The sequence below is a fragment of the Nomascus leucogenys genome, chromosome 7b, assembly GCF_006542625.1.
Source record: "Nomascus leucogenys isolate Asia chromosome 7b, Asia_NLE_v1, whole genome shotgun sequence".
NCBI classification, from domain to species: Eukaryota; Metazoa; Chordata; class Mammalia; order Primates; family Hylobatidae; genus Nomascus; species Nomascus leucogenys.
The window spans coordinates 53,371,893-53,627,890 of record NC_044387.1 but is presented as its reverse complement, the minus strand read 5'-3'; the positions used below and the strand labels follow the sequence as shown (position 1 = coordinate 53,627,890).

The 255,998-nt window shown below is 44.5% G+C and overlaps 1 protein-coding gene across 8 annotated transcripts; it reads right to left on the bottom strand.

Moving 5' to 3' along the window:
- Positions 1-34,576: 34,576 nt before the first annotated feature.
- SEZ6L (seizure related 6 homolog like) lies at positions 34,577-248,463 on the bottom strand. 8 transcript variants are annotated; one of them, XM_030816001.1, is made up of 17 exons: positions 248,165-248,463; positions 125,732-126,472; positions 124,478-124,611; positions 121,818-122,010; positions 119,719-119,904; positions 112,682-112,847; positions 107,990-108,156; positions 106,863-107,057; positions 104,935-105,073; positions 77,618-77,814; positions 70,069-70,263; positions 66,898-67,089; positions 52,856-53,050; positions 44,678-44,710; positions 42,471-42,585; positions 40,387-40,489; positions 34,577-37,896 (listed from the first exon to the last, which is right to left on the bottom strand). In XM_030816001.1, exons 1-17 carry the CDS (start codon positions 248,256-248,258, stop codon positions 37,867-37,869), a joined length of 3,075 nt encoding a protein of 1,024 aa, XP_030671861.1. In that variant the 5' UTR covers positions 248,259-248,463; the 3' UTR covers positions 34,577-37,866. The 8 variants fall into 8 exon arrangements, with proteins under 8 accessions (XP_030671861.1, XP_030671862.1, XP_030671868.1 ...); XM_030816002.1 differs by having other exon boundaries at positions 42,471-42,582; XM_030816008.1 differs by lacking the exon at positions 248,165-248,463 and adding an exon at positions 237,550-237,570.
- Positions 248,464-255,998: the final 7,535 nt, after the last annotated feature.

Below are 255,998 nucleotides of genomic sequence, written 5' to 3'. Positions count from 1 at the left end.
TAGAAATGCGGAAGCTGGGTGGTCAGGGATCATGGAATGTAAGGGTGTGCCAGGGACTCAGGGGACTTGAGAGGGCCTGTGAAAAACGGTGGGACTGCTGAGAATCCTAGGGAATGATATTTAAGCCTCCCTAATGGGGCCATGCAGGGGATATTGGACAGGTTTGCCTGGCACACAAGAGGCCCTCAATTAATATTGGTGAATGAATACATTTGGAGGATTGGGTGAATGGGCAAACCATTGGTGGTCTCAGGGAACTTAGAAGAATTGGGATCCTGCTTAAATGCCCCTTATCAGAGAAGCCCTCTTTGACATGCACAACAGCATTCCATCAGTCCTTTCTCACAGTGCTTATTATCATATTGCATATTTATTTATTTTTTCTTGAGACAGAGTCTTGCTCTGTCGTCCAGGCTGCAGTGCAATGGCGTGATCTCAGCTCACTGCAACTGCTGCCTCCTAGGTTCAAGTGATTCTCCTGCCTCAGCCTCCCAAGTAGCTGGGACTACAGGCACACGCCACCATGCCTGGCTAATTTTTGTATTTTTAGTAGAGATGGGGTTTTGCCATATTGGCCAGGCTGGTCTCTAACTCCTGACTTCAAGTGATCCACCCACCTTGGCCTCCCAAACTGTTGGGATTACAGGTGTGAGCCATATTGCATATTTATTATACACTTATTTGTTTACTGTTTGTCATATCCACTAGCATATAAGCCCTATGAGGGCAAGGATGCGGTCTCTTTGGGTCTGTCCTGTATCTTCAGTGACTAGAGTAAAGCTTGGCACCGAGACTCAGTAAATGTGTTTATTTGTTTATTTATTTATTTTGAGACAGGGTCTCACTCTGTAACCCAGGCTGGAGTGCAGTGGTGCACTCATGGCTTACTGTAGCCTCTACCTCCCTGGGCTCAAGTGATCCTCTTACTTCAGCCTTCTGAGCAGCTGGAAGGCTACTTGGCAGCCCAGCTAATAAAAAAATTAGCAGGGCTAATATTTGTAGAGATGGGGTTTCACCACGTTGCCCAGGCTGGTCTTAAACTCCTGGGCTCAAGCAATCCACCTGCCCTGGCCTCCCAGAGTGCTAGGCTTACAGGCAGGAGCCACCACGCCCAACCTTCAGTAAGTGTATTTAAATAAGTGATTGTAGACACGAGAGCTATTACAGAGGTGGGTGGGAATGAGAGTGCCTGGGAGAAAGACTTGCAGTGCTTCTCAAACCTCAGTTGCCTGAGACTCACCTGTGGTTGGGTTGAAACTCCTGACCTACTCAGTCAGAATCTGAATCAGGAACATGGAGGCCTGTATTATCAGCTGCTCTAGTAGTTCGAATGCAGATGTTTTGAGGACCACATTGAGAAATACTTGCCTCATAGAAATGGATGGATTTCCCCCAACAATATATCTCCCTTCTGGAGTAGACTTTTCCTCTCTACTTATCTCCGAATCACTTTGCAACATCCAGGCACTTAATCTAATAGCTCTTCACAGCTTTATAGATCACCTTGGTGAAGGCCACCCAGAATAACTTGATGAAAAGGAAGAGACAGATTTCTCCAAACAGCTCCATTCAAAAATGATGCTCCAGGTCTCCCAAAACACTCCTTCCTAAATGCCCCACTTGCTTTCACATTATAAAGATATGTATTTATTTATTTTTACTTTTAGCCCGTTAGTGTCCATTATCTAATAGTCTCTAGTCTCTTATTTCTAAACGATCCTTTATGTTTGGATTGCTCATTTTAGAAAGTAACCTCAAGGAATGAAGATTGCAACTTCTATTTTCTATCTTCTCTTAGTGCCAGCTGTTCAAGAGGATGCTCGCTTAATGCTCTTAACTCCTGGACCAATTAACAGTCACAGCAGGGCCCCGAGTAGGGGCTTGAAACATGAAAACGAGGACAAGTGAAATACTAATAATAACAGCTTGTTGGAAATAACAGCTTCCAAGTTCCTCCCTTTCCATAACACCAACGACTTGATGTAAGGAAAGAGGAATTTACCTTTTCTCTTTTTTTGAGACAGAGTCTCCACCCAGGCTGGAGTGCAGTGGCATGATCATGGCTCCCTGCAGCCTTGAACTGGGCTCAAGTGATCCTCCTGCCTCAGCCTCCCAAGCATCTGGGATTATAGGCACATGCCACAATGCCTGGCTAATTTTTGTATGTTTTGTAGAGATGGGGTCCCACTATGTCATCCAGGCTGGTTTCAAACTCCTGGCCTGAAGTTATCCTCCCACTTCAGCCTCCCAAAGTACTGGAATTGCAGGCATGAGTCACTGTGCCAGGCAAAAAAGGAATTTTTATATTGCTATGTAACTTTCACTTTTTCTTCCTTACTCTTTTGCTTTCTTTCCTAACCCATCAAAATTATCTGGCTCCAAAGGGAATTATTCATGTGGACTCAAGAGTTTACAGTATGGATTTCTAGGTTAACACAGAGAGATGGGACTTTGCAGGATGAACAAATGGGGATGCTAACAATTTTGCTGTTGCTGACTCACCTTACGTTTAAAGCATAAATTGTGGCTCATGCCTGTAGTCCTAGCACTTTGAGAAGCTGAGATGGAAGGACTGCTTGAGCCCAGGAGTTCAAGATCAGCCTGAGCAAGGTAGGGAGACCGCATCTGTACAAAAAATAGAAAAATTAGCCAGGCATGGTGGTGTGCACCTGTAGTCCCAGCTGCTCAGGAGACTGAGGTGCAAGGATCGATTGAACCTGGGAGTTTCAGGCTGCAGTGAGCCATAATCATGCCGCTGTATTCCAGCCTGGATGACAGAGCAAAACTCTGTTAAAAAAATTAATAAAGAGGCATATGTTGGCAGGACAGATGGCTCTTGCCCTCTGAATTTGTGGAAATGTTATTTTACTCCTGTGCCCCTCACTGATGATAAAAGCAGTGGTGGGAGAATGAAGGCTGGGACTCACTTGATTGGCACCTATTGCTGGTGGTGGTGGTGATAGTGATAATGTGTATCTGTGCGTGTATGTTGCAGTAAATAGTCTCATCTTTTATTAAAATGCTTCTGACGATTCTTCAGTCCTTACTTCCAGCCCTAAATCTGAAATCTTTCTGTCTTTTCCTTTTCAGTTACTGACCCTGCCATTCTCCCAGAGCCCTTGTTTTGAATATTAGAAGCCAACTTTGATCCTTTTCACTTATAAATGCTTGCTACATCCCGTACAGTCTAACTCCCTTGTCTTTCTCACAAGCATCTCTTTCCCATTCTCTTTGCTACCATGGTAATTCCAATCTGCACAATTGCCCAATCTGTACCCTCTTCCCCATTCATCCTACATGTCATTCATGGTTTAAGCCTCCTAAATGAACAACTTGGTTTCAATGGCTCTCAGTTAACCAATGGAAAAGATATACAAACTCATCAGCCTGGTTGTCAAGACCTTCCACAAGAAAGCCCCTATCTGGCTAAGCATATCCCCTATACTCTGACATTTTCCTCCTTTAGGTATTTGCTCAGGCTGTGTCTATGTCCAGGAATGCCTTCCTTAGATGTTGTGCATCTGTAAAAATCTTTTTTCACTATTTGAAGCCTCATGAAGTGCCTATAAATCAGCCCTTTGGTTTAGCCAATCTTTACTGAGTTTTAGGCACAGTGCTAGATACTAGGGAAGACAAATAAATAAAGCATGGTCCCTGCTCTCGGAGGAGTTCACAGCCTGATAGGGAAGAGGGACAGAAGAGCAGATAATTCAATAAAGCTGATAGTTCCAAGCATTCAGATTTCTGTGGAGTACTGAGAAGGGGCACCTGACTTAGACCTTTTCGTGGGATGGAAATGGTAAGAGGATAGGGAAGTTGATACTTGGGCCAAGTCTTAAGGGGTGAGCAAAAGTTAGGTGAAGATTGCAGGGCAAGGCATGAGCCAAAGATGAAGATGGAACAAACATAAAGGGATGGGATACTGAGCAAGCCACAGCTCCAAGAAGAGGCACAGCCAGTTGCTCCGTCACGTGGGACATCTCTGAGCAGGCTGTAGAGAAACACTGTGCCTCAGAACAGTTCATCAAAGAGAGGAAGAGAGATGAATTTTTCCATTGTTTCCTCTTGACTCTTGACTCTCATTAATTAAAGTTTATTTCACGGAGCATTAAGTCTCCACACTTAAACTAGCATTTCTGGGAAGCTGCTGGGAATGCCAGATCCCAGGCTCTGTTGCATGGTGCTTCATCTAAATCTAGACATCACGAGCAGAGTCAAGTCTCCATGAGGCTGGTGTGGTCAGGAACTTGGGTGTCCAGCTGCTATGGCTCCTGCCATGGTAATGCAGTGAAGATTGTGGCTGACCCCAGCCTTATCTCAGAGAAGGCAAGAAGGTCAGCACTGGGGCAGTGGAGGCTTTGGCTGTGATAATGGTGTCTGGGCTTTCCAAGACGGGGAGCATCAGTTGTGACTGATACAGTCCACCCCTGGAACTCCTCAGCTATACTTATGCCTTTTTATGATATCCAGCTTTCATACTATAATATCTGGCCTCAATTTTTGGAAAACAGGGCTACTACATGGAGGGTGGATCTGAGGAGGGCAAGATCAGGAGCAGAGAGATTAGCTAGGATGCTACTGCAATAGTCTTAGCAAGCATATCAACTGGGACAACGATCATGGCAATGAAAAGGAGCAAGAGAAATTGAGAAACAGTTAGGAGATAAACAAAAATTGGTGATTGATAGATGTGGGGGTTAAGGGAGAAGAAGGAATCCAGGTTGAGTCTCAGCTTTCCACCTTGGGTAACTGGAAGAAGGATAGTGATTCTAGCATCTGAAATGGAGAAGTCAGAAGTTTTCCATTAACTATTAGAATCATGGATAAAAACCAAAAGGTTAAGGTCATAGTTTTCTAATGGCTCAAATGAAGTTTACCAGAAAAATAAAGGCCAGAATGGGACCTTTGTCAGAATAGCTAAGTTTTTATATCATAACAGAGAAACAAAAATTTTAGTTTCTCTATTTTTTTTGAATCTATTTTTTAAAAATAAATTGAGTGTTCTCTTTAGAAGCTCTCTTTTAAAATTTCATCTTATGGTATGTTAATCTGACAGCTGTTAGAAGACGCTATTATCTTTCATTTCGCATTACTGCCTTACAGAATGGATTTAAAAAATAGATATACTGTATAATCACACAAGTCGGGGAGCTCTTTTTTAGCCCTGAGAGTGGGAGGTAGATTGGCATGCAAGAGATGCTGGGTTCATTTTGTAAGCGTATTCACAGTCATGTTGTTGCATTGACCTGTCAAGATTTAAACTCTGAGAAGAACAAACTGGTTTCCTGCCCATAATAAAATCATGTCTGAAGTCAGGAGCCTGCAGATCAGCAGGTCTGCTTCACCCGATAGCTGCCCAGAGCTTGTTTTTAAAAGGACAGAAAAATCCAGACAGGATGTTGGGATCTAGAAACGGTGTCAAGCCATTCTTATGTTGGTTTGTTTTCCTTTGTCCTCTTTGCAAAGTTGTGCTATTGTTTCTCTTTCACATCAGGTCTTAGAAAATATATGGCAGGGTAGTTCTGGACATCTTGACTTGAAATTTCCAGCAGCTCTTCCAGCAAGTGCTTTTTTGTCTCCATGGAAACCAACAATGTTTTGAAGAGGCGGTGACGGGTAGAGCACATGTGAGCTACCATGGGGAGTGCATGTCAGTCTATCGGTTAAAGTCAATGGCAAAATACCCACAGTTCTGGGGCTTTCTCCGGCACACCCAACTTGACCTTCCGAAGGAAGAGAAGCAGAATAATGAAGATGAAGTCATTTTTTCCCCCCAGCATTTCAAGCCTATACACTGGTTCCTCTTTACATCACCAAGTCATTGTTCCAATTCATCTTCAGCACTCCCACTTTTAAGCCACCAGTGGGGCAGATGCGGTGACTGACGCCTGTGTGAATCTTGTGATCACAGTGCTAAGGAGATGGCTCTGGCAAGGGGAGGCTACTTTTCCATTGGCTGGTATTTCCTCGCTTGTGGGATTCATTCCCAGGAACCCTAGCTTTTCTTACTAGTAAATTTCAGGTCGGGGCAGTTGCTTTAAGAATTCTTGGTTTTCACATATGCATGTGTGGGGGAGAGAGGAGCATGCATTTTTCACAAAGCCTGGGATCCTTCTGGATTTGGGGAGACATTCCTGATTGATCCGTAGAGGCGGGACCCACCTGCAAAAATCCAATTACTTGTAGGCCAGGCATGGAGCACTATCAACAGGAGAGCAGTACTGACCTTCCACTCCAGCTTCCTAATCAGCTGGTAATGATACGTTTTTATGGAAACAAATATATGTAGGGTGGGTGTGGGGGCTCATGCCTGTAATCCCAGTGCTTTGGGAGGCCAAGGCAAGTGGATTGCTTGAATACAGGAGTTTGAGACCAGCCTGGGCAGCACAGCAAAACCCTGTCTTTACAAAAAAAAAAAAAAAAAAAAAGTCCAGGCACGATGGCTCATGCCTGTAATCCTAGCATTTTGGGAGGCCGAGATGGGAGGATTGCCTGAGCTCAAGAGTTTGAGATCAGCCTGGGCAACACGGTGAAACCCCATCTCTACTAAAAAAATACAAAAAATTAGCCAGGCATGGTGGTGTGCACCTATAGTCCCAGCTACTCGAGAGGCTGAGGTAGGAGAATCGCTTGAACCCAGGAGGTGGAGGCTGCAATGAGCCAAGACTGTAACACTGCACTCCAGCCTGGCGACAGAGCGAGACTCTGTCTCAAAAAATAAAATAAATAAATAAATTAATTAATTAAATAAATAAGCTGGGCATGGTGGTGTGTGCTTGTAGTCCCAGCTACTCGGGAGGCTGAGGCAGGAGGATCCTTTGAGTCCAGGAGGTCGAAGCTGTAGTGAGCTGTGATTGTGCCACTGCACTCCAGCCTGGGCAACAGAGTGAGACTGTGTCTCAAGAAAGAAAAAGGAAGGAAGTGAGTGAGGGAGGGAGGGAGGGAAGCAGGGAGGAAGGAAGGAAGGGAGGGAGGGAGGGAAGGAAGGAAGGAAGGAAGGAAGGAAGGAAGGGAGGGAGGAAGGGAGGAAGGGAGGAAGGGAGGAAGGGAGGAAGGAAGGGAGGAAGGAAGGGAGGGAGGAAGGGAGGGAGGAAGGGGGAAGGGAGGGAAGGAAGGGAGGGAGGGAGGAAGGAAGGGAGGAAGGAAGGGAGGAGGAAGGGAGGGAGGAAGGGGGAGGGAGGGAAGGAAGGGAGGGAGGGAAGGAGGGAAGGAAGAGGGAGAAAGGGAGAAAGGGAGGGAGACAGGAGGGAGGAAGTAAGGAAAGAAGGAAGAAAGGAAAGAAGCAAAGAAATGTAATTTTCAATAAGATACAGCAAAAACACTTCACTGCTCTCACAAATGCAAAAGGAGAAACTGTTATATATATTTCGCTCTGGCTTTTACAAGCCATTTGATTGCAGAAGAGGCACTCTTGTTTGTCTCATCATACACTCTCATCTTAGAACTTGCAGGAGATGCCACATATGCCCTTGTTCTTGACCACTTATGTGCACCTGTGTCCCTTGCCTTGAAGGCTTTCTCTGGAGACCTCCATTTGTTGACACAGGGGGCAGGCCTGAAAGTGTCAGGGATTAACATCCCCTGAGAGCAGCCCTCATACAATGACTGCTGAGAGCTGGAAGACAAATATCTCTACTCCTTCACCATTTGGAATAAGAAGACCAAAGTGTGTATTCTCCACTGGCCCCCTGGGGTCCCCAGAGGGATGGAGCTCCAGTCGCCCACAGGACTAACTCACTCAATGTACTTTTTTACTAACCGTTGCCTCTTCCCTGTCTTATTTCTCTACTTTCCTATAAATATTTCCTGGGAGGGCTTCTTATGTATTTATTTTTGTTTCATTTTCCCATCAACTTTTTTTTATTGAGGTGAAATTCGCGTAACATAAAACGAACCTTTGCAAAGTAAACAGTTCGGTGGCATCTAGCATAGGCGCAATGTTGTGCAACCCCACTGCTAATTCCAAAACATTTTCATCACCTCAAAAGAATACCCTGTACACATTAAGCAGTTTCTCCTTCTTCTTTCCTACCCCTAGTCCCTGGCAACCACCAATCTGCTTCCTGTCTCTATGGATTTGCCTCTTCTGGATATTTCATATTGATGGAAGTATACAGTATGTGATCTTTTGTGTCTGGCTTCTTTCACTTACAGTAATGTTTTCAAAGTTCATCTATGTTACAGTATGTATCAGTATTTCATCTTTTTTTTTTTTTTTTTTTTTTTTTTTTTTTTTTTTTTTGACGGAGTCTCGCTCTGTCGCCCAGGCTGGAGTGCAGTGGCACGATCTCAGCTCACTGCCAGCTCCACCTCCCGGGTTCATGCCATTCTCCTGCCTCAGCCTCCCGAGTAGCTGGGACTACAGGCGCCCACCACCATGCCCGGCTAATTTTTCGTATTTTTAGTAGAGATGGGGTTTCACCGTGTTAGCCAGGATGGTCTTGATCCCCTGACCTCGTGATCTGCCTGCCTCGGCCTCCCAAAGTGCTGGGATTACAGGTGTGAGCCACTGCACCCGGCCCATTTCATCCTTTTTCAATGGCTGAATAATATTCCATTGTATAGGCCACAATTTACTTATTCTTTTGTCCATTAATGGACATTTGGGTTGTTTCCACCTTTTGGCTGAAGAGTGCTGCTTTGAACATCCACGTACAAGTATTTGTTTGAGAACCTGTTTTTTAAATTCCTTTGAGCATATACTTAAAAGTGGAATTGTAGCATCACACATGGCAATTCCAGTAACTTCTAGAAGAATTGCTCAACTGTTTCCACAGCAGCTATACAAGGATTGCAGTTTCTCCCCATCTTTGCCAATGCTTGCCATCTTCTGTTTCTGTTTTTGTTTTTATTATGGCATACTAGTGGGTGTGAAGTGGCAATCTCTGTTTCTGTTTGCATTTCTCTAATTATTAGTGATGGTAAGCATCTTTTTTCTTTATTTTTATAGGCAAGGTCTTGCTCTGTTGCCTAGGCTGGAGTGCACATGACCATAGCTCATTGCAGCATCAAACTCCTGGGCTCAAGTGATCCTTCCACCTCAGCCTCCTAAGTAGCTGGGATTACAGGCATGCACAACCACATCTTGCTAATTTAATTAATTTTTTTTTTTGGTAGGGACAAGGTCTCACTATGTTGCCCAGGCTTGTCTCAAACTCCTGGGCTCAAGTAATCGTCCTGCCTTGGCCTCTCAAAGTGTTGGGATTATAGTTGTGAGCCATCACACCCAGCCTAGGCATCTGTCCTACTAATTCGTTTTTATTTTGAAAAATTCCAAACACACTGAGAAGTTAAAAAAAAAAAAGGACACAGAACACCTCCTGTGTATACCCTCCACTTCCAACTGGGCATTTCCTGCAAACTAGAAGTTTTGTGTAGAGGCTTGAATAGGTTCAGGTAAAACATTTCAACTTGGCATCTTTAATAATATTAGCAGGCGAGAGTACTGAGTGTTCTCTATGGGCCAATTGTCTCACACCAGTATTCTCATGGAATCTCATAATGATTCTGGGTAGAAGATGCAGTGGTTGCTTCTACCTCCCTAGAATCCACAGCTCTCTCTCCTGGTAATGACATTTTGATTTTCCTCCCAGAAACCACTCATCCTTTGTCGATCCACCTGCTCAGATGAGGCTGACCTCAACTTCCAACCCCACAGGTGCATGTGACTGAGGCATTACAACTAGAGACGCCATAATTGGCCAGGGAGAGGCACGTGACCCAAGTTGGGCCAATAACAGCCAGCCTCTGAGCTACCATAGATCATTGAATAGAAGGTACGTCTTTGTAGGGCTCACTATTCTTTTATATATGCTGAAGACGGTGCTGCCAAGTAGTTATAAAATAGCATCAATTGTAAGATATATCCTAATTTCAGAAATGTTCATATGTGAAAGGTTAGAAACTGTCTTAGATTGCTGGACTGGAGGTCATCTCACCTTCCCTGGAGGAGAGTCTATCTGAAGAGTTGAGTAGTGTTTACCCCACCCCTTATTTTTTTTTTTTTAAGAGATGAGGTCTCTATGTTGCCTAGGCTAGAGTGCAGTGGCTATTCACGGGCTTAATCATGGAACACTCAGCCTCACATTCCTAGCCTCAAGTGATTCTCCCACTTCAGCCTCCCAAGTAGCTGGGACTACAGGCTACAGGCACCTGCCACCATGCCCAGCTTCCTGGTTAACCCTCCACACCTTCCTGCCCCTTCTCCAGTGGCCCACAGTCATGCACTAGGAAGCTACTGGCTGGAGCTCTGGATGCTCAAGAAACGGACCCCCAGACCCCACCCCCAAAGGCTTGCTGAAAATGCCCTGTACTCACTTACCCATCTGCCTTGACAACCAGGGTGTTCTGGTTCTTTGAATTTGCAGGACTGCATGGACTCTATCCACTCCAGTGAGGGGCCAGCACTAAAGGCAGTTACACAGCTTCCAGAGGCAGCTGGATGATGGGTGAAAATTCCACTGGGAGTGACCATGGTGGTTAGGGCACTCAGAGGTGAGGTGGGGAGTACCAGGAACCAGCATTCCCCCAACTCAAAGTCTCCAGGTATCGGGCCGAGGAATTGGACTGTTCAAAGAGTAGACCACTTAGCTGCATAACATTGGATGAGTTAGCCAGCCTCTCTGAGCCGCAGCCAGTTTGTCATTTACAGGATTGCAGGGAAGATTAAATGAGATCATCTTTACGGAGCTTATCACAATGCCAAACACATTGCAAGTACTGAACACTTGTTAGCTGTCAGTCTGCCCAAGGTTAGCCAGCCCTTAAGTGTTCTGGCCAGGCTTGAACCCAGGGATGTCTGGCTCAACTGCTGAGCTCTTAACACCTCTTCAGGATCTTTTCACAGCCTTACCCTACTCTCCCTTCTCCTGACTCTTGTCACTCTCTGAAGCTCACAGCTAAATTGTAACAAAAGAGGAATTTGTGGCTAATGGCTCAGCAGGATTAGGAAGCAACTGCTGGGCACATCTGCTGTGCATGTTGACAGATTGCAGAAAACAAAATTGTTACCAGCTCAACTCACTTTTATGTTCATGGTGGGCACTGGGGTAGTGGGGAGCACTTCACTTGGAGGATTGGTGGTGGGGTAACTACCACTGAGGGCTTCCAGGGGTTCCCATACCCTCGTGCTATGTGCCTTTCAAAAACACAAAGTTTATTCCGCTTCAGGCAGCAGAGACAGAAATAAAATAAAAAATAATCACAACATTTAGGAATGAGGTTTGTTTTTTCCAGGCACTGCTATTCCCTGAGGCCATTCTATGGTCTTTTTATTTGAATCTCAAAGGACAAAAGATTTTTTTTTTTTTAAGTAGAGGTGGACGCAGGAGAAATCTAGCTATGAGAACGTGCGTGGCAGGTTTCAAGGCAGCCCACGACGTGAGCGGCCTGACAACTTGGTCCCTGCAAGAGGAGGCTGGTGTGGGTGGGATACAGACAGAGACCAGGAGAGAAACAGAAAGTGAGAAAAAGAAACAGAGAGAAAGAAACAGAGCCACACAGAAACACACACACACACACACACACACACACACACAGAGAGAGAGAGAGAGAGAGCGAAACAGACCATAAGAAAAGAGAATAAGAGAAGAGAAACACAGAGAGAGGCAGGGATGGAACTAGAAGACACAGAGACAGAAAGACAAAGAGACAGAGAATCAGGAGAGAGTGGCTAAGAGAGGCAGGACCTCAGGTCTTCTGGGATTTAGCCAAAGGCACTGCCCACAGCTTGGCCTTCTCTTGACTTCATTCATTCATTCAACAAATATTTAAGACTGCTAGACTTGAGTGGCAACAAAGGCCTCCGTTTCTCAAGCATTTTCCATGTGCCAGGCACCGTGCTAAACATTTTACCTGTATTATCTCACTTTGTTCTCACTAGTAACTATATAGAGTAGTTACCATTATTATAGATCCATTTTACAGATTGGGAAACTGACACCTCTGGCCAAAGTCCCAGGGGTATTAAGTGATAGAGCCAGGTCTGCCTGCCTAGATCTCTCACTGTGCCATTAGGCCATTCCAATCACTATTGCCCTTCCTCCTTCCTCCTTCCTCCTTCCTCCTTCCTCCTTCCGCTTTCCTCCTCCTCCTTCTTCTGCTTTCTTTCTTCCTCCTCTTCTTCCTCCTCTCCTCCTCCTCCTCCTTTTTCTTCTTTTTGTTTTTTTGACACAGAGTCTCACTTTGTCACTCATGCTGGAGTGCAATGGTATGATTTTGGCTCACTGCAACCTCTGCCTCCTGGGCTAAAGCGATTCTCCTGCCTCAGCCTCCCATGTAGCTGGGATTACAGGCGCCCGCCACCACACTCAGCTAACTTTTTGTATTTTTAGTGGAGACGGGGTTTTGCTGTGTTGGCCAGGCTGGTCTCAAACTCCTGACATCAGGTGATCCACCCGCCTCTGCCTCCCAAAGTGCTGGGATTACAGGCGTGAGCCACCGCTCCCGGCTCACTATTGCTCTTCTAAATGGGACAGGAGACAGAAAGTGAGGCTCAGCGGGTAGGGAAGGAGCATCTGCTTCAGGAATTCTTCTTGTGGGCAGGGAGATCGCAGGGAGCTGAATTAAAACAGTAAGAAGGCTGTTCCACATAAACACAGGGTTTTTAACACAGTGGAGGGATGGGCAGAATTGGCAAGAACAATAAATCACGCCCCTAAAAGCACAACCTGCCTGTGTCCTAGGAATACGAGGATTAGAAGAGTTCAAAAATTCACAAACTGATGGCAATTACAATATCAGGTATAAGGAGCTACAGGGTCTCGGGAATTTGTTTCTTTTTTTAACAAGGCGCTAACTCCCCATATCAGGTGGCTTTGCAGTGAGCACCGCTTGCTTGGTGTGTGGAATCCTTTAGAACAGGGATTTTTAGTCTGAGGATGTGGGTGGACTCTGGTTTGTTGGGAGTCTCCTGAGTTTCGATAGAGCTTTCCTGGTTTGGTTCTCTGGAAGCTGACCCTGAGTCATGGATTCCTCTAGAAGTGGTTCATTTGGAAGCGATACCAGAATGCACCAGAAAAGGAACAGAGAAGTGAGGCTCAGAAAGGAAGAAAGCCAATAAAAGGCATGTTACTGAGCGCTGTGAACAACCGAGGCCCTGATCTCCCTGGGAACTCTGGGGACAGCGCAGAACATGCCTCAAAGGTGTCCCTCCCAAGGAAAGGGGGAGTTGGGTATTTACCCCTCAACCCCATCCCTCTTTAGCTGAGGTCCGCTTCCAGGCATATCTCTCTGGCAGTTCCAGATGCCTTATGAGCCACCAACATAGAGTATTTGATTCTTACCTGTGGGTCTTGAATCCTTACGGATCTCAGACTTATTGTAAAAGTAGGAAAACTGTACGTTATATCAATATAATAACTTTGCAGATGAAGTATAGGTGTTTTGCAAGTATGACTGAATTCTTAATAGCTCTCTGTATGTGTGAAGTTGGGGTGGGGTGGGGAGACAGGATGTATTTTCTTTCTTTCTTTCTTTCTTTCTTTCTTTCTTTCTTTCTTTCTTCTTCCTTTCTTTCTTTCTTTCTTTTCTTTTCTTTTTTTTTGAGATAAGATCTTGCTGTGTGGCCCAGGCTGGAGTGCAGTGGCACGATCATGGCTCACTGTAGCCTTGACCTCCTGGGCTCAGGAGATCCTCCTGCCTCAGCCTCCCAAGTAGCTGAGACCACAGGTGCGTACCACCACAGTTGGCTAATTTTTAAATTATGTATACAGATGGGGTCTCCCTATGTTGACCAGGCTGGTCTCAAACTCCCGGACTCAAGGCATCCTCCTGCCTTAGCTTTCCAAAGTGCTGGGATTACAGGCATGGGCCACAACGCCTGGCCGATAGGATGTATTTTCTTAATTACTTGAAATACAAATAGTGTTCTATTACCAAGACCTCTTTTAATTTCAAGGGACAGAAATCCAACTCAAACTGGCTTCATCCCAAAGAGAATGTTTGGTTCATATGATTGCAAAGGTGAGAGGTGGGTGGGTCTCACTTTCAGTCCAGCTGAATCTGGAAACTCCAACAACATCACCAGGGATCTGTCTTTTTCTCTTTCTGGGCTCTGTTTTACTTTCTCTTGTTTTCATTTGCAGTCATGATTGCCCTGCACGGCAATAAAATGGCTGCTAGTGGATCCAAGCACACCTCCTAGAGGCCTGGGAGCTCCTGCCAAAAGAGTGAGTCAGTTTCCCACTGGCCAGTTTGGACCACGTGACTTTCTCTGAGCTACCGTGGAACCCGTTCTTTGATTGCCCAGGCTGTGGTCAGGTCCTCATGTTGTCAGGAGGGAGGATCACTTCCACTTAACCATGTAGCCCCAGAGCCCCTCTCTCTTTCCTCAAAGGAAAAATTGAGGAACTGTTACCATGAGAAGAGGGCCTGGATTTCCATTATAACCAACATATGGAGTCCCTGAAGTGAAAAAGGGACCCTTCTTTTGGAAAATGTTGAGCTCTAGGCCAAAATGTACCAGGGTCTTTCTAGAGAGACATGCAATTGCTTGGCCATGGTGTATGGCTGCTCTTTCATCATTTGATGAAATCCTTTTGATTATATAACCTCTCAGAAAATTCTCCAGTAGAAAATAGTTGAAAGAAAGGAAGGAAGGACTATGGGGAGGGAAACTGGGGAAGCAGAGCAGAGCAAGGCTTCAAATATTCACTGGAGAGGAGGGCCAGGTGGAAGCCATCTTCCTCCAGATGGGATCCTGGAGTATTGAGGTCAGGTCCAGATTGATAAGAAAAGATGACTTCTAGAGCCACTAGCAAAGCCTCTCGAGATAAAAAAGCACACCCTCCTGCTGATTGTCCTTCATAGTCTTTTTAGCTTTCAGTGGAACAAACTGTGCTGTGATAAACAACCTTGTATAAAAATCCAGACCCAGGATCTGTGGGATCCGTGGAATAAATTAGGATGCAGCACACTATGGCCTATAACTCAGCTTTAGAGCTCTGTTTAATGACCTGAAGAGATGTCCATTCGAGATATGTTCTTTCTCCCTGAATCTATGTTGAGAGAGATAGACATAAAGATATAAATATATCAAGGGCGGGGGCTTGGGGGAAGCAAAGCACATAATGATTTCTTTTGAGGAAAACAAAGTCTCTCATACGTATCTTTATGAGCAAAGAGAATGATGTGGAAGGAACCACACCAAAGGGTACCGGAAACATTGATGTTTCAAAGATGTGGGACGAGAGGGGTTGAGAAAGGTTATTAGCTTGCTTACTAGCCCTATGTGTTGCTTGAATCCTATAATCGCATGTGACCTTTTTCTTTTTCTTTCTTTCTTTCTTTCTTTCCTTTTTTTTTTTTAAATTGAGACAGAGTCTCGCTCTGTCGCCCAGGCTGAAGTGCAGTGGTGCAATCTTGGCTCACTGCAACCTCCTCCTTCCGGGTTCAAGCGATTCTCCTGCCTCAGCCTCCTGAGTAGAGTAGCTGGGACTAAAGGCATGGACCACCATGCCTGGCTAATTTTTGTATTTTTAGTAGAGATGGGGTTTAACCATGTTGGCCAGGCTAGTCTCGAACTCCTGACCCCCCTCAAGCAATCTGCCCACCTCAGCCTCTTAAAGTGTTGGGATTACAGGTGCGAGCCACCACACCCGGTCACATGTGACATTTTAAAGCATGTATATATTTCACATGCCATAAAACAAAATGTGAAAAGAAAAAAAATTATTGTATTTGTGAACAGTCCCCCAATATTAAACTCTACGGATATCTACTTGCCCCTACCCCTGCCTTCTTAGAAGGAAGGACACCAAGGAGGGTCCTGCAGGTTGATGGCTGGGGAACTGAAAAGGGAGACCTTGCTTGTATGTATCTATGTATGAATTTATTCAGCCTGAGATTTTATTAGTAAAGGAAGTCCTCTCAAGCAGTCTCACCTGGCACAAAAGTTGTGAGATTCACAACGTTGCAAAATTTGCGAATCAAATGGTTCATTTTGTATGATACCGTACTTGCGAGTGGGATTATGTTGATTATGCACTATGAATAGCATATTTTTTCTTTCTTTTTAAAAAATTGGTTGTGGCAAGAACACTTAACATGAGATCTCAACTTTTAACAGATTAAATTTGTTTTTGTTTTTGTTTTATTGAGACAGAGTCTCGCTTTGTCGCCCAGGCTGGAATGCAGTGGTATGATAATAGCTTACTGTAACTTCAAACTCCTGGGCTCAAGGGATCCGGCTGCCTTAGCCTCTCCAGTAGCTAGGACTACAAGCATGCACCATCACACTAAGCTAAGTTTTTAATTTTTTTGTGAAGATGAGGTCTTGCCATGTTGCCCAGGCAGGTCTCAAACTCCTGATCTCAAGCAATCCTCCGACCTTGGCCTCCCAAAGTGCTAGGATTACTGGCGTGAGCCACTGCACCTGGCCCCAAACAGATTTTTAAGTGTATAACATAGCGTTGTAGAACTTGTTCATCTTATGCATTATTTTTGAATAAGAAGGGTGTGGTGGTAGGGTTGCTAGAGAAAATGCAAGATCCCAGTTAAATTTGAATTTCAGATAAACAACACTTTTTTTTTTTTGGTATAAATATGTCCCAAATATTGCACTTTCCCATTGGCCCAGCTTGGCTCATGCAACCGTCTCTCCACTAATCATGGAACCTCTGATTGGCCAGACCATGGTCAGGTGTCCCACAGTCAGAACTTTATTATTAATACTACAGATTTATTTAATTTTCAAATTTAATTGGGTGTCTTGTATTTTTATTTTGTACATTTGGTAACCCTACGTGGAAGAAAGTCAGATGGGTAGGGGGTGGGAGAATTCCTGAGTTTGGGGAAGGAGAGAGATTTGAGTAGGTTCCCAGGAATGTGAGACTCTTGGGGACAGAAAAGGGTACAGAGGATTTCATAGAAGTTTTTCTGTGTGATGTGCCTGATAATATACTTCCCACTCAGTCCCTTCTAGAGAACATCAGTACAAGTTAGAGTCTTTGAAAGTCTTTTGTGTGGTTCTCTGGTTGGGGGCAGCATTGTATGAGCCCTGGGTCCAAAGTCACCCCATTTTTTATCCGTAACACGCAGCCTGGGCAAGGATGAGTAACAATTATGCTGGTTTTTTTTACTGCCAAGAATGAAGGGCAGCCTGATAATTCTCCAAATCATATTTTGTTTTACCGGAAAGAATCCATTTCATCAGATGTCTTTGTCCAAAGAAAATAACCATTGCGAGGAAACAGAAGTGTGATTCAGTTTCTGTAGGATTCTCAAGGCCTTCCTTGAGAATCCCATGCTGAGGATGCCATCTGGTGGTTTAAAGGGACCCAGCTTGCCAGTGACACTGGCCCTGCTTTGGGCTTCTCTACTGGCTGATAGTCATTTCTTCACCAAATATTTGAGTGCCTACTCTGTGCCAGGCACCATGATAGCGCCACCAACAATAGTATTAATGACATAGTTTTAGAATGATGCAGGCATACCTTGTTTCATTGGGCTTTGCTTTATTGCACTTTGCAGAGACTAATTTTTTTACAGATTGAAGGTTTGTAGCAACCCTGCGTGGAACAAGTCTACTGATGCCGATTTCCCAACAGCATGTGCTTACTTTATGTCTCTGTGTCATGTTTTGTTAATTCTCACAATGTTTCAACTTTTTAATTATTGTTATGTCTATTACAGTGATCTGTGATGGGTAATCTTTGATGTTACTACTGTAATTGTTTTGGGGTGTCATGAACTGCACCCATAGAAGATGGCAAACTTATTCCACAAATGCTGTGTGTGTTCTGACTGCTGCACAGACTGGCTGTTTCACCATCTCTCTTCTAATCTTTGGGCCTCTCTGTTCCTTAAGACACAGCAATATTGAAGTTAGTCCAATTAATAACCCTGCAATGGCCTCTAAGTGTTCAAGTGAGAGGAAGAGTTGCCCATCTCTCACTTTGAATCAAGAGGTAGAAATGATTAAGCTTAGTGAAGTAGGTATGTTGGAAGCCAAGACTGGCCGATTGCTAGGCCTCTTTTGCAACTTAGCCAAGTTGTGAATGGAAAGGAAAAGTTATTAAAGAAAATTAAAAGTGCCATTCCAGTGAAAACACAAATGAAAAGAAAGCAGAATAGCCTTATTGTTGATATGGAGAAAGTTTAAAGGTCTGGATAGAAGATCAAACCAGCCACCACATTTCCTTAAGCCAAAGCCTAATTAAGAGCAAGGCCCTACCTCTCTTCAATTCTGTGAAGACTGAGAGAGATGAGGAAGCTGCAGAAGAAAAGGTTGAATCTAGCAGAGGTTGGTTCATGAGGTTGAAGGAAAGAAGCTGTCTCTGTAACATCAAAGTGCAAGGTGAAGTGGCAAGTGCTGATGTAGAAACTGCGTCAAACTATCCAGAAGATGCAGTTAAGATCATTGAGGAAGGTAGCTACATTACATAATGGATTTTCAGCGTAGATGAAACAGCCTTCTATTGGAAGAAGATGCCATCTAGGACTTTCATAGCTAGACAGGAGAAGTCAATGCCTGGCTTTCAAGCTTCAAAGAACAGGCTGACTCTCTTGTTAGGGGCTAATGCAGCTGGTGACTCTAAGTTGAAGCCAGTGCTCATTTACTGTTTCAAAAATCCCAGGGCCCTTAAGAACTGTGCAAAACCTACTACTCTGCCTGTGCGTGTATGACAGCACATCTGTCTATGGCATAGTTTACTACATATTTTAAACCCACTGTTGAGACCCACTGCTCAGAAAAAGATTCTGTTCAAAATATTATTACTCATTGACAATACACCTGGTCACCCATGAGCTTTGAGGGAGATGTACAAGGAGATTACTGTTGTTTTCATGCCTACAAACATAAAATCCATTCTACAGCCCATGGATGAAGGAGTAATTTTAACTTTTAAGTCTTGTTTAAGAAATACATCTTCTAAGACTATAGCCGCCACAGATAATGATTCCTCTGATGGCTTTGGGCAAAGTAAATTGAAAACCTTCTGGAAAGAATTCACCATTCTAGACGCCATTAAGAACATTTGTGATCCATGGGAGGGGGTCAAAATATCACCCTTAACAAGAGTTTGGAAGAAGTTGATTCTAACCTTCCTGGATGACTTTGAGGGGTTTAATACTTCAGCGGAGAAAGTGATTCAAATGTGGTAGAAATAACAAGACAACTAGAATGAGAAGTGGAACCTGAAGACGTAACTGAATTGTTGCAATCTCATGATAAAACTTCATGATGAGAAGCTGCTTCTTATAGATGAACAAAGAAAGTGGTTTCTTGAGATGGAGTCTAATCCTGGTGAAGCTGCTGTGAACACTGTTAAAATGACAGCGGTGGATTTAGAACATTACATCAATTGAGTTCATAAAGCAGCAGCAGGATTTGAGAGGATCGACGGCAATTCTGAAAGAAGTTCTACTGTGGGTAAAATGCTATCAAATAACATTGCATGCCTCAGAAAAATCTTTCATGAAAGGAAGAGTCAAACTTCACAATTTTGTGACAAATTTTACTGTTGTCTTATTTTAAGAAATTTCCACAGTCACCCAGCCTTCAGAAACCATTGCCCTGACTAGTCAGCAGCTATCAATAATATCAAGGCAAGGCCCTCCACTAGCAAAAAGATTATGACCCGCTGAAGGCTCAGATGATCATTAGCATTTTTAGCAATAAAGTATTTTTAAATTAAGCTATGTAATTGTTTTTTAGAAATAATGCTATCGCACACTTAATGGACTACAGTATAGTGCCAACATAACTTTTGTATGCACTGGGAAACCAAAAAGGATGCGGGATTTGCTTTGTTATGATATTAGCTTTATTGTAGTAGTCTGGAACAGAATCTGCATGATCTCCAAGGTGTACATGTAATTTCTTAGTTCAATGCAAATAAAAATTTATATTGGGAGTATAAGGAAATAAAAACTAGGTCTTTAAGACTTTTAAGCCATGAAATTAATGTTGAAACTGTGTTTTACTATGCTATGTCATCTTTCAGTGCAAAAGGTTAGTTAATCTTGGACAGTGACATAATATGGAGAGAGAAAGAGAGAGAGGGAGGGAGGGAGAGGAGAAGGAGGGAGAGGGCGAAGCTTGGCATAGGAAGTTTGCGGGGGCACAAGATCTGAAAAAGTAGGTAGAACTTTCCAGAAAATGGCATTTATACCTTATCTGTGTTTTTAGATTCCACCTTGATGAACAATTTTCTCGGTTTATACTTTTGCAGGACATGTAGATCTATCACTTAAATTTCACAATGTACATAGCTAGTTTCACGAATTATGTTTTATGATTCTCTCAGGTGGAATGATGTTGGCACCCTCAGAAACCCAGAATTTTCTCTCTCTTTTTGCCTTAAAAAACATTTTTTAAGTTTCATAGACACAGGCGGTACTTGTACAGGTTTGTTACATGATTATACTATGTCATGGCGATGTCTGGGCTTCTAGTGTACCCATCACCCAAATAGTGAGCATTGTACCAATTGTGCCACCTATAACCCAAATAGTGAGCATCGTGCCATTGTACTTACTGTGAACAGGTAACTTTTCAACCCTTCCTCCCTTTGCCCCTCCCACCTTTCCTCCCTTTTGGAGTCCCCAGTGTTCATTATTTTTATCTTTATGTCCATGAGTACCCATTGTTTAGCTCCCACTGATAAGGGAGAATGTTTCGCATTTGATTTTCTGCTTTTGAGTCATTTCACTTAGAATAATGGCCTGAGTTCCATCCATGTTGCTGCAAGACATGAGTTTATTCTTTGTAATGGCTGCATAGTATTCAATGGGGGCATATGTATCAATTTTTTTTTAATCCCATCATCTACTGATAGACACTTGGGTTGATTCCACGACTTGCTGTTGTGGATAGTATCATGATAAATGCATGAGTGCAGGTGTCTTTTTGATGCAGTAATTTCTTTTTCTTTGGGTAGACACCCAGTAGTAGGAATTCTGAGACCCAGGGTTTTCTGCTTGTCCACCCCGTCATTCTTAATGTGTTGCTTTTGTCGTCAAGCTGATCACTTCCATTGTGAGATGGCCATGGAAGTTATGACACATCATGACAGGGTTCAGGGTAGGAAGACAGAGGCCTGGGGCTGGAGCTGTTGCAACTGTGTCTGTCCCCTTTTATCAGGAAAGCGAATACTTTTTGAGAACAGCCCCTCTGCCCCAAGCCAATTTCTGCTGAGGCTCATTGGCCAAAAGGAGTCAAGAGGATCAACCCTGGCAGCGGGGGAGGCTGAAAAAAATGAGTGACAGGATTATCCTAAGTAAAACCAACCACGATGCATTTTCTGTGGCTGGGTTCATAGTTGCTCGGAACAAAATTGGGATTCTGTTAACAAAGGGAAATGAAACAGATATGGCTAGGTATTTTTGAGTGTCTGCCCCAACATTCTATGACAGTTAGTATAACTTTTTCTCTTTCTTTTGCATGGGGAGGTAGGAACCCCCTCTTGGAGCGTCCCACAATGATGCAGGAGGAAATCTATCCTCTCCAGGGTCCCTCACCCCACTAAGCTGCTAATCACAGATGGAGTTGAGATTCAAACCCGAAGTTCCAGCTCTTAGCCACTGCCTAATCCATCCCTAACTCCTCCTGGGATATGAGCCAAATAAGGCCGGGCTCCTGCATCCAGGGCATCCCCAGGCTGAAAGAGACCTGCTTTGTTCTGAGCACCCTGGGAAGAAGTAGCTCTGCTCTCTGAAGGTTGGCCTTTAGTGATTTCTACCCTGGCATCCATGGGGGAGCCAGACCTCCTGGGTGCCGTTCCCTCATGTACCAGCTGTGTGAACCTGGGTAAGTGACTTCGCCTATTTGCACTTCAGACGCTGCATCTGTAAAAGAAGACGGCTAGTTTCTTTACCCACAAAAGTAAATGAGATATTAAAGTGCATCGAATAGCTAGGAAATCTAAAAAGTATCCTAGAATTTAAAAGGTGTATTTAAAGTGTAAAAAACAGCCAGGTGTGGTGGGTCACACTTGTAATCCCGACACTGTGGGAGGCTGAGGTGGGAGGATAGTGTAAGTACAGGAGTTTGAGGTTGCAGTGAGCTTGTGACTATACCATTGCTCTCCAACCTGGACGACAGAGCCAGACTGTTTCTCTAAAATAAAAACATATATAAAATAAAATACAAAAAGCAAAACAAGCCAGGCGTGGTGGCTCACGCCTGTAATCCCAGCACTTTGGGAGGCTAAGACAGGTGGATCACTTGAGGTCAGGAGTTCGAGATCATCCTGGCCAACATGGTGAAACCCCGTCTCTACTAAAAATGCAAAAATTAGCTGGGTGTGATGGCGGGTGCCTGGAATCCCAGCTGCTCCGGAGGCAGAGGCAAGAGAATTGCTTGAACCCAGGAGGCGGAGATCACACCGCTGCACTCCAACCTGGGCGACAGAGCAAGACTCTGTCTCAAAAAAGAAAAAACAAAAAAACAATAACAAACAAACAAAAAAACCCAAAAAATAATTAGCTAGCAGTCAACAAATGCCAGCAATTATTATTATCGTCGTTACTGTGTTATCCTGACAGGGATCTCTTTGGTCACTTTTTTGGGGTCCTTTCTCTCTCCTGGCCCAGGTCTCTCTATCTTGTTTTGTTTGTCTGAAGCACATCTACTAGTGAGGTAGGTTCTGATCTCAGGAGAAGCTCTGTCTCTTCGCTATTATTCTAAACTTGGAGGACAGCCAGGCCTGGGAAACAGGATCTGGGTTTCTGAGGCATCTGGGGCATGCAGTGACCTTTCCATCTTTTTTCTTTCCCTTGTCTGTCCTTCCTCGGAATCCCCATTCTTTTATTGACTGAGTGACAAGCCCATGAATGATCAGCTGAGCTCTTGCCCTGCCAGCTGTCCCAGGTTCACTGAATAGGCTTCTCCCCATGGGGCCCGTCAGAAGTCCAGCCTTCTGTCTGCTTTTTCCTTTCTTTCTTTTCAATTTTTTTTTTTTTTTTTTTTTTTTTTTTTTAGATGGAATCACTCTCTCGCCCAGGCTGGAGTGCAATGGCATGGTCTTGGCTCACTGCAACCTCCGCCTCACAGGTTCAAGCGATTCTCCTGCCTCAGCCTCCTGAGTAGCTGGGACTACAGGTGCCCACCACCACGCCTGGCTAATTTTTGTATTTTTAGTAGAGATGGGGTTTCACCATGTTAGCTATGCTGGTCTCGAATTCCTGACATCAGGTAGTCCTCCTGCCTTGGCCTCTCAAAGTGCTGGGATTATAGGCGTGAACCACCATGCCCAGCCCTATTTCAAGTTTTTTGAACCAGTGTCTCACTCTATTGCCCAGGCTGGAGTATAGCGGTGCAGCCATAGCTCACTGCAGCCTTGACCTCCTGGGCTCAAGCGATCCTCCTGCCTCAGCCTCCCGAGTAGCTGGAAGTACAGGTGCATACCACCATGCCTAGTCAGCAGCCCTCAATTTTCTAATGGGAAAAAATTGGACCCCTAATGGAAAGGGGCAGCCCGACATGCACCTAGAATGCTTCCCTGATAAGCCTCCCCCACTTCTCTATGTGTTGTGCATCCTCCATGAAGGTAAAGGGTGAGTGTGGAGCCCCCAAATCCTCCTCCTTGGAAACTACCCAAACTATGGGAGTCCCCATGTGGCCGTCAGAGGGAGTGTCACACATGAGGTCCACCCTTGTCTCTCCCCTATTTCCCTGGGTTGAGGTCTGCCCCTCCCACTATGTGACCCCCTTTCTCCAGCCTCCAGCCACACTGGTTGTCCCTTAGAGGTGCCAAGCTCCTGTTGCCCTCCCTCCACATCCTCCATCTGCCCTGAAAACTTTCTCTGACATTCCTTTACTGCTCTACTCTTGCCTTTGGTCTCAATACCGATCACTTCCTCGATCATTCACCCCCAATCACAAGTCCCCCTGGTGAAACCCCTGTATCTTTCATTCTTGGCACATTTCCTAGCTTGTGCTCTTATGTTTATTTGCATAGGTAATTGATTAGCATCTGTCTTCCCAGTAGATTATAAGATCTAAATGAGTAGGGACCATGTTTTATTCTCTGCTATAGCCTCAGATCCTCGCGCACGGCCAGCCACAGCATACTGCTACATGCTACATGCTACATGCTACAGTCAGTCATGCTACTGTCTGCTACAGTCATGTGTACTTAACCACAGGACACTACAGTGCTACTACAAGTCATGTGTCACTTAAAGACAGAGATACGATCTAAGAAATGTATCATTAGGCAATTTCAATCATTGTGTGAACATAATAGAGTGTATTTACATAAACCTAGCTGCTATAGGACACTCTACACCTAAGCTATATGGCATAGCCTATTGCTCCTAGGCTACAAACCTGTACAGCATGTTACTGTACTGAATACTGTAGGCAATTGTAACATAATGGTAAATCTTTCTGTATCTAAACATAGAAAAGGTACAGTAAAAATAAAGCATTATAATCTTATGGTACCACTGTCATATATGTGGTCCATCATTGATTAAACATTGTTACATGGTACATGACTGTATATATATATGTGCGTCTATATATACATAATATATATATACACACACACACACACACATATACATATAAAAACTTCTAGCTGGCCCAGTGTGGTGGCTCACACCTGTAATCCCAGAACTTTGGGAGGCCAAGGCAGGCAGATCAGCTGAGGTCGGGAGTTTGAGACCAGCCTGACCAACATGGAGAAATCTCATCTCTACTAAAAATACAAAATTAGCCAGGTGTGGTGGCACATGCATGTAATCCCAGCTACTTGGGAGGCTGAAGCAGGAGAATCGCTTGAACCTGGGAGGTGGAGGTTGCGGTGAGCCGTGATCATGCCGATGCACTCCAGCCTGGGCAACAAGAGCGAAACTCCATCTCAAATAAATGAATAAATAAATATCAAAAAACTTCTAGCTACCTTCTCAATGATCTTAGAACAATAGCCAATACAGTTCTTGGCAAACAGAAAAGGCCTTTGAAGTTTCAAATATGTCTAGAGATCATGCAAAGTGATTAGCTGGTTAATCAAATAAAAATATGACACTGATACTATAGAATACAATAACATGGGAGCATTTATTCATAAGATTCTAAGTTATGGGTGATCTGTACTTATAAAATCCTAGCCTATATATTATGACTCTGTTGCGCTTTGGTGTGAACAAACCCCCAGTCTCAGAAACAGCTGTAGTTAAACTACAGAGAGAGATGATGGGATGGCTGGAGAAGAGTGACAGGAACATCTCCAGCTGGCATTTTGGACCTTCTAGGGGAGGCTTCTTCTTCTTTTTTTTTTTTTTTTGAGATAGAGTTTTGCTCTGTTGCCCAGGCTGGAGGGCAGTGGCATGGTCTCGGCTCACTGCAACCTCCTCCTCCCGGTTTTAAGCAATTCTCCTGTCTCAGCCTCCCAAGTAGCTGGGACTACAGGTACCCGCCACCACGCCTGGCTAATTTTTGTATTTTTAGTAGAGATGGGGTTTCACCATATTGGTCAAGCTGGTCTCGAACTCCTGACCTCAGGTGATCCACCCACCTCGGCCTCCCAAAGTGCTGGGATTACAAGTGTGTGCCACCACGTGCAGCTAATTTTTAGTAGAGATGGGGTCTCACCATGTTGGCTAGGCTGGTCTCAAACTCCTGGCCTCAAGTGATCCACCCGCCTCGGCCTCCCAAAGTGCTGGGATTACAGGCGTGAGCCACCGCACCTGGCTGAATTCTTTGAAGGACACCTAGGATTGCATGGATTCTGATTGGCCCTATGGTGACTGTGCCTTCCTGGGTGCAGAGGGCATCTCTCGCAGCTCTCCTGTCCTGCTCCGAGCTTCAGGCATGGCCAGTGTGTTCAATGGGAGCACTGTGGGATACAGCTGAAGGATGGACACTAACTCCCTTTATGGCTGGGGCTTTTTGGAATTCCCAAGCAGCCATTAAACATTTGAAAAAAGTCAGCTCTTTGTCTTCTTACTCTTCCACAGTGCCCCCAGAGATTAAGAGCCATGGAAATTCTTCTCTCTCAAGAAGGGCTCATCTCTTTCTGGAATTTAAGTAATTTGGGTGCATTTGTATCCCCAGATCTCTGACAGCTTTGGGGTTTTTGAAAAAACTTTTTTTTTTTTTTTTTTTTAAGCTTAACTGGCTTGTTCTCAAGGTTGGGTGGAAGCAATGATTTCTTGAGCCTTTTATGTTGCAACTGGAGGCAAATGTTCAATAAGCAATTCTTGAATGAATAAATATGATTCTGACCCCCTTATGGGAACTTGGCATTACCAGGCTCAAGAGAGAGATTTTTATATTTTTGCTGATCTCTATTTCATAACCAATACAGTCACAAAACATCACAGCTAGTTTTTCTATTCTTTGTGTATGTGTGTGTGTGCTGAATATTTTGTTGCATTTCACACCAGAGGAAAGACTGTAGATGGAACTGTCTTTCTTATTTCTCACCCCTTGGTCCTCTGCCCAATTGCTGGGGAACAGATTGAACTCGAAGGATTTAAGGACAGCAATTTTGGTGCCACCGCTTGGCCAAATTGTTTTCTTTGGGCTGTGTTGCTCTAATTCCCATCAAGATTTTTCTTCTGTCCTTTCTTCTGGGCATCATTGGGAGAATTGGTTTGTCAAATGGATACAGACCTGGGAGAAAACATCAACTAAAAAGACACCAGTTTTGCCTGCTTCACATCACTTTCTGGAAAGGCTGTAATGTGATCTTTTTGATGGCTGACTCTAAATCCTATGTAATGTGTAGGAAACATTTGATGGTATTTGGGTATATTAGGGCCAAGGAAAGTCACCCAAAAGGCATTTTCTCTGTTGCTTAAGGATGGTAGGGGACACTACTGTAATCAAAGCCTTGTTTCATACTGTCAATTCAACTTTTTTGTAGATTTAGGAAACAATCTGTGAGGAAGCAAACAATGGTGAATGAATTCTCATGCAGGATCATGGCATGAAAACACGTGCTTGTCCATAGGGTCTTGCCACTGTAAATGTGCCCGATCTTATCTGATCTTGGAAGATAAGCAGGATCGGGCCTACTTAGTATCTTGGATGGGAGACTGCCTGGGGATACAAAAGCCTACAAGTGCTGCAGGCTTTTGAAAAAACAAAACAAAAACACACACACTTATCTTACACTGCTAATCTGTGTCTGTCATGTTAATAGACTTCCAATTTATAAAGGGTAGATCAAGAAGTAGTTACGAAACTCTTAGGTTACCTGCAAACCCTTGTTTAAAAAAACTCTCTATCCTACAGAAAGCCATACAAGAAAGAAGTGGGGCCAGGTGCAGTGGCTCATGCCTGTAATCCCAGCACTTTGGGAGGCCAAGGCACGTGGATCACTTGAGCTCAAGAGTTCAAGATCAGCCTGGGCAATATGGTGAAACCCCATCTCTACAAAACAAACAAACAACAACAACAACAAATCCCCCCAAAACAAAAATTAGCTGAGCTGGGCATGGTGGCAGGTGCCTGGAGTTCAGCTACTTGGGAGGCTGAGGCAAGAGAATCACTTGAACCCGGGAGGCGGAGGTTGCGGTGAGCTGAGATCGTGCCACTACACTCCCGCCTGGGTGACAGAGTGAGACCCTGTCTCAAAACAAAAAACAAAGAAGAAGTGCACAGGGTAGACCCTCTCTGCCCAGAGTAGAAGTGGTTTAATCAAAAAAAATTTAAGCACAATTAAAATCCTTGTAATTCTATCTTTTCTCCTTGCTGACCTCACCAATGGCCACTGTTTCACCATATCATGTTCCAAAACTTTGGCATTAAGTACACTATCAATTTATTTCCTTCCTTTTTATATTTATTTATTTATTTATTTATTCATTTATTCATTTATTTTTGAGAGGGAGTCTCACTCTTGTTGCCCAGGCTGGGGTGCAATGGCGTGATCTCGGCTCACTGCAACCTCCACCTCCTGGGTTCAAGTGATCCTCCTGCCTCAGCCTCCCCAGTAGCTGGGATTACAGGTGCCCACCACCATGCCTGGCTAATTTTTGTATTTTTTAGTAAAGACAGGGTTTCACCATGTTGTCCAGGCTGGTGTTGAATTCCTGACCTCAGGTGATCCACCCACCTGGGCCTCCCAAAGTGCTGGGATTACAGGCGTCAGCCACCACACCTGGCCTCTTTCCTTCTTAACATGCCTATTTTGCTTATTTTAAGGGTAAGCATTGATAGAGGACAAAGACAAAATGTAACCTCATCAAGACTGAAGACTATCACTTCCTTTTGTTGAGATCTTTCATCCATCCTTTCCTGGTCTCTAATAGCCTCATTTTCATCCTCTTACAATTCCCTCCTAGCTAACAGTTTTAGTCCCATTAGTATTAGAGGTGATATAATGAATCATGAAAGCAAAACTAACCAGAATTCTGTTACTCAGATTTTTTTCTTTTTTGAGGAAAGATCCAAGCTCTTAAAAACACTGATTGCTGATGTGGGAATTTTTTTTCATCTCAAATATTATTACTGAGATGGAAACATTGGTTTCAGAAATGTCAATTGAAAAATTTCTAAATGTTAGGGGCTGTTTTTTTTTTTTTTTTTAAGAAATGAGCAAAGGAAAAAAGAATTTAAAAAAAAAAACAAAGAAATGAGCTAGTGTGCCCTCTTTTGAAAACACTGTTTAAATCTGTGTGTTAATTGAAAGACATTATTTTTTGTTTTTTTATTTTTGGTGGTTTTTTTCTTTTTTATTTTATTATTATTATACTTTAAGTTTTAGGGTACATGTGCACAATGTGCAGGTTTGTTACATATATATACATGTGCCATGTTGGTGTGCTGCACCCATTAACTCGTCATTTAGCATTAGGTATATCTCCTCATGCTATCCCTCCCCCCTCCCCCCACCCCACAACAGTCCCCGGAGTGTGATGTTCCCCTTCCTGTGTCCATGTGTTCTCATTGTTCAATTCCCACCTATGAGTGAGAACATGCGGTGTTTGGTTTTTTGTCCTTGCGACAGTTTACTGAGAGTGATGATTTCCAGTTTCATCCATGTCCCTACAGAGGACATGAACTCATCATTTTTTATGGCTGCATAGTATTCCATGGTGTATATGTGCCACATTTTCTTAATCCAGTCTATCATTGTTGGACATTTGGGTTGGTTCCAAGGAAAGACATTATTATCATCAGAAGGGGAAGGTTAATTTTCAATGAAATTACTTTGAAATATTAGGCTTTTTTTTTTTCTTTTTTTTTTTTTTTTTTTTTTTGGTCAGTCAGCTTTCTCAGGTTGAATGACATCTTTAAAGTTTCGATTCCACATTTACTTATATTTTTAGGCTTTCCCACATTTGACCAACTTACCAAGGTGTTGGCATCACAATAAGCTGCATTTTTAGGTGCTAAAAATATTTGTTGATGAATTGATTGACAATTGACTTGGGCAATAAGTAGGTGTAAAAGACGCTGTAGGTGCTTTGCCCATATTCCTTTGGTAGTTGCTTTCCCATGAACTCTACTTGATGCTTTCTACCTGCAGGCATATGTAACTCTCTTTCTCTGAGCACAGGGAATCCCAGAGGTGCCTAGGAGTTAATGCCGCCCAGAAACAACTCAATCAGTTACAACTGGGAACTGGTGGATAAATACCTCAGCTCCCTCACTGCTCAGAGGCAACAACCCTGAGGCTTTTTCTTCACCATCTCGCAGAATTATCCAGTGTGATGGATTCCCAGTTGTCCCCGGGAGTAACTTGCTTGACGAATGCACTTTTTATTAGTTTAATTTCCTTTCTAGTCTCACTTTACCACTCCTCTACTGGTACTCTGTGGAATTGCCTAGCAAATACATTATTTGCTCTTGAATTTTTATCTGAAGGTTTGCTTCTGGGGGAGCCCAACCCAAGATATGGGGGTAAGTCAAATATGCCTATATCTTAAGAGTTGTGAAAATATTCTTCTGTTTTTCTCTGAGAAATAGCAACGTCATTGCAAGACTTTAGCATGGACACCATAGCTCATCGGAGTGGTCACCTTGCATTTATAGGGCTTTGGGAGTGTGTCAGTTAATTTTTGTCAATTTGACTTGGCCATGGGATGTCCAGCTATTTGGTCAGACATTATTCTGAGTATCCTCATGAGGGTGTTTTGGGATAAGATTAACATTTGAATTGGTAGACTAAGTAAAGCAGATTGCCCTTCCTAATGTAGAACTCTCATCCCATCAGTTGAAGGTCTGAATATAACCCAAAGACTGACCCTCCTATCAGTAACAGGGAACCCCTCCTGCCAGACTGCTTTGAGCCAGGACATTGTTCTTTCATGACCTTTGGATTTGAGTGAAAGTATCTGCTCTTCTTGTGTCTTATGCCTGCTGGCTTCCAGACCGGAACTTACATCATTGGTTCTTCCAGGTCTCAGGCCTTAGGACTTGGACTGGAACTACATATCAGCTTCCTGGGTTTCCAGCTTCCTGGCTGCAGATCTTGGGACTTCTCACTCTTCATAATAGCATGACCCAATTCCTTATACTCTCTCTCTCTCTCTACACACACACACACACACACACACACACACACACACACTCACTTTATTGGTTTTGTTTCCTGTGGAAGTGGCTTTGGAACTGGGTAATGAGTACAGGCTGGAAGGGTTTTGAGGTGCATGCTAACCTACATTGCCATGAACAGAATGTTGGTAGAGATATGAACATTTAAGGTCATTCTGCACTTTGGGAGGCTGAGGCAAGTGGATTACTTGAGCCCAGGGGTTCGAGACCAGCCTGGACAATGTGACGAAACCCCATTTCTACAAAAAATAAAACACTTAGCTGGGTGTGGTGGTGCACGCCTGTGGTCTAGCTATTTAGGAGGCTGAGGTAGGAGGATCAACTGAGCCCAGGAGGTCCAGGCTGCAGTGAGCTGTGATCACTTCATTGCACTCTAGCCTGGGTGACAGAGTGAGACCCTGTCTCAAAAAAAAAAAAAAAAAAAAAAAGGTCATTCTGGTCTGCTGAGATCTCAGACAGAAACTAGAAACATGTTATTTGAAACTGGAATTAAGGCAGTCCTAGTTGTAAGTGAAAAAGAACTTAGCTGAACTTCATCCTAGCGTTTCATGGAAGGTAGAATTTGTGAACAATGAAACTGGAGACGGTAGTCCCCCCTTATCCATGGTTTTGCTTTCTTCATTTCAGTTACCCAAGGTCAACTGCCATCTGAAAATCTTAAATGAAAAATTCCAGAAATAGGCTGGCCGCAGTGGCTCGCGCCTGTAATCCTAGCCTTTGAGAGGCCGAGACCAGTGAGTCACCTGAGGTCAAGGGTTTGAGACCAGCCTGGCCAACAAGTTGAAGTCTTGTCTCTACTAAACATACAAAAATGAGCTGAACATGGTGGCAGGCACCTGTAATCCCAGCCACTCAGGAGGCTAAGGCAGGAGAATCGCCTGAACTCTAGAGGCAGAGGTTGCAGTGAGCTGAGATCACACCACTGCACTCCAGCCTGGGCAACAGAGCAAAAACTCTGTTAAAAAAAAAAAAAAAGAAAAGAAAACTCCAGAAGTAAACAATTCATAAGTTTTACATTGCGCCCCATTCTTCTGAGTAGCGTGATAAAATCTTGCACCATCTCATTTTGTCCCACCTGGGAAATGAATCACCCCTTTGTCTAGCATATCCATACTGTCTATGCCACCTGCCTGCCCATCACTTAGTAGCCATCTTCGTTGTCAGATGGACTATTGTGGAATTTCAGGGTGTGTGTTCAAGTAACCTTTTCTTTACTTAATAATAGCCCCAGAGTTCAAGAGTAGTGATGCTGGTATATTGTTATAATTTTTTTATTTTAATATTATTCTTCATCTCTTTATGTACCTAATTTATAAGGTAGAATTTATCATGGATATGTATGTATATGAAAAAACATGCTATGTATAGAGTTCAGTACTATCTGTGGTTTCAGGCATCCACTAACATCAGGTAAGAGGGAACTACTATATTTAGCTGAGGAGATTCCAAAGCAAAGTGTTGAAGGAGTGGCTTGGTTCCTCCTGACTGCTTATAGTAAAATGTGAAAGCAGAGAGATTAATTAAAGAAGTGAGAAGTCACGCTTATAATCCCAGCACTTTTGGAGGCTGAGGCAGGTGGATCACCTGAGTTCAGGAATTTGAGACCAGCCTGGCCAACATGTTGAAACCCTGTCTCTACTAAAACGCAAATATAAGCTGGGCGTGGTGGCATGCACCTGTAATCCCAGCTACTTGGGAGGCTGAGGCAGGAGAATTGCTTGAAACTGGGAGGCAGAGGTTGCAGTGAGCCTAGATTGTGCCACTGCACTCCAGCCTGGGCAACAGATCAAGACTGTCTCAAAAAAAAAAAAAAAGTGAGAAGTAACAATCGAGTTCTCAGCTCCCAACTGACAGAATGAATTTCCTCTTGGCCGAGTAGACCCCAGAGAAACTGAAGCTGAGTTTCTGGCCATGATGGGATGGGGGTCAGACACACCTCATTATCTCCTTGCCCTCAATAATTGCCATCAGTCTTTCTTCTCTAAGGGCTAAACAGAAACCAGCCCTTTCAAAAGACTCCACACTGATAATGTAGATAACTAGCTTATTTCCCCAGGCACAGAACAAAGACGAGATTAATAATTTCTTCGCCCCTCCCTGAGATGTCTGCTTCCTCTATTCCTTTTTTCTTCAAACATTCATCGTATCTTATGTAAAATGTAAATTTTGGGGGCACTAACTAAAGTCTCTCACAACTATGTAATCATTTACCCCATTGCCCCCTCCTTCCTTTTAAGGAAAATGTAGAACTACTAAACCTCTTAAGAACCTCTCTGGAAAATATAGCCACAGATGTGTCTGTGACTCACATTTTTCCTGGGTGCACCCTTCAGCTGGCTCCATAAACCTTGATTGATTGAGACACCTGCCTCCATCCCTCATTTTGGTTGTCAGAAAAAACAATTAAGCAAAAAGGAAGCAGAATTTGAAGATTTGGCAAAATTTCAGCGTATCCATATTGCAAAAAAAAAAAAAAAAAAATAGAACGCTTGTTCTGAAGAGAACACTGAGGATGTGTCTGAACAATCACGTGGTGAAGAGATCACGAGGCCAGGAATGGCGGCTCATGCCTGTAATCCCAGCACTTTGGGAGGCTGAGGTGAGGGGATCACTTAAGCCCAGGAGTTCGAGACCAGCCTGGGCAACATAATGAGACCCTGTCCCTATAAAAAAAAATAAAAATTTAAGTAATAGAGATCATGAGTACAACTCATGGACTTCATCAGCTATCTTGGCAGAATCCAGGAATGGAATTATACCAGTGAAGACACTGCCAGTTTGAACTAAAGGGAGTAGAGAAAGCAGGACAGAGTGAAGGATAACTCTCAACCTTCTTGTAGTCTACAGAACCAAACCATAGGGCCATCAGCTGCGAATGTGTGCTAAGAATGAACCAAAAGGTGATTAAGGAATCATCAGGGGTGCCACTGCTACCATAGGTCCCAGAACCAAGGTGTTTTCTCCTCTGTTTTCAAGGGTAGGGCTGTGTCTCTGGTTTCAGCCAGGACAATCCCATCCAGTGCCTCAGGAGTGGGCTGCTCTTTGAAGAAAGCTGTGTGAACAGGGCAGCTTGAAAGAGCCGTGGAGGTGATGCTGCCACCTCAGTGGGCCTTTAGGGCAGAGCATCAAACCAAAGAAGCTTATTCTCAAGTCTTGAGATCTAATGGAATTTGCCTTGCTAGGTTTTGCACTTGCTTGAAACCCGACACCCCTTTCCTCTTTCCTTATTTCTCCCTTTTGGTACAGCAGTGTCTGTACTATGCCTGTCCCACCATTGCGTTTTGGAAGCACATAACTTGTGCGGGGTCACAGATTTACAGATAGAGAGCAGTTTGCCTCAGGATAAATCATACCTTGAGTCTCACTCATGCCTGATTTAAATGATATTTAGATGAGACTTTAGACGAGTCGATGGTGTTAAGAGTTAAGACTTTGGAGGCTGTTGGAGTGGATGTATTTGGCATGCAAGAAGGACATACATTTTGGGGGTGCCAGGTGTGCAATGCTATAGACAACTGTGCCCCTCCAAAATTCATGTGTTAAAGCTCTAACCCCCAATGAGACTGTAGTTGGAGATAAGGCCATTAGCAGGTAATTAAGGCTAAATAAGGTCATAAGGATTGGACCTCATTTGATAAGACTGTGGCCTTTTAAGAAGAGGAACAGCTGCCTCTCCCTCTTTCTCTTCCTCTCCTCCCCTCCTTCCTGCCCTTTCCCTTCCCTCCACTGTGTGAAGACACAGCACAAAGGTCATCTATAAGCCAGGAAGAGAGCTCTCACCAGGAACTGAATTGGCTGGTACCCTGATCTTGGAGTTCTCAGCCTCTAGAACTTTGAGAAACAGGTTTCTGTTGTTTAATTCGTCTAGTCTGTGGTATTTTCTTATGACAGGCTGAGCTAAGACAGGGAGGATGGTGGAACATCGGATGATGGCAGTGCCGTCAAACCCATGTTGTCCCAAACATCCCTTGAAGGTCCCAGAACCATTCCAGAGTGGGATGTCCTGTCTTAGCATTCAAAGTATCTGTAGGTGTTACCCCAACCCAGTCCCCAGAAACTGGAAACATTCCACTTGGTGCCATCCTGAAGTGTCTGTAACAAAAATCCCACACACTTGAGTCTTTTTCATCTGTTTTATTAGCATCAATATATACAAAGTGGAAAATGACTTAATTTCATTATTCTAGCTTAGAAAGTTTGTTTTGCTTTTTATTCTGTTTGGCGATAAAATGGAAATGAAAATTTCCCAGGAGAATGCCTACCTTTGGGGGTGCTGAACAACTCAAATAATATCTGACCTCAAATGACTCGTCATGCCTAGTCAAGGACATAGGAAGGTCATGCCCTTTGGATTCACTCGAAGGGCATTTTTGCTTGAGGCCCCTGCTTCAGCCTAAAGCTACCCACGTATTTGCCAAATCACTACTTCTTATACAACCCTCCTGATGATGCAGACGCTTTGCTTCCTTCTGGGCTGTTTGGCAGTCTTCAAAGCTATCAGCCTGAGGTTCTGTAGGCTCTCCAAGTGGTGAGCTTCAAAGGATCATAGTTAAAGCACATCTATGAAACTAAGTAAGAATGGCCATCAGGTAGCGATCAGAATACTTATGTTAGCTAAATAATTCTACAAAAAAAAAAAAAAAGCAAAAAGCTGAGCTCCAAGCTAAAGAGGGTCGAGTGTGTGCATTTTTAAAGCACAGGGTGTTAGCTGACAGATACAGCTTATATGAATTAGCATGTAATACACGCCATCACATGCATTCTCTGAAGCTCACAATCTCTGTAAACGTATTTCCCCACTGTTTTAAAAACAAAGAGTGGCTTGTAGGAAGGCTCAGTCCATTCTCGAGTTTCTCAAGAGTGTATCCTATTCAAAAATATTTAATCCCAATGGGTTTTAATATTGATCTTATAAAAACAGACGTATATGAACTGTAATGAGATGCCTTGCACATTTTTGGCACTATTATTTTTTTACCTTTATGTATTACAAATACACATTCAGATATTTTAAAAAGAAAAATAGACACCATCCTGTCTTTTCAATCACACTGTACATTGTTGAACTCGTATGATCTGTCTCTAGGCTAAAACAAACTTTTAAAACATGGTTACAGGTGTGGTACTACTAAGACAGAACTGAGACACTGGTCTTCTGAAAAAAACAACAACAACAAAAAAACAAAAAACCCAACGTCTTTTCTATCTTTCCAATAGTCAATAAGAACATCTGGGGTGTGGCCTGGCTAGTTTTGGGGATAGGGTTAGAATAAAGATTTATATTTTGTCAGTCTTTATAAAAGGCAAATGTTTAGTTTTCACATAACCATAATACGTTGTAAAATCAAATATTATTAATAGAGTTCTTCATTCCAGGTGACCCAGGGTTAGGGTTAGAATAAGCATCAAATAAAATGGATTGGGTTCTGCCTTCTAAGGAAAGGTTACATGATTTGTGTTATCTTTCTCCAAACATGACACTGTTCACTAATGGCCTAGAACACTTCTCTGGTTCTTGCATTAAATGGGGCTTTGGGTCCTGGAAAGCAGCCTTTAGCTATTTCTTGCCATGGACCACACATGCATGCCTTCAGGAGTATATGTGCAAGATTCTTTTCTGGCAGAAGGAAAATATTCTGGTCTTAGACCCCCAAGATTGAAGTCTGAGTTCCTGCTGGCAAGGAGGGTACATGTGTGCATAAAACCGACTTTCCCTATCTTGCTTAAGATATTTCCAATGTAACCGCGAAAACATAGACTCCCCGCTATTCTCCCTATGGCCAGAAAAGTCTTTGCTTGTTTGAAAACCAGCAGACTTGAAACAATTCCAGAGAGAATGGGAGGGCACCAAAGAGGGTTCCAAATGCCACTGAGCCCGTGTGCCTGTCCAAGCCATTGACTGTCACCAACATGTCACCGGTCCCAGGGAGGTGAATCTGCTTCACACATACTATTTCTTCCATGCACCCGCACCCTCCACCTTCTCTTTATACCTGTATTTAGAAAATAATCTTCCAAAGAGTCACACACTCACTGGTTTCACTGGGTTGGGGGAAAACAGACCCTGATAAAATAAGAGGAATGCCCATGTGATTAGATGTGGGGCTATGGAACCCTTTCTGAATGAAATTCCTCTCTCTGTCTTCATTGATGTTCAGATCAGATGATACAGGATTCCACTGGACGGTTTGCTGTGATTTAAAATCCCCTGCCCCTGTTCTCCGCACCTCCTCAGTCAGCATTCACACCACCCTCAAACATCCAGACAGCTTCAGAGAATAGAAAAACAGTTTCTTCTCATAGGACCCTCCCGCCCCCTGAAATGCTTGATGGCAAGTATATTCTGAAGATGACACCTTTTAGAGAATCAGTGCACTTGAGTCTCCTCTATTTTGAGGGCTGAGATATTCCAGAACCCCAGGAGAAACCAGAGCTCACCCCTAGATTTCCAAACATGGCACCTCCTTTTTCCCATCACAAATCATTGTCACTGTATGAGTGGGGCCGCTGGTGCCTCCCAAGCCTGTGTGTTTATTACCACAGCTTGAGAGTGGCTTGCTGAACATGGTGATCGATCCTGGCACTCGTAGCATAAATTACGTGCTCTTTCATCGTTGAAAGAGTGTCAAAGAAAAGAACATTTTATTAACCAAATTCCCTTACCCAATGATCCCCTTCACCCAATTCTTCATTGGAACTCTCAAATCTCTCATTTTTCTCTGAAAAATTCCCTTTGGTCATTTATCACCTTTTTAGAAAGAAAACGTTTTCTTGTTTTGTCGCTGTCCAGCGAGGCCAGAGTGGTAAAAGACAATGTTTACATAACACCTTTGCTACCTTCAGAAGAACCACGAGAGGGAGGGGCTGTGGAAAAACCTTTCAGAAGCTGGCAAAATGGGAAGAGAGGACACAGAATTTGTTTTGGAGCACAGCTCCCCAAATGGGTTTAAGTACCCATGCTAAATTCCAACCCAAACTAAGCCAACAAGAAATACCCTTTCCAACCTAATCTTGGGACTTAGATTTGTACTGAAAACACCATGGGCATGGTTCCCAAAGATGCATGCAATTCGATGCAGCCTTAGCATGGCATTGCTGATGGGAGAAACTCCATCTGTTGTTTTGTGTTTTTGCTGCCGCGGTTTGCCATTTTGCAAGTCTTCCACCTGCCTTCAGAATTGAGGCTGTAACATGAATTTGGCTGAGGCCGCGAAACATCCAAACCCACACCTATTTCACTTTTAAATATAATAAATACAGGGAAGAAAACAGTAAACCTTCAATAAAGAGTCTAAAGAAAAGACAGTCGACATTCTGGGGTTTCAATCAAATGCCACATGGTCTCTGGATGAATGTCTCGAGGAGACTGTGGTTGAGTTCACAAGTCCCCTTCTCAAGTGTAGCTCTCTTTAGATAGAAACCTCATACTCTCTGGTTTCCTGCAAGAGAGAGAAGCACGGATTTGTCAAACGCTTGTGTGGTAGAGGGATATACATACAGGGATGCAGTTCTTTGCACCTCCATATGTCCATGACCTTGGTCGTGACTTTGCAGTGCCCTCCCACTCTGACCCTGACTTGCTTTTGCCAATGGGTTATAAGGAAATGGCGTACAACAGCTGCTTGAAACATGCTTGTGTGTTTCTGCTCACATCCTGTCCATCTGTCATCACCATGAGCAGGGCGTGCCCTGCTAGGCTTTAGTCTCTTCAGGAAAATGAAGGACACAGAGAGCAGAGCTGAGTCACCCAGCCATCAACCAGCCAATGCCAGGATTACCATCCAGCTGAAATAAGCCTAAAACGCTGTCCCACAGACTGATGAGCAAATGAATGCTTGTTGCATTAAGCCATTGAGTTCAGAGATCTTTGTCACTCAGCATTACTATAGCTCTAGGTCACTGATACACTCTACTAATAAGTATTCATTCACTTCTAGTCTCTAAAACTCTCCTTTATTTCAGTCTGACCTTTTCCCATGATTTCAAAGCAAGCTACATAGAATGCAAAATAACATATGCCCTAATCTACTATTGCCATGTGAAATGACTACAACATAGGGGTAGTTTGATTTCTTCAATATTTATGGAGTGTGAGTAATGTATTCCAAGCCCCAGGGACAAGGAGCAAGGAGATAGAAGAAGGCTCAGCCCTGGAAGTTGTCACTGTCACATGCTTTAATGGAAGTCTCCAGCTCCCATTCAGCCAACACAGATATGCAATCACATCCATGCTTCATGGTACATGGGATTGTGGTGGGCAGGCCCCAAGGTGGTCCCCATGATCCCCAACTCCTGGAGCTCATACCTTTGTGGGCTTCCCTCCCTTTAAGGGTGGGTAGAGCCTGTGACTTGATTCTAACTAGGAGAATACACAGGTGCTAGGATGTCATTTCCATGTTTGCATGACACAAGATTGTGACTTCTGTCTTCCAAGATGACTCTCTCTCTCTTGCTGGCTTCGAAGAAGCCAGCTGCCATGTCATGAGCTGCTCTATGGAGAGGCCCACATGGAAGAAACTGAGGGTGGCCCCTAGAAGACAGCCCGCAAGAAATTGAGGCCCTCATTCTAACAACCTGCAAGGAACTGAATGCTGTCAACAACCATGTGAGTTTGGAAGTGGATCCTTCCCTTGTTGAGCCTCAGATGAGACTGCAGCCCAGTTACTGCCTTGTTTGTAGCCTGTGAGCCATAAAGCAGGGGGTCCAGCTAAGCTGTGCCTGGCTTCCTGACTTATAGAAACTATGAGATAATAAATGTATGTTGTTAATTTAGGCCCCTAAGTTTGCAGTAATATTGTTACACATCAATAGATAACTAACACGGGAGATCAGAGGAAGTGGAGGTGAAGGAAGGTTAGCAGGATAAGAAACAAGTCAGGTTTATTCCTCCCAAACGTTGGGAGATGGCTGCACGTCGTTACGCAGTGAATTTGAAGGATGGTGGTTTTGCAAAGTCATAATCAGCCTTTCGCTTCCTCGCATGTGCCCTGGACCTTTGCCCATGCTCTCCCTTCTGTCTGGCATCTTCTTCAGCCCATCGTCCAAGCTCTACCCACTTCCCATGTCTCAGCTTTACTCTCACTTTCTCAACGATGCCTTCCCCAGCTCCCTCTAAGTGTCCCCGTTATACATTCTCCTAGTGCCCTGTTCAATTTTTTCATAGTCCTTAAAAAGTATTATTTGTTGTAATCAAAATATTCATGGGCACATCGGATTGTTGGAGGTTCGAGGGAGGCAAGATAGCATCATGATTAAGAGTGTCAGGTTGAATTTGCATCCTGGCTTCAGGCTGTGCATCCTGGCTGTGTGCCACCTTGGCCAAATTATTCTTTCCTCTCTCTGGACCTCAATATCCTCATCAATCAATTAGAGATAACTGTGGAACCTATTGCAGAGAGCTGCAAGGATTCAAGGAGATTATGCATTTAAAGTGCCCAGCACATGGCATGTATTATTATTGATAATAATAATTCACAAGACAGTAGGCTCATTAATGGTGTAATCTGTGTCTATTGGGGTTCATGACTATGTTCCTAGCACCTAAAACAGGGCCTGACACTCAAATGTGCAGGGATGTTTCACACTGCCATTGAATAAAGGGTGGAGCCCAGTGGGATGTGTGGGAATGCTGCACGTTGCCACCAGGCCACCGGTGGTCTGCTCTCTGTGGGTCTTGGGTGCAGCCTTTTTTTTCTGTGGGTGTTCTGCTGACAGTAATCAGCCTCCTAGGCTCATCCTCAGCACCAATCACCTGCAAAGAGAGCTGGGTTCTCCCAGCATTTATCTCTTCAGGGCTCTTCTTGGGGATAAGACAGGACCACTGGCTGTGCCTCTTGTGAGCAATAGGAAATGAAATGTTTTGTCTTCTTGTTGGCGAATTCAGAGCAAAGAGGAAGGGAATTGGGAAGAGACGAGAGAGACCAACTCACCCCTGTCTCGTAAATGGGGTTGTCAAACTCGGTTTCCACGGTGATCTGGCTGTAGGGGTGGGAGTACATCAGAGGCAGGCGGAGGTTGGAATAGTAGCGACATCTGGGGGAGAGAAAGGAGGGAGAAGTTACTTCTCCCCAGCTAGGAGACACATTACAATATTGAACGGGAACAGTTGGTGCCACTTCCTGAGCAGCGGCACCTCTGTGAATGACAACGAGGATGTGTGCAAACAGCCTTTTGCAGGCGAGAATCCTAGTGAGGTGAAAGCAGGAATCATAATTGCTCTCAACTTGCAACCCAGGCAGCGAGAACCAAAGACTTGTGATCTCCCCTTACTAGGGAGGGGGGCGGAGCTTAATTTGTTTTCTCCTGGAAGGTCATTCAAGTCCCTCTTGAATGCAAAGGGAAACAAGAACAAGAATGAGCATTTATTGAGCACCTACTGCATGCCATATTGCCTTAGATCAGCCTTCCTTGACCACCTATTTATTTATTTAGAGACAGGGTCTTGCTCTGTCACCCAGGTTGTAGTGCAGTGGTGCCATCTCAGCTCACTGCAGCCTCTGCCTCCTGGGCTCAAGTGATTCTCCTACCTGCGTGCACCACCACACTTGGCTAACTTTTTAAGTGTTTTTTTGTTTGTTTGTTTGTTTGTTTGTTTTTTGTAAATAGGCGAGGTCTTACTATATTGCCCATTGCCCAAGCTGGTCTCAAACTCCTGGGCTCATGCAGTCCTCCAGCCTTGGCCTCCCAAAGTGCTGGGATTACAGGGATGAACCACCATGCCTGGCCCCTGACCACCTATTTAAAGGTGATTTCTCTGTTACTCACCACACCGACCTATTTCCTTCATTGTGTTTATCTTAGTGTGTTATAATTTATTTGTGTATTTACTCTACCCTGCCCCCAGTAGACTGTGGGCTCCATAAGGGCAGGGATGATTTATTTTAGTCACGTTCCTGCCTCAGGACCTTTGCACATGCTATTCATATATTTGCATAGATTTCTTTTGTTTTTGAAATGGAGTCTTGCTCTGTTGCCCAGGCTGGAGTGCAGTGTCATGATCTTGGCTCACTGCAACCTCCTCCTCCCAGGTTCAAGTGATTCTCCTGCCTCAGCCTCCCAAGTAGCTGGGATTACAGGCACCCACCACCATGCCCAGGCTAATTTTATTTTTTTATTTTTTTAGTAGAGACGGGGTTCCACCATGTTGGCCAGGCTAGTCTTGAACTCCTGACCTCAAGTGATTCGCCTGCCTTGGCCTTCCAAAGTCCTGGGATTACAGGTGTGAGCCACCATGCCTGGCCTGCGTAGGTTTCTCATGATCACTTTCAAGTCCTTGCTCAAATGTCATTTCTCAGTGGGGCCTCCTCTAGCTACGCTATTTAAAAGTCCACCACCACTTCTGTTCCAGAATTCTTGCCCCCTCCCAGACTTCTCTTCCTGCACTTATCAGTTTCTAACACTATATATTTTCTTATATACTTTGCTTGTTTTCTATCTTTCCTTGTTAGAACCTGAACCCCAGGAGGGCAAATATTTCCTTCTTTTTTTTTTTTTCACAAATGATGTTTCTAGAACCGAGAAAACTGCCTGGCACCTAGTAGGGGCTCAACAACTGTGAATGTGAATGAATGAGTGGCTATTTTGGGGCATGGTTTAATATCTTCCTTCTGCATCAAATGCAAGTTTCTAGACCCTTAACATCTGGGACAATGTCTAATATACAACAGATTGTCAATACATATTTGTTGAATAAATGAGTGAATGCGTGAGTGAGTGATGGAAGGAACGAATCAACGTGCCTGGCAATATGTCATGTCTGTGTCCCCCACTAAATCATAACCTCCCTGAGGGCAGGAGTAGTATTTGTCTTACTGGCTTGGAGGCTTCATAATTGCCCAATGTAAATATTTATCCCACAGACTTGGGCTGAATCTGGGCATCTCTGAGATCACACAAATGCCACTATGCCCGAGCTCCAGGTGGAGACCCTGAGGCTCAGAGAGGTGAACCGCCCAGTCCCTCTGAGTACTGGTGGCTGAGTGCTTGGCAGTCGTCTCCCCCATCAGCTCCCTACCTTGTGATGTAAATGTAGGCTCCTCCCAGCAGTAAGGAGATGATGAGGACCGGAATGAAGATAGCCAGGGCCATGTTCCCCCCTTCCAGCGACGTCTCTGCTGCTGCTTCTGCTACTGAACACAGGAGCCAGTGAGGTCCTCATTTCCCAGGTAGCTAACTCCCAGTGAGTGCCCAACTACCCAGTTCTCCACCCTTTGGAGACAGCTTTCCAAGGTCTAAGGCTCTGGGAGGGCCTTAGACCTTGCAGAGCCATCACCAAAGACTAGAGGAAATGGTGGTGGTCCCTTGCAAGGAGTCCCAGACTCATCCTTTGGTGGGTTGGCCATAGGAGCTACAGAGAATTACACTGTTTGAAACCCAATCGCACCATTCCCATTTTTGGGGGGCTACAGTTAAAATCTGATTAAAGTTCAATTCACAGGAAGACTTGGAGAAAATCCCAAATTCAGTAACTGGGAAAGCAGATTTGCTGGACATTCCATGGAGTGGAGAAGAGAAACAGGAATGCGTCTGGACCCCAGATGCAGGAGTGGAGGGCGAATCTGGATTTGTGTGTGTTGTTGAGTTGAACGGTGCTGGTAGTCAGCCACAAGGTTTCTAAGGGATTCTCAGACCTGGTGCTCACCTGTGGACTGGGGAGCTTGTTGCATGCAGACTGACGGCCCCTCCTAGACCTTTTGAGTTCCACTCTCCAGTCCACGAGTGGGCTCTGAGCACTGGGGACAGCTGTCTGTCTTGCACACCCCAATGACACCCCAAATGTGAAGGCCCGTTTTGATTCCCAGAGGCTACTCCTGCACATTTCCCGGCTGCTCTCTCAACCTCCCATTGTTTGTGGCAATTGCAAGAACTATGACAGCTGCTGCAGGAGCCTGGGGCAGAGGGCTGCTTTCCCAGCATAGCTTAAAGGGGGATCCTACATTCCTTCTAGAAACTTGGCCTCAAGGTTTCCTCTGCCATTCTCCACGGTCACATCTAATGGAGCTTGGCTGTACACCAATCTATAACCCATTAACCACCACTTTACGGGGTCTGAAAAATCAATCCTAATACCCACAATAAATGCATGAGCACAAAACGTTACAATGGCTCTCATAAGCTCCGAGCAACCCCAGCCCTTTGAGACGTTCTCATGGTTCATTGGTTGGCAAAAGGCAGAAAAAGGATACTCTGAATGGAGACTAACACGAAGTGCCCTCTATTTTCCAAGTGGAGTGTATAATTCATGCTCCTTCACTTATATTTGAGCCCTGGTTCCACCTGCTTGGATTCAAGTGTTGTCTGTTACAAGGAACAGCCACTAGTGAAGTGTAATTTACATAGCCCCAGATTCTAAGTGAACTCATTATTGTCAGAATGCTAAAGATGGCTCCAGGAATAATAAAAACTGCTTGATTGGGTAAAAACATTAAAAAAAGAAACAATATATTACAGTATATATTTTTAAATATATACTATAATATACTGTATTTGTATTTACATATATATATATATATATATACACACACAGTAATATAGTACAGTATATATTTTACATCACAGCCCCGGTGAGTGGTTTTGTACCGAATTCAATAGCGGTGACATAGAACACTGGACATTTTACACACGGGAGGGGTTGGAAAGGGAAGGAACCACATAATGAAAACAAAACTGAAATAAAATCCTGGATAGATTTTAACATCTGCTCCTCATTAATAAGTCTCATTTGGGAATTTCTAATAAAAGGAGAGCTGAAGTAAGGAGAGATGGGAGAAGGGGTGGGTATGTTGAGGGGAAAAAAGACTCAGGGAAAAATGGACCATCGAATGCTTCCAGGGCAGACTCTTCCCTCTGGAAAGCAGGAGGACTCTCGGCATGGAAGGTGACACGTTACTAGATTTAGTTCCCCTTCTAGAATGGCATCATGAAAAGTTTTACAATAGGGCTATGCCTTTCTCAGGCTTATGGGCTCCAAGCTTTCCTTATCTCATTGCTGTTACCATGTATAGAACAGCTGTTGAATCCCTTTCAAGTTATTGTTAGGGTCCTGACTTGCAAATCCCATATTTTTTTTTCCCTTACAATATTATTTTAAAATTATCTTTGGCAGTCTGAAGGTAGAATTTATTTTTTTAAGTGTCTAAAGATATTCAAAGACCTGCCCTTGTTTTGTGCTATTAGTTGGATTTATTGAGCTTTTTTTTTTTTTTTCATTCTGGAACTCACCTTCTAAAGCATGTTCAAAACTGTCTTGATTAACTGAAAGAGAAATCAGGAAGCATTGGTCAATGTAAAGTGAATTCACTTCGTTTGCATGAAATGAGGCCAAAAAATTAGATGCAAAAGCCCATGCCATGCTTTGGTGAAGTTAGTGGTATGTTTTTACTCATCTTGGGCCACTATAATCAGTGAACGTGCCTGGACTATTCACTTCCTAAGTTCCCAAGAGAAGATGAGACAGATAAGACCCAAGATCAACAACAGTGATAGTGAATAATTACTGAACACTCACCGCGTGTCCAAAATTGTGCCAAGAACTCTATATACATTTGCTCATTTAATCCTCGCAACAATCTTGCTAGGTCAATGCTATTATCATCCCCATTTTACAGATGAGCAAACAGAGGTTCGGAGAAGTGAAGCAACTTCTCTGACATCACACAGCTTCTCAGTGATGGAGGCAAGATTTCAATCTGGGCTGCTCAAGCTCTCTGGTTTCTGCTCTCAATTATGTGGTTAGGGTCTTTTCATCATTTTCATGTGGGGCAAAGCACAAATGAATTGCGAGGCCCAAGACCTTTATACAAAATCCAGCCAGAGGTGGAACTGTTGTCCTGTTTTGAAGACTATCTATGTAAACCTCTCTAATTTCATTTTTATTCATTTTATATTTGATGAGGCTTTGTATCCCATGTGAAACTATTTTTAATCATTTATGTTTTTTGTAAAACTTCTCTGGAGGTTCAACATGATGGGGACTGGCACCCCATCTTTGTCATCAGTCATCATGGTAGCTAAGCACAAAAATACACCAACAAGGATGGATGTTTATTACAGGAATGCAAAACCCCAGCATGAAGGACTTTGATGAAAAAATTGCAGCATTAGGGGATAGGAGGGAGTGGCCATCAAAGGCTTAGCTATACTGATGTCCCCAATCCCAAGACATCCTAATCCATGCCTTGGCTAAAGTCACTCTCTGGTTTATGCCATCATCACACCATGACAACAAAACCAGCTGAAAAGCTAGCTGGCTAACTAAGTGCACACTTCTCTGCAGCTTTGGCATCAAGAAAATGGAAAGATTGAAGCAGATGGTCCCGCCCCAAGATGTGAGTTGCACCGTGGTTGAGTGGGAGTGCGTGAATGTCCATGGAATCTTAGAACTGGGAGGAGGCATCGAATCATGTGTCCCTCGGAGTCCTGTGCTCATGAACCCCACAGGGCATGTTAAATGCAGATTCCTGGGCCATTCCTGGGACTTGTCAGAGCGGTATTCTCAGCGGCGGACCTCTGCAGGTCTCACCAGTGCCTCAGCAGTTGGGCTCACTGGCTCCTCTTTAGAAACTCTGATCTGGACTCCCCCAGTTATTTCACAAAAAGGGAAACCAAGGTCAGAGAGGGAGGGGGGCTCACTCAAGGTCACACAGGTGGTCCACAGCAGGACTGGACTGGAGCCCCGGGCCCCAAGTCCCAGTCAGGTGGCCTCACATTGGCACTCAGTTGCTTCCCCTCCTGCAGACCACAGTGTCATGCATCCCAGTTTTTTCCTGAAGAGGAAGTGATTTATCATTTCCTTACAGAGTTGGTGGTGGGACAGATCTCAGGAGTGGAAATGGAGAGGGAAGAAAGGTGCAGGAGTCTCCCGAGAGCCTTTCTTGCTAGCAATCCCATCACAGCTGTGGGAGAAGGCAGTGAGTTGATTCACTTTGTGGGGCTTCTAGAGATACTAGCCCATAGAAAAGAGAGGTTTCAGGGATCACCTGCAAAATGGAGCCTCTTTTTATCTTTTCCTGTTATTTTTTTCCTTTTTTTGTCATTTGTGTATATATATATATTTTTTAAGACAGAGTCTTGCTCTGTCACCTAGGCTGGAGTGCAGTGGTGCAATCTCGGCCCACTGCAACCTCGGCCTCCCGGTTTCAAGCGATTCTCCTACTTCAGCCTCCAAGTAGCTGGGATTACAGGTGCACACCACCATGCCCAGCTACATTTGTGTATATTCTGATGGTAGTTTTCTTTTCAGTTTGGCAGCATTAAAAGAAAATTGAAAACATACAGTGCTGGCGAGGAGGTGGAGAAATGGACATATTACACATTGTTGGTGAGTGTGGATTGCTCCAATTGTGGGAAACGATTTGGTGACATCCAGGACAACTCGATATCCACAGATCTTTGCCCACACCATCAGTCCTGCTTTGAGGAATCTGTCCCACAGGATGAAAAGTGCCAGCATCCAAGGATTCATGGGCAAGATTTTTTTGGCAAAACAAAACAAACAAAAAACTGGAAGAGAACTGATGTCTCCATCAACAGAGGAAGGGCTGAATGCACTGGGGAACAAGCAAAGTGTGGAATGATGGGTGGCAAATAAAAAAATAACATGGCGCTACTTTTGTAATAAGTAAAACACAGAGTACAGCATGATATGAACCTCCCTCCCTCCCTCTTTTTTTTTTTTTTTTTTTTTTTTGTGATACAGCGTCTTGCTCTGTTTCCCAGGCTGGAGTGCAATGATGCAATCACGGCTCACTGCAACCTCAACCTCCTGGGCTCAAGCAATGCTCCTGCCTCAGCTTCCCAAGTAGCTAGGACTACAGGAGTGTGTCAGCATGCCCGGCTAATTTTTTGATTTTTTGTAGAAATGAAGTCCCACTATTTTGCCTAGGCTGGTCTCGAACTCCTGGGCTCGAGTGATCTCCCCACCTCAGCCTCTCAAAGTGCTGGGATTACAGGTGTAAGCCACCACACCCAGCCTTCTTTTTTCTTTCTTTTTTTTTCTGTAAAACAAAAACAAACATCCCTCTCTCTTTCCAAATATGTCTATGTGTATAAAGCTAGGTAAAGGTGGGACGCTGGAAATTCAGGTGATTAGCACTGGCTTCTGGAGAAGAAAGAAAGGGATGGAGGAGAGAGGAAAACTCTGCTCCTTCCATTTGAAACTCTGATTTCTTCTACTTGTTCCATGAGATACCTTCACAATTAATCCAAGAAGAATTAGAAAAGCTACTGTGGCAGATACAAACATGTTGTCCAGGCCAAAGTCGCCCTTTTCATGGTTTTCTTATTTAGTGTTTTTTGTTTGTTTGTTTTATTTTTTTTTTGAGATGGAGTCGTTCTGTCACCCAGGCTGGAGTGCAGTGGCTCGATCTCGGCTCACTGCAAGCTCCACCCCCTGGGGTTCACGCCATTCTCCTGCCTCAGCCTCCCGAGTAGCTGGGACTACAGGTGCCCACCACCACGCTCGGCTAATTTTTTTGTATTTTTAATAGAGACGGGGTTTCACCATGTTAGCCAGGATGGTCTCGAACTCCTGACCTCGTGATCCGCCCGCCTTGGCCTCCCAAAGTGCTGGGATTACAGGTGTGAGCCACCGCGCCGGCCGGGGTTTCTTAAAAAACAAATCCTGCTAATTTTTCTCCCCTGCGGAAAACTCATCAACAATGTCAAATTAACTTCTGTTAATGTTCATGTGACAGTTAAGAGGGTTTACAGGCAATCTTTACCCAGGAACTTCCCAATACTTAAGCTCTACAAAGCAGGTTTCCTGTGCTATCAAAAATAAATTCAGGTCGGGTATGATGGCTAATGCCTGTAATCCCAGCACTTTGGGAGGCTGAGGTGGGCAGATCCCTTGAGCCCAGGAGTTCAAGACCAACCTGGGCAACATGACAAAACTCAGTCTCTATTAAAAATAAAATAAATTCAAACACAGGGCTGGACTTAGTCAAAATTATGGGGGAATGAGGGAAGGCAGCTGTCTTAAATGCTAACTGTGGATTTCCTACCGTTCATTGCTCTTCAAAAGGACCCCTTGTTCTCTTATTAGGAACTGCTTACGGCCAGGCGAGGTGACTCCGCCTGTAATCCCTGCACTTTGGGAGGCAAAGGCGGGCGAATCACGAGGTCAGGAGATCGAGACCATCCTGGCTAACACGGTGAAACCCCGTCTCTACTAAAACTACAAAAAATTAGCCGGGCGTGGTGGCAGGCGCCTGTAGTCCCAGCTACTCGGGAGGCTGAGGCAGGAGAATGGCGTGAACGCAGGAGGCGGAGCTTGCAGTGAGCGGAGAACGAGCCACTGCACTCCAGCCTGGGGGACAGAGCGAGACTCCGTCTCAAAAAAAAAAAAAAGAAAAAAAAAAAAAAAAGAACTGCTTATATAAGTCATTGTCATTCATGTGATGAGCCCCTGCTTGATACCTGGTAAGATTAAATTGCATCCCTTATGCTAGTGTTTCCCATACTTGGCTGATGATACAATTCACCTGTGTGGTTAGTTAAACTGGTCCCTGGGTCCTGCTTTAGACCTAGTGAATCAGAATCTCCGTGGAAAGGGCTCAGGACTCCATTTATGTTTGGAAATCACGGCCTTAAACGGTTCTCACATTCAAAGTGCATTTGAGAGCTTGTTAAAATGTTATTCCAGGCCCACCTCTCAATGATTTTGCTTTGGAAGATCTGGGGTAGATTCGGGAATGTGTGAACACACCTAGGTTTCCATGCTGCGGTGATTGGCTGGTTGAGGGTCTTTCTTAGTAGCCCTGAAGGCGGGAAATTTACAGTCATGACATGCGGGTTCAAGTCCTAGCTTTGTCCTGTACTAGCTGTGTGGCTTTGGGAAAATCACTTAACTTCTCTGAGCTTCTCCTTCCACATCTGTAAAACAGGTAAGATGGCTCACCTATCTTAGACAGTGGTCATAAGACTTAACCGAGGTGATTCAGGGGAATTTTTTTTTTAGGTAGATAAAATTCACATAACATAAAATTAACCATTTCAAAGTGTTACAATTCAGTGGCATTTAGCACATTCATAATGTTGCACAACCATGACCTCTGCCTAGTTCCAAAACATGTTCATCATCTCCAAAACAAGCCCCATACTCATTAAGCAGTCCCCAGACAACCACGTCTCTGCTTTCTGTCTCTATGGATTTACCTATTCTAGATGTTTCTTATAAACAGAATCCTAAAACGTGACCTTTTGTGTCTAGCTTCCTTCACTCAGTATAATGGCTTTGAGGTTCATCCATGTTGTGGCATGTGTCAGTATTTCGTTCCTTTTTATGGCTGAATAATATTCCCTTTTTTCTGCCACACTTTTGTTTATCCATTCATCAGTTGATGGGCATTTGGGTTGTTTCCATCTTGTGGCTATTGCGAATAGTGCTCCTATAAACATTCTTAGACAGTGTTTGTTTAAATACCTGTTTTCACTTCTTTCGGAAATATACCTCGGAGTGGACAAACTAGCTGGGAAAGTAGTTTTAAACCTCAGAGCTGGGGTTCATGAACAAGGCATTTGGGGATCCACTGAAGTTATGGGTTCCCAAGTAGAGACATAAAACTTCATGCTTCTGTTCCTTCTGGAGGGCAAATTCAGAGCCTTTTGCCTGATTCTCAAAGGGGCACTAATGCAATAAAGGTTAAGATCCACTGGCCTAAAACACTGAACATATTTCCATTACTATTACTGAATGTGCACTTCAAAATCCAGATAAACGAATCCAAATTTTACTTAGTGTGTTACAACTTAATTTTAGTGATGAGTGTTCAATGGATTCTAAGATGCAATTTTCTCACTTCACCATCTGGGAGGTGGGGGCGAGGCTTAAAGCAATAATGTGTAATAATAGCTGCCACAAGGTGGCGCTCACGATTTCCCGTGTGCACAAACGTGGGGCGTATGAGTATCAGAGTTTGCAGAATGCCAGGTAGCGCCCTGGGAGATCACCCCGTAGGCAGTGGGGTAACACACCTAACTCATGGGAACTAATTGGTTGTGAGAAAGCGGTGCAAGAGGTGGGAAATAATTAAGCAGGGTTCTCTAAGCGGGGGTCAAAAGCAGGCAGAGGTCAGATGCGGTAATCCCAGCACTTTGGGAGACCGAGGTGGGTGGATCGTTTGAAGCCAGGAGTAGAGACCAGCCTGGGCAATATAGCGAGACCCCCATCTCTACAAAAATAAAAAAATTTAGCTGGGTGTGGTGGCGTGAACTTGTGGTCCCAGCCACTCGGGAGGCTGAGGTGGGAGGATAGCTTGAGCCCAGGTGGTTGAGGCTGCAGTGAGTAATGATCATGCCACTGCATTCCAGCCTGTGCAACAGAGCAAGACCCTGTCTCCAAACAAATAAACAAACAAACAAACAAAACAAAACAAACAAACAAAAACCAGGCTGGCTCACAGGGCCGGGACTAGGGCAAGGCGAGAGGTGTCTAGGGCGAGAAGTGTATGGAGACTCTTTTTTTAAGGCTGTTCTATGGGACACTTGGTCACCTCCTTACATTTTTCACCTCAGGCACCTCTCTTGCCTCAACCTCGTCCCAGCCCTGCCTCAATATAACTGCAAGCCCCTCGTATCAAAGAATTTAGTTCGTTATGGATGTTCCTACAGAATTCTGCATCCCTGATGCTTTAATGGGACAGGAGCTATATATATACATATGTATGTATGTATATATATACATATACATGTATGTATATATATACATATACATATGTATGTATATGTATATATGTATACATATGTGTATATATGTATGTATACGTATATATGTATACATATGTGTATATATGTATACATATGTATGTATATGTATACATATACATGTATATATGTATACATATGTATGTATATGTATACATATACATGTATATATGTATACATATGTATGTATATGTATACATATACATGTATGTATGTAAATGTATATATATTTTAGTACAGAATGACATTCAACATGAGCGATATTGAGTGGAAAAATAGGATGCTGAAGACTTGGAGTAAAAATGATTCTACAGCTGGGTGTGGTGGCTCATACCTGCAATCCCAGCTACTCAGAGGCAGAGGAGGGAGGATCACTTGAGGTCAGGAGTTCTAGGCCAGCCTAGGCAACATAGCAAGACCCTGTCTCTACAAAATTTTGGTAATAATTTAGAAAATCAAAAGTGCCAGACTTTGAAGGTGGAGAAGTTTTAAATACACTGGAACCAGTTTATTTTGCTTGTATTTTGTTTGTTTGTTTGAGACAGAGTCTCACTCTGTTACCCAGGCTGGAGTACAGTAGCATGATCATAGCTCATTGCAACCTCTGTCTCCTGGGCTCAAGTGATCCTCCCACCTTAGCCTCCCAAGTAGCTGGGACTACAGGCACACGTCACCACATCAGGTTAATTTTTGTATTATTATTATTATTATTATTATTATTATTATTATTTTGTAGAGACGGTTTCACCATGTTACCCAGGCTGGTCTCAAAGTCCTGGGCTCAAGCAATCCTCCCACCTCAGCCTCCCAAAATGCTAGGATTACAGGTGTAAGCCACCGCACCTGGGCTGCTTATATTTTCATTTCAACATTTTCATAAGTGTGATATATGATAAAAAGCTTAAAGACCTTTTTTTATGTTTTTATTTTTTAGATAGAATCTCGCTGTGTCACCCAGGCAGGAGTGCAGTGGAGCCATCTCGGCTCACTGCAACCTCTGCCTCCCAGGTTCAAGTGATTCTCCTGCCTCAGCCTCCCGAGTATCTGGGACTTCAGGCATGCACCACTACGCCTGGCTAATTTTTTTGTATTTTTAGTAGAGATGGGGTTTCACCATGTTGGCCAGGCTGGTCTTGAACTCCTGACCTCAAGTGATCTGCCTGCCTCGGCCTCCCAAAGTGTTGGGATTACAGGCGTGAGCCACTGTGCCTGGTCAAAAGCTCCTTTAGTAAGTAAAAATAAAAATGCTAAGCCAGGAGAAGGCATTGTGTCATAGTATAATTGGCAGCATTTTTTTTCTTTTTTAATGGTGCATAAAGTAATGGTGACATCTTAGATTTAATGAAGTACAGTAGCTCAGCTCTTTATTATTTTAAAATTTAATTTAATTTTTTTGAGATAGAGTCTTGCTCTGTCCAGGCTGGAGTGCAGTGGCGTGATCAAGGCTCACTGTAACCTTGACCTCCTAGGCTCAGCTGATCCTCCCATCTCAGCCTCCCGAGTAGCTGGGAATACAGGTGTGTGCCGCCATGCCCGATTAATTTTTTTTTTTGGTAGAGATGGGGGTCTCACTATGTTGCCTAGGCTGGTCTCGAACTCCTAGTCCAACTTTTTAGAGCAAGTTCAGAACTCCTGTGAGCCAATCCTGACATCTCCAGGCCCCGTGGACCCTGTATGGTGAGTAGGTTTCTTTACCTTTACACACGGGCAGGGGCCCGTTCCAGTGGGATGGCTGTCCGAGGATGCAGCGGATGGTCACTTCACCCATGAGCTCAAAGCCTTCGTAGCACATGAAGGTGAGGGACTCTCCTGGCAGGTAGAGTCGCTTGTACAGGATTTGGTATCCATTTTCAGGCAGCCCTGGGTTGTCACATGCCAGGGACTCCTCCGCTGAAATGCAAGCCAGAAGGAGCTCTGATGAGATGATGCAAATCTCTGGGGAGTCCTGCTCAGAACCTGTGTGCTCTAGCTTTGGTCAGCCTCTCCAGCATCCTCTCTCTGCATCCCCACCTTGCATCAGACTGTTTTCTATTTCTCAAACTGTCCTTTCTGTCTTCCACCTCTGGGCACAGATTACATACGGGCAAGGCAGAATGAAGTTGGCTGAGGAATCAAGGTTAAAATATGAGTTCTGTTAATTATTAGCTGTGTGATCGCCAGCAAGTGGCATAACCTTTCTGATCCTTAGTGTCCTCATTAGCATAATGATGATCAAAGTAATATCTGTCTCATAGGAATTTGGAGGACTAAAATAGGTAAGTAAGGAAATGCTTAAGATGTTTTGTTTTTGGCATGTCTTAGGTACTTAGTAAATGATGGACGGTGGTGGTGTTTAATTATGAAATCTTCTTGCTTTTCACCTGACACCTAACCTGCGCATCCATCATGACTAGATCTTGTCTTTCGATACTCAATCTTCATTTCTCCTTCTCCAGGAAGGCTTCCTTGATGCCTCCTACCATCAACTGAGTCGTCAGTCTTCTTAGTTTTTCCAGCACTGCATGCACTGTACTGTATTGTACTGTACTGAATTAGTTATCTGTTTCCCTCACTGGAGATGAGCCTATTAGAGCAAGCTTGAAGCTCAGGACCTGGGATTTAGTAAGAATGCAACAAAAGGCCCCAACTATTACAAATAAGCCTATACTGCCATCTGGTGACTGCTCTCTTCAGCTGCAGACACAAAGTACCCAGAAGCCTAAGACACCCAGGCTGGAGTGCAGTGGTGCAGCCCAGCTCACTGCAGCCTCAACCTCCCAGGGTCAAGCAATTCCCCTGCTTAAGCCTTCTGAGTAGCTGGGACTATAGGTGTGTCCTGCCACACTCGGCTTTTTTTTTTTTTTAAGTAGAGACAGGGTCTTGCCATGGGTCCCTAGCTGATCTCAAACTCCTGGGCTCAAGCAATCCTCCTGCCACAGCCTCCCAAGGTGTTAGGATCACAGTATTTACTGGAGCGTTGAACCTGCAGGTTTAACCCATTCCAGGCCGCATGTGAGATCTAGTCCTTTTTCAGCACCTGGATGGAATGGACAGCCAGCAAATTGCTTCGCACACAGGACTATAAATCCTAAAACATTCTAAACTTTATTATTTAAAAAAATTCAAATTGTAGTAAAATCTACATAACATAAAACTGACCATCTTAACTATTTTAAGTGTACAGTCCAGTAGGTTAGTGTACTTTTACATTGTTGGGCAACTTATGTCCAGAACTCTTTTCATCTTGCAAATCTTAAACTCTATATGCGTTAAACAACTTATCCCTAGCCCCTGGGATCCACCATTCTACTTTCTGTCTCTGTGAAGTTCACAGTTCTAGTTATCGTGTGTAAGTGGAATCAAATAGTATTTGCCTTCTGTGACTGGCTTCTTTCTCTTAGCGTAATGTCCTCAAGGTTCATCTAGGTTGTAAGATGTGTCAAAAATTTTCTTCCTTTTCAAGGCTGACTAATATTCCATCGTAGGCAGGTGTCACACTTTGTTTTTCGTTCATCCATCGATGGACACTTGGGTCGCTTCCCCTTTTGGCTACTCTGAACAATACTGCTGTGAACATGGGTGTACATGTTAAGCTATGCCCAGATTTCTGACCCACAGAAACTGTCAGATAATAAACATGTGTTGTTTGAAGCGTCTTATTTTGCAAGATGAATCTCAAGCATGCCTTCAAGACCCAGATTGCTCCCCAAAGGCATGAATTCCTCTGTCCTTGGAACTCTGTCTTATCATCATCATAACTTCAGAATCTTTTCTGGCACCTCTTTCCCAGGCTTTAAACTCATATTGTGCTTGTACCCAGTACAATGCCTGGTTCAGAGGAAGCATTCCTTTATTTACTCAGATAATGTTTATTGACCAATTACTATGTGCCAACAACATAAATAGTACTGAGGACACAGAGGTGAATAAAACAGGTATAATCCCTGGTCCTATGGCACTTGTGGTTCAAGGCACACAGTACAGTGTAGGTCCCAGCTAGAACCCTTTTCTCTGTGAACATGACTTACATCTGGGCTCTACTCAGTTTGAGCAATGTCAACTGAAACGATAGTTACCGAGCCTTCACAAATTAGGAGATTTCAAATAATAATTTAGATTTCTGGATTCTTCTGAAACCTTAGAAGATTGCGCAATACTGGGTTCACATAGTTACATGGCAATGACTGGCTGGAGTTGAGTAGTGGCTTTCCCTGTTAGACCAGGAGTATTCTTTACTTTAGCCCCAGTGTCTGCCACTTCCTATTGTCTTTCACGTGGTACTTGCCTGGCCTTGTAGGCATGTAAATGTATCAATTTTCCAATGAAAAGATGAATGAATCAATCGATGAGTATGTTTTAGTCACAGTAATCACCATACGTGAAGAATCGGGACTTTGATCTCCTCCAGTGGGTGGACAGGTAGGAATCTGGCTTCACTCTTGAGGTTGAAGGGTTTTCCTTTATACGTCAATAGCAGTCTTCACTGGGAGTTATGAACTGTTTCCTTCCCACCCTTGACATCTAGCCCAGAAGTCAGCCTGTGGGAAGAGACTTTCCAGGTCACTGTGCAGCTGGAGTTGCATCTTGGATGACACCATAGATAGCTCTGGCGGGCACCCATGCATTTATTCAGAAAATCTCTCTTGAGTGCTTACTTCATGCCCAGCAATGCGTCCAGCAATGCGGTGAGGAGGTGAATCAGACATCATTCCTGTCCTCTAGAGCTCATGGTCTGCATGCTCTAAGGGGCCAAGCAAATGTGTAAATGGACAACTTAATTAAAAATGGCAGGTGCCATAGAAGAGAGAAACTCAGAAGACCCTGGGTGGCTGGAGAAGACCCCTAATGTAGCCAAGGGAAGGGGCTGTTGGAATAGTTGAGCGAGAGAGGCAGAGATGTTGAATGTAGCTCCCTTTCCACAAGACTCCCAGAGATGAGGCAGTAAGTGGTTCAGCTGACACTTGGCCAAGGCTAATCCTTCCACTAATTGAAGGTCATCCGTATACTTGAAGTTTACCCCCTGGCATTCCAGAGCAGGATGGATATGCAGCCAACGCTTCCGTGTCTGAGCCCAGAATCAAATCACAAAGCCTTGCTTAAGTCAATCATGGGGCTCCCTCCAAGGCAGCACTCTATTATGTGTTTATGGGTGAGACCTAAGAGGGCTGGCAAGGAATCATTAACCCTGCAGAGCGTGCCTTGGGGATGGACTGTAGGAAGGGAGAATTTTATTTTTATTTTTACAGCCTGTGCTTTGATGTATTTTTTTTTTTAATGCAGGGTGGGTCTGCATTACTTTACATAAACATAGATGGTATAATGAGCAGAACCCAGTGCCAATCATATTCTAATGATTCCTCTGAAAACATCCTGAGGAAGTCTTTGGTCCTCAATCCAGCTAAGCTCACTGCTGCATCTTTGGCAACCTGGTACAGGATAGGTGCCCAGGAAATGTCTCTTGAAAGACCTCACATCATTTCATTTAAAGGCAAATTGCAGAGTAGGAGCGCTTGGGCTCAAGTGTCCAAGGGCTCAGGATTCAGATCCTAGTTGTATGTCCGTGAGCACAACTGACCTCTCTGAGCCTCAATTTCCTCATCTTTAAAGAGGGGTATCTCATGGCATTGTTATGAGAATTAAACAAGCTCATGCATATGAGATGAGCAGCATATAGTGAGCACCCAATACACACTGATTATTTTTATGGCTTTTAAAACTCTTGTCATATTTTCATGCCAATTGTACTGTTGTTTACTTAATACATATATATATATATTTTTTTGAGACAGAGTCTCACTCTGTCACTCAAGATGGAGTGCAGTGGCGTGATCTCAGCTCACTGCAACCTCAGCCTCCTGGGTTCAAGCGATTTTCCTGCCTCAGCCTCCCGAGTAGCTGGGACCACAGGCATGTGCCACCAAGCCTAGCTATTTTTTTTTTTTTTGAATTTTTAGTAGAGACGGGGTTCCACCATTTTGGCCAGGCTGGTCTCGAACTTCTGACCTCAAGTGATCCATCCGCCTCAGCCTCCCAAAGTGCTGGGATTACAGGCGTGAGCCACCACACCTGGCCTATTTAATATATTTTTAAAAATTTCTATTGACTTGTTTTTCTATTTAGATTGCACTATATAATTTAACCTCACTCTAAATAATAATAGTCTTATAATCAGAGGTTTCACATGTCAGTTTTAATTTTTCTAATTTTCTTAAGCCAAACGACTCACAAAAAGTTCATCTGGACACTGTTTAAAGCCGCGCGGGTATCCCCGTAGTGTATCTGATACTCCTGCCCCTCGGGAAATGCAGCCCGGTGCACTACACTTTATAGTTTTTGAACTCCCAGAGTCCAGAATACACTCTCTGGTTTTGTTTTGTTTTTGTTCAGCCTATAGACTCTGTTCCTCCAACGTTCCATCCCTGTGCTGGGAGCCGGGTATGAAGTAGTGAATTAGAGAATCGTGGTTTCAGTCGAGTGGGGAACAGAGAACAGTTACCGGGTCATTGCAACCCAGTGTGGTCTCAGTTGTGCTGGGGAAAGCGCAGAGGAGAAGCCTCACTTTCCCGCCCCCTGGTCGGGGAGGCTTTTTCTTGTTGACGTTGGTGGCTCTCTTCAGAGAACACAAATCCCTACTGTATTACCTGCAGTGCAGCAAAATGACCAGCAGGTGGCAGTGGCAACACAAAAGAACTTCCCCATGAACCTTTCCCCGGAAATTTGCTTTCGTAAATTAACAGATGAATGAATACAACAAATATTCACTGGACACCTTCCGTGTGCCAGGCATTGTATGCGCCGGGCATACAATGATGAGCAAGGCGAACATGGTCCCTGCCTTCATGTAACTTAACACTGATTCAATCCTGTATGTATTCCACAAGTATTTCCTGGTACCAAACCTGTGCTAAAGACTGTCCTCGCCCTGCGGAGATAGAACGTGGATAACGTATAAATCGTTAGACCTGGGTGTAAAGGAGGATATTGACAGCCGACCTAGGAGCAGGACCCCCAGGCTAAGTGCTAGAAAGGCCTTGGGTTATCCTGTGCCCTGACTCCGCCCCCTATGGTATTTTAATTTAATTAGTCACCCAGAGTAGTCTTTTTAAAACTCTCCAGGCGATTTTAAAGTTTGGCAAGGGCTCAGAACCACTGCTTTGGTGTCCTGGCATGGTTAACATGTTAACTCATCATTTAATTAATTTCCAAAATATTTGCACAACCATTCTGTATTAGGTGATTTGCATATATTATTTCTAATCCTTCTGCAAAGTCCTTGAAGGTAATAACAATCATGACCAAAACAGCCAACATTTACAATATTTACTGAGCGCATTCTCTGAGCCAGATTCCATTTTGAGTGTTTTTTTATCTATGAACTCATTTAGTTATCACAACAACCCTAAGACACAGATATTATATCTTCATTCCTACTTTATTTTATTTTTATTTTTGAGACAGGGTCTCATTCTGTCACCCAGGCTGGAGTGCAGTGGTGCGAACACAGCTCACTTCAGCTTTGACCTCCCTTTCAGGTGATCCTCCCACCTTAGCCACCCAAGTAGCTGGGACCACTGGTGTGCACCACCATGCCTGGCTAATTTAAAATTTTTTATGAAGACAGGGTCCTGAGGACCCTGAGGTTACCAAGGCTGGTCTTGAACTCCTGGCCTCAAGTGATCCTCCTGTCTCATTCTTTCAAAGTGCTGAGATTACAGGCGTGAGCCATCATGCCTGGTCATCATCTCCATTTTATATCCAAGGAGAATGGAGCACAGAACTGTTGGGTAACATGTCAAAGGTCACAAGCTAGTTAGTGGTATAAATAAGATTCAAATCCATGTGGTCCAAGTCCGGTCTTAACCACTGCACCATGCAGCCATTTTACAGATGAGAAAACTGAGGCTCAGGTGGAGCTCACTGGTGAAAAGTCCCCTCAAGCAGGAAGTGGCTGAGCTGCAATTTGAGCTGAGGATTCTCTAGCTTTCAAGTCAGCCTGATTCAATTTTGACCCAGTCCTCAGTAACAGTTTGAAAACAATGTCATATGGAATTTTTACCCAGCAGGAACCAGCTCTTGGCAGGCATTTGTGTGTATCTTCAGCACCTAGAAGATGGCAGAAGAGTCAAAGGAATAGGAGCTTGAATTTGAAATTGGAGGCCTGTGTCTGCTGCACCACCTTGACTGAGTTGCTTATGTCTCTGTATTCCATTTTTTTCCTGCCCATAAACAGGCTGGACCTTAGCCGAGACATGGCTATGCAGTGACATGTAGTCACACTTTGAAATAAGATCATCTAAGGCGGGTTTTCTCAACTTAGACAGGATTTACATTTGGAACGGACAATTCTTTGTGGTGGGAGCTCTCCTGGGCACTGGAAGATATTGAACAGCATCCAGGCCTTGACCTGCTAGAAGCCGGTAGCACCCCTCTTCCCTGACAAGTTGTGACAACTCATAATTTCTCTAGAAATCGTATTGACACATGTCCCCTGGAAAGCAAAATCGCCTCTGGTTGAAAACCACTGGTCGAATGTTTTAAACAATTCGGGTTGCAACTGGTGTTAACTCCAGCCCTTCTCTCCCAGGAATGCAAATGAATTGGACCGATGGCCTTATAGATCTACTCACAAACCCACTGTCATTTCTATTTTCTTTTTCCATTTTCCCCTCTCCTTAACAATAGCAGAAAATGTACATTTCTGGAGCACATTTGAACAAAATGCTCGAAATCAAGTCCCCTAGTAATAGTTACAAATGGTTTGCAATATGCCCTACAAGTAGTGGAGCTTTGAAACAGAGTGGTGATTAGCAGCCAATGCTAACTGAAGACTTGCTATGTGCCAGGCACACCATTCATTAAAAGCCTTTATATTTATGATTGGCATGTTCGTTTTTTAATCTTTTTGATGAGAAAGCTGGCTTGTATAAAGTCATCGTGCTTGTAAGAGGCAGGGCTGGGGTACAAACCTGGATGTGCTGGTTTTGAGTGCTGTCCATTTAATGGTTCTGCTAGAACAAAAGGCCCTTCTTTACCCAAATCCCCTAGGGTTATCATGGATTTCTCTGAGAGACCGCCTTCCCAGAGACAGAGATTTCTAAATGAGGACGGGCACTCAGCTAACACCGGACGTGCTGGCCAAGATGTGGCCACAGGAGACGGTTCAACAGTGGAAGCTCCTACCGCGGCCACAGTCTGGCCACAGCACCTGTGGGCTCTGTCCAGGCTGGGAAATCCCTGTGTCTCGTATCCCAGGTGTTCTGGGCTCAGGGCTGTGATGAACCAGGGCCTCCCGGGGAATCGCTGTCTCTTAAGCAAGCTAAGTGACTCCTGGAGAGCCACCCATAAAACCCCTGCCGGATTTGTCATATTCTTGTTAGTTTTGGCGGTGTGGTTTATGTCTTTGGGATGGTTACCTCAGGAGTCATCCGCCACGTCCTTATCAAAGAGGGGAAGTTGGAACAAAGCGGAGGTGTGATAAAGACCACATTCGTTTTGCTAACAATATCAACGACAGTAATAGTAACATCATTTGTCAAGCCTCCTGGGCTTGGGGGATTCAAGGATCAACTGGAGACAATCCTAGCAAGTGAGTTATGTGTTTGATTCTATATATATATATTTTAAAATTCTTTCTCTTTTTTTTCTTACTCTAGGGAATGTGATTCTACAAACAAATAAACAGATCATTTCAATAAACTGCAGCAGCTGTGGTGACAGATGTCACTGTAGGTTCCATGGGAATTCTGAGGACGGAAACACAACCCAGCCTAGGAAATCAGGGAGGACTTCCTGGAGGAGGTGATGCTGACAATTCATTGTGATTTCCTTCAAAGACCTGTCTCTTCACCCTCCTTTCCAAATAGGCCCCAGGCTCCATGCGAATGTGGGTCATATCTGCTTACACCTTACTGTTTTTCCAGGGGCCAGTGCCAGGGTTCCCAAACTGTGCACCAAGGTGACCCAGGATGCCACCAGGAACTCACAGGGGTGCTGTGGGATTTTTTAAAAAAGTTCTGAGGGCTGGGCACAGTGGCTCATGGCTGTAATCCCAGCACTTTGGGAGGCCAAGGTGGGTGGATCACAAGGTCAGGAGACCATCCTGGCTAACACAGTGAAACCCCGTCTCTACTAAAAATACAAAAAATTAGCCGGGCGTGGTGGCGGGCGCCTGTGGTCCCAGCTACTCTGGAGGCTGAGGCAGGAGAATGGCGTGAACCCGGGAGGTGGAGTTTGCAGTGAGCTAAGATTGCGCCACTGCCCTTCAGCCTGGGCAACAGAGCCAGACTCCGTCTCAAAAAAAAAAAAAAGTTCTGAGGAAACACAATGATGTGTTGGACCCCTGTGAACTACCAGCTCAAGATAGTTCACCGTTTCAACGTTAGATCACATCACCTTTCTTTTGATGATGACTCATCATTGCAAAGCTGGATTTTTTTGTGGTGCTTGTGCTAACTGTGACAAAATCAATGTGGAACAGGAAATTAGGGTGGTGAAGTCTCATCTGATCCTAACATTTAAGAAGTCTTGCACAGTCCAACGGGTATACACATCCTTGTAGCAGCAATTGTCATTATTATTATTATTATTATTATTATTATTATTTGAGACAGAGTCTTGCTCTGTCTCTCAGGCTGGAGTGCAGTGGCGTGATCTCAGCTCACTGCAACCTCCGCCTCCCGGGTTCCAGCGATTCTCTTGACTCAGCCTCCTGGGTAGCTGGGATTACAGGCACGTGCCACCACACACAGCTAATTTTTGTATTTTTAGTAAAGACAGGGTTTCACTATGTTGGCCAGGCTGGTCTCGAACTCCTGACCTCAGGTAATCTGCCCACCTCAGCCTTCCAAAGTGCTAGGATTACAGGCGTGAGCCATCATGCCTGGCCAGTAATTGTTATTATTTAATAATGAAAAAAACCATTTTTCTTTTATTGTATGTGCATTACTTTTTCAAATGGCTACTATGTTGTGAAGAGATAACTACTCATTCAGTTGTTTGTACCTAACTGTTTAATAAATGGAATTGGTATTTAATAAATGGAAATGGTATTTTGGCCTAGGAAATCTGTGAAAAAATTCCTGAGACACCAAGGGTGTCATGAGTTGAGAAAGTTTGGGAACCTCTGTCCTAGCGTGTGCCTGCATATAGGAGGCCTGAACAACTGAGTAAGTTGAATGACTGAATGAGTTGCTCCCAGCAATCCTTCTCAGTAAATGGTATTATTTTCTTTCACATATGGGGGCTCTGAGGCCCAGAGAAGGCAAGTTACTTGCCCAAGGTCACTCAGCAGAGCTGGAGGGTGTGTCTGACTTTGACACCCAGACCCTTCCCTTTATCTCTGCCTGAACTGTCTGTTCTTAAAGTGCCCGGGGGTAAATGGACTAGGATTAAAAAGATGTGGCTTTCAGTCCCAAGGGACCAAACTATGGCTTTGGGCAAGTGACTGGGCAAGAGGCTGTAGAAAACCAGAGCTTATAGTTTTCTTTTCTTCTTTTCTTTTCTTTTTTTTCTTTGTTGTTGAGACAGGGTCTCCCTCTGCTGCCCAGGCTGGAGAGCAGTGGCGTGATCTCTGCTCACTGCAACCTCCGCCACCTGGGCTCAAGCGATTTTCCTGCCTCAGCCTCCTGAGTAGCTTGGATTGCAGGTGCTCACCATCAAGCCTGGCTAATTTTTGTATTTTTAGTAGAGACGGGGGTTTCACCATGTTGGCCAGGCTGGTCTGGAACTCCTGACCTCAAGTGATCCTCCTGCCTCAGCCTCCCACAAGTGTTGGGATTACAGGCATGAGCCACCTCACCACTGGGCCCAGCGGCTTATGCAGTTTTCTGTCTGCTTCATGAACTTCTTGGTGGATCTTTGTCCACTCTTAAGCACCAGAGGTTTGCCCAAAAGCTGAACTGCAGAGTGATGAGGTTGAGAAGATGCTTTTGGGTTTGGTCAGGCTTGAGTTAGAATTCTGGTCTTCCTTTCCGTTGTGTGGACTCAGGAAAGCTACTCACCCTCTCCAGTCCATCTTTGCCTGCTTTTAAGTGGACAGGCATTCACCTGTGGAATTTCCGTGAGGGCGAAGAGTGTTAGTGTTGGGGAAAAGGTCAGCCTACTGAAGGGGCCCATCAAATGGGTGCTGTTCCCTTTGTTCAGTCGACAAAATGTTTCAACGCTGTTTTATGTCTGACAACCTCAGCTTTAAAAATACCTTCAGAATCTAGACTGCATCCTCCCTCTTACTCAGGAGCCGCGCTGCCAGAATCTGACCATCTCTCGCCTCCTGCGTTATCTCCCATCAGCCTCGCCCGCTTGTCACGTCACTGCCATCACACGCAGGGCTCTTCTTCAGGCTTTTGGGAGTACCGCGTGTCTCCTGACACCCCGCGTGGCTTGTGAACTCATTAGCATGGGTGTAAGGGAAGCCGTCTCTACTCAGCACTGCAGATCCAACGCTGAGATTTCAGGGAAAAGCATTCCCGAAGGGAGGGAGGGAGGCTTGCGTCTTGGAAATCCAGCAGCAGCTGCCGCAGCTCAGAGGGTCTTTAGAGACTGGGTCTCATTGGTGAAGTGCTTTTTCTTTTTTAAAAAAATGATGTCTCCACCTTTCAGTATTTTAATAGAAGCTTTTGTTTTAAGCTTTTCATCTTTGGGTATCTGCAGCTGGAGTTACTAAAGTGGCTGCTTCTGATCGCTCTTGCAGTCACTAGAAGGAAATGGGAATGACACTCACGTCCTAGGGCTGCCCTTGACAAAGGACCACAAACCGGGAGGCTTAGGACAGCAGAAACTTATTGGCTGGGAGGCTGGAAGTCCAAAATCAAGGTGTCAGCAGGGCTACACTCCCTCTGAATGCTGCGGGCGGGGCGGCGGGGGGGTCCTTCCTTCGTGCTCCCTGGCTTGCAGCTGCATCACTCTAATCTCTCCCTCTGTCATCCTGTGGCCTTCTCTGTATCTGTGTCCCCATCTGTGTCCAGATTTCCCTCTTTTACAAAGACACCAGTCATTGGATCAACACCCATCTTAATCCATTGTGACCTCAGCTTAACTTGATCACATCTGCAAAGATTCTATTTCCAATCAAATCCACAGTTACAGATACTGTGGGTTAGGACTTCAAAGATGCTATGTCCAATCAAGGTCACAGTTACAGATACTGTGGGTTAGAACTTAGAAGTTCTAATCAAGGTCACGGTTACAGATACCATGGGTTAGGACGCCAAAGACGCTATGTCCAATCAAGCTTGCAGTTACAGATACTGTGGGTTAGGACTTTAACATATCTTTTGGGGATAGATTCAACCTATAACAGGAACCAACCAATGTGGATTTGGCCCAAGGTTCTGGGGCTTGGGGACCAAGTGTGGTTGTGGTTAAGGGGCTAGGTTTAGTATGTGTGTATAAACACACACACACACATAGATTCACAAATATATATATAGTGTCTAGAAATGTGTCTTACACATTCAATGAGCAATGATTCTTGTTATTTGTACTTCCCTCTGAATATCAGTTTCCTTAGTGTATATGCATATATATGCACATATGTACACACACTATATATACACACACATACACAAAAACACATGTTTACAGATATGTACAGTGTGCTTAGCAATGTGTATTTTACATTCAATAAGTAACTATTGTTATTATCTGTACAATGGGGGCAGTTGCATTTTATCTCTAAGTCATCCTGCAGTTGTATTTTATCTCTCAGATTCCCTTCAGCTCTGAAATTCTGGGATTCTGACTAAAAAGACAGATGGAGACACAGGGCTGTGTGGTCCAAGAATCCCTGTTACTTATGGAAACAGAATAATAAAGTCTCCCTTTTTGAGAAGAGAAAATAAGAACACAGAAATGGAAATTTTTCTCTCACAAGAAAAGGATCAGATGTTAAGGGAAATCTATGAAGCAAGAGCTATGGGCCTAAAACTCTTCATTCTTTTGGGGTCTGTAGAGTAAAGCCCTCTGCGGGCTGGGGAAGCTGAATTTATGAACTAGCAAATGGGAACTTGGCTTTGGCTGGCTCATGAATAGAGCAGAGAGGAAGGTCTCTTGTGAGTGTGAATTTGGCCATGCTCTGTCTTCAACGAGAGACAACAGACATCTCCATTTTTATTTTCCTGCCGGGAATAAAAGAGTTAATGCATGCGCCATTCTTAGAATGACACCTGGCATACAGTAAGTGCTCAGTAAGTATCAGCCTATTCAGTGAAAACAGACAAGGACTTTCTTGCTTTCTGGTTGCCTTTCTGCAGTTTGCTCATCTAAATTGTAGAGTTGCTTGTTAGTGTGGTCATCAAAATCTGTGAAGCCTGTTTTAGGTAGTTGTGAGAAGTCACAAAACATAGCCACTATAGGAGGTGGCCAAGTCTATAAATTGTACACAGTGTTACTCACATCAGATGTAGGGGAATTTATAATCAACTCACAGGAATTCTATTTTTTCTTTCCTTTTTTTCCCCACCAGAGTTAAATTCTTTGTTCTTCAACACTATCAAGACCTCACTGTGGCTTCTGGAGTTTGAACTGGCTGTATTTCTAATGGAGTCGTTCATAACACACTCATTTAAAATATTAGCGCAGCTGACAGTTTCTAACCCCAAAAATACTGTGTAAGGCTCTGCTCCTTCCATATAACTTCATGCTTTCCTTATGCAATGACTGTGAACACTGTTTGTACATCAGAATCCCTAGAGATCCTTGAAGTAGTATTCTCTTTTTTTTTTTTTTTTGAGGCAGGGTGTCACTGTCCCACCCAAGCTAGAGTGCAGTGACAGAATCACAGCTCACTGCAGCCTTGACCTCTTGGGCTCAAGCAATCCTCCCACTTCAGCCTCCTGAGCAGCTGGGACAATAGGTGTATACCACCATGGCTGGCTAATTTCTGTATTTTTTTGGTAGAGACAGGGTTTCGCCATGTTGCCCAGACTGGTCTCAGACTCTTGGGCTCAAATGATTTGCCTGCCTTGGCCTCCCAAAGTGCTGGGATTACAGGTGTGAGCCACCACACCTAGCACAGTATCCTCTTCTTAAAATGAAACCAGTGAGGCTAGGGTGGTGGCTCACGCCTGTAATCCCAGCACTTTGGGAGGCCGAGGCGGGTGGATCATTTGAGATCAAGAGTTCAAGACCAGCCTGGCCAACATGGTGAAACCCCATCTCTACTAAAAATATAAAAATTAGCCAGGCATGGTGGCACGAGCCTGTAATCCCAGCACTTTGGGAGGCCGAGGCGGGTGGATCATTTGAGATCAAGAGTTCAAGACCAGCCTGGCCAACATGGTGAAACCCCATCTCTACTAAAAATATAAAAATTAGCCAGGCATGGTGGCACGTGCCTGTAATCCCAGCTACTCAGGAAGCTGAGGCACAAGAATCGCTTGAACCCAGGAGGCGGAGACTGCAGTGAGCCGAGATGGTGCCACTGCACTCCAGCCTGGGTGACATAGTGGCACTCCCTCTAAAAAAAAAAAAAAAAGAAAAGAAAGAAAGAAACCAATGATACCATGCTCCCAGGGCTACTTGAGGAAGAAAGAGTGAAATTTGGTAGAAGATTTAGAGCAATGCAAGATAAATTTACCGTAAATGTTATAGTATGTGTGCTCCCAATCAGTGTTAGGTACTGTTTTGTTGTAGTAATAATAATAAAAGCCCCTGTCGAAAAGTAGAAGGCCTCCTCCTAGCAGCCCAGCCTTCCATCATGAACAAGAGAAAGTGAATCTGTTTCTACCTACTGGGGGCCCAATTCAATAAACAGGACTCACAAACGCAGTGGGGTAGGCGAGATGTCCAGATGGGAGTCCCTGTTTCACGGCTGTAGCAGGTCAGAAGAGAACTCCCTTCAAGCACAAAACCGGGGTTGCAGGTGTATTGGATGGTGGTCCCCACCAGCAGCACAGGATCCGAAATTAAGCGGGTCGAGTGATCCACCTCTCCGGGGTCGGTGCAGTACATAACTACACGGGATGAAACCAGACCAAGAGGACGTCAGACCTCTGGATGACCATGGGTTTGCTGAGAATTACAGAATGATCTAGAAAGTTGCCTAACTTGGCCGGGTGTGGTGGCTCACACCTGTAGTCCCAGCACTTTGGGAGGCCGAGGCAGATGGATCACGAGGTCAGGAGATTGAGACCATCCTGGCTAACACAGTGAAACCCTGTCTCTATTAAAACACAAAAAATTAGCCTGGCCTGGTGGCAGGCACCTGTAGTCCCAGCTACTCTGGAAGCTGAGGCAGGAGAATGGCGTGAACCCAGGAAGCGAAGCTTGCAGTCAGCCGAGATCGTGCCACTGCACTCCAGCCTGGGCAACAGAGCGAGACTCCATCTCAAAAAAAAAAAAAAGTTTCCTAACTCAGTTCTTTTCCTTTTTGGAAGATAATGTATCTTTTGCTTGATAAAGGCGGCTGGAGAACAGGCCAGGAGAAAATAGCCTTGAATTTAATTCCTCTTTTGAGAATTTGCCCAAAGAGGTGGGGCATGGTGGCTCATGCCTATAATCCTAGGACTTGAAAGGGAAGACAGAGGTGGATGAATCGCTTGAGCTCAGGAGTTTAAGACCAGCCTAGGCAACATAGCAAGATCTGGTCTCTACAAAAAATACAAAAATTAGTGGGGCATGGTGGCGTACACCTGTTGTTCCAGCTACTCAGGAGGCTGAGGTGAGAGGATCGCTTAAGCCTGGGAGGTCAAGGCTGCAGTGAGCCATGATGGCGCCACTGCACTGCAGCCTGGGCAACAGAGTGAGACCTTGTCTCAAAAAAAAAAAAAAATATATATATATATATACACATATATATGAATTTGCCCAAATAATTTGCATCAGGGTCCAAAGACCTGTGTATAAGGTTGCATATTGCATTATTATTTGTGATATTTTTTAAAAAGGAAACAGGGAAAGAGTTAAATATCATGGAATAGCCATCCCATGAAATTCTGAGCAACTGCTAAAGAGAACAAAGTGAGGGGGAGCCTTCACAGCTTTCTCTGTAGTGCTGGATTGTAATAAAATAAACTTTCATTACTTTTCACATGAAAAAATCAATATAGATAAAAGGAAAACAATAAACCAATTAAAAGAGAATAAACTGGACAACATGTATGATATGAAAAGATACCCACATTTCAGAGCTGAAAAAAAAGCAGATGCAGGAAGTTTGTAAGAATGGATCTGCTGGGTGTGGTGGCTCACGCCTGTAATCCCAGCTCTCTGGGAGGCTGAGGCCAGGAGTTTGAGACCAGCCTGGGCAACATAGCAAGACCCCTGTCTCTACAAAAAAATTTTAAAAATTAGGTGGGTGTGGTTGTTCACATCTGTAACCCCAGCATTTTGGGGGGCTGTGGGGAGGACTGCTTGAGCCCAAAACCTTGAGGTTGCAGTGAGCTGTGATTGACATATGACAGATGACACATATATAGATGTCTATGTGTGACATGTAATGTATGTATGATGTGCATCTACACACACACACAATTGAAGCAATATAGAATAAATTTTTAACAGCGACGTTGTTTCCAAAGAGTGACATCATCAAAGATTTTCACTTTCTATTCTATCATTTTACTACTGCCTGGGTACTATAAGTAAGCATCTTTACCAACGTAATTTTAAGATATGGCTATATATGTCTTTCAATGTCAAGACAGGAGATTAACCAATGAAAGATTGATGAAATCCAGCGACTTCTATGGGGAGACCATTGTGCCAAGGGGTTTTTCTGACCTCATTTCATCAGAAGAGAGAACAACAGAGGTGATTGGTGGGTCTCCACTGTCTTGGATGGAGGATAAGTGAGAGACCCAGCATGGAAATGCAAACAGTCCCACATAGAAGGGGCCCAATTCAAATTTATTTGCTCACTTTGGGCCTTTTCTTGGCAAAAAATGAGGCAGGTAAGAAGACTTCTATAGGGAACTGGTTCATGTTCATTCCAATCCCTTAAAATGATTAAATAATAATGATTTTTCCCTCCCTTCCTCTCCTCTCCTCTCCCTTCTCTCTTTTTCCTTCCCTCCCTCCCTTCCTTCCTTCCCTCCCTCCCCTCTTTTGTTCCTTCCCTCCCCTTCCCTCCCTTCCCTCCGCTCCCTCCCCTTCACTCCCCTTCCCTCACTCTCCCCTCCCTCCCCTCCCTCTGCTCCCTCCCCTTCCCTCACTCTCCCCTCCCTCCCTTCCCTCCCCTTCCCTTCCCTTCCCTCCCCCTCCCTTCCTCCCTTCACTCCCTTCCCTCCTTTCTTTCTTTCGTTCTTTCGTTCTTTCTTTCTCTTTCTTCCTTCCTTTCTCTTTCTTTCTTTCTTTTCTTCCTTCCTTCCTTCTTTCTGTCTCTCTCTCTGTCTCTCTCTCTCTCTGCCACCCCTCTCAACAGGGTTTTGCTCTGTCACCCAGGCTAAAGGGCAGAGGCATAATCATAGCTCTAATTCCTGGGTTCCAGCAATCCTCCTGTCTCAGCCTCCTGAGTAGCTAGGACTACAGGTGTGTCCCACCACACCCAGCTAATTTTTATACTTATCATTATTTTTTAGAGATAGGGTCTCACTGTATTGCCCAGGCTGCTATCAAACTCATGGGCTCAACTGATCCTCCCACCTCAGCCTCCCAAAGCACTAGGATTACAGGCACGAGCCACTACACCCAGCCAAATGTTCTTTATCACCAGGCTACATACGCTCCCACTCACTGGAGTTCACACCACTCCCTAATGTCTCACACCCAGCTTATCTCACTCTTTACATTATGGGCCAGGTTTCTGAAGGCACCTGAGTCTGTAATTCCACTGAGGGCTATAAAATGACGTTTGTGAGCAATGCTCATGAATTGGTGGAGGAGGGGAGTCCAGATTCTACATTAGACAGCTCCACTGCACACACTCAAAAAAAGATCCCTAGAAGGGATTTGCCACCCAGGGACCTAGAGGAAGGAAACAAGACCACTCTTACTTTTCTCACAAAATGGGGGGTCGCTGCTCCAGCTGAGGTCCCACTGGCAGGTGAGGGTGTCGCTCCCCACGATGTCGTAGCCGGGGTCACACTGGTAGGTGATTCTGGCTCCCCGCACCAACTCCGTGTGAGAAGTGGTTTTCCAGCCATTCTGGATCTCAGGTAAATCCGAGCAGGAGTCATTCCTTGACACCTCTTTAAAAGAGAAACGTCAGCCTTAGATGGGGGAAGCAGTCTTGTTGTCGGGGCCTCCTTTTATGAAGGCTGGAGGGATGAGCGAAGAGAAAAAAAAGCCTCTAGAAATGAGCAACACGCTTCCAAAATCGCTTAACTGGCAAGAGCTAGTCTATAGTGAGGCTTTTTTTTTTTTTGAGACGGAGTCTTGCTCTGTCGCCCAGGCGGGAGTGCAGTGGCACGATCTCGGCTCACTGCAGGCTCCGCCTCCTGGGTTCATGCCATTCATCTGCCTCAGCCTCCCGAGTAGCTGGGACTATGGGCACCCGCCACCACGCCCGGCTAATTTTTTGTATTTTTAGTAGAGACGGGGTTTCACCGCGTTAGCCAAGATGGTCTCGATCTCCTGACCTTGTGATCCGCCCGCCTCGGCCTCGCAAAGTGCTGGGATTACAGGCCTGAGCCACCGCGCCCGGCCTATAGTGAGGCTTTATGGTTACCTCTCTCTGTGGGCCCCTGAACTCACTGAACATTCTCTCGGTTTGATAAAACCAGTTCAGGATTTCGGGTCAGACAGAATCCTAGCTCTGCCACTTACTAACGGTGTGACGGGGGGACAATCACTTTTTCACTCTGCAGCTCAGGTTCCTTGACCTTTCATGAGGGAATAATTACAACAGAATCTGCTTCACTGTGGCCGCTGCTTACCAAATGTCACTGGATGACTCTCACCTCCGAGGGTTTACACTCTTAAAGATTTTTCTATTTTTGTTTTTTATTTTATTTTTGTTTTTCATTTATTATTATTATTATTATTATCGTCATCATTATTTTTACAGGCAGGGTCTCTGTTGCTCAGGCTGGAGTGCAAGAGTATGATCATAGCTCTCCACAGCCTCAAACTCCTGGGCTCAAGTGATCCTCCCACTTCAGCCTCTGAAGTAGCTGGGACCACAGTCATGTACCACCATGGCCTGGCTAATTTTTTTTTTTTTTTTCTGTATAGATGAGGTCTTGCTATGTTGCCTGGGCTAGTCTTGAAGTCTTGGGTTCAAGCAATCCTACCATCTGGGCCTCCCGAAGTGTTGAGATTGCAGGCATGAGCCACTGTGCCCAGCAGAATTCACACTCTTGTGTAGTCCCTACCAACACTGAATAGGAGATTGCAAAAGTGGCCCTGGGTGGCTTCTGAGGTTAGGTCATAACAACATTGAGATTCTCTCCTTGCTCTCTGTTGAATCACTCGCTTGGGAGGAAGCAGCTGCCATATTGTGAGGATGCCCAAGCAGCCCTCCAGAGAGACCCATGGGAAGAGAAACTGAGGCCTCCTGTCAACAGTTGGCATTGACTTGCCAGCCACATGTGTGAGCCATTTGGAAGTTCATCATGCAGTGCTTATCAAGCCTTCAGGTGACTGCAGCTCTGGCTGGCATCCTGACCGGAGCCTCATGAGAGACCTCAAGACAAAGCCATCCAACTCATGCTGCTACTGAATTTCTAACCCAGAGAAACTGCAAGATGATAAATGTTTACTGCTAATTTGGAGTATAATCTATGACAGCAATAGGTGACTAATATGCTCAGCTTCATCCTAAGAATATCTATAAATCCATGAGTTTGGTGAATAAGTAATGTACGCATTTTTAATATGCATTAAGAGAAATAATTAGCTATCAAAATAAAAATAAGCTGGGCACAGTGGCTCATGCCTATAATCTCAGCACTTTGGGAAGCCAAGGTAGGAGGATTGCTTGAGCCCAGGAGTTTGAGATCAGCTTGGACAATGTAGGGAGACCCCCCCATCTCTACAAAAACAATAACAAAACTAAAAAAAAGTGAGCCAGGTATGATGGCACGTGTCTGTAGTCCCAGCTACTCAGGAGGCTGAGGTGGGAGGATTGCTTGAGTCTGGGAGTTCGAGACTGCAGCAAGCCATGAAGGCTTCACTGCACTCCAGGCTGGGTGACAGAGTGAGACCCTGTCTCAAAAGAAAAGAAAAAAAAAATTGAACAAAAATAAATAAAAATAAACTGTTGGTATATTCTTCCAATCCAATTGCATATCATTAGTGAAAATGAACCATACTCTAGAAAATGCTACCCACAGCTTATTACTGTGCCTTTCTCTGTAATTGTTCTGTTTTTCTCCTACAAACTCTTGTTACTAAGGTAGCAATGCATGGCAAACTATTACTATTCTTGCTTCAAAGTGCCCACTGCACAGATTTGGAGGAGTGAGCTAATTATGTTGTATAATTAATTTGCAGTTCTTATGTGCTTCTGGGGAAAGGAGAGCACCTCCGCTGTCTGCAGGAAAGTCATTCTGAGAACCAAGCAATGGCTTTTCCCGGGATTTCATCATGATTTTATTTGGGGAAAGGAGATCTCATGGGTGTCTGCAAGAAGAAGGGTAAGAAAATAGCTTCAAGAATTGCTTGGTGGGGGGACAGGAGCCTCTATTTTTAGGCCTCTGAAAAATCAGCCAAGCCCTGGATTTGGGACACAGCTGCAGATGCTCAGACTATGGATGAAAGGGGAGAAATGGGAGCAGACACCAGAAATGTGGTCTGCCTTGAGCCAAATGCTTTGAGACGGAGAAAGGCTTGCTTGTCTGACTTTTCAATATGGGCCACCATGGCTGCACGCTCCCGTGGGACCTCCTGTCTCCTTGGTGCACCCACTGCATTTGTAATTTCTCAGTTGCTGCCACGAGGCAGAAGAAGCTTGGCTTAAATCTTGTCCCCACTGTTTACTAACTGGGTGGCCTTGGCTAAGTCACTTAACCTTCCTGTTCTTCAGATCCCAGGGCCTGTACCCCAGGGACCCTGATTCAGGAACATGCATTTTTACCAAGCACCCTAAGTGGAGGTTTCTAGAATGGTCCATCCCCACGGGCCCTTGTTAACTTTGCTAAGAATTAGAAAACCACCGTATAACCTTCCTGTTCTTCAGATTCCAGGGCCTGTACCCCAGAGACCCTGATTCAGGAACATGCATTTTTTTACTAAGCACCCTAAGTGGAGGTTCTGGAATGGTCTGTTCCCGTGGGCCCTTAACTTTACTAAGAATTAGAAAACTGCCCTAGGGGTTGGAAGACTTCTTTTCTACTCTTCTTTCTTTTTTAAATAAACGGTGTGACTCCGGTCATGCCAATTAACTGCTCTAAGCCTCATTGTTCTCATTTGCAGAGTGGAGTCAAGAATTATTACATTGTCTATTCCAAAGGGCAATGTGAAAGCTAAATAACATGCAGGATATGACAATGTTGTGTGAACACTAAGATGTGTTAGATGGATTCATTTGTTCCTTTGACTGAGATATTATGAGCATCTTATTAGATGCTAGAAATACAGAGATCTGAAGTCATGGTTTCAGTCTCATGGACAAGATTAACACCAAGGTTCAATTTTTGTGCAAAAGAAATTCACAAATGCACTGAATGCACACCACCATCTACCATTTCATGCTCATGGGAGACATCACTAATCAAGCACAGCCCTCTGTTTGTTTGAATCAAGCAGAAACCTCCCAATCCTCAAAACAGCACTCCAGGGAGCCACTGTTATTTGATTGGAGTTGACTTACAATATGGAGCTTAGTTATTATCCTAGACTTGGAGGAATAAACACACGACAAATAACCAATGTCTTCTCAAAAAACACTGCTTACTCATATCTGTTTCTTAATCCCTTCCATCCCATGCATTTGGCCGTAGACAGTAGGCAAAGAACAGGAAACAGTGAATGGGTCTTTGCATCTCTCTGTTCAAAGGTGAATTCTGGGAGTAGAATTCACATTCTAGAGCCACGTAGGCCCAGAGTCTTCCTGTGGAAGGCTCTAATTGCAATCATAGCAGGTAAATTTTGGCCACCTTCCAGAGCTGGGCTTAGGCATTTAGGTCAATGTAGGATCTTCAGAATTCTCTAGTGACCACAGGAACCCCTGACCCTACCATCTGATGGATCCATTGAATGGGAGTTAGATCTGCGTATGGTAAAATCTAGACCCAGAAGAGCAACTTACAGTTGGCAAGCACTTCTCATGCCCATGGCAGGCATCACTGATCAATCATGACATTCTTTGCCATAGACTTTAGGCATGACCTCCTTGGAGTTCTTTTCAACATGGTCTTCAACATAAGTAGTAAGCAACTGAGCGGCATCACAATTAGCTAGAACGGTCTATTTGCCATTCTTGTAAAATTAACTGTGTGTTTCTTTAACAGGAATAACAACCAGGAACTGTTCTCTCTTTTTTGTTACCCAAACTAGCCAAGCTGTGTATCCCTGAAAAACATTTTCTGCAATCCTTTTTCTGCCTCTCCCACAGCATCAGCTTGCGATCCTGATATTGTCTATTAACGAGACTGCCTTTCGCATTTCCGCTAATGCCTTAAGGGTAGGGAGAATATTCTATTCATCTGTATATCCTGGTGTGCAGAGCCTAGCATATAGGAGGTGTCCAGGGAATTTTTATAAACCAAATCCTCTGGAAAATGGAGATAATGCATTTGAAGATGAAATAAAATAATATATGTTAAAGTGCTTGCCAACTGTAAGTTGTCACACAAATCACAAGAAGTTTCAACTTCAATTAACAGAAACACTTCTTCGTCAAGATATTGCCAAACTGAACACTGGCCAGACTTTCTGGTTAAACTTGACCAGCCTTGGATAGAGTCAAAGTCAGATTTTTTTTTTGCCATCAAGCTGAATGCAGGTTTGGAATACTGACTTGGGCACTAGGGGAGATAAATGAGCAAAAACCATGACCTCATCTTTCAGTGGAGAGGGAGAGGATGTCTAAGGAGAGAGACAGGAGCCAGGAGACCAGAGACTTCCTCCAAAGGCAGCTGAGTCTGGAGGGTACATTGCCTGGACAGCCAACATGAGTTATCCCCTGAAGCCCAGGGCACTGCCCAGAAAAGAGCGGGGAACCCACAAGAAATTGTAGCAATGACACTCTGAAAATATTTAGCAGCACAATCAAAGGTAAAAAGGCCCCTGGGAAACATAAAAAAGAAGATCAATATTCGTGTTAGCCTCTCTGAGAGGTGGACATGTAGCAGGCAGGGATGAAAAATGTTCACCATCTGGAAATAAAAATGCAAGGAATGTACTTTGGCACGCATGAGGCTTCTTGAAACAGCCCATGGTCAAGGGGGTAGCTTGTTTTTTAGGTGCAAGTGCTGGTACAGAGAGGACAATTCATATTATTAGGTTGGCGCAGAAGTAATTGCAGTTTTTGCAAATTAAAACTCCAAAAACTCTAATTACTTCTGCACCAACCTAGTTAGAGATGGACAGTTTTTTTTTCTTTTCTTTTCTTTTTTTCTTTGAGACGGAGTCTCGCTCTGTCACCCAGGCTGGAGTCAGTGGCGCGATCTTGGCTCACTGCAATCTCTGCCTCCTGGGCTCAAGCAATTCTCCTGCTTCAGCCTCCCAACTAGCTGGGACTACAGGTGCCTGCCACCACACCCGGCTAATGTTTTTTTTTTTGTATTTTAAGTAGAGACGGGGTTTCACCGTGTTAGCCAAGACGGTCTCCATCTTCTGACCTTGTGATCTGCCCGCCTCAGCCTCCCAGAGTGCTGGGATTACAGGCATGAGCCACCACGCCTGGCCAAGATGGACAATTCTTTAAGTGAAGGGGGAGAAAGAACCAAAGACATGGAATCTTGCTCCAACCACAGGGTCTTTGGTGGTAGTGGTGGTGGCAGAGGGCTGGGTAGGATGAATTCTCCTTTTCTCTGCTCCATCCTGGAAACCAAGATGCCAATCTAATTCCTGGGAAGTGCAAGCATGTTTCCTAATCACTGGCCGAATCCTGCCCATTGAAATTCTTGGGGTGCAACCACTCATCCATTCTTCTGGATGTCAAAGGATGTTAGGTCTTAATTACCCTCTTTGTCTCCCAGGTTCTCTGCTGCTGCCCAAAATATTGGGGGTGGAGGAAGCTTTGGAGCTGGGAATGAGGAAGCGTGGATGGGAGCTCGGCTCTGCCCCTGATGAGCAACCCTTCATCCTTGCTTGTCCAGGGTTTCTTCTGCTGGAACACGACAGGGCTGGACCAGTTCCTCTGTTAGTGCAAGTCTCTTCTGGGGCTGGAACCACTGGGACTTCATGGTGTCCCAGTCCTCTGACATCTGGGAATGTTGGTAGTTCAGACTAGAGTGGTGGCCATAGAAAGACGGGGACATGTGCTTGGATTTGAGACATATTGAAAAGTGGAGCTGAGAGGATGGATTGGATATGGGGGCAAGGAAGGAGGAAGCAGTCTGAGAAACCAGGAGGGTTGCGGTCTCATTTCCTAGGATTGGCAGATAGCAGGGGATGCTGTTGGGTAGTGGTGGTGGTGGATAGGAAAAGAAATCATTCTGTTTGGCCATGTTAAATCTGAGATGTCTACTGGATGGAGGCAAAGGAGGAGTTGGCAGGGAGTTGGATAGATGGATTTGGAGTTTAAGGTCAAGGTTGTAAGTATAAACCGGTCAATGGATATTGGTACTGTTTAAATCCATGGGCCCTAATGAGGGCATGGAGGGAGTGAGTCTAGCTGGAAGAGAGGATACAGTCCAGGATGGAGCCTGGGACCCTCCAAGGTTTAAAGGTTGAAAAGAAGTGGGTCATAGAGCCAGTAATGAATGAGGGAGTGTTACAGGGTGGAGAATGAGAAGGGAAGAGTGTGATTGGATGAAAGCATGGGAGCGTGTGAGCTAAGCTTGAATTTGATAGCAGGTTGTTTTTTTGTTATGTTTGTTTTAGGATGAGCAGGAGAGACACGGTTTGGAGGCCACATTGAGGATCAGGAAAGACACCTTTTGCATCTATAGCTCCTAGAGTACAAGAATTGCGAGAGGAAGACTGTCCTTGTTCAACGAGGCTACAGGAAAAGAAGAGGCCTTAGAGGAGAGCTGAGCTTCAGTTCAGGCAAGAAGGTGAAGACGATGTTTGAGAAGTTGCACAAATTGGGAAGAAATTAGGAAGTATGTTGATATAAGATCTCAGCTGACCACAAATGAAACATGAGGACAACAGGTTCTCAGCTGACCACACATGAAACATAAGTTATGAGGCATTGTCTACTACATCCTGGTATCAACCTTGTGGAATAGGTATCACTATTCCCATCTTACAGATGACAAAAAGAAGGCTCAGAGAGGTTCAGTAACTTTCCCAAAGCCACACCGACATTGATGACCATGCTAGGGCTCAAACCCTGGTCCTCATGACTAGAGAGCCCAAGCTCTTAAAAATGACTGTGCCAAAGCAATGAAAAATCACTGTAGTACAAAACCGCCAAATAACCTAGAGGAAACCACCTTAACCTGCATCTAAACACAAAGAAAAAATAAATTGACCAGATGAGACACCTACCTATGTAGTTCATGATAAATCCCTGGCCCTTTCCAAAGATGAGGCCAGCAGGGTCCGAATGGAACTGGATGGTTAAGTCTGGCGTGGAGGAGTACAGCTTCTGGGGGCCACTGTTCCCAAGGTACTGCCCCAAGATGTGGGGCATGACCTCGTCGCCATCGTAGATGGTCAAGATGTCACTGTTGCTCAGATTCAGGCTTGGAGGGCAGAGAAGAGGGAGAGCCATGTGAAACAGAGTATGGGCATTCAATAAGCCCTTGATTAACTTTTTCAGGCAATACATAATTTCTTAAGTGTGTATGTGTCAGGCCCCAGACTATGTGTCTTACCCCTAGGCTGAGGGTACGATTGGCATAGATTGCAAATGTGACACAGAGATTTGTAAGTCAGGTTTTTTTTTTTTTTTGGACAGAGTCTTACTCTGTCACCCAGGCTGGAGTGCAGTGGCGCGATCTTGGCTCACTGCAACCCCCGCCTCCCGGGTTCAAGCAATTCTCCTGTCTCAGCCTCCCGAATAGCTGGGACTACAGGTGCACGCCGCTATGTCCGGCTAATTTTTTTTGTGTTTAGTAGAGATGGAGTTTCACCGTGTTGCCCAGGCTGGTCTCGAACTCCTGAGCTCAGGCAATCTGCCCACCTCGGCCTCCCAAAGTGCTAGGATTACAGGCGTGAGCCATTGTGCCCGGCCTTCAATTGGGTTTTTCAAGACACATTGATGCAATGGTCTTGCCTGCATGGGACTCATTGCAAACTCAAATGCTGCATTGTAAGAAGAATCACCTTTAAAACTCCCATTATCGGCAACCATTTCTTAGGTGACATCTCTATGTTAGGCACCAGGCTATAGGCTGGGGCTATGACCTGCATCTCTCATTCTTCTTCAGTGCAGAACATGCTGACAGCTTGCTAATTACAACTTGCATTTTTATATAAGGTGAAATGATCTTTCCATTTATCACGGGGCAAATTCCTCAAAGTCAACTGAGTTATCCATTATGTTTAAGGGGTAGGGCAGAGGTGGGATGGAGGCACCTTATTTATGAGATATGCTCAAACCTGTCACCATTCATACTGTTAAAGGATGACACATTTTCAAAGACTCCAGTGCAAGAAAGTACCTTGACACTAAATAATTAAACCACAACGGATAGTTAATAATCCAGAAATCACTTCACTATACCACAGAAACATGTGCCATATCAGACACGCTAGATAAAATTGATCTCCAATTGAAAGAATGCCAGATAATTCACCTTTGGCTTCATCAATCATGGACAGATATAAACTCACATTTCTTTCTTTCCTTTCTTCTTCTTTCCCTTTCTCTGTCTTCTCTCTCTCTCTCATGTCTTTCTCCTTTTCTTGTTTCCTTCTCCCTAATTTTTTTTTGAGCATCTGCTATGAGCCAGGCACTGTGCTGTGCTCGGAAGCATCACAGAGTAGTGATCTATTTAGATTTGTAAGCCAGGGATTGTGGCAGAAGTTATAATCAAAGTAAGGAGAGAGAAAGTAAGGACAAACTCAGATTGGGGCATCATGGAAGCCTTCCTGCAGCAGGTGACGCTTCTTGCTCTGAAACCTCAAGAAAGAGTAGAAGACCTCGAGGCAGATAAACACAGAGTAGGGAGTCCAGGTGCAGTGGCTTACACCTGTAATCCCAGCACTTTTGGAGGCTGAGGTGGGAGGATTGCTTGAGGCCAGGAGTTCAAGACCATTCTAGGCAACAAAGAGAGACACTGTCTCTACAAAAAATAAAAATAAAAAAAAAGTCCAGGCGTGGTGGCTCACGCCTATAATCCCAGCACTTTGGGAGGCTGAGGCAGGAGGATCACGAGGTCAAGAAATCGAAACCATCCTGGCCAACATGGTGAAACTCCGTCTCTACTAAAAAAAAAAAATTAGCTGGGCGTGGTGGCAGATGCCTGTAGTTCCAGCTACTCAGGAGGCTGAGGCAGGAGAATTGCTTGAACCTGGGAGGTGGAGGTTGCAGTGAGCTGAGATTGTGCCACTGCACTCCAGCCTGGGCAAAGAAGCAAGACCCTGTCTCAAAAAAAAAATTTTTTTTTGGTGTGGTGGTGCACCTCTGTAGTCCTACCTTCTCAGGAGGCTGAGGCAGGAGGATTGCTTGAGCCCAGAAGTTTGAGGCTACAGTGAGCTATGATTGTGCCACTGTACTCCAGCCTGGGCAATAGAGTGAGAACCCATCTCACAAAACAAAACAAAACAAAACAATGAATGGTGGGGAGAAGGCAGAGGGAAGAAAGGAGTAAGACCATGGTTCCTGAAAGAATTTTCCCAGTGGTCAGTGTGCCTGGGGTATGGGGATAGGCATAGAAGCCTGCAGAGTTCTGCAGGGATTAGATCATGAAGGGCTTAAAGAGCCAAGCTTCAACATTTGGACATCATCTTGCAGGAGACGGGGAGACACCGAAGGGTTTTATACAGGAACTGCGTGACTGAGCAATTCAATGCCAGAGGAGAGGTGTTCCAGGAAATGGCCCTGAGAAGAGTTCCTGAAACTGATGCAGACTGACAGCGGCCCTCCCTGCTGATAGCTTCATCCAATGGCCAACAGTGGTGTTTGCTGCTAGTCCGGGAGTAGGGAGGCGAGGTGGCAACTACCCATGTTGGTGTTTCAGGTGGTCAGAACAAAACAACAGAAACACAAAGAAAGGTATTGAAAGTTTGCTTCTGGGAGGGCAGGGATTGTATTTTATTCACCCCAATACCTTCCACCGTACCTCTCATAGTTCCTCATGTAAAGTTGCTCCAAGGGGTGGCTTAGGAAGATTTTGATTGCCCCCATAATTTTCATCAGTTTCCCCTACGCTACTCCCAAAACATCTTCAAATAAAAGCTACCTGCTTGCTTTGCACACATGTCTTCAAGACAAAACCCCCACACCCCTCCTACTCCCCTGACAGTTTTTAACTAGATCGAAGCCCCTAAACCCCTGCTATATTGAAATTCTGGAGTTGCCACTTGTTCTTGCACACAGTAGGTGCTCAATAAATGCTAAGGTATGAAAGAGCCTGCCAGAGAGTCTACTTGACAGCAAAAATAGTGGGACTGATGTCAGCTTTGGACCTATGGTAGGGGAGGGCCTCTTTAGCTCTAAGTACCACGAAAACATCAATTGTTCATCAAAGTGCTGGATTAGACTAGTGTGAAACATGGTAGATGGCAGATTTATTCCTTAAGCTGACGTCACAGCTGATCCGCTGGTAACAGTAGTTTACAGACAATGCGCATCTTGGCTTTATTCTATCTTTCACTTCAGTGGCCAAAATGTAGTAGCAGCATCTTCAAGGGTGAAAATAGCTTTCATTTTAAAACCATACGGCAAGTCTTTGTCCTCCACAAAATAGGATGGAGCAATGTGCAGGGAAGAGCACAGTGGTTTGGAAATCAGAAAGCTTTGGTTTGATTCTCAGCTTTGTCACTTTCATGGAAGGCATGTGGTTTTTCTGAAATTTCTTGTCCGTGAATCAGCCTTAATATTCCTCGTCTATGTCATGAGCTCTGGGGATGAGGTGAGGCAGGCAGAAGGCCTGGATTCAAGTTCCAGCTTCACCATTAGCACCTGAGCAAGCTCGGTGATGTCATTGGAATGTTATGTTGTTATATTCCACTTTCATTTTTGGCATCATCATCGTTACCATCACCATGATGACTATCGTCATCATCATCATCACCACCATCACCCTTCTCTGGATTTCTGTTTATTCCAAATGACATCAGATGATTTATGTCAGTGGTTTTCAACTAGGGGCAGGTTTCCTCACAGGTGACATTTGGCAATGTCTGGAAACATATTTTTCCTAACTAGGTGGGTACCATGGGTGAGTGGAGGCCAGGGATGCTGTTAAACATACTGCAGTGCACAAGACAGCCCCTCAACCCAAAAAAGTATCTAGTCCAAAATGTCAATAGGGCTAAAATTGAGAAACCATGACTTATATAAATGCACATTGTAAATGGTGTGCAACAGACCCTTAAATGCAATTTCTTTTGTTGTTCTGAGATTTTAGCAGTATCTCCCTCAGCTAAGAACAAGACAATAGGTGCAGTGCATTTCCACTTTCCAAAGAGAGATACTTGGCTGTTGATTGCATTTGGATTCTCCAGATGCAGAGATCAAGCAAAGATACAAATGTCTTTTGAAGTCTGGCTTGTCTGGGAGGCCCTCCCAGGCAGCACTAGTGGGGAAATGAGACAAGAAGAAGGGAAGGACTCAATGAAGAGTGCATTGATGAGCAGGTTTCACTGTGCATTTTGGGTCCGGTCCTGCAGGAACTTTAGAGATGGTGCAGAACGCATCCATAGGGAGAAGGAGCTGGGGTATTTATCCTCCAGTTCCCATCCTTTATTGACTGAGGGCTGCTCCTGGATGTGTTAAGTCCCTAGCACTTCTGGCTTGCCCATGTAACCACATGGCATCAGAGAAATGCTGGAGAAGTGGACAGGGCCTTGAAGTAGGAAGTCATTATGGGCACATGGTGGCAAGTATTGCACAGCTTAGAGAGAGTACCAATGGCATCATCTACTACCATTAATGCAGCTCTTCCAGTCTGAGCCCTTCTTCCCACCTCTAGCTTATATAAGAGAAGGAAAAGAAGGCACTGGGCCATTGAGGAGGCTGGCAGGAAGGACTGCCTTGAGGGGAGCGGTCACTGTGGGACATCATAGGAGGGAGGGTCGAATGTGTATCACCCTCACATTAAACCTAGTGAGGAGGGCTTCAAGGGAACTCTTGGTGACTTGGCAGGTGTCTTTCTTTCATGGCTTGGATAACAGTGGCTGGATTTGATGCTCACCAAGAGAAATGATAAAATCAGACTGGGACTGCCTGCCTGCCTCTGGGCAGAGCAAGGAGAATAAAAGCAGATATTGACAGTAAGCATGCCATCACTGATGACAGTAGGGATATGATCTGTGTTTCCTGAGTCTAGTTGTGAACCTTGCAGGCAGAAGCCAACTATAGGTCTCCTTAAAAGTGGCCTCCTACTGAAAGGGTGATAGAACCCCAGCAAAAGGGAAAGTTAAGAGCAGCTGTGCTCAGGAGACTTTCACACGTTGAATATCCTATTAAAGACAGAAAAAAATCAGCATTCTATACATTCTATAACATAACAGTGTAGCCAAGTTAGAGTCTCCTGTTCCCTTACCTCCCATGCCCTTTGTCTGCAAAATTCCCAGCCAGAGGAGCACGGTTGAGGGAGTGATGAAGTTTCAAAATGAATGATACTTAGGGTTGTAAGATTTTCAGACTGGACTGCACTTACTGTGACCAGAAGACCTATGAAAACGCAGCTTTCACCCAGAGGAAAAAAATAATATAGGATGTGCCTGAAGGGTCATTGGGAGAAATAATCAAGTTACTCTCTGCCTCATCCTTCTGAATCTTTTTTGACAGACTGGTTCCAATTATGTACACAGAGTCTGGCAATTTAGTTTTTTCCCCTCAATGCAAAGAGGAGCTTACATTTTCACTTGCTCATCCACGTATTTACCAAGTGCATTTAGTGTCCCTGGAATCAGACCTTCGTAAGCAACCGAGATGAAAATGTGTTGAGTTCACTGCAGGGAGAGCCACAGGGCAGAGTGTGGTTTTCCACTGAGGTCTGAATTGAGATGTCAGCTAGATACGATCCAAGGAGGCGCTAGGAAAGCAGGATGGCAGTTTGACTCTAAGATGAATGGGAGATGGAGAGATGCTGGCAGGCAGGCAGGCTTGGTCTGACTGTGATTGGAAGTGGCAGGATCCCCTCTGGGAGAATCCCATAGGACCACAGAGCTTCCCAAGACCAGACCCAGCCCACTCTGCCCCCTCTCAGGTGCCAGAGTGAAAGGTTTTCCACAGGCACAAAGTGTGAGCTCCTGGCAGAAGACCTCGGCTCCCATCTCCCCCTCTACATCCACCTTGTTCTTCTTGGTCACTGTCACAGGCTATCCTCAGACCATCATCACCTTTCTCTTGGGCCATTGGACAGCACCTCGGTGGTTTCCTGACTTCATCCCCACCTGGCCCTGATACTCCTCCCCTTAGCAGCCAGATAAATCTTTCCAGAAGGTAAATCAGACCTGTTCCCTCAACAGATGAATGAATAAGCAAAATACGGTCTGTTTGTGCAGTGGAATTATTATTCAGCCATAAAAAGGAATGCAGCATTGGCCCACGCCGCGGCAAGGGTGAACCTCGGAAACATGACGTGCAGTGAAAGAAGCCAGCCATGAAAAGCCACCTGTTGAATCACTCCATTTATAAGGAATATCCAGAATAGGGAAATCCGCGGAGAGAGAAGGCAGATGGGTGGTTATCAAGAGTTAGGGGGTGAGGAGAAGAATGTGGAACAATTGCTTAATCGGTATGGAATTTCTTTTTGGGATGATGGAAAGGTTTTGGCACTAGATACAAGTGTTGGTTGCACAATATTGTAAATGTACCATATATATAGACATATATATTGTATATGTTAAAATGACTAATTGTATGTTGTATGAATTTCACCTCAATTAAAAAAAAGAAACATCTTAGGATAGAGCGCAAACTTTTAACCCTAGTCTCAAGGCTCCACAGGTCTATTTTTTGCATTGCCGCTTGCCCCATCCCTGCCGCCTCATTTCTGACTCTCTCTCTTCCAAGCCATTATTTTACCTCCAACCAGACTGCATTGCTCCTCAGTCTCTCCAAAGCACGATGCTCTTGGTGACCTCTGGGACTTTTCACATTTCCTTCCCTGTGCTCTGAATTCTCCACCTGGGAAACTCCTACTCACCCCTTAGTTTCAGCCTTCCATGATTCACTATTGCACAGAGCCCCCAGCATCCCCTCCTGGTCTGGGCTGCAACCCTTCTGCTCACCCTCCTTATGGAGCTTAGTCAGCACTCGGGGCCCCATTGGTCTGGGGATGCTCATCTGCTGCAGATCAGGAGCTCCCTGAGGCCCTCCCCTGTCTCGCTCACTGCTGGCTGTATCCCTATTGCTCAACACCATGCTGAGTGTGTGTCTCGGTGAATCAGTGCCAGCTCAGGGCATAGGGCCAGATTTCAGGCTCAGATCTTTCACAGAGTAGACTGTGGCTTTGACCCCAATTCCTACCTAGGACCCTAACCCCGACTGGACTCTTCCCTGCTTCAACCTTGGGAAGGGGACTCCTCTTAGCCAGTGCCATGGCTGCTTTCAGCACGCTCCCCGGGGGTTAAGTTGAAAACTTTGATATCAGAGGGAGGCTGTCTCAAGGGATTTCTGCCCCACCTGCCTCTAGGGCTCCTTGTTGGCCATGCCTTGATCCTTCTTGGATATGCAGGTCACCAAAGTCAAGTCCAATGCCACCTGACACCCTGCATGCCTGAGAGGCCACTCCAAAGCCAACCCGCTGGCTTGTCCATCTTGTCTAGCCTCCTCTCCTTCCCCACCTTGACCCTGCTCTAGGCACATTCTGCAGCCCCTTCAAGGGCCTGAGCAGCCATCTGTGGACATGCCATTTAGTGTTACCACTTCTGGCTGCTTCTTTAACTCTTCCCTTTCTCGGGGCAGTAAAAACACTGGTCCCATTGGATAGCTGAGAAAGCATTTCCCAGGACCCACATTTAGCTTTTGAATAACAACAGTGCTGTCCGCCAAATATCAAGCATTCAAACAACCTCACAAAGTAAGACTTGCTCCATTATACAGATAAGGAAACTGAGGCTCAACCAGGAAGGTCAAGATTCAAACCTAGGTCTGTTGATGCCAAAGCTTGAGATCTGAACCACTATTTTATACAACAGCCCGTGAAAGCCACATACACGCCTTTTCAAGAAGTGTGCTCTGATTGAGTCTTGTATCAGAAAACACGAATAAAAAAACCACATATAAAATATTCAGAATAGCTGGGCATGGTGGTTCATGCTTGAAATCCCAGCACTTTGGGAGGCCAAGGCTGGAGGATCACTTGAGTTCAGGAGTTCAAGACCGGCCTGGGCAACATAGTGAAACCCCCATCTCTATAAAAAATAAAAACATTAGCTGGGCACAGTGGCACATGCCTGTGGTCCCAGCTACTAAGGAGGCTGAGGTGGGAAGATCACTTGAGCAATGGAGGTTGAGGCTGCAGTGAGCTTTGATTGCACCACTGTACTCCAGCATGGGTGACACAGTGAGATGCTGTCTAAAAAAAAAAAATCCGGACGGGCTGCGCTGGCTCGCACCTGTAATCCCAGCACTTTGGGAGGCCGAGGTGGGTGAATAACCTGAGGTCAGGAGTTCAAGACCAGCTTGGCCAATATGGTGAAACCCCATCTCTACAAAAAGTACAAAAATAAGCTGGGCGTGGTGGCATGTGCTTGTAGTCCCAGCTACTCGGGAGGCTGAGGTAGGAGAATTGCTTGAACCTGGGAGGCAGAGGTTGCAGTGAGCTGAGATCGCGCCACTGCACTCCAGCCTGGGCAACAGAGTGAGACTCTGTCTCAAAAAAAAAAAATCTGTGGGATGAAAACATCCCTTTCTGCCCCTCCAATCCTGGTGTGCCTGTTGTGTTCTTATGACATCACAGCTAATGTTAGTTTGATTAAACCTGGGATTTCCAACTTTTTTCCACAACCAAGATAATATTTCTTCTCTCTATGAGCTTCCTATTTTTCTTTTATTTAAAAAAAGCTTCCAATTTATTTATTTTTATTTTTTAATTAACACATAATTGTACACACTTATTGGGTACAAAGTCGTATTACGTTACATGTGTAAAATGTGTACTAATCAATTCAGGGTAGCTAGCATATCTATCACCTAAGACATCAATCATTTCTTTGTGTTGGGAACATTGAAAATCCTCTCTTCCAGCTGTTTGAAAATATACAACAAATTATTGTTAACTATCGTCACCCTACAGTGTTATAGAACACTGGAAGCTATTCCTCCTATATAGCTGTGATTTTTGTATTACAGACTTCGTTTTTTAAAAATTAAATTATTTTTTGAGACACAGTCTTGCTCTGTTGCCCAGGCTGGAGTGCAGTGGCACGATCTCAGCTCATCACAACCTCCATCCTCTGGGTTTAAGCGATTCTCCTGCCTCAGCCTCCCAAGTAACTGGTATTACAGGCACGTGCCACCACGCCTGGCTAATGTTTGTGTTTTTAGTGGAGACAGGGTTTCACCACGTTGGCTGGGCTGGTCTCAAACTCCTGGCCTCAGGTGATCTGCCTGCCTTGGCCTCCCAAAGTGCTGGGATACAGGCTTGAGCCACTGCGCCCAGACCAGACTTCTTGTTTTAAAAAGATTTTATCTCCTAACATTTTACATTTCTTGGTAACAAATGTTGTGTTTTGTTCGTGGTTATTGTTGATCAGGTATAACAAAGTTTGCAATAAAACCAGTGTTAATCTAGTTACTTAGTCTGGTGGCTTAATTTTGATAGATAAAAGCTTTCTGTTATGGTTTTTGAATTATTTAGAAAGATCTGGAGAAAGATACATAAGAAAGTAATTGCCTCTAGGGAGGAGAGCCAGAGAGGGGGCTGTTTGCTGGGGAAGGATGGGAAACTCAATTTTCACAGTAGACCTTTTTGTACTTTTGAATTTTGAATCACGTGAATGTAGTACCTCTTCAAAAAGGATAAAAACAACCTAAGGGACCCTCATTGCTTTCACTGGGGTCTAGAGAGTGGAAGAGGTGAGGATAGAATGCAAATTAGAATCTGACACAGACCAGCGAACCCATCTCTGGTTATGTAATCCTTCTCCTCACCTGCAGAGGGCAGTGTATGCCTAAGCATGGAATGGGCTGACTTCCCCAGCAGGTGCCCTTTTTACCCCAACCAGTCAGGAGCCTGGATGTGGGGGGCAGGTGGTAGGTGAGGTTGGTAACTACTGAGCTAGAGTCAATATTCCGGAGAGGGCATAGAAAGACATGATGAGAAGGCCACCTTTCTTTTCCTTATTCCTTTCTAAACAAACGTTTGACCCTTGGCTTAGAAATCTTGCCTTTAAAAGGCTTTTTCGAGCCTCATTCACAGGACGATTTTAGGTAGGCAAACATACTTTAAAATGTCTAACGTTTATGCATTTCTTTAAATGCAAATTAGAAAAATATATAAATATATGGTTTGCACATCAAACTTCTAATTTCATGGACATTATTTTGGTTGGAGTAAGCCAAGTGAAAAAGGCAAAGCCAATTTACACGCAGTTTTGGGAAAACAAAAACGCTAACACAAAAAGAAGTAGCTGGTAATAGAATTGGACTGTGGAAACCGCAAAAATTAACCCACAGACTAAAGTCCAGTTTCTCAGCCTGACCTCCCAGGAAGTCCACAGCTGGGTCTCGGCCCGTCTCTTACTGTCTCAAACATCCAGTACACCAAGCCCCTTGCAGCCCCTAGACCCTTAAAGCCTCCATCTTTCATGCCTTAGCTCGTGCTAGTCTCTCTACCTGGAAAGCCCTCTCCTCTCTTCTGTGCTAGACAACACCTTGTCAGGATCCCTCTGTCCACCCTACATTTCCAGCTATGTAATAATTAGCTAAGGTTTTCGAGTGCTTTTCAAAGTACTTTACATGCACCATTTCATTTTATCCTCGGATTAACATTGTAAGTAAGACTGTTTATACCCATTTCACAGATAAGCCAACTGAGGCGCCCAGAGGTGAGGAAACGCACTTAAGCTCAAGCAGCTGGTGGTATACAGCAGAGCCAGAATCCAAACAGATGTTGTTGGAAGACAAAGCCTGAGCAACAGACCAGCAACCTTCATCTGCCTGTGTCGGCTCCCTGAAGGCGCATGTCTTCACCCCAATCCCTGGAGCCCACCCAGGGCTTGGCACAGGTGAAATAAAGTTCACTTAAATGAAGGAATGACAGCGAATTTATGTCCATTTTCCAGATGAGGAAACTGAGGCTCAGGGGAATTAAATGACTTTTCTAAGAAAACACTATCTTGCACTTCAGGCAAGATCTTTATGGAACAGTAGAGATAGTGATGAAATAAATCATAGGATCTAAAGAAAGGGAAAACAAGAATCAAAACCTGTAAATTCCGTTGTATGCAATAAAACTTTGATAAAATATTTATAGTTTTTGTTTGAAGGCCTTAGAAGTGACATGTTTAAAGTTGTTTTGTATCTATTTTCTCTTCTGATCCCCTCACCCACACAGTCAGGTGGTCAGAAAAAAAAAAAACCATTATGAATCCCACAGAGGAGTAACTCTGTGTTCCTTTCAGATGCAGCACAACTTTGCCAGGCACCTCTCAGCAACACAGAATTGTCGAGGGGCCTTTGGCCCAGTGAAACCTAATTAAATTTGCTTTCAATTTAATTTGATAAAATGGCAGACAGAACAAGAAACCATGTCAGCTCCAGGGAGGACATAGAAAACCAGTATCTTTGGCTCCCTAATAGGACACCTTAAAACACACAAAAATGATGAGTTTTCTTTTTCTTTTTCTTTTTTTTAAAAGATGGTATTTCACTCTGTCATCCAGGCTGGAGTGCAATGGCATGATCTTGGCTCAATGCAACCTCTGCCTCCCAGGTTCAAGCTATTCTCCTGTCTTAGCTTCTAGAGTAGCTGGGACTACAGGCACCCGCCACCACGCCTGGCTAATTTTTGTATTTTTGGTAGAGACCGGGTTTCACCATGTTGACCAGGCTGGTCTTGAACTCTTGACCTCAGATGATCCATCCGCCTTGGCCTCCCAAAGTGCTGGGATTACAGGCTTGAGCCACCGTGCCCGGCCTGTTTTCTTAGTCTCTTCTTTGTTCTTTCTTTCTTCCTTTCCTTCCACGCTCTCTTCCTCCCTGTTTCTCTCCAAAAATATTCACCAAAACGCTGTCCACTCCAGGCTGTGAACACACTACCCCGTGGTTCTCAATCCTGGCTGCACATCAGAATCCCCGGGGAGGTTTAAAAACTCCTGATCCCAGGCTGCACTCTAGACAAATCAGGCCATCAGAAACTCTGGGGGTGGAGACCGGGCATTAGCGTCGCTTAAAACTCCCATTCCCAAGGGGTTCCCCTGGGAAGCTGGGACTGAGAGCTGCAGACCTGGAGTTTTCAGCCTGAATGAGACCCAGCCCTGACTTCAGAGAGGCTCCCAGTTTCCATCGCCTTTCTTCTTTTCTTCCTTTTCTCCATTTCCTCCTCCTTTCTCCCTTTTCTCAATTTCCCTCTTATTCCCAAAGAGAAAAAGAGTAGGAAAGAGATTCCTCTCTCGGCCTGCCATCCCCCTGGGCCTGCCCCACGGGCAGCTCAAGCGGTTTCTCATTACCACATCCCTGGACTGAGCCATTTCCGAAGGCAGTGGGCGAGGCTCTGGCTAGGTCACTGATAACGTTTTACATCCCGCACAATGACCAGGAAAACCCACCAGCTCCCCGGCTGCTTTGCCTACAAAGACGGCTGTCCTTAACTACCCTGGTGTTTCACCTCCAGCTCAGGAGGCAGCATTAAGAGAACAGGTTCAAATACTAGCTGGGGGAACTTGAAGCAGATTAGCCTCTCTGAGCCTCAGTGTTGCCACCTGTAAAATGGGGATAATATTGTTGAGAGCTGTAAATAACAATCAATGCCAGGAATTCCACTACAAGAGCATTTTTCCTCTATCACAAAAACTATTTATAAGGAACTAGGCACACTGCTGAGGGGCAAGGGTGGCGTGGCAACAAATCCTGGTGTGACGAGACCTCAGCAAAGGCCACTCATGCTGCCACCTTTCTGACCTGTGACTGGACAAGAGGCTTCCCAGCCTGGGTCTCAGTTTCCCCAGATGCAAATCTCAGAATCCACGAATTGTAAAAAAGTCCATTAACAATGGCCATGACCAAGCCACTGCATGCTTCTTTCTGTGGAGGAGGTTGGACCCACACACCTTCCCCATTTCCCCACTCAATAGCAAGGAAGGGGTTGATCTGGGGGATACAAGGCTTTAGAAATAGCTGCTGAGGCCTGAGTTTTCCAGACCTAGGGGTGATCCCAGATGGCATCTGTGGCCCTTCCATGAATTTCCTCTGTGGCACTGCCCACATTGCTTCCTTTTTCTGGATGTAAGCTTCCCCAGGTTTATAAAACACAGAGTAGAACCCAGGGCCCTCTACATTCCGGGACGTCTAAGTCAGGGTGCGAGAGCTCGCCTTGAGGGAAGCGTGATCAGCTGGTAAGGTTGGATGTGTATGTGACAATATGTGTGTTTGTGTGGTGTGTGGCACGTGTGTGTGGTGTGTGTGGGTGTGTGTGGTGTGTGTAGTGTCATGTGGTGTGTGTGTGGTGTGTCATGTGGTGTGTGTGGTGTGTGTTTAGTGTCATGTGGTGTGTGTGGCATGTGTCATGTCACGTGGTGTGTGTGTGGGGTGTGTGTATGGTGTGTGTGGTGTGTGTGTAGTGTCATGGTGTGTGTGACATGTGTGGTGTGTGTAGTGTCATGTGGTGTGTGTGGGGTGTGTGTGTATGGTGTGTGTAGTGTGTGTAGTGTCATATGGCGTGTGGCATGTGTGTGGTGTGTGTGATGTGTGGGCAGGTGTGTGTGTGGTGTGTGTGATGTGTGGGCAGGTGTGTGTGTGGTGTGTGTAGTGTCATGGGTGTGGTTTGTGCGTGTGTGTGTGTGGTGTGTATGTGGTGTGTATAGTGTCATGTGGTGTGTAGTGTGTGTGGGGGGTGTGTGTAGCATTGTGTGGTGTGTGTGGTGTGTGTAGTGTCATGTGGTGTGGCATGTGTGGCATGTGTGTGACGGGTGTGGTGTGTGTGTGGAGGTGTGTGTGGTGTGTTTAGTGTCATGTGGTGTGTTTAGTGTCATGTGGTGTGTGTGTGGGGTGGTGTGTGCGTGTGGTGTGTGTTAGGGTGTGTGGTGTGCATAGCATTGTGTGGTGTATTGTGTGGAGTGTGTGTGGCGTGTGTGTACGTGTGTGGTGTGTGTAGTGTCATGTGGTGTGTGTGGTGTGTGTGATGTGTGTTAGGGTGTGTGGTGTGTATAGCGTTGTGTGGTGTGTGTGTGGTGTGTGGCATATACTGCCACACACACATAGACACGCACGTGTGCAGAGGGCGGTGGGTCAGGGCTCTGCATTGCTGGAGGAATAGTTGACAGAGCTTTTCCCAGCAGAAGCTGGCAGTGGCTGGGGTCGCCACTTCCTGCCATTCTGCATCTGCATCGTGCACATATTCTCAAAGGCCGCCCCTGGAGAAAGCCCTGGTGTGGCCAATCCGAGTGGCCCGAACACCCCCAGGAAACTCCACGCAGGGGCCACCCCCACCTGGTGTGGGAACTCCTCCAAGAAAAATGAACCCTTTGAAACCTGGAGGGCTTGTCCCAGCTTCTCCCCGGAAGGCCCCAGAGGGGTTTGCAGGGGCTTCCCCAGGCCTCGGCCATCACAGGACCATGCCAAGCCAATGCTGCTGCCCCTCTGCCTCCTGCCTGGCTTCCTGCCACCTCCGCCCACCTCTGCCTTCCTCCCAGGGGGTGCTGTCTAAACGGCAGGCCTGACTACACTGCTTGCCTGCTCAGTTCTCAAGGGAAGCTGGCTGCCCTCTGGATGAAGTCGATTCTACTCTGTGAAGCAGGGTTGAGGGGTGATGAGGGCTGTGAGGCTTGCACTCCTGGGTCTAAGTGGTGAGCCGTTTCACCCCTCGGAGGAGGATCACTGTCCTCATCTATTACATGGAGAACAAATCGTGTGACTCTCCTAGGTTGCTTCGAGAATTAACTAAGAGGTAACGTGCTCAGAACAGAGCTTGGCACAAAGGTAAGGGCATGTGAGTATTTTGGCACCACAGTAATCCATATGAGTGATTATCGTCATCTCCAGACCTCCGATAATTGGATGCAACTCTAGCCACATGGTATGCCTGCAATAAACACTTGTCGAATAGTAAGTTCAGGAGGACGGCGCATGTCAGGGACTCATAAAACAAGCAGTCGTGTCTCCCTAAGATGTCAGGTCTAATTGCATTCGAATGCCTTGAGCTTATAGGGGTGCACCGATAAGGCAATGTCCAGCTCAGACAGAGAGCAGGTCCCCTCCCAAGTAGGCCCTTGCAATCACCAAGGTGAGAAGAGCGTGACGTGGCCAAGGAGCAGAACACGGGCATGTGTTGGTGGAGGACCTAACCCTGGTGCTTGTGTTTCCAAGTTACCACCACAATCCCCTGCAAATCGTGGGGGAGAAGAAGGTAATCAGTCAGGTGGGATACCTGGGTAGGACCTGTGTATGGATTCTCTTCATTCCTACTGTAACACTCAGACTGCAAGCTCAGAGGGATCAATGTGTGTGTGTGTGTGTGTGGGGGGGGGGTGATTATGCAAAGGAGCTCAGTTTGTACACAGGACCATGGGCCATGGAAGGGATTAATCGTCATCACAGTTGCCAATTAAATTGTTGAGTGTGTGTAATGTACCAAGCCCTTGCCAAGTGCTTCTGCACATGGTATAATTTCATCATCTCAGGAACTCAAAGAGATGGGTGACACTGTTACTTTCATTTGAAAGATGAAAGAAACCGAGGCCCAGAGAAGTGGGGTGACTTTATCCAAGGTCACACAGCCACTCATTGAAAGAATTGAGACTAGAACCCAAGACCTCTTACTGTAGGTGAAGGCTTTTTCCTGTCCCTTAAGGAATTCAAGATCTTTCCAGAGTGTCTCCCATACGCTGAAAGCATCATGTAGGGAAAGAAACATTTTCTGAGTCTTCTATATGCCAGGCACCAAGCCCGAGGTGCAAATCTTGTCTCTTATTCTTCCTAGCTGTGAGATTTTACACAAGTTCCTTCAGCTCTCTGAGCCTCGGTTTCCTCATCTGTAAAATGGGGATAATGATGCTCAGATCTCATAAGATCACTGTACACAGTAATATCATTTGGAGCTTTGGGCTGGAACAAGGAGACCTGAGTTCTAATCTCCACTCTTCTATGGTCATGGTGGCTTGAGGGCAAAAATGATCCCAAAGCTTGGCCCCTCTCTGTATCCACACCATACCTCTGGGCTGACCCTTGCTTTGTGGCTTGCCATAGGATATGGCAGACGTGCTGCTGTGCCACTTCCTAGTCTGGGCTCAAGAGGCCTTGAATGCATCTTCTCCCTTTCTTGAAACCCTGGACAATCACCGTGGGAACAAGCCCAAGCTAGCAACTGGAGGATGAGAGGCACATGGAGCAGAGATCCGTGTCTATGTCAATCCCAGTCTATGCCCACTGAGACCATGACAGCCAACCCGCCCCTAAACACGTGAAGAAGGCCAGTGGCTTCCCATAGACCCATCTGCGAGCCCAGCTGAGACCAGAAGCACCACGCTGACCTGTAGACTCATGAACAGCAATACATGCTTGATGCCAGTGAGTTTGGGGTGGTTTGTTATACAGCAATAGCTGACTGATAGCGTGGTCTTGGAGCAATCTGTTCCCTTCTCTGGGCCTCAATTTCCTCATTTGCAACCTGATGGAATTTGAGCTCTATGAACTTTTCTGCTCCTTCTCTAATTCCTTCAAACTTTTGGCTCCAGGGAAATCCTGTCTCCTCTTGCTAATGGGCCAGAAGATCTGAGTTCAGCCAGTTTTATTTTTGTCGTGGCCATTTCTCCCGTGATTTTTGCTGATATCTGGAAATCTATTCTCCCAGGGCTACTGCTGTCCTTAACTCTTGAATCTCCCTCCTCCTTTCCTGGCTCTCAGGTAGAATTCTTACAGTCCAAAGCAGCTATATCTCTGTTTGAAGAACTGAAGTGCCTCTGGACAAGGCACTTAATTTTTAGGGCTTGGAATTAACTTAGCACAGAACAGGCTGGCAGCAGCTGAAGAGGACTGTTCTGCAGCTATCAATCATATGGTTACCTGGGTTTGTTATTAGGCCCTTTTATTTCCTGGTTAGAGAACAGTGCTGGGGCTCATAAACAGGGAGCAATGTTGGGAACTCTGCGGAGGAGCAAAGGAAGGCACGCTGCAGCCTGATTGAGACTTTTTCCCTGCAGAGATGGATGGATGTTCGCAGTAGATGTCCGGGAAACAGGGAGCAGGAAACACTTTGAGCCTCAATTTCTTCTTCTGTAAGATGGAGCTCGGAATTTCTCTCATGTGGAGCACTTCCCTACCGTTTGTGTGTGTGTGTGTGTGTGTGTGTGTGTGTGTGTGTGGTTAAAAACTGCCTTTGGTCTTAGAGACCTGGGTTCAAATCCTGACTTGGCCACATCCTAATTATGTGACATTGAGCAAGCAGTTTCATTTCTCTCAGCCTCAGTTTCTTCATCTGTACAAAGGAGTCATACTGACGTGATGTAGATATTGCATAGGGTACTGATATTGCACTGGAGAGTGAAATGAGTTACTGTAGGTAAAAAAAAAAAAAGCACGTAAAGACTGGCACATTGTAAGTACTCAATGAATGTCAGTTGTTGGTCTTTATCATCATCATCATCATCATCATCAATGAGATCATGTGTGCCAGTATTTAGCATAAAGCCTGGGATATAGCAGGGGTAAAAGTAGTGTTAGCTATGGTGATCTGCCTATCTTGTGTCAGAAACCTTATGTTATTTGTTATTTTAATTTTTACATTATTTAATTAATTTACACACCCACCTTCTCTGTCTCTCTCTTTTTAGAAACAGGGTCTCACTATGTTGCCCAAGCTGGTCTCAACACCTGAGCTCAGGTGATCCTCCCACCTCAGCCTCTCAAGTAGCTGGGACCACAGCTGTATGCCACCATATCTGGCTAATTTTTAAATTATTTGTAGAAACGGGGTCTTGCTTTGTTGCCCAGGCTGGTCTTGAACTCCTGGGCTCAAGCAATCCTCCCATCTTGGCTTCCGGAAGTGCTGGGATTACACGCATGAGCCACTGTGCCCAGCCTTACCGTCTCTTTCATTCAACAGATATTTATCAAGCACTTTCTTTGTGCCAGACACTAGGGATAAAGTGAACAAAATATCCCATTGTGGGGGCAGGCACCACCACCTTCAATAATCTGCCTGAGGCCACAGAGCTGGTGAACATCAGGATGCACTTACACGCACCTCTTTTTGACTCTAGACACTTTTATGTCTCTTTGGCTGCAAGGCGTCTTCAAGGTTGTGGCCCCCCATGCTGAGCTCTTGTGGCCACAAGCAGGTTGTCTTTCTGGTCCTCTCTTGCTGTGTGATATTTGCCAAGTTACCTCCCCACTCGGGGCCCCTCTTAGATCTTCTATTCTACCATGCCTTCACCAATGTTAGTTCCCTTATTCTCCTTTCCGTAATTTGTTTTGAGAGTTGGGGAAGGGGTGGGGAGAGAGAACGCATGAGAGAGAGTGAGAGGAGAGGAATATGAAAAGTCCCTTAGGATTTAAGAGTTTCTGTTCAGTTGTGTTTTTAGAGTAAGAGGCAGATTTCTGATGGAGCTGGGAGGGATACATGGCGGGTTAGGGAGGCATTTGGGGTGTGAAGAAGGTTTAGCCTGAGGGCTCCTGACTCATCCCAAGTTGATGCAACCTCCTTCTTTCCTCCAACACCAACAATGTGGGGCAGATGGTTGTAATTGACGCTGTGATTCAGAGCATTCATTTCATGCCTAATGGTCACTGTCGTCGCTGCTTGAATCCTTTGCTCACGACACTTTTCTCCCATTAACTCCGGGCAACTGGCATTCTTCAAGATTCCTTCTGGATGTCACCTTCTCAGCGATATTTCCATAATTCACAGAGATAAATCTAGTTCCCCTCTACCTCCCCAACTCACCCTCCAAGCCACAGGATTTTGCTTACATTTTGCCAGGTTGTCTGTTTATGGCTGTACATCCCTTCCTGAACTTTGAGTCCCTACAGGCCTGGGAGCCTTCCTGCGTCGCTGCCGCATTGCCGAGACACACAGCTGGTGCCCCGAAAGCTGTTCAAGTCAGTGGAAGTGGAGGCTATGGTGTGTGCTCCATCTTTACTAGCTGTGTGACCTGAGGAAGCCACGTAACCTCTCTGTGCTGTCATTACCCAACTCATAAAGTGGTAATGATAATATCTGCCTTATCTGAGGATTCCTGATAATAGTTGTCTCCATTTATGAAGCACCAACTACGTGCCAGATAACATGCAATGTGCTTGGCATACATTATCTCTAATTTGGGTAATTACCCTTCTGTAATTATCTCTACCCACATTAGCTCTAATTTATGTAATTATTGTCTCTGCATAATAATGTTCACATTTATTGTTGCTCACGGACCTAAACGATGCAGCTCAGGGCCTGCCTAGCACATAGTAGGTTTTTAATAAACGGTAGCTAATTAGAACCTCCATGCCCGCGGCATCAACAGACTGCCCAGTAGACGAAGAGGGAGAGAGTTCCTCTCTCGCCTGGCACATGTGGCTTACGGCCTCATTCATGACTCAGCAGACAGCTAAGTCATGCGCCTACTATGGGCCACCTACCCAGCTCGGTCTGCAGTGCAAACTCCCTCCCCATCGTCGATGTGAAAAATAACAATTGCAAACACTTAGGAGGGCTGAGGGGCCCGGAGGATGGAATTATTTTTACTATCAAACCCAAATTGGTTTACTAAAACTGTCAGTGGAAAGCCAAGCAAGATAAATTAAACCCAGCAGCTCTTGGGCCTCACGTAACCCTGGCTGTTGAGATGCTATTTTCACTCCCTCTGTGGGAGGGAGGAGGTGCCAAGTCCAGATGCCACTCTGCCAAGCGTGTGCCAAGCTTGTCGGCGTGAGCCTCGGGCTGGTGACCAGAGGACTGAGCTCCCTTCTGCAAAGCTTTAATCTCTTTAAGTGCTTAAGCCCTTTTCCTGCTGCCCAATTTGGGGAAGCCCAGACTCCCTAATGCGGCCTTCAAGGCGCTGCTGAGTCGCACTCACCGCCAGGCTGTTCTGCTTCATGGATGCGCCCTTGAACTCCAGACACACGGGGCCCTGGAGACACGGCAAGTGGGGTTAAAGTCCGAGCTCCACCAGCTTCTAACTGTGCGATCACAGGCACTCTCCCACCACCCCGAGCCTCAGTTTACTCATCTGGAAAATGGAGATAATGACAGAACCCAAGGCATGTGCTTGTCGTGAATGTGTCTAGGATGTAAATGCTTGGGATGTCCTAAGTGCTCAGCAAATATTAAATATCATGGACAATGAAGAAGGGAGCTGTGCTTTCCTGCCTCTGGACCTTAGCACATGCTGTTCCTTTTGGCTGGAACACTGTTCCCCTCCATCTCTGCCCATCTTCTCTCTGTCTTTCAGGTCTTAGCATAGATCAGGGTTTCTCTGCTTCAACACCATTGATATTTTGGGTCAGCTCATTCTTTGTGGTGGGGACTGTCCTGTGCATTGTAGGATGCATAACAGCATCCCTGGCCTGTCCCCACTAGATGTTGGGGGTGCTCTCCACCCCACCCTCCCATTGTCCCAACGAGAAATGCATCCAAACATTGGCAAGTGTCCCCTGGGGCAAGATAGCCCCTGGTTGAGAAAAACTGACTTAGAGTTTACTGTTCTCAGGAAAGCTTCTCCCTCACGTTCTCAGCCAGGCTCACCTTCCCTCGCTCTGGGCCCCCAGAGTGCTGTATTTCCTCTTGCTGGTGCTGTATCAGCCTACGACATGGCTCCCCGAGGGCAGGGCTGCATCTGTCTTGCTCACTGCCAGGGCCCAGCCTCAATGCCTGCTACATAGTGAATGCTCAATAAATATATGTGGAATCGAATTAAACTTGCTCAGTGACAAAAATGACAGTCATCACATGTCTATGATGATTAAAACTGGGACTGAATCAATTTTGATGTCACTGCAAATCCTAAGGCCCCGGGATGACGCTGGCTGCTTGTCCTAATGCAAGTCGTGACAGCTGCCTTGGGGAGGGCGATGCCCCCCCTTATTGGCCCCATTCTGAGCCTGTCTGTGGTTCCATCATCACTTTCTGCTTGGCTTAGTGTTCAGTGCTCACAACCCCCGGGAGAATGATATAGGCTTCCCAAGCCCCACGGCACTTGGTCCCTGAACTCTGCCAGCATATCTCAGCATCACTGGATTGGGGGACCTTGAAGTCCCCCTCCAGCTAGATATTCTGATTCTAAGATCTGTGATGACACATCCTCTGAAACTATAACCCTATAAAATGTTCTCTTGGGGAGTCCTCCTACTTCTATTATTTAATACTTTACCTGATAATTTTTAGCCAAATGTTATTTCTTATCAATCAGGTTCCTTGTCATGTAATAATCCTGTACTTATTAAAAAATGGGGGCCATGTCCCCAGAAGGTCTTTCCACATTTTTCTGACCCTCTTTTTTCCCTCCATGTACATCATAGCCAGCTGAACATAAATTTGGGTTCAAATTCTCACTTTGAAGCCTCATGTCTGTATGATTGTGACAAGCTACATTTATTTCATTGACTTTTATTTATTAAACACCTACTATGGGCCATGCACTGGTCTATATGTTAGGGTTATGGCAGTAAATAAGACATAAAATAAACTGCTGCTCTTCTCATGGAGGTGACATTCTAGGTGGAGGTGTGGGAGTTGAAATACTTCAAGATACACCACAACGTGTAGTGTGTTAGGAGGTGGTAAGGGCTATGGAAGTGAAGCAAAGTCAGAGGATGGAGAGATGGGGAGCAAGCTCTGCAGATATTTGGGGCAGAGCATCCCAATGGCAGAGGAGACAGCAGTGCAAAGGCCCTGAAGTATGCATGTGGAATGGCAAGAAGGCTAATATGGTCGAATGTAGCATATAGAAATGAGAAGAGAGGCATGAAGTGATGCTGGAGATGTAACCAGAGCTAGATCCCATAGGGCCTTTTATAAGAACACTGGCTTTAAGTCGAAATAAAACAGGGAGCTATTGCAGAAATTTGAGCAGAGCATATGACTTCGGTTGTAACAGGATCACTCAGAGTGTTGGTTAAAAAGAGCCCAAAGGGGGCAAAAGTGGGAACAAGGATACCTCAAAGGCCGTTTCAATAATCCTGGGAAGACACGGTGGTGGCGTGGACCCTGCAGGTGGCAGTGGAGGTGTCAGAACTGCTTGGACTCTGGGAAGACTTTGACTTTTGAGTAGAAGCAACGGAATTTCCTGAGGATTTGGCTACAGGGTGTGGGAGAAAGAGAAAGGTCCAGTTCACAGTGAGTGTGCTGGACTGGGGGCAGGATCATGTGGGCTTATAAGAGCTGATGGTCCGGGCATTTGGAGAGCCTGTTGTCATTATGTTGGTAGCTTAAAATGGGTCATGGTGGGAGTATTTACACTGCGGAAATTGACAGATGCTACAAATCAGGGTGTGGCCCACTGTGCCACCAACTTGCCAAGAAAGCCAGCACTCCACTGGGCCGGAATAAGGCCAAGGTTTCCGTTTGGTTGTTGTTTGATTCTTTCCCCCAAGCAGCTGATGGAATACCTAACTTACACATATGAGAAAGATGGGGTAAAATAGGTATAATAGATAAATAGACAAATAAATAGCTCCCTATAAATAGACATAGGGAGGGAGAATCAGGAGTTTGAATACATTTCATTTGAGATGCCTCTTAGACGTCCAAGTGAAGTGATGAGGAAGCAAGAGGATATAACTAAATGTAATAGTTGCACCTACTTCATGGGATTAATCCGAAGAGCAAATAATACAATTTATTTTTAACTTATACAAAGTAAAAATTAACGTTAGTAAAGACCTTGAAAATATTTAGTGCTTAAAAAACATGAATTTCTTCATTGCTGCAATGAGAAAGGAGCTTAATCCCTCAGTCACCTTAATCATTTGCAAGGGTTGCAAACTGGTGGCCCTCAGTTTGGATTCAGCCAGTAGGCACTTTTTTTTTTTTTTGAAGGAGGGTATGTTATTTTTAAAAATTGAAATTATGGCCGGAGGCAGTGGCTCACGCCTGTAATCCCAGCACTTTGGGAGGCTGAGGCAGGCAGATCATTTGAGGTCGGGCGTTTGAGACCAGCCAGGCCAACATGGTGAAACCCCATCTCTATTAAAAATACAAAAATTAGCCGGGTGCGGTGGCACGCGCCTGTAATCCCAACTACTTGGGAGGCTGAGGCAGGAGAATCACTTGAAGCCGGGAGTCGGAGGTTGCAGTGAGCTGAGATGGCGCCACTGCACTCCAGCCCGGGTGACAGTGAGACTCTATTGCAAACAATAAAATAAAATAAAATGGAAATTGAATTTAAATGATTTTAGATAGGATATGTACTTCCTAATTCATCACAGACCCCTCCCCTCCATATAATCTCACAACAGCTCTAATTCCTGTATTTGTGTTGCCTGGCCCTTCATGATTTTGGATTTGCATCTACCCTTGATTCAAGGTAGCCCATCATTTTGCAGAGGAGGAATCTGAGGTCCAGAGATGCTAGGTGCTGAGTCCAGGGCTGCTGAGGGCACAGAGTATCAGGGCAGGGAGGAAGGAAACTGAGGGTCCTCTCTCCTGGTCAATGCTCCATCTACGATTGTGAAAATGTTCAGAAGAGAGAAAGCCTGCCCCCGCTGCAGGGGCTCCCTTCCTGTTGCTAATGCCAGTGGCTTGGCTTTGGGGAAGCTTTAATTGCTCAAGGTTCTCGGATCAGCTGCTCCATTGCATGCATGCTTAGTGGTAGAAATAAAACCCAATCTGGTGTCAGGCTGAAGGTTAATTGAATATTTGATGCCTAGAGATGATGAAAGTAAAGATTCCCATTTTCTTGTTTCCTCCTCCAGACCTCTGGCACCAAAGGGAGATGTGGACCCGTCTTATTTAAGCAAAACCACCCATCTGGGAGGCTCCCTGTGAGGCGAGAAGAGGCAAGCCAAGCAGAAGAGATTATAGATGACTTCATGGGGCCTGGGGCTGGGTGGGATCTTCTGCCAGAGAAGCCAAGAACTCAGGAGTAGGTGGTACCTTCTCTTGGCTGAAGGCAGGTAGTTTTCCTGGTAACTTCTGGGGGAAGGCATTCATAAGCTGGAACCATAAATTTATATTTATGGACAAGGACAAGGGGGCAACACAGAAGGCTTCCTAAAGGATGCAGCCTTAGAATAAAGTTTTCTATGTGAAGCTTCAGCTAAGAAGACCCCAGAGCTTCCCTTTGATCCATTCCCTCTGTAGTCTCTACCCACCTGCCATGCTTTGCTCCAGCCACGTTAAACTTTATGTCAACACTCTCTCATTTCCAGGCTTTGTAGATGCTTTGCAGATGCCCTCATCGTGTAGGTAGGACATTCTTCTTCCTTTCCTGTCCTCCCTCCCTCCCTCCCTCCTTTCTTTCTTTCTTTCTTTCTTTCTTTCTTTCTTTCTTTCTTTCTTTCTTTCTTTCTTTCTTTCTCTTTCTTTCTTTCTCTCTCTCTTTCTTTCTCTGTCTTTCTTTCTTTTCTTTCTCTCTCTTTCTTTCTTTCTTTCTTTTTCTTTCTTTCTTTCTTTCCCTTCCTTCCTTCCTTCCTTTTTTTCTTTCTTTCTTTCTCTCTGTCTTTCTTTTCTTTCTTTCTTTTTTCAGAGTCTCACTCTGTCACCCAGGCTTAAGTGCAGTGGCATGATCTTGGCTTACCGCAATCTCCACCTCCTGGGTTCAGGTGATTCTTTTGCCTCAGCCTCCCGAATGGCTGAGATTACAGGCACCCACCACTACGCCTGGCTAATTTTTGTATTTTTAGTAGAGGTGGGGTTTCACCACGTTGGCTGGGCTGGTCTTGAACTCCTGACCTCAAATGATCCACCCACCTCAGCCTCCCAAAGTGCTGGGATTACAAGCATGAGCCACCATGCCTGGCCAGGACATTCTTCTTTTCCCCCTATCACATGCCTACCTTCTCTTTCAGGCTATTATGGAAGTCACTTCCTCCTGGAAGCCCTCCTGATTTCACTCAGGTGCCCTCACCTACCTGTCACTGCTCCTTTCACACTGCATTTACTTTCTTACCTGCCTCACCTGCTAGGCATGCAGGGTGAGGACTGCCCTGTTTTTCTCACAACTGTATCTTCAGTGCTAAGCCTGCTGCTGGCACACAGTAGGTACACAATAATTTTTTCCCTAGAGTTAAGAGAGACAATCCATTCCATTCTTTTCAATATGAATTTTACCACTGAAGGAACAACCATTGGAACCTTTCCAGCACATAAAATTGTGCTTGGTTTATAGTAGACACTCCAACAGTTCGTTTGGAATGATTGAATAAGCATCTTATTCCAGACTGTAGAAGTCAGAGTGAAAGGAATGGGGGGAAGAGGATGAGGTCTATTTAATTCAATTTTAATTTTTATTTTTTTTAAGAGATAGAGTCTTACTCTGTTGCCCAGGCTGAAGTAGCGGTGCAATCATGGCTCACTGCAGCCTGGAACTCCAGGGCTCAAGTAATTCTCCCACCTGAGCCTCCCAAGTAGCTGGGACTACAGGTGCCACCATGCCTGGATAGTTTTTTTAATTGTTTGTAAAGATGGGGTCTCACTATTTTGCCCAGGCTGGTCTTGAACTCCTGGCCCCAAGTGATTCTCCTACCTCAGCCTCCCAAATTGTTGAGATTACAGGTGTGAGCCACCGTGCCCAGATGAGGATGAGCTTTATTGAGGAGTGAGGCAATGGGCTAGGAATACGTAAAATCTGCCTCCAGCAGCCACAAAGCATTGATGTTCCAAGACCCCCATTACAGGAGAGAAAAATTGAGGCCCAGAGAGAGGCGGGAACAGGTGAGCCCAGCCCAAAGTCATGTGGGAAGGAGGTGGAATTCTTTCTTAGATTGGCCTGGCCCCAAGTCCACAAGGGGCAGCTATTCAAGCTGTGTAAGTCTCTGACTCCGCTGGAGAAGGAGGTTCTGGGACAGCCTCTGGGGACACTATTTTTTTTTTTTTTTGAGACAAGGTCTTACTCTGTCACCCAGGCTGGAGTGCAGTGGCATGATCACGGCTCACTGCAGCCTCAATTTCCCAGGCTCAAGAGATCCTCCCATCTCAGCCTCCCAAGTAGCTGGTACCACAGGCGTGTGCCACCACACCCAGCTAATTTTTATTTTTTTGAAGAGACAGGATGCCCCTATGTTGTTGGGACTGGTCTCAAACTCCTGGTCTCAAGCAATCCTCCTGCCTCAACCTCCCAAAGTGTTGGGGTTACAGGCTTGAGCCACTGCACCCAGCCTAAGGACACTTTTGCTGCATCTAAGGAACAGCCTCAAAAGCCAGTCACTAATAATTTGAAAATAATTTCTCTTTCTCTTGCAAGGTTCCTCTGTAGAGCCAGACAACTGTGAGTGCTGCTTCCCCAGCCTGCTGGGTTTCAGCACTCTCTCCTCCCCCAACCACCCTCCCGTCTGCCACCTGGGTCTCTTGGGAACCCTGTATTCTGCTTTCTCCAGACACCACCATCTGTCTTTGTCCACTTCTCACCCCCATCTCACATGGGGCAGTGGAAAGAGCATGATGAGAAGCCACAGAAGCCTGAATTTCAGCCCTGCTACTCGCTGGCTTTCTGGGTGGCCTCCCTGCACCTCTGCTGCCTTCCCAGACAGTGGGGTTAATGACCTCCCAGGGAGGGTTCTTTGTGAGAATTACCTAAGACAGAAATGCTTAGAGCAGTCACTTTTGCATCTGGCCCAGGTAGCTGCTTCCCCGCAAGTGTCACCCTCCTGGGGAGCTAGTGGGGAACATTCTGGATGGAGAATCTAATGGTTACCGCCTGTGAGTACAGGAAACCCAACCGCACAGCCAAGTAAGTCCGTTCATTAAAAACATTTTTTTTTCATTCAGCAATCATTTCCTGAGCATCTACTGTGTATCAGTCTCTGTGTTAGACTGTGGAAACAGAGGGTAGTCAGACCCAGCCCCAGTGGAGAGGACCTTCTGGTTTAGTTGAGGGAGACAAACAGGAAAATAAACAACTGTAGTCCAGTAAACAGGTGTTATAGTGCCCCCGTCTTCCTGGCCACACTGGCCATTTGGTCCTTTGAAAATGAGATGCTTGCCACAGGGCCTTTGCACATTCTGTTCATTTGGGATGCATCACTCCAACTCATCTTTTAGTTCTGAGCTTTAGTATCAGATCCTTGGGGAAGACTTTTCTGAACTTCCTTTTTATATCAAATTCCGGTTATAGAATCTCATAGCACCATTAACCTCTCCTTACATCACTTATTGAAGTTAGAGTATGCAATTATTTGTGTATGTCCTCATTTCATATTTGTTTCCTTAGACTGAATTTCCCAAAGATAAGGACTCTCTCTCTCTCTCTCTCTCTCTGTGTGTGTGTGTCTGTGTGTGCTGCTGTTGTTGGTCTCACTATGGGAATGCCTGTTCTCTGCACAGTCCTGGCACATAGTAGATGCTCAGTTAATATTGGTTGAAAGAATAAAGCAGGAGCAATTGCTTTCTCAATCTCCCAAGTTTTGCCAAATTAGAGGGCCACCCATTATAAACACTCACAACTGGATATCTAAGAAGATCCGTTTCTCTTCTCCCACGTGGATCTTCCAGATACAATCTTCACCTTCCACGTAGGGCTCCGGCCAGTTTGGGGACAATACCACCCCAGCCACAGCAGAGAGCTCCCCACCACACATGGCTGTAAAAGACAGACAGGCAGGAAGACGGACTTTATTTGTAAAGAAGTCAATGTGGCATAGTGGCTAACCATGTGGGCTATGAAGTCAGACAGCCGTGAATCTCTGTGTACTGTGGACAGGTGCCTTCACCTCGGGCAGCCAGCATGTGTGTGTGTGTGTGTGTGTGTGTGTGTAATGATTAAATGAGAGCTGGCCAGCTGCCTACCTTGCAGCTGAGGGTTGGTAAAAGTTGGGCTAAGAGGCGCTATTGCTCTTTCAAGACCAAGGACAGGGCTCAGTGGTCAGAATGACTCCTCAACAGCCTCTGCTCTTTTGCAGGGTGAGTAGTGGCTAAGAGACCGCCCACTCAAGTTAAGTGGTCCCAGGGTTCCAATCTTGCCTCTGCCGCTAACAGGCTGTAGGAGGAGGTATGTAATTTCCCAGAACCTCAGCTCCCTTTCTCTATAAAATGGGGGCAATACCACTGCCAACCTCATTGGGTTATTTTGAGGCTTAAGCTCATGAATGTCAAACATGCTGCACAGCGCCTGGCACGTGGTAGCTGCTGGATAATTTAGATAATGTTGCAATGACAGGTCCCGGCCCTGAACTGGAAGCAGAGATGTGGCTGCGGCAGGTGCCCTTTAAATTCCACTCTGTGTTTACCACTTTGGAAAGTTCTCAACATGGCAGAGGCCAAAGCACCAATAAATTCTGCTCTGTTAAACCGGCACATTTAATATAGGGATCAATCCCTCACCATGGCAGGGCTGTGATTTCACACCAACTGCCATTGAGGTGGTGGCTGCCAGGAGTGAGGTCACCTTTCATTACTCCACATGCCAGCAGGAGACCCAGGCTCAGGGTGGCTCAGCGACCTTGAATATGGGGAAACGGGCCAGGTGCGATGGCTCATGCCTGTAATCCCAGCACTTTGGGAGGCCAAGGTGGGTGGATCACCTGAGGTCAGGAGTTCGAGACCAGCCTGGCTAATATGGTGAAATCCCGTCTCTACTAAAAATACAAAATTAGCCAGGTGTGGTGGCACATGCCTGTAGTCCCAGCTACTCATGAGGCTGAGACAGAATCGCTTGAACCCGGGAAGCGGAGGCTGCAGTGAGCCGAGTGAGTCTCCGTCTCAACAACAACAAAAAGAATATGGGAAACTGGCAGAACAGTCCATGGATCTTGTATGGATGAGGATTCTATGCAGCCAACACTGTCCAGTGGGGCTCAGAGCACAGTGCTCTGAGAACAGAGAGACCTGAGTTCCATTCCTGTCCCTGCCAGTTCCCCTCGGTATGTTCTTAGGCAGGTCACTTCACAGCATTAGTTTTCTCACCTGCAAATGGGGCTGATAGAATTTACTTTATAAGGCTATGGTGAGGTTGAAATCAGATAATGCACATACACCCTTAGCAAAGTGCTGGTAGCATAATTATTACACACCAATTAAAAACTATTATTATTCTTATTAATGAGGTTGTTGCGTGGGTTGTGCTCTGCACAAGCATGCATAGCAGAGGGAGTATTTAGGAGCTGAAATCCATGCAGTATTCAGCTCACCAAGCTGTGCACTCTGGGACCTATGCCTGGAAGAAGGCGCACCTTTTAAAATTTACCCGTTTTGTAATTTTCTCAAGACCAGCAGCAACCCTGAACCAAAGGACAGTGAACCCTGGAAAGGGTTCTAATCCTAAAATTGGTATGAAAACTGGGAACAGGCCTCTAAGCTGGGGCCTTGGTCTTCTCATCCAAAGGGTGGAGGTCCCTGGGGTGCTGTGGGAAGAGCGTCGTGGGTCTGCTCACCTCTGCACAGGGGCTCCGTGTCATTCCAATATGGGTCCCGCACATTGATGCATTCGATGATGGCTGGGCCCTGCTCCAGGGAGTGGCCGGGGTCGCATGTGAACTCCACTATAGTCCCAATGTTATAGGTCGGGTCGGATGTAGTGAAGTTCCCATTCTGGATGTAGGGCTCGTAGCAGTGGCCTTTCTCAAATGCTGAAGAAGGGAAACAAAGAGAGGCAGCAGTTCAGATGACGCAGGGACTACCCCACGGTGCTGTATTTCAGAAGATGCGTCCCCTGTGCTGTTTAGAAAAGCCCCAAAGAAAACAGGTACCAAATCACGTGTCCTGGTTCCAGCTGACGTGCTGAGAAACCTGGGGTCACCCAGTTGATTCCTTGGGGCCTCATTTAAAAAAATCTAAAGTAGGAGTAAGAATCTCTGTCTTCTCCGCCCTGTGGAGTTGTGTTTTAATGCCTTTCCACATCCTATATGGATCCTTCCCATGGCCCGTAACTTCAGAGCCCTGATTTTTTGCCACTGGAAACTGCAGGGTTGTCTATGATAAAAGCCAACTTTTCTTGGCAATGCCAGAACAGAAAGTCCCCCAACGTACATGAAATGCCCAGTGAACCCCTTCTTCAAGAGTCAGGGTCTCAGCAGGAGAGGCTCTTGCTAAATTCTTCTTGGAGGAAGAAGTGGCTGAATTCTAAGAGGTCTACTAGGTGGAGTGGAGCAGAGCTTAAGGGCTCCCCAGTACAGGATGGACAGAAATCTTAACTCCATCCTTGTTCACTGGTGGTCTTGGGCAGGTCACCCAAGTTTCTTAAACCTCAGTTTCCTCACCGAAAATCAGATAGAATAACAGTTCTAATGTTTCAGTGTGATGAGGATCAAACATGACACAGAAGCTGAAATCCAAGCAGACAATGCACAGAAGGCACTGAGCACGTAGTAAGTGCACAGTTAATGGAAGGCATTGTTATTATTAATGAAACCAAGAGCCTGTCTTTGGAAACCAAAGGATCCACACGGCCATGGGGTTTCCCACATCCTTCGCAGCCCAGATTTCTATCTCCCCATGCTTTCCCTGCTCCCAGGCTACCTCCAGCCCCACAAGAGAAGGGGAAGCTCCTAGGGACCCTCACCCTCAAATCGGATGTTGAAGGTGGAGGCCGCCCGGGCCTGGTCGGACGTGAACTCGATGCGGATGGTGTTGCCTTCGCTCAGCAGGCCCTCAAAAGGGACACTCTCGGTTTGAAGGGAGTCGTAGAGAAGAGCTGACTTGTTGGTCTGCCCGCTGTGAACCGTCATCCTGGCAGGGGGAGCAGAGAGGAGGGACACTGACAGATCTTCCTGGGTCACTGACATGGCAGAGGAAGGGGTGTGCTATGACTGCCTCTGGAGCCTCATTACCCGATCCTAAACCTAACTCTGCCTCTTTTTCTTTTTTGGACGGAGTTTCACTCTTGTTGCCCAGCCTGGAGCTCAATGGTGCGATCTTGACTCACTGCAACCTCCGCCTCCCAGGTTCAAGTGATTCTCCTGCCTCAGCCTCCCGAGTAGCTGGGATTACAGGTGTGCCCCACCATGCCCAGCAAATTTTTGTATTTTTAGTAGAGACGGGGTTTCACCATGTTCGCCAGGCTGGTCTCAAACTCCTGACTTCAGGTGATCCACCTGCCTTGGGCTCCCAAAGTGCTGGGATTACAGGCATGAGCCACCACGCCCAGTCCTGACTTTGCCTCTTATGTGCTCAGACAAGCATCACCTTATCAAACCTGTTTCCTCTTCTGTACAATGGGACTAAATGCCTGTCCTGGCTTCCTTATGGATTTATTCTGAGGTTGTAGGGAGACTAAGGTATATGATGTAATAAACCAAACGAACTAATGAATTGATGTTGACTATTATTATTAACTGAGAACTTGGAATTAATGGACTAATCTCATTGCCGAAATGGTGGCTTATGTAAAGTCAGGCAGACCTGGGTGTGAGTCCTGACTCTGTCACTTCTCAGCTGTGTGACTTTGCACAAGAACACTTCACTTCTCTGAGCCTCTGTTTTCTCACCTGTAAAATGGGTACAATTGCACCTATGTCAGAGTGTGGGGCATGGTGGCTCACGTCTATAATCCCAGCACTTTGGGAGGCCAAGGTGGGTGGATCACCTGAGGTCAGGAGTTAGATAGCAGCCTGGCCAACGTGGTGAAACCCCGTCTCTACTAAAAATACAAAAATCACCTGGATATGGTGGCACACGCCTATAGTCCCTGCTACTCTGGAGGCTGAGGAAGGAGAATTGCTTGAACCTGGAAGCCAGAGATTGCAGTGAGCTGAGATCGAGCCACTGCACTCCAGCTTGGGTGACAGAGCAAGACTCAGTCTAAAAAAAAAAAAACGTAACAGGACACAGTAGGTAAGTTTTGTTTATTAAACATTTGACCCCCGCCAGGCTCTGTCTCTGATCCCCATTTTCTAAGAGCACTGTGTGGGAACTCAGGAGTCATAATTCCCATTTCCCAATTCCCCATCTGGATTTACATTAAGTCTTAAAACATCTTTCAGCCTCAGTGTCCTCAACTGTGAAAGAAGAGACCCGACCATAATGTCGTTCTGACCCATCTTACAGGTGGGCTTTGAGAATATTGCAAAATAAAAAGTGCCCTGAAAAATAAAATGTGTTAAACAAAATGTTGGGTATCTATTTTTATTGTTATTAAAGCTATTTGAAGTTGACTCCTTGCTAGCCTTGGTTTTTTAAAGAAATTATGCAAAAGTGGTGAAGAAAACAGTATACAAATTAGATAAGCTTCTTTTATGAAGTCATAAACACACATTTTTAAGCCTTTGAGGTTTTTACTGACTCATAAAAATAGTGTATTTTATGCTGCCCAGATGAATTTCTAATGTCACTAAGATGTATAAATGATGGAGTCACAGTTTGTTTATTTTGTCATGTGTCCAGTATGGCTGAGGCAAGGATGGGGGCTGTGGTGGAGTCCGGGGGGCATTCCAGGAGTGGGAAGGGGCATCTACATAGTCTTCTGATTCCTGATGACTCTGTTATATCTTAGGGGCTGTGTGTTGGGACACCTCTTTCAAAGAACAGAAGCCTTTGGCAAAGAGGGTTGCTCTGGAGGAAAGCTTCAAGATCTCAAAATCTCTGTAGTCTATTAATCTTTTAAAACCAGCAATTTTCTAACCGTATTTTCTAGACTGTCTGCAATAGTAATATATTTTCTCTCAAATTCTTACTTAGTCTATAGTCAAATGGATTTGCAAAATGCTGAATTAAATAAAAATCAAACTTTTTTCCCCTGCAGGACTTATCAGTGCCTTTGTTAGCTAGTGCATATTACGACCTTTCAAGGCAAGGATAGGGTGGGCGCAGTGTCTCCCAAACATGTTTGACCAGAGAACTCACTTTTTGGGGGGCATATTATGAGACTGGAGTTTAGAAAAGGTTCATTTTGAGGAAAATCATCTTAAATCTTTATTCATGTCCCTCCTCTACTAAAAAGACTTCATGGCTCTCTATTGCCTATAAAAGTAGCCTGGCATTCAAAGTCCTTCAGGATATAACCCCAATCTAGCTTCCCAGATCTCTTTCCTCCTGTTCTCATGAGAGCTTCTGCTGCAGCCCCCCAACAAATTTGCTAATTCTTTCCCCTACATCTTTGTGCTCATCCCCCAATTCCCCATGCTCGGAATACTCCTCCCTCTGTATTTTTGGATCCATTGTCCAATCTCCTTCCATTTTGACTTCAGGTCAAAGTCCCATTTCTTACATAGAGTCTTATCTAGCTCTGAGTTCTTGCAACTAACATATTGTGGTATTTTAGCCATTTCTCCCTCAATAAAGTACATGGGACAGACATAATTGATTTCTCTTTTCTTCTTGGCCCAGAGAGTAGTGTCTTCATCATTTTTGTGTGTGTGTTGACCTTTAACCTTGAAGAACTCTACAGACTTCTCTTCCTACTGATACACTTGAAAGTTGGTTTTTTTCCTGGGAAGTGTCAGCTCATGCAGATCTTTGCAGGACCCCAGAGAAACTACTAGTGACCAGTGCCAGTGGGGGGCCCATTTGTCAGGATTTAAACAACTTGCAGAAAATAAGAAAATACTCATTTTGATGCGTTCTTTTGTCTCTGCTAATTCTTGTTGTCTAGTATAAACTTAAGCTTGGCTCATCTCAAGCACCCCTCAGAAGAGGCAGATCTGAGGTTTAAGATTTGGAAATGGTCCTTCACCAAGGGTTCCCATGCCTGGATTTTCAGAGTCTCCAGAAGAAAGGATAGGGAATCTGATTTTTAAAGAATTCCCCAGGTTATTATTCTGGTGCTGCTGAAAAGCCATGTTCGGGAGCCCCTGTTTGATACCTTACACTTTAAAGCAGCAATTTATCGATATAGAGTTGTTCTGGATAAAGCTGCACTGCCTAGAGGGAAGTGGACTCAAGAGGTATGGGAAAATTATTCAGTTGTCTTTTTTTTTTTTTTAAAGTCTTTCCAACCTAAAGACCTCATAGTCTAGGTTTGATCCATCAAAGAAGCCAAAACATCAGAATTCTTAGATCAAAGTTTCTTGGACTCCAAAATTCTAAGGTGGGGGCATTCTGGAAGTGCAGTAAACACTGCCAGTGCCTTACCCTCTCCTACCCCTCAGCAGTCAACTGCTCCCACATTTTCTGCTGGCTTCTGACCACAAGTCTCTGAGAATCAGTCAACTCAACCAGCTCAAAGGGTGGCAGCTGATGTTGCGGATAGTCAGTGCTCCTCATCGCATCTCTCATCCAGTGATGAATGGGAGCTGGTGCATAAATACCCCAGCTCCCTCACCCTTCCAACAAGACCACTCTGAGGTATGCTCAACACAGTTGCCCAGAGGTCTCCAGTGGACAGAATCCCGGTTTTCCCAGCAGCCACCTGCTTATTAATGCAGCTGGTATTCACAATCTCACTTTCCCATGCGCCTCCCAGTGCTTACTAGGATCAGCTCCCCAGTAAACTACTTCCTCTCACATCTTTATCACCATGTCTGATTCCAAGGAAACCCAACTCCAGATAGCAAGTCAAAGCAGCTAAAGTCCTAGTTTTCTAGACTATCTTAGAATAAGATTGCAGAATAATCCACAATATTCTAGAACAAGACCCCATAATATTCTAGAATAAGACGCCAGAATATCCCAGAATAAGATCCCAGAATATTTCAGAACATTCTAGATAAGACTCCATAATCTCTAGAATAAGATCCCCAAATATTCTAGAATAAGAACGCAGAATATTAAAGTTTTATACTACTGGATTCTATGCATATTCTGGATTCTATGCATATTATTAAGAGTCTACAGACACACTCTTGCTTAGATATTGCCTGGTAACTTCTCCCTCATTCTTTCATGTGCATACGTCTAGTTTTTCCATCTCAATTTCCTATCATGCCAGAAACTAATATTTTCTACTTCTTTCCTGTTCTCCATGGAGCCTAATATGTGGTTGGGTACTGAGCAGATGATCAATACATACTCTCTTTTTGTTCAACTGCAAAAAGGGGTGTGCAAGAGAAAGAATAGGGCAGTTCCCTTTTTGCCTCTTCCCGTAGCCTGCTGTGTGAGCTGGGGCAGGTCCCTTTCCTTCTGCATACCCTGGTTTCCTTATCTGTAAAAGGAAGAGATTGAAGCTGATGGTCTCTAATATCTTTGCCATCCACCCCAGCTCTTCTTTTCTTGAATTCCGCGGGTCAAAGCTTCAGCCATTTCAAGACTCCAAGTCCTCAAGCCATGTTCTAATATTCTGGGAAGAAACGGGGTTGTGTGTGGACCTTCAGAGCTTTACCTGTCCTTGTCATGCAGCAACAGCCTCTCAAAGTGCAGGTGCAGCTTCTGGCCCTCTGGAGCTTCAATCGTCCAGACGCAGAATTGGCTCCCATTGGTGTTTTCAGGGTAACTTGGGGAGAGGACGCGGCCGATGGTGGCATTGTGCACGGCCCCTCCACAAGGAGCTGATCCAGAAAGGGGTGGGTGAGCAATGGGAGAGAGGAGAGAGGAGAGAGACAGAGAGAGAGAGAAGGAAGTGAGTGTTTCATTTTCCCCTGATCCCCACCCCTGCCCCTTGCCTAGGATGAAACATCGGAGACCTGGAGCCGGGGGAAACCGGGCAGGGAGAGAAAGCTTGGAAGGGACTTGTCCTCCTGGGAGGGACTCCTCCTGTTTGACAGGAGATTTCACCCTACATTTGGAACCATCAACATGTGTATTTCATGGTAGGGAATGACTGCAATTTAACGACAGTTCTCTGGTGCTGTCTGTGCCCTGACTTTTAACTACAAAATGGCAATCAAGAAGGATATAAACAGGCAGTTCACAAAAGAAGAAATATATTTCTAGTACTTAGTAAGCACTAGAAAATTCAGCCTCACTAATAATAAATGAAATGCAAATCTAAACTGTATTCTACTTTCATCCACCTAATCGGCCAAGATAAAAAGCAGCAATAAAATCTGGAGATGGTAAGGGTGATGGGAAATGCTCACTTTCATCATGACTGGTTAGAATGCAAACTGTTATGACCTTTCAGGAAGGCAATTTAGTGAAAAGCCTAGAAAACATGCTCAAACACTTTGATCCGGCAAATGCGGTTCTGGATAATTATAATAAGAAAAGATTTAGAGGTTTGCACCAAGAGCTAGGAATGAGGATATTCATGGCTATCTTGTTTCTAGGAATGAAAAATTAAAAAAACCAAGATTAATGTCCACTCACAGATGTTTAGTGAAATACATCATGTGCCACATAACAGTGTTTCAATTTAGGACAGAGTGTATATACGACAGTGGTCCCATAAGATTTTAATATTATATTTTTATTGTATCTTTTCTATGTTTAGATAAACAAATACCATTGTGTTACAATGTGTTCAGCACAGTAACATGATGTACAGGTTTGTAGCGGAGAAGCAATAGGCTTTACCATATAGCCTAGGTGTGTAGTAGGCTGTACCATCTAGGCTCGTGTACATACACTCTATGATGTTCACGCAATGATGACATCATCTAAAGATGCATTTCCTGGAACACATCCCCATCGTTAAGTGATGCATAACTGTAAATACACTCCACCCATTCAGAAATTAAATACCATGTTCTCAAAGAATACTTCAGCATATAGGAAGATGCTCACTATTTTTTAAGTGAAAAAAAAAAAACAAGTTAGAAAATAGTGTGCCATACCTATTTTAATAAGCTATTTTCAAGGATCAGTTGATACCATGAATATAAAAGTGATTTGTTCCTATTTCTTACACTTCACTATTTCTTGAAAAATTTCTTACCAGAATCATCTATTACTTTTATCATAAAAATCTAATGCAAAATATTAAAAAGTGATTTGTGCACTGGAAAGAACACTTTCCAGTTCTTAAGCAAGAGGGTATTCTTATTCTTACTCTAATTCTTAGGAGATATTTGTTTCTTAGGAAATTGTTTTCTCATGTACTATATAGGAGGGCAGTTTTGAATTTTCTTTTCTTTCTTTCTTTCTTTCTTCTTTCTTTCTTTCTTTCTTTCTTTCTTTCTTTCCTTTCTTTCTTTTCTTCTTTCTTTCTTTCTTTCTTTCTTTCTTTCTTTCTTTTCTTCTTTCTTTCTTTCTTTCCTTCTTTCTTTCTTTCCTTCTTTCTTTCTTTCTTCTTTCTTTTTTTTTTGAGACAAAGTCTTGCTCTGTCACCCAGGCTACAGTGCAATGGCACGATCTCGGCTTACTGCAACCTCTGCCTCCAGGTTCAAGTGATTCTCCTGCCTCAGCCTCCTGAGTAGCTGGCATTACAGGTGCCTGCCACCATGCCTGGCTAATTTTTGTACTTTTAGTAGAGATGGTGTTTCACCATCTCGGCCAGGCTGGTCTCGAACTCCTGACCTCATGATCCACCTGCCTTGGCCTCCCAAAATGCTAGGATTACAGGCATCAGCCACTGCACCCAGCCAGTTTTTAATTTTCTGAGGAGAGCTGGTGGGTAGCAGACACCTCTCACAGAGCGTGGCAGTCAGTCCAGGAGGAAGGGATGTGAAGAATAGCCCAGGGCCATGATTGGGTAAAGCCCTACACCACAACCAGGTTTCAAGTCTTGGGAGCCATTTCTATCTTTTAGGAGGATCAAAGGAGTTTGAAAAATATTTCCTTCCCAAGTGCAGGACGCTTGGTTCCCCCTTCATTTTCAGAGAAATAGGAGAGGAAGCAAGAGTGGGACAGGTTATTTGGAACCATCTCACAGATGGCTAAGGAGTTTATAGGTTCCACAAAAGCTGGGACTAGTTTTTGTTTGTTTGCTTTCAGTCACACTACCAGCAAACAGAAGAGCTCCTGGTATGTAGAATGTGCTCAGTAAATATTTACTAAATAACCACCATTAATTTTGCAAAAGAGGAAAAAAGAAGTTCAAAGGTGTTACACCACTTCCTCAAGGACATACACATAATAAGTGGAGCAGTTGAGGCTCAAGCTCAGGCTGCCTCAATCCAGTATCTCTTACTGAAGTCACTACTCCACTGTCTGTCTTATCTATGATAACCTGCTAATCCAGAAAGGTACATGGCATATAGTAAGTGCTTTATAAAATGTTTGTTGAATGAAAGAATAAATATTTTTTCCTTTTTGTATCTTTAATATCAGCTCAAAGCTTGATACATAGCAGGTACCCATTAAGTGTTTGTTGAATGACAGTATGACTGAATGCGGCTTGCAGTAGCAGAGAAGGGTGGATAACTCTTCTCTCTGCTCCAGACTGTGTTGTCACCTACAGCAAAGACATTGCCAAGAAGCTCCATACTTCTTTTAGGACCACGGACAGAAAGCTAGGTTCATTTCTCTCTCCAGGCTGCCCTTCTGTCCTAGAGGAGAGATTGTTCTGTGAAATAAGCCAGCCCTAGGTTCAAACCTTGCCGGTTATCTGCTGTGGATCTAAGACAAGTCACGTGTTTACCCACTGTAAAATGGTGATAAGTCCACCCTCCTTATAGAACAGTAGTCAGAAATCAATGAAATGATGGGTATGGGGAGATTCGTGCCATCCCTGGCACAGAGTGGGCACTCAAAACATAGCCAGCTCTATTGCCCTGTGGCTCAGGAGCTGAGAGATGGAGGACACTGTCCCTGGTGGGGGGCTCTGGCCATCTGTCCTCCCAAGCTGCTCATCGTTTGCAGCTTCTCTGCTTCCCTTCTTTGCCTGATTAAGCGTACTGATGGCTCTGTTTGGCTTCAATTTGCCAGCCATGGATCCCCATCCATCTTTCTTAGCACAAATTGAAGTTTAATTCCTCCCTGATTTCACACATAGATAAAAATTAATGTGAGAGAGGCGTGGAGACCAACTGCCCTATGGTTTGGATTTTTATCTTTGTTTTAAAAAAAGAAAGAAAAACTCTGAAGGGCCTTGGGGGAACAATACTGTAGCAATTAAATTTCAGAATTTATCATTAGCTCTCATTTACTTTTTGAGTTCCACTTGACTATGAATAACTGGAGGGCAGGAATTATGTTTTATTATTTCCAATATTCTTTTCACACATGCCTCATAGCCTGGCACACAGTAGGTGGCAGGGCAACCTATACTCTCTCAACCACCATCAGGACTTTTGAGAATTCTAAAAGGGTTTTGCTCTCTTGATAGCTGAAGGTGGCCAAGGCTGTGCCCACTGGTGCAGGGATAGTGCGTTACAGATCAGTGCTTCTCCAAGTGTAATGTGCACATGAGTCACCCAAGGGGCATGTTAAAGTGAAAATTTTGATTCATTTGGTTTTGCATGGGGCTCAAGATTATGCATTTCTAATAATTTGGCTAGTCTGAGGACCACACTTTGAGGAAGGAAGCTGTAAGGGGAAGAGCTCAGGAAACAAGGGTTCTGGACTAAGTTCTGCCACTTCAAGTATGTTACTTCATCTCTCTAAGCCTCATTCTCTTTGCTTATGAAAGTGGTAACCTTATCTCCCTGAGTTCAAGTGAAATAGTAGATACTGTCCATCTTGATTTCCATGGATCCACTCTGACCATCCTCAATCATTTTTGCCAAAAAGAAGTCAGAACGATCACCCATATGCTTAAATTTTTCCAGATATCTCCTGCCTAGTCCCCTGTCTTCTCATGACCTTGAGCAATACAGTTTCTGACCACTGCCCCAGCCTTCTGTCCTGATATTTTCTCTGCAGTTTAGTCAGATTGATCTTATTTATTTATTTGCTTTCTCAAACTCATCGAGTTCCTTCTGACCTTTGAACCTTAGCATATGCTAGTGCTTCTGCCTGGAATGTTTCCCCCTTCTCCCCCTATTTTCCACCCTCAGTCTATTTCCTACTCAACTTCCAAATCTTGGAGTGTTATCAGGTAATCCTTCCCTGACCCTTCGCTCATCACTGTCCTCCTCCCAGGTGAGGTCCTCTATCACATCTTCCTGTATACCTTTTCTCCTTTGCAATGCCTCTCACAATAACTGGTGTCTTCTCCATCCTCACTCTGCATCATTCCACCCTGTGAATTTCTTTCCTGGTCCTTAACACAATCTGTTACCGGCATGTCTGCATCCTTGTTTACTCATTACACACTACAGCCTCACCTTGACTAGAAACTCTGTGAGAGCAGGAACTGGGTCAGAGTCCATGCAATAGCTCTAGCAACAGGTGCAATGCCTACCACACAGTGGGTGCTCAATGGATGTTTGTTGAATGAGTACCTAGATAGGAAAGACTCTGAATGACAAACAACGCCCAACAGGTGCTTAAAAGTCCTTCTGTCCTCGAAGTCTCAGATTCTGTCTGCTGGCTCAGAAGGCCCACTTCTTTTTACTAGAGGGCATCAGACTGTGTCAGCAGGCTACCTTCAACAATTTCTACATGGAGGCTTTGAGTAAGTGACTTCACCTCCATGAGCCTCATCTGTAAAATGGGGATAATGGCTCCCATCCTATGGGATTGCTGTGAGGATTAAATGCAGCCCCTGGCATGGTGCACAACACATATTGGCTTGGCTTGAAAAATGGCAGTAGTTACACTCAAAGCACAAGAAAGACAAGAAAAAAATATTTAATTTTGCCAAATGTAAAAGCTTTGTGCATCAAATAACACTGTCGATAAGTGAAAAGACAACCCATGAAATGGGAGAAAATATTTGCAAACCACTTATCTGATAAGGGTCTAGTGATCAGAATATATAATGATTGCTTACAACTCAACAACAAAAAGACAAACAACCCGATTAAAAAATGGAAATAGGAACACTTTTACACTGTTTGTGGGACTGTAAACTAGTTCAACCACTGTGGAAGTCAGTGTGGTGATCCCTCAGGGATCTAGAACTAGAAATACCATTTGACCCAGCAATCCCATTACTGGGTATATACCCAGAGGATTATAAATCATGCTGCTATAAAGACACATGCACACGTATGTTTATTGCGGCACTATTCACAATAGCAAAGACTTGGAACCAACCCAAATGTCCAACAATGATAAACTGGATTAAGAAAATGTGGCACATATACACCATGGAATACTATGCGGCCATAAAAAACGATGAGTTCATGTCCTTTGTAGGGACATGGATGAAGCTGGAAACCATCATTCTCAGGAAACTATCACAAGGACAGAAAACCAAACACCGCATATTCTCACTCATAGGTGGGAATTGAACAATGAGAACACATGGACACAGGAAGGGGAACATCACACACTGGGGCCTGTTTTGGGGTGGGGAGAGTGGGCAGGGATAGCATTAGGAGATATACCCAATGTTAAATGATGAATTAATGGGTGCAGCACACCAACATGGCACATGTATACATATGTAACAAACCTGCACGCTGTGCACACGTACCCTAAAACTTAAAGTATAATTTAAAAAATGGGCAAAGGACTTGACTAGACATCTCCCCAAAGAAGATCTACAAATGGCCAACACACACATGAAAAGATGCTTGACATCATTAATCATCAGGGAAATGGAAATTAAAACCATGAGATACCTTCATACCCATAAGGATGGCTATAATAAAAACAACCACATGGAAAAGAACATGTGTGGGCAAGGATGTGGAGGAACTGGTACCGTCACATTGCGAGGGGAAAGTAAAATGGTGCAGCTGCTGTGGAAAATCGTTTGATGGTTCCTCAAAAAGTTATACATACAATGACCCTATGACCCAGCAATTCCACTCTTGGGTATATATCTAAGAGAAATGAAAACCATATCCACACAAAAAAACTTGCGTACAAATGTTCATAGCAGCACTGTTCATAATAGCTGAAAAGTAGAAACAACTCAAATGTCTAATAGCGAATAAACAGATCAACAAAATGTGGCACATCCATACAATGGAATGTTATTCAGCCATAAAAAGAAATGAAGTACTGATACATGCTACAACATGCATGAACTTTGAAAACACAGTGCTAAGTGCTAAGTGAAAGAAGTCAGACATAAAAGTCACATATTATATGATTCCATTTATATAAAAGATCCACAATAGATAAATCCACAGAGACAGAATGCAGACGGATGGTTACCAGGGAGTGTGGGGGGGGAGGGAGGGATAAGGAGTGACTGCTTTCAGTACAGTGTTTCCATTTGGGGTGTTAAAGATGTTTTGGAGCTAGATAATGGTGACGGTTGCACAATAGTGTGAACATACTAAAATGTTTCCAATGGTAAATTTCATATTATGCGTATTTTGCTCCAATAAAAAAATAAATAGCAATAGTCATCCATATTTGGAGCAGTTTCTTCCCCTGGGCTGAAAGCCATTCCCTGAGGTCACTCTTGATGTCCTACAGGGTGGTCTTTCCCCTCTTAGTTGGACCATCAGGTTTGGTCCGGCTGAGGCTGGAGCGTACCTGAGCAGATGGGTTCCTGGCTGCTCCAGTGCGGCTTGGAGGCATTGATGCACGTCAGCATCTTAGCACCCTGGAGCTCATAGCCCAGGTGGCAGTGGAAGTGGGCCACCCCACCTGAGTGCAGGTCCATCACCGTGACATCCCCAGAGTCAGGACGGCGAGGAAAATTGCAGCTCAGCATGAAGGCTGGGAAGAAATGCAGAGGCAGACTCAGTCATCACTCGGAGTGGGAGATCAAGAACCTGACCCACATCCTGGGAGCCAATTTTTGCTGGGGAGAGAAGATGAGGCCCCTGGGGACTCCAGAGCTCTGGAGAATGGTATTTTTGTGACTCTCTTTGATCATATCATGCTGAAGCTGCCAGGTTAGCACTTTCTTGGGGCCTAAAAATCGCCACCCTGCCTAACCAGAGACAGCAGGTTTGGGATGAAAAATGAGTTTCCATACCTCCTTTGAGCCTATCTCTATCTATGTGGACACAGAATGGCCTTCTATCTGGGACTGGGAGGAGCAAGACCACCCAGGAAGTTTAGTCCCACCTGCGTGCACATCTTGGGTGCTTGTTAAAAATGCAGATGCTTGAACCAGGTCTTTGGGAAGTGCCCAAGGATATGAAAGCTCGAGAACTACTGGCCTGGGAGGCAAGAGCTTGAGCTTTAGAGGGAAAACTAATGTGAGTTTACAAAACGATGTCACCTTGAGACAAGGACTCAGTGCCTCCACCTTATAGGTGGTGGGGGGGATTAAATGAGATAATATAGAGAAAGAGCCTCCTTCACAGTCAGTAGATGGGGGTAGTAAAAGGGTGCATGGGGCCATACTCAATTCCTCAGTTTTCATAAGAGGATGTCAAATTCATCCTAGCTTCTTTACCCTAGACCATGGTCTGACCTCTCCTGCAGTGTAGAGTATCTGTATTCTCAGTACGTATTAGAAGGAATACATTCAAGTTCATGATTCAAATTCTTTTTTGTTGTTGCTTTTAAATTCACAATAACAGCAAAGGGCAGTATCCATATTGAAAAGTTGTGATGAAGTGGACACTCCCCTATACAGTCATCCACCTGTTTCAGAAACAGGTGAGAGAAAAGTTGAAAATGAGTTGTTGTTGTTTTCAAATGTCTGGACAATTTGATATAAAACATGATGGCTCTCAAATATCTGGTTGCGTGGTTCACAAATCCACTTGCCATTCAGATATTTCAGCAGTTAGTAAGTATCCCAGGGAAAGTTCCTGGGCGAGGCAAAGGAGACCTGAGGTCATGGGAGCTGCACAGGAGGAAATGGGGTGGAGGGAGAGGGGAAGAAAAGAGGAAGAGGAAGAAAAAGGGGAACTAGGAAAGGGGAGAGAGAGACGGGAGGGAAAATAGATGGTGGAAAGGAAGAGAAAGAGAGGAGGAAATTAAGAAATAAAACAAGCAAGAAAAGAGGGAGGAGAAGGAAGGAGAAAGGAAGTAAGAGAAGAGAGGAATGAACAGAGAGCAAAACAGAGAAGACAGGAACAGACAAAAAGGAAAAACAGTAGAGAAAGAAGAAAAGAGAGAAGTACCCTGTTAAGGCTCTTTATCAGGAGTCTGTGGACACACAGGGGATCTATATATTGAAATCAGGGCCTGTGAACTTGAATGAAGGAAAGCTGCTTGCTTATTTTCATTAACCTCTACCTTAGTTGTGCTATTTTCCTGGCAACAAACTGAAACATTGTAGTAGAACCTGTGACTTTGACACCAAGAGAAACCACAGATATTTTTCATATCATAATGGACATCTCAACATATTTCTTATGCTCCTTAGTACTTTGAAATGTCAGCAATTATAAGAACTACTAGAAGACATTGTTTAATGAATTAACAAAAAGCACATAGATTAAGGCGTCATAGATTACAGCAGTATTTTGATAACTGCAGTTCAGTAATACTGTTTTCTTTAAAATTGTATATATTTTATTTTATACTTTCAAAAACATTTTTCTGAGAAGGGGTTTGTAGGTTTTACCAAACTGTCAGAGAGGTCCCTGGCACAAAAATTTTAAAATCCTTTTCTCCAGAGGGAAACTGAGGCAAACACCTACGTTTCATCAGCCTTGGCCTGACCCTACCCTGGTAGTGAAGCTGGAAGTTCCCAAGGCCGTCATCCTGGAAGGTCCGGAAGTAGACGGAGATGGTGTTGGTGGGGCTTCGGATTACCTGCCCCTCCACCAGGAGCGTCTGGTTGGCCAAGACGGTCAGAGTAGGGCCGTCCACCCCGCGGATGGAGAGCAGTTCCCCATCGGACAGGTTCACACTCTTCACCTGGGAACAGAGAAGGAGACAGAGAGGAACTCTGAGTTGTGTTTGAGATAGAACCCTCTAAGGTTGCAAAGATGTCAATGAAAAGTGGCCCAGGCACTGCTAGCCCCTGGTCAACAGGACCCCTGGGCCCCATGCCCAGCCCACAGGAGCCCTGGGAATATCAAGGTCCCCTTAATTTCCCCAAAAGCCTAGGGCATAGAGTGAAACCAAACTGCAAAGCAGAGGCATTGCAAGGGACTTGCAGTGTGAGGCCCCCATTGCTGTGTCCTGTAAGAGGGGCCTTTGGCGGAGGCCCTGGATGCTAGAGGGTGGGATAGATGATCCTGGAGCTGGTGAGTGGAGGCAGCAGTTGGATCAGCTTGTGCTTGAGATCCCGTCTCCAGGGAGCTGGAAGAGGCATTCTACCAGAATGTATACTCTGCAAGCCTAAGGATTTCTCCATGCTGTTCAATGTTTCCAGTGCCTGGAATAGTACCTGGCACATATTAGGTGCTCAGAAAATATTAAAAAAAAGATTGCATATATTCTTCCATTTTCTGCATAAATTGGTAAGTGAGGGGTGGGGGCCTCATTTCTAGGGCACTCTCCGGCCCATTCTCTTGTTCTCCGCAGTGGTGGCTACAATTAACTGCAGGACAATCAACCCCTACCTCAAAGAATCAGGCACTTGCTTTGCCATTTACACCCTGTGGGATTTGAGAAGAAAGAAGGGAGATGCTTTAGTTGTACGCAGGGAGGCTGAACAAATGGTGTGTGTGTGTGTGTGTGTGTGTGTGTGTGTGTGTGTGTGTAAGGGAGAGTTTAGTCAGGTCTCAATGCCTAATATGAAGACTTACGCTTTTATGAGTAGGGCTTGGAACTTTAGTTTATCTGCCTCTCCTCTAAACAGGGCAGGCCTTACCCACAAGCTTTTCTTCCTTCGGGCCCTATATCTTATCCTCTTTTCTCTTTGATGAACTCCTACTCATTCACCAAAGCCCCATTAAAATTGCCCTCCTCTGTGAGACCTTCCCTGATTGCCAAGGAGTTTGCCTGTTCCTTTGCTGTGATTCTACAACATCCTCTAAAACACCAGTTAGAGTCCCTATTAAATGGCATCTTATGTATTTCTCTTTTAGGGCAGGCATTGCATCAGTTTTTTACATCGACGTATTCTCCTGTGTCAACAGCTTTGCCTGGTGCATACTAATTGCTCAATGAATGAACTCTACTGTGCCTGGTAAAAGGCTCCACACAGTATTGGACACATAGTGGGTCCAATACTCTTTATGATATGGAGGAAAGTGTCCTTAAACACTAGAATCATCGGGACTGCAGGTTTTCTCCAGTTTATTTTAATTCCATGAGCAATTATTAAGCACCTACAATGTGCCACACACTGTGCAAAGCCCTGGGGACTGCAAAGACTATAGGTTCTCCTGCTGAGGGGCTTACCTTTTGTCTCTCTTATACAAGTAAAACAAAACAAAAACAAAAAACCTTCCTAAGGTAAGGTCATACACCTGCCCCAGCTCAAAAACTTTTGACGGCTCTTTATTTCTCGTGAGAAACAGGAACATATTCAGGGTGATTAGCATACTGAAGATAATTGATAATATGCACTGCATGGTCACAATTTCTGCTGGGCTCTGACCAAATGATCTCTCTCTCTCTCTCCTCTCTCTCTCTCTCTGCTGGGCTGTGGCCAAATGATCTCTGCATTGTCATATTTACTGTTCCCCCAAACTTTACAAAGCAGTAACATTATTCCTATTTTATTGGTGGGGAAACGGAGGCTCAGAGAGGTGAAGTTCCTTGCTCAAAGTCACGCAGTTTTAACTGGAAGAGGTAGGACTTAAAATCCAGATGTCTGAGCATTATGCCACCCTGCTTTTCCTTTCTTACTGTATGGGCAAAAGTTTAAGAATAAAATGTTCTAATAACCAGAAAATGAAGGAAAGTAAGCAAGCAAGCAAGCAAGCAAGCAAGAAAGAAAGAAAGAAAGAAAGAGAAAGAGAAAGAAGCAAGAAAGCAGGAAGCAAGCAAGCAAGCAAGCAAGAAAGAAAAAGAAAGAGGAACAAGCAAGCAAGTAAGAATCAGATGAACCAGCTGGAGCTTCCGTGTGTGTGTGTGTGTGTGTGTGTGTGAGTGTGTGTGTGTGAGTGTGTGTGTGTGAGTGTGTGTGTGTGTGTTTATGCACGTGCATGCGTGTGTGTATGTGTGTGTGAGATAAGCAGAGTATCAAGGGATTTTCCTTCTGGGAAATGCCTCAGAATTTGTCAGCCTCTTCCCTCTATCGCCCCAAGCTATTTTAGCGAGGCATTGAGTTAAGAACTCCTACTCATTCACCAAAACCCAGCTTAAGTTGGCCTGGTTGAGCAAAGACAGAACCAAACTGGGTAGCATAACAGTAAGCCTGACTCAGACAATCCTCCTGAGACTTCCTGCTAGAAGAGGCAGCCTCTGCGAGGTACTCTCCTGGGGTTACCTGGAGCTCCACCCCATAGCCAGTGTAGACTGTCACGTTGTATGTGCACTCCAGAAAGTTGTTGAGGGGCAGCAGTGGGTAGTCGCTGGAGTCAATGTACCCCTCAGGATTGGAGAAGCTCACACTGCAGAGAGCTGGAAGGAAGGACTTTAATTAGGACACCAAAGACAACTTGGATGCAAGCTCAACCATGGGCTGTGGGGTGGAATGGGGGCTCTAGCGGAACCTGCATTTTGCTGTTCCCATCTGTCCTTCTGCTGTTAATTCTTCAGCTCCAGAATTGACATGATAATAAAAACAGCAATAATTGACACAGAATGATCACTTACTATATCCTGCTAGGCACCATTTTAGCCAGTCAACAGGCGTGACCCCACTCATTCTCATAGGGACTGATAATATTTCATCCCCATTTTAGAGGGAAGTAAACAAAAGCTCAGAGAGGGGCCGAGCTCAAACAGCAAGCAGGATTTGGACCCAGAGCTCACATGCTTTGAAGGGTGGCCACATTGCACTTGTCCAAAATCCATGTATGCTTGACAATTGGGGGTCCTTCTCCCATTTTAAAGATGGTAGAGAAGACTGGAACACAGAAGAGCATTTTATCAAGTCTAGAAAATACGTGTAATGCTAAAAGCAAATGTGCTTTGAAAGGCTAGTGGCTTTGAAGCAGGTTAAATGAAGAATTCCGTTCCAAGATGAAAAGGTTTTGAATCTTGCTCATTAGCTGTGTGACCTTTGGCAAGTTGCTTGGGGGTCTCAGGGTTTCAGTTGTCTGAGTGTCCTTGCTCATGCCTGTAATCCCAGTGCTTTGGGAGGCTGAGGTGGGAGGATTGCTTGAGCCCAGGAGTTCCCCAGCCTGGACAATAAGCAAGATCCCCTTTCTACAAAAACCAAAAAAAATTAGCTGGACATCATAGTGCATGCTTGTAGTCCCAGCTACTCAAGAGGCTGAGGCAAGAGGATCACTTGAGCACAGGAGTTTGAGGTTGAAGTGAGCTATGATCCTGCCATGGCACTCCAGCGTGGGTGAAAGATCAAGACCCTGTTGCTAAAACAACCCCCCAAAACAACAAACAAATGAAATGAGGCTATTAATTCTGAGCCACAGGGCAAAGCTCATAGTCAGTGCTCGATGGACGGTAACTGATGGTGGGGCCGGGGCTTCTTGAGATTCCTCTACCCACATGCCCTGAGCATAGTGAGTGCCTCATGGCTGTTTCAGGAGGGCTTCAGGAGTTGGGGGCCGCATACCTGGTGCCTGCTCGGTGGTGATGACCGTGGTGGTGATAATGGTGGAGGTAGTGGTCTCCTGGCTCTCCTCTGAGGCTGACCCTGTCAGCTCATTCTCACCTTTGTCCATCAGGGCCATGGGGCTGGTGTCCTCTTGTGGGGCCTCCTGGGCCATGTCAGGCCCGGGCTCCCCAGGTTCTGGCCTCTGGGGGAGCGTGTGGGCCACATAGGGCTGCGAAGTGAAGGGGGAGATTTGCAGGGGTGCGGGCGTTGTGGGGACCGCACTCTCCTTTCGGTCCAGCCAAAGGGGCACTTCCGATGCCTCCTCGGAGGCCACGACAGGGTCCGGGTCCCCCGGTGGGCCAGGCTTCTCCGTGGAGGAGGAGAGGAGATCTAGGCCCTGGGATGCTGGCTGGGACCCTGCCCTTTGGACTGTGGCTGCGGACGTGGCCTTGGGCCTCAGCTGCTTCCTGGCGAAGTTCACCTGCTTGAGCGAAGGCAGTTTCTTCTTGGGGGGCAAGGTGTGCTTGGGGCGGGCCTCCTCTGGAAGCAGCGGTGACAGGGCAGGGGTGTCGTGATGTGCCGAGGGTGCGGTCCCATCCAGCTCCACCTCACCCAGCACTTCCGCCGACTGGGAGGAACTGGTGGGCGCTGTTACCACTCTCTCTTCGGGGTGCTCTTTGCCAGGACTGCCTCTCTCCAGGGCTCCTGAGGGCAGGAGGTAAGGACCCAAAGGGCTAGCATCTCCCTGGGGAAGAGCATCTTGGAAAAGGAGAAAAGACACCAGTTAGTTTGGGGAGATTTAGGACCTTCACCTGCTGTCAGACTCTGAGGGTGGCCTTCCTAAGGGCGGTGCCCAAGGCTTGTCAGGCTGGCCTCTAAACCAACTTCTCCTTTCTCCCTCCCTCCCTTCCTTTCTTTTTTCTCCTCCTTCCCTCTCTCCCTCTTTCTCTTCTTTCTTCCTTCTTTTCCTCCCACCGTCCCTCTCTCTCCTTCCTTCCTTCTTTCCTTCCTCCTTCCTTCTTCCTTCCTTCCTTCCTCTTTCTTTTTTCTTTCTCTTTCTTTCTTTCTTTCTTTCTTTTCTTTCTCTTTCTTTTTTTCTTGCTTTCTTTCTTGCTTGCTTTCTCTCTCTTTCTTTCTGTCCTCCCTTCCTCCTTCCTTTCCCCTTCCATTTTTTCTTTCTTCCTTCCTCCTTCATTTCCTTCCTTCCTTCCTTCCTTCCTTCCTTCCTTCCTTCCTTCCTTCCTCCATTTCCTCCGTTCCTTCCTTCCTCCCTCCCTTCCTTCCTTCCTTCCTTCCTTCCTTCCTTCCTTCCTTCCTTCCTTCCTTCCTTCTTTTTCCTGAAGACTTGGGCTTCATCATGCCAGCACTGAGCTAAGTATTAGGAGTATAGAAACAAAAAGCACAGGGGTCTCACTGCCTGGTTGTATATGTACTGGGAAGGGGGATGGGAAAGTAGACACAATCATATTTGATATGATGAATGCTTGGAAAGAGAAAAGCTTGTGTGCTAAGAGGATAGAGAGGACGGGCCCCTAACCATGTCTGCAGGACAGGCCTGCCAAGTACAGCTGGGCAGATTGTTCCCTGTACAAAGACATGCAGCTAAGAGGATGAGTGGGGATGGACACCAGGCCACACTCTTTTCTAAGCTGTGTGCTCTGGCTGGGCTTGGGGGACGGGGGACCGGAGTTTTTTTAAATTTAAATTTAAATTTTAAGTTCTGGGGCATATGTGCAGGATGTGCAGGTTTGTTACATAGGTAAACATGTGCCATGGTGGTTTGCTGCACCTATGAACCCATCACCTAGGTATTAAGCCCAGCATGCATTACCTATTTTTCCTAATGCTCTCCTTCCCCCAACTCCACCCCACAACAGGCCCCGGTGTGTGTTAATCCCCTCCCTGTGTCCATGTGTTCTCATTGTTCAGCTCCCACTTAGAAGTGAGAACATGTGGTGTTTGGTTTTCTTTTTTTTTTTTTTTTTGAGACGGAGTCTCGCTCTGTCGCCCAGGCTGGAGTGCAGTGGCGCAATCTCGGCTCACTGCAAGCCCCGCCTCTCGAGTTCACGCCATTCTCCTGCCTCAGCCTCTCCGAGTATCTGGGACTACAGGTGCCCGCCACCACGCCCAGCTAATTTTTTGTATTTTTAGTAGAGACGGGGTTTCACCGTGGTCTCGATCTCCTGACCTCATGATCCACCCGCCTCGGCCTCCCAAAGTGCTGGGATTACAAGCGTGAGCCACCGCGCCTGGCCTGATGTTTGGTTTTCTGTTCCTGCCTTAGTTTGCTAGGGATAATGTCTTCCAGCTCCATCCACGTGCCTGCAAAAGACATGATTTTGTTTGTCTTTATGGCTGCATAGTATTCCATGGTGTACATGTACCACATTTTCTTTATCCAGTCTATCATTGATGGGCATTGGGTTGATTCCACGTCTTTGCTATTGTGAATAGTGCAGCAATGAACATGTGCATACATGTATCTTTGTAATAGAATGATTTATATTCCTTTGGGTATATATGTAATGGGACCCAGTAATGGGATTGCTGGATCAAATGCTATTTCTGGTTCTAGATCTTTGAAGAATCTCCGCACCGTCTTCCACAATGGTTGAATTAATTTACATTCCCACCAACAGTGTAAAAGCAGGGTTGGGGGACGTACATTTTAAACTGAAAGAATATAAGAGTGACCTTGTGGGAGACATAGAAATGTTTTAGGATTCAGAATCACGAGGCAGATTCAGAACAGAGGCCCGTGTGAAGACCCACAGAGGCTTGGAGGCTGGGCGGAGGTGGGCACAAAAGAATTGCAAGGGGTTTTGGAGCACAAGTGGAGGGTATGAGGGATAAAGCTGGTAAGGTAGGGAGGCAGGGGCCAGGCCCTGGAGGGCCTTGTATACCTGGCTAACTTCTTGTAATTCATTTTGTTTTTTCTTGAGACAGATCTCACTATGGCTGGATCTCTGGATCCCTCCTGAGATCAAGGGGTCCTCCCACCTCGGTCCCCATCCTTGCGATTTATTTTTGTCTTGAAGATAAAACCATTTAGTCATTTTAAAGAAGGGCTGGCCCAGGCAGCTGTTGGGCAGAATGGTGCTGGAAACCAGCTTTGTTTGCTTTTTAAAGACCCAGCTCTGCCAATTGCTGGTTAATGACTTCACTCTCCAAGCCTCAGTTCCCTCAGCTGTCAAATGGGGCTATTATTTCCTATTTCCTGGGGTTGCCATCATTCAGCGAGTTGATGTATGCAAAGCACTTAGGACAGCGCCTCACCCGTAGTGAGTGCTTAGCAAATGCCATCTGCCGTCATGGTTTTTACTCTTGTCATTGCAATCACAGCCCCTCAGCAGGAAACTGGAGCAATCAGAACATCCCCGTGATGATGTCTAGATAGAGAGGAATTACATCACGGGGACAAAGCCCTCGGACTGATAGCTGTCCTTGTAGATTTTCTGCAGAGAGACACCCGCTCAGCTACAGTCTCCAGGCCCTCCAGTGCTGTCGTTTAAATTTATTTCAGCAGTCGTTGGAGAGGCTCATTTACTTTCATGGAGTTGGCGGCAGTGGCTTAATCTATATAGACTGCAACAGTTTGCAACTGGCATCAACAAATGTTCCTGTTGTGTAACATTGATTACCAGCCAGTGTTCCTTCCAGGCCGCCAGTGATGCTGGGCCAGGAATGGGCATCTGGGAGCAGCATGAGTGGTTGGCATGAGGGCAGGTCAAGGTCATTCAGGCATCAGGCAGATTTCCTAGTCCAAGGTGGGGAGTAGTGAAGCTTCAGAGTTAGGGTTCAAATCCTGCCTGTTACAGTTATGAGCTGAGTGAGTCTGGGCAAGTCCTTGAACCTTACTGAGGTTCAGCAGTCTCTTTTGTGTAATGGGGGGATTCTATCTACCTTGTTGGATTAGACCAGATGTGGATCTGCCCCAAAACAATGGCTTTTATGCTCACTGTCGCTTTTCTAAAATGATTGATGTTGACCATCTTTGTAGACTGTGGAGTGAAAAGAGGGCGCAGGGATAAAAAGAGCAGGGGGGAGGGGTCAGGACACCCAGCTTCCAAGACCCAGCTGTGGTACAACACAAAGTACTTGGATACAACCAGGAGCTGAGGGACCCGGGTGGTGTCCCATCTTGGCCACTATTCACTAGCATGACTTTGCATGGGTCTCCTCTTCTCTGCATCTTCTCTATGTGTCAAATGGGCGGCCAGACTGCATATTGAAGGAAGGGCCTTTCTAGCTCAGACATTGTTGGGTTTTTGAAATGACCAGGGAATTGACAATTATTCTTAGAGCCATTTGTTAACCCTGCTAAATTGGGAAAGGTGACTGCTAAATCCCAACACCGGCTGATGTTGGGAGTTTTTTTTGGATTATCTGGCCAGCCAGCTCCTTTGCAAATATTGCCCCTTAATTATAAGCAGGGATGAGAGAGAGAGAGAGAGAGAGAGCAAGATTGGGAAAACAAGTTGTGTCATCTGCACACAAGGAGGTGACAAAAAGCATATCAATTCACCTTGGCCAAAATAACTGTGATATTTATAATGTTTTAATTTTGATTGCTTTGTTGAGTGATGAAGAAGGCTTTGCATCCATTGCCTCATTTTTAATTCGTTCTCAACCTTATCAGGCAGAAATTATTGTTCCTATTTTATGAATGATCGAAGTGAAGTTTTGGGATGTTAAATCACTTTTTGAGGTCACACAATGAAGCTGGGTTTCAAATCTTGGTTTTTATGACCCCAAAGACCATGCTACTAGCTCTCTTAAGAAATTTGGGGTATTGGTGTCACTTGGCATCCTCCTCCTCGGCTTGAATCAGCCTCTTCCCTTTCCCTGTCATTTTGTTTGTCTCTGCTGGGTGGGCTAGAGTGTTTTTCTAATCTCCAACCCCAACTCCACAGAATTCAGACCCATCACATCTGAATCTCCAGGGGTGGGTCTTGGGAAGCTGATGATTGAAAAACTCCTCTGGTGACTTTTATTATCAGAGTTGTCATGGAAGTTTGGGAACACGTGAACCCACCCGACTTCCTATGTGTTCCTCATCAGTTTTGTCTTCCAAGTGCCCAAGGATGCAGTTAGCAGAAAACAAAGTGTGGGTTTGTGCAGCAGATGGTGACTTTTTGACTCTTTCCAAGGCTTGTGATCTCCCCTAGCAATCCCAGTCCTCCAAGACCCAAATACAGTCAAAAGAACAGAAGGAAATGCAAGAAAACAGATTCCCTAACTGGCTTCCTCTTCACAGCTGCTGTTCTTACTCTCTGGGTCCCCCAGGGTACAAGGGTGCTAACCACAGCAGCTATAAACCACTTTAAGAAGGAAACCCAGCTGAGTTCAGAGTCAGCCCTTTCCCATTGAAAACCTGACCATCAAGGAGAGTTTTGTATCCACCAGATAAATTAATCTCTCAGTCCCTACTATCCCCTTTTCCTTAATCATACACAAGCTTGAATCTTGCTAGCTGGCTCCAAACTTAAGGCTAAGTCCAACACGGATGATATGCATCTGTGGTCTGCAACATAGGTAGCCCACAGGCCTCATTCTTAGCCAGGATGTTGGCCAGATTAGTGCCAGGCAAAACCAAGTCCCACTGGGAATTAGCAAAAATTGTACTTCACGGCCTCAGCAGGAAACTGGAGCAATCAGAATATCCCCATGATGATGTCTAGATAGAGAAGAGTTACATTATGGGGACAAAACTCCTTATCCAGAAACTTTATAACTTCCTTCAATAGCTTTGTTTTTCTTGGTGTCCGATGACCACTGAGTTAAATTAACTCACTTTTTTTCAGAACATTTAAAATTTTCAATCATGACAGTCACATTTATCTGATTCTTCCTTTATCATGTACATTCAGTGCTCTACTCAAATGCGGTCAATCAAAGTGTTAGGTGTTCACTTTCTCCTACGGTTGACACTCAACACAAGAGAGTGAACATTCTAAGATATGGCCCCTGCCCTCAAGGAGTTAGGAAAACAGACACACACTGATAATCAACTACAGAGTTCAAACAGAAGAGATGGAGCTTTCCTTAAATGCATGCTGATGTTGCTCGTCCCCCCCAGGGACAGAGCTGTGCCACATAGAAAGCAACTGAACATTTGTTCTGCCATCCAAGCTGGGGAGGCAGCGTATCTCTCTTTCTCTCCCATTTTTCTAACTTTGATGGGGAGATGGAAGATTAGACTGGGAACATCCCATTAAAGTGAAAAAAAAAAAAAAAGCATAACCTTGACCAGATGTGGTGGATCACACCTGTAATCCCAGCACTTTGGGAGGCTGAGGTGGGCAGATCACCTGAGGTCAGGAGTTGGAGACCAGCTTGGCCAACATTGTGAAATCCTGTCTCTACTAAAAATACAAAAAGTAGTCAGGCATGGTGGCAGGCACCTGTAATCCCAGCTACTTGGGAAGCTGAGGCGGGAGAATCGCTCGAACCCAGAAGGCGGAGGTGGCAGTGAGCCGAGATCGTGCCACTGCCCTCCAGCCTGGGCAACAGAGCAAAAATTCCATCTAAAAACAAAACAAAACAAAACAAAAGCAAAGCACACGCTCTGAAGCTGAAGGTTTGTATCTTAAAACCCCAGCTGCAGCAGAATGCCTGGGAGAGGCACGGAATTCCAAGCAGTAGCGTAACATATCATCATGCAGGTACAAGGTGATGTGAGTGAAGAAATGAGAGCTGGGAGATGCTACTGCTATAATGTTCAGTGAAAAGAATGAGATATAAAATTCCTTGGTATGTATGAAAATGGCTAGAAGCAACCAAGTAAAACAAATTGCAAGGCAGAGAATCATGTTTTGACTTGAAGAATGGCACTAAGATGGAGGCCCTGGTGGTCTCTGGGTATATTTTCTCCTTCCTACTTTTTGGCATTTTCCAAAATATGTATAATAAGTACTTAAAAGACTTTCTTCAATGAAATAAATATTTACAGAATGAGCTGACTTTAAGATGCTCTCTCTAGCCCCTGGTGATTGAGAGGTCTAGGAATGCACACACACGGTTGTAATCACAGAAGCACTTCACAGATGGAATCATTGAGCCTCTTTGGAATGCAGTTTCCTGGTAGAGATGATGATCATTATTCCCTCATGGCACTATTTACAGTGACTACCCTTAGGACGCAGGACTGGCAGGTGAATCAATGGATGTATTTTTGGTAAAAGGTACTGCAAAACGGTTAGTCACTATTCTAATCCTCATTAATACCCAATCCAGTGGTTATTTCTTATACTTCAGACGCCACAATATAAAGACTCGCCCAAGATGCCTTGATTGTTTGGCCCCAATGGGGACAAAACTGAAAATAAATATCACATCTTAAAGATCAAAAGGCTCCTGGAGATCATGGTTACAAACTGCCCAGCAAAGGAGTGTGAGGTTCAAAGAGGGGAAGCGGTTGTCCAGAGTCAACACAGCATATCAGTAGCAGTGAAAGAACAAGGCTGTTTGAGGCTTGAAAAACCACAGCAGAGCACATCAAACAAAATTAAAAACAAAGCTAGGAACATCTGGATAGATGAAGGCATAGAATCAACTGTACTTCCAGTTACTTTTATGCCTTTGACATCTAGGCTGGATCATTTTTGCTGGGTGACAGAGGCTGCTCTGTGCGTTGTAGGAAACAGAGCAGCATCCCTAGCTTCTACCCACTAGATGCCAGTGGCAAACCTCCCCCAACCTGCGTGCCCTACCCTCCCATCCCCTGCCCAGTTGTGACAACCAAAAATGATTCCAAACACAGCCAGATGTTTCCTGGGTGGCAAGATTGCCTCTGGCTGAAGACCACTGGGTTAATCACAGTGTGCACAACACAGAGGTGATCTGGCACTGCCCTCAGGACTGAGAAAGTCTTCCTTCCCAATTCCTGGAACTGATCAGCTTTGTGTTGCTTGTATCATCGAATTTGAGGGTTGGAGAAGGTCTTAGTTTAATGTCTACTTTATAAATAAAGAAGTTGGATTTAGCGAGAGCCGAGTTTCCATCTTGGGCACATTTGATCATCACTTCATTCATCCATTTATCATTCATTCATTCATTCATTCATTCCGCACTTATTACATGCTCATCACTGGGCCAGGCAACAGCTGCCGGCCCCCTGAGGTCCACTTGGAAGGATAGATTCAGAGTGTTGATCCCATTTGCACTTTGAGAAGATCTTCTGGAACAAAAGGCAGAGGTGGTGGTGGCCTTGGGGGCAGCGGGGGTCTTCCCTATCAGTCAGTTGCAACCCTCTGCCTGTATGCCCATGCTAACAATACTGATATTCAAGTGGTGATTTATACTCCACAGAGTTCATTCCCTCTTATGATCTCATTCTGATCTCCAAACAATACTGTAAAGTTGACATTTTGTTTTTCCCATTTTATAGGTGAAAAAAAAAAAAAGGCTCCTACAGGGGAAGTGACTTGTTCAAGATCATAGAGACAAAACTGGGGTAGAGTTAGACACTTTCTGACTTTGTTTCCTGTGCACTTTTCCTCTTTCCCACATCTTCAAATAATTATTTCCTGTGAAATAGTTTATTGAAAAAATTCAAGAATACCTGAGAGGTAAGAAATCAAAAGTACAAGCACTTCTCTCCCACGTTCTGTTCACCAATCCTGCTTTCTACAGGGTATCAGTGTTGATTGTAATCTTGTTAAACCATCGTTAGGGTTTTTTTTTTTTTTTTGGAGTCCTGTTCTGTCATAGAGGTTGGAGTGCAGCAGCGCAATCTCAGCTCACTGCAGCCTCAGCCTCCTGGGTTAAAGCGATCCTCCCATTTCAGTCTCCAGAATAGTTAGGGTTACAGGCATGAGCCAACATGACCGGCTAATTTTTTTTTATATTTTTAGTAGAGACAGGGTTGCACCATGCTGACCAGGCTGGTCTTGAACTCCTGAACTCAAGTGATCCATGTGCCTTGGCCTCCCAAAGTGCTGGGATTATAGGCGTGAGCCACCGCACCTGGCCAAGTCTTGTTTCATCTCTAAATAAAATGTATTCATATAAAAACAGTTACATATTTTTACTTTAAAAGGCAAAATAGCACCTAGGAGTGTGAGATTGGGAGTCAGAACTGTTTGTGTTCTGGACTTAGCTCACTGTTACTGCCGGTAAGACCCTGGACAGCCACTCCCCTCCTCTGGGGCTCACTGTTCTCATCTGTACGGTGGGGTTTCATCAGCCTTGTCTTTTGGAGTTGTTAGAGAGTAAAATGAAATCACGCCAGTAAAACGCAGAGCTCACACAGCAGCCTGCCAGCCATCATGAACACAGATGTCATTTTCTATCTGTCTGAACATTTACAAAGTTATCACATGGCATATATTGTTCTGTCACTTACTGAGTAACACATTTTGAAATATTTCAGTCAATCAAAAAGAGTTAAAGGCTAACGCAGCAAATACCCACATATGTGCACCTTCATCTTAAAGAATAGAATACTCCTGATATAGTTGAAACCCCTGCCTTTCCTCCCCCATAATATTCTCCATCTCCTTCTCCAACCCCTAGAGATGCTACTGCCCTGAATGTGGCATTTAGAATTCTCATTTATTATGTGCACTTGTTCTTATTCTACTGCTATTATTTATTGTATGCATTTAGTTTTTACAGATAGAAATATCTGTGAACAATATATGGCATTGTGTGGCACATTTAAAAATATTATATAAATGCTGTCATACCATAGGAATTATCCTGAAAGCTGCTTTTTTTTCTGTTTTTGTTGTTGTTGTTGATCAACACTATGGAATTCATCCATGTTGATAAGTGTAGCTGTGATGGATTCATTTTTCACTGCTATATAGTATTCCATTACATTAGTATTCTACCACCAACTTTGTACTTAGAAGCCATGGGCTTTTGGCAAGAACATACATAGTCACTTTACCCTTTTTAAATGATTACGCTAAAATATAAACATATACATCATTGAACTAGTCTCCTATTGATTAATATTCAAATTATTGCCATTCCCCTCCCTTCCTCCAATTAATACTGCAATTAATACACATCTTTGGTGACTACATTCACATAATTTCTTAAGGAGGGCGTACTAGAAGTTGTATTGCAGATGGATGCAGTGGCTCATGCCTGTAATCCCAGCACTTTGGGAGGCCAAGGCGGGTGGATCATGAGGTCAGGAGTTCAAGACCAGCCTGGCCAATATGGTGAAACCCTGTCTCTACTAAAAATACAAAAATTAGCCAGCCGTGGAGGCACACCTGTAGCCCCAGCTACTCGGGAGGCTGAGGCAGAAGAATCGCTTGAACCTGGGAGGTGGAGGTTGCAGTGAGCCCGAAATCGCGCCACTGCATTCCAGCCTGGGCGACAGGGCGAGACTCCATCTCAAAAAAAAAAAAAAAAAAAAAAAGGAAGTTCATTGCTCATTGCTCAGCCAAAAGATTTACACATTTTAAATTTTGATTGACATAGAAAAAAATCACCTTCAGAATAATCTGAACCAATTTACCCTGCCACCAACTCTATTTAAAAGTGCTGCTGCTCTTCAGCAGTGAAGTCAGCATTTCATTTCTGATGATTTTAACTAGACCATCTAAATTGGAATCTGGGGCAGCTGGATACTGGCACGGTAGGCTTCTAAAAAGCCCCCTTGATGATTTTTGAGGTACTCTCGAGCTTTCTCTAGATGCTGCTTTCTACCTGAAGCTGTGCCTATGGTTGGTCCCAACCTTTCACCTGCCTCACCACACTTTTTTCTCAAGAGCATCCAGGCAGCCTATTCTAGGGTGCTTTGCAGTCGTGCTCCACATCAACCAGAGTTTATGTAACAGGTCAGACTGGAGATCCATGATAAATGAGGGCTAGGAAGACAGTCTGGGTTCAATGGCCAGAGAACAAAAGAGGCTTCACTGAAACAGCAATAGATTTTTAGGTAAACAGGCTGCCTGGTCATGTCCCAAAGCTGAGGGACCTTTGTGGTCGTTGACACGTACTAGGGTGTTGCAAAGTGTTCACAATACAAAGCATTGTTTATAGTAGCAAAAATCTGGAAACAACATACATACCAATCCATAGGGGACTAGTTACATAATTGTAGAACACAGTAAAATATCTGCAGGGTTTAAAGGAATGAGATGAAGTCACTGGTGAATAACATAGAGTGTAACATGGCAAGAACTTTCAAAATTATTTGTACATCTTCCCTTTGACTCGTGAGTCTGCCTCTGGGAATTTATCCTACAGAGAGATGTTTGCCCATGTGCAAAATGATATGCAGACAGGTTAAGCAATGCAGCCCCATTTGTAGTAGCAAAAGACTAGAGGATAAATCAAGAATACATCAATAAGGTTAAGTCAATTACAGAACATCCAGGTGGAATGCCACGCAGCTGAGAGAAGAGAATGATGAAGCTATCTATGCGCCGAAGAGGAAGATGACCAAGGATTCTGTAATGTTAAAAAGTAAGATGCAGTGGAATCCAAAAGGTTGAACTCACAGAAGCAGAGGGTAGAATGGTGTTTACCAGAGGGGTGGGCAGGGGTAGGTAAGGATTAAGGAGATGTTGGTCAAAGGATACATAATTTAAATTAGGATTTCTTAGTTTGTTTTCCACTGCTTATCACAGAACACTGGAACTGGGTAATTTGTAAAGAAAAGAAGGCCGGGCGCGGTGGCTCACGTCTGTAATCCCAGTAGTTTGGGAGGCCGAGGTGGGCAGATCACGAAGTCAGCAGATCAAGACCATCCTGGCTAACACGGTGAAACTCGTCTCTACTAAAAAAACACAAAAAAATTAGCCAGGCGTGGTGGTGGGCGCCTGTAGTCCCAGCTACTCGGGAGGCTGAGGCAGGAGAATGGTGTGAACCCGGGAGGCAGAGCTTGTAGTGAGCAGAGATGGCGCCACTGCACTCCATCCTGGGTGACAGAGCGAGACTCTATCTCAAAAAAAAAAAAAAAAAAAAAAAAGAAAGAAAGAAAAGAAACTTATTTCTTACAATTCTGGAGGCTGAGAAGTCCATGGGTTGGCATCTGGTGAGGGCCTTCTTCCTGGTGGGGACTCTCTACAGAGTCTCATAGCGACGCAGAGCATCACCCGGCTGCAGGGTGGAGCATACTAATATGCTCATATCTCTCTCCTGCTTCTTATAAAGCCACTAATTGTACTCCCATGATAACCCATTAATCCATTAATTCAGGAGTGGTTAATCCATTTGTGAGGGCAGAGCCCTCCTGATCCAACAGCCTTTTTAAGTCACCACTGGTCAATACTGTCACCCTGGAATTTAAATTCCAACATGAGTCTTAGAAGGGAAAATAATTTAAGCCAAAGCATAGGAGGGATAAGTTCAAGGGATCTATTGTATGACATGATGACTGCAGTGAATAACAATGTATTATATCCTTAAAAATTGCTAAGAGATTAGATTATGAGTGTTCTTACCCCAAAATTAATAAATGTGTGAAGTAGGGCATATGTTAATTAGCTTGACTTAGCCATTCCACGATGCCTGCATATTTCAAAACATCATGTTGTATGTGATAAATATATACAATTTTATTAGTCAATTAAAAATAGATAAATTTTGAAAAATGAGTTCTCCGAACACCAGGTTTCCCTTGGGTTCAACCCTATGTCAATATAGATGCAGGGGAGGTGAGCAGCTCAGAACTGAACTGTAATGATAGCTCTTTGCTCATAAGGGTGGGGTGGGGAGAGGTGGAGGTATAGGGTGCTGTTTTAGGAATGTTTTCAGACTGTATAGACAAATTGGCTGCTTAGTCCTACTAGCAATAAAGAAGTATTCTTCTTTCTAAAAAGAAAACAAAAACCAAGGTGCAGAATGATGTGCAGAGTATGTTACCTTTCTTGCAAAAACAGGGAGATAAAATAAGTCTACATATATTTGCATTTGTTTACCTGTGCATAAAGGAGCTTTGAAAGAATACACAAGAAAGGAACTATGCTGGTTACAGGGGAGGTGGGGCATTGGAAGTAGAATGATGAGGAATAAAGGTGGAAAAGAGAATTTTCATTATAGACCTTTTTTTACATGCATATATATGTATATATATGTGTATAAATGTATGTATGTATTTATAGGGAGACTATTACTTATTCAAAAACTATGTAACAAGTTGAAAAATAATAAAAAGAATGGCACAGCTGTATGTCAACACAATTCAGTGTGAAGCAAGAACAATCAAGGTAGGCGGGTGTGCATCCCAGCCCTCACGTGTGTAACATTTGAACCAGGTAATGGGGCTTTACCTCAGCAGAGTAGAAATGAGGTTTGGGCTCAAAGAGAGAATCACTTTTTTTTTTATTGTATATCATTTTATACAGTTCGATTGTTTTGCTACGTGCATGCTATTTTTATAGCAATAATTAAAAAAGAAATAATTAACTCCCTTTGTCACCTCAATTTCAGAGGAAGGCAGAGAACAAACCCCAGCCTTCTAAGGTTTTCTAACTGCTCTCACATTTCCATGGGGAGCAGGGAAATCGGCTTCTCTCCTGCAGGGAGTCCCCAAGAAAAGACACTTGTATTCTACCTCTCCAGGGGGAGGAGGGATGTTTGGGGGCGTTTAGCAAATGCTGAGGAGCTGATGACGTTTCCAGAAGTTCTATAATTCTGAACGTAGCTGTGCATGGATGACAGGGAGCAGGGTGTAGACATTACTCACACAAGACCAAGTGCCCCAGCCCCATCCTGATTGAAACTGCTACAGCCTGGTCCTCAGCCTTCTCATAGACCAGTTGTTCTAACTTCCTTTCTTTTAGCCCAATTTTTTCCTCAGGATGAACATGGTCAGATCTCTATTCCATGTTCTTCCTCTGACTGGAGATGAATTTATTGGCAGTGAGACAGGAAAGGCAGGAAAGAAGAGGAGGAGGATGGGGTCATAGATTGACTCTCTGTGATTCAACACCTCCAATGTCACGGCACAGGAAAATCCCAAGATCCCCAGCCTTCCTCTTCCTCTCAGAGTCGGTGGCTGGGTGGGAAAGCGAGGCTGGAAGCAAAGCCCCATCACATTCTCCCACAGGTGGTTCACCCTCCGTGGGAGGAGAGACAAAGAAAATCTCAATACTGGGTCTGCCTAAACCAGGAAGCCATCCAGTGGTCATCCCTTAGGTTGTGCTCAACACTCTCAAAAAAGTTGCCTAAGGTGAGTACTTGCAGTGGTGTTGTGCAGTCACAGACAGAGCATGGGAAATGCCCAAGGGGAATGCCTAACTTTCCATGGGAAGTCGAGGCACTGGGGAGTCATTCAACGTGGTTGGGTGGGAAGTTGGATGAGCTCCACTTTTCATTTTTTCCTTCTTTCCTTCCTTCCTTTCTTTCCTTCCTTCCTTCCTTCCTTCCTTCCTTCCTTCCTTCCTTCCCTCCTTCCTCCATCCCTTCCTCCCTTCCTTCCTTCTTCCCTCCCTTCCTTCCTTCCTCCTTCACTCCCTCTCTCCTTTCTTCCTCTCTTTCTTTCCCTCTCTCCCTCCCTCTCTTCTCTTTCTTTTTCTTTCTTTCTTTCTTTCTTTTTTCTCTTTCTTTCTTTTCTTTCTTCTTTCTTCTCCTTCCCTCCCTTTCTCCTTCCTTCCTCCTCTTTCTTTCTTTCTTTCTTTCTCTTTCTTCTTTCTTTTTCTTTCTTTCTCTTTTCTTTTCTTCTTTCTTTCTTTTTGTTGTTCTTTTTCTGTTTCTTTCTCTCCTTCATTCATTCCTTCCTTCCTCCCTTCCTTCCTTCTTTCCTTCTTTCTTTCCCCTTCTTTTCTTTTTTAAAAAACTCATTTGTTTTAGTGAATGGAACACATTTCGTTGTTACAATACACCAAAGAACCTGAGTCCCACCACAAGAGAAGTCAGGAGAGCAAGCTGTCTCTTAAAAAGACATTTTTAGGAATGAAATCATGTCCTTTGCAGCAACATGAATGGAGCTGGAGGCATATCCTAAGTGAACTAACTCAGAAACACAAAACCAAATACCGCATGTTCTCACTTAGAAGTGGAAGCTAAACAATGCTGCACACATGGACATAAAGATGGAAATAGTAGACACTGGAGACTCCAAAGGCGGGGAGGGTGGAAGACGGGTGAGGATTGAAAACTTACCTATCCGGCACCACGTTTACTATTTTGGTAATGGGTACACTAGCAGCCCAAACCTCATCGTTATGCAATATATTCATGTGACACACTGGACCCCCTGAATCTAAAATTAAATTTTTAAAGAAAGATATTTCTTTTTAGATATCCTATTATTCCCAGAGCAATTGTTAGGAAAGCCCTGCTTCTTGCCTGACCCTCACTCCACAACTTCCTTGCTGGCCTCCACAGCAGCCAGAGAGATCGTTCTAAACCACCCCTTTCCTGGCCGGTGGTCCTGCCTGGTAAACTTCAAACTCCTTACCTTTCCCTGGAAGGTTCCTGGTGATCTGTCCTAGCAAATTTCCCCATCCTCATTTCTCACTGCCTGCCTCATGGCAACTAAATTATTTCAGTTCTCCTAAGTTCAATTAATCAATGCCTGTCTCTCTCCCTCTCTTCTAAGATATCCAGCATTTTCATAGGCTATTATCTTTACTTGGATTTACTCTCCTTCCCTTAATTCTTAACTCCATCAAAGAAATAAGCCAAAGCATTAATCACACTCTCATAATTACCTGGCTTCTTTCCTGTCTTCCCTACTAGGAGGAAGTTTCTCGAGGACAGAGATCATGTCTACCCTATTCATCACTGTCTCTCCAGAGCCCATTCTGTGGCCATGGTTCTGACACATAGTAGGCCCCCAGTCAGCATCTATTTAATGAATCACAAATGTGCCTGCAGTGCTGAGAACAAGACTTGGTGTGTATGACAAAGTCAATCTCTTTAAGTGACGGATTGTAGATTTGTAGATGGTGTATGCTACTGGTTATCACAAAGGTTAATCCTTAGTAAACTTAATCCTAGATAAACGTGCTTTGACTTACAAGCAAAGAACATGAAGGCAGCTCATCCACATAACTCACATGGTTTGCTTTAGCATTAGGAGGTCAAACAGAAGCCCAACTGATTAATTTCTTGCTGTTCTCTTCATTTTCTGGCATATGCCATAGTCATACAGATGGAGCGGGGATTTTTGCCACCCTAAACAACACACCAAACTGCACACATGAACTCACACCCTGGATACCTCCTGAGTCTGCTGCAGAAACCTAGGGGCCTTTGGGGGACTTGTAGCAGGTGTTAAGTGGGAAAGCTTGTGCAGGCAAGAAAAGATTCTTTCAGTCTGGGTGCAGTGGCTCACACCTGTAATCCTAGTGCTTTGGGAGAACAAGGTGGGAGGACTGCTTGAGCCCAGGAGATAGAGGCTGCAGTGAGACATGATCCCACCACTGTACTCCAGCCTGGCTGACAGAGAGGCTATATTTAAAAAAAAAAAAAAAGACTCAGTGTTTCAGCTACAAGAGTAATTATCGGATAATCGTCTTCTGTGAGCTGGCTTCTCCCCCACGAATGGGCCTCCTTTGTAATTCATGTTGGGTTCAGAAAGCCTTGAACATTCTTTTATGTCCAGTTACATCTCATTAGAGCATTGGCTGGGCCCTGCATCCATCTTCCTCATGAATGAGCCCAGAGAGCCTGGCACAGGCACACGATCTTGCCCTTGTATCTTTAGCAATCTGATTAACTGTGGCTGACATCGATGCCAGCTGATTAGCATTTAAACACTCCTCTTCCTTCCCTCCTCCATAATCACCTCCTCTCACACCCCACGCACCCCCACTCCTTTCGCATCTCATGGTATGGCTTTGTGAATTCTTGCAGGTAGCCAGAGAGGGGGAGAGGAATGCAGTGTGATTTATGTGTGTACACACAAAAAAATCAGTGAGTCGTTGAGGGAGGGAGACAGACACACCAGTCAGCACAGAGAGGAAGCTCAGGGTGGGAAATCAATCTGGATTCAATTACCTATATGCTATACTCCAATTACCTATGTAGAGAAATATAATACTTGGAAATGAATCCAGTTTGCCAAGTGAGTTTAAAAGCCATCATGAGTAAGTTAACAATGTCTCTCCACCTGTTTGCTCAGATTCCCAGACAAGAATAAAGAGTAGCTTGACCTTCCCAGATACTTACAAGGATGTGCTCAGAGGTAGAAAAGATCCAGGAAATCAGGAGACCTGGGTTCTAGCACTGGCTTTGCCCCCCAAGTTGCCATGTGACCTTGAGCAAATTCCATCTCTGAAAACCGCAAGTTTCCTGCTTTGTAAAGTTTGGACAATGATCTTTGACTGGTTAAGCTTAAAGAAACACTGGAGTAAGGCAAGGGTTGGGTTTTAGATGTTGAAAGCAGTTTTACAAATGCAAGGCTTAATTGGTCTCATTTAAGAGGCGGGAACTGTACTCTCTTTAGACACAACAGGGACAGCAGTGACTTTGTGATTGTTAACTTCGTTTTAATGGTGAGCAAACTGGGGCTCTGAGAGAGAGGTGCCATAGCTGGTAAGTGGCAAGGCCAGGATTTGAAGCCGGGCTGGCTGACCACACACTTATGCCCCAGTGAGGAGGGAAGGGGCTGTATTTGCTTCATGTCTCTCCTCCAGCCAGCCTCTGAATCCTGGCCTGGCTGTGTCCAGAGTGAGCACCGCCTATTACAAACAAATCAGCAGGGGATCTGCTCCAGCTAAAAGGTCCCCAGTGACTCCTCAGGGCAGGAGTCCTGGGGATGAAGGAGGACACTTAGTGGCCCCCAAAGTTAGCTGACAGCCAGGTGATCCAACTAGACTGCAGAAAAAGGTGGGAGAATAACTTCTGTAAAGGCAGAACCAAAAGGCACCTAAGAGGAGGGGGTGCTGGCCTAGCACCCTCATTTTACAGATGGGCAAACTGAGGCCTGTGGTATGACAGAAAAAGTTCTGGGCTCGGACAGTCAGAAAGCCTTATTAACTCACTCTGCAGCCTTTGGGAAGTCCATTGTCATTTCTGGGCCTCAACTTACCCTCTGTATAATGGAATCATTCCTTCAAATAAAACCTTAAGAGGAATGACAATATAGGTGCTCTTTGACTTATGATGGAATTACATCCTGACTAACCCATTGTAAATTGAAAACATCTTAAGTTGAAAATGCATTTAATACACCCAACCTACTGAACATCCTAGCTTAGCCTAGCCTACCTTAAACATACTCAAAACACTTACATAGGCCTACAGTTAGGCAAACTCATCTAACACAAATCCTATTTTATAATGAAATTGCTATAAAGAATTTTGAATCAAAATTCAAAGTTAGAAGTACTGCATACGTATCTCTTTTGCAACATTGTAAATTCAAAATAAAAAAAGTCAAACCATCGTAAGTTGGGGACCATCTATACACTGTTGTGCAGTAAGGGATTAACTCAGCGGGTCTGGGTTGCCCACACCCTGCACAGTCTGAAAAAAGGTTTGGCCCTTGAGCTTGGCTCCAGAGAGGTAACCTCTAAGTCCTTGGAATATCCTGCCTGATTAGAGTCTTTGTGTACCTGGGGGCCTTGGGCAATGCTAGTGTTAGCAAGACACTCCATGCTAACATTGTGATTGATGGTGGGGGCCTTGGCCTTGGTATTAGCTTGACCTCTGGAGAGGCTGGAGACTAACGGTAGCCACGTCAGTGGTCAATCATGCCTGTGTGACCAACCCCAGATAAAACCCTGGGCACTGAAGGTCGGGTGAGTTTCCCTAGTTTGCAATACTCTGTGGGTGTCACCACAACACCATTGCTGGGAGAAGTGCTGTCCATGGGGCCCCACACGGAGAGGAAAGCTGGAAGCTGTGCCTGGTTTCTAGGACTCTGCCTCATGCACCTCTTCCCTTTACTGATTTCAGTCTGTGTCCTCTCCCTGTAATAAACCTTACGGTTATGGCTGGGTATGATGGCTTTTCTGAGTTCTGAGTCCTTCTAGTGAATTATTGAAGCTGAAGTAGTCCAGGGGACCACTGAACCCTAATAATAAGTAAAAAATGGGAGCACATAGATTTAATCAGTAGTGGGGGCAGGAGTCTGAGAGCAGCTCCCTAAGTTATCCCCTTACTCGAATCATCTTTGATGATGATGACAGTGATGATGAAGGCCAATGGTGATAAGTGCTTGTTACAAGTCAGGTCCCATATTCATGGTCCTATATCCAAGGTGCTACATTCAAGGTACTATATCCAAGGTCCTGTATCCAAGGTTCTATATGCAAGGTCCTATATCCATGGTCCTATATTCAAGGTCCTATATTCAAGGTCCTATATCCATGGTCTTAAACTTATGGATCATTTCATTTGCTCCTCTCAACATCCCTGGGAGGTAGATAATGTTATTACCCACATTTTACAAATGAGGAAACTGAAGCTTAGATCAGTTTAGTCACTTGCTCAAAGCAATATAGATTATAGATGGCAGTGTCGGGATTTGAACATAATCTGAAAAGCACTGGACAGAAAGTTCTCTAATAGCCCTTCCAGATCTCATGTTCTATGGATGGGTGATCCTAAGGTATAATTTCTCTTTTGGGGCCGTGGCTGAGAATTGCAGGGCTTGGAGGGAGAAATAGTGTCTGCTTATCACCCCTGCTCTCTCAGGTGACTCTGTCCATGCCAGGTCTACACCTGCCAACTTCTCGGTCGACTTGAGGAAGAATTTGGGTCTCAAACAAAAGAAGAAAATATCCAGAGTCTATTATATTCTATTCCATCCTGTCCTACTCCACCCCAATCTATCCCATCCTGCACCATCTCACCCCACGGCAGCCCAGCTCCCAGTCATTCTGTAATCCTGTATTGAGCACCACTTTGAGCTAGGGGGACACAGGGATGCATAACACATCATCTCTACCCTCTTCCTCCAGAGTCAAGGTTCTCACTGGGCAGCGGAGCCCCAGTGCATGCGGGGGAGTGGACTGGCATCATCTAATGCCAAGCCCCAGGCTCCTCCATTCTTTGAGTTGTGGGCCTTGATGTCTGCCTCCTGGAGTCCAGCCAGCCTCTGCCCAGAGCCTAACGAGCTCTTGCAGCCAACAAGAACAATGCCTCGGATGTGTGTGGGCCTGAGGCCGAGGCAGCGCACAGAGCCTCCCTTCACTTGCAGGCTTGCCCAGTGGGCAGGTGCTGGGTGTGGGGCTTGGGGAAGCATAGGAGGAGGCAAATTTAATGGTCCTCAGAGTGGCCATTGTCAGCTCCCCACCTGACAGGGGCTACACAGAGCGCCTCAGTGCCCTGGCGCCCACCTGGCCCCCTTCACAGGCATGATGCCTGCATGCGGTGGCACTAGGCCATTTTCCTGGGGTGGGGGAAAGATGCCCTTTTATTCACTCAGCAGCAACTCTGCCAAGGTTGGCTAAGCACACGTGGGGCTTGTGACACAGAGAAAGAGGAAGAGAGAGGCAGAGAGATGGGGAAGGAAAGATGCCAGTTCCCCCCACCCATGAACAATAGCTACAACTTCATTCACATGATGATAGCAACTCTTTCATAATGACAACCATGGCTACCACTTTTTCAACCTTACAATGTGCTAAGTGTTTTACATGCATTGCCTCATTTAATCCTCAGAACTACTCTATCATGTGGGGACTGTTGCTTTCTACATTTTGCAGATGGGGAAACTGAGGCTCAGAGATGGAAGTACACACACCCACAAACACACTGAGAGAGGTTGATGGGTCTGGGATTCAAACCCAGGTCTGTCTGATAAGAGCCCCATTAACTACTAGCTCTATTTTATTTTAGGCGATGTTAAGAGCATTCTAAATACATTATTTAATTTTCACAAAATAAAATGAATTCACTCATGAATTCATTCATTCATCCATACCCTCATATAGTCATTCAACAAACACTCACTACAAACCCAGTGGCTGCCAGGTGCTTTGCTAAGGAACATGGAAGGAAATATAAAATACTCCAGAATCCCTGCTTTTTCCTCTCTAAGGCACCCCCACCTTTCTGAGGCTGTGGAACCAGGGGCAAGGGACATCCCAAAGTTTATCCTTCACCCCTGCCTATGCAGTCTGAGTTTTCCCCGGGCATAAGATGACCAGCTGCAGCCTGGCCTAGTGGTGATAACACTGGGTAAAAATTCAGTTTTTTTGTGGCCCAAACACAAATCAAGTATTTGGGGTCCAACATCCAAAGTGAGGGATGTCATGCAGGACCTATTTAGAGTCATATGGTCCTAAGCATATCTTTTCATGTTTTTCATAAACTTTTATTGAATGTAACTCGTACATAGAAAATTCCCCCCAATTGTAAGAACACAGCTTGATGAAATTCCTCAAATGGGACCTGGATAAATAGCTACCAGATAAATATGCAAAACGTCTCCATGACATTCTGAATTTTTTGGTTTGCTCTCTTCAAGGATAACCTCTATTTTGCCTTCTATGGCCAAGGACCAGTTCTGACTACTAAGAATTCATTGGCTAATTATGCAAAGTGTTCTCTTTTGTATCTGGCTTCTTTCAGTCAACATTATATTTGCAAGATTTATCTATGTTGCTGCATGTAGTGGTAGTTCTTTCCTTGTTTCTCACTGTGTAGTATTTCATTTTATGACAACATCACAATTTATTCATCTTACGTCTACATCACAGTTTATCCATTTTAGTGCTGATGGGCAATTTGAGTTGCTTCACAGTTATTATTATAAATAGTACAACTGTACACATTTCTCTGTTAGTCCACTCTTGCACTGCCATGAAGAAATGCCCAAGGCTGTGCAGTTTAGAAAGAAAAGAGGTTTAATTGGCTCATGGTTCCACAGGCTGTACAGAAAGCATGGTGCCAGCATTTGCTGGGCTTCTAGGGAAGCATCAGGGAGCTTTTAATCACGGCAGAAGATGAAGCGGGAGCAAGCACATCACAAGGCAAGAACAGAAACAAGAGAGAGAAGGGGGAGGTCCCAGACTCTTGTAAACAACCAGATCTCACAGGAACTGACTGAGTGAGAACTCATTCATCACCAAGGGAAAGACGCCAAGCCATTTATGATTATGAGGGGGGATCTGCTCCCATGATCCAACACCTGCCACCAGGCTCCACCTCCAACACTGGGGATCACATTTCAACATGAGATTTGGAGGGGACACATATCCAAACAATATCAATTCCATTCCATGTTTTTGGTGTATGTGTATATTCATTTCTGTTAGGAATATTCCCAACAGAATTCTAGTTGCAGGATATGGTACTTTTGTATTTAATAGATACTAACAAAGATTTAGTGCAAATGTTCTGATTTTGACGAAGAATCTAGACAGCTGCTTTCCTATGATGCTGTAACCAGCAGAGCAACAGAAACCTAATGTTGTTTATATAAATACTACTAATAATTACGATTTTATTGCTGTTCTATGGTTCCTATCCTTCAAGGACTTGGGAATGAAGGGTTATGCTAAGCACCGAATGAATGGTTTGAATAAAAACCCAGACACGTGTGCACCCAAAGAGGACAATCAGACATTATTATTCTAAGACAAATTATCATCTTCTGAGGGTCGACTGGCCACGCTTCATCCTTATTTTTGTATCTGGATCATTAGTGGACATCTCATTACACCCTTGAATGGGGATTGCTTCTCACAGCTTCCTCTTTAGCTAAGCACGAAATGAATGCAGGGGCTGGGCTCGCCTTTAATGAAGTTTCAAGGTGGCTGCCCACTTATGAGGGTTGGAAGCTCGAGGCTGGGGAGCAGGTTGTCCAGGCAGGGGGAGGAATGATGGGTGTCCTAGCAGACACCAGCGAGGGGTTTTCCTTGAGAGCCAGCCTTAGGCAACCAGGCTTTAAGCTTGTGGCAATGCCTCCTCCACTATTCCACCTGATCCCCTCTTGATGAGGAAGAGATAAAGAAGGGGTATAAAGATAAAATTGCCTAAATCTTTAATAATCCAAAATGTAAATCTCTAAAGGATCTGAATGCACGTCCTCTCCCTGCAGAGCACTGAAGATGTCTATAGCTCCTATTCCATACATTTGCCTCTTATTTTTTTGTCCATCATATCTATGCTGTTTCTTCCTCCAGGAGTGCTTCACTCTCTGACACACACACACACACACACACACACACACATACACACACACACACCCCTCACAATTGTCAGCACCAACATCTCTGTTTCCCAAATCTCTGATAAGACTATTTCAAGTTAAGCCTCCTGTTTGGTGTTTTGGTTTTGTTTCATAGATGCAAAGGAATTCTTATTTTAGAGTTGGGGAAATTGAGGCCCAGGGAGGAAAGGTGACTTGTCCAGTGTTAAAAAGAAGAAATAAAGATGACAACAAGAATAACAACAATAATATCTCCATAATAATCACTGAGCCCTCCCTGTGTGCATTAACTGGGCTAAACATTCTCCTACGCATCATCTTATTCAATCCTTCTCTGCCAGGTTCTATTTTTGGGGGGTCCATTTTATAGATATGAAAACTGAGGTTCAGAAAGATGAAATTGTCATCATGAAGCTTCTGAAGGCAGGCTTAGCAGTGTCCCTGGGTCTGTCTAAGGCCGGAGCAAGTGTCCTTAACCACTTTTCGTGTCCTTGCTCCTCTGAGTCTTTCTCCGGGGTCTGTTCCCTGATACTGTCTTTCTTGTCCCCTTCTGGGCTGGCTTCTCTTCCCTCTTTTTTTCTGGTCCTTTTCCTTTGTGCACTCGACTTTTAACACGAGAATGACAACTCATTGGCCATGGCTGGAACAACACTGGTGGCCGAGATAATACAATATTGATCTTCCCACAGTAGACTCTATTCCTTGTAGTGGAGTGGAAGAGAGATTAATGCCAGGCCCTGGCAGATAGCAAACAGCATCTGTAAGGCAGCTTCTGTGACAGGCAGGATACCATGCTTTATTAGCCTCATGACAAGACGATGTTATACCACAATTTTTGATCAGAGACTGGGAGATGTTAGCAGCAAAATATGTTTGGGAGGCAGTCACGCTGCATAAATAGCAAATGAAAAATAAAGGCAAGGACGGGAGCTGGTGCGTCAAGATTGGGATTAACTTCAAATTTCCAAAGGGACACAGAAAATGCAATAAATGCTCAGATCAGCAAACAACGAGATTAGGGTTCCAATCTTGACCTGGGGCGGTGTTAGCAATACCTTCTCCCACTCCTGCTCTAGGTTTATGCATCCATTTAAGTTCCTGAACCCCTGCCAGAGAGCAGTGGGTAATGCTAGTTGAAGCTCTGAGGGAGCCTTCTCCTACACGTGTAAAAGACCACTTGCAGCAGAATCTCCAGGGCTGATTTTTAAAAGGCAGATTTCTAGGCTTCATTCTGACCCACTGATGTAGGTGGGAGCAAGATGTTCACACACTTGCCAAGGACTCCAGGTGAGTCACAAGCCTATTAACATTTAAGAACCACTGCCTTCAGGAGTTCTGGACATGGAGAAAATTACATCCCATAATACCCCCTAACGATGCCATTATACCAGCACAGCATTGAACAGCATCACAGTTAATCATGTGACATTTTAAGCACTTTTTCATGTCAAGTGCACAGTCACATCCATTGTCCTGTTTGATCCTAGAGCAAAAACCTTGCAGGGGAGAAATTATCCTTCTCACCTTATAGATAAAAGAAATGAGGCTCAGAGAGACTAAAGGGCTGGGCAAAAGCCCTCACATTGGGTAAATAAACCAGGCAGTATTTATTCCCTAACCCTTCTTCAGACACATCTTGCTTTCTGAAATTTTCCATAGGCCATTGGTTCTCAACTGACAATAATTTTGTCCTCCAGAGGACATTTGGCAATGTCGGGAGAAAGTTTTAGTTGTCACAACTAGGGCAGTGGTGCTACTGGTATATAGTGGGTGGAGGCCAAGGGTGTTGCTAAACATCCTACAATGCACGGGACAGGAACCTTTCCCATAAATAATTAAACATCCCGAATGTCAGTTGTATGGAGGTGGAGAGACCCTGGCCTATGCGCCCTCTGCTCCATCCTACCAGATTTTATTCTGAATTCATTGGGATGCCTCCAGGCAATTTTTGGCTTAAGGGGTCATATAATCAGATTAAAGTGCTAGATCCCCCTGGCTACTGAAGAGGGGGTGTACTGGACTGGAGAAAGTCAAATTGGGAGACCAGTTTAGGAAGCTAATTTAACAGTTGCGTGACCTTGGTCATGATGCCCCTCCTTGCTGAGCCTCAGTTTCCCCTTAGGTAAAGCAGGGGTGGAGGGGCCAGGCTAAACAAGACGCCTCTTATCACTTTAAAAATGTCCTTTGATCTAATTGTATCTGCTTTTCTGTTCATACCGGGTGACCTCCTTCAGAAAGAGAGACAAGATCTGAGAGGCTGGCCCAGGCAGAGGACAAAGTCATTGTGCATGTTGGCCAATCCATCTTCCCACCTCATCAGCCAGATTTGTTCCACGTTACAAAGGAAACTCCTGAGGCAGAGAATGCATTGGAAGGAAATTGGATTGGAATTTAATTGATGGCCTGGGCGATTTGCCACAGTCATTAAATTGCCCTGAAAAAGCCAGCCCATTGTTCTATAGAGAGGCAACATGGCTTTGTTTGGATGGTGCCATGTGTATGAATTCAGTTTCTTCCCCACTGGACCCACTGTGAGTAGAAACCTCTCTTCGATGCCAATGGGCCAGATGCAGCCAGACTTCCTCTTCCTGTTGGTCTTCGGTGCATCCTGACTGGGAGGGTCTTGAATTCAGCAAACCCTCTAACTCCTGCCTCTTAATTTCAGTCACCTTCCCTGCAGTCCTGGTGACCCCTCTCATCTGACCTCAAATCCTTAAATTCCCTCCATGGGTCTCCATCATCTATGCCAGCAATCCCCAAATTCGCTATTCTGTGGGTTATTGAGAAATACGCCTCAAAAGTTAAGTTTGAAGTGCCTTTTCTGTCTCTTGCACAATTAAAATGCCTACTTCCATGGTAGAGGCTCTGACAAGTCCTGCAGCAGAAAGAAAATGTGTTTAGCTTGGTTGAAGCTATGTTTCCCAAATAATTTGCTTAATGAATTTCCCCCCCACTCCCCCTTTACCCAGAGCTCACTTATTTACATCTCGTAAAATAGTGTTTTGTGGAATTCCAGTTTGGGAAATTTTGACCTATAAACGGAACTACAAAGTCTTTAGCCTAGCATTCAAAGCTCTCTACAAAAAGGTCCTTGGTTATATTACCAGCCTCATGTCCTACTTTCCAGCACTCATTTTACAGCCATATCAAACCCCTGGATACTTTCCCGTGTTTTGAAAACCCATGTTTTGGAAGGGCAGGCAGGAAAACCTGGCGGTTACAGCCAAGCTTGGCATCACAGGATTAGTAAAGCCACTGAGGCACATTTTTGTCATTTCCTAGAAGTGTGAGCTTAGAGAGTTAACCATCGTGACCTCAATCTCCTCACCTGTGAAATGGGTATGAGAGCACCACTGCATATGGTAGTTGTGAGAATTAAATGAGCAGACGCAAGTAAAGAGCCTAGAACATAGTAAATAATAAATGTTAGCTCTTGGTTTAATTATATTATTATGACTCTGTACACACGATTTCCTCTGCTCAAAATACCTTCCCTCTAATTGGCCATCTGTTGAGGATGAGCCTTTACTCTTCTCAGCTCTAACATCATTTCTTTGCAAAGCCTTCTTTATATCCCTTTGATAGAAATAGGTGCTTCTTCCCCCATATTCCAGCAGCATGTTGCATTCATTCATTCGTTGCTTTCACCTTGCATTGATTGATTGATTTGTTGCTTTATGCATTTAATTCTGATTGAACCTCTACTCTGCTTGCCACTTTATAGATATTGGGAACACAATGGAAACAGAACTGACCTGGTCTCCGCCCTAAGTCTAGAAAGAAAGTCAGACTTGAATAAAGCATGGCAAAGATAATGAGCTGCAACCAGGATGAGAGCTATGGGGACACTTACTGGGGCCTTAGTTTTTATTCTTGCTCCTAATATGTTGCTATTTATTTATTTATTTATTTATTTATTTATTTATTTATTTTTGAGGCAGAGTCTCACTCTTTTGCCCAGGCCAGAGTGCAGTGGTGCTGTCTCGGCTCACTGCAAGCCCCGCCTCCCGGGTTCATGCCATTCTCCTGCCTCAGCCTCCCGAGTAGCTGGGACTACAGGCGCCCACCACCACGCTCAGCTAATTTTTTTTGTATTTTTTTTTTTTAGCAGAGACGGGGTTTCACCGTGTTAGCCAGGATGGTCTCGATCTCCGGACCTCGTGATCCATCTGCCTTGGCCTCCCAAAGTGCTGGGATTACAGGTGTGAGCCACTCGCGCCCGGCTGCTTTTTGTTTTTATTTTTTTTAACACACAACATAAATGCCTCATTTAATAGTCACAGATCATCTCTGTCGGCCAAGCACTCAACTCTGCCATCGAGGACTCAGCAATCGAGTGCAGCACAGCTTCCGAGCCTCTTGCTCTGACTCACCATAAATTCCACACGCACCCGTGTGCACCATCCTTATGAGCTGGTCCTGCCCAGCACCTTGGTGGCCTTGACTAGCTTGACAGGCTGCACACAGCTCATGCCCATGATGGCAGCGAGGCAGTGGCCAGGTGGAGAGCCTTGTATGTTGCATTATAATGACTTGTTTTCAGGAACATCCCCCCACCAGACTGGGAGCTCCTCCAGGGAGCCAGAGTGAGTTCTTGGGCCATGGAAGATGCACCCAAAATATTTACTGAATAGGAAGAAGGCCTGGGAGCAGCAGAGGTTGGGAATGACCCTCACCTCCCTGCCTGCTCCTAGGACATCAAAGGCGTGTCTGCCTCTTGCCACCAACCACACACCCGAGCCCTTAAGAAGAAGAAGAGAGAATGACCTGGTTTATTCTATTTGAAGAACTCAGAGTTCCCAGTGCCCTGGGTGCCTCTTAGAGCTCCATTTTTGTTTCTTAAAGGAAAATAATAAACCAGGTTAGCTCTAAAGAAGATGGATAGGAATGAAGGCAGGCTAACAGGCGATTTGCAGCTCTCTGAGGTGCTTTCCTTGTCAGTTCCAGTGAGAGGAAGAGAGAAAAGACACGATTCTTCAAATAGCTCTTCTCTTTTTGGGGAATATGTAATCGTCTCAATTAAAACACAGACCAGAATATTTAATGGCATGGAAATTGATTTTGATGCTATTTAAATAATTTCCCCCTAGATTAGATGGGTATTACTTGGCCTAATTTGATGGAAGCATTCTTTTTTTTTCTCAGCTCAGAACTTGCTCGCGGGAGGTTCTGTTCACACAAGACAGATCAGAATTCCTATCAGGCTCGGATGACTTTTCCGGGTTACCAGAAGAGGACAGAGCATAAGCTAAGGCAATTCAGGTTGACAAGAGAGGTGCACAGAGTGGTGTAAGGAAACTTGCCCCAGCTATGCCATCCTTACCTCCTTCCAGGATAAGTTTTCATGATGCCCAGCCATAGGGAGGAGCTTCCAGATAGTGGGGAATATAGGATCATGCTATACTGTTCAAAATGTCATTAAGAGTGGGGGCTAAGAGGGGCAGAGATCAGTGATAGGTGGTCCTACCTGTAAACTTCCTCCACCCCTAAAACACATCTAGTGCAATATGAATGCACAGTAGCCTGCAGAATATCCCCGTATTATTGTCTCTAAGTTGCTTTTCTTGGAAGAAGATACAAGGAAGGGAGGAAATAAGCTCATATTTGCTGCTTGCTAAGCACTTGCAGAAGCTCCATGAAAACTCCAAACTTCACATCCCAATCATTTCCCCTTCCCGTGATAACAGAAAATCCATGGGTTTAAAGCAGGAGTTGGCAAACTACAGCCCATTGGCCAAATTTGGCTTTCCTCCTGTTTTTGTAAATTAAGTTTCATTGGAACATGGTCCTGCTTTTTCTTTTTATGTATTGTCTAAGGATGCTTTCATGCAGAGTTGAATAGATGCCCCAGAGACTAAATAACCATCAAAGCATAAAATATTTACTATTTGACCCTTTAGAGAAAAAGTTTGCCAGCCCCAGCAAATGTCTGTTCCTTTAGAGAAGTATAAACATATGATATTGCCATGTATTTTAATAAGTAAACTTTAAAAAGGTCAAATTTTGATAATTTAATGGGTTCTAGCTAATGACCCATTTTGGCATTAAATCCTGGAAGTCATACAGCTTGTTTCATCCATCTTTCTCATTTTTATTTGCATAGTAAATAGAACTGAAGCTCAGAGAGGTTAAGTGATTTGCCCAAGGTCACACAGCTGCAAAGTGACAAGATCGGGGCAGAAGCTTTTCCTGATCCCTGTGCCTCTGACCAGAGAGAGCCCTGACAAAGCCTGTGCTCTGCTGTCAACCTCAGAACTCTCATAGTTACCAAATATTCACATCCTCCCAGGCAGTGCTTGCCCTAGCAAATGCAGCCTCAGAATCTGCCAAGAATCCAGAATTGGAATGACCCTGAGTTTACTCTTTGTGTTGCTAACACCAAGTTTTGTGACTGGAATCTTGATCTGAGAGTTCGCCAAAGATAATCTTAGCTGTCCATGTTGCAGGATTTAGACGCTCTCTCAAAAGCAATGCGGGGTTTCACACGTGAGGTAGAGGGGACATCACTAGAATTGCAAAGATCACTCTATTTTCTGGCTGGAGCTTTGAGAGGGATTAAGGGTGGAAGCAAAAAGATCAGTCCAGGTGAGAGATGATGAGGCATGGCTAGCTGTGGGGACTAAAAGGTGAACAAGATTTAAAACAGATCTGTTTAGAGTCAAGAAGTCTTGGGATTGAGTTGGATAGAGAGGGGAGAAGGCTGAGAGAAGGAGGAGATCAAGGAGGATGCCCAGGCTTCTGCCTGAGCAACCACGTGGAGTGGAGACTTTCCTGCACTGTAAATGCTGAGTAAGGACCAGCTTGCGGAAGATCAGATTTGCCCTACAGGTCACTGCATAAAAGGGAAACTCTTTATCTCAGATGATTGTTGGGAATTGGGACAACATTTGTGCAGAGCTGAACGTAGGGTCTGTATTCCTTAAATGCGTGATTTGAGAAGATAAAAGGATGTCAATAAAGGCATTATGGCAAGATGGAAAGAATGTGGATTTTGGAGTCATAGAACTTTTCATACAAATCCAGCATCTTCCACTTACACATGAGGTGACCTTGGATGCTTTATTTTACTTATCTGAGTCTTGATGTCTCATCCAGGGATATCGAGACATGGATGAGCAGACACAGTGCTAAGTGCACATGCATATCACATCACAGTGCTAAGCTGTCACATGCACCCTAACGGGTGGGGGCTACTTCTGCCAGGCTTGTTTTACAGATGAGGACAAGAAGGCTCAGAGAAGTAAACATACTTGCCTCCAGGTTACACAGTAGGCAGTGGTGTTGGATTTGAAATGCAGGACTGTAAACTCTGCAGGTAATAACTTCCCTCTCCTGGGTGGTTGTGGAAATGAGTCCAGGGGAAGAGCTAATGTGGCATGTGGCACCCGGTAGACCATGACAAGCATGAAAGTGCTGAGTGATACCAAGAGTCCTTTCCATAGGAATTTAGGGGAACGAGGGCTAGGTGCTCATGGGGGCTTCTTCGTGGAAATGACATTAATTCTGAGACTGAATGGTAGTCAAGATAGCAGGGCAAGACTGTGGGAAGAAGGGAAAACGGATGTAGCTGCTCAAAATATGAGCTTAGTAATTTTGTGAATTGAAAAGAAATCAAAGTTCTCAGTCCTGTGCTCAAACCATTTCGTCACCCTTGTGATTCGCTTTGAAAGTCTAGTGAACTCATGGTGGTCTCCCTTTAGGGACCAAGGTTTCTCTTGATAAAGAATTTGAACTTCATGTCCTGGGCTTTCAGAAGCTCCCCCATCAACCCATGCACATGCTGGTCCTCCTTCTCCCGTCTGGCTAGTCTTTCTTACCTGGATTTCAGGTTCTCTGCTTAAACATCACTTCTCTGGCTTTCCAGACTAGTTTTGTCACCCATTACAAGCTCCCTGAGCTCCCTATGATGGTAACACTTACATCTGTCCTTCACACTAGGAAAGAATCCTGAGAATGGGAATGGTATTCGCGTTTATAAAACTAGCACCAGCAGCTGCAATATGGGCACATAGAAAAGGCTATGTACTAAATACTTGAATACAAGAATAAATGAATGAGTTTGTGTGTTCCATCCTGGTTCCTAATCACATCTGGATTAATATCTTTCCCTTTTTCCCTCAAAGATTTCTACAGATTTACATGAGGAGATGTGCTGCAGTTGAGTCTCACACCTACCATACATGTTCTTCTTCTCACAAGAAGGGTCATGTATTTCTTTTTAAAAGAGATAAATAGATAGATAGATAGATAGATAGATAAAATATTTCAATATATAAAAGATGCATATATATCTTTTATATATCAATATAAATATATATTTGTTTATATATCAATATATTAAATATATATATATATATATTCCCATTATACCTCTGGCCACCAGACTATTTCCAGAATTCTTTTATCTCATAGAACTCACTTGCTACCCTGGAAACAAGAGAAACCCAAATGGTTTGACTAAGCTTTCAAGACCCTCTAGGGCTGGGTCAAACAAACCCCTTATTTCCCTCTGTTTCCCAATCATGTAGGCTAACTCTTCCTCATTTCTGGATGATCACTCAGCTGAAATCCACTGGTCTCTTCTGTTGCTCCTCCTTGACCAATCCCACCTCCTCCTTAAAGCTACCTCCAATCATCTCAGTCCAATCTGACTTCTCCAAAATACCCGTATCAATTTTGTCTGAACCACACTTTTAATTATTTTATCCCCATTTTGTTCATGCTTATCTACCCTCCCAACTCTATTCTTTCAAAGGAGAGACCTCGCCTTGGCCAATTTTGTCTTTTTACAGCACCTGTACTTTATGCTTAGTAGGCACACACTACTTGTCTCCTCTGTGTAACCAACATTTCTCCTGTAACTCCTTGTTCAGAGTCTGTCTTTCTCATTAGATTGTAAATTTCACAAGGTTAGGGACTATGATTCATCTCTATACCCTCTGTTTCCTGAATCCATGCAGTACAGTAAGTGGTCAATAAATGGTTTGTTGAAGCAAACAAAAACCTAAAGTGGGGAAAGGACACCCCACACAACAAATGGTACTGGGATAATTGGCAAGCCACATGTAGGAGAATGAAACTGGATCCTCATCCCTCACCTTATACAAAAATCAACTCAACATTGATCAAGGACTTAAATCTAAGACCTGAAACTATAAAACTTCTAGAAGATACATCGAATAACCCTTCTAGACATTGGCTTAGGCAAAGACTTCATGACCAAGAACCCAAAAGCAAATGCAACAAAAACAAAGAAAAATAGGTGGAACTTAATTAAACTAAAGAGCTTCTGCTCAGTAAAAGTAACAGTCAGCAGAGTAAACAGACAACCCACAGAGTGAGAGAAAATCTTCACACTCTATACATCCAACAAAGGACTAATATCCAGAATCTACAATGAACTTAAATAAATTAGCAAGAAAAAAACAAATAACCCCATCAAAAAGTGGGCTAAGGACATGAATAGATAATTCTCAAAAGAAGATATACAAATGGCCAACAAACATATGAAAAAATGCTCAACATCACTAATGATCAGGGAAATGAAAATCAAAACCACAATGCAATACCATCTTACTCCTGCAAGAATGGCCATAACAAAAAAAAATCAAATTATAATAGATGTTGACATGGATGCAGTGAAAAGAGGACACTTTTACACTGCTGGTGGGAATGTCAACTAGTACAACCACTGTGGACAACAGTGTAGAGATTCCTTAAAGAACTAAAACTAGAACTACCATTTGATCCAGCAATCCCACTACTAGGTGTCTACCCACAGGAAAAGAAGTCATTACATGAAAAAGATACTTGCACACACAGGATTATAGCAGCACAATTCGCTCTTGCAAAAATATGGAACCACCTCAAATGCCCATCAATCAATGAGCAGATAAAGAAATTGTGATATATATATATAATATCTATATTTATGCCTATATGTAATATATCAATTCTTTCCAAAAGAATTGCCTCAATTCTTTCCAAAATTGTCATATATATATATGATGGAATATTACTCAGCCATAAAAAGGAAGAAATTAATGGCATTTGAAGCAACCTGGATGGAACTGAAGATTATTCTAAGCATAGTAACTCAAGAATGAAAACAAAACATCCTATGTTCTTACTCATAAGTGAGAGCTAAGCTATGAGGATGAAAAGGCATAAGAACAATACCATAGACTTCAGGGACTCGGGAGAAATAGTGGGAGGGGGTGAGGGATAAAAGAGTACAAATTGTGTTCAGTATATACTGCTCAGATGATGGGTGCACCAAAATCTCACAAATCGCCACTGAAGAACTTACTCATATAACCAAATACCACCTGTTCTCCCAAAACCTATGGAAATAAAAAAAATTTTTAAAAAGTAAATGTTTGTTGGATATATTCATCAAATGCATGCCTCAAACTGATGTTTATCTTTGTATTGTGTATAATTTATTCCTCTATTAGATTAATAATAACCCTAAGCATGCCAAATCAGGATATGGGAGTGGGGGAGTTGTAATGATTTCCCCACTCAAGTTCCCAGAGGGAAAATCAATTTGTAATTGTTGGAAACATAATCAAATGTTCGTAAAATTAGATCCCTACATAGTCACACCTAAATCGTGGCTCAATTTTTTTCTTTAATAGCACATAAATCACAAGCTTTTCATCAATAAATTAGGAGAAATTATGAGCTCTGGGAGATGTGATAGATATGATTGACATTCCAGGATTAGAAGTTGCCCTGCAAGCAGCCCAGAACACAATGGCATTTCAGCACAGCGGACAGCACCCCGCATGCGTGCCTCCTTTAAATACTTGAGCTATTCACGTGGTGGGTGGCGACCTCAGCAGATCATGCCCTTAAGAGCTCCGACACCTGTGTTAAGAAGCCTCGGGGTATCTCTCTAAGTTGAGTCTCCTCTCTGCCCTCCTGACCCCTTTATTCTACCATGATCTTTCCTGCAGTTTCAATATTTGTACTCAGTTTTTGCCTCTTACTGTTCTTGTTGAATTTGTGCTTTTTCTTTTTCTTGGTAGGCTGAGTTGAAAAGGAAAGCTAGTTGGAGCAGAGTAGCCTTCCAGCTGCAATTACATGGGTTCCTCACCTTTCTCTCTTCCTCAGATTGCCCTTGAAGGCTAAACTCTATTTTGAAATCATTACTATAGGTATATGGGCTATTTTTGCCTCAATTCTTTCAAAAATTGTCAAGGATAGAGAGAGGTATCAACAATTATTATCCTACCTCTCTTGGTGCTGACCATTTCATCCTCACCTTCTCACCCCAACCTTACCCCAAAGCTCTTTTCTTTCTCTCATTTGGGATGAAAAATATTTTTCTTCTCATTTCAGCTATTGTGGTAGTCCTAGCTCAAGCCAGAAATCTGAAAATCTCCCATTTCTGCTCCCTCTATATCCAGTCAATCACAAAATTTTGTTTGTTTTTAAACTTTATCATTTCCTTTACCTCCATTGGGCCATGTCCACTGGCCCAAACTAGTATCTTCTCTTCCTTAGATGATTACAACTGTCTCTTCACTAGTTGCCCTGACTCCAATCTCTCCCTCCAAAAGATCCTCCTTCCGTGATGATTTTTCTAAAATTCAAATAGGACCATATTATTGCCCAGCTTAAAATCCTTCATATTTCCTCCCTCAGAATAAGGTCTGGCTTTTTCAAACATTGTGTATAAGGCCCTTCAAGTCTACCCAGGTCTGCACTTGCAGCCTCAACTCCTTCACTCCCCTTCTTACCCCAGATCCTTTATAGTTCAGTTATAGAGAATTCTGTATCATTTTCTAGATAGATGTGATATACAGCATAGTGATTAGAAATACAGGCCCAACAGTCAGACTGCAATAAATACTGCACTTGCTAGCTGTATGTAATATCATTGTACCCCAACTTCCTCATTCAAACACAGAAAAAAATGTAGTAGGTGAATGGGGTAATTCACAGAAGAGGTCTCAACATGGTGCCATTTTAATTATCATCAAATGTGCTGTGTTCTCTGTTCTCAGTTCATGCTGGTGCTTTTGCCCTCTCTTTTGCATCTGGTTAATTGCTAGCTTGTCTTCAACTCTCAATTCAGGCATTGCCTCCTCCAGGAAGCCCTTTTGGATTCTGCAGCTGGGGTGATGACTCCCTGTCCACGTCTTACACTGTCCTGTAACCATTCACATATCTGACACACGCTATGTGAGTATGAGCATCCTTTCTTCATCCTCAGTGCCCGGTGCAGTGCCTGATGTGGGGTTTAAACTCGGGGAGCACCTGTTGAATGAATGGATATGTAAGAAACTTACTCTCCTATGCATCTTTGTGTATTTCAAAGGTAGAGGCTGTACCTTCTCTTCTGGTCTCTCCTCCATAGCTCTCCACCCAGATCTGGGCAGAGTGGATGCTCACAAAAGACTGTTTAGTTAGAATGAATTGGAGATGACAGACTCATTCTGGAAGTCCTCTCGTGGCCATCTTGATAGAGGGAAAGGGTGGCTGGCTGGCAGGAGCACGCAGATAAAGCGGGCCAGAGTTGGTATAAGCCATTTATTCTTCTGAAAGAATTAAAGCTAATCTTTCATGAGCAGTCTGGTCAGATTCTCATTTCTAATACAGATGCTATCAGGGTCTTAGATGTGATAAACTCCCTGGGGTCTCTATAAGACTCTGAATGCTGTCTGGAGTTAAATGCCTGTTCTTCTCCAAGCTCCAGCAACTCCCTCCAGATCAGTGAGCGGCAGACACCTGGCTGCAGGGAAAAGCCAGGTTCTCCTTGCAGGCTGGAGTAATGGAGACAGGACAGCCTCTGTACTACCTGTTCTGTCTCTTCATGGCTGTCCCTCTTTAGTCCTCAGACCTCAGCATAAATGTCACCTCCTCAGAAGAGCCTTCTCCTGCCACCTTAAATTAAAAAGTCCTTATAATTTTACTGATGCCTTTGATTATTGGGAGCTCCCTGAGGGCAAGAATCGTCCATCTGGTCTGCCATTACATTCTTCTTATCAGCACAGTACCTTGCACTTAGCAAATTTTCAATAAATATTTATGGAGGAAATTAATAGACAGGAATTAGGAGTGTTGTGAGATTCTAGAAAATAATTTCATTTATCTGGCTTGTTTTCTCTCCTGTAAAATGAAAAGTTAAATGGGATTTTGTAGGGGATTTTTTTCCCCAGACCCATTGTCTATAAGCTTATAGGAATGAGATCAAGATAAAAGTATTTTGCATTGGGTGCTTCTCTTCAAAGACTAGAGCTTGCTTAGGTGCATTTACCTAGATTGGGGTTCCTTAACCTCAATACAATTGAAATTTAGGCTGGATAATTCTTTATGATAGGAGACTGTCATGTACATTTTAAGATGTTTAATAACATCTCTAATCTCTACCCTCTAGATGCCAGCAGTAACCCCAACCCACCTGTTGTGGGGATGTTGTGACCATCAAAAACATCTCCAGACATTTCCATATGTCCCTTGGAGAGCAAAATTGCTCCCCACCCCTGTTGAAAACCACTGGCCCAGACCATGGTGGCTCTGATGATCGTGCTCAGGAGTCTACACTTGGTCCTGCTTTGAATCTAACCTGAACTTTCTCTGCTGCAACAGGAGCATGTTTCCTCTTGAAGGAATCTCAGCAGATGACAAACTCCCTCCATGGCAGTAGATGTCAGGCTTGAGTGAGCATCAGAACCCCAGGGAGGGCTTGTTAAAGCACAGATGCCAGGCCCCACCCCCAGAGTTTCTGACCCAGTGGGTCTGGGGAAGGGTCTGAGATTTTGTATTTTTAACAAAGTCCCAGGTGATGTTGATGCTGTTGGTCCAGGGACAAGGCTATGAAACCAGTGCCTTATGGCAGTGGTTCCCAGCCCTGGAAGTCCACGAGAGTCACCTAGAGAGCTTTCAACAATCCTTATGCCTGGGCAACACCCCAGCCCACTGCATCAGCCTCTTTGGGGTGGCACTGAGGCATCTGTGTCTTTTAAAGCTCTCCAGATGATTCCAATGTTTCAGACAAGGCCGAGAACTTCCGTACTATGGCACAGAGCAAGCCATGGGTCTCTTCTGTGTTTTCTACATTCTGTGTGCATTCGAAAAGAGCCTTTTGACCATTTTGGCTATGGGGGAATACTGGAATGGAGGAATCCTGATTTTCATTCATGTGTTGGTTTCCTCCTCACTCAGGTGGCCTCTTATTCACTTCCTTTGCTCACTTGTTAGCTTATCTCCTTGTCCCCGTATTCCTTTGTTATTTATTCTTTCATGCACACGTCCCTGGCATCCCTGAATACCCCTCTAGCTTATCTGCCTTTCATTGTTTACCTAGTCTCTTATGCATTTCCTTACTTCTCCAACTATTTGCTCATGCTCCTTCCCATTTTTATCTTTGCTCATTTATTTCTCTTTGTGTGAGAAGAGAGGGCAGGAGAAGGATGAATAAGGCAACAGGCCTTTGTACATAGAACTCTCTTCCTCTTCCTTCACTTCCTTCCTAATCTTCCTTTGAACTTCAGCTTAACCATCACTCCCTTGATCTCCCAGGCCAGCCTAAACCCCACTCATGTGCTCTTCCAACACTAAAGTTCTCACAGATGTAAGTTTACAATGATTTTAAGTGGTATGATGGCTGCTTGTCTGCCCCACATGGCTGTCTGCTCCACGAAGGCAGGGGCCCTATTTATTTCACTTTTATTGGATTCCCAGTGACTAGCACAGAGCCTTCCCTGAGCAGGTGCTCAACACTGCGAGGTCAAATAGACAACTGCTGTGTGTTACCCTCTCCTGCCTCTGGGGATGCTTTTGCTATGCTGGAGAAAGTAGACATGGAGGTGACAGCCCCAAGACTCTTTCCCCAGCAACTGTAAGCTGGGATGAGTTCTGAGATTTCCTAGCAGAGATAGGAACAGGCCTAATTCCCTCTGTTTTGGCAAAAATTATCCTCAGGAGTCATGAAGGATTTCTCAGGGTGGCCTCAAGTGCTGGCATTTTGATTCAGGCTCACAAACCCCACAGAAAGTCCTTCTCTTCCATGTAGTGGGCAAGGGAGGCTTGTGTTAGCCATCTTCTTTGTTTGGAGACACCACTTTGAAATCTCAAATTGTCTAGTATAAGAAAAAAAATTAAAAAATAAAATAAAATAAATAAAAAAATAAAAAAAATAAATCTCAAATTGTCTAACGTTTACACAGCAGAGGGGATTCTTCTTCTCCATGAAGGCCACCCAGATGGGAAAGCTGTGGGGGGTTTATTCTAGGCCTCCTTTAAGCATTAACCAGGCTCCCGAGGGAAGCAAAAGGCAAGTTTGTAAATGCAGATGCCTGGGCCTTAGATGGATAAGTCTTAAGATGCTTTCACATCCTTAGGTCATAGGAAAAATGGGCACTAGAGGTTTGCACTGATGTTTTCATGGGTGTGTACTCATCTCCAAATCCATCAAATTGCATGTAACAAATACCTACACATTTTGGTATGCCCATTACACCTCAATAAAGTGGTTTTAAAAAGAGAATTCTAAAGTATTCTTTAGAACTGGTCTGCACAATGTATCCCAGGTTGGCTCCGCTGGAAGCTCCTTTATCCAAGGAAACTGGAAACAGTGGCTTGCTCATCAACAATGAGCTAGGACCAGGTGATAGAATTCTGAGGACAGGAAACAGCCCTCGAATTCATGCCTGGAGACACCCACTCCTTAATAAAGACAGCCGTGTAGGATATACCCCTATCCACTATCTTGGTAGCTGTCCACTATCTTAGCTTGCTGGGGTTGTATTCTAGACTCTCCTCATTAAGACCCCTGGCACTCACCCTCCTTCTGAAGTCCCACAGTAGGACAGATGCTCAATTGCTCTGGTCTTACTGCTAGTAGAGAGGAAGAATTAATGGTGATGGTACTGTCTGTAGAGCACTCACCAAATGCTCAGCACTCTGTTGGGTGTTTTACATGTGTTATTTATTTTTAAAGACAGGATCTCACCTTGTCACCCAGGCTGGAGTGCAGTGTCACAATCATAGCTCACTGCAGCCTCAAATTCCTGGGCTCAAGCAATCCTCCTGCCATGGCCTCCCAAAGTACTGGGATTGCAGGCATGAGCCACTGCAGCTGGCCTACATGTGTTCATTTTGTTTGACATTTTTCCTTCCCTCCCATCTTCCTTCCTTTCCTCCTTCCTTCTCTCCCTTTCTGCTTCCCCTTCTCCCTCTTCTGTCCCTTTCCCTCCTCACTTCTCCTCTTCCTTTTTTTTATCAGTGCTAGCTATAGTTAATGAGCATCTTTGTGTATACAACTTTTGCTACAGTTGAATCCGTCTTCAAGCAGAAATTCCTGGAATGAAATCCTTTGGTCAAAGGGCATGAACAATTTTACCGCTCTAGCTGAAGAGAATTGCCATGTTGCTTTCCTAAGGGGTCTTTCAAATTACAAAGCCCCTGAGCTTACCAATGTTCGAATAACCTTGCCAACACCAAGTGTTATTGGTTTAAACATTCTAAGCTAATTTAGTTGGTGTAATGTGGTCCCTCAAAGGTAGTTTCAGGTGCATTCACTTGACCTCTAGGAAGGATGAACACTTCCCATGAGTTTTCCACTTGTGTTTCATCCTTGGTGAGTTATTTAATTATGTATTCTGTCTATTTGTGTTTTGTGGTTCAGATTTTTAAGATTAAAACTTTGAATGAATTATATTATAAACTCATGCTTATAAAATCTTTTTTCATTATCACCCATCCCAGGAGCCTTTCAAGATGATTTTTTCCATGAAAATTTAATACTGCAGATATACTGTATACTTATTTATATACCATAGGAGATCTGTGTTTTATACATACACAGGAACCTAAGCACCAATTTTTGTCCCTTTGGGGGCAATATTGCCCTCATTGAGAGTGTATACAGTAAACTAAATTTAACTAAATAGTTCAACTAAATAATAATGCAGTAATGATAAAGAACCACATAATAATTGAACTAAATAAATAAACTAACTTCAGCAAGCATTTTCTGGGCATCTATTATATACAAGCAATGAGCTCGGCACTGTGGGTTTAAAAAATGAAGTCAAGAGCCCTGATATCTTTTCTTCTAGGACTTTTAATGCAGATAGGTGAAAAAGTTGAGAAAGGACATTGCAAATGGGGGGTAAAAGGGACAGCCTAGGGACTGTCTAGGGTCTAGGGTCAGTCTAGGGACAGTAAAAAAATAAGGGTCTAAGGACAGTCAAAAATAAGGGTCTAGGGGCAGTCAAAGAAAACAACTAAATATCATCATCAGCAGCAGCAGTGCCACCGACAATAAAGGTTCCAGAGGCAGGGGAACAGACACATTTTATGCAGGAGTGGAGAGCTGGAGCCAAGGCTATGCTGGTGATGCCCTTCTGCTGCATAAAAAAGGGTATCCTGGTGGTCAAAGAGAGGCCTAGGAGCAGGAAGACCTTGTTCAAAGCCAGATGTGTAATTTACTTACACTGTGATTCTGGGCCAGCCACATCATTTTGGATTTCAAATTTATAAAATGGAGGAGAATAATAATACCCACCCCTCTAGGGAGATGTGAGGATTAAATGAAATAATTCACTCTCAACTCTTAGCCCAATGCCTGGCCCAGAGGTAGGGCCCAAAGACTGTTTGCTACCATTATTAATATTACTGTTTGTTGAACTTAAAGCAGGACTACCATTCGACCTAGCAATCCTGTTACTGGGCATATATCCAAAAGAAAATAAGTCATTCTACTAAAACGACACATGAACTTGCATGTTCATTACAGCACTATTCACCATAGCAAAGACATGGAATCCACCTAGGTGCCCATCAGTGATGGATTGGATAAAATAAATGTGGCACATATACACTGTGAAATACTATGCAGCCATAAACAAAGAACAAAATCATGTCCCTAGCAGCAACATGGATGCAACTGGGTGCCATTATCTTAAGTGAGTTAACTCAGGAACAGAAAGCCAAATACTGCGTGTTCTTACTTATAAGTGGAAGCTAAACATTGGATACATATGTACATTTAGATGGTCACAGTAGACACTGGGGCTACTAGAGGAAGGAGTGAGGGAAGGGGACAAGACTGAAAAACTAAAGATTGGGTAATATGCTCAATACCTGGGTGATGAGATCAATCATACTCCAAACCTCAGCATCACGTAATATACCCATGTAACAAACCTGTACATGTACCCCATGAATCTAAAATAAAAGTTGAAATAACTATATATATATACACATATGTTTCTTTGTCAATTTTGAAAACTTCATCTGAGGTAGGGAATGATTCTGCAAAGGGGTTTTTCAAGGATATTGGGTAGAGTCTGAACTTCAGATAGATAACCAAAAATAAGTGCATAAATCACTGAAAAACTAAATTACTTCCTTTCTAGGGTTAGGTTACCTTTTTCGTAGCCCAACCCTTTCCTTTTTCATTCTCTAGTCCAGCTTCTTAAATTTGAATGTGCACATGAGACACCTGGGGACCTTGTTAAAATGTAGACTCTGACTGGGTAGGTCTGGGATGGGATCCAAAAGTCTGCATTTCTAACTAGCTCCTAGGTGCTGCTGCTGCCGCTGCTGCTGCTGCTGCTGCTGCTGCTGTTGCCATTCACAGACAACCCTTGGAGTTATTTTGCCCCAGTGAGTTTAAATAGGAGTGGGGTGGGGGTGATCTCAGAATTCCAAAGGCATCCAGGGAGATGCATGGGGAGGAGGAGGGAGTGGGCAGGACACCCCCACTTACTTCCAGGGGGATGAGTGGCCACACACAGGACCATTCCTTTGCTCTATCAGGCAAGACTTGAATGTGTGTTGGGAGATAGATGTCCATCCTGGCTCAGGGGCTGTAAGTCTCCCTGGCCCTGGGGTGAGACACCTCCATTTCACAAATACCACTGAGCAGTTTCCATAATGACATCCCCTTTTCAGGGGGCACTGATTCTGTGCAGTCACTTTGCTGCCTTAGCAAGGATCCCCCTAGCAGCCCTAAGCTAACCAAGATGGGATTTGAATAACATGCTGGCGAGGATGCCTAGAAAGAACACTTATACACGGTTGGTGGGAATGTAAATTAGTATAGCCATTATGGAAAACAGTATCAAGGTTTCTCAAAAAATTAAAAGTAGAACTATCTTACGATCCAGCTATCCCACTATCGGGTATATATCCAAAGGAAATGACATCAGTATGTTGAAGAGATATCTCCTCTCCCATGTTTATTGCAGCACTATTCACAATAGCCAAGAGAAGGAATGAGCCTAAGTCCATCAATGGATGAATGGATAAAGAAAATCCAAGAAATGGACACACACACACACACACACACACGAATACTATTCAGCCATTTAAAAAAGAAATCTGTCACTGGAGGTAACAAGGATAAGCTTGGAGGCCATTGTGTTAAGTGAAATAAGTCAGGCACAGAAAGATAAATACCACATGTTCTCACTCATCTGTTGAAACTGAAAAGGCTGATCTTACAGAAGTAGAGAATGAAATAGTGGTTACTAGAGTCTGGGAAGGATAGGGGGAGAGGAGAAGGAGAGGTTAGTTAGTGGATACAAACTTACAGCTACATCGGAGGAATAAGATCTCATGTTCTATAGCACTAGAAGGTGACTATAATTAACGATTGTATATATTCAAATAGCTAGAAGAGTGAAGTTTGAATGTTCACAAGACAAAGTAACAATACATTTTTGAGGTGATATATATGCTGATTATCCTGATTTGATCATTTGTGTACACGTATTGAAATATCACACTGTAGCCCATAAATATATAAGCTTATTATATGTCAATTAAAAAATACTTTAAAAAGAGAAAGTTTTAGTGCAACCAGAAGATGGCTCTTTTTGAACCTTATTACTTTAGCTTTACCATTCCAAAATATTAAAAGACAGTTCTTATCAGGAGAAAAAAGAAAAGAAATTCATGGGGCATGGGCAGGTTCCCCTGGGAAGGCAGTCTTGCATAGCTGCTTCAGCCACTGGTTGTTTGTACCAGCTTTGCAGTAGGATCCACCCCATGAAATTTCTTTCCTTAAAACAAGATTCCTTTCCAAGGAAAATGGAGTTGGTCTTTTGTGCAAGGTCAACCTAAACTTCCAGAGTTGAAAATGCCACTCAAAACTCAACCATCCTGTCTCCTTGCTGGAAGCAGAAGGCAAGTTGGCAAGAGAAGATCTTCGATGCATGAGGTCAGAGTCAGAATCGTGCATCCAAATCCTGGATCCCGTGATTCATTGCTGGGGAACCTTGTGCCAGTTATTTTACCTCTCTGAACCTCATTTTCTCAACCGTGAAAAAGAGGTCATTACAACAATCAAAATAGAAAAACTAGCTGGGCATGGTGGTCCCAGGTACTTGGGAGGCTGAAGTGGGAGGATCAACTGAGTGCAGGAGTTTGAGGTTACAGTGAGCTATGATTGTGCCTCTGCACTCCAGCTGGAGCAAAAGAGTGAGACCCTGTCTCTCTCTAAACAAAAAAGATACCAATAGTAGTTCCCTCTTACTAAATACTTATGTACAAGTCATTATGTTTCCTTAATCTCATTCCAATGCTATGAGGTAGGAATGTCACCATTCACATTTTACAGATGAAGATATTGTGGCTTAAGGAGGTAGTACGATGATGTCGACACTGGAGGCATTCTGAATATTTGATGTGACTTCTACGAACTACCTGGCACACAGTAGGTCCTGATGCTGGGCTGTCATCAGGGACTTGTCCAGGTATTGCAGCTTTTCCTTGTCCCTGCCCTGCAATCCTCCAAATGCACCCTGAACTCTTTGTCCAGGCTGGCTCTCCGTGATGGAGGCACGGACAGAACTCTCAATTAGAGTCAGGTGACTACCTGGACACTCTCTGGAGGCTGAGGGCAGGCAGGGACATCAATGAGACAGCCCAGGTCAGTGTGGGTTCTAAGGATGATGGTGTCAATGTGTGATCATCTGGAGACCATTTAAGTGCCTGGCACTGTTCTACAACCTTTGCATGGATCATCCTGCAGAATCTGTCTCGTGAGATGTGAGATTTCTGCTATATCATCACCATTTTATAAAATCCCAAAGCCTGGAGAGGGCGTATTAGTTTCCAAGAGCTGCCACAACAAATTACCACCATCTAGCTGGTTTAGAATAACAGAAATGTATTCTCTCACAGTCCTGGAGGCTAGAAGTCCAAGGTCACATTGTCAGCAGGGCCATGCTTTTTCTATAGGCTCCGGGGAAGAATCCTTCCTTGTCTCTTTCAGTATGGTTGCCCCTGGCAATCCTTGGTGTTCCTCAGCTTGCAGTTGCATCACTCTCCTACCTGCCCCCATCATCACATGGCATTCTTCTCTGAGTGTGTCTCTCTGCATCTTCCACATGACCTTCTTAGGAAGATACCAGTCATTGGACTTAGGGCCCACCCCAATCCAATATGACCCCATCTGACTAATTACATCTGCAAAGACCTCATTTCCAAACAAGGTTACATCCTGAGCTTTTTGGCAGACATGAATTTGGGGAGGGTGGGGACACTATTCAATGCAGTACAAAGGAGGAATGACTTGCCTGAAGAAGTAGCAGAGCTCAGTGTTGAACCCAGATTCTGTGAAGCCCAAGTCCATGCCTTTTTTAGTGATTTTCTTAATAACATCATTGGGACCTATCTGCCCTACAAATGCCCTTTGTTTACTTGAATCTTAAGTGTGCCTGGTGTGGGCAAAAAGAACACAGCCAGGCAGTCATTTCACATCATGAGATGGCGGTCTGGGGTCTTCCTATTCATATAACAGAGTCCATCTCTACCTCTCAATTCAGACAACAATAAAATAGCATATCCTTGATATCTGAAAGCCTTCTAGAGTCTGCAAAGCACACTCGCACTCAGCACTGTGAGAATGACCTCTCAAGAATTTCACATAGTTCAAATTGTCACCCCCATTTATCTGACGGAAACATTGAGACCCAGGCGGTGCCATAAGGAAATGCATTAGAAGATGGGTTGGAAGTTCCAAAGTACTGTGCTAATGAAGGGGGTTATTAATAACTCTAATTAAGAGCAGCAACAACAATGCTAATCGTCTCTACCCATTACAGATTCAATTCTATGCAATAAACATTTCCAGGAGCAGTGCTACGTACTCAACAAATATTATCTCATATAATTCAATTAACAGCAACCACCCAGGAGAAATGTCATGGGATTAATCGACTTGGTTGTAAGGAGGAGCACTAGTGGGTTTGAAACTTTGTACTTTCGTACTTGGAAATACCTTTTTTTTTCCTTTGGGCATTGGTGAGTAAAAAAAGAAGAGAGAAAGTCTGGAGTTAGAGGGGAAAAATGGCTTTTCCACTGAGATAAATATGAGAGAGTTGGCTTCTACCTTCTTCTCCAGATTAATGACTAGAGGGTCTTGGGACTAGAAAGCAGTATGCCCCATTCTCTTCCTTCTAATTCTTTCTTTCTTTTCTTCCTTTCAACAAATGTGAGTGTCTATTACATGCCAAATACTCAGGTTGGGTTAGGGTTAGGGTTAGTAATACAATGTGGACTAAATCTGTGTTAGGTAAAGGAAGGTGTCTTTCTACAACAGGAGAGGCTGTGTCTTACAAGGGTCTGAACTCAGGATTCTCAATTGAATTTAGGATCACCTAGAATGGAAATGGAACCCAGACCCAGTGTGAGAACTCAAGGAGAGGAGATTTGGTCAATTATTAAGACTAAGACAAGTGAATGTCTAAGGACTACCTCGCCTAATAAGTTTCAACACCTACAAGCAATCCTGTCTTGATATGTGTAGAATACAGCATTTCATTTTTATAAACTCTTCATGTAACAATTTCTCAAAAACACATTTTTGCATTGTATGCTTTGGCAAATAGTTTCACATTCTAACTACATGGAGTATATACAGGAATCATCATCTTTGCCCTTTGTAGCAGGTAGCAGCAACATAGATGTTATAATAGTAGTAATGATAAAACAGCATTACTAATAATAATGGTGACAATAGCAGCAGTAGCAGCAACAACAACAACAATAAAACAATAATAAAGAGACTGTAGAGCCAGCATCTCCATCTGACACATAAGGACAGGAAGATTAAAGAGAAGGGAAGTGACTTTCTCAAGGTCACACACCAATCAGTGGCCACTCTCAGAGGAGGACCTGGTGTTCTAAGAGCCAGCATTCTTTAATCGCCATGCCAAATAACAATAACTGCTAGCGTTTTGACCTGCTTACCCTGACCCAGGCATTGTGTATGAAGCTTGGCAAACAATATTGCAAGTCATCACAAAAACTGAAAGGAGGCACCACCATCAGGTCAGCCCATTTTCCAGATGGCCCAAGTCCCCGTGGTGTAAAATGCATACCAAATGGGGAAGGGTGGGCTTGGGAGAGTCCCTCCCTGGAGGAGGGAGAAGGAGCCTGCAGAACAGGTTCAAGGGAGTTCAAGGGCTGCCTGGGAGCCTGCACCCCTGTTCCAGCCAAACATCTTTGTCTCTTGTCTCTCTTGTTCAATTTTACCGCATCCCAGTTTTTCTAAAGTCAGGCTCTCAGCAGCCAGGGATGCTGGCTTCAAGGTCCACAGGAATGGTGCCTGGGGAATTTGCATAGCTACCCTGGCTACAGGCAAGCAAAAGGTTGCCATGGAAACCCTTCATCCCTTCTCAGACCTGCAGCCTGTTCTCCCTCCCCTGATGCTCCATCCCCCACCTCCCCACCACAAAGGGGCAGGGGAAACCAGAGTGCCCCAACAAAGGCAGGTGCACTTAAGGGTTATCTTTTGATGTGAGCTGGCTTCCTTGCCTCTGGTCCTCTTCAAACCCATCCTTGTGTGCTGCCGAAATAATTATTACTTGTCCAGTTCAGATCATGTCATTTCCCTGCTCAAATCCCTCCGTGGCTCCCCATTGCTGAAGGAGCAAACACAAACCCCTTGTCCTGCTATTTAAGTCTCCCTCTCTGCCTCTCTTCTCCAACTCAGCTGCACTGAAATCCCATCAGTCTATGGTTTCCCAGAGGGATCCCAGCAGCCTTGTTCATTGTTGCTTCCCTGGTGCCTCGTATAGCTCCGGGTGCATAGTAGGCACTTGAGAAGCGGAAAAAAAAACAGAAAAGAAAGGAGGAATATAAAGTGCCAACTTTTCCCACCCTCAACATAGCCTTTGCTTCAGTTTCCTGTGAGACAAATTGGAGTTTGACATCCCTCCTCAAGATGCCTTCTCCAAGACCAGGTAGGTGCACACCTCAACTCCTGCCAAATTCTACCTATGCTTAGAAAGCTCAATGCAGATGCCACTTCCTCCAGTAAGACTTCCTAGATACACTATTTAAAACAAATATCTCTCTGTTCTAGAGCTCCCTGTGGCTGAGCTGTGTGTGCACAGAGCACCTTTCTCTCTCCTTGGGAAGCCCTTTGAATGTAGAAACTCTGCATTCCTCATTCCTGTGCCCTCCCTCTCCTGAGTGGCTAGGACTTAACACCAAAGGGTGCTCAGGAAACAAATGGAAGCAGGTAAGTTTTTAAGTCATTCACATCAAAGGGCATGGTGATTTTCCATGATTTCAGGGCTTCTCAACTGAGCTCATTTTATTGCAAGGTTCACAGCTTCTTTAATGCACATGCAACTTGGGTGATGGGTCACCCTGCTCATTTTTCTACTCTTCTCTTTCTTTCCTTTTTTTTTTTTTTTTGAGATAGGGTCTCACTTTGTCACCCAGGCTTGAGTGCAGTGATGTGATCTCAACTCACTGCTGCCTCAACCTCTCAAGTTCAAGCGATCCTCCTGCTTCAGCTCCCTGAATAGCTGGGACTATAGGTGTGTGCCACCACACCCAGCTAATTTTTGTATTTTTAGTAGACACAAGATTTCACAATGTTGCCCAGGCTGGTCTCGAACTCCTGAGCTCAAGTTATCCATCCACCTCAGCCTCCCAAAATGCTGGGATTACCGGTGTGAGCCACCACGCCAGGACTCCCTGCTCATTTTTCTTCTCCGGGGGCTTAATGGGTTAAATCAAATTACCAGACCAAGTGCTTTGATGAACTTAGAGCTCTCTCCTCCTCTTCTTCTTTTAGTTGCCCTACTCTCATCCTTGTGCTCTTTATAATCTGTTCTCAACGCATCAGCTAGAGTGATCCTATAAAATGTAAACCACAATAAGTTCGCTCCATGGCTGAAAACCCTCCAGTGGCTTCCCATCTCTTTAAGACACCCTCAGTCTCTAAGATGATTGTTCTGCTCCATCTCCACCCTTCCCTCACTTACTCTGATCCAGCACCCTGGACTTTTTGCTGTTTCCTGCACATCCCCAGTGTGGTCCTGCCTCAGGGCCTTTGCACATGCTCTGTCAGAATGCTGTGCACCAGTTATTTGCATGGCTCATGTCCTCATTCACTCAGCTCTCTCTCCTCAATGCTGTCTTCTCATAGAGGCTTTTCCTGCTTATTCATTATCTGAAATCCTCCTTAACCCTGCTTCACTTTCTCCATGGCACCCTCTGATAAATTCAGTGGATATTTGTTTATCCTTGATATCCTTGTGGTGGGTCAAATTGTCTCCCTCAAAGACATATGTTCAAATCCTAACCCCCTGTACCTGTGAATGTGACCTTTTTGGAAACTGAGTCATTGCAGATATAATCAAGTTAAGATGAGATCATTCAGGATTACAGTGGGCCTTGATCGAATGACTGGTGTCCTTATAAGAGGAGGGAAATTTGGCCACAGAGACAAAGAGAAGGTCATGTGAGACAGAGGTAGAGCAGAGACTATCAAGGGTTGCAAGGCAAACACCAGAAACAAAGACACAGAACAGATTTGCCCTCAGAACCTCCAGAAGGAATCAACCTTGCTGATACCTTGGTTTCAGACTCCTGGCCTCTAGAAGAGTGAGAAAATACATATCTGTCGTTTTAACCCACTTGGTTTGTGACACTTTGTCATGGTGGCCTTAGGGCACTAACCAACTCCAGGAAGACTGGGAGCATGTTTCCTGCTGAACCCCTGCTGTCTTGACCACTGCCTGGCAAGAGAAGACACTCTACCAACATTTTTTTAGGTAAATAAAAGAATTCATTTTTCAAGTCTTCATCAAGAACAACTATGTGCACAGTGCTATGTTAAGTTCTGGTAAGTTTCATGTTAATCTGAGGCCCCAGCATCTCCTCTTCCAAGGAGCAACCAACTCCAGAATAATAATCATTGTTCTTTTTTACATTGTTTTTCTTTTTTCTTTCTCCATTTCCACAGGCATCAATAGTCGTGGTTCTTAAACCACTTTTCCAGTTTCTCAAGCACTTTCAGCCCTGTGATCACACATGACTCTCACCTACAAGCCAGCAAGCCACGAGCTTGAGCTGGACTTACTATCATTATCCCGATTTTCCAAATAAGGAAGCCGAGACTCGGAGAGGTAGAGAGGTTTGTCCAAGATCACCCAGCTGGGGAGGGGCTTGAGCCCAGGGCAGTCTGCCTCATATAGAATGAGCCTGGCCCCATGGCCTGGAGGATATCCGTGAAGGAGCATCTCAGGAAGCAGCCCCGAGGTTGTGTTAGGAAGCATTTATTGAGTGCCTACTGTATGAAGTCAGCCTCTGTGCTGGGCATGGCATGCAACCCCGTGCAATGAGGCAGAAATGGGGAATTGGGGCTCCATGATTTCAGCAACCTGCCTGGGCAGCAAGTCTGAATGCCAGCTTCACTGAGAGCTGTTTGATTTGGTCAAGTGACACCCTGTCTTTGAGCTCTGGAGACACCTGTAGCGGCATCTGCATCCACTTCCCCTAACACCTGCCCACCCACTGAATAAGTCAGTTTTCCACTAGCCTCTGAGGTATGGTGGCTCTCCTCAATGTGCACCAAGTCCCTTAACCATAGTTAATCACAGAATCTCACTTTAAATAAACCTTAAGGGAGCCTAGCTTGTCCTCCCGGTCTCCCTGGTGCCCAGACTCATGTGCCATTAAGCCTGTGACATTAATGGAGAGCTACTCCAGCCTGTGGCATGAGGCAAAGAGGCTCCTCTTAAGATAAGATGGGAATCTGAAAGACCAAAAGCTATATTTAGGGGAATTTTAGAAGTGTTTGTTTTTCAAATGTAATGAAATGGTTATTATCAACTTTTTTCCTTTCTCCTTCTGCCTTCTTCCCAAACAGGTGCAGTGAGATTAGTGGTAATTTAAAAAGCAGGATTGCCTCTGTGTCAATTTCCCGCTAATGAGCAAAACACGCCGTGTAATTGCTATGTATTGAACGAGGCAACAATACATTTTCAGTGGCTGTTTAATATGCTGGGGCTTGGTTTAACAGATGTTCTGAGACTCGCTTTCCAAGACGGAGGAGCCAAGCCCAGAAGAAGAAGGTGACATTTCCCTTTCTTTTGCCTCTGTCCAGTGCCGCATCCCTTGGAGGGCATGAGGCAAGGCCACGTGAGACACAGTCAGTGCTAGATTCCTGGAGGCAGAGCTGAGGGGAGGTCTTGAAACCAGCAAGGGTAGCAAGCAGAGGAAGATGACGATCCATTCCTCTTACGATCTTCACTATAAGGGGCACCAAGCCCTGGGTCATGACAAGGTCTTATATTTAGCATGGACTTGCAACCAGTCAGTGCTGTCCCCTTCTCGCTCTGTGACCCTCTCATGTGACTTTAACCTCTCTTGAGTCTGAGCTTCACCATCTTTCGAATGGGGATAACATGCAACATGTCTCATGAGGATGAAATGATGAATGAACAGGGCTGTTCCACTACCTGGACGCTCTTCTCTAGAGTGTCTACAAGTCTCTCTCCCTCACTTGGGTGCATGGACGCCTACTGTACATTGCCCTCCTCTGTCTGCCTCTGGCAGCTGCTTTGTGCTGGGGGTTGGTGGACATGGAAGTCAAATGTCACCATTTTCCTAGGCCTTTCCAGAATGCCCTGTTGCCTGCTCTCTCCTTGACATGCTCCATGTTTCTCCTATAGCACCTGACACCCTCCAATACTCTGTAACTCACATATTTTTGTTTGTTTGTTTCTCACCCTCTGTCTCTCCTTATTAGAGGGTAAGCTCCACGAGGGCAAGGATTTATGGCCTTTTTCTTCCATGGATGACTCTGAAATGCCTAGAACAGTACCTGGCACACAGTAGGTGCTGCACTAATGCTGCATGAATGATGCATGTGGAAGTCTGAGTCTACTTCCCACAACACAGTAGTAGCTCAATAATGATAGCATGTAACGTATTATTTTTTAATTATTATTAAATTGCCTCAAGGAATTATGTGTCCACTGTCTGTCAGGCCTGGATGGGACCAGATGCCATTAACTACATACTCAGTCCTCCCAACAACCAAGTATAAGGCAGGTACTATTATCATGCCCATTTGACAGAGGCTCAGGAATGACTGCCTACATTCACACAGTTGACAAGGAATAGGGGGCTGATTCAGCATCACACCTAGGCCTGAGTCCCAAGTCCTCTTTTCAGGACTTGGGTGCCTGAATGTGGGAGGCACCTGATGAATGGGACTCTCCTTCCCTCAAAGAGGAGGGGCTGTTTGGTTTGAGCCTTTGAAAAAAAGTCAAACATGAGAGGAGAGAGGGTATATGAGACAGAGGGAACAGCATGAGCAAAGGTGTCGGGGTCTACCAGATGTATTTCTTGTGCATCCTCTATGTGCCCAGCCCAAGGCAAGATGCAATGGTGTGTGTGTGTGTGAGTGTGTGTGTGTCTGTATGTGTATGTGTGTGTGTGTGTGTGTTGAGGGGATACACAGAAAGCTCCTTCCTTGCATTGGAGAGAGGGTGGAGGGAAGTAGCTCCCAAGAAACACCAGTGGATAGTAAAATAAAGAGTAAAACAAATTCCACAATGTAATTGATATTTGCTGCTCAAGAAGCCTCAGCCCCAGCCTTGTTGAGGGAAGTTGAATTCTCTGAGTTAAGCCAAGGGTGAGGTGAAGGTGTGGGTGGAGGGGGCTGTGTGTGGCGGCGGGGGGAATGCAGAGGGGATTGGGGTTGGGAGAGAATGAATACAAAATGAATGGCTTTGTGCTTGGGCCGGCACACAGCAGCAGCAGGTCACGCCAGCAGGTTCAGGATGCATTTGGCCAGCGTGGAGAGTGAAAAGAGAATGTTTTACAACCTCAGTGGCTCTGTGAGTCAGAAAACCACAGCCGTTCCATGCTGATAAGAAACCAGGGGAAGATAAGTTGCCCCTCGGATCTGAGGAAGAGGTAGCAGGTGGAGTTAGAAGGATTTGGGGTTGGAGTCAGGGGTCTGGGGTCTCATCTTGAATCAGTCCTCCCAGGGGCTCCAAGGCTGAGGGAAAGAACTTTGGTTTCAGAGTACTGGAGGCTTGGATTTAGGTGTGGATTCTCCTTCTCGCTAGTTTCAGTTCCTTCTACACAAAATGAAGATTCCCACAATCCCTTTTCACGGTCTCACTGGATAAAATGCTGCTTTGTGAACAGCATTAAACAAGAGGGTGCAGAACCTGCCTGATGATGCTTGAGAAGGCTTCCAAAGAACTTGCTGGCTAACTGGCAAGTGCTTCTTGACCACCTACTATGAGCAAATGCTGAGGTGTGTGCTGGGGATGGGGACCTAAAGCCACAGCCCTCTCCACGCCACCCTGCCCCCCAGCTGGCCAGATGCTCCCCCTCCTTTTTTTGAGACAGGGTTTCCCATTGTCGCCCAGGTTGGAGAGCAGTGGCCCGATCATGGTTCACTGCATCATCAGATTCCTGGATTCATGCAATCCTCCCACCTCAGCCTCCCAAGTAGCTGGGACTACAAGCACATGACACCATGCCCTGCTAATTTTTTAAATTTTTTGTAGAGATGGGGTCTTGCTATGTTGCCCAGGCTAGTCTTGAACTCCTGGCCTCAAGTGATCCTCTTGCCTTGGCCTCCCAAATTGTTGAGATTACAGGGTTGAGCCACTATGTAGAGGCCCAGTTACACTTCTAGAGTCACACTGGACTTTCTGTAGCTTCAACCCAGCAGTTACAACATGTTGTTCTAGTTATTTAAGAGGCAGAGCAGCCTAGTGTGACCAGCAGGGGTTTAAGTTGGAAGGAACTGGTTTGAATCATGGTTCCTTCCTAACTGCATGAACCTCAGTCAAGTGACTAACCCTTTCCATGCCTCAGCTTTTTCCATCTGCAAACTCAGGATAAAAATAGGACCTATCATCTCATTAAGCAATGGAGAATATTAAATGAAATAACTTATGCGAAGCCTGGCTTATTGTTGGTGCCCAAAAAACAGCAGGTATTACTATTTTTGCTATTATTGTTACTGCTGTTGTTATTTATGTACTTTCTTTATCTGGCCACTTATACTGCTGTCTCCTGGGAAGCAGTGCCTGCGTTTTACTCCTATTTGACATCCGCGAGGGATCGGAATTGCCTGGCTCAACGTAGGTGCTAATCAACAGTTTTGAAGTGGATGAAGGAGTGGTTGAATGAATGCCATCTTGTCATGAGGCCATCTTCATAAACACGGTTCCTCAACTTTTGTCTTCTTCCAGATGGAATGTATATTTTTAGTTCTTGCACCTCCTTCTGTGTTTCCCTCCTGAGTGCTTTGCCCCGTAGTGGCTCACAGTGGGTCCGTACAAAATACCAGCCTGAATGCCTACACAGCCCTTCGGCTAAACCCTTCTAGGACACAAACTTTTCATCAACTGCATGGGGCCCAGAGCTACTCCTTAGCCCCTTTGCCCCTCTGCCTGCTCTGACCAATGCCCTGCCCCTTTAATTAATAATAGAGACATGATTTGCTCAAATCCCGACCTCTGTTCATCCACTGCCCTGGGATATCAGTAAGACGTTTACTCTTCCACCCCCTCCGGGGAACTTGGGTTCCACAGCTCCTTTATCAACAATAATCCTGGGCTGCAGGCTTGATGGTGGAAAATGAATATTCTGGCTCCTTTTCAGTTTCCAGATTGATTGGGGACAAACAAGAACTCAGCCCTCTCAACCAATCATCCAAGGCAGTCAGCTGTAACTAGGTGTACACTTAAACAGCCAGCGTGTGAAATAGCACACTTGTGCTCTGCTGATTAAAAAAAAAAATACAAATCATTATTCCCCACCTTCACAGGCTTGGAGGCCTGGGAGCAGGTGGGGTGGGGTGGATGGCAGATGAGGCTGCCTCAGTAGCCTTAACCATTTCATGATTAATATCCACCCACTCACCATGCATTGTACACAGTAAAATGTGCTTTGTCTTCCACACTGTATTGGTGAACAAATAAATCACTCAGTTCCTTGGTTTTAGTAAAACAATAAGAGCAACACTAGTGTCGTGTTTACTTTGTTCCAAGCACTTTGCATATATGAACTCATTTCATCCTCCCAACAACCCTACAGGTAGGTATGATCAGGATACCCATCTTACAGATGAAGAAACTGAGGCATAGAGAGGTGAAATAACTTGCCAGGTTTATCCACTGTATAAGTGGCTCTGGCTCCCACTCTGACATCTGTGGATCCAACAATATGCAAACATTTTATCGGGAGTTTCCTATTTGTGAGACATTGCACCAGAACCTGAGAATAGACAAAAGACCTGGTCCCTGCCCATTGTGGGAAACAGGCGTGTAATTGAAGGAATGAAGCAGCGGCTAACATGAATTAGAGCTTACTCAGCGGTGAGTCAGTGCTAAGAACCTTTACGTAATAGTTCTCATGACAACCATATGAGATAGAAACTTGATTATCCTTGTTTGACACACAGGGAAACTGAGGCTCAGGGAGGGGAAGTGGGGAAGTCACACCTCGAGCTGAGCAGCTAAGCCTGGATTTGAACCCATCCCTGTGTGACTCAACATCCCACTGCTTAGAGACCCCTGGCAGCTAGCCCAGCCTGGATGGTCAGTGGCAGCTTCTGGGAGTGGGAAGACTGAGAGCGAGGCAGAGAATGAAAGGCGGAGCAGAGACAGGTCCTGGTAGAGGGTTCTGGATATGAATAAGGCCGGTGTGTTAGGAGGACTGTTGTGTATGGGGGCCTCTGCATGGCCAGAAGGCAGAGGAGAGGCTGATGGTAGCCACAACAAGCTGAGGCTCAGAGGCCATGGTCAGGATGCCATCCTGCAGGTATTACTGATTGATTTTAAGCCAGAAAAACCTGACCTTTTTAGCTAGCACATTCAGCCTTAGTTTTGCTAAGTAGAATCTCCATTAGAGTTTTCAAAACCCTTAGTTTCTCTCTCAGCACCCTCCTCCCCCTGCCCATCACTCCTTTCAAGGACTATTAGAGTCAGGGGGACCCCAGATTTGAAACTGGCGGTTTAGTTTATAACCAACTTTTTGAAGGATGCTTTGGAAATAAATGTCGCAACCTCAATCAATGAAGTCCACAGGCTGGGAAAGTTTGACTATCTCCTGTTTCCATACCCAGTATTTAAAAAACTTACCTTCCCAGAGATATCGACCTAATGCGTAAATATATGGAATAAAAAATAAGACAGGGTCTGTTTTGGAGAGCCGCTGGCAATGGCCAAGCCACACTGTGAGAGTCATACATCATTCAGGCATGAGGGAGTTTCAATAACACCCAAGTTCTCAAGCAATTAGAGGGTCGGTCCCCCTCTGTTCAGCTCCAGGAGAACTAATGGGTTGGCCATGCTGAATCTCCAGAGCTGAGCCGCACGTTGCACTGCCATCTGCCCTCAAACTCCAAAGGCAATTGCGGCTCAGTGGCAGGTTTAATGGCATGGGTAGATAAAATGCTTTCCTTCAGCCACCTGGAGGGACTGTCATGGCTGGGAAACTGGCGGACAGGAAGGAAGCTTTTGTGGGCACAGCAGCCCTAGATGCAGATTTTGGGTTGCCCGAGACAGGGGGGCGAGATCCAACCTGAAGGGCAGGGCCGAGGCCAGGCCAAGGCCAGGGGGTGCCTTTGATGTTATGAGGGCATCTTCCAAGGCCGCAAGCCCAGTGACTCATGCAGCTTCATGAAACTTCTCTGTCACTTTGCAGCCAGAGTTTTTCTTACTTGATCTGATAATATTCCTTCTTTCTCCACTTGGAATTCTCCAGTGGCTTCCCCATGGCCCTCCGGATGAAGCAGACTCTTCTCAATGACTGGAGAGTCCTCTATTCTACCCCTCTGGCCTCCCTGGAGATCCATGCTCCAGGTATGAGCTGCTATACTTCCCCAAAAGGGTAGGTTAATTCAAGCCCCTAAGCCTTTTGCTTGTCATTTTCTTGGCTTAGAATGCCTTCTCTTTCTTCCTTGGCCTAGAATGCCTTCCCTCTCTTTCACCTGGCTAATGTCTATTTATCACCTCATCCAGGGAGCCTTCCTGGAATTCGTTCATATCTCAAATGCCCTTACCCTACATGCTCCCACAGCCTTGGTGCTTCCCCATCATAGCCTTGTCTCTGCCCCTCCAGCCAGGCAACTCTGAGGGCAGCAGCAGTGGCTGTATCTTACATATCACTGTGTTCCTACTACCTAGCAATGTGTCTGACCCATGGTGAATATTGAGTAAATGTTTGTTGCATTCATTAAAGAAAATTAAGTAGATGAATAAATACATGGATACTCTATGACAGTGGTTCTCAACCAAGAGTGATTTTGTCCCCAGAAGGACATGTTTGCTTGGGGATATGGAGGAGGTGCTACTGGCATCCAGTGAGAAGAGGCCAGGGATGCTATTAAACATCATACAATGCACAGGATGGGCTTCCCTTCTCCACCCTCTTGTCCCAAACCAGGGAATATCCAACCCCAGATGCCAATAGTAACAAATCTGAGAGACTCAGCTCTATGACTAGGTCCTGTGTTCACTACTGTAGGGGATGGAAGAGAAGGCAAAGGCATATTTCCCATCCCCAGTGAACACGCAATATGGTGAGACACACAAAAGCAACATCTGAGAAAGCACTAGGAAACAGAATAAGACACTAACATTTATTGAATTCCTCCCAGTATCAGCCATCGGGGGGATCTCTACCCTGTTGAACTCCTACTCATCTGTCAAGACTTAGCTTAAATATCACCTCTTCCAGGTAGCCTTCCCTGATACCCGAGGTCATTTCTCTCTGCTACTGCAGTTTTCACCACACTTTCCTGTAATTATTTGTATATGTGGCTGTCTCCCTTCTAGACTGAGGACAGGGGCTGTGCTCTATTTGCCTTTATTTCTCTGGTGCCTAGAGCACAGTATATCGTTTACTAAATGTTTGGGAAAATGAACTTCAGAAATAGGCCTATCGTGGCTATAAATCCAGCAGTTGGGTTTCCCCACCTTTTGCTGAGATGCCCAGGCATAGAGATGAGCCCCCAGCCTTATTCATGACCTCATACAGAGGAGGGATGCTGTTCTGGGCTGTCAGTACTTTGTCATTGACTTTGCTGCCAAGCCAGAGAGCAAGACGTTCTCCCAAGGAGCACGTCAACCAACGAGCTATAAATTAGAAAGGAAAAAAAAGGTCTGCTAATTCCGACCCACTCTATTTTTTACTCGCAGCTGCTAGGGAGGGAATGCACTGGCTTTCAGATGGAACATTTCTTTGGCTTAAGTTCCCCTCTCTCTGCTGGCCCCATTATTTCCTTCCCCCAAGGTCCAGCCTAGCTGGAGCCAAGAGAGCGTGGGCTTTGGGATCACACAAATCTGGGTTCCAATTCGGGCCACTCTGTCTTTCCTGGGAACTTCCCAAGATGCAGCAAGGAGCTAACGTGATGTTTCAGAATGACTCCCCTGCCCCCTCTCTTGGATCCTGACACCCCAGTTTCCACAAGGTGGTCAGGAAGTCCTCTAAAGTGTCAAGTGGCTGATTCACGTCCCCCATGCCATGGCTTCCAATTGCACTAAGAATACAATCAAACTCCTACGTTGGCATCAGAACCCCATGTGAACTGACTACTCCTGGCTTCCCAGCCTCACTTCCTGCACTCCTGCCTTTCTTCCCAATGTCCAGCCAGGCTGGGTGAGCCTGGCCCTCCATCTACTGCTTGCCCTTGCCTCGAACTGTCTTATTCCAGGTCTTCACCTGGCTGGCTCCTCCTCACTGTCCAGGCCCCAGCTCAAATGTCACCTTCTATGGGGTACTACCTTTCTAGGGAACCACATTTACCCTCTTCCCCCATACCCCAACACTCATTATGACACTGCATAGCAGGGGTCACAATTTCAAATTACCTTGCTTATTTATGGGTTTACTTGTTTGTCATCTGTGTTCCATGTTCAGACCAGAGGCTTGCATGTAGTACGTGCTCAATAAATACATGTGGAATGAGGGAATGGAAGTTCTGATCTGGCACATTCTCCCTAAGCTTGGAGAATCAGGGACTGGAGCAAAGGTGTGGGACCTTGGTCCACATGCTCGACTTCGAGCCTCAGCTTCCTCAACTGTAAAATGAGTGTAATAGACTTCCCTTCCTCATGATGGTGCCAGGAGGCATGGGGTTCTATGAATACAGCATAGCCCTCCTCTTTCCTTCTTATTTCTTCCCTGGGCGGGAAGGTGGAGAGTGAGGACTTCGGGGAGGCTCCTCCAGGGTCCTCAACCCGCAATCCTGGACAAATGTCCACCTTCCACCTGCAAAGATGTGCCGGGGAGGATCACGCCACCCATGACAGGATGAAGGCAGCTCCAGGAAGAGGCGCCGCATGAGGAGAGAGAGTGAATGTCCCTGAGGAAGCAGCTCTGCTGGAGACAGGGAAAGGCTTCAAAGGCTTCAGACAATATCTAATTTGTATTCTCTAAGCAATGCAAAAGGACACTGCATCTCCAAAACGGGAACAATCGGAGATTAGGGACGATTGCTGTGAGAGAAAACCTTGTTTAAATCTATTACTGAACAAAAATGGTCTTCGGGTTTTGAATGGAAAATTTGTGTCTCTGCCTCAATCTTAGATTAACCCATGGCGGAGCGCCGCTGAGTACACAAGGGTGTGTGTGTCGGGGGAGGACGGTCTAACAGCTGACATTTGTACAGTGATTCTAAAACCCCTGGGCTAAGTGCTTACCTGCAGGGTCCTTCTGAAGCTCCAGACCACTTTCTGACATCGTCACTGTGGTCATCCCTGTTTTACAGAGGAGGAGACTGAGGCTCGAAGGGTTAAATACAGTCACGTGTCACTTAATGACAGGGATATGTTCTGAGAAATGTATAATTATGTGGTTTTGTGGTTGTGTGACCATGATAGAGTGCACTTGCACAAACCTAGATGGAACAGCCTACTACACACCTACGCTGGATGGTGTAGCCTATTGCTCCTGGCTGCAAACCCGTACAGCACGTAATTGCATTGAATACTGTAGGCAGTTGTAATGCAATGGTAAGTATTTGTGTATCGAAGCATGAAAAAGGTGCAGTGAAAATATGGTATTATAATGTGATGAGATCCCCATTGTATATGTGGTCTGTCTTGACTGAAATGTTGTCATGCGGCACATGGCTGTATTTTGTACAAAGTCACATAGTCAGGGCAGGTAAGGTTGACATTTGAATACATGTCTGTCTGTTTCCAGAGTTTGGGCTCTTAGCCTGTGTGTGTGTGTGTGTGTGTGTCATGTGTGTGTGTGTGTGTGAAAGACAGAGAGAGAGAGAGACAGAGACTTAATGACTTTCAGGGCAGGAGGGTCCTCAGAGTTCAGCTCACATTGCTACTTCCTTTTGTAGATGGGGAAACAAACTCCCTTTGGGTAAGGACTTTTCCTGGTGCTATAGTTGCTCTGAAACCAGAAGGAGAATGGGAATTCTGATTGAATGAGTGCTCACTAGGTGCCAGGAACTGTGTGAAGCCTTCACTTTTTTCTCCTCACCTACCCCATGAGCCCCATTTCATACCTGAGGAAACTGAGCCTTAGAGAATCTAAGTCACTGCTCACAGTGACAGACCAACTAGGTGGTGGAGCTTGCATTCAAACCCAGGTCTGTTGCAGTGCCCCATGGAGTGCTGTGGGGACCCCAGGGCAGGTAGCCTTCCCCTCCACGTGCATGTCCCTCAAGTCACAGGATGACAAACTGGCTTACCAGGGTCCACAGCCATGGCACTTGCAGTTGGCCTCCACTCAGGTGACAGCTAAGGGCCAAGCTTAGGTTGGAATTGATTTTTACCAGTGGTCACTTGCTTAGCCACAGAGGGCTGGGGGCATCTGCATCGTGGGGGCAGGCGAGGAAACTCAGAATGCTTTCTTCTTCTGCCAAGCTGTGGAGCCAGACGCCAAGGCAGGGTGGGTGATGAATGATCTGTCTCTTGGGCCTTAACACAGAGATATTAGCTTGAAGGCAGCACCAAAGGAAGAATAGAACCAATGTGGACAACAAGTCTACTTCTAGGGCCATTACTCGGTGTGGTAGAAACTGCATCCCCTACTGCAAACTCTCACTGGACAATGACTGCTGGTCTCCTTACAGTACAGATAGAGGCATCCCTTCCAAACAGAAAACTCCACATAGGCTTCCCAGCATATTGAGAATCAAGCTGAGGTAGGAGGCAGGACTAGACACTGGAGGCAGGGCTCAGACATTGAACCAAATTGAGGACTAGCTAAACCAGGGCCAGGGTGGAAGCATCTCCCCATAAGACACGCTCACCAGAGTTCCATGTCAGTTTACCATTGCCATGGCAGCACCCAGAAGTTACTGCCCCTTTCCATGGCAGTGACCAGACAACTCTGAAGTTACCACCCTCATCCTAGAAATTTCTGCATAAACCACCCCTTAATTTGCATGTAATTAAAAGTGGGTATAAATATGGGTGCATAACTGCCTCTGAGCTGCTGCTCTGGGCACACTATTATGGGGTAGCTAGGCTCCACAAGGAGCAATACCTCTTGCGCCTGCCGCTGTGCATTGCTACTTCAATAAAAGTTGCTGCTTAACACCACTGGCTGGCCTTTGAATTCTTTCCTAGGCAAAGCCAAGAACCCTCCTGGGCTAAGCCCCAGTTTTGGGGCTTGCTCACCTTTCATTAAAACTAACTTCCATGCTGGCCTGGAAAGCCTTGGGTGACTTGTCCCTAGGTCACTCTGCTGGCCTCGTCAATAATCAGCCTCTCCATGGCTCACTATACTTTGGCTGCACTAGCCTCCTTTTTGTTCCCTAGACATATCAACGTCTTCCCCTCCTTAGGATCTTTGCATTCACAGCTTGGAATGCATTCTCTCTGGCTCTTCCCCGAACATTCTCCCCGCTTCCTCCCGGGGCTCCCTCCCTCCCTTTTCTCAGGCTTCTGCTTAAATATCCCCTCCTCACTGAAGCCTCATCTGGCCACTCTGGCCAGTGGTGACTGCAGGCAGTCTCCAGTCCATTTCCCTGAAGGATTTCCTCAGTCCTTGTTCTAGCAGCATTTTCTGTTTATCTAGCTGTGTGCTGAATGTTTATTATCTGATTCATTCCATTAGAAATTAGAATATAAGGACCACAAAAGCAGGAACCTTGTCCGTCTTGCTCATGGCTGTTATCCCAGCACTCAGCTCTGTGCCTGGCGCAGAGTTAGTGCTCAATAAGTATTTGTTGAATGACTGAATGACCTGACCAGGGTCCCAAAGCGCGAGAGAGACAGTGCAATCAAGGCAGGCTGCACGGAGAAGAAACTTCTTTTTTTTTTTTTTTAACTTTATGGTTAAGGAGTAACCCTCAAGTGGTTATCTTTTTTTCTCCCTCAGTTTCCCAAATTGTAAAGCGAGGGGCTTGATGAGATGGTTCTCATGGCCCTGCTAGCTCTGCCTCTGGGTTTCATGAAACAGCAGATTCTGCTTGTCTCAGTCACCCTTAGCTCTACAGCCTGTAAGCTGAGCTGGAGGGATGCCTGTTCCTGTGGATGCTGATGCCAGGACCACGGCTTAGCCTCAGCTCCTACACAGCAGACGTCTTTACAGCTGCGGGTGCTGTGCATGGCTTCTCAGATGCTGTGCCCAGGAGATTATTGACGAACATGATGCCACATGTATTAAGAACAATTGCAGGATTGAGAGAGAGAAGGCTTATTTTAGCAAGAGAATTTGGGCCTTCCATTTCTTCTGGAATATCTGCAGGACCTGACTTGCCTTTCCTGGCAGAGCAGGGGGCATTTGTTAAGACCTGCACCTGGCTTTGAACAGCCCTAGCCTGACGTCCTGAAATGCATCTTAGCTCAGTGGTGGTTCCCAGTCCTGGCTGCACATTTTGAATCATCTGGGGAACTTTCAAAAAAATACCTGCTTCCAGGTCCCATTCCCAGGGACCCTGTCTCAGCAGATCTGGAATGAGTCCTACGCCTTGGTGTTTTGTAAATGTTCCCTAAGGGATGCTGAGGTGCAGTTGTATTAAGGACCTCAGGCTACACACAAATTGGGGCAGCAGAGTCAGAATCCTCCAGAGGATGTTCCTTAAGTCACAGATTGCTGGGCCTCACCCCAGAGCTGCTGAATCAAAATCCCTATTGGCAATGGGTGGGGTCTGAGAGTCTTCTAATATGCAGCCTGAGAGATTGTTATGCATATTAATTATTTTGATTTTTTTTTTTTAAAACAGCTGAATGGAGACATTATTGACATATAATAAATTGTACATTTAAAGAGTACAGTTTCAGGCCCGGGGCAGAGCCTGACATATAGGAGATACTCAATAAAAGTTAACATAATTGATTAAAATGTCTCTGGAGGCCGGGCATGGTGGCTCATACCTGTAATCCCAGCACTTGGGGAGACCGAGGCGTGTGGATCACCTGAGGTCAGGAGTTCCAGACAAACCTGGCCAACATGGTGAAACCCCGACTCTCGTAGAAATACAAAAATTAGCCAGGTGTGATGGCGCATGCCTATAATCCCAGCCACTCGGGAGGCTGAGGCAGGAGAATCGCTTGAACCTGGGAAGCAGAGGTTGCAGTGAGCCAAGATCATGCCACACACTCCAGCCTGGTGACAGGGCAAGATTCTGTCTCAAAAAAAAAAGAACAGTTTAATACAATTTGACATACATACATCCATGAAACCAACACTACAATCAACATAGTGGTCACAGGTAATCCCTCAAAAGCATCCTCTGATGCACCTTAAACTTTGATCCTCACTTGCTTAGATTAAAAACTCGAGGAGGCAAGCACAGTAACAAAGAGGCCAGACTTGGGTTCCTGTTCTGGTGCAGCCATTCAATAGCTGTGGGACCTCGTGGAAGTTGCTTTTCCTCTCTGAGCCTCAATTGCCTCATTGCAATGGTTCCCTAACCCATGGTGTTACTGTGATCATTAAAGGAGATGTTCGGAGAGCACTTTGCTCTAAGCAAGCCCCCAGTAAGTGGCAACTACCATTCGTATTAGATTAGATCCACCATCATCTCTGCTATCCTCAAGGCGGGCTGAGAGGAGGAAGCAGAACAGGGAAGGAGGGAAGGTTGGAAAGCATAATGAGGTACAGAGGGCTGAATGGTTTTGTCCTCTTCTCCATTGGGTACCCATAGCCCAGCATCATGATGGTGTATACGTGGTTTCCAGTAAAAATGTGTGGAGTGACAAGTGGCATAGTGTCACATACAGGACATTGGGGCAGGGGGCAGGGTGTGTATTGTAGCCTTATCTTCCCATCCTAACTCCGCCCCTCGCCTTCATTAACCTCGCCCGACCACATTTCCCCACTCTGATTCGGGCTACAAGCCTGCAGCCTGGTCCTTCATCGACCCAGACTCTCATTTTTTTAGAGCATGGTTATTTCCTGGGAATACTCCTTTCATTTTCTAGCTCGTTTGTTTTTCTTCAGAAGTTCATTTGTTCACGCACTTGCTCATTTAATCCATTGTTCAGGCAGGCAAGAATATTCATTTAATCATTTCTGCACCTCTGTTGGTGGGTGCCTGTGTTATCCTAGCACCTAGCTGCTTCATGGAAGGTGATTGATAAGTGTTTGTTAAGTAAGTGAATGCAGAGGAAGCAGGCTCCCTGTCCTGCACTGCTCCCAGGGACAATTTTATCAATGCACATTATTTTGCCCCTTCCTCCACTCTCACAGGGCCTGTGTCCCTTCTGTGGCCATTGGCACATTTTTACAGACGGGCATTGTGAGTTCTCCGTGCATGTGTGCAAATCTTCCATCACTAAGTGAGCAGCCCAGTCCTGGAGGGCAGAGGCCACTCCACAGACTTCCCTAGCACCCCAAGTGCCTATCATAGTGCCTTGTACACAGTCAGCACCCAAAGTGACATTTGGAGGTGACAGATCCAATCACTCATAATTGTGCTACGAACAAAGGGTGGGTGTGGTGGCTTCCACCTCTAATCCCAGTGCTTTGAGAGGCTGAGGTGAGAGGATCACTTCAAGCCAGGAGTTCAAGACCAGCCTGGGAAATATAGCAAGAACCAGTCTCTACAAAAAACAATTAAAAATTAGCTGGGCACGATGGCATATGCCTGTAGCCCCCCAGCTACTCAGAAGGCTGAGGTGGGGAGATTGCTTGAATCCAGGAGTTCAAGGCTATGGTGAGCTATGATCACACCACTGCCCTCCAGCCTGGGCAACAGAGTGAGACCTCAACTCTAAAAATAAAACAAAGCCCAACAAACACTATTAACTGAGCTTCTAGTCAAGGTCTGACAGTTTCTACACGTCAGCTCATTAGACCTTCAGAATAACCCCTTTGGGATGTTATCATCCAGTTTTTATGCTTGAGGAAATTGGGGCTCAGAGAAATTAAGCAGCCACACAGCCTTCAGCTGCAAAGCAAGATTCTGAGCCCGAATATGCAGGACTCCAAAGACAGTGCTCTCTCCAGCCACTCATTCAGCAGATGTTCGCTGAGCAGAGACTGTGTGTCAGACACTGCGCCGGGGATGCGTGGGGAACAAAAATAGACACAGCGCACATGTTCATGGAGCTTGTATCGGTTAGAATTGAACTGAGCTGCTACTAACAGGAAACCCTGACCTACTGGCAGTAAGAGGTCCGTGGCACGTGGACTAAAGCTGACCAGACTACCAACAGTGACAACAAGGACCCCAGCTCCTCTTTCTGCTCTCTCATCTTTATTGTGTGGTTTCATTCTTCATGGTAGAAGGGGTCTTTGTCTCTCTATTTCAGAGAGGAACAAAGGGAAGAGGCAAAAGGAAAAAGGGCATCCAAGTTGAGTCTGCTCTCTTCAAAATCTTTCCTGCAGGTCTCAGCTGGCAGCTTCTGCTTACCTCTCATTGGCCAGATGGTGTCACATGGCCATTCCTGGGTGCAAGGAAAGCTGGAAATTCAGCCATTGTAGAGAAAGGCTAGAGAGGATGGGAGGGGGTTGGGTGTTCCGTAAACTTATCCATAGTTTCCGCCATAGAGCTCACCAGGAGTCTGATTTCAACTGAATAATCACACACACACATACACATACACACAAAATATCCACAAAGTTATATTTACTAGCTGAGATAAGGGCACTGAAGGAAAAGAATTTGATTCTCTGATATGCTTAAGGTTCTGATTTCAAATCTAAGGGTGTTTGGGAGCAACAGAGAGGTGCTATCCAGAACTGATGCTTGAGATGGAATTTGAGAAGCCACTAAGTGAACTTGGTGAAAGTTGGAGGTAAGTGTGTTGCAAGCCCATGGAACAGCTTGAGCAGTGGTGAGAGGTGGGCAGGGAACCAGACCACGCTGGGAACAGTGGATCACATTCATCATTTTGGTCTTTATTCTGAAAGCAATGGGGAGTCACAGAAGTGTTTTATAACAGGAAGGTGGAGTTGGCAGATGTGTGTTTTGAAAAGATCTCTATGGCAAGCAATGTGAAGGATGGATGAAAAGCAAAACAAGCTGGAAGCCAAAGGCCCAGTGAGGGATGGTTGCAGTTGGCCAGGTGAGAGCTGATGGTGGCATAGACCAGGGTGGTGGCAGCAGGGATGGAGAAAATCGAGTTACTTTGAGAAATATTTATGAGGCAAAATTAACAGGACTTGGAGATGGATGGATAAGGGAAGTGAGAGAGAGCAAGGAGTAATGGATGACTTTCAAGTTTTTGTTTTGCTCAACCACACATATGGTGACATCGTTCACTAAGCCAGCAAATAGTGCAGAGAGAGGACCAGGTCTTGGGCATGAGGGGAATCTTGAGCTGAGAAGTGAAAGCCAAGGGAAGATTTGCTGCTGGGTGGAACTAGAAGCCATTCTTTATTTGCAAAGTCCTTCACCTTCCAGACAGCCACAGTCAGTCAGCCCAGCTTGTTCCTAAATGCAGCTGCTTAAGGTTTCTCGTGGAGTCCCACTTACTTACTTCCTGTCCAGATTGCAAATTGCCGTTTGGGATGGCAACAATTTTCCTCAAGCACATCCCTAATCCCTCTTTCTCAGTGGGGAACACAATGCATTATCCTAACACAGCCAAAAACATCATCTTATCGGTTGTCTTTCTTCTTTGAATCATCTAATTCCCCAGCCATGGATGCTGGGCTAGGGCCACTGTGTTTTCCCTTCTATGTGTTCAGCTTGTCCTTGAAAAAAATCCCCCCACCCTCCTTCTCAAAATCACCCAATCCGAGTCTAATAGCTTCTGACAGACTGAGTGATCCCGCTGCTCAAAACTAGTAATGGAGGAGCAAGAGCTGACTTGGCAGTGGTTGTGATTCTTAGTGTTTTGTGGACGGCATTGATTAGGGGGAGGCAAGCCAATCTCTCTGACTGAGTTGGCTTCCTGACCAGTGATGAGTTCGTCCTGTGTTTGGTGTGACAAGTTATCTGCCCAACAGAGTTCCTGCGAGCTGCACCAAGCTAATCAGAAAACTGAAATTACTTGAGCCTGGGAGAAATTGGAGTGTTCTCCTGTCTCTTGATGTCCTGAGTTGTAGAATGGCTGGGACAAATCTTTTCAGGTCACTTTAGGGTCAGACCACCACAGATTCTTCAAACATTGATTTTTTTCACTTGTTTAGAGTAGCTTATTTGTTTGTTTGTTTTAGGCCCCAAAGTAAAAGATGTTAATTGTAGGGCTTTCTTCGTAACAATAGCTAGTGGCACATCCAAAACAGATTTTCTAATTATAGCCCAGCTGAACTGCAGATGGCTGCAGAGTCACGTGGTTGCATTTCTAAGTCCCTGAGTTGGGGGTAGTTTGTTACACAGCATTATCGTGGCAATAGCTGACTGATGCAGGTTATCAACATCTACCTAACTACTTAAGCTCTAATCTAGGAGGCATCCTTGATTGCCTACCTTCTCCTTTACCCTCCACAGCCAGTCTATTAGCACTTCCTCCCAGCTTCACTTCTAAAACATATCCTGTATCTGTATGCTCTTCTCCATCACCACTGCCCCCACCCTAATCCTATGTCAATCCTCTGTAGACTCTTATCCAGACAACTGCAATAACTTCCTACCAGTTTCCCACTTTGTCTTGCTGAAGTCTAGTGGCCAGAGTGAGTTTTACACAATCCTATGAAGCCACTCCCTGCTCTAATCCCAACAAATATTTCCCATTACACATAGAGTAAGCCCAAACTCCTTGCCATGGGCTTAAGGGCACTAGATGATCTGTGTCTGTCTCCTTCTCTGATAGCTCATATTTCTCTCCCCTTTTACCCCTGCACCCAGTAATAGAGAACAGAAGCTCAGCCAGGCCCTGCCAGGCTGACTCCTAGTTCAGGTCTCCTTCTGCCCCACACCCCTCGCTGGAGTAATAGGTTTCCTCAAATCTCCCTAACTCCCGCTTGGTTATAGAACCTCTGAGAGAGCCAGCATGAGTTGAATTCTTCATTTCTTCTTCTAACTTGGTTTCTGCCTCCAAATCTCTTTCATGATTTACAGACTCCTAGAATTAATTGTCAGCAACAGCCAGTGTTATCAGGGATTTTTCAATTGGCTCCAGGATTGTGTATTAATTCAACTTTTTTTTTCTCCTTGAGACATTTTATTCAATGACGATAACCCACTGAGTCCACCATTGATCCCTTGATGCTTAATAACAAGGCCAATTTAATAGTAATTAGTTCCAATGTTGAATATATTTTCATTAAAAGCAAAAATGATGGGTCAAATTTAGTAAGTGATGAATTATCAGATCCAGACTGTACCAGCTTTGTTTTACAAATGCCTGGTATTCCCCAAACTCTCCAATCTACCACCTTCTCCCTATCCGGGGGCCTTAATTATAATGACAATTATGATGACAATGCCCATGATGATAATAATTATTACTGCTGATATTTATTGAGGGCATTTCATGTACCAGACACCATACGAAGTGTTTTATATGCATTATTTGATTTAAAATGCACAATAATCCTTTTAAGTGGGTTCTATTTTTATCTCCACATTTTGGAGGAGGGAACTGAGTTCTAGAGAAACGAAGAGATTTTTTTTTTTCAGGGTCACACAGCTAAAAATCAGCTGGGCCAAGATTCAAACTCAGGCTGATCACAAATCCACATTCTTAGCTCCCAAGCAATACCTCTTACTGCTGAAGGGGAGGCTGAGGAGCCACAATTTGTGCTTGAAATTAAACTTGTGAAATCCAATTTACTCTACAATATAATTAAAAATAGATTGTGTTCAATGCAAGGAAATTTAGTGGCTTCTGTTGCAAAATATATGGAGTATACGGAGGATTCATCTATGAGGCAAGAACAACACTTGAAATATCATTAATTCTGGAATGAGACCTACCTGGACTTGGTGTCTAATTTTACTTCTTGGTAGTTGCATTATCTTTGGCAGGAGACTTGGTTCACACATAACCTATTTTCTCTCTTATTCTCCTCACATCATCTAACAGCACTGTGATACACCCATTTTGTGGGTGGAAGACAGAACAGCTAAGGAAAGAACCCTGTGACTACCAGGTCTGGGGTGAGCTGCTACAACTCCTACAGTGGAGGTAGCCACAGAGCGGTCACAACAAAAGTAAAAAGTTCACATCTTACAGATCAGGAATTCTCAACCTAGGCACTAATAACATTTGGGGCCAGATAATTAAAATGTGGGAGACTGTCCCATGCATCATAGTATGTTAATCAGCCTCTCTGGACTCTACACAGTAGATGCCAGTAGCAAACACCCCAGGTGTGACCCCCAGAAATGTCTCCAGACATTGTGAGATGTCTCCTGGTGGGCAAAATTGCCCGTGGTTAAGAACCACTGCGATGGATAAAATTCTAACAACAGCAAGTCATGGGCCAGAGATTTCCTACTGCGTTCTAGCATATAATATACCCCGTTTACATAAATAAAAAAATTTTTTTTATGTAAACCCATTTTCAAATCATTTCACATGTATGTGGGGGTTCCCCCCAGTTCTTCCCTATGATATTGAGATTTGTCTTATACACCAGAGGATTTTGCTGTTCAGCAAACATGATGCTTTCTCTCCAATCCTCAGTTTTTTTTCTCCAGAATGATAGGCATGTTAATACCTAGCCTTTAGGATTGCTAAAGGTCCTGTGTCAAGTGGCTAGAACACAAGAAAGCCTCAATAACGCTGGTCACCTCTTCCCCTTGCAGAGCCAGCAATAACTCCTTCCAGAGGAAAAGGTGGGTGATGCAATGGAGTACAGGCAGCTGGCCAGTGAGGCCTTCAGTTTGTGTCTCAGCCCTGTCACTGCCTTGCTGTGTGACCTTGCATAAGCTACTTAACCTCTCTGTGCCTCACTTGCTCTATCTGTAAAGTGAGGAAGTTGGACTGGAAACCCTCAAAGGCCCTCCAAGTGCTGCACTCTATGTTCCTATGAGGCTGGGCATGGCAGCAATTCTCTAAGCATGCACCAGAATCATCTAAGGAGTGGGCTAAAATGCAGATTCCCAGGCCATAACTCTAGAGTTTCTGATTTAGTAAGTCTGGACTGGATCCCAGAAATCGTCATTTTTAACCAGCCACCCACTGCCACCCCAGGCGATTATGTGAAGGGAGCACCGGGCCCATGCTCTGGGAAACTGCCTTCTCTCCTATTGATACCTCAACAGGGAAATAGTATTAGAAGCTCCCACAAGCTTGTTGACAACATGCACCCAGATTGCTTTTTCATTTGTCTCTGGTTTCCTGCAATAAGGCCATTTCTAAAAGATTGGCTTGGATAAAACCATTGGCGAACTGATTCTGACCTACCATAAATCTTTAGAAATGAAACTTTCTTGACTTGGGTCCAAGCAGAAATCAACCAATAAGCATTCTGGTTATCCAGTCCTGTGCTAGGGAGTGTGTGTGTGTGTGTGTGTGTGTGCGTGCACGTGCGTGCACGCGCATGAGTTCAGGCGCACACACACCAGGTACGAGAGATGGTGCTTTTCTCTTAGAACCTTAAAATATTGTTGAGTAGATGAGACAGTCACAGGTTAGACAACAATAGTAATGACAGCCATTGACGCGAGCAAGTGCTTGCTATGTGCTGGGCTTCACATGAAGCTCCTTGCACACTTTCTCAGGGTGTAAGTCTTCCTAATACCTCTGTGAGGCAGTGTGTCTATTTCACACTTGGGGCAATGAAGGCTCTCGGAGTTGGAATGACTTTCTCAGTCACTTTCTAGCAAAGTGACAGAGCCAAAATTCTGCCAGCTAGTTTTCCTCTTATAGGCCTGTGATGGTAACCACTACCCAATGCTAACAAGTGCTATAGTCGGTTTCAATCAGGGGAGGTAAGAGTGTGCAACCAAGATGTTAATTGGAAATTAGATAGGAGGAACACTACAAGGCTTGAAAAAAGACCAGTCTCTGTGGGCTGCAACAGACTACAGGGGTAAGATTTAACTGCAGTTTGAAGGATGAAGGGAAGGTCAGGTGACTGAGGCCAGGGGGTAAGCTAAGCAGGCAAAAGAAGGGATCTGGGTTGTATTTAATACTTTATTGTTCAACATTCATTGACTCTTCCAAAGGAAATTTGCCTATTTCTCCCTCTCTCCATCCCTACTTTTTCCTCTTCCTCTCCCTCTCTTCTTTCTTTTCTTTCTTCTTTTATCCATTCACCTTTCCTTCCTTCCCTCCCACCTTCCTTCCTTTCTTCCTTCCCTCCAATCAACCACTCATCATCTATCCATCCATCCATCCATCCATCCATTCATACAGTATTTATTGTGTGATGTAAGCACGTTCCCCCTTCCTTCCTTTCTCCTTCTCTCAATTCACCCATTCTTTTATTCATCATGTGCTACCTGAGTGCTTACTGGGTGCTAGACCCCATGCTAAGCTCTGGGGATACCCAGTGGCCCCTGCCATGGATGAGCTCACAATTTAATGGGGGAGGGACAGGCAGAGGATTGCAGGACCATATGACAGTGACTGTGACAGGTTCTGTAGGCTTTACATATGGTAACATTATAAGGATGAGTTCCAGCCAGAGGAAGAAGCCTGTGTAGCACCTGTCTCATCATCATCTCACCTGGCAATGAGACCTGCTTCACCCAAGGCAACTGACAGGCAACTAACACACAGGCAACTAAGTGGAGAGTCAGGAGCCCTGCAGCCCAATGCTAGGTGTGTGACTAGGCCTCGGTCTCCTTATCTGCACAATGGGGACACAACAGCTGCTCTGCCTGCCACAAAGGGATGTGGGGAGAATTGAGGAGGAGAGGGTCAGTGGCAGATTCACTGTTATTACTGTTGCTGACTTACAATTCTATGCAAATGTCAGCTTCACTGGCAGGGTTTTACCAGTCTTGTTCATTGATGTAGCTCCAGCACCCTGCCTGGTACGTGGCCGGAGATCAGTAAATATTTGTTGAATGATCAATGTATGATGATGTCCATTTTGCAGATATGGCATCTGTGGTATCTGTGGCCCCGAAAGGTGGAGCCGCTTGCCTGGGGTCTCACAGTGAGTAGGTGGTGGACCTAGGGTTCTAACTGGAGCTACGAGACTCCCACTTCTGTGTCTCTCCACTTCCTGTGAGGCTTATTTCACCCATCAAAGCTCACTGGCATCCCCACCCCAGAAGCCTCTTCACCTACCTGGTATGCTGTTGGACAGGCACTGTTCTTTTTTCAAATTTTTATTTTATTTTAAGTTCCAGGATACACGTGCAGGATGTGCAGGTTTGTTACATAGGTAAACGTGTCCCATGGTGGTTTGTTGCACTTGTCAACCCATCACCTAGGTATTAAGTCCCGCCTGCATTAGCTATTTATCCTGATACTCTCCCTCCCCCCACTCCCTCAACAGGCCTTGGTGTGTGTTTTTCCCCTCCCTGTGACACTGTTCTTTTTATTTTCATCACTGTCACCAGGCATTGCATGATCCTCTTTATTGCTGAGGCTACATCTGCCTTATTCACATACCCAGAACTTTAAGGATCCTCCTTGGACTTCTCTTCTTAGTTGTTTTAATTATTACTTCTTTTTTCTCACGGCCTCAGATTTTTAAAAATGCCCTAGAAAGTGGTTAAATTACTGGCTTGTGTAGGTTTCCTGGGTTCAGGAGATGGATTCACATCAAATAGGTTCTTGAAGTCTGAGACAAGAGTCCGTATGGAAAAGAAAGGAGCAAGTACTATAATTTGCTCAGTGAAATTTTCTAATTTCTTAATTATTTCAAACTGTCTATATATAAAACAGATTTTGTAAACAAACAAACAAACAAACAAAAAAACCCAAAAAGGCAAGAGGGCTCAGACTTGGCCAATCTTGTTCATTTTTGTCATTGTGGGTTGTTTTCTTCCTACCTGCTTTCCTACTGATATTTGCCAGGAGCGAAAAAAAAAAAACTTGTATTTCTCGAACATCTTCTATGACGAACTGGGAATATTTACAAGATTTGTTTTATTTAAACATTACAACCACCCTGTGAGTAAGGTGATGCTATTTCTAGTTTGCTAGTGGAGGGAGCTCAGGCTTAAAGAAGTGATGTACCAATTAGAGGCATAACCAGCACTCGAATCCAGAACTTTCTGAGTACGGCTGGGGAATGATTTAAGGCAAAGAAATAGAAAGGAAAAGCCCATGACTCTTCAGGGGGACCGGGTGCTTACTTCACCTCTTTCTTTCTTTCTTTCTTTCTTTCTTTCTTTCTTTCTTTCTTTTTTTTTGAGACGGAGTCTCATTCCGTTGCCTAGGCTGGAGTGCAGTGGCACAATCTGGGCTCACTGCAACCTCCACCTCCTGGGTTCAAGTGATTCTCCTGCCTCAGCCTCCCAAGTAGCTGGGATTACAGGCAGGCACCACTACGCCTGGCTAATTTTTGTATTTTTAGTAGAGACAGTGTTTCACCATGTTGGCCAGGCTGGTCTCGAACTCCTGACCTCAAGCGATCCACCTGCCTTGGCCTCCCAAAGTGCTGGGATTACAGGCATGCACCACCACACCCAGCTAATTTTTGTATTTTTAGTAGAGACAGAGTTTCACCATGTTGGCCAGGCTGGTCTTGAACTCCTGACCTCAAGTGATCCACCTGCCTTGCCTCCCAAAGTGCTGGGATTACAGGCATGCACCACTATACCCAGCTAATTTTTGTATTTTTAGTAGAGACAGAGTTTCACCATGTTGGCCAGGCTGGTCTTGAACTCCTGACCTCAAGTGATCCTCCCGATTGCTAAGATTATAGGTATAAGCCACCAAGCCCAGCCTAATTCACCTCTTTAAGTCTTAATAATGTATATAAAACTAGCAGTTCAAATGAGAACACATGGACACAGGGAGGGGAACATTACACACCAGGACCTGTTGGGAGGTGGGGAGCAAGGGGAGGGAGAGCATTAGGACAAGTACCTAATGCATGTGGGGCTTAAAACCTAGATGATGGGTTGTTAGGTACAGCAAACCACCATGGCACATGTATTATACCTATGTAACAAATCTGCGCGTTGTGCACATGTATCCCAAAACTTAAAAGTAAAAAAACAAAACAAACAAAACTAGTGGTTCAGATGGCTTTGGTTAGGGTTGCAAAGGGATAATGAATGGGTATTTACAAAGTGCTCATCACTGGCCTGACACAAAGCATGTCCTCGATAAATGGGGGACATTGTTTTTCTTTCTCTCTACCTGATGGCTGTGTATATTCCTGCATCTGTTTTCCTACTCAACTGTGTGTTTTTCAAAGGCAGGAAGTATGTCTAATTTACCTCTGCTCTCCAGCACCCAGGAGATTGACAGGACAGAGAAGGGTCTCCAGGAACTGTTTGCAGAGGGAGCCTGTGTCTGTGTTCATTTCTTGTCGACATCAGCCTCAGAAGTGTCTTCTACGTTCAGAATTCAATTCACCTCTCATGAAAGAAAGCCAGGCACTTCGCCTTCCATCGCAGCAGGTGGCAAGGGAATTTTAGAAAATGCCGTATGGGGAAATCCCTCGAGGAGCAGGAGTCCCACAGAACATGTTGTATTTGCGAGGCCCACTTGGGGCCATATAAGCTGATCTTGGAAGAACCGTGGGGCCTTGTCATCCATTTCGCAGATTGGAAGAGTGAGGCCCAGAGTGGGGGACTTGCTCATGGCCACACAAATTGAAATTGGATGGGCAGAGACTTAACATTACCTAATTAAATAATCACATTAATGTGGAACCACAAATAGATAGATACCCCAGAGGAAGAGAAAGAGCTGTCTTCAGAAGTGACACTTACACTGAGGCCTGAAAGAGAAGTAGAAGGTAATCAGGCCAAAAGTCAGGAAGGGGTTTACAGAAATGTTTAGGAAGAGGGAACAGCAAGTGCAAAAGCCCTGTGTTGGCAGGAGCCACAAGAAGATCAGTGTGGCCGAAAGAAAAAAAGGGAGGATGTCACTGATACAGAAGAAGATAGCCAGGACCTGATTGTGCACGTCTTGTAAGTTCCAAAGAAGAGCCTGGGTTTGGTTTTAAGGGTTGGAGGGTTATAGTCAGTGTCGGGTTTTGAAATGTCACTGTGGTGGTGGGAAGGGAAGAATGGGGCATTCTGGGGTCCCAGCTCTGCTACCTACTAGCAGTGTAATCCTGGAGGAGTGCAAGTTGCCACACGGGTACTTAAAGCCATTGTGTGGAATAAATGAGATGATAATTAATGAGTTACTGTTATCATCATTAGTCAAAAGAGCAAAGCACTAAAGAGTCAGAAGTCCTGGGTTCAAATCCCAGTTATTCCCATTTAACCCTCAGGGGTGCAGGAGAGCCCGGTGGTTAAGAGCTCTGGCATTGACACCAGACATCAAGGGGTCCAGGCTAAACCCTACCACTTCCCTCCTGGTTATATGGCCTTGAGCAAGTGACTTTACCTCTCAAAGCCTTAGATTTTTCATATGCAAACTGGGGACAATAATGAGAATGACCTAGTGGGTGGTTGTACAGATTTAATACAAATTAATAGCATGATGTCTGATAAATTTTGGCCATTTTGATGATGATAATGATGATTGCCAAATTGTTTTTATTCACATAAGGACACTACTTTTACCTGCTGGACCATTTCTTTTACTTTTTCTTTTTTTTCTTTTTTCTTTTTTGAGATGGAGTCTCACTCTGTCACCAAGGCTGGAGTGCAATGGTGCAATCTCAGCTCACTGCAACCTCCGCCTCCCGGGTTCAAATGATTCTCCTGCTTCAGCCTCCTGATTAACTGGGATTACAGTTGCACACCACCACACCCAGCTAATTACTGTACTTTTAGTGGAGACAGAGTTTTACCATGTTGGCCAGGCTGGTCTCGAACTCCTGACCTCAAGTGATCTTCCCGCCTCAGCCTCCTAAAGTGCTGGGATTACAAGTGTGAGCCACCACACTTGGCCCCTGCTGGATCATTTCTTAGGACAATAAACTAAATATCCACCACTTGGGGACAGGTCAGCTGTCCCCTTAGGAATTGAGTGATTTCTTAGGAAAAGTTCTGAGACAGGAAAGACTGATTTAGCAGAAAGAGCTAGATCATTTCCAGCTCCTTCACCAACTGACTATGTGGGACTGCGCAAGGTCCCGGCTCTCCCTGGTTTTCTGTTTCTTCCTCTCTGGGCTTTGCTTCTGACAGGGGCTGTTCCTTTAAGCTTGCTGGATGGTCAGAATGCTCTAGTTTGGGGGCAGGGAGAGAGGAAGACGGGAATCACTCAAATCCAATTTCCGTGGCTTCACCAAGTGCTCCCGTCATGCGATAAGGAGCGTCCAGGACCTCTGCTCTGCTTCTGTCAGCGAGAAGCTGGGATGGTTCAGTGCCTTGCAAAGTGAGCTCATCACATCAGGCTGTTCACACTGCTCTGTAGATAAGGCTCAGCTCATCAGTCAAGATGCCCTAAACGTTTCCTCAGATCCCTGCTCACCCCAGGCGAATGGCCCTTCTTCCCAGAGGTGAACACATCTGAAAGGATCCCTGACAAGTCACTGGGATTGAGCACTTGATCCAAACCCACCTCAGGCTGGGGGCACAACCTTCAGTCTATGAAATGAAGGCCTGAGGAATTCTTTTCATTCATTCATTTACTTCTTTATGGGGTTTCCTTTTTGCTCCCTTTTTTCTCTTTACCTCTTACAGCTGGGCTCTCCAGTGTTCTTACGGATTGATATGGATTGAACCTTTTCTTTTTTTCTTTCATCCCTTCCTGAGTCTCCATTAGGGATCCGTTTTCTTTTGGAAACAAAAGGAATCGCCTCTCCCATTTTGGTTTGCCATTTCAAGATGGTGGGAGTCATCTATCCAGCAAGTTTTCCAAGCAAGGATAAAGAAGACCAGGACCTCACCAAGAACATGCAGAAGTATGTCGGAGTGGGAGGTGGGGTGAGGGTTGAGAAATTACCTATTGGGTAAAATGTTTAATATTTGGGTGATGGGTGCACTAGAGTCTAAACCCCGCCGTTGTGCATGTAACACATGTGTAACAAGCACATATACCAAGTGAATCTAAAATTTTTTTAAAAAGAAGTACATCTTAGGCCAAACATAAACTCTACAATGATCTCATTTAACATCATGATTAAAACAATAAATTTAAGTAAATTACAAAGTTACTGATACATGTAATTCGATCTTCGCTTCTAACCAAGTACCACCCATGTGATGAAAGTTCAGGGCTGAGAAACATTTTTCTTGAATGATGCTGTTCTCCTCCCTTAAAAAGTATGTACCACTTTCATTTCTTTAGTTCAATAAACACTTATTTAGTGCCTGCCCAGTGAATACGTATTAAATCACATTGAGCATTTTTTTTGTCATATGCTAGGCACTCTAAATGTATTCCTTTATGTAGTCATTTATATGCTTCTATTCATCAGTGTTATAAGTTTGATCAATGCCATGCCCACCACCCACCCAGAAACATCCCCGCAAACTCTGTCTATTCCCCAAGTCATAATTCTGTGTTTTCTACTTTTTTCCCCTTCTCCTTTCAGTCTCTTTCTGACTACAGACAACCCACTCTTTTCTTCCTCCCCTCCAAATCTGGGCCAACTGGCTCCAAAATCCTTTTGTTGAAGCTTCTGAAAAAAACAAGGTGTTGCTGTCTGTCTGTTCACACCTTTTCTCTGGGCAAGCTGCTTCCTTCCTGAAATTCCGCAGGAGATCCGACCAGCATTTCTTATATATAATACTCCACATGATATTCCTGCTTTGTATAGTTCTGGCTCCTTCAGGACTTTAAAGTTTTTTCCTCCCTCTTCTTCCCCATCAGGGAATCCATAACCTTTAATCCATGTTCCTGCAAATGTTCTATCTGAGAAAACGGGTCTAGGATGCAAGTAGCTAAGAATAGCTGAAGTTTATTGGTTCTTTTCCGTGTGCCGGGCCCTGCATGAAATACTTCACATGCATCTACTTCTTTAATCCTCAGGACAGCTCTGTGAGGCAGGAACTATCACTGCTTCCGTTTCTCAGATGAAGAAACCAGGCTCAGAGAGGTGAAGTGAGCTGCTCAAGGACACACAGCTACGTTTAAAACAAAATTTATCCCATGCCTTTTTTTCTTAACCATTAGACTGTATAGCTTTTCCTTTCCAAGATACTCAAGAAGGTCACTGATCTCCAAAGTCATTAGTTTCTTTTGCAGTTGGCAGACCTCTTTGAATTCTTGAAATACTACTATGAATGCCACTGGTTATTAAGCAATGTGTGGACAGAGGCCTTCATTGGGAAGTCCCTGTACTGCCTCTGTGCCTTGCACAATGTTGGGCTTGTCCTGGGGGCCCAATCCATGCTTGCTCAAGGTCTTTCTTTTTCGGTTTTTAAGAGACAGGATCTCATTTTATTGCTCAAACTGGAGAGCAGTGGCATGATCACGGTTCACTGCAGCCTAGACTTCCTAAGTTCAAGCAATCCTAACACATCAGCTTCTCAAGTAGGTGAGACTACAGGTGCACGGCACTACACCCAGCTAATTTTTGTATTTTCTGTAAAGACAGGGTCTTGCCTAGGCTTGTCTCAAATTCCTGGTCTCAAGCCATCCTCCCGCCTCAGCCTCTCAAAATCCACATTCTAATTTAAGAATTTTGCCTAGTCCAGCTGTGTGCTGGGTGTTAGGAAGAGAAGGGAAGGTTTAATCCTTCTTGTAGAGAAAGAAAATAAATAAAAGTAACCAGGGGTTGTTAACTTAGTATGCAGGGATAGGCTCGGGGGGAGTGATCTGTGAGTGAACTGCATTTTGGGGTGACAATGTCCATGGCTATGAGTTGATTACAATCCTCTAAACAGATACAGGTTGCATGTGTTATGACAGCTTCCATAGTAAAGGCAAAGTTCAAGCTAAAGTGAACATATCAGTGCTTCCGCTCCGCAGGTCAGAAAGCAAATGCCCAGCATAGTAAAGGTTCATGTCCAGGACCACCCAGCCGGTGTCTGGAGCCAGAAGCCGAATTCACTTCCTTGCTTCCTTGTATTAGGTCTCTGATGCTCTCATTTGGAATTGTAATAGTCCATTGTTAAGTCAAAGACTCTGTTTCCATGATGAAGCAGCTATTTTGCTTTAAAAGAAAACCTGGGGGTCAGGGAGAAGTTTATATGGCTAACTTAAACCTCGTCTCAGCCAGCCACACGATTCATACTGACCATCATTAGTGGGAGGAATGTAGGGAGCCTAAGCACCCCCATCCTCCAGGATTTAGGACCCAGCCCTCCTGGATGCTCACATATCTAGCACTGGGCTTTGGTTCTGATAACAGGGCTTCTGTCTTCATCTGGACCTTCAGCCCATGCCTTGTTAATTCTACTTTATTTTTGCCAACCCCCGTCCCAAGCATGGGAGTTCTGACCCCAAGGCTGAGGTTCATCCTCTCGCTCTAATCCCACTCTGAGGCATGGCCACCATTTGCAGTCTTACTCTCCAGGGACCACATCTGGCCTTTCCTCTCATCTCAACTTCTCACTCTTTCTCCCCACCGTGCCATCCTTCTTTCTCAAGGGGAAGGGTCTGCTTTCAAGGCCCTTATCTTGGCCAGGCGTGGTGGCTCACACCTGTAATCCCACCAGATTGGGAGTCCGAGGTGGGAGAATCCTTGGAGCCCAGGAGTTTGAGACCAGCCTGGGCAACATGGTGAAACCCCATGTCTACAAAAAATACAAGAATTGGGCGGGCATGGCAGTGCATGCCTGTGGTCCCAGCTACTCAGGAGGCTGAGGTGGGATAATCATCTGAGCCTGGGAAGCTGAGGCAGCAGTGAGCCATGATGGCACCACAGCACTCTATCCTGGGTGAAACAGTGAGACCTTGTCTCAGAAAAATTTTTTTTTTAAAAAGCCCTTTGTCTTGAAGTATTGCTTGGAGCAATGGGTTTTCCAACTCATTTTAGCTAGAATCTTTTATTCCAATGAGAACATATCATGAATTTCAACATAGAAAGAAGATAAAAATGGAGTTTCCTGGCTGAAACTCCATGGCCCTGTAAAACCTTTACATTCTGTTTATGATAAAGACCAGGCCCCCTGCCATGATCTGAAAGGCCATGTGTGGTCTGAAATTTCCCCATTTCCCTGTCTCATCTCCGCCCACTGACCTGCTTCTAATTCCTTAAACTCTGCGTGTTCTCTCTCATCCCAGGCCTATGAAATCTGCCGTCCTCTTTGGAATAGTTTGTCCTTGCTCCCCTTCACCTAGTTAGCTTCCACTTGTCCTTCACATTTTATTATTTCACTGGGAAATCTTTCCCAGCCATCAGGTCTAGCTGAAATCCCTGTTATGCAAATGAATGGCCCCCATATCCCTCTCCTCATTTATATTTGATTTATTTTGGGTGGGCATGAATTTTGTCTACCTTTACTTACCATTCTGCTTGTCACAAACAATCTCTTTAATTTTTTTAATTTTTATTTTTATTTAATTTAATTTTTTTTTTTTTTTTTTTTTTTTTTTTTTTTTTTTTTTTTTTAGAGACGAGGTCTCGCTATGTTGCCCAGGCTGGTCTCAAACTCCTGGCCTCAAGTGATCCTCTCACCTCAGCCTGCTGAGTAGCTGGGATTACAGGTGTGAGCCATCACACCTGGCTACAAAATAGGCTATTAATAAATATCTGATGATGCTTGAATGGGATGGGAGGCTCTAAAGCCATCTGGCCTGACCATCACTTTCTTGATTTCTATCGGCTCCTGATGGAAAAAACACTGGACTGAATTATTTGTAAGGTATCTTTTGAGCCTAATGCTCTATAGAGCTATTGTTGCAGCTCCAGTTGCATGTAAAATGGAGTAGCAGTGTGAGCAGGTGGGCAGAGCTGGATCTACCTTCCTTTAGACCTTATATTCTGAGCCTAGGACCTGGAGGTGGGTGGTTGGGTTGCTTCTTCCCCATAGCCTTGCTTCTGGATGACACTGATCTTCAGTGAAATGGTAAAGAGTTTGGCCAACACCATTAACAGCCCAGTGTCATTCCAACAAACTGCATCAACTAAATGGCAGGACTGAAAGTGTACTATAGCAAAACCTTTTGAAAGAGAAAAGGGAAATCTTGAACTAGTTCTTCCTTTCATTGGGTGGAAATTTCCATCACAACAGTACAGACCTGGTTGGCTCCCAGAGCTCTCTTCTTCAAGAAATAGAGAGACCTAGGCTAGTCTGTGGAGAAGACTAGGGCTTGAGGCTTCCAAAGCTTAGGGGCAGGATTGGCAGGGTCAGGTGACCACAAAGGCTGGCAAAAAATGCAGATGAGTGAAGTGAAGCTGGTAGGTCCATAGTATATAAGAGAACGCAGCAGGCCAAATTAAGGGGCAGGCTACTGCTACTCTACCCCAGCCAACTGTTGGAGTGCAGGAGGGTGAGTTCCAGGTTGTCAACTCTTCTGATTTTTCTAGGGATGCCTGACATTGGAATTGCCATGCAAAGTCTTCTATTTTAAATGTTGGAACAAATCCTTTAAAGTGTTACAAAATATTTCCAGGCCAAACCCGAAAATGCACGTGGGCTAGTTTTGGCTTGTGGACTCTCTTCTGATTAGGAGTTTGGAAAAATCTCCAACTTCTTTTGTCTCCCTAGGAGTCCTTTGGATTATAATAAAAAAACCATTCTGAAAATGGAGATGAGAAAAGAGGAAATGTGCATGGGGCTGCCAGGCTGGTGTATGAATGTCCGCGCACCCACTCTCCCAGGCAAAACACAAAAGAAACCGCCCCCAGGGAAGCTGACTAGGCCACTGCGGCGTGTCACTGACATCGGAATTACATTAAATTATCACCACACGAGTGCCTTCCACTGTTGTTATTTGTGTTCCAAAATATCCCAATGAATTCTAAAAGGAGCGGTATGTTCCCTTAAAGAGAGAAACCTAATGTTCTGTCCTTTATTAGAACCCACTCAGGAAAATAAGCTCACTGTGAATGTGAGCCTTCCCTCCTCTCTGGGGGCAGAGAAGGAAACAGGGAGAATTGATTAAGGCTTTTGATTAGTTCACTGAAAGGTTTTCTTTTGCTTTTATTGTTGCTTTGTCTTTCCCCCAACAGAACTCCACCTGATGGTCTCAGATCAGAACCAATGTGAAGATGTGGTATGTGCACTGGCCTGAAGGGCAGGGGGAGGGCCATGGTTCATCTCTACTAAGAGGCTTCCCAGGTGGTTGGACTAAGTGTCATTCTCTCAATTCCTCACCTTGGTTCACAAACAAATGATATTTTCTGCTAATATAGGTGCATGGCATTTACAGCTTCATAATACATATTTTTTTCATTGACCCATCCTTCTTCCTTCCTTCCTTCCTTCCTTCCTTCCTCCCTCCCTCCTTCCTTCCCCCCCTTCTTTCCTTCCTTCCTTCCTTTCTTCTTTCTTTTCTTCCTGCCATCTATCCATCTATTTATCTTTGCTCCTCCTTTCCTCCCTCCTTCCTTCCCCCTTCCTTCCTGCCACCCATACACCCATATATTCATCTTCCTTCCTTCCTTTCTTCCGTTTTTCCTTCCTTCTTTCCTTCCTTCTTTCCTTCCTCTCTCCCTCCCTTCCTTCCTCCCTTCCTTCCTCCCTCCCTCCATCTCTCCCTTTTTGCTTCCTTCTTGTCATCCATTCATGCATATATCCATATTTCCTCCTTCTTTCCTTCCTTCCTCTCTCCCTTCTTTCCTTCCTTCCTCTCTCCCTTCTTTCCTTCATTCCTTCCTTCCTTCCTCTTTCTTTTTTCCTTTCTTCCATCCATCTATTCATCTTTGTTCCTTCCTCCTTCTTCCCTCCCTCCCTTGCTTCCTTCATTCTCTCCTCTCTCCCTCTCTCCTTCCTTCCTCCCCTTCCTCCTTCCTCTTTCTTTTATCCTTCCTTCCTGTCATCCATCTCTCCATCCATATATCCATCTTTTTTCCTTCCTACTCTACTTCTTCCTTTCTTTCCTCCTCCCTCCTTTCCTTTTTTCCTACCATCTATCCATCTTTCTTCCTTCCTTCTCTCCTCCCTCCCTCCTTCCTTGACTTCCTCTTTCCTCTTTCTTTTTTCCTTCCTCCCTGCCATCCATCCATCCATCCATCCATATATCCTTCCTTCCTTCCCTCTCCTTTTCATCCATCCATTTGCTAGAGCCCAACTAAATCAATTGCCAACTGAAACAAAAATATCAACACTCTTCAAAGAAGTGTAACCAAATCTAAAGTTTCTACAATATAGTATTGGCAGCATACGGGTTACAACCCTGAATACCTTGACATATGAAGAATCAGGGAAATTTGACACAGGCTCAGGAAACAAGACATCAACTAAGACCCACTCCATGATGATCTAGATGTTGAAATTATGAGACCAAGATGTCAAGGAAGTAACTATAACTAAGCCTAATAAACTAAAAGAAGATATAGTTGAAATCAATGAAAAGACAGAAAGTATCAGTAATGAAATAAAAAGTATAAAAACTCTGGAATTGAAAACTATATCTAAAACTAAATATTCACTGATGGAGCTTAAAAACAGAATGAATATGACAGAGGAAAGTGTAAATAAACTCGAAACTAGGTCAACAGAAATTATTCAATCTGAAGAAAATAAAGAAAAAAGATTAAGAGAATAAAACCCAGGGATCTGGGGGAAATATCAAAAGATTACACACACACACACACACACACACACACGCACACACACAGAGAGTCAAGAAGTAGAAAAAAACAGAATGGGGCAGTAAACAAGTTTAAATATATAATAGTTGGAAAATTCTCAAATTTGGTGAAAAACATACATTTACAGAATCAAGGAGTTAGCCAACTCCAGCAGGATAAATATGAAGAAAACTATGACTACGTATGTCATAGTCAAACTACTGAAAACCTAAAATAAAGAGAAAATATTGAAAGCATCTAAAGAAAACAAACATATCATATACAGGATGTATTTGAAACTGTGTACATATTGCATGCATATGCGTGATAAGTTGAAACCTCATAGATTTCTCATCATAAATTATGGAAGCCAGAAGCCAAGAACTAATAGCTTTAAAGTTTTAAAAGAGAAAACGTTTTTCAAAACAGATTTCTATACCAAGGTAAAATAGCTTTGAAGAATGAAAAGTAGGCCGGGCGCAGTGGCTCACGCTTGTAATCCCAGCACTTCGGGAGGTCGAGGCGGGCGGATCACGAGGTCAGGAGATCCAGACCACGGTGAAACCCCGTCTCTGCTAAAAATACAAAAAAATTAGCCGGGCGTGGTGGCGGGCGCCTGTAGTCCCAGCTACTCGGGAGGCTGAGGCAGGAGAATGGCGTGAATCCGGGAGGCAGAGCTTGCAGTGAGCCGAGATTGCGTCACTGCACTCCAGCCTGGGCGACAGAGCAAGACTCCGTCTCAAAAAAAAAAAAAAAAAAAAAAAGAATGAAAAGTAAACTAAAGACATATTCAGATAAGGTAACTAAGAAAATCTATCACCCAGAAAAGCTAAAGGAAATTCTTTAGGCTGAAGGAAAATGACACCAAAGAGAAATTAAGTTCTTCAGGAAAAATCAGAAGCATTGGAAGTTGTCACTATGTGAGTAAATGTAAATAAACAACTAATGTTTTGTCTCAATTTCCTTAAAATATACATGAATATTTAAAGCAAAAATTATAACATTGCCTGTGGGCTTATAAGGTATGTAGATGTATTACACATAGCGACTATAGCATAAAGGATGGTGGATGAGGGGTCAATCAAAGGGTCAATAATTGCAAGGTTTCTAAATTTCATGTAAAGTGGTAACCTTAAGTAGAATATGAAAAGTTAAGGATATATAATGTGATTCCTAGAACAACCACCCAAAATACAAATATGTATAGCAAAAAAATCAACAGGTAAATTAAAATGTAATTCTAAAATATTAAAATAATTTGAAAGAAGACTGGAAAGGAGGAATAGAGGAAGAAAAACAGAAGGGCAAATGGAAAAAAAATACTAAGATGGAAGATTTAAATCCACCCATATCAATAAATACCTTAAGTGTTGTTATGATGATAGCTAACATTCGTTAAGGACTTATGATGTGCCAGGTACTTATGTGAATTATTTCATCTGATCCTGATAACAACTTTGTAAGATAAATATTTGATTTCATTGATGAAGAAATTGAGGGTCAGGGAAGCTAAATGTCTTGCTTCAGGTGATGAAGCAACAATTGACAAAGCCAATATATGAGGTCTCACTGCAAAGCTTATAACCATTTTACAGCATCCTGCCTCTAACTAAGGTGGTTATCACGCCTTGTGGTGTCAAAGCAAGATGAATGGAATACTGTGGTGCCTTCTCCTTCCCAATTATCTCCTAACAATTATAGTGGGTGCAAGTGACTTGAAAACAAAACAAAACAGAAAAAGAGCACCATAAGAGAAAAATACCTGTCCCAACGTCTACCTTTGGCAAGAGTGACCCTATATGCCAACCCCTAGTAAAGCTAATATTGAATTTATGCTTTTTGCTTTAAACAAAATTTTAGATGCATTAAGAAGAAAATAAGGGTTGTCAAGGTTCACAAAACACTGGGTTATTCCAGAGATCTCCATTAGAAATAAATTGTCCCTGGAGCTTTCAAAATAAATCACCGTGGCTTCATCAGGCCTAGAAGATTAGCTTTAAGTCCAATACTTCAATGCCATTTTGAATTTTCTGTCCAGAAAGAGATAGCTCAGTTACTCTGAGTTCATCTAACTTTCTCTGATAATTTAGTTTAAAACAAGTTTCTCTAGGTTATGTGACAGCAACTCAAATGGGTGCTGTATTTTATTTCCTAGGATATTGTGTTTATCTACACTAGAGATAATACCAATTATGGATGTCTAGACCATCTCGCTGTTTCGGCACAGACAAGGGCCAGTCTGTGCTTTTTGGGACTTTTAGGTCACTCATGTTGTCAGCAGCAGTTTAGTGTTAATCAGATGGCTGTGGTTTTGAATCCTGACTCTTCATCTTATTAGCTGTGTAACCTTGGACAAGGAATGTTACCTTTCTGGGTTTTAGTTTCCTTATTTTCAAAATGAGGAAGGTATCTACTGCATGGGAGTTTTGAAAGGTAGGTAAGACATGCAAAGGATGTAACAAAGTGGCTGGCATATAGCAAGCACTTAATTAAATGTTTTAAAAATTATATACTATGCAGAACTCTTGGATCATAGGGGGTGAGGTGCTGTCACTGCTCTGGAGTAGGAATTGGGGGTAAAGGAGGTGGTTCTGGACATTTTCTCAGAAACGGGATGATTGGGGTTGGGCCCTCAAGGGCAAACAGTAATTTTCAAAGGGAGTAGAATGAAGAGGTTATTCCAGATAGTACTAAAAGTATTTGCAAAGACATGTAGTGAAGCATCGCCTAGAGTGGTGGGAACAAGCCTGGAAATTTATGATATGGCAGAGTTGTGAAGGGTTATGTTTGTAGAGTGAAGGAGTTGCACATTTATTCTATAGGAGAGGCCATCGAGTTATTGGATGCTGAGAGTGACACATTGCAGGCTCTTTTAGGGGAAGATCACTGTAACAGGAGGGTGAAGGATGAGTTCCAGAGCATAAACTGGACACCTGGAGGGTCTGGAAGTTCTGACGTGATGGTTCCCATGAGTGGGAATGGTGGCCTGGACAGAGTTGGTGTCTCAAATCATTACACAGACTACTACCGAGTCACTGGGAAATGCTTGAAAAGAAAAAAAAAAGATTCATTCTCTTGAGGAGGAAGAGATTCTGCTAAATTGATTCTTGAAGGGACTCTCGGGAGAATTACAATTAATTCAAGAATAAAGCAATTTAGTTAGAGCAGTGTGATTGGATTGGAGGAGTTGCTAAAATGCCAGTTTCAGCCTTCTCTTTCCCCATCCCCCACCACCGAGATTTTGGTGCGGAGAGGTTAAGATGGAGAGTCAGAAACCACATTTGTAATAGTTGCCCTGGGTGATTCTGATGTAGGTGGTCCAGGACTCACACTTAGAGAAACAGCGGTTTAGGGATAAAAGAGTTACAGGCATGGTGTAGTTAGAAAGCCTTGAAAAACTGAATTGAAGCAAGGCTTTGTGAGATAAGCAATTAAGGTAAACCTCAGGAAGAAGGTCAGTTGTGAACTGAATCACAAAGGAGGAGAAGAGGAGTGGGGAGCACATTTTAGGTGAGGAATTCAGAACTAATAACAACTGATGTCTGCTCACCGGCAATGAGAAGACCATCCTGATGCATGTACGTCACTGAAGATAATCTTGGAGAGCAAAAAGTCACCAGACTTGAAAGGGCCTTGAATGCCAGGAAAGCGTTGGTAATTGGTAGTGTTTAAGTTGATGGACTGTACCAAAGACAGGCATCCCTATTCTTGAACAAATAAGAGGCAGTGAAATCTGCCAAATAAATGGACTTACTCTTCTCTTTAAATTTGACATTGAGATTTATTTGCCAGTTATACCAATGGAAAGGAATAATGAATGGGAAAACAAGGACGAAAGGGAACCAGATCTGGTGGTTCAGTTATCTCTTGGTTACCTGACATGGGTCTGTTCACATGACAAGCCAAGTGGGCTGCTGGCTGGCACATGTCACATTGGTTTGAAGTGAGGTCTTTTATCAGAAAGAGAGATAGAGCTGGACAGGGGCAGTGAACAGAACCACAGCACAGATTGCTGTGAAGTTTCTTGAAAAAGCTGTCAGAAGGTCCAGAAAATGGATCCAGCTCATTAGAGCATATCTGCTCCTGTGTTTGGCAAATGTGATGAGCTCCAACCTGCCTGGAGCCTTCCCATATAGCGTTCCCTCTGGCAGAACACTCTTCGATCTGCTCTCCACCTAGGAAACTGCTTCACCTCTTTCCACTCTCAGAAAAAAAGACATGTCCTTAAGGAAGCCTTACCAAAGTTCCAGACTAGATTAGACACGGATTTTAGATACTCTCATAGCAATAGATCTCTGTAGTTAAGAACAAAGGCTCTGGCATCAGAATGCCTGGATTTAGGTTATACCACTTATAGCTGTGTGATGTTGGGAAAACTCCTTAACCTCTTCTAGCCTCAGCTTCCTCATCTGTAAAATGGGGTGATATTCATAATATCTGCTTTAGAGTCCTCTATACTGTTATTTTCAAGCACCCATCACAACAGTAGTTAGTAATTATGTGTATGATCATCTGTGTCATGACTGACTTCCCATATGGATTAAGAGTCCCAAGAGGGACCATGTCTGTATTGTACCTTTCTATGACTCTAGTACCTGGCACATTGTAGATACTCAAGAACTATGTACTGAATGGCAGTATCTAATCAAATTTTCATAGTACACATGGGAAAGCAATGAGATGTAGGAATGGAAGAGTACTTTCCTGAGGTCACAGAGGAGTAGGTACTGGAATTGCAGAGTAAGTTCTAGAATTAGGGTGTCTGGAGATTTGAAACACTTGGGGAAGCATTTTGGAAGCTTTCTCCCCCATTCAAAGCCATGGCAGTAACAACCCTCTTGCCTCATAAAATGCAGGGCAAATGACCAGAAATAAAAGTTGAAACATCACCTTACCCTCTCCCTCTCTCTGCTCCTACTCTTCTTCAGCTCTTAAGGGTCTACATTGTTCAAAATAACCCTTTCTGTACATCACTTTGAGGTCCATGTGATGGTTCAGGTCTTGAGCTCTTGAGTGAAACATACCAGGGTGCCAAACCTGGTTGACTGTGGGACCCTGGTCGTGTCCAACACCTCTCTGAACGTCAGTTTTTTTTTCTAACTGTAGCATGGAGTAATAAAGTCCATATTCTGGAGTTGTTGTAAGATTTAAATGAGAAGATGATGCCTGGCATATAGCATGTGCTTAGTAAGTGTTCCTGTGATTGTTACATCTTTGTTTTATATAGAAGACTAGGCTCAGAGAGGAAAGAAATGTGACAAATGACAAATCCAAATGAATTGACTCATCCATTCAAGAAGCTTATACCTAAACCTTCTATATATTTGCTGCTTGCCAAAGATGTGAACAATAAATAACCCTCATCTCGGAGAGCTCAGAGGCTAGGGGGATAGAGCTGTTAGTTAACAATCACGACATGCCCAATGGCTGCTATACGTGAAGGAACATATCTCGGGTGCAGGGAGCACAAAGGCCTCATCTAACTCAATCTGGAGGGGTCTGGAGAGGGCTAAGGACATTCCAGTCAAAGGTGCATGGCACAGAGATGAAAGCGAGCAACTCGCAACTGACAGCTTCATTTCAACAAATGTCTAAGGAACCACACCTTTGTACTCCACAGTGTTCTAGGACCTAGAGAGATGTTCTAGACACTGACACCTTGATGATTCATGAATGAACACAAAGGCAGAAGCTCTAAGTTGCAGGCACAGATTTGCAGTGGAGCTGCTTCTCACCAAAGCAACTCTAGGAATTGCTCCACCAGTGGGAGCTGCAATGATAATCTGTCCTCAGTGGTTTAAGCAGAAAAACAAAAGTGGTCTGCAATATATGGAAACTTTGTTACAACTTTGAAAACTAAATAGTGTTCTTTAAATATTACAATTAGAAAAAATTATTGCAGCCCTGTGTTAAGGTATTAAATTATTTCTTTTGAACTTTAGTTAATGATGACTAATGATTCGTCCCATGCAAGCTCGATACTACAGTTAGTGGAGAATACTCTAAATCATTCAGGGGCTGATCATTCTTCTAAAGGTCTCCTCTATTTTTGTGTGGTTGTGATTGAATAGCAGATCTGCCCTTCCACCCACATCATCATTAAATTCTGCCTCTCCTCTGCCACTAACCTCATCTGAAAAAAAGTAAGACATAAAATTGATGAATTGTTTACTGAAAAAAGAATATCAGAGTTAACCCCTGTCACCTTCCCGTCCCTCTAGCTTAGGATTCTGTGCCTGACAGTGTCGTCAAGGGAGAGTTTTGGGGAGGAAGCTGGGTAGCCCTCTCATCCATCAAACTCAAGGGTTAGGGACATTCCATAGACAACCCGTGCCTCCTTCACTGTCTATTAGGGAATGTGCCATCATGAATTTAAGAAGACCCATGAGAACCTTTGTGCTGCTTCAGCTGTACCTTCCTGTGGCTCAGGAGGGTGGGGAAGTGACCTTTTCATTTTCCTATGGGATCATCTAGCAATAGATTCTGCTTTTACCCAATTCAGAGATTTAACCATTTGTTTAAAGGAATGTATGTGGAGATAGACGCAGGTATGAGACAGAATAAAAAATCTGACTCAGCCGGGCGCGGTGGCTCACACCTGTAATCCCAGCACTTTCGGAGGCCAAGGCAGGTGAATCACGAGATCAGGAGATCAAGACCATCTTGGCTAACACAGTGAAACCCCGTCTCTACTAAAAATACAAAAAAATTAGCCCGGTGTGGTGGCGGGCGCCTGTAGTCCCAGCTACTTGGGAGGCTGAGGCAGGAGAATGGCGTGAACCTGGGAGGCAGAGATTGCAGTGAGCCGAGATTGCACCACTGCACTCCAGCCTGGGTGACAGAGCCAGTCTCCATCTCAAAAAACAAACAAAAAACAAAAAACAAACAAACAACAACAAAAAATCTGACTCAGCTGTTGTCTTCCTTTTAGAAAAATAATAAAATAATAATAATATCAGTTACCATATATTGGTCTCCTACTCTGGGCCAGGGCTGTGAAAATGTTTTTGGAGGTGTTAGATTATTTGACCAATGTCAACTACCCTGGAAGGCAGATATTACTTTTCTCATTTTAAAGATAAGAAAACCGAGGCTCAGAGAAATTAAGGCAGTTGTCACAAACAGTGGTAGTATGGGCTTTAAATACAAGTAGTCATTGCTAAAGCCTATGCTTTTTAACATCTCACCCTTCTACCACCTCCAGAGACATTTTATTTTATTTTATTTTTATTTTTTATTTTTGAGATGGAGTGTTGCTCTGTCTCCCAGGCTGGAGTAGAGTGGCACAGTCTTGGCTCACTGCAACCTCTGCCTCCCAGGTTCAAGCAATTCTCCTGCCTCAGCCTCCTGAGTAGCTGGGATTACAGGCACAAGCCACCATACCCGGCAAATTTCCTTTTTTTTTTTTTTTTTTTTTTTTTTTGTATTTCTAGTAGAGATAGGGTTTTACCACGTTGGCCAGGCTGGTCTTGAACTCCTGACCTCAGATGATCCACCAGCCTCAGCCTCCCAAAGTGCTGAGATTACAGGCGTGAGCCACCATGCCCAGCCTCCAGAGACATTTTAATCAATTATGTTAACTTTTATTGAGTGTCTACTGTATGCCAGCCTCTTCCAGAGGCTCGGGCTCTGAGCTGCATAAAACATGCTCTCTCTGGAAGAGCTTACAGTTCATCTGAGAGAAAAGACAAGCTCACTGAGGAACAAAACCTAGATGAGATAGGAAAAAGAGTGCAAGGACCCATAAGGCTTCAAGAAGGCCTGTTGGGGGAACCAGCCCCATTGGGGGAACCAGAGGAGTCTTTGGATTGGGCTGGGATTCTGCATGGGGTTTTGACTGATTGGGATTTTGACTGGAGGAGGTAAGTCATACGGAAGGTCCAGCTTGAACAAAGGCTGAGAGGTGGGGAATGTGTTTGGGGGATAGTAAGTCATCCATGTGGTTCAAGCAGAGAGCGATTGTAGGAGTGAGGTTAGATATGCTACCCAGAACCCCAGGATGAAAGCTGGAATTGGACAGAGGCGCAGAGTCTGTTTAATCAGGGGATAGGCATGATGAGAGAAGTCCTTTAAAATGACAAATCCAGCAACTGGCTGGAGGCTGAGAAGGCTGATGGCACACAGGGAGCAGTGGCCAAGCTGGCCTTCAAAGTCATATTAACCAAAGACTGGGCTATGCCTACTGCACCACATTGCCTTCCTCATCTCCTTCCACCCCTTCTCAAACAGGGGCTCCAGTAGTTCAGAAATAGTGAGATCTCAGCCCAGGAAGGTGATACTGGGAAGGGGGTGGCTGGTGGGGATTCCACAAGTCCTGTCCACTAACTTGAGGTGGGACTGAAGAAAGAAGGACTTGCTGTCAGTCTGTGAACCCCTTGAAGGCAAAAGCTGTGTCTCTCGCACCAACCACCAAGCCTGGTGCATAGTCAGTGCTCAAAAAAATTACTGAAAGGATGGATCATATGCACACAAACACGCATACACACGCATGCGCATGCATACACACACATACACATACATGCAAACACATACACGCACACAAACATATATACACTCCATCATACACATACTTCCAAAGTTCAATACTGGAAAAAAGAAGGGAAGTTAAAAGGAAATATATACATTAGAAGGAGGAAGTGGTTTGAGGCAGGGAGAAGGAAGGAGGGGAACTCAGGAATGCTTGGGAAGCAGTGCTACATTCCAGTCCCATCCCCACCACTTCCTATTGGTATGATCTTTGCTCAGTAGCTTAACTACATAGTCTCAGTGCCTCACCTGTAAAATAACAGTACCAAGTTGATAGGGCTGTTGTGAGATTTAAAGGGGCCAACCCATGTGAAATGCTCAGCCAAGCCAAATATGGTGGTGAATATGAGATGTATGAGACTCACTGGCCATGGGAGGTGCCCTAGAGCTGTCAGCTCCCTTTCTTCCTCTTCATTTGTTTAGTTCAGCCTCAAGTCCTGTGGAACTGAATCTACAACTTCCAGTCTTGGCATGCTGAAAAAGGACTCTACCCACTTGCTGAGAGTATAACTTAGCATAAGGGAATTCACCAAACTGCTAAAAAGCTGCACTGACAGCCTGAAATGAATCCTCGCCTCTAGTCCTGGATGTACTTCTCTTTGCTTAAGTTTTGCGGCATAAATATGCTTTGGAAACATGGAGAGGTAATGGAACTTCACATATGAGAGAATCAATTAAATTAATCTCTCCCCAAAAGCATCAGGTAGACAAATTGAACCAATGCAATTAAATAGATTGCTTTTGCCTCTCCTTTAAGTTGTCATTTTGTATAAAGTACCTCTCAACGTCATCAAACTGTGGGTTTTCTCTCGGATGAATAGATACAAGTTAAATCAGGTCTCAGAAAAACCTTTCCCTCCCAGGCTTTCTATTCTGAAAAGAACAGACTAAAGATTAGCCCAGAAGGTAAACAGTAGCTGGAAGTTGGGAGCTGTGTTCGGTCCCTACTAAGCAACAGGCCCTGCATTCTTTGAGCGCTGGGTGTGGTTCTTCATTTTTGCACCATAGACTTTAACTCAGTAATTGGTGCAAAAGGTTGGTTGGTGATTGGTAATGGGCTAATTTTCTCCATTGCTAATTTGTAAGTGATTTGGACCATCCTTTTCCATTCTTTAGGCCTCAATTTTCTCATCTTCTCAATGGGCAGAAGATTATTTTAGGGACCCGTCCAGAGCTGATAATCACTGACTTGTCCTCAGTAAGCTAGATGTGTCATGAACTTTCCAGTGACTCTCTGCTTATCCCATTGTCTCTCCAAGTTACTGGGAACATTTCCACCAGCTTCCCATTGGCCAGAACACAGCCACATGGCCACATCCAACCATAAGGGAGGCAGAGACTTTCAGTATATTCCAGGTGGCCACATCTCCAGCTAATGTGAATATTTTGTTATTAAAGACAGGAGGAGGTGGGAATGTCTACTGGGAGCAGTCTCAGCTTCACAGGTCCTAAAGGAAATGTCACAAGGATTCTTCCCCATTAATGGGATCAGAGCCCTTATAAAAGGGCTCCAGGGAACTAGAGAGGCCCTGTTGGCCATTCTGTCTACTGCTATGTGAGGCCACAGTGTTCATCCTCTCTGGAAGATGCAACAACAGGCACCATCCTGGAAGCAGAGAACAGCCCTCACCAGACACCAAACCTGCCAGAGTCAGCATCTAGAACTGTGAGAAGCAGATTTCTATTATTTATAAATTACCCAGTCTGTGGTATATGCTAGTATTATATCAGCATAAACTAACCAAGATATTTCCTGGTTTTATTTTATGCTTGTTGTCCCCATTGTCTCTCTGTACATCTGTGCTCTTGCAATGACTGTCCACACCACAAGTTTTCAAAGGAATCCCTGAATCTAAGCTTACAGTCTTTGGATAATCTCAGTGACAATCAACATTTATATAGCTTTATGGACTTTCTGAAGTTCTTTTACATGTATTATCCATTAGATCTTGGCCAGAGCCTTGCAAAGCCTTTAAGAGTAGCCTCATTGTCATCATCATGATAATTGTCATCATTCTGATCACCTCTGTTTCACAGATGCAAAACCTGAGGCTCAGCATGGTTAAATAACTTGCTCAATGGAAGCCAAGATTTGAACTCAGTTGTGTCTGATTCGTACACATTTGTAGTCTCAAATAACAAGGAGATGGATAATGGCATGAGTTAAGAAAACCCTAGGTAGACCAGTAGCTTCTCCTTTTGCCCCAGTCAATCTGTAAGTTTGGTCAAATCTTCAGGGAGATCTGGTGTCACCAGAGCCCTCTGGAGAATCCATAGAGAGAGACAACATGCCAGGGTTGCCTAAGAATTCCATGCAAGTAAAGGAATCTACACAGATTGCCCATTTACCCCTTTCTCTAAATCCATCCTTTATTGGATGGCAGCATCCTCTTTGGTAGTAGCTTGAAGGCAACCCAAAGGCCAGTCGCATGTCTAAGTCACCCGAGTCTACTGGAGATTGGAAAGATCAAGGTGAAAAGTCTCTGTCACCTAGGAAGGAAGCCTGTGTTCCATTTAGAAAAAAAGTGTTTCTCTTACATATTATATAACCCTGGGGAGGTAGTTGCTTAGCAACTGAGCCCAGTTGACTGGGCTGGGAGTAGTTATTAACTCTTCCTACAGTCAATCAACATTGTTGAGTCTTCCTGGAAGGCCACCGGCCACCCCATTTCCATAACAGAAAGCTCATGCCTTTGATTTGTCACTATACCAGGACCCTTTCTGTCTGTCTCCTCAGCAGAGTTGCAGTTCTCTCCTCCTGTGAAGGATGACAACGTATGCACAATGTTACTTACTTGCCCAGTAAGACCAGGCTCAGGCTTTCCCCAACCTGCGAAAACCCACTTGGCCATTTTAGTTATGTGAAACTGAACACCTGTCATGCAATAGAAGGTAAATGTACACGTAGCAATGTGAAAAAATTACGTTTTCAATGAGCATTTGTGGAGCACCTACTATGTGCCAGTACCAGGCTTAGGTGCTGGGAATCAATAGGGAACAAGATAGTCAGTGCCTCACACTCATGGACCTTACATTCTAATCGGGGAGATAGAATGAAAAGAAATAAATAACAAGAAAAAAAATAAATAATTCTGATTGTGGTGAGTGCCTTGAAGGAAATAAAATAAGATGATGTGAAAGAAGTAGTGTCTGTATGGAAGTGGGTGTATCTATACCTAAAGCTATCTACATGCACGTCTCTAAAATGTATCAGCAAACAAGATGCATCCACATGCTGTATGCACTCTGTTGCTGACAATAGGGATTTTCCATTCAATGTTAGTGTTGCAAGAGCCTTACAGCTGATCTTGTTTACTCTCTAAAGCCTTTCCTATTGCGGCAAAGGTACCACCTGATCCAGTCAGTCACTCAAGCAGTAACCGAGGAGACGTCCTTGAGTCTATTTTCTCCCCTTTCCCCACATTTTATCTATCAGCAAGTCTATGGACTTTAACTTCAAAATAGACCTTGAACCTGTTGCTTCTTCCTATCCACATAGGGTCCACTCAAGTCCAAGCCACCATTCTGCCTCACTGAGATGAGTCCAGCTTTCTGCCTGGTCTTTCCCTACCATTCATTCTCCACCCAGAAGTCAAAGTGAGTTTTGAAAATTGAAGCTCAGACCCCATCACACAATCCTCTGCTTAACACCTCTCAGTGGCTTCCTTCCCACTGTCCTTAAGTTGCCTCCAAATTTTGCTGCAAGGCTGTGTGTGTTCTGGAGCCTGACTTCGTCTTCCACCCCATTTCTGAGCAGGCTTGCCCTCATTTGCCATACTCCAGCTACACTGGCCTTAGTTCTTATTCAGACGGAGTGAGATCATTGTATTAGGGTGTCCTTGCCCTGCTATACAGAAATACCTGAGACTGGGTAATTTATATAGAAAAGAGGCTTAATTGGCTCATGGTTTTGCAGGCTGTATAGGAAGCATAGCGGCTTCTCCTTCTGGGGAGGTCTCAGAAAACTTACAAAACTGGTGGAAGGTGCACATCTTACATGGCCAGAGCAGGAGCAAGAAGAGAAAGGGGAGGTGCCACATGCTTTTAAACAACCAGATATCATGAGAACTCACTCACTATCATGAGAACAGTACCAAGAAGATGGTGCTAAACTCTTCATGAAGGACCACCCCCATGATCAAATCTCCTCCCACCAACTCAATTTCCAACATTGGGGATTACAATTTGACATCAGATTTGGGCAGGGACACAGATCAAAACTATATCACTCATTACTTCCTCGGGGCTTTGCACATGCTGTTTCCTTTGCTCTTGGCCTGATAACTCCCTATTCATCCATCAGATCTTAGTTTAAAGGTCAATGCCTCATAGAAGCCTTCTTCCATGACCACCTGATCTCAGCACCCTGATTGATGCTTTCACAGCATTTATTCCTATTTGTAATCACACACAAACACACACACAAACTATATATATACACACACTATACACACACACACACACACACACATGCACATACGTATACATACACACACATATTAACTTACTTATTGTCTTTCTTCTGTGATAGATTGAGCATGGAGACCATATCCATTTTGTCACTGTATCATCAGCTTCCACCCCAGGGCTTGACACATAGTAATAATTTTTACATATTCCTTTTTGCTAAATAAGTGAATAAATACAACATAATAGAATAGCTAGAATATATTGAGTGCTTACTACATTCCAAGCACAGTGGCAAACACTTTACATATTATGATCTCATTTAATCTTCATGGTAACCCAATGACAGGCATGAGTACCCCCATTTCTGAAATGACTAAACTGAGATTAGGAGAGAGGCGCTGGTAAGACCAAGGTCCCATAGCTAGGCAGTGGCGAGGCTGAAATTAGAACTAAACTTCCTCTGACTTTCCAAGCTGGGCTTTTAAGTCACTATATAATTCCTAATACTCCAAAGAGTTTTACCACACTTTTATCAACCCCTCTTTGCTTTATCATATGAGGAATATTTAACTCATTGGCAGTGTATCGAAGATAGCTTGAGAGTTTGAGGTGGCATTTCAGGTAAGCCCAGTCTGGCTGGTCTTGCAAAGTCAGGCAAAGTCCAGTTATCTGAACAACCAGAGCAGAGCAGACAAAAGAGCGAACCAAAATAACTCCCCACACTGAGTCATTCCCAGTTGTGCCTGGGAGGCTTTGCAGCACAGAGCATCTTTCTATTTCTTTATGTCCTGTCCGGCACAAACTGTTATTAAAAGGAATATGTCAGTGGATGTAGCTGACCCCAACCAGTTCTGGAAGCTGAGGGAACTTGGTTTGGATTAAAATAGGATAATTCAAACTACACCATTTGCTGGGCACTTAGGATGTGCTGAACACTTAAGTAAGATCTTTACATGCTTTTGTATCTACACAAAGTCCCTCCGGGTGGGAGTTATTCCTGCTCCCATTTGACAGGTGAGGAGACAGAGAAATGCAGTTGCTTGCTTTAGTTGCACAGCTTGTAAGTAGAGGAGCTGGGATTCAAATCAAGGTAGGTACAAGTCCAGAGTGCAAGCTCTTGACAATTGTGTTCTATTTCTTACACTACCAGGAACATCTCTTCCCCATGATCCCTCAACACTTTTCTAAGAGCCTAGTGCATATTATGTCCAATGGCTGATTCATTGCTGATTCCAAAATATCATCAGCTCGGCCAGGATTAAAGTTACAGTGGATCACAAACAGTTGACCTGCAATCCAGTCTTGCCAACCAGTGACTGTAGTGCCAGTCCTTCGAATTCAGGGGTAAGGATAGCACTCCATGCACACATTTAATCTACATCTTTTTTTTTTTTTTTTTTTTTTTGAGACGGAGTCTCGCTGTCGCCCAGGCTGGAGTGCAGTGGCGCCATTTCGGCTCACTGCAAGCTCCGCCTCCCGGGTTCACGCCATTCTCCTGCCTCAGCCTCCTGAGTAGCTGGGACTACAGGCACCCGCCACTGCGCCCAGCTAATTTTTTGTATTTTTAGTAGAGACGGGGTTTCACCGTGGTCTCGATCTTCTGACCTCGTGATCCACCCACCTCGGCCTCCCAAAGTGCTGGGATTACAGGCGTGAGCCACCGCGCCCAGCCAATCTACATCTTCTTAACTTCAGGAGGCCCTAGTTATAACAGAGATCTGCAGGATAATCATGCTAGAGAATACCATTGTCTTCCATTTGCATCCCACTGCAAATAAAGTTTGCTTTTATAAAGGCCAAAAAGAACAACAGAATGTGCTATCTTGTGTAATGGCACCAAGGGCTTCAAAAAGACCTTGGTTTTCCCATCTGTGACATAGGAATTATGGGAGTATGGTGGCATGTAAGGTTGCTTTCAGCCCCAAAGTTCTTGCCTACAGGCCTTGAGCTTGCTCTTTCCTGAGCTTGCAATGCCTTTCTCTCTCCCATCTTTACATTGCTAAGTTTTACTCATCCTTTGGGATCTAGGAGGGATCATCTCCTCCAGGAAGCCTCCCTTGACTCCCAGTCTGGGTCAGGTGCATCCCTGGACTTCTGTGTCTTATCCCTATCACAGGACACATTGCTCTTTGTCAAAATTATTTATACACCCAACCTCCCACCAGCCTCTAAGTCTCTTGCAGGCAGTGATTCCATTCTGGTTAACTTCTTTCCCTCATTAACTAGCACAGTTTCTGACATCCAGGAGATACCCCACATGAGTGTACTGCATACATGTCACCATGAACTCCAGCACGGTAATTATTCCCGGAAGAATTTGGTCCAAATAGCAACAGACAATTGAGCAGAATTGAATGCCATGGGAAGTCTGTATATCACGGAGACTCAAGAAGCATATAGAAATATAAAGAGAAAATTGCTTCTCAAAATTGTAACAAAAGAAAGAAAAGATTTGCACAGGCTGTTAACAGAGGATTCCTTGGTGCAGTGGGATGAGGATGGGGTAATTAACTTTCTCAACACATCTCCCAAATGTTCAAAAATGTCTAATAAAGAAAAAAAAGCACACTGTAAAAAAGAATACCTTTCTCATTTATGCATTTTCCACTGTTTTAGGACAAGGTACACCACGTGGTAGCAGAACCACATCGGGCCAGGGTCAGCCATTGGTCTGTCTAGGCACAAACTTGCTTTGTGATCTTGAATGTGTTACCTCCACTCCCTGTGTTGAACATGCTTCATCATTAAAAAAGGGAGACAGGCTAGGATATTCACCAAGGGCTCCAATTCATGTACATGCTTAAGCATTAAGCCATATTTGTCTCATACGAATTTTTTCCAGTGACAAACTGGGAGTTTTTCTCCCTGGGGAATTCTCTTATTTTTTCCCATGTTCAAAGACACACAAACTGCTCACAATTCCCTGCTGTTGTAACGCAATTTGCCTTCATTATCCTAAACCTTTCAGCACTTCTTGAAACCTCTTTTTATATAGGAAAAAAAATGTTCCCAATGTGATCACAGGAGATAAATCTGCGATTTCACATTTCAAAAAGTAATCAAAATACTCCCTGCTAGAGTAGGTACTCATTACGATTTACGGTGAACCCTTGAAATCATCTTTATCTTCTCCCCGCATCTGTCCAGAATTATTGTTTCTATTCGGGACAGGAATACCTAAAGGGGTGGAGGGCAAACGTGAAGCAGTCTCCTTAGCATGAGGTTGATGCTTCATGTATGTTTCCCTTACACATCTATTTTATTGTCTTGGGTTGGCCAGATAGGCCTTTTGCATAATCTGTCTGTCTTCATCCAATTAGGATCTGGGAAATGCAGGAAGGATATTAAAAGACTTTGGAAATGGGCCTATTTCACCCATTAGGCCCTAAGGCCTACAAGCTTTTTAAGAGCCCATGAAAATGCCTGAGAGCTGAAAGTAATATATTGGCTCCGAAATAGTAAAAGAAAACTGCAAAAGCAAAATTAATAAAGGCTTAAATTAAATGCCTCCACAACATACGGTTATATCAACCTCAGTGTTTTTTAAATTTAGTGTTCATAAAAGTTTCATTACATTTGAAAAAAGTTGATGAGTTAGAGTCTCATTTCATTCCTGAGTATGCTTGATGATTTTCAAGAAATTACAGGTTACAATTACAATACATTGAGAGAGTTACTGGTAACAATATAATTTCAAAAACATAACTTTAATGCTTCTTTTTAAATGTTACTATAAGAATTCTTTAAATTTATATGCTATGACATGAGTGTGAAACTCCAAAATAATACTGCTTAGATCAAACCAAGGTCTTAAAATGGCTTTGCATAGGATGGGTTGATGAACGGACAGGTTGATGGAGAGATGGAAGGATGGATTAGTGGACAGATGAATGAATGGATTCATCAACAGGTGGATGAGTGGACAGATAAAAGGATGCATTGATGAATGGATGGACAGGATGTGATAAACAGATGAATGGATGGATGAAAGGATGAATGGACGGATGGATGGATGAAGAGGTGGGTAGATGGATGGACAGATAACTGGATGCACTGACGAATGGATGGACAGGGGATAATGAGCAGATGAATGGATGGATGGATGGATGGATGGATGGATGGATGCAGTGATTTGCTTAATATCATTCAGTGAGTTAGTGGATGTGCCCTGACTCCTGACTTTCAAGCTGTCATTAAAGACATTTAAATTTAGTCACAATCACTTGAACACAAGGACTGGAAGTGTCCTGTGAGGCCAGATGGTACAACTTGCTCATTTTGCAGATTAGGAAACTGAAGCTCAGAGAAGGGAAAGGACTTACTTGATGGCAGATTATTTTTTATTTTCAACTTTTATTTTAAGTTCAGGGATACATGTGCAGGATGTGCAGTTTCGTTACATAGGTAAATGTGTGCCATAGTGGTTTGCTGCACAGATCATCCCATCACCTAGATATTAAGCCCAGCATTCATTAACTATTATTCCTGATGCTCTCCCTCCTCCCAACCCCCAACCCTCCAACAGGCCCCAGTGTGTTTTGTTCCCCACCATGTGTCCATGTGTTCTCATAATTCAGCTCCCACTTATAAGTGAGAGCATGCAGTATTTGGTTTTTCTGTTTCTGCATTAGTGTGCTGAGGATAACGCCTTCCAGCTCCATTCATGTCCCTGGAAAGGACGTGATTGCATTGCTTTTTATGGCTGCATAGTATTTCATGGTGTATATGTACCACATTTTCTTTAGCCAGTCTGTCACTGATGGGCATTTAGGTTGATTCCATGTCTTTGCTATTGTGAATAGTGCTGCATTGAACATACACATGCATGTATTTTTATAATAGAATGATTTATATTCCTTTGAATGTATACCCAGTAATGGGATTGCTGGGTCAAAGGCTATTTCTGGGTGGCAGATTTTCTTTATTCTCATTAAACAAGAGGTTGTTGCTTAAATGTTTGACTCTTAGAGAGACCTGACATGGACCTATTGCTCAAACATCCTGTATTTATAGGATCATGTTTTACAACCAATGACAACTCACTGCTAAACTGACAGGCCTCTGTCTTGCCACACCCCAGGATATTTTTCTGCACACTTTCCATGCTTTCTCCTGCAGAAGGTAAGGTGGTAAATGGCAGTGTTGGGTCTGGATGCAAGCCACTTTGTTAACCCTGCTAGGGAGAAACATATCTGCTTAATTCACAATTGGGTCATTTTATTATTGGCACACACTCAGTTCCTTTATGAGTCTTTCAGATATTGATTGAGACACGGCAGGAAAAAAATAAAAAGAAAACTCTTAGTTCCTTAACATGCTGGACTTCTCTGTGACTTTTCTCTTGGCGAACATCTCCTGACATTCCTTTGGCAAGTCCCCACCTCTCACTTTCAGTCCATGTGCTGGGGGAGGTCAGGGCTGGCCAGTCAGGGTCCTACATGGTTCCAACCCCAGTGACTTGTTCAAAGATGAGCACATGAACCAAGGCCGACTATATACTTAATCCCCTCCACAACCCTGTGAAATGGGTACTATTATAAATCCCTGTTAAAGATGAGAAAACTGAGGCACAGAGAGATGAAATAATTTGCCTGAGATAAGTGGCAGAGATGGGATTTGAACTCAGGCAGCCTGATTTTAAGAGCGTGCTTAACCTATCATCATCCTGCCTTTTAGTATAGTATGTCCTCCAAAAAATACCAGTTGATGGGTTTTATAGGTGCTAAAATATATACATATCTATCTCTGCTCCCATCAAGTGCATAATTTATAACTTCAAAGTGAGTTAATCCCTGGAATAATTGGACTCAATAACCTCATGTAACTTTACACATATGACAACTTGTTTATCTGAAAATTTGCTTCTTGGTAACCTCAGCTATGTGGAAACCATCAAGAACTAACAATGGGTGAAGAATAAAAACTTCCAAGTGGTCAAAGCGGGCTTTAAGACTGGTGGAAGTTTTTCTTTTTTTTTTCTTTTTTTTTTGAGACACAGTCTCACTCTCGCCCAGGCTGGAGCGCAGTGGCGCCATCTTGGCTCACTGCAAGCTCTGCCTCCTGGGTTCAGGCCATTCTCCTGCCTCAGCCTCCAGAGTAGCTGGGACCACAGGTGCCTGCCACCACACCCAGCTAATTTTTTGTACTTTTAGTAGAGACGGGGTTTCACCATCTTAGCCAGGATGGTCTCGATCTCCTGACCTCGTGACCCGCCTGCCTTGGCCACCCAAAGTGCTGGGATTACAGGCATGAGCCACCGCACCCGGCGGAAGTTTTTCATAGAAGAGTCCCTCATTCTAATTTTTCGTATTACAGTCGTCTGTCAGTATCCATGTGAGACTCGTTCCAGGACCCCCAGGATACCAAGATCCACGGATGCTCAAGTTCCTTATAGAAAATGGAGTAGTATTTGCATATAACTTATGCACATCATCTCATACAATTTAAATCATCTCTAGATTATTTATAATACCTAATAGAATGTAAATGCTATGTAAATAGTTGTTATAGTATATTGGTTTTTAAATTTTAAGTTTGTATTATTTTCTATCATTGTATTGTTATTTTCATTGTTTTTAAAGAATATTTTCAATCCACAGTTGGTTGAATACTCAGATGAGAAGCTCTCAGATACAGAGGGGAGGATTGACTGTATTTTTATGTGAATGTTTTCTCAGATCAAAGTAATTTACAAAACGGTCATCTGGGAGGAATTAAATGTAGCATTGTGGAAAGAGTCTTTGACTCAAGAGTTAGACTGATTCAGATGCAAATCCCAGCCAGGAAACATAAAATCCTAGACAAGGCAAGGACTTCACCTCTCTGAGCTTCAGTTTCCTCATCTGTGAAATGGTGGCAATAATGGTATCTACCTCACAACATTGCTGCAAGGAGGAAATTAAGTCATTGGTGTAAAGTGCAAATAGTAAGTACTTGACAATATCCATTTTAATTGACTATTGACAAGTTTTTGTTCCTTCCCAGACTCAGTTTCCTCATTTATAAACTATGACTTATAACAAAAATCCTCCTGGGCCATTTCACAAAGTTGTTGAATAGCAAAGTAAGGTAATGGAAAAAAATTATTTTGTAAGTGGTCAAATGTCTCTTAAGTGTAAGGCAGAATTACATGTATTAGTGCTAGAGCAGTAGAAATTATACTATTATTAGTACTTCCTACTACTATTAATCATCATTATGACTACTGCTATTATTTTTATTGCTGGTACTATAAAAGAATACTGATGCTGGCCCTTAGATTCCTGCATTCTCTCACCATAATCTCCTGGGTTAAGAGTGACCACACTTGGCGTGAACACTTAGAGCCATGGCTTTTCTGTTGAACCCGAACTAACTGCACCTCCTTCATTGCAGAAATGAATTAGATAAAGGTTCCTTTGTGCAAGGGGACACAGACATAAACCAACAATGGAGTACAGAGTGGCGAATACCTAGCATAGTACCCGCTCAGCACATGGGAACAGCACTATATCATGACTTAGTACAAGGGAGTGGTAGGTTATAGATGGCTGCCAAGTCATGTTTAGAGAGCTGCAGCTTTCACTTTTGCTCTTAGGACACTCTCTCTTGGAATCCAGCTCCCATGCTGGGAGAAGCCCAACTCAGATGAAGGAAAACTTACATGCTCAGGGGACAAGCAGCTCAAGCTACCAGACATGCGGTTGAACCCCTTGGAGGCTCAGAGATGATTTGGCTCTTTTCAACATCAGGCTGAGCAGAAGAACCTCCAAGCTGAACTCAGTCAAATCACAGAATCATGTGAGATAATAGTAAATATTTGTTATTTTAAGCCACTAAATTTCAGGGATGGTTTGTTAGGCAACAATAGTTAACTAAAACAAAGTGGATATGGGTACTCCAATGCAATGCCCCTAACTCAGCTGAGACAGGCAGGGAAGGCTCCCTGGAAGAGGGTACACATGGAAATCATATGAGATTTACTGGTTATGCAGGTGAAGAAGGAAGGGTCCCAGCTCTCAGTTATGGGTCAACCCTCTTCTCTACATGATACATTTTGAGTCCAAGTTAGGGCAGTAATGAGAACCAGAATTTTAAAATCTCCTCTCACCTGGATAATTGTTTCTCCTCTTTAGGGGTCAGCCCCACTTCCCCAGCTTTAAATCAAAATGACAGGGCTTCCAAATTGGTTCAGGTTCTCATGCATTTGTAAAAATGTCTTTTGCTGGAAAAAGCTAGGTATGTCTAATTTCTGCCCCAAGCACATTTTTATAGTTCAGCTATATTATAAATGTCGTTTAATTTACCCAGCACTGTTGGCCCTACGTTAAACCAAGAGCCAGTGATATGATCAGAGTTTGGGAGGCAGGGAAGGGTGGATTTAATCATCATTTGCCCAAATTTATATTCTTTTCCTCTCCTCTCTGCTGCTTTTTCTGTATTCTAGACACTATGGGGGAGCAACAGAGAAAATCTTTCAAAGCACCCAGCCATGTTTAAGACAGCAAGTCTGCAGATGAGTTGGAGGTTTTAGACACAGCCAAAGAGTCAAAGGCTGGGAATCCTGTGGATGTTTTAGCAAGTGCAGAGCATCAGCCTCCCTTCCATTGCAATTGAAGAGAAATTGCACCAGGAGCAGTGGGCTTGGTGGTATGAAATTGTCCCCACCCAAATCTCATCTTGAATTGTAAGGCAAATTGTAATCCCCACGTGTTGGGAGAGGGATCTCCCGGGAGGTGATTAGATCATTGGGGTGGTTCCCCCATGCTGTTTTCATGATAGTGAGTGAGTTCTCACAAGGTCTGAGAAGGGGCTTTTCTCCCTTCACTTGGCACTTCTCTCTCCTGCCACCACGTGAAGAAGGACCTGTTTGCTTCCCCTTCTGCCATGATTGTAGGTTTTCTGAGGCCTTCCCAGCCATGCAGAAGTGTGAGTCAATTATGTCTTTCCTTTATAATTTAACCAGTCTCAGGTAGTTCTTCATAGCGGAGTGAAAGCAAACCAATACACAAATTGTCCCTGCCCTTAGCGGAGAGGCTAGAAGAGGTGACCCTATCTTAAGCTGGGAGGTGTGGGGTAGAATTAACTCCCTCAAATCCTATCTGCGAGGATCTCCTAAATGATTCCTCTTTTGCCTTTAATGCTAGCATTTTCACTTCATAGACAGCATTATCAAACCCAAAAATCCCCTCCCGTGCTCCTAAGCACAGCTGAGAATAAACTCCCAACACCTCTCAGCAAGTCCTCCCTGCCCTATAGGATCTGGGCCTGGCCACTGACAATGATTCTCTGCTTGATCAAACTTTAATCAGGCTCCTGAACCTTATTCTAGGCCAATTTGTGCACTTCTTTGTGGAATCCAATTTTAGCAAAGAACCCTGCTAAGTCACTTTAGCAAGAACCCTACACTTTGGATATCTGATCACCTTCCATATCTGATCAGGTCCCTCATCCTCCACCATCTCCAGGTGATGTCTGATCATGCTGGTGTGCCTTCAGCAAGAATCCTGTTAGGTGGATTTAGGAGAATCTCCCTTACCCCTAGTGTTTCCTTTCAGTAGTTTTCCATCCACTAATCTCCCCACCCCTACTCTGCACCTTGGCTATAAATTCCAACTTTCCCATTCGTATTTGGAGTTAGCCCAATCTCCCCCACTGCAAAATCCCATTGCAGTTGTCCCCATCAATGTGATGGTCCTGAATAAAGTTTGCCTTATTATGCTTTAACAAGTATAACAACTGAATCATTGTTTTTCTTTAATACTTTCTCTTAACTTCATTTTGCCCACTTCCTTCTCTGTTCAGGATATTCTGGCCACATTGGCTTCTTGTCAGTTCTTCAAATGCCCCAAACTCTAGGGACTTATCTCTGGCCAAGCCCAGAGTTGAATCCTGAGTGTCCACAGTTCCTGGCTCAGCCGCCCCCCTGCAAGTGCAGGAGCGGAAAGGAGGGCTGATGGTAGCAATAATTCATGTCAGGGAGGCTGACCCCAGTGCGCAGCAAACCTGTGCTTGGTTCATGGGCAGCCAGGGTGTAATCGATCACACACTTCACAGGGCACATTTATTTGGCTCATTAAAAGAGTTAACTAGATTTTAAGTGAAGAGAGGAGCCAGGAGAACAGGGCTACCTCTGGGGAGGGAATATGGTGGGCTAAGAGTAGATTCCCACCCCTATTCATACTACAGAGAGGTGGCAAATTCTTTTAAAGTCACATAGACACAGATATGCATGCAGGATCTTACTAGCTGTGTGATCTTGAGAGAACTGCTTAATCTCTCCAAGTCTCAGTGGCTCCTGCTGTAAAATGGAAGTATCAGGCCCCAACCCACTGGTCTCATATGTGGCTTAAATGAGATCACGTGAATAAAGGGTTTAGCATATGCCTCGCATATAAATGGTGGACATAATTATCATGAACAAAAGAATCATAAAAGGTCATGGCTTGGGGGTCAAATCATCCAGGTGAAGTTTACTGATGGCCTCAGAAAAATCCAGAAGGCAGCATGTATAGCTGGGTTTCTGGGTCTTTAAAAGCTCTTCATGTGATTTTAACTCATAGTCCATTTTGGAAACTATGATTCAGCCCAGGCCACTAAATTTAGAGATGGAGAAACTGAAGACCAGAGAGGGACAGAAATGGGCCCAAGGTCACACAGCATATTTTTGGCAACTGTGTCATCTCCAGAACTCAGGTCTCTGACTCTCATTGGGTGGTCTTTCTGGTCATTCATGCTGAGAAATTATATGTCAGATCAAGGTGTCTGGCTGTGGCTGGTGCCCCCAAGGGCAGTGTGACAGAGGGATTCCCATTCTCTTTGAGATTCTAGATGCTCTCAGAATCCCCCAGCTGTCTTTTTAACCCCTTCACATACATAGTGTGCATTAGAATGTCTGAAGTTCATTGGAAGCCTTTTATCTTGTTTACTATGACAGATTTGTTTTGTTTTGTTTGGACAGAGTCTTGCTCTGTTGCTCAGGCTGGAGTGCAGTGGAACAATCTCGGCTCACTGCAGCCTCTGCCACCTGGGTTCAAGCAGTTCTCCTGACTCAGCCTCCCAAGTAGCTGGGACTACAAGCATATGACTCCACGCCTGGCTAATTTTTGTATTTTTAGCAGAGATGAGGTTTCACCAGGCTGTCCAGGCTGGTCTCGAACTCCTGACCTCAGGTGATCCACCTGCCTTCTTGGCCTCCCAAAGTGCTGGGATTACAGGTGTGAGCCACCACAGCTGGCCTCTATCAGAGATTAATAAGCCTAACCTCTTTTTCTTTCATTGTAGGAGTAGGCCATTGTTTCTACCCCATTATACAAACACTGAATGATCTGCATGCTTTGGGGTATGCAGCCCAGCACACAAAATATTACTGAATATTTATTGAATAAATGAATGAATGCTTCGGGCCAGTAAATGAATGAAAGATCACAGGGAGCATACATTTCTTGAGGGCTGGCACTATTAGTTTTTGTTCCAGCACCTACAGCAGAGCCTACAAAGTAGACATTTATTAAATATTTGCTTCTTGGGGTTGAATCAGTGAATCAGATTCTGAATTTCCCATGGCCTAGTGGGAAAGAGAGATGCATAAACAAATACTAAGAATAGAGCAGGCTCGTTACTATAGCAAGGGTGCCAGCCTGGTGCCGTGGAAGCATTGTGGCAGAAGTGGGGTGGAGAGGGAGGCAGGCATCTGGTTAGGGATCCCAGAAGTGGGGTAGGGGGCACCCTTGCTTGGTACTAGACACTGGGGTAGAGGGAACCAGTGAAGACAGCCTGACTTGGGGGAATTCCAGGCCTTGTTTCAATCATGGCAAAAACACCCAAGAAGGAGAAAGGCAAGTGATAGGCCAATATGGGCTGCATGCTGACATTTTGTAAGAATCAAAAGTCTATATCCCCAAATTGAGGGTCATCCTATAAAATAATGGGTCTGTACTCTTACAAAATGTCAATGTCAGGATAAATAAAAACCAAGGCACTGTTCCATGGTGGAGTTTCTCTGACCCTCAGTTTGCTGAAAAACAACTAATATTCCATAGTACTAGGGCTCGGAGTTCTTTTTGACAATCAAATGCAATAATGGATATCCTCTGCCATGGGCTAAGCATAAGAAATGACTATTTATTTTTATTATTACTTAGAATAAAACTACCCCAGGACCCAAAGGAATTAATTTGTTTCTGGCCAAACCTCATTAACTGATTGTCCAAGTTTATGCTTTATGGAGATAGTGTGCATATTATTTATATCTATACACATGCTCAGCTGCATCTATATAATTCTCTGCAGTTCTGCTCAGGGTATAGTTTCCCACATTCACAAAAGAAGGAAATGCCAACATATTGTTGCAATAATTGAAGGCAGTAACGTCACTCTCAGCAGGCCCCGTTGGAGTTCTCCTCTGCCTCTGTGAAGTCTGGGATGGTTATTGGAGCTTCTCTTAAAGTGACACATTTATTTCACCCGTTAAAGGAACATCAACTAGATTTTTTTTTCTTGTTGAAGTTAAGGAAGATCAAACGAGCTTGCTTTCTTTGGATAGCAACTAGGGCTATAGGGAGTAGTCCCAGGAATTCATGGCTGCCAACCCTGGTCCCTTGGAGAAAGTTGCCCCCTGCCCGGAAGTCATCAGGACAACGTAGAAGTGAGGAGAGGACAGAAGAGAAGAACTTGGTCCTACGTGAGTCTGAAGAATGGTTAGATAAGTTCTTGAGGGCAAGGATATGTTTTGTTTCTCTCTGTATCCCTAGTACTTATCAAGTGATTGGTACAGAGTAGAATCTCTGAAATAAAGAGAAAATAGGTCTTGGATGAAAGAATGAATGAGTCATAACACCAGCACTGCTTAGCCATCTGACCTCAGCTTCTTTATGTATAATCAAATGGCTGTAAGGCACCTTTGAAGGTTCTGCTAATAATTAAGCAAGATTCTGTAAATGAAGCTGTGAATAGGGATTCTAGTGCATTATAGGAGTTTGTTTCCTTCTCAGCTTTCCTAGGGGTCTGCTTTCTTTAGAAACAGGGAAGGAGTCTGGTAGAGACACAAGCACTGTTCTCTGGAAGCCCCTTGCTAAGAAGTTGCTCCTGGTGTCACTCATTCACAGACAGAAAGGCTCCCGGCAGACAGGCCAAGCCCACGTAGTGCCTCCTCTAGGGTTTTGTGGCTGATCTGAGATAAACTTTGATTATAAAACAACAGCCAGAGAATGATGGATTTACTCACTTGGACCCCTGCCTTCTGCTTGGAACCTCCATTTTATTAAATGAGATAATAACATACCTTAAATTGGGAAGGTGTGCATAGATGTGGTTGTTGTAAAGTCAATGCTCCTCGTTGAATTCCCACAGAATGTTTTCTCTATGGGGATCATAAAATTGTAAATTCTGTTCTAGCTTCTTATTACACACCAAGGCCCCTTTCCTGTATCAAGACACTTGGGAAGGGCCATGCATTCATTTATTCACAGTAGTATCTATATTGAGTACCTAATTTGTGTGTCAGGGACTGTGCTAAGCTCTTGATCAAAAATTCCTGATTTCTGTCTCACATCAACTCAGTGAAAAAGGTACAGTTGGTTATTTTCCTTGCACATGCTATTTCCATAAAGCACAAATATTTTGCCCAAAGTTACGCAGCCAGTAAATGATAAAGCTGGATGCAGAGTCAGGCCTTGGACCTTAAATTCTGAGGTCTTAGGCACCATCATACACCAAATGAGCACCTGCTGACTACCTGATACGCCAAGCACTGATCCAAATGTTGGTGACCTAGAAGTGAGGAGTTTCTAGTCTGCGAGGAAGACAGCCATTCATTCATATGCATGCTAATAAGAATCATTTCTTGCATACTAATTAAGAACAATAACACTTCAGCATTTATTCATTCAACATGTCTGCACTTATTGAGTTTCTACTATCTGGGAGATGTAGTGTTGAGAGGTGGGGATTGGGAGGGAGATAAAACAGTCCCTACCTTGGAGGGACCTCAGTCTAGAGGGGAGAAGGGCTTTCAAACACATGCACCTATGGGGCAGGGATTAATAATGATAATAACGCATTCATTGTACGGCAGCCATGCATCTCACGACTGAGCTCTTGCTGTGTTCTAGCACAATTCTAGGTCCTGAGCTCAAAATAACTTCATGTGGGTACATAATGATATGCATCTTTTACAATTTCTTGTAATATCAAGTGGACAAGATACATTGCATACTTAATGATAATGATATAATATGTTATTATATATTACATATAGTGTATAATTATTGAACTTCTGCTATGTACCAGCCACTATTCTGCAAGTTTTACAGAGTCAGCTCATAACTCCTCACCACCATCCCAGGATGTAAGTCCATTTATCATTTTCATTTCACAGTTGAGGAAATCGAGGCCTAGAGAGGTTAAGTAATTTACTCAAGCTTACGGTCAGATTAACAAGAGAGGCTTTCTTTAAAAACAACAACTACAAATAGCAACAACAACAAAAACTTTGTTTTTAACCCCAACTGAAGTTAAAGTATGCAAATTAACCTGGCATATCATTTTTTATTTATGCCATAAATTATGCAAATTTCCTTTCCTGAAGCCCTGGAAAACTAGGCTTGATTCCACATATTTTACGTTAATTTCGAAGGTGGTTGGCCCCAAATTAGCTTTCCACTCTGTTAAACCTGCTTTAAAAGGGGGCATAGAAGGTGGAGGCCTGATCAGAAGTCCTTAGGGAATGAAAAGTCTTGGGAGCTCTGTCCTTCTTCCTCTGCAACTTGATTCATAGTTCGGTGGCATACTTCCATATTCAGGGCTACCACATATGGCAGCATAGGCTGTACACTGCTTAATTCCAGGGGGTACCATTCACATACACTGCAGTATAAATAGCTCCCTCTGGAGTTGTGCTGGATAGTAGTCACATGCATTACATTCTCTCTATTCACCCTGCAGACAGAGGCAAGGGAAGAATTCTATTCTCATTTTGCAGATGGAAACTGAGGCTTGAGGAGATTCAGTGACTTGCTCCAGCATGACACAACACAGAATTGGCAGAGTGGGGATCCACAGTCAGTCCTACCTCAGTCCTAATCCTGTACTGAGTCCCCCATTCAGAATGCTCACTCTGAGGACATTGTTCTAAACATCTCCTCTCCCTGTTTCCATAATCTTAAAACTTTGCAGAAAAATGGTTACCAAAACCATGCATGGAGCCACATTCTGTGTTCCTACCAACCTCCCTTATTGCTCTTAAATCCACTGTCATCATTCCAGATGAATCTCTCATGGGAAAAGAGGAGAGCTCCTGGGACCCCACCTTGAGGCTTCTCTTCATTTTCCACTCCAATCTGATTTCAATGCCTGGATCACTTTTAAATGTCTAAATACAGTAGTTTATGAGGCTCCCTCTTTTCTAGCTCTCTATCACCCACAACTCCTACCCTAAATTATTTTTTCCTAAGTCATTTACCCAAATAATGTGAAGACTGCACATTTTTTGCAAAGGCTTTTGTGTTCTATGTCCAAACACTTTGAGTCATAGCTGAAGACTGCATATCATTCATTCATTGACTCATCCATTCACTCATTTATTCAACAGAATAGCTAAGAATAGAAAGATAATAAAAGTCAACTCCTAACCCCGAAAATTTCATTGTACAGCACGGAGGGAGGCAAGTCAACAGATAGTTACAATGATGACAGGATTCTTCCCAGTTTTCTTGGATGTGATTATCAGACAGGCCACATCTTGATGAATATGTGTCTTACTGGCAAAAGGGTTGCAGAGCCACATCCTAAAAATGAGAAGAGTTGAGAAGCCGCTATCAAGGCCAGCAGTGAAAGTGTGTGAGACATCATCAGTGGCGATTGCTGTATCCCAAGGTATGGTTTTGTGTCACATGGCATGCTTCCCATACCAGTCACAGATGACTGGATTAAGTATGAAGAACCAACCTATTGCCCAGTTGCCCAGTGCAAAGGACTGGGCAGAAATCATTTGTGCTCTCTCCATGCTGTCCAATAAGGTGGCCATGAGCCACACATAGCTACTGGGCACTTGAAACGTGGCTAGCAGGACTGAGGAACTCAATTTTTAATTCAATCTGATCTTAATTAATTTAAATTTCAATATCTACATGTGGTTTGTGGCTACCATATTAGACAGTGCACATGTGGTGATTATGCTGGAGAAGCCATAATAGCGAATGGGTAAGTGGAGGTGATGAGAGATCTATGGTGAGTGAGCAGAGGAGTTAGGCAATAGAGAGGAAGCCAGAATGAACAGATGCGTGGGGAGAAGCAGATGCATGCAAGAGAGAAGTGGAGAGAGTCCTGGAATGTTCTTGGCTCAATATTTGCAGTGTCCTTAGAGCAAACCTTCTTATTCTTCAGCTATCCTGAATGAGTCTTTGTTCTAAATGCCTTAGACCCTTTTTGGCTTCTACAACAAAATACCATAAACTGGGTAGCTTATAAGCAACTGGACATTATTCCTCACAGTTCTGGAGACTGGGAAGTCCAAGATCAATGTGCTGGCAGATTCAGGGTCTGGCGATGGCCTGTTTCTTATATATCACAGCTTCTTGCTTCAACATTTCTACCTCTCATGGTGAAAAGGGTAAGATGTGTCTCTCCATTTTTCCTTTTTTAAATACAAGGTCTTGCTCTGTCACTCAGGCTAGAGTGCAGTGGTGCAGTCATAGCTCACTGCAGCCTTGGACTCCTGGGCTGCAGTGGATCCCCCCATCTAAGCCTCCTGAGTAGCTGGGACTACAGGCATATGCCACCACACCTGGCTAATTTTTAGAATTTTTTGTAGAGATGGGGTTTTGCCATGTTGCCCAGGCTGGTCTAGAGCTCCTGGCCCCAAGTGATCCTCCTGCCTCAGCCTCCCAACTGCTGGGATTACAAGCACGAGCCTCCACACCTGACCTCAAGCCTCTTTTTTTAAGAGCACCTATTCCATTCATGGGACTTCTACTTTCATGACCTAATCAATTCCCCAAAACCCCACTGCTAATACCATCAGCAGAGGGGTTGGATTTCAACCTATACATTGGTGTCGGGGGAGGGGACACAAATATTCCAACCATAGCACTATACCACAAAAATCACATTAGAATATACTATTTCCTCTCTTGGAAGCCATCACTGACCTGAGAATCAGCTCGGTCCATCAGTAACAACAGCAACTCATAATTCCCTTCCTCATCCTCATCACTACCACCCACTCCCATCATCTCAGAGTTAAGTGACTTGTTCAAGATCACAGCATTAGGTTTGAACCCATATCTCTTGGACTCCAGGGTCTGTGTTTTTTTTATTATGGTGTACGGCTTTGAAGAGCCCATTCCATTTTGGCAATGTGAACTCACCAATTTATGATTCTAAGCTAAACTGGGAACAGGTGACACCAGACAAGGAAACTGACACCCAGAGGCTTATACCCACTAAGACTTGTCCTGAACTCCAGACCCCAGGTGCTATACTGTATCCACCTACCTTGTTCTAATCTCCAGCCCCAAAACATCCCCAATGTCCACTACTTGCTACATTAGCTATGCCTCACTCAATCCTTCCCTGCTCCCCAAACCCCAGATCCCCAGCGGGTTTCTCAATCAGCCACTATCCATGACCCATGGTGAGAGTAAGGAAGCCTAGGAGGGATACCTGGCCTGGGCCCTGGGTCTCCTTGAGCCTCTTCATTTAACTCTTGCTTGCGTGACTCAAGCCAGATGCTTGGATGGCACCATTCCCAGGTGCAAGCTTATCTGCTGGTGCCTTGAAGATTCAAGTGCCAAGTCAGCAGGGGAGGGAGCTATGGCTTGATTTCCGCTTCTACCAAAGGCTCTTTCATGCAGTCAGTCTTCCATGGCCACATAATGTAAATGTCCCATGTGGGTAATATATGCCAGTGGTTTACTAAAAACAGATACCTTTAAAACTTCCATTGCCACACTCCTTGGGTCTCAGGACATAAACTTGAGAGGGGTAGGGATTCCATTTTTCTTGAAAGTAAGTGGAAGTCACTTTAGCATGGGAGTCAGAAGACATGAGTGAGGGGTTCAAGTCCTGGCTCTGCCACTCACAGTTGGGACTTCGAGTAAGCCCTTTCTTGTCTCTGGGTCTCTTTCCTCAATAAAATGAAAGTATCAGGGAGAGGATTGAGGCAGATAAGAATCCCAAATAACTGCTAGAATCTGATTATATTACAGACACCAAGGAGGCCTACTCTAACTATACAACCTCTCTCCCATATCATATTATCCCTGAGAAGTGGGCAGAGCATAGACCCTCACTCCTATGCAAGGCCTAGTGCCAGCTCAAGGTGACAAAGTGGCTTGACTAAGGATAAACATCTAATAAGAAGCAACAGACTGAAACCCAGGCTGCTCTGACTCTAGAGCCTGGGTTTTTATTCACTTTGCTATACTGTCCCAGTTTTCAGCTGGGCATTTGCTGTTTCTGCAGCTGCCAGAGACCTAAGAGAAGGCAGATTCTGCAATAAGCAGTAGGATGTCCAGAAGGGTTCTGCTTTGAAATGAGCTTAGGCACAGGGCAAATAATTGCATCCAATATTTCCTTTGGAAAGAAAGATGGCTTTAGTGAGGACCCGATGAATGGCCTATCTTGTGGTTTTGTGTTTGCACAAACGTTTTTTCTTTTCTCTTTACAAAGTGTATTTCTCTCCTTCTTCCACCTTTTAATTTTTCTTTCTCTTCCTCCTTTTTTGTAGAGTTACTTAGTGATTTCACATCTATTATCTCATTGGTTTTCCTCTACAGCAATCCTATGAGGTTGGACACTATTATTATTCCCATTTTTCAGATAAAAAAATGAAGGTTTATACAGGCTGCCTAAGACCACACAGGATAGGAGAGTCAGGAATTAAATTCAGATGTCAAGACTCTAACTTCACCTCCCCAAAACTAAGATTAAGAGGAAAAGTAATTTAACATAATGGGTTGAGAATTTATACTGGATTAGATACAGGCTAAGGGGCATATGAATGAGTAAGATTCAGCTGAGATTTTCTAAGAGTTCGTTGTTTAGGGGGAGGGAGTTATGTAAATTGGCAACCCAGGCATTATCAGTGTATGAATTACCCATAGCAGGGGGATAAGATGTGATAAGGGGCCAAGAAGATCATTCATAATTGGCATAGAGAGGAGAGAAGCAAGAGAAGACTTCACAGAAAAGGACAATTAGGACTGGGTTCTGAAGGATGAATAGAAGTTTACCAGGTTAATAGAGCAATAATGGCAAATTTTTATTGAGTGTTTGCAGTGAGCTATGAATATGCACATACATTGATGAGTCTTAACAATCTTGTAATGTAAATCTAATCCTCTCATTTTATATATCAGGCCAAAACAAGCCTAGAGAACTAAAGTAAATAGCTCAAGATCATACTGTTAAAATCAGCCAGTTGGGAATTTGATTTAGTCCCCTCTACACAACCAGCTATGTGCTCCTCTAGGATGACAGTCCAGGCTGCAGGAATAACATGAGTAAGATGAGAATAAGGCTCACGCACAAGCCATCAAAGTAGGTATGAAAGAGGCTGGGATAAACTGTTTTCTGTCTCAGAAAGCTGACTTGGGACAGCTGGCATTTGCCACTGGATGAGGAAGCATCTCCCCTCTTGAAGTCCTGTCAAACCACCTTGATCTTCAGGCTTGCAGCAGCTCTCCATTTCCGTTTTCCTCTGTGCTATGTGATACCCACATCTTCATGCCCCAGTATCTAGAACAAGCGTGGGCTTTGGAATCGAAAAGTTCTGGGGTTGAATCCTGACTCCACCGCTCATTGTCCATGAGACCCTGAGCAAGTGCTTGTACCGTTCTGACTCAGTTGCCTTATCTGTAAAATCTAGTTTATCATACCACCTGATAGGAACACATGAGGATCAAGTACGTGAATACAGGATAAGCACAAAGACAGCCCCCTGGCACAGAGTAGGCCCACAATAAATGGCAAATAGCAGTGTTATATTTGCTATAACGCTGGCTATAACAAGCCCAGGAAGAAGCACATGGGGGTGTTTGAGGTCTTCGACCTTCCATGCCAGCACTTACTTCCTCAAGGATTGATTTCTTGGTATGTGCAAAGCATCTTAACTCTCTTGTCCCAACCCAGCCCTGTGAGGACAGCTTTATGAATGTGGTAGTGATTAGTGTGATCCATTTTACAGAAGGAAAAATTGAGACTCATAGAGAGGAAATGGTTTAGCTTAGGTCCTGAATTTAGGGGCTTACAGAAACCAATTTTATACAATGTGAGTTCTCCATTAATGGTTGGGTGACCTGGAAACTTGAGAAACTGCAAACAGTCACATAATGTTGGTGCCAACCAATGAACCAGCTGGACCGCTCACTCTCTTTTATGAGGTCTTCTCCTTTCCTCAACTGGAAAGAATAATCCCTACGTTCATCTTTTTTGAGAACTACTGAGGGTTGGTTTTGGTCTCTGTCCTGTCAGTCTTTGGAGTTTGGTGCACTTACCCATCCAGACTATCTGCACATTAATGGTGAAACGGTCTTTCTCACACATTTCATTTAGAAATACAGAAGGACCCAGCTTGGAAAGCACCAAGGATTTAAACCTTACCTATGCATAACTCAGCTTCTCTAAGCCTTGGTTTCCTCATCTATAAAATGAAATGATATGGTTAAAATTAATTAAAATAACCAATGTAAGTGCCTGAGATATAGTAAATGCTCACTAACTATAATGATTGTGAATTAATTGCCTATAAATAAAATCGTAACCTGTTTTACCTTATGACTCACTTCAATTTGACCAGCTTTACTTAAACGCTTGCTATGTGTGCCAGGGACTGTGTTAGGCATTGAGTACACATTCCATGCACATCTGGCAAACACACACCATCCCTTCCTATGAACCATCAGAATCTGCACATGGTCTTGGGGAATGCAGGATATAAAAGGTAGTAGTGGGACTTGATGTTATGATTCTGACACCAGCCTGGGTCTGAGGCTGGACTTCAATCCCTTTCTTGGCTTTGTGACGCCAGACACATTGCTTAACCTCTCGGTACCTCAGTTTTCCCAGTCCATACAATGCAGATAACAACTGCACCTCTCTCATGGGCTACTGTGAGAATTCTCTGCACCTATCTGTATAAAGCACTTATTATAAGGCTTGGAACAAAATCAACACTCAATAAATGCTGTTTGCATTGCTTAAACTCAGTCCTTCCCACGATCTAGTAAATTATATCACATGCGTCCACTGACCTCCTCCCAACTCACCAACCTTTTACCCTTTCCTCAAAGCAGTCCTATTCCCTGCCCTGCTCCCTATTGTCACAGCCACCAAAGGGATGCTTCTAAGGAACTACAGTAACCAGAGGATTATGCAAACATGCAAATCCACTAAAGCAGTGTTTACCCAGGGCTGTGTGATGCTGTCTGTGCTCAGCAGCTGGGCCTCGCTCCCTTCTGAGAAGATTCCTTCGGTGTCATCACAACCTCTAGTGGACAATAGCGAACACCGCGGCTCAACGTCCTTTGTTCCAGCGCTCATCTACCCAGCCCGTGAAGTTCAGGGGAGAGCAGGGAGGACAGGCAGGTCCGACAGATTATCTTTTTTTTGAGGGTGAGCATGTGCACCTGCCTACTTTCTCCTCCCACTCTCTCCTCTGTTTCCTCTCTTCAATTCCGCGGGGGTGTGATGTGTGCTGAGAGTGAAGCCTTCAGGATTTTCCCTATCCTACTGTAGAAATTTCTCCTCTGGCTGCTGATACCTGTCATATCCCCTTCAGGGCCAGTTCAAATGCTACCTGTTCCAGGAAGCCTTCACTGGCCACCCCTGTGAGAATTAAACACATCCACATGAGGTCCCATAGATCTCTGATATCCCCCCACCAAAGAACTTACCACATGGCATGGATGGTAGTAGTTTACCTGCAGATGTCTCTTGCTAGGCTGCCATTACTGGGGCAGGAGCCTTATCATATTATAGTACTCCAGCACCCAACACAAGGTCTACCGCATGCATAGTGCTATAGATTGAATGTCTGTGTCCCCCCTAAATCAATATGTTGATGGCCTTATCCCCAATGTAATGGCATTTGGAGGTGGAGCCTTTAGGAATTAATTAGGTTAAAATGAAATCATAAAGATAGGGCCCCCATGATAAGAATTAATTCACTTTTTTATTTTATTATTATTATACTTTATGTTTTAGGGTACATGTGCAAGAATTAATTCACTTCTAAGATGAGGAGACCAGGGCTCTCTGTCCCTCTTGGCCATATGAAAATTCAGCTAGAAAGTGGCCATCTGCAAAGCATAAAGACAGATGACAGACACTCACCAGATACTGAGTCTGCTGGCGCCCTGAGCTTGGACTTCCCAGCCTCCAGAAATGTGAGAAATAAATTTCTGTTGTTTAAGCCACCCTATCTAAGGCATTTTTGTTATAGCAGGTTGAACTAAGACACATAGGAAGTGCTCAGTAAATTCAAATGAATGAGTGAAGAAGCAAATGTCTTTTTCTGGAAGACTTGCTTCTTATGTCTTCTTTCCAACAATTAACCTGCTCTCCTGTATCTGCTCGATCTCCAGTACCATGAACTCTGATTCCTGATGGTAATATTGAGGTTCAAAAAGAAACAGCATGAGAGTTTGGAAGGGAAGGGTGTCTGCACCAGGTAATGTCAAATTCTCATCTGCCCATTGGAGTTACTCACTATGCCCTTCAACCCCTTTCTCCTTTAGGCTGAATTATCCCAATATTTATACCAACACCTGCTTCATGCCAATCGCAGCGATTTGTTTCTTGGTGTCTACTAATAGGAGCAGTTTGCCCTTTGGAAAGCAGGGAAAGAAAGAAATAAACATTACTTGAGCACCTACTCCGTGCCAGCTGCTTTTACATGCATTATGTAATCCCTGCAACCATCCTTCCAGGCTGGTATCATCAGTCCTCCTTCCCCTGCCCCCATTCCTCAGATGGTGAAATGGAAGTTCAGATAAAATAGTTCTGCTGAAGGCCATGCATTAATAAACAATGGAGCTGGCCTCTGGACCCAGGTCACTCTAATTATGGAGCTACACTTCTTTTCCTGGACTTTATAAATCTAATTCCAGTGCCCAGCTCAGTCAAACTCCCCAGAACAGCCTTGCCACAGCCTCTTGGATGTTTTGCAATTTGGCTTCATGAAGGAAACTACAAAAATACAAAAAGGGCAGTTGGATTGACACTTTCCTTGGAGCATTCTCCTGGCTTCTTTTTACCTTTTCGTTCTCTTTTTCACTGCGTGTGTCAACGGTGACCAATAATTTTTCTTTGAGAAACAGTAATAAAATGTAGTAATCAGAAAGAGGGAGGGGAGAGATGATAGCAAGGTCTCCAGGCTGAGAGGAGCTCCATTCTGCTGACCTTTGGTGTTGCACACACCTGGTTGTTCCACGGGTCAGAATTCCCCTCTCTTCTGCCGTTAGTCACCAGCTATATCTTGGAGCGCTCCCAGTGGAGGTCTGCACAGTGGGTATATCGGAGGAATTGTCTCTGGACAGAATGGGAGGGCCAGTAAATCGAGCTCATTTGAACAGCTTGCAGGAATGGACTTGTACGCAAAAATAAGAAAACAAGCCACTCTGATCAGAAAATATCCTTTTGCCTTGGAAGGGGAAGGAAAGGAATGTAACATTATTTTCTTAATACCTAACTGTGCCATATGAACACAAGATGAATCCCTCAAGCTTAGGTATGGTGGCCCCTGGCAGGAACGGGCAAAACTCTATGGAAAATAATGCCAATCCATAATGAAAATAGTCTTTAAGTGAATCTAACCACAACACACGTTAGAGACTGGGGAAGCAGCAAATTTGAGTCTTATTGAGCAATACTGAATTTGCCTTATTAATTCAAGAGAAAAAGAAAAGAAATTATACTTAGGCTTTGCAGTCTTAGCACGTAGTTACAATTATTCCCCATGTGCATATCTTAGACAATAAGGAGCCTCTTCAAAAACAAGTTATACTTTATACTTATTCATGCCTTACGGCGAAATGGCCCAGAGAACCACGTGACCTGCATAAGAATGTAGCAACAGGTCCCTTTTGAGTATTTACAAATCCCCTCACTCCACCGCAAACAGAAGAACTAGTTTGCAACAACGAGTTAGGTGAATGGTTCTCCATCTGACATTAGTGGATGTTGGGCTCTATATTAAAAATACAATTTATTGTGGAAGGTCAATTGTCTCCAAATGCACCACCCGACTTGGCAATGCTTATTGGCCAATCTCACTCCCTCCTTATGACTCAGAGTCAGAACCACACAGTTATTAATGAGCTTTCTGAAGTAGCACATCACTTGACTTTAATTTGGTAGTGACCTGAAGTTAATTTAAAAAATATGCTGGCTAGCCATGGTGCTGAGCAGTTGGAAAAATAGTATGAAACGTCTTAAAAATTAAAACACACACGTCTCCCCCTGCTTTTACAATGTGTTTGAAGCCTGTGAAGGAAACAGAATAGGAAATCCTTGTCGTAGATGACAATTCAATACGTGCCATTAAGACAATTTTTTTTTCCCTGCAAGGTGGTGTATTGGAGAGTGGAGTCCTCAGAGGTAGAACTGCTTTAGAAAATCCAGTAAGCTGCTGGGTAGATTCAGGTTCTTTTTATATGTGTGTTAGTCACAACACAGATTCGAAAGGGGGTGGGGGAGGGAGAGCTGGACTCAGTTCAAGGCCACCAAGCCATTGTTAGAAAGAGACAGCTAATTAAGAAAGGCCATGCTGTGGTGGAAACGATTTGTTTAAACCAAATCTCTTTCCCTATCTTTCCCAGAGAAATTGTCCAGACCTGGTGTAAATTGTGGGCATTATTGCCTCATAAAAAAGGGGTGGGGGTTCTTCAATGATATGCTTTGTTAAACAAAAGGTGATGAACAATTTCCTTTGCTCTGCACTCCGGGCTCTACATTTAAAAAGACGGGGAGATGGGGGATAAAATGCCTGATTTATGCTGAGGGGGGCACTCCAGGCCACCGGGAAGGATTGAAGGGAAAGGGACCCAGAGCCAGGGCCCATGGAGCTGAGAGCTGTCCAGGGCCTTTGGTGCTGAAAGCAGGTGCGCGCGCTGGGGGTCCGGAACTCCGCGAGAAAGAACACCGCTTGTCCCCCAACTCTGAGTCAAGACGGTGCATATGACAGAGGTGGAGCCCCAGATGAGCACAGTGCCTGCTCTCCCTCTGTCTTCAGACCCTGCAGCTGCCTGCTTTTTTACACGTGAGGAGCGCATTTCTGGGACCTTGCAAGAAGGCCGGGTCCGGTGGCCAACTAACGCTCCCATTGATTTTCGGGTCTCCTGGGTGCCTGAGAAAACCCCCGAAGCTCTGAGGGTTAGCTTTGGGTGAGTTAGGCGTTGCACCCCCTCTCTATCTGGCCCTCTCCCCCACCCATAACTTTTCCTGGGGTACCTTATGGGGTGGAGAGAGGGTATGGTTCCAGGTCTGAGAAAGAGGAGCTGTCATTCTCTGCTAAACTTGGGCCCCTCTTCCCATTCAACAAACATGTGGTAGATGAAACTAACACCCCCCACCCCCATTCCTAACAGTGATCAGAGATGCTAGGCAGTCGGGGAGAGAGTAGAGGGGAGTCCGTTCGTTCAGGTTCCCAACTGCTAACTAACATCTCTTCTCCCTCCCTTACCAAGTTCTCAGAGCCCTCAGCCCCCTCCACCGGCCTCTGGCGAAAGCCACACCCAAGTCCGGTATCCTGTCGCTTGGCTGAGATCGATCCAGGGACACAGACCCTCGGGGCAGCCTGAACCAAAGGAGTCAAGGGTTTCTGAGGTGTCGGGGGGGGAGCGGCAAATGCACTGTTTGAGTCTAGTCCTCAGTTGCAGGGTGGGTCAGCTGCTCACCCCCCTTCCTGTCCTCTCCCGGAGAGGAAGAGAATTATCTGGCACCCAGCCCCGGGTGCGGTTGCAGAGAAGCGCCGGGAATTTGGGGTTTGGAGGCGACCCCACTCCAAGGAGATCCTCTTTGGCTGCATAGGAGAATCAGCCCCACAGCCGGGGAAGACCGAAAGGGAGCCCGCAGCCGAAGCAGGGAAGCGCCCGAGTCCTTCAACACATCCCCGCCTCCACACTCCCATCAGCCCGGGCCAAGGGGACGTGCGGTTCCTAGCCCCGATTTTGGGCAGCCACCACCGCTCCCCATCCCGGCGGCTGATATCTGAGTCGCCCTGGTCAGCCCCAACCCCTGGCTGCCCCGCTCTCCCGGCAACTTTGCCCCCTGCCCGCCCCGCCCCTCGGGGCGCTTACCTCGCTCCAGCGCTGCCGCCGGGCTCCCCAGGAGCAGAGCGAGGAACAGCGAGATCCCGCGGAGTCCCGCGGCGGGCGGCCGGGCCGCGGGCATCGTGGCTGCAGGGGGCGCGGAGCCGCGGGCTGAGGGGCGGGCGGACGGCGCGGGAGCTGGGGAAGGAGGGCGGCGGTGAGCGAGAAAGGGGAAGCGGGAGCGAGGGAGGGGGCCGCGGGCCGGGGCTGCTTCCGGAGCCCCCGGGCGGACGCGCGCTCAGCCCCGCGGTCGCTCTGGCCGAGCTGCGCCGGGCGCGGGCGGGCGAGTGAGGAGGAGCCGGCGAGCGAGCGAACGAGCGTGGAGCGAGCGGGAGGAGGGAGGGGGCTGGGGCCGAGTCTGTGCCGAGCCAGTGCAGGGAGGGAGGGGGCGGGCGAGCGGGCAGTGAGCTGGAGGGGCCGCGGCGGCGCCGGGGGTGCCAGCCGCCTCCTCTGGCCGCCGGCCGGTCGGCCCTGCAAAGTTTAACGCCAATTCCCCTTGTGTCCTGGGAGCCGAGCGTTTTCTCTCTCTGCTGACGCTCCCAGCAGCTCTGCCTGGCCAGGCCAGGCTGGAGAGCACCCGGACCATTTTCCAGACGGTGAGATGGAGGCCTGGAAACCGAGCTTATGAGCAGCCCGGAGCTTTCCATTGCCTGCCCAGCCTTCCAGATATATCCCAGTTCCAGTTCTTTCCAGAGCCCTCTGGGATCCAGCCAGCCTGCTTCCCCGCCAGGGCCCCGCTGCTTCCAAAGTGAGTCCCCATAACCTAGAAAGTCTCTAACTCTGTGGATCTGGTGAGAGCTGTGAATCTACTAGAACACACTACACATAGCCACAAAATTGTGCATCTAACAGGAGGGGGTCTGGACCCCGCTGAAGCCCAATCACGAACTCTAAATTAAGATCCATCTCCACTTTTTAATCTGAGCCCTGTCTCCCATAACCCCACTGCCGGCAGGGCACTAGAGCTGCGAGGCTTCCTCTCAGGTCAGCCGCTTGCCTCTTCCTGTACCCGCTTCCCTATCTGAGCAGGACTACAAGGCCCACCTCTGCTGCATTCTTGCCCAGGCCTGATTCTCAAGCAAAGTCTTTTCTCCACAAATAGAGGTAGTGAGGGACAATCAATGAGGGAGACAAGCAGATACTTGGGGACAGACACTGGCAGAGAGCTAGGTGGGGACAAGCTTATGCACAGTTCTGGAGACTGACTGTCTCTCCCTGCCTAGCCTTGGCAGACCGGTCAGGCTTTACAGGCCTCTCACCCAATTTAGAAGCTGTCCTCCTCCCCCCACCCTACCTTGCCATACTATCTACACACTGCAGCCTGAACAGGCAGAGGGAGCAGATGGAGAGAAGGTTGCAGGCAGCAACAGGGGGAGGAATATGTCTTTAGCAGCGTGGTGGAGCCGGGAGTCCCTAGAAAGAATGGGTGGGGGAGGTGAACACTGGATGGAGGAGGGAAGGAGGAGCACTCTGGCCCAGGATTTCAGAAGACTCTCCACATCCAGAGCTTCCCCATTTACTCACTCAAACAATGCTCTTTTACAGGCCACTCACTATAGGCCCAGACCTGCCTCAGGCTTTGGGGGACAGAGAGCCCCCCATAAAGTCCTATCCTCAGCTGCAAGAGGTTTCCATTCCTGGCAGTAAACCCAACTGGTTTTTATAAAGAAGGTGGCTGAGGCAGGGATGCAGGAGGGCTGATTTCTCCTTTGGAGAAGATGAAGCACTCCATGCTTTACTGTATGAGGCTGCCAGCTCTCCGTGGAGTGACCTTGCCTGTTTGTTTGTGGCTATATGCTCAGGCTCTGTATAGTATAATGCAGGCATGCAGTGGGTGCTCAGTGAGACTTGTTCAATGGAAACCTAAAGAAGCAAGGAAGATGGAGAAAGAGGGGAAAGGGAAGAAAGCGAGCGAGAAAAAGAGATAGGTTGTTAGCTCCATACTTGGAGGCAAGGAAACTATTTTTAATTCTTAGGTTCAGGGGTACATGTGCAGGTTTGTTATGTGTGCAAACTTGTGTCATGGGAGTTTGTTGTACAGATGATTTCACCAACCGGGTATTAAGCCTAGTACTCAATAGTTATTTTTTTCTGATCCTCTCCCTCCTCCTGCATTCCACCCTCTGGTAGGCCTCTGTGTGTTGTTCCCCTCTATGTGTCTGTGTGCTCTCATCATTTAGCTCCCACTTGTAAGTGAGAACTTGTGATATTTGGTTTTCTGTTCCTGCATTAGTGTGCTACGGATAATGGTCTCCAGCTCCATTCATGTTTTTGCAAAGAACATGATCTCATTCTTTTTTATGGCTGCATAGTATTCCATGGTGTATATGTACCATACATATATGCTCATTCATTGATGAGCATTTAGGTTGATTCCATGTCTTTGCTCTTGTGAATAGTGCTGCAATGAACATACATGTGCATGTGTCTTTATAATAGAACAATTTATATTCCTTTAGGTATATACCCAGTAATGTCAGACAACCTACAGAATGGGAGAAAATTTTTGCAAACTATGCATCTGCAAAGGTCTAATATCCAGCATCTATAAGGAATTTAAACAAATTTACAAGAAAAAAAACCAAACAACCCAAATGAAAAGGAAACTATTGTGTAAAGAATCCGCTGTTTGCCAGGTGCTGTCCCACACCGAGCACGGTCTCTCATTTCAATTTCATAATCATCCTGAAAACGAGGTGTGGTTATTGCCATCTGAAAGATAAGTATCTGATTTTTTGTGGGGGGTCTCAACCCAGCCAAGGTCATTCAGTCAGGAAGCAGTGGATTTGGCAGATTCAAGGCCAGCCCTGACTACAGAGCCAGAACCCATTTCACCTTCACAGGCTATTTCCCAGAAATTTGGTGGCTGCCTCTGTGGTATGATTTGGTTGCTACCTTCTGAAGCTTCAGCCCTTCCTCACTACCAGAAGGGCCACAATCACTAAAAGTCCATCAATGGGGTTACTCACTTTGGTAAGTACATTGAACTTCTAGATCATTGCTTGCATGCAGGTGTCTTATGTGGAAGAAGTGACACTGTAAACCATTAACCCATTGAACATATGGACAGAGATTTACTCTTTCCATTTGCTGGCTAAAACAAGACACAGAGAAAAGTCTTGAGGAAATGGGACACAGATCTGATTATCTGAGATAGTGATGTTGGGAACGTAAAGTGATTATTTAGGAGCAATATCAAGACTATTTTTGGAAAAAGAAATAGCATAATTAGAAATAGAATTCTGAAAGGGACTAGAACAGTTTGCATATGAAAATCTGCAATCACAATTTGGATAGCCATTTTATAGATGAGGAAACTGAGGGCCAGGGAGGCAAAGTAACTTGCTCGATATCATACACTTGGTTTACCTTTTACCTTTTACTGTTTCCATGACAGTGACGTTGTGGTCTGTCTAATAGGGCACGTCCTGCCTAGATTCTGGTGTCAGGGTGAGCTTCCTGCTACCCAATGCCTCCTGGGGAGATAATTTTAGCTTCTCTGCTGATTAGATGATGTGTGCCTACAATTCTATTCACCTTATATTTTGCCATGTTATGCAGTTAAAATTAGTACAATGGTGACAAAGGGTTATATCCTAGCCTCGCCTCTTCCTTACAGGATGACAAGGGCAAGTTACTTAACCTCTCTGAGCTTTATTTTCCTCTTCTGAGAAGTAGGGATAAAAATAACACTTATCACCTGGAGTGATTGACATAAATGGATAATAATATCCTCGTGGATGAGGGGATATTATGGCACCTATTTCCTAGGGTTATAGAGAAGATCCCGTGAACTGATGGACTAAAGACTAATGCTGTGTGATATTAAGTGAGTCACCAGTCTCTCCGGGACTCTGTTTCCTTATTCATCTACCCACCTATCTGCACACCCACTTATTTGTCCATATATTCACTAGTCCATGCATCCAGCCAACAATTCATCTATCCCTCTACCTACCCTTCCTTCTTTCCTCCCTTTCTGTCTTCTTTTCTTCCTTCCCTCCTCCCTTCCATTCATCCATTCATCCACCCATCCATCCACTCAACCACCCACCCACTCACCCATCTGTCCATCTATCTACAAATACTGTTCGAGCATTTACTATTTATTGAATGGCTACCACGTGGCAAGCAGTGCTGAGCGCTGTGGATGCAACAGACTCTGTCTCTGGCTCTCCAGGGCTGACAGTCTAGTGAAGTCTGGCAACACAAGGGCCCAAACCACTTCCAAAATTAATGCTGTATGCCAGGGCAGGCAGTTTAGCAGAGCAGTTAAAAGCCTGAAACTTCAAACCCAACAAGCCTCAATTTGAATGGTTTATCTGCCACTAACTAACAGTGGTGTGATTTTGAACAACTGAATTAACCTTCCAGGAATCATTTCAACGAAAACCTATTATTTAGCAATCAATGACACAATCATTATAAAGCACTTAGGATAGTGCATATGTCAGGCACTGTTCTGGGCACTGATAATACAGCAGCGAACGAGACAAAGTTCTTGCTCTCTGGAGCTTATTTTGTACGGATGAGAAATAGACCATAAAGTCATTAATAAATAGGAATTTCAGAGAGCTGTAATTCTGAGGAAGATAAAGCAAGGTGATTTGAGAGTAAAAGAGGCAAGTTCTTTTTGAATGATCAGGGATGGGTTCCTAGAATAGGAGACATTTAAGTAGAGAAAGGAATGATGAGACAGACACTAAGTGCAGATGCAGCACATTCCTGGTGGAGAACACAGCAAGTGCAAGGTCCTGAGGCTAAAACAGCGTCATTGCATTAATGGAAGTCATTGTCATCATGTGTCTGTGATCCCATTTCTTTGTCTACTCAGATCATGATTAATCAGGGGCTTGATTTTGAAGTCTTCAGACAGCCCATGCTCAGTGACTCCTTTCTCCATCAATGCACATTTGTTCACACTCCCGCCCTGCCAAACCTTGCATCATGTATCCCCCTTGGGAACATCTGGTTGATGGAAAGATTTTAATCACTGAGAGAAAAAAAGAGAAAAATCTTTTGTCTTAGGGTAAAAATGAAATACAAAAAAAAAAAGTCATCTTAAAAGATAAGAAGAAAAAAAAAGAAGAAAATAAAAAGGAAAAAAAAAAGTCCCAGCAATAGTATGTCTCAGGAGACAAACCCACCGCGGATCTTTCAAGGGAAGGCAGAGTATCCAACTAGTGTCTCCATGATCTATTTTCAATTTGGTGTTTGTAACTTGCAGATGGGCCTGTGCAGCGTCATTCAGGAAGCCCGTGGTACTCACATCACTCTGGCCAGACGCTAACAAGAAAATGATCCACTGTGACGCAGCCGACCCCATCCAGTGCATCCACATTACCTGGAAAGAAGCAATTATGCCCCTTTGGTTTCCTTGGAAATGCTCGGTCTGTCTGTACCATCCGCCCTGGCTCTTGAGAAATACCCATGCACAGTAAAGCTTTGACAGGGAGACAACGCGTTTATTTTCAAACTGAAAGTTTACAGAATACAAAGTGAGCCTGTAAGATGGATGGCCATTCTCCAGAGGCTTGTTGGCCAGACAGGAAGGAAAACCAGTGCACCATCAGGAACGTGGAGGAGGCTGAAAGAGAGGGACAAACATATCGGATTGGATCAGGCCCCCACAGTCAAGTTCCTGCAAACCCAGCTGGGAGATTTTCCTGACTAAGGGTTATGTTCTTAGGCCTCAAAGGTGAGAAGAAAAATCAACTAAAGATACTGTGCATATTTATACACTCTTTTGGCATTATAAACTGTAACACATACATTTTTCAGTCCATAAAGAACAGCCTGCATCAGCACAGCAGCACACATCTATGGGTTATTCTAAGACTTTTGTGTTTGGGGACCCCATGAGTCCACGTACCCTCTGGAATCAGCAGGTTTATTTGGAGTCAGACATATCAGAACTCTCTCCAATGTAAGTAACTTTTAAATGTCGATTTACTTGTCTGTATAAGGTGAAGACTATTAATGACTACTTCCTAGGGTTATTATGGAAGTAAAAGAGGGGATGCATGTTCACTGCTGAACTGATTGTCCAGCCTGTAGTAGGTGCTCAATAAACAGGAGCAATGATCATGCATTATATAAATTGTATATGAAAAACAGAACCCAAATACTAGAAAAATCTCTTCTCTCATAGGGTTTATTACATGTATTTATGGATGTCTATACCCAGAGGAAAGTCCAGCTGGGGTTAAGGGTGCAGAATAAGTAAAACTTCCAAATCTATCAGGGTCTTGGTCAATCTGACCCATTTTTTGTGTGAGCCTCCTCACTCGAAATTAACTAAGGCTGCACTGGTCTGTTCAATTACATGAACATTCTCCAGCCCTTCTACTTCCTCTCAAATCTCACCACTCTCTTAGTATGGAATATTGAAAAGGCCAGACTGGGTCAGGTCCCTACTGATCAATAGCCTGTCCTTTCTCTCAGCTCCCCAGCCAATGCCCGGCCTCTGTGCCAGGGAGGACACAGGAGGACAGACACAGCCTCTGTGTCAGGAGGAGGGAAGAAGGACTAATGTCTGTGGACCCTCTGAGGCTCACAGGGAGAAGCCACACACTCGCAGCACCAGGTCTGTGGTTTTTCATGACCCTACACTGTCCCCTAGAAGGAAATACCACCCAGCAGAAACAGAAGCCAAGGAATTTCCCCATAGAGATCTTGGCACGGGCTTGAGTTCAAGAGCTCAATGGACAGTGGGCGGAAATTGAAAAGCCCAGAACCTCCACCACTGACTCCTATGTGACTTCTGTAAGTCCCTTGCCCTTAATTCAGCCATATGAAAAATGAGGAAAAATGATCTCTCACTTCTGAAATTCAATAATTCTATGATGTCAGCAACTAGACCCACGAGGTGATGAGTTCTACTACAGTTGTCTTGGTGAAAATAAAAGCTGACTTTTTTTTAAGCAGCTGTTTAGAGTTTACCATTTGATATTTCACGTAATCTTTACAACCACTCTAGAAGGTTAGTATTATTATAACCCAAACTCCTACCTTGTCCTATAGGACCCTTCCGATCTGGTCTCTCCTCCCTATTTGGCCTTATCTTGCACCTCCTTTTATAAAACCCCAGCTGCAAGGATTCTAATCTTAGATGTCTCTAGGACTTTCCTCTTGCTGTGTCCCTGCCTGGAAGGCCTTTCCTTCTGATATATAAGCCGCTGGCTCTTCCTCCTCTTTCTGTGGCCAGCTAGACTGGCATCTCATCAGAGAGAAGAACCTTGGTTTTAAATCTTTCTTAGCCTATATCACTATCTACAATTATGTCTCTTATTTATGTGTTTGCAGGTATATTATCTCTGTTCTCCCACTAGACTTTAAGCTCAATGAATGCCAGGACCCTTAGAACAAAGCACGTAGCAAGTTTTCAGTGAAGTCTTGTTAACTTTCAAATGAAGGAATAAATGAATGACTATATTTCCACTTCACAGATGAGTAAACAGAGGCTCAGAGGGGTGATGAAATTTGCCAATAGTCACCAATCAGTAAGTGTGACGGAAGTAGGACTGGAAGCCGGGGCTGTCTGACCTCTGGCTTGAGTCTATAACCACTTGGCCGTACTGCCTTTCACTTCCAGGAACAGGTGATGCTTCCCGGCAGTGAGATTCTAAACCAGCAGGAGTTCCAAGCCAGAGACATGATCTAAGTGCCAATGGCTGAATGTCTGTGAGCATTTCAAGTCATTTTAAGAATAGGCAACATTAGCGGCACCATTAAAGCCTGCTGCTCCTCCAGCCCATCACTGCCATCCCCACCTATTAAAATAATGGTATGAAAAATAAACAGCCTTTATGTACAATTTTAT

What these genes read in the sequence shown, in the direction of transcription:
- SEZ6L (XM_030816001.1), bottom strand. Translation starts at nt 248,258, where the DNA reads ATGCCCGCGGCCCGGCCGCCCGCCGCGGGACTCCGCGGGATCTCGCTG. An exon ending in GGCGGCAGCGCTGGAGCGAG is followed by an intron (nt 126,473 to 248,164) that starts GTAAGCGCCCCG and finishes TCCTTTTCCAAG; the next exon opens with ATGCTCTTCCCCAGGGAGAT. An exon ending in ATTTATCATGAACTACATAG is followed by an intron (nt 70,264 to 77,617) that starts GTAGGTGTCTCA and finishes TCTCTTTTAAAG; the next exon opens with AGGTGTCAAGGAATGACTCC.